Source organism: Halichoerus grypus, chromosome 6 (assembly GCF_964656455.1).
Source record: "Halichoerus grypus chromosome 6, mHalGry1.hap1.1, whole genome shotgun sequence".
NCBI lineage: Eukaryota > Metazoa > Chordata > Mammalia > Carnivora > Phocidae > Halichoerus > Halichoerus grypus.
This window is the reverse complement of record NC_135717.1, coordinates 172,724,514-173,007,688: the sequence shown is the minus strand read 5'-3', so window position 1 is coordinate 173,007,688 and position 283,175 is coordinate 172,724,514. Positions and strand designations below refer to the sequence as shown.

General features: G+C 50.1%; 3 protein-coding genes across 11 annotated transcripts in view; all 3 read left to right on the top strand.

The window, feature by feature from the left end:
- Positions 1-30,371, top strand: part of TTLL1 (TTL family tubulin polyglutamylase complex subunit L1) — a 30,840-nt gene extending 469 nt beyond the window's left edge. The window contains exons 2-11 of one of the 3 annotated variants that reach the window (XM_036088315.2): positions 5,915-5,988; positions 8,445-8,561; positions 14,538-14,746; positions 15,416-15,596; positions 16,808-16,900; positions 17,545-17,653; positions 20,865-21,008; positions 22,808-22,894; positions 25,184-25,347; positions 30,103-30,371. In XM_036088315.2, coding sequence (XP_035944208.1) covers positions 8,449-8,561; positions 14,538-14,746; positions 15,416-15,596; positions 16,808-16,900; positions 17,545-17,653; positions 20,865-21,008; positions 22,808-22,894; positions 25,184-25,347; positions 30,103-30,226 — 1,224 coding nt within the window. In that variant the 5' untranslated portion in view covers positions 5,915-5,988; positions 8,445-8,448 and the 3' untranslated portion in view covers positions 30,227-30,371. Of the gene's footprint in view, positions 1-5,914; positions 6,007-8,444; positions 8,562-14,537; positions 14,747-15,415; positions 15,597-16,807; positions 16,943-17,544; positions 17,654-20,864; positions 21,009-22,807; positions 22,895-25,183; positions 25,348-30,102 lie in introns of all 3 variants that reach the window. The other 2 variants (XM_036088312.2, XM_036088313.2) reach the window with 2 other exon arrangements.
- A 22,397-nt stretch (positions 30,372-52,768) lies between these two features.
- On the top strand, positions 52,769-184,846 carry PACSIN2 (protein kinase C and casein kinase substrate in neurons 2). 7 transcript variants are annotated; one of them, XM_078076708.1, is made up of 12 exons: positions 52,804-52,930; positions 62,588-62,733; positions 145,458-145,595; positions 164,095-164,251; positions 166,177-166,412; positions 167,672-167,827; positions 172,115-172,290; positions 173,950-174,089; positions 176,807-176,915; positions 179,047-179,169; positions 179,603-179,799; positions 183,108-184,846. In XM_078076708.1, exons 3-12 carry the CDS (start codon positions 145,536-145,538, stop codon positions 183,218-183,220), a joined length of 1,467 nt encoding a protein of 488 aa, XP_077932834.1. In that variant the 5' UTR covers positions 52,804-52,930; positions 62,588-62,733; positions 145,458-145,535; the 3' UTR covers positions 183,221-184,846. The 7 variants fall into 7 exon arrangements, with proteins under 7 accessions (XP_077932835.1, XP_077932833.1, XP_077932834.1 ...); XM_078076709.1 differs by lacking the exon at positions 62,588-62,733 and having other exon boundaries at positions 52,769-52,895; XM_078076707.1 differs by lacking the exon at positions 62,588-62,733 and having other exon boundaries at positions 52,781-52,930.
- A 12,291-nt stretch (positions 184,847-197,137) lies between these two features.
- ARFGAP3 (ARF GTPase activating protein 3) lies at positions 197,138-247,373 on the top strand. The gene is made up of 16 exons (XM_036088316.2): positions 197,138-197,313; positions 203,003-203,121; positions 208,829-208,901; positions 210,163-210,294; positions 211,452-211,535; positions 214,266-214,353; positions 220,839-220,898; positions 222,282-222,328; positions 222,937-223,079; positions 226,265-226,393; positions 227,230-227,352; positions 232,863-232,994; positions 237,496-237,619; positions 238,264-238,354; positions 244,599-244,720; positions 246,320-247,373. The coding sequence occupies exons 1-16, from the start codon at positions 197,245-197,247 to the stop codon at positions 246,335-246,337; spliced, it is 1,554 nt and encodes a 517-aa protein (XP_035944209.1). The 5' UTR covers positions 197,138-197,244; the 3' UTR covers positions 246,338-247,373.
- Positions 247,374-283,175: the final 35,802 nt, after the last annotated feature.

Below are 283,175 nucleotides of genomic sequence, written 5' to 3'. Positions count from 1 at the left end.
GGTGCGGTGTACCTGTGGCGACAGCTCTGGTTAGGAGACGGATTCGTGTCCCCCGCCCTGCTTGCCCTTCTCTGCGGCGTTGGACCCGGGCATCTCTCCTCCCTGTTTGTCAGTCAAAGGGGGCGGGAGGCGGAGGTAGCCGAGCACCCCATAGAGTAGCCGGGGCGTTACAGGGGGCTCGTTCTAGAAGTAAGAGTATCGTATTGTTGTAAGCAGGTTCGGGTTTGCAGAGAGGTTCTTTGGTCACGAAAACATGTAATGAGCACATTTCAGTGCTGGGTTGTGGCAATTAACAAAGAGATTGGTCTTGCTCTGCGCCCATGGAATCACAAGCAGGGCTAAATAGTTGCCGTAGAGCATGGCACTGTCTCCCAGTGGGGTGCGGAGATAGATGGTGGCGATCCCGCTGTGCGGAAGTCCTCATTGACACTATTATTATTATTTTTTCTTTAAAGATGGTACTGTTTCCATTGCAAGGAAGACTAGCTGGAAAGGAACCGAAATGCCCTAGAATCCTGACCTAGCTGGGACTTTGTTGAAAGTGATAGTGACCAAAGTGTTTGGGGGTAGTGGGGATGGGGACAGAGAGGGCTCTCATTTTCTGTGACTGGACCCAGAAAAGTGCATTCACTCTATGAATGTAACTTCTTCCCTCTGCTTGCTGTTTCTCCTGAAAGGTTGTCCTGGCTTTTGTCAGGGAGTAGGCATAACTCCGGGAAGTGAAAGGCCTTTTGGCAAAGTTCTGTCCTCCTGGGGTTGTGGGTACGGATATTCCGGAGATGCTCCCTCACTCAGTGGAGATCCGCTAAACTCCAGATCTCCTAATTCAGTCCCCCGGAAAAACTGTGGAAGTCTGGGGGTGTTTGTGTACCGCTTTCTCTCGCCGGCAGCTCTGACGGCCTCTGTAGGGCTGGGCCGTGCCTGATTCACTGCTTGGCACGAACAACCCTTGTTTGATTGTATGTGGAGGGAATCCACCTCTTTATTTTTGTTAATTCATCAGATATTGATGAGCACCTGCCATTATTAGATGCTATTCTGGATGCTGGGGGTTCAGTAGGCAATAATGCAGAACAACATTTTTGCTCTCCTGACGTGAGATATGTGTGTCAAAGACAGGTAATCACGAGGGAACCAAATACATGAACTAGATCAGTTCTTCTCAGACTTGAGCAAGGGTAAGAATCTCACCCGAGAGCTTGTTAAGATGCAGATTCCTGGGCCCCGCTCCCAAAGAGTCTGAGAGTGTGCATCTGTGTAGGGGTTGGGGGAAGCGCAAGAGTTTGTTTGTTTGTTTGTTTGTTTAAGATTTTATTTATTTAGTTGAGAGAGACAGAGACAGGGAGAGAGAACAGGAGCAGGGAGGAGAGGGAGAAGCAGGCTCCTCACCGAGCTGGGAGCCCGGTGTGGGACTTGATCCCAGGGCTCTGGGATCATGACCTGAGCCAAAGGCAGGCGCTTAACAGACTGAGCCACCCAGGCACCCAAGAATTTGTATTTCTAACGAGCTCCAGGTGATGCTGGTGCTGTGGGTTGATGGGCCATGCTTTGAGTTGGCGCTGGACTAAACAGTCGTGTGCAGCCTGAGTGCCCTGGAGAAGTAAAGTGTGATGAGTGGGGAGCAGTGAGCTTGGCATTGGGAAAGCCACTCTGAAGAGCTGACCTTTGAGAAGGGGCCAGATGTGGGGGAGAGCAAAGCCTTAAGACAGGATGCAGCTTGGTGGGTGTGAGGAGCTGAAAGGCGGCCCGGAGCTGAAGAGGGCTGATGGGTGGGGAGGGTGCAGGAGACGAAGCCCTAGAGGTGATGGGGAGCCCTGATCATGTGGGGTCCACCTTGTAGGTAATGGGCAGACTGATGGTTTTATTCTGGGGGCAATGGAAGCTCCTGGAGGCTTATGAGCAGGGTGACATGATTTGCTTTGTGCGTGTGAGAGGGTCAGTCTGCTGCTAGGCAAAGAATGGGTGCCGTGGGGTGAGGATGGCGCTAAGGAAACCAGCGGAGTCTGCTGGGGTCGTCCAGGATTATGGGGACGCTGGGGAGAGACACAGATAGATCTGGAATCTTCTGGAGTAGACCTGGCACAATCTGCTGCTAGATGAATTAATAGTCACTTCCCCCTCAGGACCACAGTTGAGCTTTGTTGGATTGTTAAGGCACCTTGCTGCCGGGGCTTCCAGCTTGTTAAATGACTGTCTTGTCTCCCTGGATCAAGACTGTCCACGAGCACCTCGTCCCAGGTGGCTTCACGTCTCTTGTCGCCGAGTGGGTGGGTGAGAAGCTAGGCTGTCGAAGCACAAACACCGAGGGCCATCCCCGTGGAAACCTGTCCTCAAGCTTATGAAGGTCCCGCCCACCAGCCCCAGGAGGGGGACCCACATCGCGTTCTGAACATAGCCAGCTGCCTGCTTTGAGAATGCCTTTCCCCGGCTGACAGACCTCAGGTGGTGACAGCCCACTGGGATTCGAGCACAGTCAGCATGACAGCACACAACTAACTCTGTTTCTCTAGGTTAGGTTTTATGACGCTCAGTTTTGGTTTTTTAACTTTTTTTTCAAATTTTTATTTATTCTAGTTCGTTAACATACTGTGTAATATTGGGTGCAGGAGTAGAATTCAGTGGCTCATCAGTTACATACAACACCCAGTGCTTATCACAAGTGCCCTCCTTCATCCCCATCGCCCATCTAGCCTGTCCCCTACCTCCCTCCAGCAACCCTCAGTGTGTCTCCATCGTTAAGAGCTCTTATGGTTTGTTTCCCTCTCTCTTCTCTCCCCCTTCCTGTATGTTCACCTGGTTTGTTGTTGTTCACTTGTTTTGTTTCTTAAATTCCACATACGAGTGAAATCATATAGTATTTGTCCTTCTCTGACTGACTTATTTTGCTTAGCATAATACCCTCCAGTTCCATCCACATTGTTGCAAATGGCAAGCTTTCATTATTTGGCAGAGAGAGAGAGAGAGAGTACAAGCAGGGGAGGGGCAGGCAGAGGGAGAGGCAGGCAGAGGGAGAAGCAGGCTCCCCGCTGAGCAGAGAGCCTGACATGGGGCTTGATCCCAGGACAGGACCCTGGATCTTGATCTGAGCTGAAAGCAGACGCTTAACCGACTGAGCCACCCAGGCGCCCCATATCCCACATCTTCTTTATTCCTTCATATAATGCTGAGTTTTGAAAGTAGTTGACTGAGGGCACCTGGGTGGCTCAGTCGGTTAAGCATCTGCCTATGGCTCAGGTCATGATCTCAGGATCCTGGGATGGAGCCCCCGCATGGGGCTCCCTGCTCAGCGGGGAGTCTGCTTCTCCCTCTCCCTCTGTGCCCCCCCTCAAATTAATAAATAAAATCTTTAAAAAAAGGAAAAGAAAGTAGGTGACCAAATGGCTTAACATTCAGTTCACGTGAACCCCATTAGAGCGGTAACCTACCAAGTTCATTACATGGTACTGCTAACCTCACTTCCCACCCCCCCCGCCCTGTTTTAGGAGGAAGTAACAGGAGAACAATCTGACATCAGGTATTTCTTTATTGGTTTTTCTAAGGGAAAGGGCTTAGTATTTCTTAGAGTTGGGAAGGAGTCAGCCCTGGCTTCTGTGCTGTGGGGATGGGCTAGCTGGTTCCTTTGTCTGTTCTGCAGACCATTTCTGAGCCCCCTGGCTGTGCCTGGCTCTGGCTGGGTGCTGGGGGACAGAGGCCGATCAGCCCACCCCCTGCCCTGCGGGGTAAACGGACAGTTGACAGAGTGTGGGAGGGAGGCAGCGTGGGTGCCCACAGGCTGCAATCTGTGCTCTGCCTGTTACTCTTTGAGCCCCACTTTCTCCACGTGTAAATGGGGAGAATACCTGCCTACCGGCAGCATGTGAGCCAAAGGGATGTATGTAGCAGAGAAGAATATGCACAGACTGCCCCGCCTGTGCCTGACGGATCCTAGTGCTTCATATAAGTGGTAGCTGTTGTTTGGGGTGGTAGTAGAAATATGGAATTACTTCCTCCTCGAGGGCGGGGCTGGACTACAGCACGGGGCCAGGAGCCGGGCAGGCCCACTGTAAGTAGGGGCTGAAGTGGAGGAGTGTGCGGGGCTGAATCGGGGAGAGCTTCAGGGCACCTCGGGGAAAGCTGATGTGCTTGTTTCAAGTCCACTGTGGTGCACCACGACCACACCTGCCTGACCTTGCAGTAATCTCAGCCCTACTGTGGAGGACCTGTGGCTCTCATTCCCACTTTTTTCCATGGGGGAAATGGAGGCCCCAAGAAAACTCTCGAGTTCCCACAGACGTGTGAGCAGGGGAAATGAACGAGTCTCCAGGCTTCAGGTGCAGAGTAACTGCTGTCCCTCCTTTGGCTCTGATGGGGCTGCCTTGTCATTGGTTCTCAGTGCTGGTTATCATGCTGGTTTGGTGCTTTTCTGGAAGGAGGTCCTTCGTCTCTTTAAAGGAGAGGTGGCCTTAGTTCATTTCTTTTTCTTCTTTTTTTAATCATAAATAGCTGTCGGGGCGCCTGGGTGTCTCAGTCGTTGAGCGTCTGCCTTCAGCTCAGGTCATGATCCCAGGGTCCTGGGATCGAGCCCCGCATCGGGCTCCCTGCTCCGCGGGAAGCCTGCTTCTCCCTTTCCCACTCCCCCTGCTTGTGTTCCCTCTCTTGCTGTGTCTCTCTCTGTCAAATAAATAAATAAAATCTTAAAAAAAAAATCATAAATAGCTGTTTTGTCCTTTTGCTCATCACTTTACTGTGCTGTCTCCCACATATATATTTAAAACTCTTTATGGGTGTAAATTTCTTTTCTTCTCATGCCTAGGATGGTTATATCTTGTATTAGTTTCCTGGAGCTGTACTATAAAAAGTGCCATGAAGTGGGTGGCTCAGTGAGGCCAGAAGTCTGAAGTCAAGGTGTTGGCGGAGCCGTGCTCTCTCCGAAGAATCTAGGGAGGAGTCCTTGTCTCTTCTAGCTTGTGGTGGACCCAGACTTTTCTTGGCTTGTGGCTGCATAGCTCTCATCTCTGCCTTCATGTTCACGTGACCACCTTCCCTGTGTGTCTATGTGTCCCTGTGTCTAGATTTCCTTCTTCTTTTTTTTAAGTAATCTGTATGCCCAATGTAGGACTTGAACTCATGACCCTGAGATCAGGAGTCACATGCTATACCAACTGAGCCAGCCAGGCGCCCCTCAACATATCTTTTTTGGGGATACAGTTCAACCCATAACATTTACAGGGAAGTGACTCTTGAAAGCAGAGTCAGATTCAGAGGACTGACCCTTGGGGCCATGTGTGTTCCTTCACTTCTGCAAGGAGTAGGCATCGTTTGCTTCCCGTGTCCAGTGGGCTCAGTACTGGAGATAATGGGGCCGGCCAAATGGACTGTGAGCGTTGTTGCAAATGCTCACACCTAGATCTAGAAAGAGTCGGTGGGATGAGAAGGAAGGAGGTGATTAAGAGAGTCCTCACCTTGCACACTTACAGAAGGAAAGTAGACAAAGAACGAATATGCAAGGTAGGAAGTTCTGTGTGCCAGCAAAGATGGCAGGAGAGGTATTCAGAAGGTTCAGTGGAGGGAAAAGGCGATGAGAATGGCTTCCTGGGGGAGGTGGCCTTTGAATTGCACCTTTGTGATTGGCGGAGATGGATGAGAAGCAGTGGGGAGAGCACCGCGGTTGTGCGTGCGTGCAGAACAGCGAGGAGGTGGGGTGTTCGGCTGAAGCAGGGGGCGTGTGAAGTGAAGGAGTGACAGGGAGGCCCCAGAAGTCCAGCGGGAGTCAAAAAGTAATAGAATTCAGTAATATTTATCACAATAAGAAAAGAACCTCAAGGCATCTTGTGGCACACTCTTGCTCGGCAGAAGACGCGGTTTTGCTGTGTTCCCAAACTGTCTCTCGGTCCTGTGCTTTGTACATTTTGCCTGTGTGTTAATTCTGTTTTAGGTACGAACCCCAAGCAGGAGTCCCTGAAGCTGAAGCGAAATTGGCTGTGCCTGTTGGCTCCAGAAGTACCTATGGTGGGTCCAGCCTGAGAGGTTGGTTTTCTTAGCGCCCATGGTCCCAGATGGCGGAAGTGGGGGCGGGGGGGGGGGCAGCAAGAAAACCTCACCTCGGAGGCTCCCGGTTGTGCTCCATAAAGTGAGGATGAGAGTATCTGCCCTCTCTGCCTTATTGGGTTCAGGGATCATAGCCGGGAAACATTTTCTGACTGTTAAAGCACGGCCCCTTTTGTGCCCCTGCTGGGTCACCCCGGGTGGCTCAGCGTCTCTGCCAGGTGGCCGTGCACTGAGATGTGGGATTTCAGACGTGGAGGGGCTGTGGGGGATGATGGTGGTGGTGTGGACATTGCCTGCCTGGGGGGTGGTTCTCCCCCGAAATCCCCGAGTCTGCAGTTGGACTCTAGGGGGCAGAGTTGGAGCAGGATTGGGCAGGGCTGCCGGGCTGTGGGCGCTGAAGTCAGGTAGAGAAACAGTGAACTCGCTGCGGCTCCGCGGTGGGTTTGGACACTGGCTGGGGTTAGCTCGGTGAGGGGTGTGGGGTGACAGCGCGTGGGGATCCCGCTCCTGTGATGCTTCTCCCAGCATTTCTGTGAGGCAGCTGCTGACTTTCCACGTTAACAGCCTCGTATGGTTACAGGGCAACTTCTCGTTTTGCAGAGAGCGATTCTGTGTATTCCTTACCTTGATCGACCCCGTGGGCATGGGCATCATCCTGATGAAGGCCAGGTTCAGAGGGAGGCAGTGGACTGTGTGAAAAGAGGTGGCACTTCAGAGTAGGGTCACCCTGGCTCAAATCAGGGCTCCATGACTCCCTTCAGTCTGATTCTTTTTTTTTTTTTTTTTTTAAGATTTTATTTATTTATTTGACAGAGAGAGAGACAGAGAGAGAGGGAACACAAGCAGGGGGAGTGGGAGAGGGAGAAGCAGGCTTCCTGCTGACCTGAGCAGGGAGCCCGATGTGGGGCTCGATCCCAGGACCCTGGGATCATGACCTGAGCTGAAGGCAGACGCTTAACGACTGAGCCACCCAGGTGCCCCCAGTCTGATTCTTATAGGGGCTCTTAACTGTTGAGCCTCCGCTTCCAAATCCATAAAAGGGGGTGATTGCAACAGTAATACCAACTATTTCTTGAGTGCTTTCTACGTGCCAGACACTGTTCTCACTGTTCACTCATTTAATCCTCATTGTAACCCAGTGAGATGGGTAGCTCCTGTTGTTACAAATAAGGAAACAGAGGTTCAGAGAGGTTAAGTAACTTGCCCAGAGTCACACAGCTCGTGAGTTGTGGAACTGGGCCTCGAACTCAAGTCCCACCTCTACGCCACTGCCTTTGCTGGGCAGGGCGAGGAGGCAGTGGGCTGATTTTGTGTGAAAGCTCCATGGGAGTGCCTTCTCTCTCCCTCTCCTGAGGCAAGGCAAACCTGGGTCCCCATCTTTTAACTTTCTCTAAGTCACACAGTGGTGCTGACAGGCCTGGGGCCATAGTCAGTCAGTCTGAATGGAGCATCTACCACATGCCGGGCGCAGTGCTAGGCCCTGGGCCCAGAGCAGCGAAGAAGAAAGCCAGCTCCCTGCCTCTGGCAGGGGCAGGGGTGCAGGAGTACCGAACGGCTGTGTACCGGGCCTAGAGTCAGGGAGGCTTTGTGGAGGAAGTAACAGTCCCTTATGCTGGCAGATGAGTGGGCAGCAGCTTTGCCAGGCCTTGAGGGAGGGGGAGTGCCACGGGCACAGACACCCACCCAGCATGTGCCAAGGCCCTGAGGCGGAGTGTGGGCAGACGAGTCCAGTGTGGCGAGAACACAGCAGGTGAAGGAGAAGCAGGTGAGGGCCAGGGGTCTGTGTGTCTTAAGTGCACTGGGGAGCCACGGAGGCTAGTAAACGGGAGTGATGTGGTCAGATAAACACTTAAAGGTCACCTGCACTTACAGAGAGTGACTTGGAGCAGGGCAGGGGAGGAAGCAGGGAGGTAGCGGCACTGGCCGGGAATGGGGGTGCTCACGTTGGGATAGGCTCCCACCCACCCTTGGGGAGCCAGCTCCAGGGCCCCCAGCTGAGGGCGGTCTTCCACAGCTACCCTGCGTGGGCCACCCCCAGCCTCGGCTCTCACAGCCCAGGTGCTGCGCCTCTGCCTCGTGGCTCCTGTCACAATGGCAATGCCCATCGGGTGGTCCCTGTCTGATTGCTGCCTTCCCCCCAGTAGGCCAGGATTTCTTAGTCTTGGCACGGTTGACATTTTGGCCTGGGTGACTTGCTGTGGGGGGGGGGCGTCCCGTACGCTGCAGGGTGCTGGGCGGCATCGTGGCCTCTACTCACTAGATGCCGGAGGCATCCCAGCTGTGACAACAGATGACATGGCCAGATGTCTCAGCCAGATGGCTGAGAACCACGGCCCGGGCAGGTGGAGCTTGGGATATGCGAGGGGAAGTGTTTTGCTGTTGACATTTCCAAGCTCTAACAAGTTGACCTCTTCCAGGATTATGGCAGGAAAGGTGAAATGGGTCACTGATATCGAGAAGTCAGTGCTGATAAATAACTTTGAAAAGAGAGGATGGATCCAAGTGACGGAAAATGAAGATTGGAACTTTTACTGGTAAGTAGAGAAAGCAGGATTTGCTTGTTCTTCCCGAAGCCTGCTTGTCAGTCTTGTGACTGCTGGCAGCCCAGGTGCAGCCTGTGTTCGAGAGGGGCGCCTCCCATTGCAGATCTTCCACCCCAAGGCTCCTCAGGAGCACACGACGAGAAAGCCCTTTGCTTGTCCACGTTGTGGAGCGTTCCCACACTCCCGTTTATCCGCCTGGCATCAGAAGTCCCGGGACGTTTCCGCACAAGCCGGCCTGGCTAAGACAGCCAGGGTTTGGGTGAGAAGCCAGAGCCCCCTCCGGTTGGCGTTCTCAGTCAGTGCCTTTGCCCAGCGCCGGGGAAGGGGGCTATGGAGAGGGGTCTGTGCCTCCCTTCGCTTCCTCGGGTGCCGGTGGGACTGGTTAACAACAGCTGAAAAGCGAGTGACACGAGGAACAGGGAGGCAGGGCTCGGCACTGAGTCCCTGGTGGTGCTCCACCCAGTTGGAAACACGGGGGGTTGTCCTAGACTCCTGCCCCCGCCCTGCCTCCCCCCTCTTCATGGAGTGAGGTCCTGTGTCCTCCCTTGTCCAGGCCTGGGCTGTGCCCTGCCTCGGGGCGGCCTCCACCCTCTGGCAGCGTTATACGCCAAAACACAGCCTCCCATGGTTGCCTCTGCCGTGCCCAGCCCTCTTCAGTTCCTGCGCCCGGAGCACTGGGTGAATCTTTGAGGGAGGGGGAGCTGGTGGGTCTCTGGAAGCTTTTTTTTTTCTTTTAAGATTTTATTTATTTGTCAGAGAGAGAGCACAAGCAGGGGGAGCGGCAGGCAGAGGGAGAAGCAGGCTCCCCGCTGAGCAAGGAGCCCAGTGTGGAACTCGATCCCAGGACCCCGAGATCATGACCTGAGCTGAAGGCAGATGCTTAACTGACTGAGCCACCCAGGCGCCCCTGGAGGCTTTTTTACCCTATGCATCCGCGCTCCCTGAGACCCGCTCCCTGCTGCTGCCCTGAGAAATGTTACTGGGCCTCTTTCCAGCCACTTCCTTCTCTCTCACGCCCGTGCAGCGGTCGGCACTTTTTCCCCTGTTGACCTTCTAAGACATTCTTGTTCTGCAGCTTTGTGAAGGCTGTGCTTTCTGCCCCCTCAGCCCAGGCTTGAGAGGTGCAATGCATCTGGCGGTTAGATGTGCAGACCGCGGAGCCAGGTCATGCCTGGCTTCCCAGCCTGGCTCTCCCACTGCTGTCTGTGTGGCCATTAGCAAAGGACTTGACCTTTCTCTGCAAATACGGTTGTTTGAAGTTTGAATGAGTCAGTAAAGCACAGAGCGTGGCATGTGGTGGGTGCTCCGTAAGCATGTGCCGGCGCCGTCCTTCAGGCCCCAGCGCACGAGCTGCCTGCCCCGCCGGAAGCCGCCTGTGTCTCTCCAGACGCCCAGCCTGCTTTCTCAGTGTCATGCAGCGAATGCTGCGTGCCATGATTTGTGATTTCCCCGCCTGTGCCCTCATTATGTGTGACTGCGAGCCTCATGACAGTGGGGACCTTGTCTGGCTTACCCCAGCATCCCAGAGCCTGGTGCTCGGGTGCAGAGTAGACTGGCGTCCAGCTTCCATCTCCAGCAGTGATTGGAGGGATGACCCCTTCTTTGCTCCTGAGCAGTTTAAGGTACCCGTGCTTTAAACCAAAACCTTATTTCCCTTGAGGAGCATGGAATGGCAGCAGAAAGCATTTATGGAGAAACGCAGCACCCGTGTGTGGTTTGGCATCACATTTATATTCTTCTCTACGGTAGAATGAAATAACACAGCCAGAGTTCTGCTTCCACAGGAGCTCCGAAAGAAAGGCTGAATAAGAGTGTTTTGTCAGGGCGCCTGGGTGGCTCAGTCGGTGAAGCGTCTGCCTTCGGCTCAGGTCATGATCTCGGGGTTCTGGGATCGAGCCCGGGGTTGGGCTCCCTGCTCAGTGGGGAGTCTGCTTGTCCCTCTGCCCTTACCCCCCTCTTGTGCTCGCTCGGGCGTGCTCTCTCTCTCTCAAATAAATAAAATCTTGAAATGTCATTTAAAAAAAAAAAGTGTTTTGTACTTACTGCTTTGTGTCCCACGGCTCTGTGCCATGGGCTTAGCCAGCCCTCAGTCCTTTTGGCTTCTCTGATTACTCAATGCTTGGGAGGGTGCAGAGCGCCTCCCTCTTCATGCCGCATAAGAAGCATTTTGGAGCTAGTCTTAACGAGAGAGAGAGAGAAAAGAGTGGAACTGTATAACTTTGGATATTTGATCTCTTCAGAGCTCCTGTTTTAAGTGCTAAGCGTCCCATCAAGTCTTAACAATTGGTTAGGGTAAAAATACTGGCAACAACTAAATGTTAAATGGTTATAGGGAAAGATACCCATGTGAACCGGGTGGATTATGGTATAGCCATTAAAACAACTGTGACAGTTCTAAAGCAATTTGGAAAATTGTATAAGAATAAATATAAAGAAAAACATATTATGAAACTGTATTTATGTTCTGCTCTCAGCTCGCGTACGGGCAGGAAGTAGGAGCAACGTGAAACACGAAAGCCATGGCTATCCTAGTGTGGGTGTATTAGCTATCTGATGGCCAAACTGCTGGCATGTAATAGACACCACAAAACCCTGGGCTCGAAGCAACCATTTTCTTTTTCTTTTCTTTCTTTCTTTTTTTTTTTTTAAGATTTATTTATTTGAGAGAGAGCATGAGCCAGGGGAGGGGCAGAGGGAGATGGAGAAGCAGGCTCCCCGATGTGGGGCTCGATCCCAGGACCTCGGGATCATGACCCGAACCAAAGGCGGACACTTAACCAACTGAGCCACCCAGGCGCCCCTCGAAACAACCATTTTTATAGCACATGTGTTTTTAGGTTTGGCTCGGTGGTACTTTTAGATCAGCAGGACTTAGCTGATCCTGCCTGGGCTCACCCGTGCATCTGCTGTCACCTAGGGGGGTCAGCGGGGGCTCGTCTGCTCCTGGGTGCCCTTGGCTAGGACCACAGCGGCTTCTCTCCACAAAGCTCTCCCATCCCTCTAGCCAGCGAGCTTGGGCTCGCCCTCCTGCGGTGGCGAGGGTCCAGGAAGGAGGGCAGAAGCTCTGCAGGCCTTTCAGGGCTAGTCTCCAAGCGGCACACCATCGCTTCTGCCACATTTTTGGCCAAAGCGAAGCCAAAGTGAGACGTGTCTGGGCCCAGACCTTAAGAAACTAGCAGCTTCCCCTTCTTTTATGGGAGCCCTCTGGGAGCCCCAAGCCGCCGTGTGAGAAGCCTGACTGCTGGGACTGTCTTGCTGGAGGAGCTGTGTATGGGGGTTGTGTGTGGTGGCTGCAGCTAGGCCTGGCCTTCCAGCCATGCCCACCAAGGTGCCAGACATAGGAACGAAGCCTTCTTGGACCCTCCAGATTGGATCATACACTGAATACTCCCAAGTGGCCTCAGTCAGTGTCACATGGAGCAGAAGCATGCTCCCCTGAGCCCCGGTCCCAGTCTTGATCCACAAAACCGTGAGATGTGATTCAGTGGTTGTTGTCTGAAGTTGCTAACACGGGGCAATTTGCTTTGCAGTACTAGATACCCAGAATATGTCTCATCACATGACCTGAGGATGGCAGGAAACCAGCTCATTATTTTAAAAACCGATAAATAAAGGGAAAGAATCAAGCATTTCATTAGTCTTTCCTGTATGAACTGTTTTGGCTATCCAAATTGTTGATGAAGGGAAACTTCTCCTTGTAGACGTATTCCTGCTAATACACGAAGGAGAAATGAAAACGTAGAAATATACCCATTTTGCCTCCATTAATGACATAGGAGTCTAGGCCTGCCCAGTACGAGAGCCACTGACCACAGGGCTGATGAGCACTTAAATGTGGCTGGTCCAAATGTAGATGTGCCCCCAAATCGACCTGCAGCTCTTAGGCCTTGTGGTCTGACTCCTGATTTACTGGCAGCATGTGGGGGGGGGAGGTGGGTAGGGAGGGGGCGCCAGCGTAGCCGTGCTAAGTAAGGAACATGTGAGGACCCCTGGAGGACCTGGAGGATGGGTGACCCAGGGTCTTCAACAAATAAATAACATAGAAAAAAAAAGGAGGGAAAATACAGATTGAAAGAGCCATGGGAGAGAGAACAGCACATCAGAAGGTCTGGCCTTTATTTGCACAAGCTGTAAAAAATATTTATCAGGGGCGCCTGGGTGGCTCAGTCGTTAAGCGTCTGCCTTCGGCTCAGGTCATGATCTCGGGGTCCTGGGATCGAGCCCGGGGTTGGGCTCCCTGCTCAGTGGGTAGTCTGCTTGTCCCTCTGCCCCTACCTCCCTCTTGTGCTCGCTCGGGCGCACTTCCTCTCTCTCAAATAAATAAAATCTTGAAATGTCATTTAAAAAAAAAAAGTGTTTTGTACTTACTGCTTTGTGTCCCACGGCTCTGTGCCATGGGCTTAGACAGCCCTCAGTCCTTTTGGCTTCTCTGATTACTCAATGCTTAGGAGGGTGCAGAGCGCCTCCCTCTTCATGCCACATAAGAAGCATTTTGGAGCTAGTCTTAACGAGAGAGAGAGAGAGAAAAGAGTGGAACTGTATAACTTTGGATATTTGATCTCTTCAGAGCTCCTGTTTTAAGTGCTAAGCGTCCCATCAAGTCTTAACAATTGGTTAGGGTAAAAATACTGGCAACAACTAAATGTTAAATGGTTATAGGGAAAGGTACCCATGTGAACCGGGTGGATTATGGTATAGCCATTAAAACAACTGTGACAGTTCTAAAGCAATTTGGAAAATTGTATAAGAATAAATATAAAGGGGTGCCTGGGTGGCTCAGTCGTTAAGCTTCTGCCTTCGCCTCAGGTCATGATCCCAGGGTCCTGGGATCAAGCCCCGAATCGGGCTCCCTGCTCCGCGGGAAGCCTGCTTCTCCCTCTCCCACTCCCCCTGCTTGTGTTCCCTCTCTCGCTGTGTCTCTCTCTGTCAAATAAATAAATAAAATCTTTAAAAAAAAAAAAAAGGATAAATATAAAGAAAAACATAATGTGAAATTGTATGAGTGCCCAAAGGGTTTCTTTTGATTCTACGGTCATTGGAATAATGGGAGTTTTAAAATGTTTACGAAAGAGCTCGACCACCCGCAAAAGCAGAGAGAAAAGCGCACCAGCACCAGCTTATTTGGGAGCGATTTCCAGATACAACGTCCCACCCAAAACATTCCTATCAGAATCTCTAATCGCTAAGGACTCTTTTTTATGTTATACGATATCCTACTTTATACTGTTATCACAACTAAAAAAAAAGTAGTCATTTCTGAGTATCATCAAATATTAATCCATGCTCACATTTCCCAAGTTGTCTGACAAATTTTTTTTTTTAAGATTTTATTTATTTGACAAAGAAAGACACAGCGAGAGAGGGAACACAAGCAGGGGGAGTGGGAGAGGGAGAAGCAGGCTCTCTACTGAGCAGAGAGCCCGACGCGGGGCTCGATCCCAGGACCCCGAGATCATGACCTGAGCCAAAGGCAGATGCTTAACGACTGAGCCACCCAGGCGCCCCTTTATATTTATGAGTGCTAGCCCATCTGCAAGAATATGAAGTACTGACCCAGGGCCCTCAAATCACCCTGTGATTTTGATTTAAAGCGGTCCCTGTCCTTGACTTTGGGTGAAGATATTGTGTAAATGATTTTCCTGATTTCAGAGTCTGGAGGAGGCTCTTTCATTGGCTTGTTATCCACAATCAATGGTACCCTTAATCGATAAGCATTTATGGAGCATATATTCTGTGTGGGGGAGTGAAACCATCCACTGTAGAGACTCAGAACTCTCCAGAGATCAGAACCCAGCTGGTCACTGGACACCGCCCTGTGCCGCACTGGGCCAGGCATCTCCTGGCCCAGTGCCAGGGGTTGGGGGAAACAGGTAAGCCCCTCCGGTCACCAGCTTTTGAGAGAACTGCCACCACGTGGACCTGCTCTGAGCTTTTGCTCTGCATGCCCCTTCTGTGCTTCCCTTTTAGGATGAGTGTGCAAACCATCCGAAACGTTTTTAGTGTCGAGACTGGCTATCGGCTCTCAGACGATCAAATAGTCAACCATTTTCCGAACCACTACGAACTGACCCGGAAGGACCTGATGGTGAAGAATATTAAAAGATACAGGAAGGAGCTGGAGAAGGAAGGGAGTCCTCTAGCAGAAAAAGACGAAAATGGGAAATACCTCTATCTGGGTTTGTGTCTTTCTCACTGGCCCCATGTTTCAAACACAGCCCTGAGTTCACTAGTGACACCAGGTACCGAGATGGTGACATGCTTGTGCCGGCTGGGCTGGGCACCTCTTTCATTCCACATGTCTCCAGAATGGCAGGGTGGGGGCTCACGTTTGGATCTGAGTTTCTAGGAGCGCCTTGGGAACATGGTGCATGTGAGGAAGAGCGCGTCCTCAGTACTCAGAGCTCAGTGCTCGTCCTGAACTGCAAGCTGCATTTTGTAATGCAGGCTCATCACTGCATCTGGCCGTTCCCAGGGAGAAGTGTGTCCCTGATCCGGTCTGGTGGTAGAAGCTGGACTGTCGGATAGTTTCAGAATCCCTCTACATACCCGGGAAAATTAGATAACCAATCTCTCGGGGCCTCGGTTTCCTCATCTGATACATGGGGATAATAACAGGACCTAGCCCACAGGGTGCTGTGGGGATTAAAGGTTTGTGAAGTGCTTAGCACACAGGTGATAAGGTTATCGTACACGAATTGAATGGCAGAGGGGCTAGTCCTTTCGATACTGGCTTGGGGAGGGGGGTGGCGTGAAGCAGCCTCAGAAAAAGCAGTGGCCATGTTCTCCTGCCCGTGACCATGTTGGCCTGGCTCACCCACTGCTGTCCCCTCTGTTTCCCCTTTCAGACTTTGTTCCGGTCACCTACATGCTGCCCGCTGACTACAACCTGTTTGTGGAGGAGTTCAGGAAGAGCCCTTCCAGCACCTGGATCATGAAACCTTGTGGCAAAGCCCAGGGGAAGGGCATCTTTCTGATCAACAAGCTCTCACAGATCAAAAAGTGGTCCCGGGACAGCAAGACTTCTTCGTGAGTGCAGGGCCCGCCCATCCCAGGGGCTTCCGAGTTAGGAGTTCCAGGCCACCTGTCAGTCTTGGCCGGGGCTTGGGGACCCTCGCTTGCTTTTGTAGGTGTGTGGCATTTGCCACGTGGCGCCGTGGCAGGGTTCTGTGGCTGCAGTCGTGTGATTGACTGTAGGATCCCACCTGAGGCAAGTTGCAAAGAAAAATGGTGTGTGAACCAGCATACGGTCCCAGGAGCGGGGACCTTTGTGGGCTGCTCTTTGTTCTGGAAGTTTCTCTGAGACCCGCTCAGTCCTGGTATTTCTTTTTTTTTTTTTTTTTTTTAAAGATTTTATTTATTTATTTGAGACAGAGAGAATGAGAGAGAGAGCACATGAGAGGGGGGAGGGTCAGAGGGAGAAGCAGACTCCCCGCCGAGCAGGGAGCCCGATGCGGGACTCGATCCAGGGACTCCAGGATCATGACCTGAGCCGAAGGCAGTCGCTTAACCAACTGAGCCACCCAGGCGCCCCAAGTCCTGGTATTTCTGAGGCAGTGAAGCATCTGCTTAAGATCTGGGCCCAGGGTATGTAGGTTTGAATCCCTGTCTACACTTACTGCCTGAGTACCTTTTGTTTTGGTAGACTTTTAACATGCTTCATCCGGGTAAATGGGGGATGCCAATAGCACCACCCTCACGGGGGCAAGATGGGGATGGAACAGGTGAATCCGTGCGAGGCACATGGGAGTGTGTGCGGTCAGTGGCAGGGGGTGGCGCTGGGCGGTGTCAGGTCAGCTCTCTGCCCGGGGTTTGAGGGCTCCTTGGAACTGAGGATACCAGGCCAGGGGGGTTTGTTTTGTCTGGGGCTCACCCTGCCTCGGAGGGTCCTGAACCGCTCGGAGATGCTGGATTGTGAGTCTCTCCTGGAGGGCTGGTGGCTCACTGTCAGGGTTCCTAGGAGCGACAGGGTCACCTTCTCCTCGTGCAGAGCACTTAAGTCTGAGTGCACACTGCTGACCCCCACGTGGGTCAGGCCCAGGGAGCACGTCCCTGATGGGTTCCCAGAGACTGCTGGCACTGTCCTCCGGGGCAGGGGCACAGCTCGGGGGCTCCTCCATGGATCCACCTGACGCCCGTTTTCTCCCCGACACACCGGCCTCTCACTTAATGAGAGGCAGAGGGCTTGTTACCACCTTTGGTCTTTGCCACCTAACTTTGACCTTCTCTGACGTGTTTAGGTTTGTGACACAGTCGACTAAGGAAGCCTACGTGATCTCTCTCTACGTTAACAACCCGCTGCTCATCGGCGGGAGGAAGTTTGACCTGCGCCTGTACGTCCTGGTGTCCACGTACCGCCCGCTGCGCTGTTACATGTGAGAGCCCCTGCGGTTCTGTCTCGCGCTTTGGCACGCCCAGAGCGGCAGCTCTTCGGAGACGGGAAGTAGATGAGCGTTGGCCCAGCCCTGGCGGGGGGAGTGACTGCTGATGGTCACAGGCTCTCTCTGTGGGGCGACGAACACGGGAAATCGAGTGTGGTGGTCACTGCGCACCTCTGGGGGTACCAAGAAGCAGTTAGCTGTGCGCTGTAGGGGGACGAGTTCTGTGGCATAGGAGTTATACCTTAGTACGACTGTTACAGAAAAAAAAACGTAAGAAAGCAGCTCTTTTAGAGGCTTAAAACCAAAAAAGGGGCTCTTTTAAGAGAGCAAAGTATTATATATATATATATATATATATTTTTTTTTTTTTTTTAATTTCATTTATTTGAGAGTGAGAGCACAAGCAGGGGCAGAGGGAGAAGCAGGCTCCCCGCTGAGCAGGGAGCCCGATGTGGGGCTCGATCCCAGGACCCCGAGATCACAACTTGGGCCGAAGGCGGACGCTTTACCGACTGAGCCACCCAGGCGGCCCCTGAGTGTTGTATTTTCTTTATGCTTCTCCTCCGAGCGTTGAAGTGATCTAACTTCCCGTGTAGGTATAAGCTCGGGTTTTGCCGCTTCTGCACGGTGAAGTACACCCCGAGCACCAGTGAGCTGGACAACATGTTCGTTCACCTTACCAACGTGGCCATTCAGAAACATGGGGTAAGTGCGTCCCTTCCGTCGAGCTGAAGGAAATGGACCCTTTTGGTGGGTTTCATTCTATTTGTGTGAGAGGGCAGGCGGCTACAGGAGTGGAATTCCAGACGCCCTGGCACTCAGGAGGAGCGGGGGCCTCCAGTCTCTGGCACGGCTGCCCCAACACATCAGTGAGGCCGGCCTCAGGGGGGGTGGCTTGGGGAGAAGGAAAGTCCCGGGGTCAAGCCCTGCTTTCTGGCTCCGTGACCTGGGGCAAGTTAATTTGACTCTCCGAGCCTAGCGTGGGTTTCTTGCTTGTAAAAGGAGATAATGTCACTCCCTCGTGGGAGTGGTGGGAGGACGCATGACTCGCTGAGCACCTGTCTGGGTTGGTGCCCTGCTGAGTGCCGGGGCTACACCGATGGCCAGAAACTAGCTTGGTCCCTCCTCAGGGAGCCTAGGCCTGTCGGGGAAAGATAGGTGTCGGGGAATGTGTCATCACAAACCGAGGTGCGAGCTCTGAGGCTAGGGAGCGCACATCTAGAAGAGCATGGGATGAAGGGGTCCCTCGTCCAGGGGGCTGGAGAAGACGTCGGTGCAGAAGTGGAGTGGTGCTCGAGCAGAGACCCGAAGTGTAAGCAGGGATTACCCAGGCCAGGAAAGGGTGTTTGGGCGGAGGGTACAGCGTGTGCCGGGGCCCCGTGGCAGGAAGGAGCACTGCAGCAGCTGTGAGCAGGCCAGGGTGGCCGGAACCCCCAGAGCGATGGTGGTGGAGTCGGGTACCTGGTGAGGCCAGTGAGGGCCCAGACGCAGGACGTCGTAGATTCTGTGTGGGCTTTGGGGCTTTACTCTGGTCCTAACAAAAATGTTCGGAAGGTCTCATTTCTTTATGGGAGGTTCTTCTGTTTGGACCTTGCTTGATTGGAAGCCTTGAGTACCTTGGTCCTTTTTTAAATGTAATTTGAGTGGAAAGAGGGTAAGTGTTGATAGAAAACAAGCTTTTTTTGAGCAACCTACTGAAGGGTTTGGTCACACCAGCTTGGGCTCCATCCCCTGTCCATCCCTTACCCTCCGTGTAACTTGGGCAAGTCACCCCGGCCTCCCTGGGCCGCCTCGTCTGCAAACGGGAGCCCTGGAATTACCTTGCTGGTCACCATTTACTGAGCGCCTCGACAGTCTTCTGTGTGAGGCCGACCCTGATTCACTGCCCAGCAGGTTCCCCTGAGAGCAGACTGGCGAGCACCACTGTTACACGTTCAAGGTGGGAGGAGCAAGGATGGCTTGGCCAGAAGCTTATTCATAAGAATTGGGAAAATGAGCTGTCACGGGACGCAGCACCAAACTTACCAGCCATTTGGAGAAAGCTGAGCAATGACATCAGGCCCTTTGTCGCCAAGTAGCCCAGTTAGTGAGGTCTGGGTGTGGGCTGGGAGATGACAGTGCCGACCTGAGTCCGCTTGGTGTCCCTGAGCATGTTGGCCTGCCGAGCTGCCAGGGGGTGGGGGAGGGTGGGTGCTGGGGAGCCACACTGAAATTGGGAGGGCTCCATTCTATAGGCCTTCTCAGGACACCAGTCAGCTGAGTCACTATTTCATCAATAAGAAACAGAAACCATTTTTTTTTTTTAAATCCGTGGAAGGAGAGAGCAGAAGGCAGGCCTTTTAGCTTGGCATCTCTGCAATGCACCAGAAGGCTCTGTGCTTTCTTTGGGTTCTATTTGTGAATGCTTCGCTTGTTAACATGAGAAAGTGCTTACTCAGAGAAACCTAAGTTTCAGTCCCGAGTAGAAGCCTCGCATGGCTCTCATTAGGCTTGCGTGAAGGACAGATGTTGTACTGGACACTGAGATGTTAAAGTGTCTGTTGGGCACATCTACCCAGTGTCCCTGGGCGCAGGGCACAGCCCGGTGCCTGGGTCAGAGACTGCGAAGGGGCATCCCCACCCTCAGGAAACTCAGGGACCAGCAGGGGAGGCAGATGGCAAAGGACGGATGATGAGGGAGGCCTTGGGGCTGCGGTAGGGGCTCAGGTGTGTGGGAGAGGCCCACTAGGAGGCAGATGGATCCAGCAGGCAGAGAAGGGGATGGAAAGAGCAGGCGTGCATCCTGATGTGCGCAGTGTTTGCAAATTGATTGATAAGGTATTCTGAAATATATCTGATAAAATAATGTTCCTACAGTCCAAAAAGCAGGAGACGTTTCCTGCTGTTTATATCTACACATGTGTATTGTTTCTTTCTTTCTTTTTTTTTTAAAGATTTTATTCATTTATTTAACAGAGAGATACACAGCGAGACAGGGAACACAAGCAGGGGGAGTGGGAGAGGGAGAAGCAGGCTTCCTGCGGAGGAGGGAGCCCAATGCGGGGCTCGATCCCAGGACCCTGGGATCATGACCCGAGCCAAAGGCAGACGCTTAACCGACTGAGTGACCCAGGCACCCCTTAGTTCCCACTTCTCATCTTTATACTTAGGAAAACGAAGCCTGGTCTCATAACCTCCTGATGTACTTCAGGATTTTCTAACTTTTGCCTCCAAAAGAGAGCATTGGGTAGAGAGTCAATGTTTAGGGTCAGAGGACTAGAAAGAGCCGTGGATGAGGGTGAGAAAGCCGGGATCGGGTTCCAGCTCCCTCGTGGCCCGGGTAGAAGCTCGGGCAGGTCACATAACCCCTCTGAGCCCAAGTCTCTTACCCACGGATGGGACATTGTGAGGACTTGCGTGTGTGGTGCTCTTGGACTACGGTGCCCAGTACCGCGTGTGGCTTCTCTGAGAGCAGACTCACAGGCAGAGATGAGTGCGCAGGGGGTCTGCTGGGGCAACGGTGGGGGGGGGGTCCCAGACAGGGCAGAGGGAAGATCGAGCTGGGACGCAACAGCGGCAGGGTGCCTGGAGCTGGGTGGTCCTGCAGAGTCACCCAGGATGGATCAGGGACCGAGGGACCCTGGCATCAGCCTGTAACAGGCTGCAGGCTGCCAGGGTGGGCATGACCTTGGACTGGGCTGCTCCTGTTAGCCAAGGGCAGCTCCCAGAGATGTCTGGGCTGGAAGCTGGGGTCTGGGTGACACTCCACAGCATGCATTGCGGGCGGTGAATTACTAAGTGTGAATGTTACTACTAGAGGTGAGTATTTTAAAACATACCCGTATAGGGGGCCCCAGCACACATTCTAGGGGGAAAGAGCAGGTGCTAGATTCCTCAGGGTGCATTGCCTGGAGCCCTGTGCCCTTTCCCACACCAGGAAGACTACAACCACATCCACGGGGGCAAGTGGACCGTGAGCAACCTGCGGCTCTACCTGGAGAGCACCCGAGGCAAGGAGGTGACCGGCAAGCTGTTCGACGAGATCCACTGGATCATCGTGCAGTCGCTGAAGGCCGTGGCGGTGAGTGCCTGGGGGGGGCGGAGCTGGGCTGGGGCCTGTGAGCAGAGCCACTGAGTGTGGGCGGCGGGGGATGCTTGTTCTTTTGCCACAAATACTTGTCTTTACGGGCTCACCTCCCTCATGTCCACGTATCTGCCAGAGGCCAGGGCAGTTTCGGGGAGGTAGTGGGGCCGGCTTCCAGCTGGGTGCTGCCCAGGGCGTGCCAGGTGCCAGACGAGTCCTGCTGGGGTCACCAGCAGCTCTTCTGTGCCAGTGGATGGAGGAGGCTCACTTCGGCATGAGCAGACGGTCAGAGATGGCTCGCGGTGGCCTCCTCAGGTTTAGGCCTCCTGCTCTGTGACATCATGGACATCCGGACACCCACCTCTCCGCTTGTTGCCTCAAGTCTGCTGTTTGTTGGCTGGTTTGCAGTTTTTGCTTGTGTTTTGTTTTACTGTTCCAAAGCAGGCGGGCATCTCTTTTTGAGGGAAAGGAAAGAAATAAACACCAGGCCACCAGCATGTGGGCCACTGTGTTCAGAGCTTAATATGTGGGCTCCCAGATGCTCATCACCCTGTGACTCATAAGCAAAATGGAGGCTCAGCCCTGGAGCGAGGAAGTGCAGGGACAGGCTCTGGGGCCCAGGCCTGCCGAGGGGGCTCCCAACAGACTGGCCCACTGGCTATGGGACCTGAGGGCACTTGGCCTGGCCCTGGGAGTAGGCAGCAAGTCCCGTGGAGAGTGTATGCCCAGCCTCTCGGAGCCTCGGAGGCCTTCTCCGTGAAATCGGGAGACGGTAGGGTGGGGGGGTTGGAGAGTTAGCAACTTCCTGTCCTGCAGAGGCTGCTGGGACAATGGTGTGGGCAGGGGCTGGGGGTAGGACCCCAGGCTCTCCGGGGAGATGCAGTTCCATGACTCCCCTGGAAAATCAGCCCCTAATTCTCGGCCGCCTCCCCCACCTCCCTACCCCCCAACCTGGTTTTCCTCCAGCGGGTAAGCCTGGACTGGGCTGTCTCCCCTCAGGAGTTTCAGGCCTAAGTCCAGTGTTTGAAGAGAGTCCACACACCCACTAATGTGTAAAAAGGCCTCACTGTCGTGTCTGTCGTGTCTGTGAGCTTCACTCACTGTGGGGTGCACGAGGGGCCCCAGGGTGCGTGTGACGTGGCTGCTTGCTGGGCCTTCCCACGGGTTTTGATCCACGTAGCCTGGGCAGGGCCTGGGAATGTGCGTTGTGAGTGGCTAGCAGGGTTTTTTTTACGTACCTGGAGAACAGTTTATGAAGTGGAATTGAACATTAAAAAGAAAATCCAAAAATTGTCAGTAAATGGATTGACTCTTGTCACAGAGAACGGACGTTGACCTGGCATCCCGCATCCTTAAGGGCCCGAGAAGGGCCTAGCAGCCTGGTGGACAGTGTCTGTTTGTGATGACAGGCTGCATAGGCCTTCACTCTGTGTGCCGGCTGAGGAGCAGGACTTCGGTCTGCTCCGAGGACAGTCCCATGCGGATAGAGATGCCGCTGCTCTGATCAGGCCTCGGATGAGTGAGGCCCGGAGACCCCGGTGATCGCTTCGTGATGTCCCCTCGGAGGCTGAGGGAAGTTTCCATGTCTGAGCCGAGGAGGAGGAGGAACCGGGAGGGATGGAGGGAAGCACCAGGGGTGGAGGTGGGGCGCGCTGGTCTTGGCAGTGAGACCCCCACACGCCAGCACCCCACACGGCCAGGAGGTCCCGCCGCCCGGCCGCCCGCGCCTCCGAGGTGGTGGTGTCGGCCGGGCCCTGCTGAGACCACCGTCCAAGCCGCCACTTACTCTCTTGCAGCCGGTGATGAACAATGACAAACACTGCTTCGAGTGCTATGGGTACGACATCATCATCGACGACAAGCTGAAGCCCTGGCTGATTGAGGTAACCGCGCTGCTGCAGCCCGTGGGGCTGCTCGCCCACCCTGCTGCCCCTGCCCTGCCTCAGGCTCGGCAGGACTGGGGCAGATTCGGCCGATGAGATGTAACAGGGACAGATAGTCAGGTGCGACAAGCTTGCTGCTGAACAGTGAGCACGCTCCCGATCTCTCACCTGCGAGTCCAGCCCACGGAGCCGGCTTCCCTCGTCCGGACGAGCTCGGTGCCCTGGTGCTCCCGGGTGCTTCCAGAAGCATCGTGACCCGGAGGCCCTGCCCTGTCCTCATGGGGACATTGTTCCCATTCAGGAAAGGATCTCTCAGACCCGGAAGCCCGTGGGAGGTGGTAGCATACGGTCCAGAGATAAGGGATGTTATCTTTTTCCGACCAAGGCGTAGTCTGGGAGTGGATTCATCTGCCTGTTTCCAGGCATGGGCGGGATGCAGCGGTGGCTGGCCTAGGTGCTCACACCCTTTCTCTGGTGACAGGCCTGGGTGATGCTGGCTCAGCCACAGTGGCCCTGGCGTACGCGCCCGAGGCCCAGAGCCTGCCTTGCTGCGGTTGCCCCGCTTGGCTTTGTGGCCAGACGGAGGAGCTTGGGCCTCAGGGGACACGGGGTCGGACACGCCATGACAATGCGGGCCGTCTGTTCTGTTGGTTCATTTCCCTGCGTGTGCCTCTGAGCACCGGTGGAGGTAGACGGCTCAAGCCTTTTAGCTCAGTCCCATCTTGAGCCAGGAAAGCGGAGTCTCAAAAGGAAGTTGTGAGTGGTCACAACTTGTAGGGAAATTCACAGGGAACCCTTACAGGAAGCTGCTGGGAGAGCCAAGTCATCAGAGAACAAACTGTTCCAGAACAGTATTTTCCAGGTTACTTCTTATACTGCCAAAGCTGCGCGTGTGTGTGTGTGGGTGTGTGTACGTGTGCGTGCATGCATGGAGATATATGTAGGTATATAGAGAAATCTGCAGATGCATATATAAAATATTTATGCATTCTCTTTTTCCATTTTACAAGTCCAGTACACTATCCATTGTGCTACAGCGTGTTTTTTTCCATTTTAAACAGAGTAACTTGAATGGAAGTCAAACTTTCCTTGATGTGCTAGATCTTAATTGTGAATAATACTTCTAACATAATGACAGATCTTAATCTTAGCATATTTATAATAATCCTGGCATTATGATATGCTAGCGTAGTAATTCCAAGGGCGCCTGGGGTTCATACAGTACCTTTTACTGCTGAGCATTAACTACCTTGCTAGCAGCATAGAGACAGTCTGGCTGTTTGGGAGAAACCTAAACAACTTGAACACTTGCTGCCTCCACCCTCCCACAGCCTGAGGAAACAGCTAACCAAGATCATTACAACTGTGCCTAAAGTAAGAGTAAATAGGTGGTGACTCGGGGCCTGTGGGACGCTCCACACAGCCAATGACTGCATTTTAACCTGTGGACTTTTGACATTGCTTAGCTCCTCGGGGGCCTTATGGGACTAACTTTCTGTCTTTCAGATGGGTTTCTCATTTGGCAGAATATTGCTTTGTTGGTGAGGTATTACTCTCTTTGCCAAAAAGGGGCCCACTGGGGACGCCTGGCTGGCTCAGTCGGTAGAGCATCCACCTCTTGATCTCGGGGTCATGAGTTTGAGCCCCATGTTGGGTATAGAGATTACTTAAAGGTGGGGGGCATTACTTTTTCAACCCCACAATGCTGCTTGGTCAGGGTGATTTGGTTCACTGATTCTAGCAAAGCTTGGGGCGGGGGGGCTTTCAATACTTTGGACAGAGCTCATCACATAGGTAGACACTGAAGTTATGCTTATGATCTACATTCACTTAACATTTTTTTTCTAAAGATTTTATTTATTTGCGAGAGAGAAAAGACACGAGCGGATGGAGGGACACAGGGAGAGGCAGACTTCCCGCTGAGCAGGGAGCCCAATGTGGGGCTCGATCCCAGGACCCCAGGATCACGATCTGAGCCGAAGGCGGACGCTTAACCAACTGAGCCACCCAGGCGCCCCTTCACTTAACATTTTTATTTGTGTGATAAGTGATTTGCAGATCATAATCCCAACCTGTTTTCAATACTATTTATATTTCATCTAATAGCTAATGGAAGCAGATCCTAAAATGCTTCCTATACAAAGTCCCAGACGATATTAGATATGAGCAGTATGAAACGACAGCTTGACTTACAGTGTGTGGTAGTGGGCGTTTTCCTCAGCAGTGCGTGTGTTCACACCACAGGAATCTGTGATCCAAGTGAGCAACACGGTTCCTTTCCTCTCGTAGGTGAATGCGTCCCCGTCTCTCACTTCCAGCACTGCCAACGACCGAATCCTTAAGTATAACCTGATCAACGACACCCTCAATATTGCAGTCCCTAATGGCGAGATTCCAGACTGTAAATGGAACAAGTCACCCCCGAAGGAAGTCCTCGGCAATTACGAAATTCTGTAAGTTTGTGTGCAGACTGGGCAGCCGTCCTTGTGTGTTTCAGATTGAGGGGAGTCAGGACCCAACTTGGATTGTCTGCATGTGTGTGGACTTGCCTTGTTTGGGCCGAGCATTTCATTTATTAATGATGTTACAGGATAGATCATGTTGTAGTGGAAAAACGGGTCTTAAACTAGGCCTTTGTCTGGGTCTTTTACTTGATCAATATTGATGATGTGTTTGCCACCTGCTGGGCACCACGCGAGCCGCTGGGGCAGGTGGGAGCAGGTGGGAGATCGCTAATGCAAGCAGTCTTCCGGAGTTGGGAAGACGAGAATGCTCATGATGATCTCATGAGCTGAGGGCTGCCCACGTGCCCGGAACTGTGCTGAGTGCCTCATTTCCCCAGCGACCCCCTGAGGTCAGTATTGTCATTAGCCCCATCTCACGCAAGCGGAAACAAGGTTTAGAGAGGTACAGTGGCCTGTTGGCGGCGGCAGGAAGTGGGAGCAGCGTGAGAGCCTGCTGGGGGCAGTGGTTGAGCGACGTACCGTTGGTTCAAACCGTGGCATTGAGGGTGGCCCAGGAGCTCTGGTGGGGCCTGGGAGGCCGAGGGAGGAAAGCACGTTGCAGAAAAGGGCACGCGAGGGACGCGCGTTAGCTTGTCCGCGTGGATGCGGCTACCGTGGGCTGTGAGGTGTGGAAGGGGAGCTGGAGGAAAGAGGAAAATAGTGCCCCGGACTGGAAGCGGGACATGTGTAAGGGTCACGTTAGTCCTTCTGTAAAAGTAAAAATGTGCGTGTAACGTCCCAAGAGAACAAAGGAAGACACTTGTAGTGAAGGTCCCGTGCTGCACACAGGTCCCAGGCGGCGGCTGGCCGGCACTGCTGGCGTGGGGACCCGGTTCCAGAGCCCACGGCTGACCCCCTCCCCGCCTCCGCCGGGCGTGGCCTTGCTGTGTGTGCAGCACTGGGGAGGGTGGAGGGTCAACTCAGAAGGGAAGCGTGGGGGCCTCCGGGGGCGGTGGTGGGGAGCTGCAGGCGTGACCACTCAGCGTGGTGGGTGGTTTCCTCCAGCCACGGTCAGTGGTTAAGTGGGCTAAGCGCAGGGTAAGCAGAGGGCGCGAAGTGACCAGCGCTCGGGCTGGTCGGGCACGGAGGAGGGCGAGAGAGGAGGACAGTGCGAGGGGGTGGGAGGGCACCGGAGGTCCTGGGGGTTGCGGGCTGTTGGGGTTGGGGCACCAGCAAAGCGAGCTGGGGAAGAAGAGGCAGAGGTCAGAGGGAGTGTCTGCAGTCCGGGCTTTGCAGGGTTGCTGGACGTGACAAGGTCGGGGGCCGTGGGAACGGGCCTGAGCTGGGGAGGAGGACGAGGTCACGGGGGGGCACAGGGTCAGGGAATTGGGGTCTCCTGTTTGGTCATTGCAGCGGCCAGCACTTGTGAGCCGCGGGCCTGAATGGTAAGGAATTAGGTTACAGCTAACTGCCCACGGCGGGCGGTGGATTCTGCTGACCTGGGAAGGAGGTTTTGGAGACCGGGGGGGGGGGGCGGGGGGGCTCCCTCCAGGCCCAGGGGCATGATGGGTAGGAGAGAAAGCACCCCCACTGGAGGGGCTGCAGGGAAGCAGTGTCTTCAGGGAGAGCCGGGTTTTAGCGCAGGAAGGTGCAGGGGACGTTCCAGGATGAGGTGGAGACTCGGGGGTTTGCTGGCGACGGGCGAGTTCTGAGTGCGCAGAGGAAGAGCTTGGGGGTGGTCAGACTGGGGCGTGTCCGGAGCCTCTGGGGGTGGCAGCGGGGGAGGGGCAGGGTGACGTGCAGGAGACGGGCTGAGCCCTGACGGCCTCTGAGGCAGAGGGGGGCGGAGTATGTGGAGGAGTCCTGCCTCCTGCCAGGAGCGTGAGGGACTTGGTGGATCTGTCTTCAGCCAGCCAGGGTGGTGGCAGGCTGGGCAGTTGGGAGCCCCTGGGGCCCTTGAGGGAGGGCGGCAGACACTCCACTTCCGGTTAAAGACCCAGAGGTCAGAGCCTCACTGCTGTTAGTTGACGAGACAGAAAGGTGACACACACACACCCCTCCCCCACTCAGCCGCCCTCTGCCCGCTCCTGTGAGTCGGGAAGGCTCCAGCGCAGAGCTTCCAGGGCTTCCATGCAGGCCTCCTCCCTAGCGCTTCGGATGACCTCACGGTCAGGAATCCCGCTGGCTGACAGCCACGGCCTCTTGCAGCACTAGCTGGCTGCGCGGGGAGGGAGGGCCCTGACTTTCTACCGCGTCAGGTGCCCTGCCTCCCGTGGGGTGCTCACAGCGGTCTCCAGAATGTGCCATAGCAAGAGCAGCGAGCCAGGCTGCCAGTTCGCTGCCCGAGGTCAGCCGCTGGTGCGGGCCCCCAGAAGGAGGCACTCCTGTTGCCCTGATCGCTGTGCTGGCCTTCAAGCCCCGAGGCCTGGCCTTCTGTCCTGCAGCCTCCAGGGCCCAGGTCTGAAGGTGCTGGGTATACCCGTCCAGCCTTTAAAACCCTACCGTCCAGGGGCGCCTGGGTGGCAGTCAGTTAAGCATCCAACTCCTGATTTCGGCTCAGGTCATATTTCAGGGTTGTGAGATGGAGCCCCGCACCCGGCTCCGTGCTTAGCACAGAGTCGGCTTGAGATTCTCTCTCTCCCTCTGCCTCTCCCTCCATTCACTCTCCCTCTCTAAATAAATCTATTTTTTTTAAAGATTTTATTTATTTGTCAGAGAGTGCGCACAAGCAGGGGGAGCGGCAGGCAGAGGGAGAAGCTGAGATACAGAGAGAGAGAGAGAGAGAGAGCATGAGCAGGGGGAGAGGCAGAGGGAGAGGGAGAAGCAGGCTCCCCGCTGAGCAAGGAGCCTGATGCGGGGCTCGATCCCAGGACCCTGGGGTCATGACCTGAGCCGAAGGCAGACGCCAACTGAGCCACCCAGGCGTCTCAATAAATAAATCTTTATTAATAAATAAATAAATAAATAAATAAATAAAAAACACTACCATCTGAACCCTGCCAGTTACTGCAATCTGCTTGTCATTCTAGCAGGAGAGAAGCCTGCTAGAATGAGAAGGGGCCCTAGAAGACCATCTGCCTGATTCTCCTCCACATTAGCACCACCCCTGGGAATAGCGTGTCCCAGATGTCAGCTGCTTGCCACATGCACAGTGAGACTGGTAACCCCTGTGTGGTCCTTCCCCCCCGGCCCCCCATCATTCAGTAGATTCTTAGTGCACACCCACCCAGGAATGAGGTGCTGGGGGCAACTGTGAACCAGACAAATGGGGTCACTGCAGTCCTTAGGTCAGCGATGTAGACACAGAACCAGCAACAGAGTGCTAATGGGGGTGGTGCTAACATGTGAACAGGGAGTCCAGGGGCTCTAGCAGTCCTTGGGGTGGGGAGGGGCCCCCACAGGCAGAACCTCCAGTGTTCCTGGGGAGTCCTCCCTCCAGCATCATCTCTCCCTAAGGAGATGGGGGAGAGGAGGGCCCTACGTTGTTGCCCTGATCCCATTCCAGCAGAGGGAAACCCCGTAGTGTCTGTCGTGTGGATAACAGTCAACAAACCAGCCTTCTTCCTCCTTGCCTTCCCTTTCGGCCCCCCGTTTCCCAGCAGAAGTACAACGCAGAAAATATGTTCTTCAGCTTCAGAAGCTTCTCTCCCACACCACTCACAACCTGCAGATTCTGATTCTGGGAATAAACGTGGAACAGAAATACCCCTTTTCCAGAAGTCAGCAAAACTCAGCTAAAGCAACATAACTGAGCATCTTCGTACCTTTTGCATATGACATGAACGTCCACTTATAACAGAGGATCCCCAGTCAGGGCGTGGCCCCCAAAGGATATCTAGGAAGGAGGTTTAATAGGGAACAGAAATGCTTTTCACACTCCTGATCCACAGGGTGAAAAGGTCCCAATTAGGAATCTAAAGTCTTGGGTTTTACTTGATCCCACAGCCCTTAGGACACTGAGTAAACCTCTCCCAAGTCTCAGATAGGAAGTAGGGGGTCAGTCAGGAGGGTGATGGGAAGTCACCTTGGGGATAGGAGACCCCATCGCCAGAGGCTGTGCCTGCCAGGCCCTGCGGGTGGTGCGGTGCCATTTCTCCAGCCTCATGGACCCCCTAAGAGGGGCTCACCGTGGCGGGAGCGGCCAGGGCCTACCCAGATGTTCTAACCGGTCAGGGGCGCCCGAGGTTTCAGCTCTGTCCTTTCTGAGGCAAAAGCCCAGGCTCTCTTTCCCACACAGGGTCATGCTTTCACACTGCACAGGCCTGGCGCGAAAATGTTATGGGGGAGGGGCCGGGTAGGTCTCAGCTGGTGGAGGCTGGATCTGGCCTTTCTTGTGGGGTGAACTGCCCGCCCTGTCCTGGTCCCCTCACCCCGGGGGGGGTCATTCACACCCCGTTCCCCATCTGAAATGGGGTCACTCATACCTGCCCACAGATGCTGTGTATAAAAGTATTTCCAGACTTCAGTCTTCTCCCTCACCTCCCTGGTGTCCCATTCGTGTTTCCTTTGGGGTCACTGCCGACTTCCATCTGGTAGGAAGCTTTCATAAAATGTCAACTGCAGGAGCCGGGGACAGTTCACAGAAGTAATTTAACAAGGCTGTACCTATGCCCTGTGGCCTCAGGCAGGGTATGGGGGGCTGGCAGGCTGGACACATGCAGGGGGCGGGGGGGCAGGCTGCTTCCCTGGGCGACATGGGATTTGCCACACTACGGCTCTGTGGCCCTGCTTGGCCAAATCCTGAAGCTGTTCCTCTGTTTCTAGCTATGATGAAGAGCTGGCGCAGGGTGATGGGGCTGACCTGAGAAGTCGACAGGGCCAATCACTGGGGCCCAAAGGGGGCCGATCACGAGACTCGGGAAGAACTGTCCTCACAACCTGGAAGTGAGCACCAGTAGGCGCAAAAGACTGCAACCTGGACCCTGCCAGATACTCACTGCACCTGGGCCTATTTTGAAACTTCCTTTTTTTAGAGCTTTTTTCCCCTTTCCTAAGCCCTGTAAATAAATAAAGGCATTTCTTTGGAAGGTGAAGGAGTCTCTTAAGAGGGAAAGATGCCCTGCTTCTCCTTTGCTCTCACACAATACTTCTGAGACCAGACATGTGGGGATTTTCCCCACACCGAGCCATTCTGCGCTCCTCTGGCTGGTGCTGGGTGTCCTACGATTTAGCTCCGTTTCAATACCATCTGCCTGGAGCTGGCGTCCGGTCCCACAGGTGAAGGACCCAGTCCCCCCAAGACGGCCCTTCTGCGCCCCCATAACCTCAGAAGCCAATCCAGGTTGTCTCCTGTACTTCTGACCAGCTGCTCTAAGTTGGAGGTTCCCAGCACCTCTTTCTCAAGGCCCTCCGAGGGCTTGATTCCTTTGCTAGAGCGGCTCACGGAACTCGGGAAAACCATTTACCTGCTCGATTACCAATGTCTCACAAAGGATGCAACTCAGGTGAGCCAGATGGAAGAGATGCAGAAGGCAAGGTATGGGGGAAGGGGTGAGGAGCTTCCATGCCCTCCCTGGGTGCACCGCCCTCCCAGCACCTCCATGTGTTGGCCCGCCTGGAACCTCTCTGAATTCCATATTCGAGGAGATTTATGAAGGTTTCATTACATGGTATCGGTTGATGAAATCATTGGCCATCAGTGATTGATTCAACCTTTAGCCCCACCTCCTCCGCAGAGGTTAAGGGGGCGGGGCTGGAAGTGCCCACCCTCTGATCCCTGGGTGGTCCCCCTGGCAGCCAGTCAGGCTACCTGTGAGCCCCCAGCCACTGGGCAGCCATTAGCACCAACTGGCTTGGTTGAAAGGGGCTCATTAGGAACAACAGAAGACGCCCATTTGTCCTTTACTATCTGGAGCTATTTCAGGAACTGGGAACAAAACTAAATATTCTAACATTTAAAGGCTGTCCCTGTCGCTCTTGGAAAGGAAATGACAGGGGTTTTAGGAACTGTGTGACAGGAGTGGGGATGAAGACCGAACCTCTATAAATCCCAATGTTCCATCTCTGGCTCATCAGGGCTGGAAGAACTGATTCACGAATGTGTGAAAGCAGCTCTTTCCGCAGAGAGTAATAGCCTCAGCGTGTGATTTAGTTTATTATGAGGTGTTCATGTTTTAAAAATACTGTGCTGACTTACAAACGAAACCTGACTATCTTACAGAGTCAAGCTGCTGTGAGAAAGCAGGATATTTAACCCGACAGCTATTTGGGTATAGTTCCCTTTAACTGGACTGTGATTCTGAGGAAGACTGGCAACTGGAAATGTGTGTCAGTAATTTATCCTTACAGAGGCCTTTGTCTTGGGGCTGTCACTTCGGTTTTCTTTTTTGTTTTGTTTTTTTTAAGATTTTATTTATTTGACAGAGAGAGACACAGCGAGAGAGGGAACACAAGCAGGGGGAGTGGGAGAGGGAGAAGCAGGCTTCCCGTGGAGCAGGGAGCCCGACGCGGGGCTCGATCCCAGGACCCTGGGATCATGACCCGAGCTGAAGGCAGACGCCCAACGACTGAGCCACCCAGGCGCCCCTGTCACTTCGGTTTTGTAGGTGAGTCTTGTCAGATGAGCCCAGACAGTCCCTGCCTTGTGGCTTATATGATGTCAGCATTTGGGTTTGCTGCAGACCAGAGGTAAGCGTTGTTGGCAGCCCGTGTCCGGGACCAGCTCCTGGGGTGGTGTGCTGACGTGAAGCCACCCTGGACAAAAATGAGTGAGGTGGAGAAAAATACGGGAAACCCTGAGTCAGTTGGACGGAGTGACTGATGCACGCCAGTAACCTCTGAGACGCGGGCTCCTTTTAGTAAGAGCCTTTTCCTGATGGTCATACTTGACACTGTTCACTCATGCTTCAGTCATTGTCTTGAATTTACCTTTAAAACTCCCCACCTGAGGGACGCCTGGGTGGCTCAGTAGGTTAAGAATCTGCCTTCCGCTCAGGTCATGATCCCAGGGTCCTGGGATCGAGTACTGCGTCAGGCTCCCTGCTCAGCAGTCTTTCCCTCTGTCTCTCTCACTCTGTGTCAAATAAATAAATAAAATCTTTATTTTATTTTATTTTTTTTAAGATTTTATTTATTTATTTGACAGAGAGAGACACAGCGAGAGAGGGAACACAAGCAGGGGGAGTGGGAGAGGGAGAAGCAGGCTTCCCGTGGAGCAGGGAGCCCAATGCGGGGCTCGATCCCAGGACCCGGGGATCATGACCTGAGCCGAAGGCAGACGCTTAACGACTGAGCCACCCAGGCGCCCCATAAATAAAATCTTTAAAAAAAAAAAAAACCAAAAACCCAAAAAACTCCCCACCTGAAAAAAAAAACAAAAAGCAAAAAAACTCCCCGGCTGTTTGTTGTTACAATGTTAGTAATAGGATTTTGTTCTCCTGATGGTGTGCCGAGGACATAGCAGACAGGGGTCTTTCTCGTACCTGCGCGTGAACACGTCAGGTTCATACGTCCTGTCTCAGGCATCTGTGCTCACTTGTGTTTAACAACGTCTCACTGCCAGTTGGGGAAAAGGGCCTTTTACGTGGTAGGATAGAAAGTGAGGAGGTATAACGCAAATGGTGTTCAGCCAGCATCCGAATGACTTGCAGTTTGAGGGGATTTGTCTGCAGTGTTCACTTTAAGCCTGAGACTGTTCCACCTTAATGACCTGATTTGGATGTGCCTTTTGTGCAGCCCCTAATTTGGGGTCTAATGTTGATGGCGGGTGTGGCTATAAGTTTGAGTCAGACCTGGGCTTGAAGCCTGGCTCTGCCATTTATTAGTTTGTCCCAAGGCTGTCCAGTGGATCTTTGGACCTTGGCTTCCTGGTGTATAGAAGGGGACTAATGACATGTGCTTCAGAAATCACCAGTGCCCCAGCACCGGGTCCGGCCTGCCCCACTCACACCAGGGCCCCACCTGCATCCCCTGACCCAGGAGGGGTGTAATCCACGTAATCCACGTGACAGATGGCCTCCACCCCTGGCTCCCACACACGGCTCTTCCACCCACTACGTCCTACAACCCAGCTGCTCAGTCATGTTTTCGTTTTGTTCTCCGTGTATCCGGGAGCAGGGTGGAGTCCCTGGCTGGGAATGTTGACCTCAGTCTGAGCACAAAGGGCAACGCCGGCCCGTATGGAGTGAAGTTGTTAGTTTGCCGACCAGCACGTTGCTAGGTGAGAGCGAGTGTCTGCTAAATAGATTTGTCAAATATTGACTGTTACATTAGTGATGTCATGTTCTGGGGCAGATGTTTCCTCTGAATACTTCCAGAACACACAGGGGCGGGAAGTGTGCGGTGTCCGAAGCAGGCCACGGAAGTTCGTGGATTATAAACGCTGTTCATCACAGAGTGGTCCCCTCTGGAATCGTCCAGGATGACACTTTCTGCTTTCTTATCAGCTCCGATTGTTTTTTCCCCTTTTGAAGGGGGCTGGAAGGGCGGGTTCCCAAAGTCTGAGGGTCATTTTCACAATGGTTCTTTTTTTGTTTGATTTGTTTGATTTTTTCCAGAGCACATTCATCATTTGCCTGCTTCTCAAATGGGCTGCTCCCCCAGTATTCCTTGGTGGGTGCTCAAGCTGGGAACCACAGTGTCTTCCTAAATGTCTCCCCTTCACCACGCCGGGGTCCCTAAGCCTTGTGACAGCCTCCTCATTCAGCCTCCTTCTTCCCCCGGGCCTCCCCCTGACCCCTGCGGAGCCCCCACTGGTCTCAGCCTGCAGTCCCTTCCCACCCAGTCAGGCCCCAACCTCAGGTCAGTAGGATTTTTTTTTTTTGACTTGTGGCCATTTCTCCCCAGTGTGCAGCGGTTCTTCAGTGCACTCCCCAAAGGACAAAGCCTCTTTTCCTTGGGAGGATTCAGGAGGCCCTCTGTACATGCTTTGTCCGCCAGCCCCAGACTCACCTGACTTTTCTCTCCCCGGCCTGTCCACCTTCCTCTGAGTACCATTTCGAGCTCTGCTGCCTCTCCCAGCCAACCAGGGTGGTGCTTTCTCCCAGCCACCTGGCCCTTGGTCTCCCCAGCATCAGGCTGTCAGCCTCCCGTGGCCCAGGGAGGCAGCTGAGGGTCTGCTGCAGGGACCCTGGCCGGCCTGTCTTTGGGCCCAGCACCTGGTTCTGCTCGGCACCTGGTACTGCTCAGCGGCCAGGCACCCACAAGGTGGCCGCTGTGTCATTTAACAGGTGCAGTGCCCAAGCAGAGTGCCCGCGGGCATTTCAGGATCCTTGGTGAGGCAATAGGACCATCATCCAATTTTATTTCCTGTTTCTCATTTGGGAAGACGATGTATTAGTATGTCTTCTGATTTATCCTAGCCTGAACTATGTTGTATCTCACATACTTTTAAGTTAAAAATAGCATTTCCATACTTTTGTGCCTGGGAGTGTTCAAAGCGGTCCGTTCCCTGCTCACCGCCCCCCATGGCTGGTGCTCCTTGAGCAGAAACAGAACCTGGGGGACCGCGGTGTCCCCTGTAGGGAGCCACAGGCTTCCCCTGCCCACATTATTATTATTATTTTTTAATTTTCAAGTTTAGCTCTCTTGATTTTTCTCATGTAAACTTGCTGCTCGGTCGCTCCCGTTGGAGCCCACGTTCTCCTTCTAGGTCCTCGGGTGGATCTTCAGAGACGGCGAACTCCTGAGCAAAGCCTCCTTCCCGGTTCAGGGGCGAGGAAGCTGTAGCTTGGATGGGGCTTCAGAGGTGGCCGGGCAGATGGCCTGGTGGCTGTGTAGCCCCGGCGGAGGGGTAGTGGGCCTCACTGACCCCCACTGGCAGCAGCCCTTGGGCAGGGGACCAGCCCCCCCAGAACTATGATGGCAGGGGCCAGTGGGACCCTCATGGCCATCTGCACCAGGATACCGGAGGCTTGGCCGGGATGGTGGCCCTGGGGATGGCAGCGGCCGCTTCCTTGGAGCACCTGACACCCACTGAGTAGCCCCCGGAGCCACATAGGCCTTCGACCCTGGTCCCTGGGTCTACTGCTGCGGGGACATCCTCTTCAGAACCTCAGCCTCAAGGGACATCCACGACGACACTTCTTGGCGGGTGCAGTGGGTTGGAGAGTGCCCCTCCAAAATTCATGCCAGCCCAGCACCTCAGAATGTGACCTTATTTGGAGGTGGGTCTTTGTAGGCGTGATGAGTTAAGGATCTCAAGGTGAAATCATCTTGGGTTTAGGCTGGACCCTAGGCCTAATGACTGGTGTCCTTATCAGAAGAGAGGACACAGACACAGAGAGAAGGCCACGTGGAAACGGAGGCAGAGACGGGGGTGAGGCAGCCCCTGGTTACGGAGCGCCAAGCAAGCCGGCGGCCACCAGAAGCTGGAAGAGAGGCAAGAACAGCCTCTCCCCGGAATCCTCCCTCAGCAGGAACCTGCCCTGACGACACCTTGATTTCGGACCCTGGCCCCCCAAACCGTGAGAGAATAAATTTCTGTTGTTTCAGGCCACCTAATTTGTGGTGATTTGTTACAGCAACCCTAGAAAACCAGTACAGGGGTAGGAGAAGCGAGAGGTCCCGGGGACTGGTGCACTTGGGGACCGGTGACCCACCTCGTCCTCTGTCAGGTTTGCCGCCTCAGCCCACCCAGCCTCACGATGAAGGCTCGCAGCACGGGTGTCGTCTGGAGTGTGTCCTTGGAGAAGGGGCACACCCCCTGCCTCCCCGCTCCTAGGCGTCCACTTCCCCACCCGGTGGCCCCGGGCCCAGCCGTGAGCAGCCCTGGTTCTCTGCTTAGCTCTCACCTCAGTGTCCTGCCAAGTCAGATGCTTCGGAGAAAGCCAGAGTTTTCTGGGGGGTTTTGGTAAAGTGATCACTATGTGTGAATATGATGGCTGTTACCGGCCAGGGGGACTCCCTGCCTATGTGGCGCTCGTACCAGTCCTCATGCCACTGGTGCTTTGTGCCCCTGGTGTCCAATTCAGGGCCTTTCTCAGTGCCCCCCCCTTTCAATTCCAGGAGGGAACTGAGTCTTCGTGATTTTTGTCTCCTGCATTTGGTCCCCAGTGTCACCTCTGCGCCCGCTCATTCCCCCGCCGCTCACTGCCTCCAGCCGCCCCCTCCTCCCCGGAGCTGCTTCTCCCAAGAGCGCACCTGAAGGGTCAGCTGCTGGTACCCAGATGCCTCCTGGGGAGGGGGAACCGTGGGGGCTCTCTCCTGCTGGGGGTCTCTCCTGTCGTGGCTGAGGACTCGGGGCAGGCCTGATTCCCATTCTGGCTGGAACAGCGAGCTGGACTGGCACCGAGATCCAGGTGTGCCCCACCCCCACCCCCACCCCGCACAGAGCAGAGGCCTGCGGCTGCCTCATTTTCGTCCTGTCCCAGGCCGTAGACCCTGCTGGCCTGGGTGGTCCACAGCCAGCCGGCCGGTGGTCAGGAGAAGACATCTTAAAATGCGGGCACCAGGAGCTGTTCCAGCTGGAGAGACCTCTGACATCGTCCCCGAGGAACAGAAAGTGGCCCTGGCAGCCGGGGGTGGGCCCAGCCCTCACAGCTCGGTGTCCTCACGCAGACACGGAATATCAACACCAGACAAGGCCACTCTGACTGACAATCAAGAGAAAGACAAGACCCCTCGGTCATCACTGAACACGGACGACACCGTGAACGTCGTGCCGGCCACAGAATGACCAAACCCAGCTCTAGCCGGCTGCAGGCCCTGTGGACTAGGGCTTATTATTATTATTATTTTTTTCAGTAAGCTCTGTGCCCAATGTGGGGCCCGAACTCACGACCCCAAGATCAAGAGTCGCACGCTGTACCGACTGAGCCAGCCAGGGGCCCCTGGACGAGGGTTACTGAGATGCCCCCTGCCTGACAGCGCCCAGTCCGGAGCAGAGCCCCACCTCCTCAGGCCCCCCGTGCCCCCCAGCACCCGGCCAACACCCCGTAAGTCCTTCCTACCCCCTTGCCGAGCACCCCCCGCTGCCGTGGTGGCTCTCCCTCTAGGCCACGGGCGATGGCCCCTCCAGTGTTGGTGGGGAGAACACGAGAACTTTGTGTGAGGCTTTCCTATGGCGGATTTCATTCGTTGCCATGTGGCTAAGGGTTAAGATGGACTTGGGTCGGCAGAGGCCCTGTTTAATCTTGGAGAACACGGAAACGCATTTTTCTCTCAGCCGGTGCGGCAGGCGGCGAGTGGGGAGGGAAGAACAGGCGAGGGGCTCGCTGGCCTCGGGCTTCTCTGCGCAGGAGCCCCACACCCCCCTTACTGGGGGGACACAGCCGAGTGGTTACTTAGCTTACAGAGCATTTTCTCACAAAGCCTTAAGGGCCTACTAAAAAATAATAATAATACCAAATATCCCAGCACCTAGTCGGAGAGCCACGGGATGCTGCCCAGTCCCTCACTGGGGGTGGGGGAGCTTCCCAAGGTCACACAGCTGGTGAAGGGCAGGGCCTCCACTGGGACCTGGCAAATGTGACTTCCAGCTCTTTCCAGCCCAGGGTGCCGTCTGCTGCAGAGGCTGTTTGGACAAAGAAACACCAGGTCACTATAGCAGTGGGACAGGATCCGGGGACGGAAGTGAAAGATTATAATGGACACATATTGGCTGTTACTCTCCATAGATGAGGTCTGGGACGTGGGAAGCGCACAGGGAGACTGCGGGGGGTAGCAGAACCAGGACAGAAGAACCAGCTCTCTCCCGGCCCTCCTGCTCGCTCGCTGTGTGCCTGCGGGACAGTCACTTAGCTTCTCTGAGCTTTGTTTCGCCATCTGTGCCCGCCTACCTCACGTGGCCATCAGGAGGAAGGAAAGGCTGGGAAAGCGCCAGATCACTAGGGGTTAACATGTTTGCGACATCTTTTGTTTTAAGACTCGGTGGCTGCCCTTGAGGAGTTCACAGGCTGGTTCTTGTAAAGCCAAGGCATATGCAGCATAGGCTCAGGGCTAGAGAAGTGGTATGGGCAACACATGCTCCAGGGTGGTGATCTGGGGTGGCTTCCTGGAGGAGGAACAGCTTCAGCTGTACCTTAAAGAATGAGTGGAAACTTCATGGAAAGCAGGGGAATAGTGAGGGGTAATTTGAGAAAGATGCTTCAGGGCCATATTGTGAAGGATGTTGGGGATACCAGGCTGAAGAATTTGGATCTGTTCCATAGGCACTAGGGAGCCATTGAATGTTTTTGAGGAGTGACAAGATTGGTGTTCTTAAGGGTGTGAGTCTGGGAGGTGGTTTGGAGGATGATAGAGGTGGAAAGAGGCTGGAGGGAAGCACAGCAGTGAAGAGCTGAGGAAGTGAACTCGGGCTGGGCACTGAGGGAGGGCAGGTGGGAGGGTGGGGGGGGAGTGGCTTCTGCACACCTGGGAGGAAGAGCTTCAGAGCCTTGAGCAATTCTCAGTTGCCCAGCAGGGGGTGTATGTGTGAAACGGGTTTGAGCCTTGAAAGTAGAATTAAGTAAACATTATAAAATCAAGTTAACTAAAGTACAGTAGACCCTCGGACAACGCGGGTTCGAACTGTGCGGGTCCAGTTATAGGTGGATTTTTTCCGGTCGGTACGGTACCGTAAATGTATTTTCTCTTAGGATTTTCTTGATAATGTTTTCTTCTCTCTAGCTTACAATATTGTAAGAATATCGTATATGTACAGAGAACGTATAGAGTTTGTGTTCATCAGCTTGTTTCTGTTACCGGTAAGACTCCCAGTCAACAGTAGGCTATTAGTCGTTAAGTTGTTGGAGAGTTTTTTCCCTAGTCCCGACCATTCAATTCTTCCTTCCGTTGCACAAAACACCCCCGGTCTCCTTCCTCTCTGCTGTTAGCCTGAGCTATCTAGACGTGGCTCCTGATGCCTGCAACCAACAGCGTCCTAAACCATAAGAAGGTCACTCTGGTTACAGCAAGGAGAACAGATAGGAGAATTGTCACCTAGACGATAGAAGGTGGTAGCCTGGGGAGAAAAGAGATGCTTAGAAGTATCATCGACAGGACTTGGCGCGGGGGATGAGTGAGGAAGTGGGAGAGAGATGTCAAGGAGGGTGCCTGCGTTTCTGGAAGGTTCTTTCATGGCAGGGGCTCTGTAGGGGAGCAGGGCTCAGGGGAAGGAGGACCTTCAGTTTTAGAGACATTGAACTTGAGTCTTGGGGACATGCCAGTGGGCTGTCCCATTGGCAGTTGAGGGGCTGAGGCTGGACTGTGACACAGAACTGAGGGCCATCAGCATAGAGAGGGGAAGGCTACCCCAGCAGGTGGCCTGAAGGCAGAGGCCGGCCCAGGCTAGCCCACAGAAACAGGCAGGGTGCAGCATCTCTCGGAGGCCAGGGGTGAGTGCTGCCTGGGGTCACGGAGCTGAGACCTCGGGGTGCCCTGGGACTTCACAATCTGGTAGTGCAAGGTCGCAGCATGGCAGGGAGACCCACGAGGAAGTGGATCAGCTGTGTAGACGAGTCCAGTAGGGAGATGAGGGAGAGAAGAGTGGGAGGGAGCCTCCCCAGGGCTGCGCATCCAACTAAAGATTATCGTTCTAATGGCCTCATTCATTCCTTCCACCAGATGTATTTGATGCTCCCTGTCCCTCGCTGCTCTAGGTGCTGGGGACACTTTGCTCAGAACAATGGGCCCATCCCTGCTATCATGGAGCATAAAATCCAGTGGGTGCTGGAGGAGAAAGCACCTCCTTGAGCAGCTGTGTTGATGTACACACCATCAACACTCATTTTAAGTGTACAATTCAGTGATTTTTAGCAGATGTACAGAATTGTGCAACCATCCCCACAGGCCAATTTTAGAACACCTCCGTCCCCCACCCAGATCCCTCGTGCCTGTTTGCAGGAACTCCCCGTTCCCACTCCCAGCCGCTGACAGCCACTCACCTACTTTCTGTTTCTACGGATTGGTCTTTTTTGGACATTTCATGTACATCCTACCCTACGTGTGTCTTTGCGTCTAGCTTCTTTCACTTAGCATCATGTTTTTGAGGTTACGGCATGTGCCAGCAGCTCATGCCTTTTTCCTGCTGAACGGTATCCCAGCGTGCGGGTGGAGAGACCACGCGGTGTCTACCCACCACGCAGCCAGTGGGTTGTTTTCACTCCTGAGCCATGTGAGTAACACCGCTCTGAGTATTCATGCACAGTCTTTACGCGGACCGATGTCTTCATTCCTCGCGGGTGGATATCAAGGAGTAGAATTGCTAGATCACAGGTGAATAAGCTTTTTAAGAAACTGCCAAGCTATTTTGCAAAGCAGATTTGTGCCATTTTGCATTCCCGCTGGCAGTGTGTGCGGTTCCCCACGTCCTCACCAGCACTGTCTGTCTGTCTTTTTAATGGCAGCCATCTTTGTGGATGTGAAGTGGCTTCTCCCTGGGGCTTTGATTTGCATTTCCCTGATGACTAATGATGTGGAGCATCTTTTCCTGGGCTTACGGAGCGTGCGTAGGTCTTCTTGAGAGAAGCCATATGAAAGGGATGCATTTGTCGCTGCTGGTAGGAGATGGTGACTTACGTTTAATTCTGTGGTGGAAGGTTTCATTGGCTCTTCCATGAAGCCTTTACTGACAGCTCTTGTCTACACTGGTCTCTCCTTTCTCTTAAAGTATAAAGCAGAAGTCAGATCATATCTGAGGCCTAATGCCTTCCAAAGGAACTGCCCCTGGCACTTAGAATAAACTCGAGCTCCTCACCTCTCTGGCCTGTCTCCCACCGCCCTCTCCCTTCTGCACCTGCTCATTTTGCTGGAGCCACAGCGGCCTCTGAGTGCCTCAGGGCCTTTGCACTGGTGGTCCCCTCTACCTGGAATTCTCTCCCCCTTGCTCGTTGCAGGCTGGCTCCATCTCACCATTTGGAGCAGCCTGGCCCTCTCCTCTTAGAGAAGCTTTCCTGACCATCCTTCCCTGATGAGCCACAGTCTCTTATCACCTTCTGTTTGCTTCAAAGCATTGATCACTGTCTGGAATTATCTTAATCAGTTATTTACTTGCTTCTTTACTTTCTCCTGCACAAAGCCATCAGCAAGGGCCACCCCAGCCTTCAGCTGGCACTGGCCTGGCAAGAGCGGGCACTGGATAAGTGACACTTGGATGACTGGCCCGAGGAGACTCAGGTGTCGGCTCACTTGTGACTGTCTTCACCCTCCACCCGTGTGGCTCCTCCTGCCCGGGCCTTTGCCATCCATCCCCAGGCTGAGATGAGGCAGAACTTGAGGTCAGGGTGACATTCTGTCCTGCATGTCCTCGATGGTCACTTGGTGAAGCATTTTTGGACAGTGTCGAGCAGCAGGCCTTGGGGGCATTGACAAGCCAGAGCAAGGCCAGGCAGTGTCTGAGGAATGGTTTAAAATCTGAGGAAATGTACTCTTAAGAAGAGAAGATTTAAGGGTACCACAAAGTATTTGAAGGGCTGTACGTGAAGAGGAGTCATAGGTAATGGGATATGTCCTGGAGGTGTCTCAGAGGGCAGAAGAAATGAGGAGATGGATGTCAGTTGGGCTTAGGGAGGGCCTTTCTGTTAGCATTGCCTATTCTGGAATGGTTCATCTTACGAGGTAGTGAGCCTCCTGTCCTAGAGAGAGTACCACTCCCCGGGGTGTGGTAGAGAGGATACAGCATTGAGAAGGCTGGAACAGGTGGCTTGTCGGGCCTTTCTCCCTCTGAGCCTCTAGGAATCCCCTCAGCTGAAGGTGCGTGCTGCACTGTCCCAGCATTCAGAGGTGGCCTAGAATTTTGATCTGGTGCTTCCGGAAAAGAGGAGAGCACCATTTCAGGGCAGGGTGAGGAAGGCGAGCAGCGTGCATGTGCCAGCCTGGGTACTGGCCAGCACGGAGAGGATTTTCTGCTCGCTGGCTGATTTGTGGAATATTCCTCTCCCCCATCGCAGGTCTGCCCCGTGAGGGCAGGGGCTCGTCTCACTCACCATGGCATCCCCAGTGCCCACAACAGCGCCCAGCACTTAGTTGGTGCTCAGCAGACCGGACTTCAAAGCCTGGCTCTGGAATCCGAGTCCTTGGGAGAATCCCTGCCCACTCACTTGCCGTGTGCTCTCAGCTCCTTCGCCTCTCAGCGTCCGCCTCCTTGTTTGCTCAGTGTGTGTGGTGATGTGAGGGTGACCGTCATCCCTACCAGCCAGGAGGTTGCTCTCCTGCTCTCCTCAGTGGCAATGATCTTTGCGGCTGGGTCCTGCCTCCTCCATTCCCACTGTCCATCCACCGGGCAGGCAGTTTCCAGATCCCACCCACTGGCTCTGGGGAAGAGCACCCTGGCTGGTGGAGCCAGGATGTGGACGGGTGCCCAGGGAGGGTGAACTTGGGGCTGGCCGAGCGCTGGGCCCGGTTAAGGCTGAGTCACAGCCACAAAAACTGAGGGGTGTGTCCTGGTGATACAACACTCACTTCCGGCCAGGAGGGTGCTGTGTCTCATGGCTCAAGGCAAGGGAGCCCAAAGAGAAAGGCTTTGAGAAAGAAAGGAAGCAAGACAAATGGAAAATCTCAACCAACAGCCACCGGGGAATCCCCTTAGCTTGAGAGGATCTTTGGAGCTTCAGCTCCCCACCAGCATGCGGCCTGGCCTGTCACTTGGCCTAGAGTGGCTTTCCCGTCTGCAAATACAGGTGAACCTCTAGCACCCTCTTCCCAGCCATCCATGCCCGCAGGCCCATGCACTGTCTTGTCCCAGGACCACAGCTCAGGCTGTGTTCCCCCAACCTGGCGTGCTCTTCTGCACCGCCCCCCCCACCTGCTGAAATCCTGCCCTTTCCTGAGGCCCAATTAAAACACCATGTCCTTGAGGCCTCAAGCCATTTTCTGATGCAGCACCTGCCCCCTCCTCTGCCTGCCCTTGACATTTCAGGCCTCGGCGACTATAACCTGCAAGTCAGTTGATGTTCCACACTTACCTTAGGCTCATCTCTCTCCCCCACACTGGATCATCTTCCCTTCTTGCCTCCCCCCCACCAGCTTGAATATGGTTCTGATGGCCTCAAACATTTTCATATAACTCCACACATATTTAACCAAATTGATCACAGGTGCTTTTTCTGATCTCACAGTTCTATGACACAAGAGTCTGTAAATACAAAATGATTGCCCGTTGAAAAAAATATATATATTGCCGCTTCCTAGTACTTACCCAAACGAACTGACAACTTGGGTCCTCACAAAAACCTGCACACGAATGCTCACAGCAGCTTTACTCATAATTGCCAAAACTTGGAAGCTACCAAGATGTCCTTCAGTGGCTGAATGGATACACTGTGTTGCATCCAGATAATGGAATATTATCACAGATAATAAGAAATGAGCTATCAAATCACAAAAAGACATAGAGGAAATGTAAATGCATATTGCCGAGTGAAAGAAGCAAGTCTGAAAAAGCTACCTACTGTGTGGTTCCACTCCATGACGTTCTGGAAAAGACCAAACTATGGAGACAGTGAAAGACTGGTGGTTGCCAGGGGTTGGAGGGAGGGCGAGAGGGACAGGTGGAGCACGGAGGATTTTTAGGGCAGGGAAACTATTCTGTATGACATGGTAAGATGGACACATGTCATTATGCATTGGTCAAAATCCATCAAATGTATGACAGAGTGCAGCCTACTGCAAACTGTATTTTTGTGAGTAATAGCATTGGTTCATCAACTATAACAAATGCACTACACCAATATGGATGTAAATAGTGGGGAAATCTCTGGAGGGGGAGTTGTGGATAGGTGGGAACTCTGTACTTTCTTTTTTTTTTTTTTTAAGATTTTATTTATTTTTTGACAGAGAGAGACAGCAAGAGAGCGGACACAAGCAGGGGGAGTGGGAGAGGGAGAAGCAGGCCTCCTGCTGAGCAGGGAGCCCGATGCGGGGCTCGATCCCAGGACCCCGGGATCACGACCCGAACGGAAGGCAGATGCCCAACAATTGAGCCACCCAGGCACTCCAGGTGGGAACTCTGTACTTTCTGATCAGTTTTTCTGTAAACCTAAAACTGCTCTAAAAAAGTCTACTCATTAAAAAAAGAAGAAATCACTTTTTCTATGGCACTGAAGATGTTCCTCCTTTGGAGACTGCGTATCTCCCCTCTATGTGGTTCCTCTCTTTTTCTCCCCAAAGGCCTGAGCCACAGGAAGAGCTCCAGGGGCTTTGGCTGAGTTTCCTACCAAGCCCGGTGCTGTAGGTGAGAGATTTACACATCTGCACATCAAGGGTTTGGGCGGCAAACAGTACCTGAGCCCGGGGTAGGGGGCTGTGGGGTCCTGAGAGGCCTGGGTTGGGCCCACCATGGAGAAGGGCTCTCACACTCACAAAGGTTGGGCAGAAATGGCTGCTGCAGATCCTGGCATCACTCCTCCCTTCCTCGAGCTAGGTTTGTCACTTCTCTGAACCTCCTTTTTCTCATCTGTAAATGGGGAGGATAATTCCTACCCCACAGTTGGGAGGATTACATCTATTCCTGGACTGCTTCCTACTGTCAGGCATGGGCTTGGCTCCTTGGATCTGGTTGGAAGGCCCACGGACTTTTTAAAAAAAGTGTCCAACCTGCAATTTGACAAATGAAGACAGCAGGAGAGTTGCAGGAGACGACTTCTGTGTTGTCAGAAAGCGGTTTCCAAAGAGGGAGAGGGCTATGTGGGAGGTCTTCTGGAAGCATCCAGAGGAGGGCCTCCAAGGAGGAGCGGTATTTGTCTGGGAGGGCACATTAGCCATCAGCTGGTGAGGAATAGTCAGCAGGAGCCAAAGAAAGAAAGTTGGAGAGAGCACCACAGAGCGAATGCCCAGAAGCCGCCTCCGACGTCTGGCAGGGCTCCAAAGCCACAGCTCAGGCAGACTCCCGGACCAGGGAGGCAGCCTCTGCTCTCTCTGTGCCCTCTCTTCTGAGAGACTCCGCATGGTCTGGGGCAGTATGAAAGGCATGCTTTGGGAGCCAGACAAGAGCTGTGTGACCTTGGACAAGTCACTTTACCTCTCGAACTTCCGTTTCCCCAAGTGCAGAGTGGGATTGTTGTAAGTGGCTGTATATAAAGCACACACTCATGGGGCCTGACACCATGGAAAGGGGTCATTTGGGTGGCAGCCATGATTATTATTGGGGGCTGGGAGAAGCCAGGGCCACTTGAAGCCCTTGGACCCTCCCTGGGTGCCCAGCCCGAGATCTGCCCCAGTAGGTGCTCATTGTAGGCTGATGGACCCATAAATGAGGGAGTGGTGGCTCTCTGCCAAGACCTGGTCCCGGGGAGGGCCTGGCGCTGGGTGCCACTGTGGACACACTGCACGAATGCCGTGACCTGTAATTAACCCAGGCCTGGCTCGCCGGGCGGGCGGGCAGGCTCTCCCTGGTGCCCACGTGATACTCTGGTCAGCCTCAATGAGCACACGTGCCACAACCCGAAATCCCAGCCGCAGGCTGGAACCAGTTGCACAGAGAACAGAATTGTCACAACAGGAAGGGCGTGTTTGGAGCCTGCCGGAGGGACCGTGGAGGGAGCCTCGGCCCTGCTCTCCTGCACCCCAGGCCACCCAGGAGCGGCCAGACCCCAGATGCCTAGAACATGGCTACGAGGACCATGTGCTTGGCAGGGTGCTGGATTCAGCCCTGGCCAGCCGCCCCTGACCTTGGTCTTGAACTGTAAGGAGGGTTGTTTGCCCATAGCCTTTAGGAATCTGCCTGCAGTCGACCTCAGGCCAGCAGCCCCTCACTCCCACTGCCCCCATTACCTGCCCCTGATAACATGTCCTCCCAAGGCCTGCTTATCTCTTCAAGGATCTGCTCAAACTCTGCTTTTCTCAGGAGCTGCCTAGGACCCCAAATATTTGCTTGGACCCCTCTGGAGCCTTGCTCACAGTCTGCCTCCTCTGGTCCCCCACCCAGCAGGAGGTGCCTAAAAGTGGGGAATGTGTATTTTTCATTCATTCCTCCCTTGGTCCCCGGTATTATGTGTCTGCTGTGTTAGAGGGAGAGGTAGGGTTAGTGTGGGGAAAGAATGTTGGAGAAGGAACCAGAAGCCCCAAGTTTGAGAAGGACCCCTGGTGCTGATGACTGGAAAACCTGGGCAATTCACCTGACTTCCCTGGGCCTCTGCTTCCTCACCTTAGAAGGAGGGTAGGACTCACCTGTCATCCTTTGGGGTCTTCTGGCCTTGGTACTGTCTGGTCCCAGTTGCTCTCCCCAGCCTCTTCCTGCCCTTCTCTTCCCTGCCCCACTGCCTGCCCCATACTGCTAATGTGAAATCATCGATCCCCGTGCCTCTTAACCTGCTGGCTGCTTATTCTGGTCTATCGTCCTTCATTCATGCACCTGGATAAGAAAAGGAATATTCCATAGTCACACACACTTCTGAGGCTCTGCCACATGGCGTCGACAGCGCTGGTTCAGTTGATTCAAAACCATTCGTACTCACCCTGGCAGCCTCTAGCTTGGATCTCTCATCTGCCGCCCAAACTCAGAAGAGAAAGTGGCTGGCATGGGAGGTCCACCAGGCAGAGGAATTGTTTGAACTTGATATGGAGGGTCTTGACCTCCCCTACCTTCCCACCCCCAGTGGGGTTGTTTGGACTGGAGGGTGGGTTTGTTTGTTTGTTTTAAAGATTTTATTTATTTGACAGCACAAGCAGGGGGAGTGGCAGGCAGAGGGAGAGGGAGAAGCAGCCTTCCCCAGAGCAGGGGGAGCCCAATGTGGGGCTTGATCCCAGGATCCCGGGATCACAACCCCATCTGAAGGCAACTGAGCCACCCAGGCGCCCGGGAGGGTGGGTTCTGACGTGTTGTTCTCAGACTTGCTTGGACACTCCCATGGAGGGAGAAGGGGGGACAGGAGATGAGGCAGAGGCAGGAATGAAGCTTGGGAGGAACAGAGGGCCGTGGGAGTGGGAATGCAGGCAGAGGGTGGGGCGGCCTGTGAGAGCGAGATGGTGCCCACATTCCTCCGTGGGTGATAACCTGAGAGCGAGGCCACCTCCCCTGGAACAATGTCTACTCTCCGAAGCAGCGCCCTTTGGCTCTGCTGCTCTTGGGCCAGGGAGTGTGGGAAAGGGAAAAGGAGCCCGCATGTCCATTGGGGTCTGCCAGGCCCCTCACCTGCTCACTCTTCCCTTCACAAACCAGGAGGTGGATCTGGCAAGCAGGTGCACGATGGCATGAGCCAATACCAGCATCCATCAGGCTGGTACCTACTGTGTGCTGGGCACCGTGGGAAGGATTTTTCATCTATTACTGCATTTAATTCCTCAGTGGCCATCCTGTTAGGTAGGGGCGAGCCATCACTCTCCTGTCCAGATGGGGACATTGAGGCTGAGAAGTGAGGTGACTTGCCCAAAGCTGTACACTAAAAACAAACAAACAAAAAAACCAAAAAAAAAAAAAAAAAAGAAAGAAAAAAAAGCTTCAAACAAAAGCAAAACAAAACAAAATGAAAAGAATGAGGAACCTCTGAGCCTGTGACTGAGTCCTAGGCTTTTCTAATTGCTGGGGGAAAAAATCTTTTTAGCAAAAGATTAAATAGCCCATGTCGCTCGGGCCTCTCCTCCTCCTTTCTTCTGACGCCATGAAGTGACTGGGACCTGGGTAAATATTAACCACAGTGGTGGTGTCTGTGGGAGCCTGACCTCCACTGCCTGCTTCTTGTACTCCTGCCTTGATGGTGGCATTATGGCATGTGGCATTATGCCACATATAATCCTGGGCCCAAGATCATTCCACCAGGAAGTGACCCACCCACCCCAGGAGAGGTGTGGCCGCCCCTGAGGCAGAGTCCCCCTCCCCCCCATCCAGTATTTCACAGATGGCGATTGAACACGTCAGGTGCAGACACACGGACGCAACAGCTGGTCTGGGGGCCAGGAGCAGCCCTTGATGGCTCCCCACTGTCTTCAAGTTCTTTGTGTCTTTATCTGTGGCACTCTCCATGAAATCTTACATGTGATCAGTAGCAGCATTTGATGGGTGTTCATTTATTTTATAATGTAATTATGATATACAACTTCTTTTATAAGTTCAAGTTTATAACATTCATCTGTGATGAAGCGAATCAATAAGGGCAAAGTCACTTTTTTTTTTTTTGATGAATGCACATTTTGAGGCTGCTGCAATGTTTTAAAAAAATTAGGTTTGGTATGCCATTTTATTTTGTATCCAGGAAATCTGGAATCACAGAAGTAGTTGCATATGGTAACATTGTATAACAAAATAAAACAAGATTTTGTTATACAATCACAGGATGCCCTTCGATTTAGCGGATCCAGGAGCCCGCCAAGGGAAAGATGATGCTCTGGATTGAGAATGCAGTCACTGTTGGCATCCAGAACCTTCTCATCCTCCTGAATGGCAGGAACTCAAAGAGGGACTGTGGGAGTGAGCCTGTATGTTCATCAGAGGGTAGAAAATACTTTATACAATGTATCACATAAAGTCTGGGCATTAAGTCCTTCCTTCAAAGTTTCAAAACATTCACTTTCATGCATTGGTTTCCTTGTTGCCACTTGTTCCAATTTGGCACAAACGGCAACACTGAACCCTGTCCGCCCCCCCCCCCCCCCCCCCCCGCCCAGCCTCCACACTTTGTAAAAGTATGAAGAATCGTTCAGGAATAGTGCTTTCAAACCATATGAGGCGTAAGAACCAATTGAGGAACTTGTGGAAAATGGGGCGCTCCTGATGCAGGGTGTCCTGGAGATGCCCACAGGGGGAAATGCTGTCCCGTTGATGTGACCACGTCCTGCTGACTTTGGGTGGGAGCTGGTCTCAGGCCCGAGTGTCCTACCCAGCAGCGTGGAGTTGAACGTGGCCCTCGTCAAGTACAGCTGCGTTGTTGATGGTACAAAGTTACGTGAGCAGACGTGCACAGGCCAGAATGGAACGAAACAAAGCGAGGCAAGAAAGGCCGGGATAATTGCCTCCTAATCAATGACACATTGCAAGGAATCCAGATCTTTCTACAACTTGGCAGGGAAGAGCTTCCTTCTGAGGTATATCCAGAAATGTGCGCCTTTAGTCGCAACACTTAACGCTTAGCTATCTCTAAAATATTAATAGTTGATGCAGAGTACATGTTCTTGCATCTGGCTTATTTGATCACAGTTAAACAACTTTTAAAGTTAAATCTACCCTGAGGCACTCTTATAAAATGTGTGTGTTGGGGGGCGGAGGGGTCCTTGGACACACTCAACAGCTGCCGACTGTGCCAGGATCCGTCCTCAGAGCAGGTATGATCTCATGAATCCTGGAGGTTTCCCTAAGCACTTGATTATATGATTATCCCCATTTTACAGTTGGGAAAATGGAGACCTGGAATGACAAAGTAACTTGCCAGCACCCATAGCTATTTGCGGCTCAGCTGCCTTCCCCACCTTATTTCCCCTTCTGCCTGCAAGGCTCTGGCCAAGCGGAACCCTCCTCTCTTCCTGGAGAGCAGGATTTCTTGCCTCTGGGCCTTTGCTCTCCTCATTTCCATTCACTTTGGATCAGTTAAATGCCACTGCCTTCAATATTGTTGCCCTCCCACTGGAGGGTTTCTGGTTCTTGAGGATCACTGCTGTCCCTTGATGGGGAGGTCTCTTGTAGACTCTGTGTCTTTGCTGGGTCTTCTCAGGAGCAGAAGCAGCAGGACCCAGGTCCATCCCTCCCTGAACTGCCAACTCCCCCCTGCCCTGCCCCACACATTGTAAACACTGGAATTATTTATAGAGTGAATGTCTGTAGCAGATTTTGAATTTTTAAAAAGATTTTATTTGTCAGAGCGAGAGAGCGCGCACAAGCAGGGGGAGCGGCAGGCAGAGGGAGAAGCAGGCTCCCCACTGAGCAAGGAGCCAGATGCGGGGCTCCATCCCAGGACCCTGGGATCATGACTCGAGCTGAAGGCAGACACTTAACCAACTGAGCCACCCAAACGTCCCACAGATTTTGATTTTTTTTCTTGAACAAGGAACATATATCACTGTGTAAGAAAGACTATCTTACCAGCAATACAATTATATCTGGGTTTTTGTTTTTTGAGAATGTTTTGATCTCAATTAAAATACATGTTGACTTGGGTCGTGTGTTTATCGAGACTGCTTAGGGGGAAATGACTAATAAAGGACTGAGTCAGTCTTGGTCCCAGACCCAGGTAAGGGGCACATTTTGCGGGGAGGAGGGGACAAAATGGCAGTTGACGTGACCGCATGTTAACAGCTCAGATACTGAGCACTCATACCTGCATGCCCAGAGCTGCTCTCCATACTTTTACTTTTTTGTCCCACTTACCCCTGACCACAACCCTGTGAGATGCGCTCTGTTATCACCCCCAGGTCACAGATTGGGACACACACGTGCAGATTGCTGCAGCGACTTGCCCAGGCCCCTCAGTGGGGAAGGGACAGAGGCAGGTTTGGGCTCCAGGCCAGTATGAATATGATTGAAGAAGGAGGCTGGATACACTATTGTGAAATGTTTGCGGGGATCAAAGCTGGGATGGTCACAGCTGGCAAAGGGGAATTCTCTTTGGAAAAATACCCTGATAAGCTGCCGGGATGGAAGGCAAGACTCAAAGAGTTCAGCAACAGTGTCATATTGCCGGGGGCAAGAAAATGAGAGGAATTTTGGTTTTGCCCTAATGTTAGGAGTTAAGTAGTCAAGGTCAGGGTCCCCAACAAGAAAATATGAAGTCAGGACAGCTAAAGTAAAACAGCACTGACATCCTGTTCTGCAGCTTAGACAGGACCCGCACTAACATTCTGCTTTGCAGCCCTTGCAGAAATGACTTCTGCAAAATGTCCTAAAATAAGACAGTTAACCACAAAAGCATTTGTCAATATCACGGGCAAGGGGCAGTTAACACCTAAGCCCCCAGATGTCAGCCAAAAAAGATCATCAGTGCACAAACATTAACCTAACAGTAGACAGATATGTGACCAAAGCCCTGATTTGTACGACTCAGCACATCCTGGCTGCTTAAAATAGTTCCGCAAGAGAGCTCATAAAACCCCTAAACTTAGAAACTCCGGGGGCAACCCTTTTGGGCCCCCCTCCCTCTCTGGGACCTTTATACTATCGCTCAATAAACTTCGCTTTGCTGCTCACCACTCTTCATCTGGTTTACCTCGTCATTCTTTGAAGTGGCCTGACCAAGAACCACAGGCACTAAGGGGACAAAAATCCTGTAACACTAAAAAGGAAAGAAAGAGACAAGAAAGGAGCCAACGTGTAGATGCTGGAGTGCTGCCTGGGTCATATGGCTAGGAAGTGACCTCTAGGGCTAGGAGGCCAGAAAGGCTCAGGAGGTGTCTTGTTGCTGGGCAGTGCCAGGCTCACCACCTCCCTGTGGTGTCCAGTCTGCAGGAACCCCTTCCAGCCTCACCAGTGCTTGGTGTGAAGGGGGATGTGTGTGAGCATGTGCGTACAGGAGAAGGGGATGAGGGCAAGGACTGAAGAGCAGGAGGCTGGAGGACCACGCAGGTCACCGGCACCTGTTCAGAAACCTCTAGCCACAATTATCTATTGCAAGCACAATGCTACATTCCAAACAAACAGTTTGGAAAGTGAAAAACCACGCTATTTCTTTGTGGTCTGTCTCAGTTCCTATCCATAGGTAGTAGAATCATATACTCCCCACCATTTTGTGTCCTGCTTTCCCTTTGACCATTTTAGTTTAAGCATTTTTCAGCATTGCTACACGGTCCTCCTGATTATTCTCCAGGTGGTGATGTGGAACCAGCACAGGCCTGGGTTGGGGGGGACCTCGTTTCTAATCCTGGCTCTGCCATTTACTCTCTTTACTCCAGCCCCCCCCCCCCCGCCCCAAGTTGCTCAGGCTCCAAACCCTCCCTTGGGCATAGGGTTTTTGTCCTCTCCAGGAGGACCACAGGAAGCAATGCTTGGAAAGTGCTGAGGGTAGTGAGCCGTGAATGCAGCGATTTTTTACTCATTATTCTCTCTTTCTGTAGAATGGGGCTGATAACCCATTAGGCAAGGTCTGGTAAGAACTAGAACTAAAGTGGTCCATTGTGCAGCGCCCGGCGGCTCTCCCTGGCTGCTCCGTCCACACACACACACACTCTCCCCCCCCCCACCTCCCGCCCCCCGGCTTAAACTAAGCGGCTCAAGAGGGATCTACACCTGTGGCGGGAATCTGAGGAAGCCCTGTTGACACTGGCTTTCCTGAGTGCCCCGGGAGAGGAAACTTTCAGAACGACTACTTCCCTGAACCCCCAGTCAGGTGGAGGTGCTGCCCTCCCGCGCCCCCCGCGCCCCCCGCGCCTGGGTACCAGCAAAGCCGCAGGACTCAAGCCCCAGGGAGTGAGCCCCGCGCAGCACAGCCCCGGAGCGACCCCAGGACAGTGACCCCACCCCCGCGCCCGGCACCCTATCAGTTGGTTAAGTAGGCACTCCCCCTTTGATGGACAGGAGATGCCGCCAATAGCGCCCGGGGGAGGTCCTTTTGTGCCCCAGGGGCGCACCGCCTCCTTGCACCCTGGCCCAATCTGGGATGCCGAAGGGGCCGTGGGGCGGGGCCCGGCGCCCAGCAGCCAATGGGACGAACACAGCGGGCGCGGCGGGGGCGGCGCGCTGGTGGCTGGCGGCAGCGGCGGCCGCAGCGGGGCAGGGCAGGGCTGAGGAGCGCGGCCGGAGCGAGGGCGGGAGTCGGACCCGGAGACGCCGTCGCGGCCGGAGCGGGGTGAGCGGCGAGTCGGGAGGAGAGCGGCGGCCGAGGTGAGGGCCGCGCCGCGACGGTTGGGGCGCCGCGGGCGGGCGGCGGGGCCCGCGCCCTGTCAGGCCGCCGCTCCGGGGCCGCGCTCCGCGCTCGGGGGAAGCCTCTGCGGCCGCGCGGCCGGCGCGCGGACTTCCTGTCGCCGTGGGAGGGGGCGTGTTCGGGGGCCGCGGCGGGCGCCGGAGGGCTGGGGAGGGCGGGTGGGCGCCGCGGGGGGCGGGCTCGGCGCGGGGCTCCGGGACGCGGGCGGGCGAGTTGTCGGGCGGAGGTCGCGGGAGAGAGAAGTGCCGCGGCGGGGCCCGCGGGCTTGGAGCTGCTGCCGAGGGCAGGTGGGCGGCTCCAGAGAGACTCGGGGAGGAGCCGCGGGCGCGCTCCAGGGGAACCCGCGAAGCCGAGGGGCGCAGAGGTTCGCTGGGGGACACGCGGGAGGCGCGGGCGGCTGCGGGAGCGGCGCCGGAGCAGCGATGTGGCTGGTAAGCGCCAGTTGGAGGGCAGGGCTGGGTCCGAGGGGTGGCGGGGGCAGGCGGGACGCAGACGCGGATGAACTTATTTGGGGCACTTTGAGACAGCCCTTCCTTTGCACCCTCCCCGTGTCTCTCCTGTCTCCACGGGGGTGGGGGCGGCGAGGCCTTCCTTGCAAGCAGATCCTAGGGCTGGGGGGACAGGCAGGAGAGGCTGGGGCTGTTTGCCCGTCCACCCTCGGGATTTCCCAGACTGTCATTGATTCTTAGAAACGTGAGCGCTTTCTCTCTTCTGGGGTTTCCGAGCCTGCTGGCGCATCGGAGGGGTTCCGGGCTGGAGAGGTAGCGATTTCTGCCCCCTAATTTCAGTCGTTCATTGGGGTTTTGGCTCCACCAGAGAAGGGCGATTTTCTTTTCCGATGGAGCTGGTCGGGAGAGCAAGCTGTGCTGTCTCCTTGGGGCCCCGCTCAGCTCTGGCCTCTGAGGATGCTGCTCTCCAGTTGGGTGCCCAGGGGAAGGCGGCCTTCAAGGTGGGGTGTGTGTAACCATTCCTGGGTCTTCTGTACCGCGACTATCCTGTGTTCTTTTTTGTGGTTAAGGAGGGTAGGCTGCCTAGAGTCTCCGCGGCTACTCATTACACTGTTTACCAAACACTTCCTGGCTGTCCTGATGAGAGAATTGCTAAAAGAATTCAGACCTGAGCTGCTGCCGGTGAGCTCACAGCTTCCTTCCCTCCTCTGCAGTTGTATGATGAAGTTCTGTTTTAACCCTCCTGGGATTGCCAGCTTGGAGCCCAGGACGAGGAAACCAACCAGGTGGGCGCAGTTGAATGCCAGCCCTCCGGTTCTGGCCCCACATGTTCTTACTCCACTTGATTCACAAGCCTGCTTGCAGCCTCCACATACAGGCATTGAATAGGAGCCAGTGCAACTTGGGTTTCTCTTGATTCGTTCACATGGGAAACTCATCTGTGTGCATTTAAACTTAATTCTAGAGCTTGGCAATCAATCTCCTTGGTGAGGTTATGCTAGTTGAGATATGAGGTCACATCAAAAACTTTTCTGTGGTGTGTGATTTTCTTTTGACAACTGTCTTCAAGCTTTAAAGAAACTGGCCAGTAGGCTGATGATATTTATTACTTGGGAAAGTAACATAACATAGAGGAATAGAAACGTGATTAGCTCTGCACTCTTGATTGACTTTTTTGGAGAAGAATAAAAACCCATTTGAATGGAAACAGCTCGTGCTGTTTGGGAACTGGAACTTTATTACTTTTAGTCTTTTTTTTTTTTTTTTAAAGATTTTATTTATTTATTTGAGAGAGAGAATGAGATAGAGAGATCATGAGGGTCAGAGGGAGAAGCAGACTCCCCGCTGAGCAGGGAGCCCGATGCGGGACTCGATGCCAGGACTCCAGGATCATGACCTGAGCCGAAGGCAGTCGCTTAACCAACTGAGCCACCCAGGCACCCTACTTTTAGTCTTAAATATATGAGAGGTCATAATATTTAAATAACCTAAAAGTATGCGTATGTAAAAAACAGTACTTGGGTTTCGGACATAGCCTGCTGCTAGGAGATAAGGTTGTCTTTCCCTAGTGCTGGATGCCTAATCCGGATCTCTGATAGCCAGACCAATGGGGGTGGGAACTGAGGGGCATTTGTCCTTTACCTTTTCATTTTCTCCTCTATTCACTTGAAAGTCTGCGTAGACCAAGTTAAGGACATGATGCTCAGGCTTCCTGCTTGTGACAGGGTCATCAGTTGATTCCAGGATGTTATGGAATATCAAAAAGATTTCATAGATTCCTTAATAATAGTAATGGTGCCTTGTGTTTAGAGATCAGGTAGCATTTACCAAGGGCTTTCTGGCCACCCTCACCTGAACTTCCCAGCTGACTCGAGCCTGCCTTATCTGCCATCAGATTGTCATGGCCGCTTTGCTGAGGCCACCTTGTAGATTATGGGGGGTAATGACCACATTCATGTGAACGGTAGTGCTGGCTCAGTTTTTTTCCCAGTTAGGTGGTTTGGGGCGGCAGTGGCGTACCTGAGAGCAGCGTAGCAGTGCCCTCAGTTATGAAGTCAGTTTGCATTCCACAGGTGGAGACCTTTCTTTATGGCCCTGGCAGTGATCCTTCACACACCTGAATGCGTCTCGGTGCCTGAAACCTGACTCCTGATGGGTCCCAGTGCTGGTCTCTGGGATGGCTGTGTAGGAATTCCTTCAGATATTTAGTATTCAGATAATTATGTTCTGTCTGCTGACTGGAGAGACAGTCTTAAAAGAGGAATTCTCAAAGTATACTCAGAAGTGTTCTGTGCCATGCTACATTCTTGGCATATGTGTAGTTCCAAAGATAACTATTTGAAGAAGAGTGGCCATCTAAGACCACACGTGCTGGTAGTTTGATTAAAAGCACATAAAACAACAACAGTCTCCTTTCTTTATTGATTTCTTTTTGTTCCTATGATTGAACATTGATGTTTGTTTAGTAAAACAGCACCATGTAATCTATTTTTTATTTTCTAGAATAAAATCTTCATTTTGTTTTTAATTATTTTTAAAGATTATTTATTTTAGAGACAGAGTGTGCGCATGTGTGTGGGGGTGGGGGGGATGGGGTAGAGAAGGGCAGAGAGATAAGGAGAGAGAGAATCCCAGGCTGACTCAGCACTGAGCCTGATGCAGGGCTCTATCCCAGGACCCTGAGATCATGACCTAAGCCAAAACCAAGCGTCAGATGCTCAACCGACTGAGCCACCCAGGTGTCCCTTAATTTTTTTTTAAAGATTTTATTTATTTCCTTCCTCCCTCCCTCCCTTCCTTCCCTTCCCTTTTTTCTTTCTTTTCTCTCCACACTGGGGCTTGAACTCACGACCCTGAGATCAAGACCTAAGCTGAGATCAAGAACTGGATGCTTGCCTGACTGAGCCACCCAGGTGCTCCTTAAAGATCTTATTTTTAAGTAACCTCTATACCCAATGTGGGACTCAAAGTCACAACCCTAGGTTTGAGTCAACACACTCCACTGACTGAGCCAGCCAGGTGCCCCCAAATCTTTATTTTTTAATTGAGATATATTTGACATATACTTATGTGTATTTAATTTCTTTTTTATTTTTTTAAAGATATTATTTATGTGACAGAGAACACAAGCAGGGGAAGTGGGAGAGGGAGAAGCAGGCTTCCCGTAGAGTGGGGAGCCCGACACGGGGCTCGATCCCAGGACTCTAGGATCCTGACCTGAGCTGAAGGCAGACGCTTAATGACTGAGGCACCCAGGCGCCCCGTGTATTTAATTTCTTTAAAAAAATTTTGATATCAAAAAATCATTTGTTTCCTGGCTGCAGGCACCGAACTAGGTAGAGAGGGGAATACAGAAATGAAGGAAAAGCTGTTTCAACCAGCGAAGACCTCAGCAGGAAGCCTTGAGAAGAGAAAACTGAGGATAAAATCTTTGCTATGACTTTAGCAACCACACGTGCGGCGGCTTGTGTAACACACTCTGTGGCTGTCTGAGATTTGTGTGACTTTTGTCCTCCCTAGAAATGTGGCATGGTAGAGTGGGAGGAGCATGGATGGAGTCAAGGAGCCTTGGGCCAGCCTTTCCCTCACTAACCTTGAGGCCTAGGACAGTCACATATCTTAGGGTCTCAGTTTTTATATTTGAAAGATGAGGGGCTGAGAGGTTCTTAACCTTTTGAGAATATGATAAAAATTGTGGCCTCCTTCCCAGAAAGCACGCAGCTTCAGAGGCCTGGGCCAGATTGAGGACTCCGGGATCACCCCATGTCTAAGCTCCCTCTCACCGATGATATTCTGTAATCCTATTTTCTCAGTCATCTTTGGGCTAATAATAATAATGATGACTTGTATTTATAGAGGCCACATTCCAAAGCATTTTCACCTCTCTTTTTTTTTGTCCTTAAAACATTTCTGAGTGGTGTGGGTGGTGATGGATATTCGTTCTTGTGATGAAGAAAGGGGTACAGGGCTGGCTACCACTCTGGTAGGATCACACAGCCAGAGGCTTGTCATGGGACCAGAACTGGGGCACCTGGTTGCCAGCTTGGGGTTTTTCCATTAGGTTTTGCTTCCTTGGTGGTTGTCATTATGAGTTATGATTGGCAGTGTAAATATCCCAGAATGTGTCACTTGCGGAGGAAACTATTTGCTCATCTGCTGAAAGGACTGTTTTTTGTCTGAATTTGGATCACTAAACACCTTTCTGCCTGACTGTCAAAGGGATACTTATTTTTGTTATTTTTTTCTTGCCATATTTTTCATAGGGACACATTTGTAGGACTTAGGTGTTTTGAGCAGACTTGTTTAATGTTTATTGATTAAAGGGTGCATTGAAATGATTACTGCTCAGTTGCTTAGCACTTGAAACACTTGTGAAATAAATGTTAAGTGAAAACTCCAGATGTTTGACTTGTTCCATCCAAATATGTACTTACAGATGAGACATCCCTTCCAGCCTGTGAGCCGCTGGGTGGGTTTGAGAGTTGGGTGTGGGTTGTGCCAATGATCATGACTACCCAACAGCGGCTTCTTGTGGCCTTCAGGCCAGATTCTGAATATTGTAGGAACTGATTTTTTTTTCAGTTTATTAACAGAGCACAGAGTCTCAGTTCTTTAAAGAGCTCATGTATGCAAAAGAAGGTGGAATTTTAAAGACTCACAGATGTTAAGTGGTTCATTACTCATGAAAAGAATCATCGTAATAAAGATGATTTGAATACTCAGATACGGAGGTCTAGGAGGGTATACAGTAGGTATCACTCAAATGTGGTGTGAGTCTGTGTGGTCCTGTCTTCCTGTTATGTTACGTCTGGGACGATTATTCATTGTCCAGACATGGAAAAAGGTTATTTGTTCGTTTCACAATGCACTTCTTTAGGATACTCACAAGGACGAGGCAGACATGCACGATCTCCCTGACATTGAATAGAAAGCCTGATGCCATGTGTCATCTTCCTTAAATGCATTGCTCCCCAGAGAGAGGGATTGGTGGAGGCTGAAGGCAGAAGTGAATTCTGAGCATTTGGAAGTCACCAAAAGTAGAAGCCTGGTCAGGAAATGATGCTGTTGGAGAGCAAGGCCCATGAGGAAGGGTAAGCACCAGGCTGCTACCACCTTTGCAGGGATGGTGTCCAGTTAAACACGTAACCTGCCATAATGCCTCCTTCATTAGCTCTGCTGGTATTTACAGTCCTTACTCTGACCAGGAAACTTGCATCCATAGGTTGGCCCTTCTCTTCCAGTGGCCTCCTGTCTGTGATTTAAATATTGATAGAGAGGCAGGGCTGTCACTTGTGAACTCCATTAGGCTGCCATGTCGAAGTGCCTGCTTTTTATTTTAATTTCACTCCTGGGGCTGAGAGTGTTTGGGGAAGTGGGCAAGGTGGGCCCAAGGGGGGGCAGGGGGCATCCTGGCTGCTATGTGTGCAGTGCACCTGGCTCTTCCCACAGCTCTGGGATCCCAAGATTAAGGTGACTCTTGCACTCTGGAGAGGCAGCTCAGTCAGGAGGCGGACGTGGAAACCATCACATTTCATTGTGACAGTAGCAGATAGGAGTGTGTACAAAATAGAGGGGACAGAGGTGGGAGGGTCTGACTGCCCTCAGGACACTGCAGAGAGCTGACCTTCAGGGAGGTGTCTTTGGAGTGGTTTCACCAGATCCACAGGTGCTCTCCAGCTGGCCATGCCTGGAAGGAGAATCCCTGGCCGAGGTCCAGAGCTATGAACAATGTGGGGGTGTGAGTGGCTGGGTGTGAGAGGAGCCACTTAAGGTGGAGGGAGGGAAGGCTGGGTGGGCAGGCTTCAGGTTGGGTAACCTGCCTTGCATGCCAGGCTTGGGTTTGGACCTCCTCCTGGAGGATGGAGTTCAACGGGGAGCTGTTTCAGGGCAGTAGACACGGCAGGTTGAAGCTCCGCACAGGAAGGAAATGTCAGTTGAGAAGTCAGGGATGCAGACGGGGAGGGGTGATCCAGCTAGCTCATTTTATTACATATATAGGATATGTCTATGTCTATATCTATATCTATCTATATCCTATATATAAATACTTATTTTTAAGATTGTATTTATTTATTTGACAGAGAGACAGAGAGGGAACACAAGCAGGGGGAGTGTGAGAAGGAGAAACAGGCTTCCTGCTGAGCAGGGAGCCCGATGTGGGGCTCCAACCCAGGACCTTGGGGCTCCATCCCAGGACCTTGGGATCATGACCTGAACAGAAGGCTGTGCTTAACAACTGAGCCACCCAGGCGCCCCCAAGCAGCTCATTTTAACAAAGGTCCCTGGTGTCACTGGAGGCTCAAAGATTGCCATCAGAGTTTCCAGGAAGCAGTGGCTGCACTCTCCAGTGAGAGAGGCTTCCAGAGCGGGATTGGCAGCAGTCTTACCTCCATTTCTTTGTCTGCATTTATGTATTTTGTTGGTTCTGCTGCCTTTCCCGTATGGCTTTTGGTCACAGATCCATGCAGTCAGGAGGTAACTTTCACTGCCAGAAGAAAGGCCCTATTTCAGTGAGGTGTAGGAGGTAACATGGATTCAGAGTCACACAGCCCCCGGTTGAGTTTAGCTCTGTCACGAGGTAACTGGGTGGCCTTCCTTGGCCGCATGCTTCAACATCTTCAGAACGGGGATGCTGACAGCCTCCTCTTCAGACAACTGAGGGAGGGCAGCGTGGGGTATTGGACCCTGAGAGGTCAGCACCTGTGCCAGGTCCATGGTGCTGGCTCAGTAGCTTTGCGATTGCTCAAAGTACAATGTCTACTTAAGTGAATTTGCTAATTAAGCAAAGTGTACCATTAAAGTGCTTAGTTTGATGTTATGTTATCCAGTTCTATTGCAGATCCTCCTACAGTGTGTTCTTTTCTCCAGCCTAAGTGTATTTAGTCTATTTGGACCTTTCCTTGGTGACTTGGGGTTGTAGGGATGATATTGATGTGGGCAAGGCCTCTGGCCCTGCATGGAATGCCCTCCCTCCCATCCTGGCACTTGCCAGGCCTGGCTCCTGTCTTCCCACCATCTCTCTGCTTCTGTCCGCTTCTGCCCTTCCTGTTGGGTGGAGGGCCTGAGGGTGGTCCTATCGTCTCTGGGGTGTGAGGGCAACCCAGCCTCGCCGAAGCCTTTCTCCTTCTGGGTTGGCGATTCTGGGGCTGAGTTGAATGTTCTAGGTTATAGAAATCCTGAGCCTAGGATGACAGGCTGATGCTGTGCCTGGAGGCGCATGTGTGAGGGTGATGATGGCTCGCACTGAGGTGACGAAAAATATCAGGACTTGAGAAAGCAAATTGTCAGGTACATCACATGTGTAAAATATTTAAATGTAGACAGCCATGGTAGTTAGGGTTGCAGAATTATGGAAAGTTTCACCTTGTTTCCCAGACTGCACCATTACCCTTTTACTTTTAGAATTAGTATTTAAGTAATAACTTGATTTTAGAATGAAAATAAATATATATAAAAACAGCTTGGTTGTGTAGGCACTTGCAGTTTACCAGAACTTTCCCATGGCTTGCATTTTGTTTCCAAAGCAGCCTGTTGGTTGGCTTCCCTCTTTCTTGTTCAGAGGAGAAGAGGGAGGACTGGAGGGTTGGTGGTTTTGCCTGAGGCGAGCTGGCCAGGACCCCACACCGGCCTCCACCCTAATTTGGGCTCCCAGGGAGCTCAGGTATGGGGCCTCTGCTGGCGCCTGCAGGCAGTCTTTAACATACAGAATAGCCTAGTGTTTTGAAGTTTCCTGTTCAACGGAATGAAATTTATAAGTGATGCCCAAACCATAGTTTGTGAACATTTTCATATTTTAAACTATGTTTGTGTTCCATTGTACCCAATTATGTTGTCGCCAACTGAGCGTGCCAAGTCTATGAGTTGTGGTCTTCAGAGGAACCACAGAGCAGCCTGTGCTCCCCGCACGGACCTCCAAGGCTGCTGTTAGTGGGTTTTGTAGCTGACTGGTTGCTGGAGGATGGAGCTGGCCTGCCTGGGTGCTGTTTAGCTTGGACATGACAGTGTTTTAATTAAGGAAGCAATTGTGATGTCTGTACCAGCAAATGCATCGTCAGCTGAGGAGTCTGGGCAGGTTCCAGGGAGGAGGACTGCGACAGCGGGGGTTGGTCGGGGTGGGAGTCATCATCTGGGACAGGCCCCTGGGTTCTGGGGCTTCTGAGGGATCATGTAAGAAGCTTTACATTCCTACTCATTTCATTCTTGTAACAAGATAGCATTAACTGCATTTTACACATGAGTAAGTGAAAGCTCTGAGAGATGAAGTGACCCTCACAGTGTCGTCATCAGAGCTGGCCTTCCACTTGACTCTGTAGCCACATTCTTTTTTTTTTTTAAATAAGCTCTGTGCCCAACCTGGGGCTTGAACTCACGACCCTGAGATCAAGCGATGCACACTCTACCAGCGGAGCCAGCCAGGCACCCCTGAAGCCCCACTCTTGCCACTTACCTTGCTGCCTTGAATAAGTGGATTCTGAGTCACTCGCCCTCATAATCTTCCCTCCCCACCTCTCAGAAACAGAAAAGAGGCAAGTTATGTGGTCTTTTGTTTTAAGGTGGGATCTACGCCTGCCACTAACTTGGTTCAGATAACCTGCGTTTGTAGCCATTTACACAGCAGGAAGATGGGGCAGAAAAGGGAGAGGCTTCTCCACAGCCCCGCTGCTGGGTGTGTGATCAGGGTGGTGGCGTCACCCACCCGTCAGTCGTCTACACGGCTGCTGTCCACCTGTCCATCTGCTGCCCCTGTCCTGCTCCTGACTGGGAGAACGGGGAGCAGCATGCCTGGGGATTCCAGAGCTCGAGGCTTAGGTGCGCCCTTCCTCCCCCTCCACTGGCGGTATTTTGAAAGTGTCACAGGCTGTTCAGAAGCAGCTGAAAGAGAAGAAATGACGTTTCCGTAGAGCATTCATTTTGCGCTATGTGAAACTGTGAAAGATCCTCACATTTTGTTGACATTGTGATATCAAATGAAGATCAGTTGAGGTAAATTAGAGCAGATGGTGGTTTTTATGCTGTGATAATTGTCAAAAGACTTTTTCCTCTCATTCTTTTAGTTCTTTTATTTATCTTTATTTTTTATTTTTTTAGTTCTTTTAAATATTGAAGGTGCAACATAGAAAATAGAATTTTCTGAATAAAGAATTCTTTTTTTTGTTTTACCTTCCACAGGCCTGAGGTTTTTAATGTACCTTAGAAGGAGTAGCTGCCGCCTACTAGCTGCCTGCTTTGTCCCAGGCTTCAGAAGAGGCCAGAGGTGCATCGCATTGCCTCTGTCTACCTCTGAGGTTCCTAGTTTGAATGCAAGGACACTGAAGGCAGTGAGTGAGATCGTGTGCCTAGTCTGAGGTCGTTCAGGTTGTCCTAGAACAGTAGCTCTGAAGCCCACATTGACCACACGTGCCTGCTTCTTTTTCACTAATGTTTCACTGTTAGGATTGTATTAGTCAGATCCACTTAAATATTTTATAAGATTTTTTCTGGGTTTTTACTGTTTCTTTAACAAGACTTTTAATGATTGCATAATCCTGTGGATGTAATGAGATTAAACCATTTCCCTACTGCTGGCTCTTTTAGGTAATTTCCAACTTTTTTTGCCATTGTAGATGAATTTGTAGTTTACAGTTTTATTTTCCTTTTTTCATTTGTGTGATTAGTTCCCGGGAATAGATTAACAGAAATAGAAATCCTGGATTAAAGGATATGAGCATCTTCGAGTGTTTTGAATGCCTCCTCTGTTGCTTGTGGGTTTATTTTTCTGATCTTTATGGGTGAAAGTATTGAGGGATTCTTTCTCTTTAAGATGCCTTGGCCTCTAGGACTTCCAAGTATCTGTGAGATAAGACATTTTCGTGAGGTTTTCTCAAATGAGTCACATTTCCTTTCTAGGTTTCTGGATATCATTTTACTTGACTTAGATGCTTTCCTTTCATAAGCAAGAAACAGTCTTTGAAAAAGTCTTACTACTGTATTTATAATCACCCGAGCTAATGTTCTGCATTCCCAAGGCTGTAAATGTGGTTGCATTCCTTCATCAGCCCAGTGGTCCTGATACTCGGAACCACAGCATCTCTTCGAACTTGTTCTTTTCTTTTCCTCATTTACAGTGTGCATATTGGGAAGGACTCTGCCAGCTTGCTGCTGCCAGGGTCGTTGGTATGGCAGGACAGCCTGGGGATCAAGTCATCCTGCAGATTTTACCTTGTGTAGCTTCTAGATGCCGCTCTCACAGATGTTCCTGGCCCCGTTAATTGTTAGAGACCAACATCTCAGAGAATGTTCCAGGAGGTTTATAATGTTGGTGCTTACTCTCCTTGTTTTTGTGTGTGTGTTTCTGTTGGGAAGTTGCTGTGTCCTTCCCTGCCCTTCACAGCTTGCCTTCACCGTGGGCTGGCTGGCTGGCTTTTTCATCGTCCACTGTCCCTTTTGTATCCACCCTTAGACTGAGCAGAATCCTGTTTTCCTGGTGGCTCCTTTTCCAGGGTCTGCAAAAGAAAACATGAGGGATGAGGAGGGGCTCAGGTGGGGAGCAGTGCTAGGCCTCAGGGCCTGAGCTCTCGCCCTCCAGTCTCTCCCGTGGACTCCTGCTGTGCCTCCCTCACATCCTCCCATCTCCGGGGTGGGCAGGGCTTGCTTCCCTTTAGTTCTCTGGCCCCTGGGGGACAAAAACTCTTCTTGGTTCCTCTTATCCTAGCTAAGAAAGGCTGACGTCCACAACAAAACAGAAAACGTTTCTACACGCTAAGGTAGAAGTAAGAGGAAATGATCACAAACAACACAGAAGTGTGACAAGAGTGTTGCCTCTCAGACACAAGTGGGGTTTTGCTGCGGGCACAGCATGGCGAGCCTCACCGCCTTGGCTGGCCTGGTGCCGCCTCGATTCCTGCTGCCCCTCCCCACTCGTGTTTGTTCTGTCAGTAAACCCACATTTCAGACTCCTGCTTTGCTCTGTGCTTGGCCTTCTGTGCTCGTATCACAAGTATGGAAATTTACTTTGCCCTGGTTTCCACAGATGCGAAAGTGTGCCTAGGTTGGCTGTTGCCTAGGCAACTGGCTGAGCCTTTGGTTGTGTGTGTGGTGAAGGCCCTGGCGGGGGCTGGAAGGCTCAGCATCGTTGTAACTTCTTAGCCAAGCTGGATGGTTACTGCCAAGCCTCAGAGGCACATGCTCTTCGCTTCCCTTTGTCTTTTCCACACTTCCTGTTTTATTTCCCGAGAAGTGTCTGCTCAGCTGCCCTGACTGGCTGCGTGGCATGGCATGGGGCTACTGAATTTCAGGACAGGCTCTTTGGTAACTGACCATGAGGCATGATTCCTTAGCAGTCTTTGACCCAAGCTTTATTCAGGATTCAATAGGGTGCAGGTTGTTGCCCCACCTGAACTGGTTTTTTACTTCATCATTATCCTCATGATGTTTAAAAATTTAATATTTATGGAGGCTTATTTGGTGGTAGGTGCCCTACTTTTCAGTGCATGATTACATTTGTCCTTGTGACCGCTTTGTTTTGCATGTGGGAAGCTGGGCTTCAGTTACGGGGCAGGCGTCATAGCTAGGCCGGGGGGGTGTGTGTTCCATCAGTGAGCACTTGGGGTTGTGGAATTCAGCAAGCTAGGCCTGAGGGCATCATCAGAAATGCCAACAGAAAATTAAGTGTGCCCATTTTGTCCTGGACACCTCCCTTCTCTGACTGGTTCCCTTAGCAGTCAGAAATGTGATCTTTGCCTGTCACATCAAATTGCCTTGCTCAAGGATGGAAACGTGAGTGGAGCCTGCTTTCAGGCCCCTACATGATAGACAGTATAGACACTTGAAGTTACCAAATATATATGTATTTACCGTTAGCAAAATTGCATAATCTCTCATCCTTGGTCCCAAACAATTGCCTTGTAAGTGGCATTTGAAATGCACATTATTTAGTATTTGGCTTATGGAGGAGGAGATTTGGGGTGCCTGGGTGGCTCAGATGGTTAAGTGTCTGCCTTTGGCTCAGGTCATGATCTCAGGGTCCTGGGATTGAGCCCTGAGTCTGGGCTTCCGGCTCAGTGGGGAGTCTGCTTCTCTCTCTCCCTCTGCCTCTCCCCCTGCTCATGCGCGCGTGCGCTTGCTCGCTCTCTCTCTGTATCTCTCTGTCTCAAATGAATAAATAAAATCTTTAAAAAAAAAGGAGATTTCTATGCACACTGGTTTTTTCCACATCAGACAGTTGTTTTCTTATTTTAACTTTTAAGGCACTGCCCAATGGACAGAGTAAGTTGCTTTTAAAGTTTGTATCCTCTGTAGTGGGTGGAATGGAATAGCATCTGTGATCTTGCCTCAGCCCCTGACATAACAGAATCATTATTCTGACTGGAAGTTTGCAAGCTGCCATCCTCTTGGCATCAACAGCTGCTAGTTCTTTAAATATTTACATTTAATAACTTCATAGCTCTGCTTCCTTCTCAGGCTTGCCACAACTTCATGCCAAACACAGAACTGCACCTTTAGAGTTATTTTGAAACATGACTACATGCAAGGGTTAAGTTTCTCTGCAGCCAGCTCACATCGTGGAGGAACAGTCGGATGGGGTTCTGCTTGGTGCTAACTCAACATTGCAGTGTCCAGTTATTCTTCCTGGCTAGTTGGGTCTGGAGCAGCCCCGAGTCTGGGAGAGGGAAGTCATCCTTTGTCTATGTGCCCAAGGGACGACTGTTGGAAGTCAAGTCCTGAGGGAGTCGGGGAGGCATTCTGAATAGTTTCCAGTCTAAAGGGGTGAGGAGGTTGGAGGAGTCTAGATTTGAAGTCCAATAAGATGGAGGTTGGGGAAGTGGTGGGGGTGGGCGAGGTGGTTGAGGAGAGAATATGTAGGATTTCTGAGTCTGGGGGAAGCAGCTGTGTGGCTTCTTTCCCTGGCTGGGAGGCTGTGTCTGGGGGTGGGGGGCAGATGTTCAGGGGCTGCAGTGGACCCACAAACCTTGTCCTAGACCGGGCACATGGTTCTTCTCCCTGGGGCCCTCTTCCAATGTGATTCTCCCTGCCGGGTGAGGAATCTGAAAGGCCGAGGGTCGTGCCTACCTGGAACCTGTGCCTCCCCTTCCAGACCTTGTGTGGAGACAGAGACCCTGGAATTCCCCCTAGCCCACTTGTAAGAACTGTGTAGGCCTCTTCCCTGGCTGGGTCCAGCTGAAGGTGGACTGTGCCTCCGGGTACCCACACTTAAAGCTGAGAGGTGACCACATGGTAGTATATGCGTGGAAGGAGCTTGGGTGTGCAGGCTGGAGTGTTCCCATGATCCCATGTGGGGGTCTTGTGGTGCAGGGCACTGCTCTGGATTCATTGTATATTTGGTTTCTTGAAATAACAGAGTCCATGCTTACTTACTGAGTGTGTTTGGCCTTGCCATCTTTGCTGCTCATGGCACCCTGCAGAGCTTGGAGGGGTCCCTGCCTGTTTGATAGCTGGGGTTTGGGGAGGTGCTGTCCCCTTCTCAGCTGTTCTTACCACTAAACCAGCCACACATGGTGAGGATCACTTGTACTGCTCCATTTTATCTAAAGTCTTCTAGGGTTTGGCTAATTGAGATCTTTTGGATTTTGTTAACATTCTGGCACAATAGCAGAAGATTCCAGTCTATATCATGGTCTTTTTTAGAGCTCTCATATTTCCACTTTAGCTCAATGGACTTTAGCCTGGAAGATTCCCCAATGAACAGTTTTAATGTTGACATAAGAAACTTTTCCTTGCAGCAAAACACAGATACTCTGGCTTTGGGGTAAATAGCTCTTTTAGAAACAAGGCATTTCACTTCTTCAGCATTCTAGGAACCTTTTGGGGCACATACTTCTTGTGTCTTCTTGTCCGCCGCGAGCGGAGGACACAGTGTCTTGGGTCACTGCCACAGTTGGAGTGTCCCACTGCACACATGATCTTCCCCAGTGCTGCTGGAGCTGGGGTGATTCCCCTCCAGGAGCAATTGCCAGGTTGGAGATGGAGATGAGCCAGGGAACTGTCTGAGGATTGTGCAGGCTTTAGTATCCCTAGCCCAGTGGGTCACAAGAGCTGGTCTGAAATGGTGTTGTCACCAACGTGAGAAAAAGAAGGACTGTGTTGTTTTTATATGTTAAGATTAGCAATTACCTTTTCTTGGGAAGGGCTCCCTTTTAGTATAAAATTGTGGCCATTCTGTCTTACAGTTTTAAAATGTCCTTTTCATGTTGGTGAAAAGAACTGGTAGTTTTTTTTTTTTTTTAAAGGGAGGTTTTTTTTTTTTTTTTTTTTTAAGATTTTATTTATTTGACAGAGACACAGAGAGAGAGGGAACACAAGCAGGGGGAGCGGGAGAGGGAGAAGCAGGCCTCCCGCTGAGCAGGGAGCCTGACGCGGGGCTCGATCCCAGGACCCTGGGATCATGACCTGAGCCGAAGGCAGACGCTTAACAACTGAGCCACCCAGGCGCCCCAAGAACTGGTAGTTTTTAAAGAGTATTCTTAGTTGACAAAATAAAAAGTAAGCAGTTTATGTTATTCTCCTCCCAAATTTTAATTTTTTTAATTTTTTTTATTTTTTTTAAATTTTTTATTGTTACGTTAATCCCCATACATTACATCATTATTTTTTTTAAATTTTAAGTAGGTTCCACACCCAACATGGGGCTTGAACTCATGACCCTAAGATCAAGAGTCGCATTCTCTACCTACTGACCCAGCCAGGTATCCCTACTCCTCCCAAGTCTAAATAGTTTTATTGAGTATAATTAAAAAGCAATAAGTTGCATGTGTTTAAAGTTTACAATATCATAAATTTTGACATATGAATACACCTGTTAAACCATCACCACGATCAAGATGATGAACCTATCCATAACCCCCAAAAGTTTTTCTGAGCTGTTTTAGTCCTTTCTGCCTGCCCCTCGCCACTCCTGGGCACCTGCTGGTCTGCTTTCCGTCCTTGTACACTAGTTTGTATTTCGTAGAATTTTACAGAAATGGAATCCTACAATATGTACTTGTTTAAATCTGGTTTCTTTCAGCAAAATTATTTTGAGATTCACCCATGTTGTGGCATCTATCAGTATTTCATTCTTTTTTAATCTAGTGTGTGGTTTTGCCACAGTTTGTCCATTCATTCACCTGCTGATGGACATTAGGGCTGTTTGTGGTTTGGGTCTATTACAAGTAGAGCTTCAGTGAACATTTGTGTACAAGTCTTTGTATGTCCATAAGCTTTCATTTCTCTTGGGTGAATACTAGAGTAGAATGGCTGGATGGTATGGTAATGTTTAACTTAACTTTTTATGACAATGCCAAGCTGTTTTGTGTTTCTAAAGTGCTATATCATGTCATACTCCCACCAGCAGTGTGTGAGAGTTCTAGTTCTTGCGTGTCCTCACCAACACTTGCTATGGTCTGTCTTTAATTGTTGCCATTCTGGTAGGTCTGTAGTGGTGTCTCATTGTGGTTTTAATTCGCATTTCCCTAATGACTAATGATACTGACCATCTTTTCATGTGCTTATTTGCTGTCTGTATACCTTCCTTGGTGAAGTAGCTATTCAGATCATTTGCCCATTTAAAAAGTTGGTTTGCTTATTTTATTACTTTTGAGATTTCTTTATTCTGGATACAAGTCCTTTATCAAATATGTGATTTGTAAATGTTTTCTCCCTGTGTGTAGCTTGTCTTTTCATTCTCTTAACAGTGTCTTTTGAAGAGCAGAAGTTGAAACAATTTGATGAAGTCTGTTCTACGGTTTGTATCTTTTTGGTTGGCTAAAATCTTTGTCTAATCCAGGGTCACACATATTTTCTTATATTTTCTGTAGTTTTATAGTTTTAAGTTGTAACTTTGTTCTGTGATCCATCTAGAGTTATTTTTTGTGTATGGTATAAGGTATGGAATGCTGTTTATATTTTCACATGTGGATAGATATCCAGTTGTTTCAGCACTATTTTTTGAAAAGTCCCCCAAATTTGGGGGGAAAATTTTTAGTTAGTGAAATCCAAAGGTCTGGGAATTGTGGTTCTAGGCACACAGATCTCCTCCCTTTTGTGACTGTGTACAGTTCTCCTCACCCTCACACAGCCTTGCTTTTTCTTCATTTCACTTGTGACTTAAGCCCCTTGACAGCAGAGCCCTCTCACCGGGTCGGGTGTGAGAGGGACCGGGAGAAGTGTGCGGGGTGGGGAGGGGTGGGGGGGGTCTCCTGTGGTCTCCTCCTCTGTTCCGGGTTTTCCAGAGCCCTGGGCACAGAGCCTTTAAGGACTTCCTGGTGGGTAGGTTCCAGGCAACGTCTCATGTGTAGAGGTGATTGTGGAGGCCTGCCGGGTGTAAAATGATGAGGGGACAGTAAGCCTCTGTGCCTGGGTGGGTGAGGTGGGACCAGCCTAGAGATGTGGAAAGGTGAATGGGGCCATTCACCATCTGTGTGGGCTGGCAGCGATGTGAGCTGCCTCAGACTGAGGGCCCTCTCGGCCCAGCTTTATGACCATGCGTGCAGGGGCTGGGGTGCTCTTTCTTATTTTCCCTTCAGTCCCAAAGGGGTCCGAGCAGCCTTCTCCTTTGTACTGATATGCAGCAGCTTCACAAGCGGCCAGAAAGTCGTCTTCGTCTGCTTTCTGACCTGTGCGCAGTTATCTTGTGTACTGCTTGGTCCTTCTGGAGCTCCTGGTACTAGCACTGCTAATACCGTCACCAGCACCCAAGAGCAATGGAGCGTTTCTTGGGCTCTGGGTCCTTTGTGTGCATTACCCATGTAATCCTTACAACAGCCCTCTGGGGGGCTACAGCCCATTTTACAGATGAGGAAAGAGGCACAGAGCAGGTGACCAGATGTAAGAGGTCTTTGGGCCATGCTTATCAGTAAGTTACTGAATGTTGGAGGAGGGATTTGGTTTAACATTTTTCATTAACTCTTTTGAACCAAAATAGGAAGGGTGATTTATGTTGTTCTCCTGAGTCTTCATTTCCTTAGCAGTGGGAGCAGTTGGGCTGCTGTTTGGCCAGATTAAAATTCTTTTAGTGGCTCCCTGTTGCCATCACAATAAAGTCCAAGCTTGTGATCTGGCCCCTGCTGACCATTTCAACCTATCTCTTGCCACACTGAATTTTGTGTGTTTTTCCCTTTCCACAGATCCTGTTACCTCTGCTGCAAATGCCCTTTCTTCCCTCTTTGCCTGCTGAACTCGTACTCATCCTTCAAAACTCAGCACTCACTACTTTTACAGCCCCCATCCCAATCCTGGTCCTGCAGAGTACAAGGCCCTTACCTGTCCCAGTGCATCTCATATATGGTATGATTGACTGACTGACTGCCGGCTGGTCTGCTGGGCCGGGAGCTCAGTGAGGTGGAGGCAGGCTGTGCCTTTTATATTGGAATCCACAGTTCTTAGGTCTGTGCTGGCATGTAATAGCCAGGTAGACATCTGTGGGATGAAGGAGTGTGGCGTGAGTAGTATGTGGACCCTCAGTTTTCAGGGCTGCCTTAATAGGGGAAGTTACATGGACTGACTGCAGAAATTAGGTGTATTTAAAAAGCATCACTCAATGATTCCTTTAAATCCTGAGCCAGGCTTACATGGATCTTTTTTTTTTTTTCCTCTTTGAGAATAAGTCTTTTTTTTTAAATTTTTAAAAAAGATTTTATTTTTTTATTTGACAGCGAGAGACACAGCGAGAGAGGGAACACAAGCAGGGGGAGTGGGAGAGGGAGAAGCAGGCTCCCCGCTGAGCAGGGAGCCCGACATGGGACTCGGTCCCAGGACCCTGGGATCATGACATGAGCCGAAGGCAGACCCTTATCTACTGAGCCATCCAGGCGCCCCCAGAATAAGTTTTCTATTGTATTAAGAAACATACTATTTCTTTGACTGTCTTTTATTTTTTATTTTTTAATTTTTTTAAAGATTCTATTTATTTATTTGACAGAGAGAGAGACAGAGAGAGAGGGAACACAAGCATGGGGAGTGGGAGAGGGAGAAGCAGGCTTCCCGCGGAGCAGGGAGCCCAATGCGGGGCTCGATCCCAGGACCCTGAGATCATGATCCGAGCCGAAGGCAGACGCCTAACGACTGAGCCACCCAGGCGCCCCTCTTTGACTGTCTTTTAGATCATGAATTTAAATTTGTGCATTTTTTTTCCAAATGTGTGTAATGGCATAATTTTTATGGCAAGCTCAATAAATAATTTGAATTTTTGAAAATGTTTCTTTGGAACTGTGGAGCCAACATGGATTAAGTGTAGTATGGTGTCTCTTTTTGAAAGAGAAGGAAGTTTGGTGAGAAACATTAACTGTGTTAGTACAGGGAGCTATTTAGAAATGTTTTGCTGTGTTTCACTGTAGTCCACATGCCACGACTACATGAGTTTACTCCTGAACCGCTGCCGTCCTAGGAGCAGTTAGACTTCTGGCCAGTGGGCCCTGAGGCTGGACTCGTAGGGGTTGGTGAGATAGGAACCTTTGAATTAAATTTTCAGTTCATTGCAGAATGTTTTTTCCCCTTGAGTTACTAGGAGGTAGGATTCCTCAAACTCATTATTTGGGGGGGGACAGTGGACGGAGGTAAGGGAAATAGAAGGTTAGGTTATATCTTTATGAAAATGAGTTCAAGTTTTATTTGGCTGTGGTCCACTCCTGTTCTAGGCACGTGCCTGCCTTTTTTTTTTTTTTTGAAGATTTTATTTATTTATTTGACAGGGAGAGACAAAGCGAGAGAAGGAACACAAGCAGGGGAGAGTGGGAGAGGGAGAAGCAGGCTTCCCGCGGAGCAGGGAGCCCGATGCGGGGCTCGATCCCAGGACCCTGGGACCATGACCTGAGCCGAAGGCAGACACTTAACGACTGAGCCACCCAGGCGCCCCTACGTGCCTGACTTCTGAACATGGCACCGGGGGTGGGGGGTGGTTATCTATTGTTCCTGAACTCCGAGTGGGTGGTGTTGAACCACTACAGTGGGTGGCCAGTGAGGTCCCTGAGGGGAAAGCTGGCTGTGTTTAGGGGTGTTGTCTAGGGGCTTGGGGTAGCGTCTTTCTGTGTGGAGAGCAAGCCAGCCCATGTGGTACCAGTAGGAGTCGTGGTGCAGCACTTACCACATGGCAGCTACGTCACCTGCGTTCTGTTCAACTGTCAGTGTTTCAAGGCCAGTATTGTTACCTCCTTTTTTTTTTTTTTTTTTGGTTACCTCCTTTTTACGTATCAAGGAAACAGAGCTCCAGAGAGGAAAAGGTATGTGTTCATGGTCCCGTAGCTAGTTAAGTGCAGAGCCAGGATTTAAAGCCAGTCTCTCTTGGTCTTTCACCTCTGCTCTGGGCTTGGTAGATATGCCACACTCTTGAGCTCCTTGGCACAGACCCCTCTGGGTCTAGTGAGGATAGCTGGGGATATGAGCACGTGGCCTCTGCTCACACATAGTTCCACATTGGGGTGTCAGTGGTGATATGTGTCCTGTGTTCATCTAAATGCTGTGAAGTACAGGGCTCTGGCCTGGTCTGCGGGGCCTGACGCAGGGGTAGACTTGCAGACACTCCCCAGCCATGGGGCCTCCATGAACGTGTGGTGTGAATGGGCAATTGAGGTGCAGGATCTGAGATGCCATGGGAGCGGGAGTGAGTGGCTTTGCGGGTAGCACGGCAGAAAGGGGGACTGGGTGCCAAGGTCGCTCTTTTCAAGTTCGTTGAGCTGCATTGATGCTGCCCTTGGTTTATACTTGTGGATATTTCAGCTGGGGGGCCACTGCTCTTTCCTAAATGGCTGGGATGTCTGCCAGGCTTGCTGACCACTTCTGAGGCTGAGCTTTGTGGCTTACAACAGCGGCATCGTTTTGCTTAGTTTGGATCGCTTTTCCTTTTCATTGGGCAAGTTCTCTTTTGCTAGCTATCATTTCCTTCCTTTAAATCTCCCAGTGGAGCTCCTGGTTTTCTTTTCATGTCTCTCTTTTGTCAAATACTTATTTTTCTGTATTAATTCTGGGAAAAGGGAAATTGACTTGGGGTGGCTTGATCAAGATTACAGAGCAAGATAATCATCGATTTTGAAATGACAGCCCCAACCTCCTGGCTCTGGACATTTGCAGTGAGCCAGGCCCCAAGGTTCAGTCAAGATGACCTCGATGTGTCCTTTGCGCTGATCTTGTGGTCGTGGAGACGGGCAGCCAGCAGCTCTCTATGTACCCTTAGTGGACAGGTCAGTCCTGCATTCCTGTGGCGAGGTGGGGCATGGTGGGGATGATGGGGGTAGGGGTGAGGGTGGGGGTGGAATTGCTTCAAGTGGAGATAGGGCTGTGGAGCCTGGGGCGGGAATCTGGGTTTGCTCAGTGAATCTAGGGTGGGGGTAGGGTGATGGCACTTCCCGGATTATAAGGGCTTTTTTTTCCAATTTGACTCTTCCTGCAGAATATGATGTGGTGCAGAGGCAGACACAGGTTAAAATCAGCCGAAGCTGGATGGCAGGCCTGTCCGGGTGTGTGTGTATGTGTGTTTCATTGTGCTCATTTGTTTATGTTTGCGAGTGTTTCAAAACCAGGTGGGGCCTTCTGAGGGGTTGGCTGAGGGCTGGTGGATGGTGTGTGGCTGGTTGGGGGTGCTGGTTAGTAAAGGGGGGCCCTGATGAGCCCCAGAACTGAGTCTGGATGTGGTCAGGGTTGGGAGAGGGGACCAAGAGTTAGCACCACGGAGCCTCCAAATGCACCCATCTTCAGGCCCTAATGGGTGGAGTGTGGAGCCCATAGAAGTAGCTCTGGGGGTGAGCATCCTGTTCTGAGAGGTGTGCTGCTGAAAGAGGAGAGGGCTTCTCTCTGGTCATGTTGTTCCACACACTTCCTGATTTCATTATTTATAGGAAGTAGCCGGCTTTCCTGATTTTTGGTTACCTTAACAAACCAACATATATCCATTTTTAGGATTTAATTTAGAATAAGGAAAATGAAGTATTGGCCCCACTTCTGTTTTCCAACTACACCCTCCCCCCCTTGCTTTTTTTGGGCAAGCAGTTGCCTCTTTTGGAGTAGGCCATCATAACCCCTTGGCTTCACACTCTCATCGTCATTAACTTGGTGGCATTGTTGATGTGCCAAGGGGAGAAGACCTGTGTCTCTGTAATGGGGAGGTGTTCAGCCTTTCCTTGTAACAGTTGTAACAGTCAAATTAGGCCACAGCTTTGCAACCTCTTGGCATAGGTGAGGTAAGAGATTTAATTTCCATTTCCTTCTGGTTAACTTTGCTCCGTATTCCCGGATGCCCTGAAGCACCGAGTAAAAGGAGTGGTTTTTCCACTTGGAGCCATCTTTGCATCGGGTGGAGCTACCCAGCTGTCCCGGGTCAGCCATCATGCTTTTGTCCCTGGTGGGTGAGTTCTCCCTGCACCCCCAGATTCAGTTTGGGGAGATGGCCTTGCACAGGCTGGCAGCAGAGTTTTCTTAGGCAAACATTGACATTACAGTACCTTCAGGGAAGCCTGGGGCTTTTCTTTCAGATTGGAAATTGTTCTGAATTAGGTACTTTTATTAATTTGTCCTGGTCTTTAAACAAATTATATAGCTGTTCTGTTTTCATTGGTGGTAGGAAGAATGTTTTTAATGCTTTGCTAAGTGCTGTGCCCCATAGGCTGTGCATGCCTCCTCCAGCCGAGTCTTCTAGTTTATTTCCTGTGAGGCAGCACTGTCCCTAGTATTTGACATGACAGCTGACCAGTGGTCACTTGGCATTTGTCTCATGAGACTGGGACAGGCCACCAGTCAGCTAACTAAAGAGGCTGGATAAAGCAGGAATCATACAAAACAATACATAATGTAGGCATTTTATTTTTAACTTAAAAAAAAACAGTGCATCTCATGTGCCAATCTTTTTTTTTTTTTTAAGATTTTTATTTATTTATTTGACAGAGAGAGACCAGCGAGAGAAGGAACACAAGCAGGGGGAGTGGGAGAGGGAGAAGCAGGCTTCCCACCGAGCAGGGAGCCCGATGCGGGGCTCGATCCCAGGACCCTGGGATCACGACCTGAGCCGAAGGCAGACGCTTAACGACTGAGCCACCCAGGCGCCCCCCCCCTTTTTTTTTTTAAAGATTTTATTTATTTATTTGAGAGAGAGAGAATGAGAGACAGCAGGAGAGGGAGGAGGGTCAGAGGGAGAAGCAGACTCCCTGCTGAGCAGGGAGCCCGATGTGGGACTCGATCCTGGGACTCCAGGACCATGACCTGAGCCGAAGGCAGTCACTTAACCAACTGAGCCACCCAGGCGCCCTCATGTGCCAATCTTTTATTGACCTTTTCTTTTACTTTGAATTTGTGGATCAGAATTATCCCTTGTTTTCTTGCATAAACCACACCCATAATCTGTTGTCTTCGTATTCAGGTTTTGCTTGAAGAGGATTGAGAACTAATACGATGGGTGAAGCAACTTGAGTTGCTAAATTCTAGATTTTTACAAATTTTCACCCAATCCTTTATACTTGTCTTACCTGTCTCACCTACACCTGTAATTTATTTAGGGTTTATTTTATTTAGGGTTTCTAATTTTCATAGAAACAACCGTGCAGTTATTTCATGGGTTTATATAGTTAAGTGTGTGTGTGTATACATGTACTCATAAATATATATGTATATCCATATATAAATGCTTATTTTTACACATATTTACTTATAGGTGTAATTGGCATAAATAGGTTTGGGGATGTTAACTTTAAAGATTAAAAACTCCCAGTTATTTTACCAGCAAAAGATGGGTTTATTCAGGAATAAGAGAATTGCAATTCGGAACAAACGAGCTTTGGCAAAATCATAGGCAAGTCCAGGGAATGAAGGAAAGGTAAGCTCTTCTTAAGGAGAAAGGGGTAAACTGGGAAGGTTGTTATAAACTAAAAGTCCATTGAAGTAACGTGGGAGTTGGAAGTATGGTGGTTTTTCATTGGCTGAGCCCTTGACCGAGGGATAAGGAAAGCATCTCTTCCTCCGACTGGAGTAGTAGAGTAGTATTCGTACAAGGTCAAATCTGTGCAAGGTCAAGTCCATCTCTCAGAGGTAGGGCTTGGGAAGTCCCCCTGCCAAAACTTCCCAACTCCATTTTAGTGAGCTATCTCGTTAATAATTTTCACAGGGACACTTGTTTAGCACATTGGGCAGCATATGGGTCTCTTTGCCAGGTGCAGTTGGTATGCCAAGGGGGTCCTTTAGTAAATTATATAGGGATTCTGCTCCCAGGAAGCTTCTAGCCTAGTGGGGGCCATGTCTGTATTTCAGTGACTTAAACACAAGTTAAAAAGTGGCAGATGCAGGGGCACCTGGGTGGCTCAGTCGGTTAAGCGTCTGCCTTTGGCCCAGGTCATGATCCCAGGGTCCTGGGATGGAGCCCTGCATCAGGCTCCCTGCCCAGTGGAGAGCCTGCTTCTCCCTCTCCCTCTGCTGCCTCTCTGCCTGCTTGTGCGCTCTCTCTGTCCAAAAAAAAAAGGGGGGGGGGGCTGATGCATTCAGAGAGAGGTGTACTCCCAGCAGGAAGGTATCAGAGATTTCATGGAGAAGTAGGTATTTGACCTGGGCTAATCATTTCTTTCTGTATTTAGTTGAATATTTTTCTCTAAGTAGAGATTTAAACAGATGTAACTATCATTGGGTCTTGGGAAGTGGTCAGAAAATCTAAAGTAGTTTTGAAGTTTCTGTGTCTCAAACCTTTGTAGAGAGGCACAGGCTGTTTCTCCTAAGTGACAAAACTTTGTAACACCTCTGTGCTCTGCTTCGGGGAATTGGTCAAGAGGGATGGTGTTCCTTTCAGTCAGGAAACAATGTATGCCAGTCACGGTTGGTTCAGTGGTCCTAAGCTAACCTCACAGACGGAAAAGGAGCCAGGGGGAGGGTTGATTGTCTCCAAGGGGCGGAGGGATTTCCCAAAGCTCAGTTGGAATGCTGTTGCCAGAAGGAGACGTGGGTGCTGGGCAAGGAGCAGCCTGTTTGGAAATGCATTGTGGGGTGCCCCGTGAAATGGGATAATACATTAACCAAGCGCCAGGATGCTTCCAGGATGCGAAGACACTTTCGTGTGTGTCTCAGATGAGTTCACCTGAACTTCTATAAGCTAAAAAGTATAGCACATCATCCATAGGAACTCAAGAAATACTGTAATATGTAGGAGTTCAAGACATGTTTCCAGACCGCCTCACAAAACTTACTGTCGGTAGGAGAGGTGAAGGCTTCTTGATTGCCCCCTTTGTGGGTGGGTGAATTCAAGTGAGGAGAAACAGAGTCATCTGGATGCAGAGAGCCCAGCTTTGCAGTCATCAGCCTGATAGAAGGTGGACTCTTGGCTCTGCCACCAACCTGATGTGGACCTTATGCCCTTCTTTTGTTGTGTGTCAACAAAAGCTGTTGTAATATTCTTTATTAGATTTCTCAAAGTTACAGGTTATGCCTTGGTTACTCTATGTTCATGCCAAGTGCAACAAGAAGATGTAAACCTATGGAGGTGGTAGTAAACTTCCAGTCTCAACACTGTTGAGATAAACCAGCACTGATCTGGTGCAGCAGAGCCTTCCACAGCTTTCTCTAGGCTCTCACAGGCATCAGTGCATGTTTTAATAAAAGTGGGAACATACTGTAGGCACCACTCAGCAGCTGGCTACTTCCCTTAGTTTACTCTGAGAGCAAAGATCTAACAGAGTGCGCTGTGTGTTGTAGGTGTTTATTGTTGAATGAGTGAATACTGCGCTGTGGATGTCTCCACCTGTCATTAATGTTTGGTAGTTACGCCAGATTGAATTGCTTCAGCTTTTTTGTAGGACATAATTACACCAACAGTGTGTGAGTTGTGTGCCTTTTCTGGGCATTCCCAGTGGCACTAGACATTGTGTTTTGCTAATCTGATGGGTGCAATAGTATCCCATTGTTACATTTTCCTGAGGACCGGTGACGCTGAGCAACATTACACATATTTATTAGCCATTTGTATTTCTTCTAGGAGTTCTTTATCCATATTTCTTTTCCATTTTTTTTCTTTTATTGGATTTTCTTTACAGTTTTTAGGAGCTCTTATATATTGGGCTATAAATCCTTTGTTGTATGTATTGCAAATATGTCCCTCTGGCTATTGTTTCTATAATTTGTTTTTATTTTCTTTAGATGTTTTTTCCCATAAAGTTTAAAGATTTTTTATGTAGTCATATATGTCTGTCTCTTTATAGTGGTTAGATTTCCTGTTCCTTTAATGGTCTAGAGAAGACCTTAGACCAATTTCCTGTGTGTGTGTGTGTGTGTGTGTGTGCGCGCGCATATGTATGTTTATATTTACGTGCAACATTTCTAAGTATATTTCTAAATTTATTTCTAAATAGAACAGTTATTTGAATATAGTGGTGTATTAAAAGATTACAGAGGGGAGCTGGGCAGGGGGATAGTGAAATAAAGGGGATGTGTGGTACACGTATTGTGACGAGCACTGAGAAATGTATAGAATTGTTGAGTCATTGTACTGTGCACCTGTAACTGATTTAACAGTGTATGTTATACTTGAATTAAAAAAAAAGATTTACTCTCCACGACCAAGTAAGGTTTGTTCCGAAGTACAGGGATATCCTAACAGGAGGTATGTCAGCTGGAGAAGACTCTGACTCGGGGCTTAAGAGCATGGCGTATTCCAGTCCTGATGTCTGCTCACTCTCTGACTTTGGCTGAATTATTTAAATGTCCTGAACTTCAGTGTCATCTGTAAAATTAGCAGGACAAGAATAGTACCATCATAGAGGTTTGATGTAAGGGCTGAATGTGGGATAATATACGCAAAGTGATTAGAGCAGGGCTTGGTGCATAGTATAAGTGCTCATTTAAAGTTATGCTTAACAATTCAGTGCATAACATGAAAAAGAAAACCTATATTGACTATATTAGCAGATGTTTAAAAGGCATGTAATAACCAGCAGCTAATCCTAATAAAAATCTAAGTAAAATGGTCATAGAAGGAATCTACATAAATACGGAAGTATTTTCCAGAACCCAACAGCAAGCACATTAAGTCATCATTCCATTAAGCTCCAGCTTGACAGGGAGGCGTGCACGCATCACTGTTCCTCCACATCTGTGAACCCCCAGATGATCCTGTGGATGTGACAGGCTCATGGGGAAGGGGCCAGAGGAGTGGCTTCGGCAGTGTCTGCCCAGTCTGAGCTGGCCCTGTCCCTCTCTTCTGTCTGGAGCTTGTGACCACCTGTCCCTGAGGACTTCCCACTGGCCTTTCACCACCAGGTGTGGCTCCTGGCGTCATCCTGCAGGAACCAGAAATGAATTCCTGGGGTTGGGTGAGGAAGAGGATTGTTACTGTAACAAGCCACCTCCGCAAGGCCCAGGGAGCAGTAGGGCAAGTACCGGGAACCAAGTGTGGCATCTAGAGTACTGAGGGCCAGCTGCAGGCGTAGGTAGCCTGGCAGGTACCCATGGTTCTGTTCCTCTCTCTCTGAGGAATCAGCTCAGCCATCATTTCCAACCTCTCCCTTCTTCCACATGCCAAATAAGTGGACCAGTGTTCTTGAAATGGGGCGTGGGGGGCAGAAGGCCTGAATGCTCTGAACTCTGGAGGGCTTCAGGTCAGAGTGCAGCTCCTAGACTGGCCGGGAAAGCCTTTAGGGGTTGGGGGGTTTGGGGTCTCAGCATTTGGCTTTGGCCTGATATTTGTTGGACACCTGTGTTTCTCTCCTTGTGTCTTTCTTATGGCACTTGTCTGGTCTACCTCTAGTTTTGAAATGTTTTATTAGACAATTTAAAGTTCATGTAAAAAAAAATAAAGGTCATATAAAACAACAGGTGATAGATGTGTAAGTTTTGAAGCATAATAATAAAGACCTTGAAGCCAGCCTCCCAGCTTGGGAATTTAACCATCCTGCACCACAGGAAAGCTCCTAGGAGGCATTTCCTGCCAATGGGTAAGGTGTTCCAGGATATTTTATCATTCCCTCATTACCTTGCCTTTTTAAAAAAAGAATACTGGGGCACCTGGGTGGCTCGTTGGTTAAGCATTCAACTCTTGATTTTGGCTCAGGTCATGATCTCAGGGTCCTGGGATTGAGCCCCGTGGTGGGCTCTGCGCTCAGTGCAGAGTCTTCTTGAGGATTCTCTCTTCCTCTGCCCCTCCCCCTGCTTGCATTTTCTCTCTCTTTCTCTCAAATCTTAAAAAAAAACAAAAAACAAAAAACAAACTTAAAGGGGCCCCTGGGTGGCTCAGTTGGTTAAGTGTCTGCCTTCAGCTCGGGTCATGATCCCAGGGTCCTGGGATCGAGCCCCACATCGGGCTCCCTGCTCAGCCGGAAGCCTCCTCCTCCCTCTCCCTCTGCCTGCCGCTCCCCCTGCTAGTGCACACTCTTTCTCTCTCTGTGTGTCAAATGAATAAAAAAAAATCTTTTTTTAAAAAGATTTTATTTATTTATTTGACAGAGAGAGACACAGCGAAAGAGGGAACACAAGCAGGGGGAGTGGGAGAGGGAGAAGCCGGCTTCCCACGGAGCAGGGAGCCCGATGTGGGGCTCGATCCCAAGACCCTGGGATCATGACCCAAGCTGAAGGCAGCTGCTTAACGACTGAGCCACCCAGGCGCCCCGAATAAAAAATATCTTAAAAAAAATTTTTTTTTAAACTTATATATGTATAAATAACATATTCACTTCTCGTTTATGAGCTTTGTAAAAAGGAATCATAAGTAATCTGCCTATTCATTTTTACTGCTGAGTAGTATTCCACCGTGTGCATTGTATTAGTCAGGGTTCTCCAGAGAAACAGAACCAATAGAATGTGCGTATCTCTAGAAAGAGATTTAAGGAATTGGCTCATGTGGTTATGCAGACTGACAAGCCCAAATCTACAGTCTGGGCCAGCAGGCCCAAGCCCTAGCAGAGACTGTGGTACAGCTCCAGGCCCCTCCAAAGGCTGGCAAGTAGAGGACTCCCCCTCACTTGGGGGAGGGTTTTTTTGTTTTTTGTTTTATTCTGTTCGTATCTTCGGCTGATTAGATTGGGGCCCTCCTACATTGTGGAAGGCAATCTGCTGATTAAAATGCTAATCTTGGGGCACCTGCATGGCTCAGTTGGTTGTGTCCAACTCTGGGTTTCAGCTCAGGTCATGATGATCTCAGGGTCGTGAGATTGAGCCCAGTCTTGGGCTATGTGCTCAGCGGGGAGTCTGTTTGTCCCTCTCCCTCTGCTTCTCCCCCTGCTCTTTCTCTCTCTCCCCCCACCATAAAAAAATAAAATAAGATAAAATAAAATGTTAATCTTACTCAAAAACACCCTTGCAGAAACACCTGGAATAGTGTTTGATCAAATACCTGGGCACTTTGTGACCCAATTAAATTGACACATAAAATTAATCACATGGATAAACATCCTCTCCCAAATTGACTATTGTCACACTTTTTTAAAAATTATTTTTTATTTTTATTTAACATTTTATTTATTTGAGAGCGAGAGAGCATGCTCATGGGGAGGGACAGAGGAAGAGGGAGAAAGAATCCAAGCAGACTTCCATGCTCAGCACAGGACCCTGAGATCATGACCTGAGCCTAAATCAAGAGTCAGATGCTTAATGGACTGAACCACCCAGGGGCCCCTATTGTCATACTTCTTAATTGTACCCATCTAGTAGCTGTCAAATGTTCCTTTCATTCTGTCCTTAATTTACCTCTCCCTGGTTACTGATGAGGATGAGCATCTTTTCATATGGGTGTTAGCAGTTCATGGGTTCTCTTTGCTGACACATCCGATGAGTCTTTTCCTGTACTTCTCTTGGGTTGTCTGTATGTCTACGGCCGTACTACCCTGAACGTGCCCAAACTCGTCTGTATTCTTATTGATTTGTGTTGGTTCTTCATACTGCCTAGAAGCCAGTTTGCTGGTTCTATGAGATACAGATATCACTTCTTACCTTGTCCATGTGTTTTTACTGTCATCGTGCTATCTTTTGTTAAACATTTTTAATTTCAGTGCAGTTCACTATATTAATCTTTTCTTTAATGATCGGTATTTTTAATGTTTTTTTAAAAAAGATTTTATCTATTTATTTGCCAGAGAGAGAGCGTGCGTGCACAAGCATGGGGAGCAGCAGGCAGAGGGAGAAGCAGGCTCCCTGCTGAGCAAGGAGCCCGATGCGGGACTCAATCCCAGGACCCTGGGACCATGACCCGAGCTGAAGGCAGATGCTTAACTGACTGAGCCACCCAGGTGTCTCTTTTAATGATTTTTTAAAGGAAATCTTGGGCACCTGGGTGGCTCAGTCGGTTAAGTGTCAGACTCTTGGTTTTGGTTCAGGTCGTGATCTCAGGGTCCTGGGATCAAGCCCCACATCGGACTCCAAGCTCAGTGTGGAGTCTGCTTTAGATTCTCTCTCTCTTTCTCCCTCTCCCTCTGCCCCTCCTGCTCGTGCTATCTCTTTCTCTCAAATAAATAAATAAAATCTTGAAAAAAAGATAAAGGGAATCCTTCCTTGTCTTGAGGTCATAAAGATATACTTTGTTTTCTTTTAACAGTTTTAAAGTTTTGCTTTTCACATTAAGCCTTAGTCTGTCTGAAGTTGATTTTTGTAATTGATTTTTGCATGGAGTAGGAATCCAATTTTATTTTCTTCCATTTGGATGACTGGTTGAGTCTGCATCACTATTGAGAGACCCCGCTGTGCCTTGGGACACCACCTCTGTCATAGAGGAGTTTAGAAATATGTGTGGATCTGTTTCTTTGCTTTTTTTGTTGTTGTTAAATTTTACTTTTTTATTGCAGGAAAGTATGCATAATATAAAATTTACCATTTTAACCATTTTAAATTATACAATTCTGTGGCATTAAGTACATTTACATTGCTGTGCAGTCACCACCACAATCCATCTCCAGAACTTTTTCATCTTCCCAACCTGAATCTCTGTCCCCATTAAACAACTCCCCATTCCTCTCTACCTCTTCTAGACCTGTGGGTCTGTTTCCAGTCTGTATCTGATCAACATATCACCACTAGAGGCAACCCTCCCTTCCTCTGTTCTGATTTTTATTTATTTTATTTTAAAGATTTATTTATTTGAGAGAGAGAGAACAAGTAGGGGAGGCAGAGGGAGATGGAGAGAGAATGTTAAGCAGACTCCATGCTGAGTGTAGAGCCCGACTCAGGGCTTGATCCCAGGACCTCAAGATCGTGACCTGATCCAAAACCAAGAGTCGGATGCTCAACTGACTGAGCCACCCAGGCGTCCCCATTCTGCCTTTTAATAAAAGTAATTTGGTTTTAACTTCCTTATGAGTGAACCACAAAGATGGACAGAGACTCTCTAAGTGGATCTCTGTATCCCTTAAAATTAGCATTTTATGGTGAGCATGTGATGAGAGCTTAATAAATGCTAATAATTGAGTACTGGTATTGGGTTTTGGATGAGTTAGTAAGTTAAACTCACTCAGGTTCGGACCTGTGAGAGAGTGATGCAAGAGTGTCAGAATAGGACGAGATACCCACTTCTTAACAGGCGTGGAGGATATAGCGGAGTGTAGTAGCCAAGTGGGTTTGCTGACTCTCCCTGACCCACCTTCTGGTACAGCCTCCTTGAAGTTCAGCTGGGTCTGCAGAACAGATATCTTTGCTTCAGATGGCTGCCTTGCATTGGTCTGCAGTGGAGAGAGAAGGAAAAGAGGCCTAATTTCCATTGCTTATGATCTTTTTTTTTTTCTTCCCTTTTTGCTTTGTTCTTGAAGTATAGTTGATGTACAGTGTTATATTAGTTTCAGGTGCACACATAGGGATTTGACAGTTTTACACATTATGCAGTGCTCACCATGATAAGTGTAGTCACCATCTGTCACCATACAGTGTTATAACAGTATTAAATTGACTACATTCCCTATGCTGTATTTTTCAGGTCTGTGACTTACTTATTTTATAACTGGAAGTTTGTACCTTTTTAAATATTTATTTTTATTTTAGAGAGAGAGCATGGCGGGGAAGGGCAGGGGGAGAGGGAGAGAAGGTCTCAAGCAGGCTGCACTGAATGTGGAGCCTATTGAGCCCATTGCGGGGTTCGATCCCAGGACCCTGAGATCATGATCTGAGCCAAAACCAAGAGTAGGATGCTTAACTGACTGAGCCACCCAGGCGCCCCAGAAGTTTGTACCTCTTAATCTCCTTCACCTGTTTTGCCCATCCCTGCACCTACCTCCCTTCTGGCAACCACTGGTTCTCAGAGTATATGAGTCTATTTCTATTTTTTGTTTGTTCTGTTTTTTAGATTCCAAATATAAGTGAAATCATATGGTATTTGTCTTTCTCTGACTTATTTCACTTAGCATAATGCTCTCTGGGTCCATCCATGTTCTTGCAAATGGCAAAATCTCATTCTTTTTTATGGCTGTGATATTCCAGTGTGTGTGTGTGTGTGTGTGTGTGTGTGTGTGTGCGTGTGTGTGTGTGTGTGTGTAAGTATCTAGATACAGATACATACATATATCACATCTTTGTTACCTGTTTATGTATTGATGGACACTTGGACTGCTTCCATATCTTGGCTATTGTAAATAATGCTGCAATAAACATAGGGGTGCATGTATCTTTTTTGATTTATTGTTTTCATTTTCTTGGGTAAATACCCAGCAGTGGAATTACTGGATCACATAATATGTCTATTTTTAATATTTGGAGGAACCTTCATACCATTTCCCACAGTGGTTACACCAATTTACATTCCTACCAACAGTGCACGAGCGTTCCTTTTTCACTGCATCCTCACCAACACCTGTTTCTTGTCCTTTTGATTTTAGCCCTTCTGACAGGTGTGAGGTGGTATCTCACAGTGGTTTTTATTTGCATGTCCCTGATGGTTAGTGATGTTGAACATCTTTTCATGTGTCTGTTGGCCATCTGTATGTCTTATTTGGACAAATGTCCTATTCAGTCCTCTGCTCATTTTTAATTTAATTAATTAATTAATTGGTGTTGAGTTGTATAAGTTCTTTATTTTGGATATTGACCCCTTTCCAGATCTATCACTTGTAAATATCTTCTTCCATTCAGTAGGTTGCCTTTCTGCTTTGTTGATGGTTTTTGTTTTTTGTCTTTTCTTTGCCATGCAGGAGCTTTTTATTTTGGGGTAGTCCCGATAGTTTGTTTTTCCTTTTGATTCCCTTGCCTGAGGAGACAGATCCATAAATATGATGCTAAGGCTGATATCCAAGAGTTTACTGCCTATGTTTTCTTTTAGGAGTTCTATGGTTCAGGTCTCATATTTAGGTCTTTAATCCATTTTGAGTTTATTTTTGTGTATTGTGTAAGAAAGTGGTCCATGTAGCTGTCTAGTTTTCCCAGCACCATTTATTGAAGAGACTGTCTTTTCCCCATTGGATATTCTTGCCTCCTTTGTCAAAGATTACCTGACCATATAAGTGTAGGTTTATTTCTGGGCTCTTTATTCTGTTCCATTGATCTGTTTGTTTTTGTGCCGGTTCCATACTGTTTTGATTACCACAGCTTTGCAGTGTATCTTAAAACCTGGGATTGTGTTGCCGCCAGCTTTGTTCTTCTTGCTTATGATGTTTTAATGATGATCTCCACCCAGGGGCGCTTGGGTGGCTCAGTTAGTTAAGCGGCTGCCTTCGGCTTAGGTCATGATCCCGGGGTCCTGGGATGGAGTCCCGCTTCAAGCTCCCTGCTCTGCTGGGGTCTGCTTCTCCCTCTCCCTCTGCTCTCTCCTCCCTGCCCCCCCCCCCCCCCCGCCCTGCTTGTGCTAGCTCTCTCTCTTTCAAGTGAATAAATAAAATCTTTTAAAAAATGATGATCTCCGCCCAGACAAGAAGCCTGTATTTGACACTTCCTGGAGTGCCCTCCAGGAAGAGCACTCTACTGTTTTCTCCTGGGGAGGACTTAGGCATTGTGTTAACAGACCAGGAGCATCGAGAGAAAAACCCTTCCGGGGCGCCTGGGTTGCCCAGTGTGTTAAGCATCTGCCTCTTGATTTTGGCTCAGGTCATGATTTCAGTGATCTCAGGGTCGTGAGATCAAGCCCCGCATCCAGCTCCGTGCTGGGCATGAAGCCTGCTTAAGATCCACGCCCCCCCCCCGGCCCCCGTCACCATGCTTGCTCACGTGCTCTCTCTCTGTCACTCTCAGAAAAAGAAAAGAAAATCCTTCCTCATGGAAATCAGTGGAGAGGTAGATGGAATACAAATAAAATTCATATTCGATTAATAGATGAGTATGTTGCATGTGGTACCTGTCATCTGGTGCTCATGGGAAAGAGCTGGGGGGGGGGGGACAGTAAAGGCGCTGGCTCCTTGGTGGAATTGGCTTTTTGTTCTGTTGTACCTAGGTCTTAGTGGGCCAGATGGAGGGCAACCGGAAGGGGAGTGGATAGAGAGATTTGGAGGGAAGGAGACTTAGATTTTGGGACAAGATGGGCTGTCAGGTATCAGACCAGGTGTTTTGTCTTATTTAATCCTCTCTGCAACCTGAGAGGTGGGAGGTGCTGGTCCTCTTTTTACAGTCGAGCAACCCACCTCCCTGGGCATCTGGCGTAGGCTGCTGTGCCTGGCACTGGTGTGAGCCCGGGCACACGGCCCGAGAGCTTGCCCCTGAAGTCTGAACTATTGAATGTGTAAAATCCAAGGCGTATTTGGAGGGTTTCTAATTCAATAAAACATTTAAAAAATGAACGGAAAAAGCATATGTGCCCTTTTCTCAATGTGAAGTTGAAGAGCGAAGCCTCAGTGGAGGGCGTGGGTCAGTGGCACTGTACAGATTCCTGGTTGCATAATTCAGAGCACTGGGGAAGTTTTGACCTGAATTTTGCAAGACATTCTTCAATTACTGGATAAACAGAAATAATGAAGCTGCTCATCGGTGAGAAGCATGGCAGATTCTGTCGTTTTCAAACTGTTGTTTTGGAGAACAAATACAACTTTTCTTAATTGTCTCTCTTTTTTTAAAGGATTGTTTCAAAAAATCACTGCTGGTTTTCTCTCTTTGTCTTTTAGTAATTTTGTTGCAGGGCATTTGGGCAGGAATATTTCACATAAATTCTTCCTTGAGCTGACCTTCAGGTGCAAGACGTTTGCTCAGGTGCCCAGGCAGACAGCTGGCTGCTCTGACTCTAGCCATAGAAGTTTTCTTAAATCCCATTCAGAATGAATTAAATCTGCACATGTGATTCATACTTTGAAAACCAGGTGCGTGCTTTTATTTCTAGAATTGTGTCCTGTTTCAAACATAGGAAGGTACTCTTATAAAGAAGCACACTATTTATATTAAGTGCAAAGCTATTTAAAAGCATGGGTGAATTTTCAGTCATTGTGAGGCGGTAGGCTCAGTCCTTCCAAGCGTGGTCTCCTGGTCAGAAAGACCAAGGCAGAATCCTGCTTCTTCCAGCCCATCCCCTGTGCAGGGCTACAGCTTCCGATTTCCTAGTGCAGTTCTGATCACAGCTCATCTTTTCTCTAGATACATAAAAAACCATTTTTTAAAACTGAATTATCATATGGTGGTATGTAATAATCTCCTTTTATCAGTTTCACTCAGTGAGTTTGCAGACTCTCAGAACTTGCTGCATGAATGAAGAGAGGCGCTAGAGGGGAGAGGTAAGGCAGGGTGGGGTGGGGGAGACCAGGCAGGGCAGTCTCGTGGTTTGGAAGTCACTCTGTCAGCCCAGTTCATTATCACAGTCAGATGCTCCGTGTCCTGGGGTGTGCTCCATCAGCTACCTCGAGTGGCCTTCAGCTTACAGGGGCCCTGCCTTCATTTCAAGGTGCTTCCTTTCTTTGAGACAGTTTTGCAGATTGTTTTATTTCTTTATATGCTTCATCTTCCCTGGCTGAACTTTGTTTTATTTTATTCGTTTATTTTTTAAGTAGGCTCAACACCCAGTGTGGAGCCCAGTGCAGGGCTTGAACTCATGACTCTGAGGCCAAGACCTGAGCTGAGAGCAAGAGTCAGACACTTAACCTACTGAGCCACTCAGGCACCGCCTCCCCGTGGCTGCATTTTAAAATGAAGACCTCACGGTGCCTGGGTGGCTTAGTTGGTTAAGCGCCTGACTTGATTTTGGCCCTGGTAGGCGGGCTCAGTGGGCAGTGTGCTTGAGAGTCTCTCCCTCTCCCTCTGCCCCTCCCCACAGTCGTGCGCGCTCTCTTTATCTCTCTCTCTCTCTCTAAAATAAATAAATCTTAAAAAAATAAATGAAGGCCACATTGCCATTGACTCTTGTGACAGATATAGTGAATATTTATTAGCCAGTTAAATTTTTTATATTATTTCTGTAATAAACTTTTTATTTTGGAAAAAATTTAGGTATACAGAAAAGTTGCAAAGACAATACAGAGCATTCCCATATACTTTTCACCTAGTTTCCCCTAATGTTAACATCTTATGTAACTGCAGCACAGTTGTCAAAATGAAGAATTTCACATTGGTGCAGTGTTATTAACTAAACTACAGATTTGACTTGGATTTCACTGGTTTTTCCACTGCGATTCTGTCTGTTCCAGGATCCAGTCCAGGGTATCATATTGGGTTCAATTGTCCTGTCTCCTTGGTCTCCTCCGTCTGTGACAGTTTCTGTGTTATTTTTCGCGACCTTGACAATTTTGAAGAGTGCTAGTTGGATATTTTGTGGAATGTCCCTCAATTTGGGTTTGCCTCATGTTGTTTTTTTTTTTTTTTTTTCCTTCTTTTTCACATTATTGGACTGGGCTTATGAGTTTTGGGGAAGAATACTGCACAGGTGAAGTGCCTTCCTTATCACATCGTATCAGGGAGTGCAGTGACGTCAGCATGACTTACCCCTGGTGAGGCTCACCTTGCGGGCTTGGTATTTTTATTCCTCGGGTTTACACATGTTTTACGTGGGCTCTGGTTCCCCATAAAGTTGCCATTCCCTTCAGGTGAGGACCTCTGCTCTGCTTGCTTTGTCTCCTCTTTCCAGACTGAGGACTAGTGCTGTGGACCTGCCAGGTCACGTAAAAACACATTTGGGCTGCATGATGCCATGAGCATTTAACAGTTTTCACAATCACAAGTGAAACAAGATTGGTCCTCTATTGATAATTGCTGAAACTAAGCATCATTATTCTAGTCTCTACTTTTTATACATTTGTCATTTTCCATAAAAGATGAAGAGGAAGACATTTCCAGCCTACAGATATAATGAATCCCAGATTGTTTTGATAGTGTAGGTGTTATGGTATTGGTTGTTGCCAGAGTTGTTCAGGCTGTTACTCATCTTAAAGGTATTTGGTTCTTCCCCAAGGTCTCCATAGGAAGAAAAACTTGTGTGTAAACCATTGTTAAGTGGTACTGCTAAAAATTATATAATAATAATATTTCTCAACATCTTTGAGGAAGAAAAGTAATTGGTGTGCCATCAGAAAATAATTCTACATAAAATGAGGTTACAAATTAGTTGAAATACATTTGTGGAACAGAAAGAAAGTCTTTACTATTTATTGTCATTAATTTGTTGGAAAGAGTATCTGAATCTAACAAATTTGGGACGTGGCCTATTTCTTGTAAGTGCACTATTTTGACATTACAAACTGTGGGTCTGGTGTTTCAGTAAGTGTAGCAGGGAAATACTGATACCATTTAAAGATCCTATTTCCCCCTCCTGAGCCTCAAGACATTTTTTAATAGGTGGGGAATTGTAAGTGGATTTGGAGGGCATGTACTGGGGGGACAAGCACAAAAGGACCCAGGGTCTGGGTGAGCTCACTCTTGGTGTTCCCCTCCCAGTAACCTGCAGACACGCGGTCACAGAGTGAGGAGTTATGAAAATGAACACTGTCACAGAGCATAGTGAGCACACTCGGTGCCACATTTTCAGGCCACATCTTGGCCCTGGAAGTCAGTACTCTCAGCTGTTTATAAAATTTCCCCCAACCCTAATCCAAGTGCATAGGTCCTGTCACAGGACCTTCTGACCTGTCAGAGGTCTTTATACAGCTTTGCGTGCTTATGTTCATTGTCTGGGTTTGGTGGTCACCTGGCTCTGTGGGTCGTGTGTGCTGTCAGAAGCACTGGGATATCTGTCTCCTCTTAGGGAGGGGGCTGTCTGGCTGCTGACTCCCCTTTCTCAGGTTTATCACTGGGAGGGGTCTAGTTGTGAGAGCTTGAGAAGTTTCCCTTGCCTGTGTGTGGCTGCCACTGGGGATGGGGCCTTTCATTTGGTTCTGTTCACCTGGTAAACTAAGACGTGCTTATTCTGCAGAATGTCTCCCTTAGACCTGTCTCGGCATGGGATTAATTTGTGTGACGTTGAGGTCTTAAAGAACCTCTATACTGGGAATGAGCTTGGTGGTCTGAAGCCAGGGCCAGCATCTTCTGCTTTTGGATGCAGCTGGAGGGCCTTGACCCTTCCTGGGACTTACGTTTATTTACAGAAGTGATTCATAAAATCTCACACTTTATGGAGTGAATTGTGGGGTGCGCCCAGGAACCCCATCCTTTGGCTTTCCCACATGAAATATTGCACGATTGGTGAAGCCAGCTGCGAGGGTGACGCGCCTTCCTCTGGAGGATGAGGCATCAGGCTTTGGGTGATGGCATCTTGCTCCAGGGTTTATCCAAAACAGGGGAGTTTATGGAAGTCTTGCAGGCAGGGCTCTGCTCTCTGTTATCTGTTGGTGCTCAGGGATGGGGAGCGTTGTGGTCCCGAGCGCCCTCTGTGCCTCAGTGGTCTCTCCACAGCCCTTCCAGTCGCTGCCTTGGAGTCGCCCGTCTGGCTGTAAAATCTAAGGAACTCAGGGTGTTCCTTCGTTATGAAATCAGTGCGTGGACTTTGTAAAATACAAGTACAGATATTCAAAAGGAGAAAATCACTGTCAGTACCTTGATGTACGCTTTTCCACCTCACAAATGTGATTTTTAAAGACAAATAGAATCATATGATTTGAACTGTTTTGTAACCTGCCCTTCTTTACCTCACTCTCACAAATGGGAGAAATGCGTTCCTCGTCTGTACGGTCTTAAGCTGGGTCACCTGTCACAGATGCAGAGCAGCCACTGGCAGGCCGAGCAGCTTGCTTTCTCCCTGTGACTCGTGCCAGGTGGCTCACAGTGTGCCCATGAGACTTGTTCTGGGCTCGGCACTCTCTGTGGCTCAGCCCAGTTGGCCTCTTGGCGAAGTCCCTTCACTTTCTTTTCCTTCATAAGACCTTCTGAACCAGCCCCATCCGTGCCCATACTTCGTTCCTTGTGGTCACTGTGGGTTTGCTTCCGTTCAGATTGTCATTGATTCCTTGATTTTTCTCACCTTTATTGGTTGCCTGCTCTCTGACTTTCCTGGGGGTTAACCTCATGCCCTCCACCTAAGTATGTGCCTACTGTGTTTCAACCCTATCCGTAGAGAGGGCCCTTTGACCCTTCCGTGACTTTAGCTGTGATCAGCGTCATTCAGAGCTTCTGGTTCTGTCATCAGGGGATGACCTCGGTGGCTAACATTCAAAAATACACTGTACATTGTCTCACTTAATCTTCCCAAGCCCTGGGTGGTACCTGAGGCTGTCCTCATGTTACAGGTGGAGGAACCTAGAAGCTTGCCAAGGCCCTGTATCTGCTCACCACTGCCCCTCTCTGTTGCTTGACCCCACTCAGCTCTGCCTTTTCCACGTAGGTGTGGAGGTCCTGTAGGGGACCAGCCTCTAACCTCCTCACTTGGCAGGATCTCATTCCATGTTGAAGTACAATTGGGAGCCTTGTTTAAGATTGTTTAAGTACAGTAGACTTCAATTTTAAATGGTAAAAGTAGAAGAAAAACATAAAATTTGTAAAATGAGATGCACTTTTAAGTTTGTAGTTGGTATTTATAAGATTATTTATTTGAGAAAGTGTGTGTGTGAATAGGGATAGGAGCAGAGGGAGAGGGAGAGGCAGAGAATCTCAGGCAAACTCCATGCTGAGTGCGGAGCCCAATGTGGGGCTTGATCTCACGGCCCTGAGATCATGACCTGAGCCGAAACCAAGAGTTGATTGCTTTACCAACTGAGCCATCCAGGTGCCTCAGTTGGTGTTCTTTTTTTTTTTTTTTTTAATATTTTATTTATTCATTTGAGACACAGAGATACAGAGAGAGAGAGAGCATGAGCAGGGGGAGAGGCAGAGGGAGAGGGAGAAGCAGGCTCCCTGCTGAGCCAGGAGCCCAGCGTGGGGCTTGATCCCAGGACTCTGGGATCATGACCTGAGCCGAAGGCAGACGCTTAACCATCTGAACCACCCAGGCGCCCCTCAGTTGGTGTTCTATTTATAATCACATTTCAGACCTGAGAATGGAAGCTTTTAGGGGTTAGAGACCATATCTTTTAGATTGAATTTATATAGCACTCAGCACTGCCTACAGGCTTTAGATTCATTCATTAAACTCTAAATGTATACTTATTACATGCCAAACTGAAGTATAGTATTCTTTTTTTTTTAATTTTTTTTTTTTTAAGATTTTATTTATTTGCGAGAGAGAGAACGAGAGACAGAGAGCATGAGAGGGAGTGAGAGGGAGGAGGGTCAGAGGGAGAAGCAGACTCCCTGCCGAGCAGGGAGCCCGATCTGGGACTCGATCCCGGGACTCCAGGATCATGACCTGAGCCGAAGGCAGTTGCTTAACCAACTGAGCCACCCAGGCGCCCTGAAGTATAGTATTCTTGAGGAAGGGTTTACATGTCCCCTGTTTCTTGGCACATTGGGATTCTTTTTTTTTTTTTTTTAAAGATTTTATTTATTTATTTGACAGAGAGACAGCGAGAGAGGGAACACAAGCGGGGGGGTGGGAGAGGGAGAAGCAGGCTTCCTGCAAAGCAGGGAGCCTGATGCGGGGCTCGATCCCAGGACCCTGGGACCATGACCTGAGCCGAAGGCAGACGCTTAACGACTGAGCCACCCAGGCGCCCCTTTTTTTTTTTTTTTTTTTAAAGAGCACATTGGGATTCTTGATTTTATTTTATTTTTTAAAGATTTTATTTATTTGAGAGAGAGAGAGAGAGAGAGAGAGATCATGAATGGGGGGGAGGGGCAGAGGCAGAGGGAGAAGCAGACTCCCAGCTGAGCAAGGAGCCTGATGCAGGACTCGATCCCAGGGCCCTGGGATCATGACCTGAGCCGAAGGCAGATGCTTAACCATCTGAGCCACCCAGGTGTTCCTTGATTTTTTTTTTTTTTTAAGATTTTATTTATTTGTTAGAGAGAGAGTGCGCACAGATGGGGATCGGCAGGAAGAGGTAGAAGCAGGCTCCCCACTGAGCAGGGAGCCTGACATGGGGCTCCATCCCAGGACCCTGGGATCATGACCTGAACTGAAGGCAGACACTTAACCAACTGAGCCACCCAGGTGCCCCGGGATTCTTGATCTTTTCCCGTTTTTCCCATCTTCTTTATCCCTAGCACTGGTCCAAATGGAGAAGGAGAATGAAATGGGAGCATTCTGGAATGCTTGGGATCATGATTTCTGTTTATTTACATATTTATACCTCTCTGGGTTTCACAAAGGGTTTGAGTTGGTTGTTTGGGACTACCAAAAAAAAAAAAAAAAAAGGCAGAACTGAATTCTTCCTTTGCGATCTCCAAAGCAACAACAATAAAACATGTTTATTTCTGATGAGGACCGCAGAGGTCACCCCAGCAGGCTTGTGGGACCAGATGGGCTCCGCTGTTAGAGGGAACCATGTGTCGTAGCTCTGTGCTGTGACTGCTGTGTGACTGTGGGCAAGCCACTTTCCCCGGGGCTCTAGTGTTGTCCCACCTTGCAGGGTTATCATGAAGTATAGAGTCATTGTATGTAAAGATCCTGGCAAATGTATATAAAATGTCATAAAATAGTCCTAATTTTAGCCTCTATTTGCAGGGTTTCTAAACACCAGTTCGTGATGGTATTTTTACTGCCATGGGGCTAAAATATCAACATTGTCATTATTCTTTACAAAGCTAGAGATACTTAGTTTGAGGCTTTTGATACATTCTGAAGTTGTATGACCTGCTTTTTAGTGTTAAAATGCCTTTTTTATTATTAAAATGCTTTTGAAATGAAATAATGGGAGGTGATTGGTTTTTCTTTTTTTAGTGCCCTTAGTGGAGGAAATACAGTTGGCAGCCTTGTGTTGGGTGCTTCTACCCTCAGGGGCATACCCTGGTCGGTGAAGCTGGGGGAGGAGGAAGCCCCAGCCAGAGAGGCGAGTGACAGGGCGCCTTCTTTACCTGACACAGCTCCACGCCCAGCCTCCCTGGGGGTTCCCCACATCTGCCCCGCTCTCCCAAGCAGGGCTCCCTGCCTAGGTGTGCCGTTAGCACTTGTCACACTGTGTGGTCCTCTGGGTGCTTCTCTGTCGACCCTACTAAACTCTAAGTTGCTTAAGGACAAGTGTGGGGAATTATTTAGCTTGTAACTTACAGAGTCTAGCATAGAGAGGGCACAATAGAAATAAATGAGGGGGGAAATCACACTGGCAAACCTCCAGTAAAACATGAATGGAGCAGATCTCTAACTTTATTCCTGAAAATACCCAAAAGCTCACCACAGATCTTGTTCACCACTCCATTTTGAATTCAGACCTTCCTTCAGGGATCACTTTCCATCTTCAGTGAGTTGTCCAAGGAAGGCTTGAGCTAGCCCCAGAACTGCGAGTGACATCTTAACCACTGAGATGTTGTTAGAAACCCAGGTGTTTCTTCTCATGATGGCATTTTATAAAATGTGTAAGAAAAGAAATTAACATATTTTTCATATCACATTGGTGCTTTGAAGTTTTTCTCAATTGGGCTTTCTGCTTTAATTAGTTTGGCTTCATTTTTTTCTTTAGCTTTGGGTGAGTGCCAGGGAAGCAAAGAAGCTTATATAAAGGGTTTTAAATTTTTTTTTTTTTTTTTTTTTTTTTTACTTTGCCAAAGATAGAACTGGTACTTAGTTCAGCTTGTTCTGGCACCTTCTTCTTTGATCGAGAATGTTAGAAATTTGGCTCGGTTTATTCCTTTATATTTATATATATGTGTGTGTATATATATATATATGAAGACTAAAGGCAAGATGGCTCTATTTATGTCTTGTTTCATGAAAAATATGAAAGGTTAACACGTAAGATTTGAACATAGCTGCTACCCTCTTTCCCCAACCAAAAAAAAAAAAAGATTGACCTATCAGAATGTTCTATATAACCTATTTAAATTCTAGAATTTAAGATTTACTTACCATTTGAAGAAAAAGAAAAGCTAATACCTGTAATTATCGCATGAGATTTTACTTGTTTACTCACTGTCAAACAGCCACTGGAGCCTGTCACTGAAAGCTGCCATTTCCGAGTCGCTGCCTGACGTTATCACGCTTTTTACTGCAGGGATATTGGAGAGCTGAGTTAACCTGGTTAGAAAGTGGACCGTTTAGTTTCATCAGAATCATTTGTGTGTGTTAGAGGATCAGCTTTTCTAAGAACTGAGGCCCAGTGCAATGCGCGCATGGCCCGGGGCTCGGCGGCACCTTGCAGGCCAGTCCTTGGTGGAGAGAGCGGACGGTTCCGTTGTTCAGGCTCCGCGGCAGGCTTCTCTCCCTCATCCCCCCTCTTCCCCTCCTCTCCCTTTTCTCTTTATTGAGATATTAATTTACATACAACAGAATGGACCCATTTAGGGGCTTTGACAAATGGATACGCCTGGGTGGCCACTGTCCCAAGCAAGATAGAGAACATTTCCATCACTTCAGAACTTTTCCTTGTGCCCTGTGCAGTCAGCCCCCACCCAGCCCCTGGCCACAGGCAAACATTGATCTGTCATGATGGATTTGTTTGGCCCGGTTTAGAATTTCATGTAAATAGAACACACAGTGTGCACCCTTTTGCATCTGGCCTCTTTTGCTCACCATGAGGTTTCTGTGAGGTACCCGTGTGCATCTGTCAGAAGCTCATTCCTCGTCAGTGTTGAGTTTTGTATTGCGTGGCGATGCTTTACAGAGCTGTTTCCGTGACCTGTATGCTCTGTGGAAGTATGTGCATGGTCTGTATGTAGATCCCTTTCCCCCAACTCTCCTTAGCACTTGAGGAAGGCTGGGGGGTGGAGCAGAGGAGGCACCTTTTCCTCCAGGCCATCACTAGTCCTGATAATCAATCCTTGAAGAGTTTGGCTTCTCAGAACAACTCTTGTTCTGGTTACCCCCAGCCTGTGGTAGCGGATACCATCCTGGTTTGTCTTTCTGGAGATGAGGAGATGGGCATTCTTAATGGTGTAAAGTCTTGTGACCAGAGGGGCTCTTCTAGAGCTTTTGCATGATTTCCACCATCCTGGCAGCTGCTAGACCACCTGGCTCTGCTAAGTTCAGGCACATGAGAATCGTGGAGCCCATCTAGCATGGGGCGGCCAGATACCTCCACCTCTCACCTCAGTGCCTGCCTCTAAGTTGTCTGGCTTTTCCCTGGTCCTGTCTGGGCTCAGCTGTTAGCTTTAGCCCAGAAGGGAGGACTGAGGCACAGAACTGCAATTTGCACTGTGTTATTAACAACCTGATGACTGTGTGCCCATTACTCTTTAAGAATCACCTTGTAAGAGTCACTGGTTGTTTTGGGCTGGGGAAGGGGGGAGAAGGAGATGGCAGCCAAAGTGCATGGGGTTTCTTTTTGAGATGATGACAGTGTCCTAAAATTGGGGTGATGGTTGCACAGCTTGTAAATATACTAAAAACCATTGAATTGTGTACTTTAAATGGCTGAATTATGTGATATGTAAATTACATCTCAATAAAGCTGTTTTAGAAAAAGTGTGGCATTAAAGCAAGGACAGACCAGTAGAGGAATGGGGAAAAATCACATGGTGAAAATTTTATCCTTTACCCCATGTGACATGACCTGTTGCCAGATATCCTCGTGTTCCTCATGGGTCTAGTTCCGTGGCAGGCATGAGTGTGGCGGAGAGAGGATGGGCTTTGAAAGTATCAGGTAGACCTGAGTTCGAATCCCATTCTGCCATTATTTGCTGGGTGATACTGGGCAGGTTGCTTAATTTCTCTGTGGTGGTTTTCCTTCCGTAAAACGGGGCTAGTAGTACCTATCTTATGGAGTCTTTTAAAAGAGCTCGGTGAAGGTAGCCATTTTCATCCTATAACAGGATAGAGGTATCAGAAGAGAAAGCCGGTCCGGTGTTGCCCTCATGTCTGTGCCTGATGCTAGATTAAAGGACTGCTGTGCGTGGACTCAGCCATCAGCTGAGGACAGAGGTCATGAAGGCATTGGTAGTCTTCAGCTAACTTGCTGGATTTTGTTTCAGTTTCTACCTTAATCTACATGGTTTGAGTAGGTTGATGGCAGGCTCTTAGAGAACCCACTCCTGTCCCTTCCTTCATGAAGCCTTCCCTGACCCTGCTTCCCACCCTAGCTCACTGCTCCCTTCCCAGTGTTCCCTCAGCCCTTGGTGCATGTTGGTTCTAGCAGTTATCAGCTCGTGCCATTTTTATTTATTTACACATCTGCCCTGCCCATACACTGAGCAATCCAGGGCAGGGATGTTGGCTTTTTCAACCATGGGGCCCCGTGGCCTTAAGCCCTGTGCCTGGCACTAATGTTTGTTGAATGAATGCCCAAAGGTTTCAAGTCTGATGACAGAAACCAGATTGGAACTGGAAACACCAGTTTAGGCACCACGTGCGAGAGGTAGCAGGTGGGTTTCCTGGAGCAGTGTTTCTGTCCCGGTACCACCTTAGGGGGTGGGACAGCTGCCAGAGCCAGCCTTGTCCTCCTCCAGAGGGTCAGGACAGCTGGTCTCCAGCTAGGAACCCACTGGCCGAGGTTGTGGGGACCAGGAAAGAATGCCCCAGCCACTGGAAAGCCGGGCTCATTACTTCATAGTGCCACTGCTATCTGCATTCTTAATTCACTTCAAATCAGATTTTTATTACGTAGCAGCTGTATCCAAGACCGGCTTCTGATTTATTGAGGGAAGCCAAGAAGGAGAGGCAGTGTAATGGCTAACAGCTGTATTCTGGAAGCTGACTACCTGGGTTGGGATCCTGGCTCCCCCATGTGCCAGCTTTGGGATGCAGGGCAGGTAATATAACCTCTCTGTACCTCAGTTATTTGAGCTGGAAAATGGAAGACGGGACAGTCCCCTGATAGGATTATTTTCATCATTAACCATAAAATAAGCACTATATAAATGTTTACTGAGCAGCTTGTGTTTGTTGGATTACTTAAAAAAAAAAAAAAAAAAAAAAATGAATCCACCTTGCCGTGCTTGTCGTCCTCTCTCATAACCAAGAGCCCTAAGTGGGGCTCTGAGGCAAAGAAGAGTTTTTGGTCACACTAGCTGATGAAAAGGAAAAGTAGATAGTCAGCTTGGTCTGCCAGAACTCAGGTGTTTATTCTTTCTTAGTGGAAGAAAATACCCCCAGAAAAGGACTTCTGTGACCATACTTTTGTGCTGCTTAAATTTAGTTAAAATGCTTTGGAAGATAACTGCCAGGCCATTAGTTTTAGAAAGTCTGTGTGTTGTGGTCAAGCACACTGAAGTAGTCTCTAGAAACATTATTTAGCCTTTTCCAGCTTTAGTGTCCTTGGATAAGATGACCTTTAGGGCCGTTAAACCCCCCGTAAGCCCCGGGTTGAAGTAGCCGGCCTCCCTGCAGACTAGAGAACATGGCTGGCCTAGTGCCCCAGCATGTGCCTCTGTAAGCGTGCAAGTGATCTAACTAAGCTGATGGTGGAATACAGCGAAGTTTGCGTTGTATTGGGTTGACTTCTGTGTTGTTGTTGTTGCTTTTCGTTTGTTTTTTGTTTTGTTTTTTTTGGGGGAGAGGGTAGTATAATAATTTTCCAAGTAGTATGAATTATTATCATGTCAAATAATTGAGCCTTGTGTTGATGTGATCTTTGCTTTATTGGTGTTTTTCCATCAAGGAATTTCTAAACACAGATTTTGGAAAGATATTTTTAACCTGTTTTGTTTTGTGTTATAAGGTCAGACTAGGGGCCCATGTTCCAAGGGAGGGAATGGTCCGGCTCTGTTCTGGCCACCACCACTTAAATGTAGCATCTAGCTTGCCATAGGGGTTGGGGGGGGGGTGCCCATGTATCTTCTGGGAGGGTACTTTGGGGGAAACTGAGCTCTTGAAATATTTGTTTCTTTTTTTTTTTTTTAATTTTTTTATTGTTATGTTAATCCCCATACATTACATCATTAGTTTTAGATATAGTGTTCCATGATTCATTGTTTATGCATAACACCCAGTGTTCCATGCAGAACGTGCCCTCCTCAATACCCATCACCAGGCTAACCCATCCTCCCAACCCCCTCCCCTCTAGAACCCTCAGTTTGTTTTTCAGAGTCCATCGTCTCTCATGGTTCTTCTCCCCCTCCGATTTCCCCCCCTTCATTCTTCCCCTCCTGCTACATTCTTCTTCTTCTTTTTTTCTTTCTTAACATATATTGCATTATTTGTTTCAGAGGTACAGATCTGAGATTCAACAGTCCTGCACAATTCACAGCGCTTACCAGAACACATACCCTCCCCGAAATATTTGTTTCTTGTGTTTTTACAGATTAGTTTCAATACCTGCTCTTTCTTGTAGTGTTTGTATTTTTTTTTATATTGTTGCATACGTTTTTCAAGCACTTTTTTTTTTAAAGATTTTATTTATTTGACAGACACAGCGAGAGAGGGAACACAAGCAGGGGGAGGGGGAGAGGGAGAAGCAGACTTCCCGCTGAGCAGGGAGCCCGATGCGGGGCTCGATCCCAGGACCCTGGGATCATGACCTGAGCGGAAGGCAGACACCTAACGACTGAGCCACCCAGGCGCCCCTATATTGTATGTATTCTCATGGGCGCATACATTTTAAAATGAGTTAGGACATCTTCCTCTTACCCTAAAGCTATATTTATTCTTATTTTTCCCTTCACTGTTTTTTTTTTTTTTTTTTTAAGGCAGGTCACCGGTGACCTGAGATACTGCATTTTTCTTTTTAAAGATTTTATTTATTTATTTGCCAGAGAAAGAGGGAGAGAGCACAAGCAGGGGGAGTGGCAGGCAGAGGGAGAAGCAGGCTCCCTGCTGAGCAGGGAGCCCGATGTGGGGCTCGATCCCAGAACTTCGGGATCATGATCTGAGCCGAAGGCAGACGCTTAACCGACTGAGCCACCCAGGCGCCCCTCCCTTCACTTTTAATTCTTTATAAAACTCTAGGAAGAAAGGTGTTTTGTGGTCTGGTTTTTACTTCTGGGGAATCACAGGTGCACATCTGAGTGCCTTCGGAGGCAGCCTGTGCTGCGGAGAGACTGGGGTCTCCGGCACTGAGGCTGCATCCGCTTCCTCTGCATCTCCCACTGTTGAGCTGCTTTGCCTTGCTGTGTGGAGTCACAGAGGGAAGGTGAGTTTTATATGTAGGGACCATGTCAGATCATCCCATGCAAGGAAGTCCCTGTGACGTTAACTCCTGTGATGCCTGGCACCTTAGCTCCAGAGCAGGTCTTTTTTCCCTCCTGAGTGGAAGGATCAAATACAAGGAGAGATCTAAGACTGTCATATGCAGTGTAAGCTAGTTCATATACAAGTTGATTTTTGGGGGGTTATATGACTTCTCCGACCTCCTCTTTCTTTCTCTCGAATACCGAGATTTCTGTTTGGCCACTTTCTGAAAAGAAAGCTCTTCTGTGATGGTCCTAGCCGGCCTGGAGCAGAGGTCTGAGGACCTGGTGCCCGGAGGGTGCCTGCAGCAGGGTAGGGGACTGGCCTCATCTCACTGCAAGGAGTCGGCAGCCAACAGGAAATGATGAAATGTGCTGGGAGAATTCGGCTGGGAGCTGGAGGTCAGACGTACCAGCAGGGTCGGAAGGAGGCAGGTACGGAAGCTGATCTGCAAAGGGAGGCAGTCGAAGCTGGCATTTGACAGAAAAACGTGAGTGTGCTATTTAAATTTAAGGCCTGTATTTCCTTTAAGGGAGACCTTTTTCAAAGCAGAGTTTTCATTGATTTTTTTTTTTCTGAGTGCTTGATTGAGAAATTCACCTTTTAAACACACTTAGTTTTAGAGCTTCTTGATGGATATGTTCACCCAGTTCAGTATTAACCGAACAGTGTGGAGTGGGGTGTTTTATTCAAAATGCTTTGAGAAAATGTCAGAGTAAATGTTTGATTTTCTTGGTGAATAGATTTTGGCCTAAACAAGTGAAAGATCGTGCTTTATAATCTTTACTCTGGTTTTAGAACATATATGCATGCTTCATTCCTAAATAGATGGAATAAATTAGAAACTTTGGCATAGCGTAGGTCAGCTTACATACTCCCAGCTGTATTGTTTTCTTACTGGGGAGCTAAATGAGTTACTTGAGTTAACTATTAATAGAGGGTTGGTTTCTTTTCCGACTCTCAGGCATTATGTCTTTTACATACTTTCTTAACAGCCAGATCTAACCTACAAACACGGAAATGGGACTCGGGAGAAAAAGCGAACAAATTAGCTTCTCTGGTTGACACTGATTGCTGTTTCATGGCCATCTGCTCCAGCCTCCCAGAATGAGCATGTGGCCGGCTCTAAGGCCCCCTCTGCCTTCCTCCTCCGTCAGTTCTTTCTTATTCCTCTTCGCAGCTGGACCCGGTGCCCTCCGTTCCATCTGACTGCTGTCACTAGACACTGTGCTTTTATTTTTAGTAGGTACCAAAATGTAAAAGTTTTTATTGTTCCAACAACTGAGCAGTCTTACATACATATTTGTTTCTTATCTGCAAGTCATATTCTGGAATTGAAAATTATGGCTCCCCTTCCCTCCTTCTTGTTTATGCAGTACTGTGCTTCTAATTAGAGGGTTGTTTTTTTTTTTTAAATCCTGAAACTTGAGTGATCCGTCGCTAAATGAATATACTTTCTGGGTTACCTATTGCCGTGAACATTAGAAAGGCAGCGTCAGGGTCTTCTTTCTGGTCTCCGGAAGGTGCCAGGCTGGTATAGTCTGCGCCACACAGAGAAGCCTGTTTCCTTGTTAGGGTGTTACCTTGGATGATTTGTGTCTTTCTGACACTTTTAGGGTTGTGTTTTCCTATTTTTTTTTTTTAGAAATCTCCCAAACATATGATATTTCTCTCAGACCTTAATGAGGTCCATAGGTTTTGCCCTTGCTGTTATAATTCTGAGTATCTCCTCAAATTCTTCTTTGCACTAAGATATCTTACTGAATTCTAGATGAACTTTAAATGCTGCATTTGTGAAAAGAAGAGGTATCGTAACTTCAGACTGAAACATGTCTTGCAGGTCTGAGATTTATGCCAGTAGTAAAAATAAGCCTCCCCCTCTTTCTTTTTATACATCGTTAGTCCTCTGTTTTGCCCAGCCACATAATTCTGCTATTCATTTGGTGGCATAGTTAAAAAGATGGGAACATGATATTTAGAGTTGTAATGACTCCTCCTGGCAGTATAGTCAGGCCCTTCATTTTTTTTTTTTTTTTTAAACAAAGGAATTAAGACCAAGAGGCGACATACCTTGTTGACTTGTCCAAGGTCACACGGCTTGTTGGTAGCTGAGTGAATCTAGACTGACTTCTGGATCACCGGCCTCTCTTCTCCTGCTTTCTTCACATATTATCTCACGATTAATAGGACTTGGCTAGGAATGGCTTTTTTCTTCTGATGAGTCCATTTTCATTTGTTTCATTTTCAAATATTCGGCTTTTATGCAATAACTTCCCTAAGTTAGTACCACTGGGTATAGGTATACAGTGAATTACCTGAGGCCCGAAGAGCGTTGACATTTCTTCCCCCAAGAGAGATTTTTTTCTTAAAATAAAGAGCTCTCTATTGCATAAAGTTTTTCTTGCTTCAGCCCTAAACCAGGCCTTACTCAGTTGTTACTATTGTAAGCATACCTCATTATATGATTACCTGCTAGCTGAGAAATCCAAACTTAATAAATTCGCAGCTATTACAAGAGACAGACAAAAGTACTCAGTTCTTTGAAAGAGAATTCTTCAGGATGTGAGAAGAAACCCTGAAGTCTGGGGGCATTTCAGTCTGTCTGAGGGAGTACTGATGGCTCTAAGTCTGGACTGCCCAGGTTTTAGAATGTGGCAGACTTTATTTATTTATTTTTTAACATATAATGTATTATTTGTTTCAGAGGTACAGATCTGTGATTCAACAGTCTTGCACAATTCATAGCGCTCACCATAGCACATACCCTCCCCAATGTCTATCATCCAGCCACCCCATCCCTCCCACCCCACCCCCCACTCCAGCAACCCTCAGTTTGTTTCCTGAGATTAAGAATTCCTCATATCGGGGCGCCTGGGTGGCTCAGTCATTAAGCGTCTGCCTTCGGCTCAGGTCATGATCTCAGCGTCCTGGGATCGAGCCCCACGTCAGGCTCCCTGCTCTGCGGGAGGCCTGCTTCTCCCTCTCCCACTCCCCCTGCTTGTGTTCCCTCTCTCGCTGTGTTTCTCTCTGTCAAATAGATAAATAAATAAAATCTTTAAAAAAAAAAAAAAAGAATACCTCATATCAGTGAGGTCATACGATAAATGTCTTTTTCTGATTGACTTATTTCGCTCAGCATAACACCCTCCAGTTCCATCCACATAGTTACAAATGGCAAGATCTCATTCCTTTTGATGGCTTCATAATATTCCATTGTATATATGCACCACATCTTCTTTATCCATTCATCTGTCGATGGACATCTGGGCTCTTTCCACAGTTTGGCTATTGTGGACATTGCTGCTACAAACATTGGGGTGCACGTACCCCTTTGGATCTCTACATTTGTATCTTTGGGGTAAATACCCAGTAGTGCAATTGCTGGGTCATAGGGTAGCTGTATTTTCAACTTTTTGAAGAGCCTCCATGCTGTTTTCCAGAGTGGCTGCACCAGCTTGCATTCAGAATGTGGCAGACTTTAAAATGATACATTATCATGTTAAAAAAAAAAAAAAAGAGGGTAATGATTTAATATATAAAAGTGGAATTTATCCACAACTTTCCAGACTCAGTTAAATAGAGTTTCTTCTAAAAATTGAATTTGAGGGCGCCTGGGTGGCTCAGTTGGTTAAGCGACTGCCTTCGGCTCAGGTCATGGTCCTGGAGTCCCGGGATCGAGTCCCGCATTGGGCTCCCTGCTCAGCGGGGAGTCTGCTTCTCCCTCTGACCCTCCTCCCTCTCATGCTCTCTGTCTCTCGTTCTCTCTCTCTCAAATAAATAAATAAAATCTTTAAAAAAAAAAAAAAATTGAATTTGAGTCCTTCTGAAATTCAAGTCTGGGAATTAGATGCGAAGAGAGGCCTGACTGAGAGCAGCGGGTACCTCTTCTTAGACCCTGACATGGTGTCACTGTCTGTCCAGAGTCACCTGAAATTCCTTGCAGAGGTTCATAGAAAAGTACTTACTTGTATTTTTTGAAGTATTTAAGAGTGTATGCCTTCAAGAATTTCAGAAACAAGTACACTATAGGAAAACAGGTATTTTCATAGACACTTTAATTGTATTTGAAATTGTGGTCAATAACTTTATACCTATTTTAATTTATAAAAGCTAAGAATGAAGTAGGATATGTGAGCAATGTTTCTATGCAGTAGGTCAGCACTCTGTCTTCCCCCCTGCTGTTCGGGCAGGCACTTCTGTCATTACCCTTGAAGAAGCTGCTGCTTTCAGTTGAAGAGCCAGATGACTACATCCAAGGGCCAAAGAAAGGGCGAGGGGAGAGTGGCTTGGTTCACTTCTCCCATAATTTAGTTACCTTTGTTCCCCAACTAGCATTTTATCTTTACTGTTATATTTTCAGTACACATTAAGTATAGTAGTTTAACTGGCTTCCTTTTCTTAATATATAATTGGTCTTTTTAATATATATGCATATTTATAATTATACATTATAAATATAGGTATGCATAAACATATAATTTATATGCAGTTGTCCTAGTCAGTAAGTAATGTTTGATATTCTTCCTTGCCCCTAGCTTCTGTTTACTTCAGTGTGAATTCTGGTCTGCCTATGAATTTACAGATGTGAAGGGGGAATACGGTCCTGGCTTTGTTGCAGACTGTGCGGGGGTTAAGGGCTGCTTTTGGCCCAGAAGTCTGTGAGAGTTTATGCTATTGGTGTCATCTGGGCCTTCCTCATTTTCATCTCTGTTCAGGGCTTCTCTCCAGGACAGCTTCTAGTCGTGGCCTTAGAACCTTCTCTAAGGCTATGGAAAAACTTCTCTCAGTATGTCAGCTAGATCCTAGGGCCTAGAGCCAGGTAAAGAGCAGAGCGAGCGTGTGCATGCGTGCGTGTGTGTGTGTGTGTGTGTGTGTGAATGAAGGGAAGTAATAGTGGAAAACATGGGCCATTAATTTGAATGAATGAATGAGTTGCAGTGGTCCCCTTTTCACGGAGGCTGCTTTTGAAGGCACTGTAATCCTGTTTCACTGGACTGGTCTAAATGCATTTGCATCTTACAGTTCTGCCTTGATACCAGATGACAGACTAGATGCCTACTTAACATCTCCTCCAGCCCTGGGAGTCTGCCCTAAAGTTTTTTCTCATTAGACTCTGTCATTAGTGAATCATAAAGAATTAATTTTTACGTGGACCGATGAAGCATATTGTTCTATTTTTGGTTAACTTAAAGAATCTGACAGGAAGTATTCTGAATTTGAAATGTGTGCCAATGGCCATCACAGTAGTAAGGGATTACAATTTTTTCTTTCTTTCTTTTTCTTTTTCTTTCTTTCTTTCTCTTTCTTTTCTTTTCTTCCTTCCTTCCTTCCTTCTTTCTTTCTTTCTTCTTTCTTTTCCTTCCTTCTTTCCTTTCTTTCCTTACTTTCTTTCTTCTTTCTTTTCCTTCCTTCCTTCTTTCCTTTTCTTTCCTTTCTGTTCCGTTCCGTTCCATTCCTTTTTTTAGCATGAAGCCTGTGCTGAATTTCATATTCAGTCTTGTTTCCCATCAGAATTGTTCTGCAGTGGAGTCCTTAAGGGAGATTAGGGGAGAATGATTTTGCTTACTTGACAAAATGTTGTTGATGTAGTTGAACTTCCCAATTTGGAATTCTGTCTTTGTTTTCAGTATCGGTAGTGCTAGTAGAGCAAGATAAATGAAGTACAGGGCAGCTTGGGGACAGCAAAGTGACCTCTTTATGGTTCCTTTCCACTGTGAACTGACGCATAAAGAAAAAATAGCACAGGGCACAGTGGTCTGATGACCAAATACCTGTTGACCTGGAAAGCAGAAATGTTTTGTTAATTCACCACCTATGAGTGTGTTCAGCGCAGGTTCCCCGAGGTCTGGCCCGTACCGTGCAGGAAGAATATTATACAGCGAGACCCCGAGGCCACGCAGAGAAGCATCAGGGCCACTTGTGGAGAAGTCTTTGCATATTTAATGTTGAACTCCAAGATACTACATTTATTCTTAGCCACATCCAGTGGACTGCTAAGATTGAGGAGTGTGAGTTTGGGATGGTAGGTGTTGTCATAATGATGAAGACTCATAGCAGGGCTCATGTAGGCTGTGATCATCCTACAGCCTGACTGCTCTCACTGATGGACAAGCAGGCACCTGGGCGAGCTCTGTGTTTATTTCCAACCATCCATAGGTCACCACCTGGAGGGCCAGTTCGCCTGGATGATGGGTGGCTGGATCGGGTGATTTGCTCATTTGGGCCTGTGTGCGTTCATACGGTTAGTTTGCCCACTTGGCAGAGTCTCTTGTCCACCAGGTGTACCTCAGGTCTTTCTTCTGAACTGTTTCTCTTTGTGACATTACCCCATATCTTGCCTCCAGAATGAGGAATTTTTAATCCCTGTTTCCTCCTCCGCCCCTCATTCGTACCTAGCATAATCGTTCACAGCGTCCTCTGTCCTGGTCTCTTAACCATTTCTCTTGCTTCCTCTCTAACCTCTAGAGCTGCACTGCCCAGTTTAGCAGCCACTAAGCACATGTGGCTATTTATATTAAAATGAAGTAAAATTCAGTGAGATTAAAAAAAGACAATTCCTTAGTGGTACTAGCTGTAGTTCAGGTGTTCCACAGCTGGTGGCTGGTCTGTTGGACGGCTCAGGTCTAGATGCTTGATGGTCTGTTCTCCACTCTCTGTCGGAGGGAACTTTCCTTCCTGGACTGTGACCAGGTCCCTCCCCATAACCTTCTGGAGGAGCCCAAATCCCTAGTGTGGCCCTCAAGGGGCTTAGCCTGCTGGCACCTGCTTTGCCTCCTCGTATCCAGTTCTTCCCTCTCCTCGCCCCCCACTCCACATTCTTGGTCTTTCATCCATTTTTACCTTAGTGCCTGCTGCACTTTCTCTCTCCAGAGTAGCATTCCCTGCCTGAGCATTCCTGTGCAGGCCACAGATCTAGTGCCACCCGGCTCTCTCCCTGGCTTTCTTCAGGTTGATCTCATTTTCTCTTTGTACTCCAGGTACTTGTAATCCACGGTGGTACTGGCCTCAGAGAGAGTACCGACGGGGGCTCATCCTGTGGTGTTGTGGTTTGTCTCTCTCTGTGGCAGGCACGGTGGTTAGGCTTTGGGGACAGATAGACTTAATTTCAAAAAACCAACCCTTTACTTGCCAGGTGGCTTTGGGCAAGATACTTAACTTCCCTGAGTTTCAGTTTTTGGTGCAAAAAGGTGATTTTATGAAAGCATGAGTACAGGACCCGTGGGCAGAAAGAGCTGCTGCTATTTTCCCCATGTTAAATGAATCCAATGCATAGAGCCCCCACACTGTGCTTAGAGAGCTCCTAAATCGTAGCAGAGAGCCATCACTCTAAATGTCATTCCAGTACCCTTCAGCCCTGTGAAAGCCACATCATCTACCAATAATGATGGTTTTTTTTCTTCTTCTCTAATTCTTGTACCTTTTACTTGTTTTTCTTATGGCATTGGCTAATATCTCCAGTACAATTTGAATAGAAAAGGTGATAAGCAGCTTTTTCTTGTTCCCATGCTTTCTATTTGCTACAATTCTGGTAGAGGTGTTTTGTTTTATTTTGTTGGTTTTCTTTTGTTTCAATTGAGTTCCATCATGCCTCCCACGTCCATTGCATTTGTTTTTTCTCTCCCTTTCTTTTAGTCTAGAAATTAAATTTTCTGTCTAGCCCTTTAGTGGTTATCCCCTACGTGTTTTAACACATAACAAATCTAAAGTAACACTTTTCTCTTGGAAAGATTTAAAACATTTTAACTCCACACCCCTCCCAACTTATTCAGCATTTTCTTTCTGAATTTTAGAATCCTGTAAATTAGATACTATGTTTCATATAGTTAATGCTGTTTATATATGTTAGTGTATTTACCTGTATATTTGCTTGCCATTTCTTCTTGTGCTTCAGGCTTTCCCTCTGAGATCATTTCTTTTTGCCTGAAATAGACCCTTTAGAATTTTCTTTTCTGTGATGTCCTTTTCTGGGGGGAGGGGGGCGGTATCTATTTTATCTCTTTGAAAATATCTAGTTCTTATTAAAACTAGTTTTGCTGGGTATGGAATTCTGAGTTGGCAAATATTGTTGCTTGGCATGTGGAATATATCACTGCAGTGTCTTCTGCTTTCATTGTTGCTCTTAGGCCAGTTGTCATTTTTTGTGGTCTTTTCTCTCTGGCTGCCTCCACGATCTTTTCTGTGCCTTTGAGGTTCTACAGTTTTACTTTATCTTGGTGTGGCTTTCTCTCCCTTTCTAAAATCTGACTTGATTTCATTGGGCTTCCTTGATCTGTGGTTTAGTGTCTTTCAGCATGCTGAAAAATGGTCTTTAAAGATTGCTTCTTACCCATCCTTAATGTTACCTCCTTCTGGAAGTTTCTTAGATGTAAGTTAGGCTTTACTGTTTTTCCCAAGTCTCTAATCAATCTTTTATATTTTCTTTCTTTCTATTACCTCAGAGAGAAAGCTGACTTATCTACCTATACTTCTTCTTTAAATTTGCCTTTTTGGTGTCTTTAGATTCCTTTATGATAATTTAGAGTAGAATAAAGTGATGCAATTATATTTTATTATTCAGCTTTTAAAATTTTTCAGTGGGAGACTCATTAAGATACCTGGTTTGCCTTGCTGCTAAAACCAGAAGTCTGTTCTGTCATAGTGTGTGTGTGTGCTAGAGCCTAGCACATTCCTTGACTCATTCCTTCCAGGCATGTTTATTTTGCTCCTGTTGTGCATCAGTGCTAAGGATACAGGGGTGAACTTGACACAGTTCTTGTTCTTCAGGAGCTTGTGTTCTTGTGGGTGGTGAGAGACAGTATATAAATACATAATGTGGCACGGGAAGCTGAGTGTCATTTAAAAAAATAAAGCACAGTTTAGGGGCTGATATGTCAAAGGGATGGGGACAGGTTAGACTTTTTAAAGAAGGTGATGATGTGAGCGGATATGTAACGATGTGAAGCAGCAGAGCCTGGAGGAGGGGTGTTTCTGGCCGAGAGGAAGCAGGTGTGAAGATAGGGCTAAGCCTGGTGCCTTAGGAGGCCCACGGGAAGGTCACTGTAGCTGGGGGAGCCAGGGGTAGGGGTTGGAATGAGCCGATACTGGAGCTGGAAGCTGGGGCCAGATCGCATGGGACCTTGGAGGTCAGGGTGGGGAGTGTAGATTAGTGATGAGCATTTTTCAGCATGCTGAGAGACACAACTGTTGGCAAGTTTTAAGTTTGGTGGCTTGACCCAGGGTAGCTGAAGCAGAGGTGGTGTGAGGTGGCCGCACTCTAGCTCTGTTTCAAGGTGGAGCTGATGGATGTAGGGTGTGAGGGAAGGAGAGGTGTCAGGGGTGGCATGGGGGTATTTGTCCCAAGCGGCTGCTTAGATGATGGAGCCTTCACTGAAAGAGAAAGACTGGGTAGGAGCCTGTCTAGGGGATGGAGGAGCCAGGGCTGAGTTTTGGGCAGTGCGTCAGAGAAGCCCATCAGGTGCCAAGGAGTTGATGCTGAGCCAGTGGTTGGGGCTGTGCTGGACTGGAGTTCAGAGGAGAGGTCTGTGCTGGGGAAATAAAGTCAGGAGGCATCAGCGGGGGGCTGGTGTTGAAAGTCACAGGAAGGAGGGATCACCTAGAAACTGGTGTGCAGGGAAGAGGGAAGAGTGCAGAGGCCTGGGCCCTATGGCCTTTCCGGCAGTGAAGGTGCTGCTGGGTGCTTTGCAGGACGGGGCTGGAAGGTGTTTGGGTACTTGTACTAGTGAATGTAAGTGATACACAGGCCAATTATCAGTGACTTGAAGATAAGGGACATGGTTGGATTCCCTTACCAGAAATCTTGGGTTTCATGCTTATGGACATTACAGAAGGTGCCTAGGGCACTGCCTTATTTTCCTTTTGAATTTTCAAAAGTGACCCAACCAGTATTCTTAGGGCAGAAAAATTAAAAAATACAGATACGCACAAAGAAAACTCCCAAACTCACATATTCCGCCATCCAGAGATGGTGAATAAATGTTAACATTTATTCAAGTATTTGCTCAAATGTTTCCTCCTCAGGAAGACCTTTGCTGATCACGTCCTGTCTATAGTAGACCGCAACACTCTGTCCCTCACTGGCTTCATGTCCCAGCCCAGCCCTCAACACCACCTGCTGCGATATTCCCTCCTGGTGTGTCTGCAAGTCCTCTGGCCCCTGGAGCGTCAGAAGCCCTCAGTACACTTCGCTGAACGAAGCAGTTCACATTTTGGTACATAGCCTTCTGGACTGTTTTTCTGCATAATCACCCACTCTTAAACCTAGATTTTTAAATAAGCTAAAGTGGTCAATAATTTAGACCTAAGGTGCCACAGCAAAGCCACCTGTGCCCTTGTGGGAGTTGGGTGCTGTCTTCAGTCTGTGTCCAGCCTCTTCGAGCAGCTCCTGAGCCTGGGCCTTGGTTGGAGCACCCCATCCTCACTCTCACCTGGCCATAGGCCTCAGGCCTCCCCCTTCCTCTTCCAAACTGCTCTCCCACTTGCCCCTCCTCCGTCCTCCATCCTCTCTCCTCCCTGTCCCCTAATCAGGTGTGACCTTGGCTCTACCGTGAATTCCTGGGCTGCAGGGCTGGGTCTTATTATGGACTTACTTCACTCCCTTCCCCCAGCTCTTAGCAGGGTTTCTGGCACTCAGAAAGTCAATGTTTAAAAAAAAAAAAAAAAAGTGAGAAAAAATAAATTAAAAAAAAAGAAAGTCAATGTTTTTTGAAGATTGGGATAAATATACATAAAATTATAAAAATATTTTGATTTAATATAATTTTACTGAGTTTATCAGAATAAATTATATATTTTATTGAAAAGTTTAAAAATTTGGAACACAGGCTATTTTTTTTTTTTTTTAAAGATTTTATTTATTTATTTGACACAGAGAGAGACACAGCGAGAGTGGGAACACAAGCGGGGGGAGTGGGAGAGGGAGAAGCAGGCTTCCCTCGCAGCAGGGCGCTCAGTGTGGGGCTCGGTCCCAGGACCTTGGGATCATGACCTGAGCCGAAGGCAGACACTTAACGACTGAGCCACCCAGGCGCCCCCACAGGCTAGTTCTTGAGCTAGCCAAACTGACAAATGTTTTATAAAGGATAGGCTCCTTGAAAGTCCTTTTGGAAACTTCTTATCTCTGCCAGCTCCAAAGTGTATAATCAGTTGCTCCTCATAATCCTGGGGCAGCAGCCCTTTCTGCCCACGGGTCCTGTCCCCATGCTTTAATAAAACCACCTTTTGCACTGAAAAAAAAAAAGGGATAGGTTCTTTCTGCATCTGTGTGTGTATGTGAGAGAGAGAGAGAGAGGGAGGGAGAAAGAGAATGCGTGTGTATGGGCGCGTGTTTGGGCACATAGGGCGTGTGCATTTGTGCGTGTATGTGAAGTATCTGCACGTGTGTGTGTGCATGTGTGCACATGTGAGCATGTATGTGTGCTTGGTAGTAAAATTGAAGTTAAGGTAGTATCCAGGGCATTTTCTTGAGAGCTTCTCAGATAATGCTTGTTATATATGGTAATTGGGTATTTTATCATAAATAGAAATGTCATTAATTCTTCTTTGTAATATGGTAACTGGAAATGTTTATTAGGTATCATCAGGAAAAAAATGTAAGAGGCTTGATTTTTGTTTTGTGTTCCTGGAGTTTTCTGCATGTAAGTCCTGCTTACTCCGGTGACATCTGCCCCGTGGGCCAGAGAAATCAGGAGGAGCTGGACTAGGGACAGGCAGGTAGAGATGAACACTTACTGAGTGCCTGGTGAATGCAGGCACTCACATATAACGTGTTATTTATTTTTATTTTATTTTATTTTTAAGTAGGCTGCCACCCAGCGTGGAACCCAGCACAGGGCTTGAACTCACGACCCTGAGATCAGGAGTCCGGACGCTTAGCCGACTGAGCCACCTAGGCACCCTAGTGTGTCATTTAAATGTCTCATAATGTCCCCATGAAGTAGGTTAGCCATGTTTGTCCCCATTTTACACGTAAGAAGAATGAGGTTTAGTTGTTAAAATTTGCCTCTGTCGCAGCTAGTTCAGACCTGCTCTTTCTCCCTGTTTAGGGGGAACTTTAGCTTCTAATTTTATGTTTGGTTGTAGCTCATTAGTTTTAGATTGTTGCTTGATAAGTGTGTTCGCTATTCATTTTTCCAAATTGCTGGGGAGGCCCTCATGTTATGTGAACTTTTTTAAAAAATAAAATCACTGTCAAATTAGAACTCCGTTGTCAGTTTGTCACACCAGGTCCACACTGGCCCCGTAGCTTTCTCTGGAGCAGAATGCTTTGGCTCGTGCTTGTACATTTGAATGAAACGGAAGACCGTCTTGAGAAAGTGCCATCATGGTTGAGTGCATAATACTTAAAAATCAAATCCTTTGTGGTTTGCATGACCTTTTTGTTTTTTTTTTTCTCCTTAACTTCAAAGGCACATATTCATAGCACTGCTTGAGAAGTATTTGAGCAGTTTATTTCCTGATGGCCCCGATGAGCGTGATGTCTATTCGGTGGTTTCCCGCCCGCGCTCACGTCAGCACAGAGTAGCTGCTCGCGGCATGGAGCAGATCTTCTTGCAGTGTAATGAGTGACTCAGGCTGGCGATCTGGATGGCGTGCCCTTCAGCGCCCTGCCACTCTTTGACAATTATCTCTCTCTCCTTAAAAGCCACAGCCACATCCCAGAGCTTGGCCTCAGAGCCTGGGTGCCCCTGGGCTGCAGTTCATATCCCTTCTGTTTGCCACGCAGTGTCCTCTACCTGGAATGCCCTTCCCTCCCTCTCCAGCTGCTGAATCCCCACTGAACGTCAGCCCCGTGCACCCTGTCTGGACCGTCCTGTGTGGTCCCACCGCGTTTTGTGCAGAATTCTCTCCTGGTACTTGGCCCTGTGGTGGAGGTTAAGTGTCCATTAAGCCCGTGAGAAGGCAGATGCCTCTGTGATCGTGCCTGAAGTCTTTGACTGAGGCTGGCCCAGAGTCACCCTCACTCTGGCAGCGCTCTGTCATCGACGGCCCCCATACTGGCACTGTGCCAGGTCTCAGACAAAGGCCATTTGATCCTCACAACCTCGAAGGCAGATTGGATTCCATGTCATAGAGACACAGTATCGATCACAGACCTCTTAAGTATTTTGCCAGAGTGACTGGGCCATTAAGGGGTCCTGCCAGCGTGTCTCGTGAAGAATCTGAGATGCAGATTTCCGAGGCCTTGTAGATGGATGCGTCCAGGTATGCCACGTGCTTCTCTCCTGCTGTCCTCAGTTTGCAGGTGGGCTGTGACCCCTCCAGAGGACGGGTGGTGTGCTCAGGAGGCTGACTTGGAGGGAGGGGAGACCAAGTGCCGCCGCTCTGCACAGGAAAAGAGGCAGCGGGGAACTGCCCACAGAGGCCCTTTGTGTGACAGGAAGTCCTACTTGTAGAAGGGGCTGCTCAAAGTGGAGGGGTTGAAAGAAGCTGAAGTGCTTGACCTGAGGCCACTCTGACTCATGCGTGTTGTTAATAATGCCCTTTGTTGAATCTTGGGAACCTGCTTCAACAGACCTCGGAGGCCGCCTCATAACCACCCGCTCCCGGAGGCCAGTGTTCCTCTTCCTCTCTTTCCCTATCATGTCTGTCCTTGGTGAATGCCCCCATTTTCTTGCCTGAACAAAGGACAACCTCCTGACCCAGTCTATATTTTTTCCTTCTGCCTTTGCCAGAAGACACTTTCTGGCTGATCTGGGCCTACATGACTTTTCTTTTTTAGGGTTTAAGTAGTCTCTTGAGTTGCAAAACTTGCAGCTCAAGGAAGAAATATCGCACTGGGCAGGTGCTTCTGATTGAGGGAAGGAATTTTCGGGGGAGTGTTTGATGTAGGTCCTCAAAGACTGGCATGGGGAGAGTGGGGCTGCACTCTCCGAGAGTGTCAGGGGTAGAGATGAAATGAAGGTGCCTGAATCCACAGCCCAGTTCCCTGGAACTTCATTGCACATGTCTCTTGTATCTGTGGCCCTCTGTCACTTGTCAGGTACTGCAGCTAGGAGGTAAGGACACCCTGAAGTGAACGGGGAGCTGGTGGCAGTGAGGAGCTGCTGTGTCCTCCCGTGCTCTCCAGCCCTGACACTGGCCGGGTGTGAGAGGAGCCGCAGACTTCCAGGAGGGTGTGTGTGTGTGTGTGTGTGTGTGTGTGTGTGTGTGTAAAATCCTGCTTGTGTCAAGGCATTCTAAGATTATGGTGTAGTAACACCGCTTCAGTTTTGGGCAGGCAGTTTTATGTGTTGTGGCGTAGCCGGGGCTCTTTGCTGGGTTGACATGGTGGCAAATCAATGAGCGCTTGTTCTTTAGTCCCTTCAAGTGAGTCTTTGTGGAACGTGACTGCCTGGGCAATCGGTCCAGAATGCTTACCTTCGCGAGGTGGAAGCCCCATCTGTTGAATGTGTTTAATCCTGGGTAACAGATACTTTCTTGAGATTTTGAAGACCATAAGTCATAACCCTTTTCCACATTTAGAGTGGTAGAACTTCGGAACTTCAAAGACCCTTGTTATGTAGCCCACCCCCACACTGTGGAGAAGGGAGAAGTGAGTGTGAGGAAGGTAGGAGTGGGACAGATCCACAAATGACTGTAGTTTCCTCCCCAGCATGGGATGCTACCTGGGCATGGGCTGCTACCTGGGGCAGGTGACTTGGTGGCTCAGCCTTTGTTTGACCACATGTGAAATGAGGCCTCCTGCAGACTTGATGTGAGTGTGAGGGGCCACGTGTGGAATGACCCAGAGTATGGTAGGCACACAGCATGTTACTCCCATCCCCAAGTCAGGAGGCAGGAGGGACCTGTGATGTGTGCCGAGTTCTGGCACAGGGTATCCCCTGCCCTGACAGGTCCTCAGGCTTTATTATCTTTCTCCATTCTTCACCCTTGGACTGCCTTAGACTTGGGGCACTTGTACTTCTGGATGCCCCACCCTGGATTATATTAGATACATTACTTAATGTACTCTACTATGTACTCACACTCAGTTCAAACATTTAAACTCATACTGCAGGTTGTTGGCGGTGGCTGAATGAGCACAGTGTGACTGGAATGCGGTGGGAATGGTGAGGCTGGAGGGGGCGGTGGTTGGAGCTGGGAGGCCCTGCTGGCCATGCTAGGAAGTTTTGGGGGGATTCCAAGTTGAAGTATAACCTAATCTTCCAAAAGACATGTCAGCCACCATGGCAGCATCATGGAGGATGAACGGAAAGGGGACCAGACATGTATGCTGTTAGTGGTCTAGGCCGAAGAGGGTGGTGGCCTTACCAAAGGTAGTTGTGGGGGTGGGTGAAGCAGGAGGATTAAGGAGGGACTATGTTGTCAGGTCTTGGAAACTGATTACGTGTGGTGAGGTCAGGAGGGGGTTGGGTGTGGGAAGAAAAGGAGTTTCTGGCTTGTGCAACTGGGTAAATGGTGGGACCATTTTCTGATGTGGGAAACCCAAGGACTGGGGTGGGCTTAGGGAAGGTAGGAAACGGTTTGTAGGGGCTTTGGGATGGCCTAGCAGCGGTGTCCAGAAGGCAGTCGGATGCATGGGTCTGGGCTTTTGGGCCAGAGATGCAGATCAGGGGACATGAGGTGAAAAGGATAATTTGATATGTGGGAATAGAAGAGCTTGCTTAGGTACAGTGTGCTACTAGAGAGTAGGGCCTGGGTCAGAACCCTGAGGATCGCCGACATCTAAGGCCTGGGCAGAAGAGAGGGAGAAAAAGCAGGAGGGGCAGTGTTGTGAACACCAGGGGTGTGATTGTAGGAGGGAGGAAGGGGGGTGGTAGGGAGGAGAGGGCGGGGCACTGAGAAGACCTGAGACTGCCATGTGTCTTACACTAGGAGCCTGGGAGTATCTGCAGCCTGACACCAGATGGTCTTGTTTTCTAGTCTGATCAGTTTCATCAGAGACGGGAGGGGAAGCTGCAGGCGGAGAGGTGAGTGGTCAGCTCTGGTAGGAAGCTTGGCTGTGAGGGGTGGATGGGTGGAGCGAGGTCCTGCGGCAGGGGGAGGAAGCGGGATGAGGGGCCAGCCTTAGACAGGGGTGTGTGTGGCGAGGCCAGCCTGGGGGCGTGGATGCCTCCGAGTGGCAGCAAGAAGCGGAGGGGTTTCTGACTGCCCGCTTGCCCGTGTTCTGTGAGAGGGAAGGGAGATGGCCAGGGAGAAGGTCTGCAGGAGCCTTTGGGGGAGAGCTGGGGAGAGCTGCCTGGACACGAGGCAGCGGGGAGGACCCCCCTGAGGAGGTGTGACTTCTCTGCAGCACCCAGCAGACTGCTTGTAACTGTGGCAGAGGGTGGTGTTTTCACCAGGCAGGCGTGATGGTTTTAGTCCCCGTGGTGCCGTGAGGGTAAGAAGGTTGAAGACTGGGCGCTGGCCAGCCCAGGACGGAGGAAAGAGGAGGTGTGGAAATGAGGAGGGTTTGTCTGATGAAAGACAACTCAGTATTACTGCCCCTTGAATTTCTGTTGAATTTTTCCATTAATAGGAATACTAGCCCAAAGGAAGAAACATGATTTTTATAGTTACAGAAGGAGGTTCTATGGTTACAAATAGGAATCAATTAAAAGTAAATACTGGGGAGTAAACACTGAGAAAGTGTCTGGGTGTCTGAATGATGAAAGCTTTATTGTATGTCCACTGCTCTGCTGGGCACGTTGGCACCTACCAAATAAGTGAGGCTGTTGAACAACCTCCCAGGGGCCCGACCTTGTCTCTTCCTCTACACATCACTAACAGGTGGCCTGCCCGCCTCTCCTTGAACTTCAGCGACAGCACTTACTGAGGATTCCTTCCCGGTATTGGAGAGCTTGAATTTTAGTGAATTTTGCTTTGTGTAAAGTCATGACCCCATTCCCTTGAAACACGAATCCAGGTTTGTTGTGTGAAGGAAGAGTATGAGTTCTCTTTCCCCAGTACAAATACATGCCTCTTAAAATGCACATGCTAAAGTTGTTTCACAGAAATAAGGAGCTCTCAGCTGCATTACCACATGGTCTCCTTCAGCCTTTGTCACCCGACTTCATGATTTGTTGGTTTAGACATTCAGTCACTTCTCAAATATTTGAGCATCTACTTCATGCTAAGCAGTGGGGATACAAAGATGAAAACACGCAATTCTTGCCTTTAAAGTTTATGTGTAATAAATGTCTCTGTGCTGTTTTACTCAGCTTTTTCATTTATACCCAGTTTCGAACATAAAATGATTCACCTGCTTGTCCTTTAAAATGGCTGTGTGGTGTCCCCTCTGTCCATTCACCATTGTTTTCTCAGTTTATGAGCATTGACTTGTCTCTAGTCTTTGCTGTTATAAATATCACTGGGATGAACATTTTGTTCAAGCTATTTTTTTCTTTGAGTTTATTTGCTTGGGGCATATTCCCCAGGGTGGGACTGCTGGGCCAGAGGTTATAACTCCCTTGTTATTTCCAGATTTTTCCATGAAGCCTATCAGCAATGTTAGAGTACATTGTCTTTTGCTATAGCCCTACCCAAACTGGCATTGTCCTTTTAATTTTTCTTATTTTTACAAGTTATTTCCATTTTTTAAGGAAGTTTTGCTTCCCCCCCCCCCACGGTAATTTGTTGTATCAGATTTGGCTAAGTTATGCTACAGTAACAAGCGAACCCCAAATCTCAGGCTTAACATAATAAAAATGTCTTACACTCTCTCTGCATATCCCTTGTGGGGTGTTGGGGATGCAGTTCTACACAGTCACGTTGTGGCCAGGCCGATTCAGGAGGTTTCCCTTTCCTGTAGCTACAACGCGATCCCCCAAATGGATGACAGGCAAGAGAGAGAGGGTCGGGTACTTTGAACAAGCTTTTCACTAGGTGTGGCCTGGCTTAGCAGATCGAACTTCTGTGAGCATTCCTGTCTGCACCCTAGCCATCTTTTCCCCTGTGTGTGCATCTCTGACAACTTCTTTGTGCAGTGGATTAGGATCCTTGGTCTTCATATGAGTCCTTAATATATTCTCAGTAATAAGATCTTTATCAGTTGTGTTGAATTCATTTTTCTTTCTTTGCTTTTCACATTTTATTGTGCGGAGGTTTAATTACATGAGTCTTGGGCACATCCATCTTTTTCTCTATCTTTTGTTTCTTTAATATTACAGGTTTATCATTTTCTCTCTCTTTTTTATTTTTTCTTTAAGTAGGCTGCGTGCCCAGTGTGGGTCTTGAACTCATGACCCCGACATTAAGAGTCGCACACTATACTAACTGAGCCAGCTAGGTGCCCCTACAAGTTTATCATTTTCTTAAAGCCAGAGAATAAACTATTCCTTTGAGTTGCTTAAAATAGATTTTTATTTGCCTCCAAATGAGACTTCACCTCCTCCCACTATATGTCAGGTGGTTTTAATCTTGTTAATTTTGGTCCTTGGTGATACCTGTTTGTTCTGTAACATGAAAGAAATCTGAGCACAACAGTGCAAACCTCTTCATCATAAAAACACTCAACAAAGTAGGACTAGAAGGGAGCTTTGTTGGGTTGATAAAAGGCATGAATGAGAACCCATTGGGTTGGGAAAGGAAAGACTGAAAGGACAAGGATGTCTGCTCTCACCACCTCTACCCAGGGCAGTGAAGCAAGAAAAAGAAATAAAAGGCATATAAATTGGAAAGGAAAAAATAAAACTGTCTCTGTTTGCAGATGGCAAGTCCTTGTATATAGAAAACCCTAAGGAATTCAGTAAAAAACTATTAGAACTAGTATCTGTGTTCAACAGGGTTGCAGGATATTAAGATCAATACATAAAAATAATGGTATTACTATACACTAGCAATGAATATCCAAAGAAGTACAAGACTCATACACTGAAAACTGTAAAACGTTGTTGAGAGAAATTAAAAGTGACCTAAGTAAATGGAAAGCTATCCTACATCCATGGACTGGAAGACTTGATGTGGTTAAGATGGTACCACTCCCCAAATTGATCTACAGATTCAGTGTAATTCCTACCAAAAATCTCAACTGCCTCCCTCCCCTTTTTTGGTTTGGTAGAAATTGACACACTGATTCTAAAATTCTTATGGAAATGTAAGGTACCCAGAATAGTCAAAATAATTTTGAAAAAGTAGAACAAAATTGGAGTACTCATACTTCCTAATTTCAAAAATTTCTACAAATCTATAGTATTTAAGACAGTGTGGTATTGGCACATAGGGTAGACCTACAGATCAGTGGGATAGAATTGAGAGAACAGAGTTCAACTCTTATATTTATGAGGTCACTTGATTTTGGATGAGGGCACGAAGCCAATTCAATGGGGGAAAGAACAGTCTTTCAACAAATAGTTCTGGGACAACTTGATATCTAGATATAAAAGAATGAATTTGGACCCCTACCTCATACCAAATATAAAATTTAGCTCTAAATGAATCAGAGACATCAATGGAAGAGCTAAATCTATAAAACTCTTAGAGGAAAGCAGGCACAGACCTTCCTCACTTTGGATTAGGCAGTGGTTTCTGAGATATGACACCAAAACACAAGGGAGAAAAATAGATAAATTGGACTTTATCAAAATTAGAAACTTTTTTTCTAAGGATGCTATGAAGAGAGTGAAAAGATGCTCACAGAATAGAAGAAAATGTTTTCAAATCCTGTATCTGGTAAAGGACTTGTACCTAGAGCAAACATATAAAGAACTCCATTAACAACTCAGCAACGAGGTCGCCTGGGTGGCTCAGTCGGTTAAGCGTCTGCCTTGGGCTCCTGGGATTGAGCCCCGAATCAGGCTTCCTGCTCAGTGGGGAGTCTGCTTCTCCCTCTGTGCCACCCCGCCCCCCCACCCCAGCCCCGCTTGTGCATGCATGCTCTCTCTCTCTTAAAAATAAATAAATCTTAAAAACAAACAAAAAACCCCCAGCAATGAAAGGACAAATAATTAAAAACTGGGCAAAGGATCTGAATAGACACTTCTCCAAAGATGGTATACGAATGGTCAAAAAGCACATTAGTCATTAGGGAAATGCCAGTCGAAACCACAGTGGGGTATTACTTCACCCACACTAGGATTGCTATAATAAAAAAAGGCAGCCACTGACTAGCGCTGGTGAGGATGTGGAGACATCAGAACCTCACCCACTGCTGGGGGGTGTAAGGAGGTGCAGCCACCTTGTTGAACAGTCTGGCTGACTGGTCGAAATAACTAACTTTCGAAAACAGTTCCTCAAAAAGCTAGAGAGTTGTGATATGACCCTGCAATTCCACTCCTAGATATCTACCTGAAAGTAATGAAGACCTGTGTCCACGTAAAGAGTAAATGCTCATAGCAGCATTTACAATAGCCCCAAAGTGGAAATAACCCAAATGCCCATCAGCTTGGTCCTGGAGAAACACATTGTGCTCCATCTATATGATGGCACAGTATTTTGTGATAAAAAGGAACAAAGTACTGATATGTGCTACGGCATGAGTGGACCTCAAAACATGGTGCCGAGTGAAAGAGGCCAGTCACAAGAGATCACACACTGCAGGATTCCACTGATGGGAAATGTCCAGAATAGGCAAATCCGCAGAGACAGAAAGTAGGTGAGTGGTTTCCTGGGGCTGGAGGTGTGGGGATGGGGTGATTGCCAAAGGGTACAGAGTTTCTTTTTGGGGTGATGAGATGTTCTAAAATTGTGGTGATGGTTGCATAACTCTGAACACACTAAAAAAAATCATTGTGTATCCTTTAAATGGGTGAATTGTGTGAATTGTATCTCGATTTAAAAAAATAATAAACCAGCAAAATTTCAACTACTTAAACCATTGCCCCTCCCACAACCTCTTCTAGCCAAATAATATCATTCCTTTGTATGTTCTTCAGTTGCGTTTGGGTCTTTCTCATTTGTATAAACAAAACATTTTTTTGACCCTCCTAAGTTGTGACTTCAGGATTAAACACAAAGCCCCAAGGTGTGGGAGGAGGAGGCGGAGGCTGGGGTTACCAGCATGAAGGGAAGGGACTGGGAGGAGAGAAGACCAGGGCCTGGCAGGTGCCCCTCTCCAGGCCCTGCTAATCTCTCTGTCCTCAGTGTGGGGCTCACATTCTGGTGACACCACTTCGTACCTAACCCACTGACCTTGGTGACTCCTCGTCTGTCCTCCCCCCCCCCCCACATCTGTTCAAGGAGGAGTGGATATCAAAGAGTGCCTGCAGGGCTGTAGGCCCCCTGCATGTCACCTTCATTCTCACCACCAGGAGCCAGTGTCCTTCAGTCAGCAAACGGGTGCGCATATTGACTCTGCTGTGCGGCTTCTGAGTTTCAAGGTGAAGAAGATAGGGCTTGCCCTTGAGCTGCTTACAGTCTGATAACTTACTCTGCAGTGCGTTTCCTTCCGTCCTTCTTGCATACAGATAAAAATCTGTTTTTGGAGTAAGCTGCTATCCGGATTACCAAGCAGTTAAGAAGGAATTTGAGTTTTTATGCCAGCACTCTTTCTTTCCATTTGGTGCTGCTTTTGACTATCATAGATGACTGTGTAATAGGTAACATGTGTTGGGCTGATCACAGCATCGGCCTCCTGGAGCCTCCTCGCCTCCAGAGGAGCTCCCCGGCTGCAGGCTGCACTCGTGCATGCACCAGGGGAGAAGGTCCCACTTGGGAAATCTAGTAATTGTGTCTGGTGGAGCATTCCCACATTCATCAGTTTATCAAACGCCTGGTATCTACAGAGGCCACAAAAATGCAACCTCTAAGAAGTCACGGGCTTTATCTTGCTCACTGTGATCTCACGTAGGTCTCAAGATGTGTTTATTAGTGAGGGAGGGAGTGAGTAGAGGGGCTGACGGCAAGATGCCGTGCGACACTGTGCAGTGGCAGTGACAGTCCTTTGGTCCCCCCAGAGCTGGGCAGGGCAGGGAATGGGCCTCTCTTTTAGTAGGTGGGGAAGCTGAGGCTGTGCAGGTAAAAGCCACAGTGAGCACTAGACTCGGCGCTCCTGCACATTGTCTCCTGCACATTCTAGTCCCACTCCAACCTGGAGAACAACAGCGGTTCTGTTTCTCATCAGAGTGTTGCGCCGTGGGAGTGTGTCCTGGACCCGCTGCGGGTTGGCCCTGATGGGGACTGTGGGGAGGGGAGTAACTAGAGTCCGGCTAGGCCTGCCTGAAATAATTTTCAAATCTTGGGACTCTTCCTGTACATTTTCTTGCACTGCTGTTTGTATTCTCACATTAATATCAGACTTGCAAATGTGTCATTTTTGTCCTTTTTAAAGTAACTTTTTTATTTTTAAACCTGTGGAGCATCAAGTCAATATTTAGCTTTGGGAAATGTTCAGCCCAAACCTCCACGTTCCCAGGGTGCTTGCCAGCAGAGGGAGGTCTCACAAGTACGACTGCAAAAAATCAGTCCCAGGCACGGACTGTCAGCTGACATGTTTCCATTGCATAAGAAAAATGAGTTTAGGGGACATGGCTAAAAGCTCTTTGCTCCAGATCCTCCTTCAGTTGTGTGGGTGAACTCACAGCTGATGGGCTGGCCTGAGACCAGGTGACTTTGGGTTGCCTGCCTTTGCTGCTGATTCTCCGTAACCTGAGACTGTTTTTACTCAGAACAGGAAGAGCCAGAGGGGCTGAAAATGACCAGGGAGGGGTGGCCATCCACTTGTTTTCTTTGAGGAATTAGGATGTAAAAGGCACCAGGGGTAAAGCATAGTCATTTTAAGAGTTACTACAGGACTCCAAATCTAGTATTTTGAAATACTAATTTCTCACATAGAAAAGTTTGTCACCCTCTAACCATCAAAATCTAGTTCAGACAGTACCTCCTCTCTCCCCTAGTCTTCCCTTCACCTGTGATCCTGTCTCATTTCTTTTCTTTTCTTTTTTTTAAGATTTATTTATTTTAGAGAGAGCCGGAAGGGCAGAGGGAGAGGGAGAGAGAATCTGAAGCAGACTCTGTGCTGAGTGTAGAGCCCAATGTGGGGCTCGATCCCGGGACCCCGAGATCTTGACCTGAGCCGAAACCAAGAGTCAGCCGCTTAACAGACTGCGCCACCCAGGCGCCCCATACTGTCTCATTCCTTGAGCACTTGTTTTGGGTTATACATAGATCGAAGGGTAGAACCCTGCCCCGTGGAATTCCTCACGGAGTAGAAAGACCTATGGGAGCCTCACAGATGGCTTGGGGTGGGAGTGCTGACTCTTAACTCGGCCAGCCTGTTGGGAGGAGATGGTGGAGCCTAAAGGCTGGGGAATTGCCAGGTGGCCTGTCGGGGCCATGCCTGTCTGAACACCCTCTGCTCAGTCTGTGCATCCTCTGCTCTCCTTGACACACAGCACATACTCAGGGAGCCCTTCCTAGAGGAGGAACGTCCTTATCCACTTCTGAAGGCTGCTCTGGGACAGAACAGCATATTTTGAGATTTGAGTTCACTTCCTGTAAGATAATTGGAAAGGAAAGGTCAAGCCTTTTAACACCTCCTTGCATATTCCAAAGGTGGAGGCTTTATTAAGCATTTTCGGCATCTGGGGCTTTCCTTTCTTCTTCATGCCAATTTTAAGAATAAAATAAACAGACACACCTTTCTCTGGATCCTTCAGAACCATCTCTGTTTTCGTTCTTAGGCCTTAGGAATGCACTGCTGAGTATTTGCGCCTCATATCTTCTGCTTCTTGGTGAGTCCAGGAAGCAGGTTAGAAACTAAATCCCTAGTGCGGATTGAGAGTGAGGGGTTTCAAGAGACCCTGCGTGTGCTCACCTGAAGTGATTGCTTGCCATGCTTTGAAACCAGGTACACCCTGCTTGCACCACGTGGCATCAGTTCCTAGTGCTGTCAGTTTGAATCTAGCACTTAGCGAGATGGTTTTGTTTTACTTCGCACATGTGTGGGCAGGGGGTGGTGAGGACATGATCTGGGGAAAGTCTGCTGGGTGAGAAGAGGGGAGCCTTCTGGAAGTGGGGTCCAGGCCCCCAAGCAGGGAGGAGAAGCTGCTCCGGCTTCATGTCTGTATAGCTGGTCCCAGACAGTGTGGGACCCTTGTTGGTGCTGGACTTTCCTGCCTCTTGGGGCTGCGTGGGGTCAGTGGAAAGGGTTTGGGGCCCCACGTCCCTGCTCCTTACCCACAGTGGACCTTGGACAAGTCTGGGTCGGCGGGGAGAGCTGAGCTCGAGAAATGCAGGGCGCAATTGCTGCTGGGTACATGCTTGTAGAACCACTGAGCCCGAGAACCTGGGCAGGGGGGCAGGGATGGACACTGGTGGGATGGAAGTTCAAAGAGTGAGGTCGTTTTGTTTTATGCTCAAGATTCTTTCACAACGCCTGGGTCTTCGCTTCTGCTGCTGTCTGCCTGGTGGCAGCCACTGTCCCCTCTCACCGGGCAGCACTGCAGTGGCTGAATGGCCACTCCCCAGAGCGCCAGGCAGGCCTTCCTGCCTTTAGGCTCGAGCTTCCTTTTGCCACGTGCCTTCCCCCTGGAGGCCCTCATGGCCTTCAGCTTTGTCTCGGATGTCACCTGTTCAATGAGACCTTCTCTGGCCACTCAGCTTAAAAGCTCAGCCTCCTTTCCGCCTTCACCCTCATCCCTCTTCCTTGCTGTGTTTCTCCACATAGCAGCTACTCTGATTTAATCTTTGTCGGTCACTTGCACTAGAACGTAACTCCATGAGGATGGGGCTTTTCTTCTCCACACCATGTTGGATTCCCCAGCACCCAGAGCATAGTGTGACTGCAGGTACTGAAAGAATGGAAAGCAAACAGTAGGTGGGCAGTTACCATTGTATTCCCAAGGGATATGTGCTAATTCAATGAAAAGTAAACCCCCCTTTTGATGACTGCTTTTATTTAATAAAAAAGTCCTCTTCGTTTCTCGTTTTGACACAAAACGCATAATATACATTTGCACTGCAAACTTTGAACCAGTGCCAGCCCCAGTCCATCCTGTGCTGTACTCCCAGGCTCCCCTTAGCATGTCCGAGTCTAAATAGAACTTGAAGATCACCTCCTTTATGAACAAGAAAACTGAAGTCCCAAGGAGTCTTACACTGAGTCCAAGGTCATTCTGCTCCATCTCGTCAGATTTGCACCAGAGCCAGGAAGGGGAACCAACATTTATTTTTTGCCACATAGGAGACAGGCACATCCTTGTATTATCTAAGCTAATCTTCATTCAGAAGCCTGCAGGGTGCTCCTCATCATCCCTGTTTCATGAGTGGTATATCAGAGGCACAGAGCAGTAATGTGATTTGCTGGGGCACATGGCTAAGAAGACTCAGATGGCTGGGTCAGTCCCCTTCCTAGCCAGTGCTCTTGGGGACAGCCCTGGAGCCCCTCATGGGATGCACAGGGAATGTCCTCCTCAGCTCTGGTGGTGAGCATGTAGAGCATGCTTTCCAGATCTTCTGTTGGATGCTGCTGTTGGTCAGGCACCTGTTCCCACTGGCTCAGTGTGTTCCAGTTTTCCTGCTGTGAGCATGTTCTCAGGTTGACCTTTGTCTCTGTGGGCAACACTTTCCCCTGCTCAAAGCTGATGTGTGTTTAAGAGGTTCTCCTGGGCTTTTGGTAACAGACTAAATTGAAATCTCAGTGATTATGGGGCTTGATGAATAATTTATGTTGCAAAAGATTTTAAAATTAGCCCTAAATAAGCAAAGTAAATTTTAAGAGATTGCCTAAGTGCAGTTAACTTCATTGAAACTGGTCACCAACTGGCAGCAAAGCTTTTTGCAAACAAGTTTTTCTGGTGCTCTGACTCCAGACAAAATTGTAGATGAGTGTGTAGTATGTCCAAAACAGGTCTTTGGGCACGTGGAAGAGTGGCAGTTTGCACAGGAGAATAATTATTTTCACATGAAAAAGAGAGAAGGGCTTATAGTGAGTAGGGTGGGGGGGCGGGGAACAGACTAGGAGGCAGGTCCTGGGCTAAGGAGGAATAACACAGATACCACAGGACTGCGGTTTCCTAGAAATTCCCTCCCTGGCTCCGTTCTTCCTTCAGCGACTGTCTCTGGGCAGCTAAAGGTACGTGACAGGCTCCAGGGTACCCCCAGGAGCTAACAGCCTGGTTGGGGAAATAGGGATATAACCAAATATGGCACCGTAGAGAAACTGTACTGGGACGGTGGTGGGCAGAGGGTCCTTGCTGTGGTTGGGGGTGCTCCTCAGAGGAGGTAACACTCAAACTGGGCCTTGCAGGATGGGTAGGAGTTGACAAGGATGGGCAGGCTCAGGCAGCAGTGTGCTGCACCTGTGGTTATTCCGAGCCTGGTGGCCAGGCGGGTAGGGTAGACCAGTGCAGGGGCCCCCAGGGCTGAGACCTGTGGGTTGATTCCATGTGCGGTCCCCAAAGGGTCTTGTGTATGCAGCTGCCACATTAAAAGGTGTGTAACTGTAGTTAGGGGACATGCAGTGGGGATGGGGCCCAAGAGAAGGAGGTGGGGGCGTGCACCCAAGTGAAGAAGGGGAAACGTGGTCACATATACAAAATGCCTTAAAAGGTTGTACATTAATGTTAGAAATTGTGCTGTAGTTCTTTACCACATTTACTAGTATTTGAGCACTCAGTATAGCACACTCTGGGGCCTCAGTTATGCTTTTTGAATTTATTAAATAAAGCCTTATTAAAAGGCTCAAGACAATTCTCTCATCATGAATATACATTCTGTGCTCTTATCAGACTCTAAAACATATAAGGTCTTATTCATATCAAGTTGCTGGTAAAATTAGAGAAAATTTTCAAAGCTTCTTTTTACTTTCTTTGTCTCACATTTCTCCAGTAGGGAAAAAGACTGGGAGACTGTCAAAGAACTGGCTGTTCTCATAAGTATTTGAGGAGAACAGTGTGAGTCATTGTAGCTCTTTGCTGGTATTTTATTTTATTTTATTTTATTTTTTTTTTAATTTTTTTTTTTTTTTTTTAAGATTTTATTTATTTATTTGACAGAGAGAGACACAGCGAGAGAGGGAACACAAGCAGGGGGAGGGGGAGAGGGAGAAGCAGGCTTCCCGCTGAGCAGGGAGCCCGATGCGGGGCTCGATCCCAGGACCCTGAGATCATGACCTGAGCCGAAGGCAGACGCTTAACGACTGAGCCACCCAGGCGCCCCTCTTTGCTGGTATTTTAGTATCCGGTTTATTTTTAAAGAGTTTTGTGCAACTGGAGTTTCTTCCGTGGTTTCTGTTACCATGGCTCCATAATATTTCCTCAAATCTGCTTGTTCATCCTTTCACACACTTCAGCATCAAATTTACAATTCCTTAGAATCAGAATATCTTATTTATGATATCCAAGAATGTTTCTCCAGCTGCAATAGCATTTTGCTCCAAAGTGGAAAAGTTAGTTGTTTTTCCCTATCAGAGACGTTGGGAAGAGAGAGGGTGTGGTTCTGTGAAGGATAGTGCAGTAAGTGGGGAGGGGGGTGGGGGCTCTTAGGAGGCTCCCACTGGTGGGCTAAGCAGAGGACCAGTGTCATCTGTGTGGAACCACTTCCCCTTTAGATCCCACAGTTGGGGATACAGGATGGGCAAGTTGCCATGTTTGCTTGGGACATGCGGCCATTGGATGTTTTGGCCCAGACATCCAATACACTCTTGGTTCTTGGTTCTCCTTCAGTGTGAGTGTATGTCCTCTCACTCTATTTATTCATTTATTTTTAGACTTGATTGAGGCTTCCACCCTGGGAAGGGCTCTTGTTTTTAAGAATCCACAGTCAAGGGGCGCCTGGGTGGCTCAGTCATTAAGCGTCTGCCTTCGGCTCAGGTCATGATCCCAGGGTCCTGGGATCAAGCCCCGCATCGGGCTCCCTGCTCCACGGGAAGCCTGCTTCTCTCTCTCCCACCCCCTCTGCCTGTGTTCCCTTTCTCACTGTGTCTCTGTCAAATAAATAATAAAAAATCTTAAAAAAAAAAAAAAAAAAAAAAGGAATCCACAGTCAAAAGAGAAACAGTGCTGGTCCTGGCAGTCAAATGCCCTCTCTTCCTGGCATTTAAGATTATTCAAGGAGACACTTTCCTGCATTTCATTGCTTTGAGGAATGTCTATTTCTTAAAGGATTGTTCAGGATTTAAAAGAAAGTCCCAGAATAATATGGAATCATAGAGATAGTTTGTTTCCAATCTGTTAAAGTCTTTGTCCTCTTTGACTTTTGGGGGCTAACCACTTTTCCTCTGACACATAAATGTGGTATCAAACTAGGTTCTGGTAGGGTGCCTGGGTGGCTCAGTCTGTTAAGCGTCTGCCTTTGGCTCAGGTCGTGATCCCAGGGTCCTGGGATTGAGCCCCGCATCGGGCTCCCTGCTCAGTGGGGAGTCTGCTCCTCACTCTGCCTCTGCTTCCCCTGCTTATGCTCTCTCTCTCTCAAATAAATAAATGAAATCTTTTTTTAAAAAAAACCCAGCTAGGTTCTGGGTGTGTCTTTGAGGTTCATTATAGGGGGCAGTCTGGCCAAATGTTTTGAAATTCTATAAATATAAATGTTGACTTAATGATAGAGCAAGTCCAAATACTTGAGAGTTTAAAGTGTGTTGTAACTGACTGGGCCTTTGGCTCCTAACACAGTTGCTTCCTCTGACTCAGAGAGGACCCCTTAACAAACAATAAAAACATACAAAACTGTGGCTTCAGGTACCCTGGGGGCTGCCCAGGAGGCTTCAGGTGGGAAGGTCTTCTAACTGAGTGACTACACAGACTGGCATTGTAGAAGAATTTACTTTTTAAGAATCACTGAAAAATTAAGTTTTGCTGTCAGCTCAAGAAACATTTTGTGGTTAATCATCTGAGTAGTCTTCTTTTCTTTCCTGTGTAATCCAGGAGATGTCAGTATGTGGCTTCATGAATGAAATTGTTAACAACAGAATGTTATTGTTAAGATCTTACAGATCTTGTAGGTTGGTGGTGTTGGGAGGTGGGGCTGGATGAGAGAGGATGGTCAGGGAGACTCTGAGGACCTCTGGGCAGAGGCCCATATGGTACCAGGGAGCTGACCATGCAGTTACCTTAGGGAAGAGCATTCTGGGGAGAGGAAACAGCATGTGCAAAAGTCCTGAGGCAGAGATGAGCTCCGTGTGTTTGAGAAAGCGGGAAGATCACTGTGGCTGGAGCAGAACAGGGCCAGCCAGTGAGGGAGAGTGGAAGAGGGCGGGCGGGCAGGCAGGGGCCAGGTCATGATGGGACTTGCAGCAAAGGCGAGGAGTTAGGGTTTAACTCTGAGTGTAATGGGTGTTGAGCAGGGAAGTGACATGGTTTAAGTATTTAAAAAGGTTGCCCCGGGGAGACTAGAAATTGAAAGGGTGGATTTTTTGATCTCCCTAACATTGGGCTTCCCTAAGAAAACATTAAACTTCTGTTTGCGTTTTAACTTTGGAATTTTAGAGTTATTAATACCACCTGCATTCCTTGTATTTGGGATTCTGTGAAGTTTTCTGGGCTCTTCTTGAAGAGAGGTATTGTGTAAGTAAATAACACTCTGGTGGTTAACAGTAGTAATAGCAAAATGATTCTGCATAGTCCTGTCGATTTAAAAATGTCCCTATTAATAGTGTATAACATTGTTCTCAGCCCAGCAGCAGCTGGAAGATTACAAGTTATGAGAAACTCATCAAGTTTAAACCACATGGGGATTTTTGTATAGAAATGTGACCCCAGTTCCGCCTTCCTCCCTCACTGTTCCTGTTTCAAGGTGGGCACCCGGCCATGCTGTCTGGCCCTCCGAAGACTGGGTGCTCTCACTGACGCCGACTGGCCTGGCCTCCCTTCCTGCCCCTCCCCCGTCCCACCCCCGTCCTTCTCTAAGGGTTCTTCTGTCTGGGGCACCTTGCCCTTACCCTTGTGCACCTGCCTCATTCCCACGGGCTCCTCAGGACTCCGCTTGCGGCCCTGGGCAGCCACTGTGCGGTGCTGGGCTTCCTCAGGCCCCGGTGGAGAGCAGCTACGTCCGCTCGGGACTGAGCTGCTGCCTCCGCCAACAAGGCCCAGGAGTAGTCGTCAGCGTCAGTTCTCCTTTCTGGGTGTGAAGAGACCGAGGCTCGGAGAGTTTAAGTAACGTGCTCGTGGTTATCTAGCTGGTGTGTGGCAGAGCTGCGGTCGTGCTCAGCTCATTCCCCCTCTCACATATCTCTGCCCTGTTTATGCTGGGCTCCATGCCCAGCTCTGGGGTACATCTGTGAGCAAGGCAGGCAGGGGGTATGGGTTTGTCTCCCGCAGCACCCTAAGCTGTTGGAGCGGGCATGCTTCCAGAACAGGACTCCTGCGCAGGTGCTCAGTGAATGCCGAACGAGTGAGTGCGTGCACGCATGCATGCCTGTTGACATTGTGCCCTTATTGGAGTCCCAGCTGGAGTGTTGTCCCTGTTATGCCCCCAGAGTCATGCTCATGTCATTCGCCTCTGCCTGTTCTCGGAGTTTTCCATTGCCATGTCTCACCAGGGAGACAGTGTGGCCTGGCAGCTAAGGGGCAGGCTCTGGGGTACCTGGCCCGAGTTTGAGTCCCAGCTTTGCCACCTGCTACCTGTGTGGCTTTGGTCAAGTTATTGGAACACTGTGTACCTCATTTCTTCATCTGTAAAATGGGGATGAGAGTAGTAGCTGCCTCATAGGGCTGTTCTGAGAATGAACGGTGCCTCGTACCTAGAAAGCATTGAATAAATATTGACCGTTATTGTGAATTCTGTTGTCTGGTGGGGACAAGACCCAGTTGAGCCCCACTCAACTCGGAGGGCACTGTCAGCCCCCCACTACTCTTAGCATGGTGTCTGGCACTGGATCAGGGCCTAGTTCGTGTCAGATGGGGAATGTCCAGGGAAGAGTTCCACCCACATGGGGCACCTGGGGGCTGTGGGGGGCCCTGACCCCATGAGACCCTTGCGAGGAACAGGACTGCCGGGACTGTGGTCAGCTTTTGGTCCTGTTGTCCTGGCCTTTTCTCCTGCCTGTCCCAAGCTTGACAGCTTCCCCTGACTTGTCCTCCCTTCTACCCATTGTGTCCCTATCAGACTTGATATTATGTCCAGTAAGTTACTAAATCAGCTCAAGTGTTGCGTTACCCTCAGTAACTGAAATGACCGCTCATCACCCCCTTTGCTCAAATGCACCTGTTAAGTTCTTTGCTGCATCTACTGTAGCCTCAGTGTGATGTTTCTAAATTTATTAATTTCATTTGCTTAATATTTTCATGCTTTTAGTCAAGGAAGTACATGCAAATACATTTAACTTACAAAGAATATAATATACCAGGAACTTGAGTATTAGTTCACATTAAAGTCTTGAAGCTAATCTAACTTCTCATTAGAAGCCACGATATTGTACATGTGTCATCTGTCTCTAAGAATAGGAATATCAGTAAAAAAATAAAATATACTTATTTCAGGGATAAATTTACTTTTGGATTTGAACTGTCAGAAACTTACATTTTGTAATGTTTAAATTTTCCCATTGATTCAAACTAAACTGAGAGATTGAATAATCCAAACCATGAAAGTGTTTTGTTTTTTATCAACATGCTGTTTATTCTTTTAAGGTGACCTACTTGCTCGTCAAAGGATTGGCGAGATGTCCCCAGCCACGTGGCCAGTGTGCACTCCATTCTAGAAGGTGGACAGGCTAACCTTACGAGAAAACCTTGAGGAATCGCTTGTGGGATTCAGAGGTGCTCTCTCTTCGCCTGCAGTTCTGACGCAGGATTAAGCCCTTTGCAGGCACCGTCCTCCCACCTAATGCTCCCCAATCTCCTGGCCACCCCCCCCAAGTTGTCACTGTGCCTGACCAGTGGCAGGGGGTCTTCATCGAGGAGCCTGGGACATAGGGTCAGAGTGCCTGTCACAGCGTATGTGACAGTCATGCCTCTTTTTACTCATTTTGTAAAATGCACTTGTTAATTGCTGTCAACTTTCCCTTTATATAAACTTTAGCATTCCTATGTGCAGACCTCACTGCACAGGTGACATCCTGTGTCCCCAACCCTGTTCAGTAACTCCTGTGATGTGGACATGCTCAGGAAGCAAGGGCTCTATGTTGACTGAGGCGTGTTTTGCAGTGAGCCCCTGAGAACAAATTCAAGCTGGACTTTGGGGTCCAGGTGAGAATGTCCTCACAGGGTGGCTGTGAGGCTCAGATCTGATAAAGTAGGAAAGCACTTGGCAGCCGTGAAGGTCACTGCAGGCGCATACTCTTATAATGACTTGGCTTTAAAACTTTGAGCCTCAAGTGCCACTTGAGTTCTCCCACAATCTCTTGCCAGTAGGAGGCTCTTGTGAAACATTTTAAGCTCAGAAAAATGTAAGAGTTGAATTCCACACTCTTTAGTGTGGGTAGTGGGATGCTAAGAAGTTGCCCAAGGTCCCAGCTGTTTAATGGCAAATATGGGCTGAGTCTTCCAAACATTGGCCCCTAGAGCCCTCAGTAAGAGTAGAAAATGGCTTCTAAATCATCAAAAATTAAGTTATGTTCCGTACAGTTTTGTTGGGTTTATTTGGGGCATGTGAATACGTGTGTGTGTGTGTATGTGTTTTGGCATTCCTGGCGGGGTGTACCCAGCGATTCCCTGAACCACACTGATTAACCACCACTGCCACTGCCTCCATTCTTGCCTCTTGAGGGGAACCGTGTTCAGACATTCACACTGTCCCACCAGTTTAAAGGACACTGGTCCACCAGAATATGCATGTGCGGGTAACTGGCGTCCACGTTAGTTTGAATAGAGTGAGTCCTGAACCCTCTGAATATTTTATTCATTAAAGGCATTTCCTATTTAAAATTTTGTAAATGTTTCTTTACTTGAAGTTTCTTGAAAAGAAACAAACAAGAACCCCAACTAATCTGATTTCTGTATTTATGCAGTGAGACAGGAGAAGCTAGCAGCTCACCTATCCCCACCACAGCCGAAGCCTCCTTTCCATGTGAGCTGGCTCTTTGATTGTCCCTTTTCCGTCCATTTCTTATTCATGTGCAGTACTGTGAAATATTCATATGAATACCTCCTAAAATATTCTGATTCACTGTGTGAAACAGATAGGACCCCCACAGGCAGCAGCATTTTTTGCCGAGGTATGTCTTGGGGTCATCCTTTCTCACTGGCGTGTGATCTACCCCTGAAATGTAGATGGAGGAGTCCAGATTGAAATCTCGCTTTTTAAACTGTAGCCGGGAGGTTCTCCAGCTGTCCTGAGAGTGCATGAGCCTGATGAAGCAGCAGGACAGAAGTGGGACGTGCCCCCGTCTTGGCTCTGACTAGGAAAGACCCAAACCCCTGAGGATGGGCTATGAGGGCCTGGGCAGTCATGTGGGACCACAAAGTGACTTTACGTGGCCGTCAGGAGCGACAGGAAGACCGCCCGGACAGCCGGGGAAATGCTTGCTATGCAGCTGAGAAAGAGCGGACCGCAGGATGGCTCGCGGGCCGTGATGGCAGCGAAGGCAGACCTCAGATGGCAGGGGAGAGAAGCCTGAGTAATGAGAGCGAGGGTCGGTGGCCAGGGCCCGGCCACGAGGAGCCCTGGGTGATTCGGACAGCTCTGTGCCAGCCAAGGGAGGGGACGGTGGGGCGGACCCCGGGGTGGGCTCAGCGGTGCACAGCTAAGGGAAGGACCCTCGCAGCGGGGGCTGTGCTGAACCACAGTGGTGCCGGCTTTCATATTGTGGGAGAGCTTGCCTGTTTTCCTCGACCCTTCCCAACATGACTTTCTCTGTGGGAGGAAAAGGGCTGCTCCGTGGCATTGACTAAAACAAAATAAGATGTGCCTTCCCCCACTCTGTCTCTCTTCCCAACCATGATACTCCGGAGGCTGGGCCCTGTTTACTTTGAGTGAAGCAGCTGTGTGTCCCTGGCTGTGTGTCCCCTGGAGTTCCTGAGATTCCCCTTCTTCTCACTAGCACTCTCTTTAGTTTGCAGCAGGTCGGTCGGTGCCCTGAAGGGCTTGGACCCCTCTGCTAGTTTCAGGGACGGTTTCCACGGCCATCCCAAGCTGTCTGCTCACAGATACTGTTTTAATCTCTGGAAGCACCTTTCAGTGTGTTCAGCCCACCCTGCTCACCCTCGTGGGTGTTTCTGGAGGACCCTCCCCTCCCTGCCCTGGCCTGTGACTTGCCAAGCCGTGGGCCTCAGTGTCCCTCCCCAGAGGGGACAGCCTTTAAAACCAAGCATCCTGCAGTGCACAAGCAGCTTTCCGTTGCTGAAGTCAACACACGACACAGTGTTCCGGAGATATAAGTCACTTTATTTGCTGATCTCTATCTCTTCCTTTGAGGACTGTTCACTTGTCCAGATGAAATCACTGGAAACAAAATAGGCTGTGCCAGATATTTAAGCTATTCAAAAAAAGTGTTCCTGCTTTGTTAATGGTGCAAAGCAGTGTATGCCCTCAGACCTTGGTCCCTGAGCGCCTACTACATGGGAGGGGGTCAGAGAACTAGAGAGAAGCAAGAGACCCTGTCCTTTCTCACAAGGGACTGACTGGACATACAGGAAAAGCCTGAGCCAAAGCTGGAGGCAGAGAGGACCTAGGAGCCTGTGGTTAGGCCCAGGGGGCTGAGCTGCAGAAGGGCTTCCTGTGTGGCTGGCGGTAGTCAGTTGGGAACTGAGCCACACACCCCCCCTCACCCCCTACTATGGTTGTAAACCCATTTGGTGGACACCCAACTGTTTTTCAATACCAGTGGGATCAGACTCCTGCACCACGCTACACCCACTGTTCCCATTTGATAGGTGGGAACATCTTTTGTGTCTGTACACACCGTTCCCTTCCTTCTCTCTCCTCTGGCAGCCCCCGTTCCCTGGAGAAGTGTACCGGCATCTTTGATTCTTGATGGACAGTGAGTAGTTTTCAGTGTTCTTTCTTTTTGTTGCTATTACAGATAATACCACAGTGAATACCTACATTTGACTCTTGGATGAATTCATCTGTAGGATAAAGTTTCAGAGGAAACAGTTGGGTCAAAGGCTAGGTGTTTCTCTTTTGTTAAATACACCACACATTGAGAGGCGTGTGAGAACATGGAAGGACAAACCTGAAGTGACCGTGCATACATTGCATGGTTTCCAAGAGCATATCTTATAGGCACTTGAGGCTCAAAGTTTTGAACCAGTAGCTCAGACAGAGGGATCTGAGTTACCATGCAGCTTATCAATGGTGCCAGGTCATCCCGCTGATTCCTCAGGCAAGCACCTGGGCTCCCACCCTGCTGGCTGCTGGGATGGGCCCAGCACTCGTGGGATCTTTGCCTTTGCCCTCCCTCTTCTGGAAAAGCCTCTTCCCTGTCCTTCACATGCCCGCTTGCCTTCACACTGCGGCTGTTTGTACTTCACTATGTGTCAGCCTGCCCTATTAGGATGTCAGCTCCAGGCGGGCTGGGACTGCGTCTGTCATTCACTGCTCCATCCTGGGGACCTAGCCACTGTGTTTTAATCTCACACAGTAGGTACTCAGTAGGTACTCAAACATCAGTTTGTAGAATGAACCAGTAAATTTGCCCCCCCCCCTTTTTTTTTAAGATTTTATTTATTTGACAGAGAGAGAGACAGTGAGAGAGGGAACACAAGCAGGGGGAGTGGGAGAGGGAGAAGCAGGCTTCCCGCGGAGCAGGGAGCCCAGTGCGGGGCTTGATCCCAGGACCCTGGGATCATGACCTGAGCCGAAGGCAGACGCTTAACAAATGAGCCACCCAGGCGCCCCAAATTTGCCCCTTACTTAAGGAATGATCCTCCCCTCACTCTGGGCCAGACAGTGGCTTGGAAGAAATTCTGGCCACTTCCCATTGTGGATAGTGAAGAAACCAACCTTAGGTCCAGCGTGTGCTCAGGGCGAGGCCTGCAGGGCAGCACAGAGCCAGGTCAGTGTTGGCGGGAAGGGGCAGCAGTGAGGACAGCTTCCTTCTGCAGTTACGGAGGACTACAGAGGGCTTTCCCCCCAAGGCTGGCCGACTCTCAGGGGAGACAGCAACATGGTGCCTTCGCTCTGAATGTCCTTGCTTTAGAGTAATATAGCCTTTTGGCCTAATGACCCATTCTGTTTGTTCTTTTTGGAACAAATTAAGGGCATTAAGAGGAGCTAGTTGTACTTATGTAATTTGTACTTTTTGTTTACTTGATACCTGTTATCAGACCCAGAGGGGAAGAACGTTATGCCAGTTCCCAGCCAGGGCCAAGGGCACCTTGGCAACCTCTATTAACCTCTGAGACTCTGCATACCCTTTTAGGAATAGCTGTGACTCACCGGTGTTTATGTACCTCAGTGACAGAAGTCACTGGAATCCAGAGATCTGGAAGTCTTTTCCTCCGCCTCATTCCTGGATTCCAGGATTCCCAGATTCCTGTCAAGTGCCTCCTAGAATGTGCGCTCAGCAAACATCTATTGAGGGCCTACTGTGTGCCCAGGACACGCAAGGAGGACCACGATTGTGCATTTCAGGAGGGTGGGGAGGAAAGGGGATGATGATTTGTACACTTAGGATTTCCTAGCTCTCAAGCCTGAAGCTTGCTGCTCATACACCTTCGATGGGCGGACAAGGTCCCAGGCAGAAGCGCGCTGTCCCTGCTCTTGAGCATTTGGAACATCAGGGTCTCCGAGGGGAGCTAGCCTGAGCCGACTGCACACTGTCGTACTGACGACCAGCAGTTCACTGAGTGGCCGCAGCAGAAACGCCTTCGTCCCAGAGCCCTCGGAAAGAGAGCGGGGAAAGGCTGCAAGTGCTGTTCGTTTTGCACTCCCTCGGATCTTTGTCGAGCACCTTCTCTGTGCAGCACTCGGTGTGCGAGACCTGAGTGGGAAGCCAGCGGCACTCTAGGAGCCCCCCGGCCCCTCCCAGCCCACAGGACCTCTTGGTGGCTCTTTCTGTCCCTTAACCAGCCTCTTGCTCCATCTTTCTCCCCTCCTGTGTTCTGTGATAGGAAATGCCTATAGTCTTAGCATCCAGGTCACGATCTTCATCCTTAATCTTGTCATTCTGTTATCTAGACTGTCCATCAAAATGTTTATTTTGGTAACAAGGTTCCTAAAAATCAAGAAAAATATCTTTACTCATTTCCTGATTTCTCCTTTTTCATAGCTCATTCCTGTTTTATGGGTACAATAACCCTCGACTTTCTGGGAGAAGTCTTAAGAGTTTATTAGAATTTCTGTCTTGTTCCCTGAAGTATTGATTGTGTTTTCCCTAGAGATCAGCTCCAAATAAAAGTTGCCCTGTTGATCTTGGTCCTTTTGTGGTTTGGGTTTTTATTTCATTATTATTTATTTCATGATTGTGAAGATCCTTGGCTATCAGTTCATGTTTATCAAAGAAGAACAGGACTGATGTGTAGGAAGCTGTTCCGGGTTCCTAGACTGTATTTCTGTGAGAGGCTGGGCATGGCCCCAGGTGGGCTCCCTGAAGGGAGTCTAGGCTTGCTGGTCACAAATGCAGTTTTAAAAATTACTGTGATTGCCCCTCAGCATCCCCCCCAGCCCCCCAGCCCCCCAGCCCTAGCATTTCTCAGCCCCAGGCTTGGCACTCCTACCCCAGGGAGGCTCACTCCCACCCTGGCGTTTGGGATGGTATTTTCTAGGTCTTCTCCCGGCCCAGGCCTGTCTGTGTGCTTCTGGCATGTCCACCAGTCTGCTGCTGTGCCGCTGAGTTGTTACAGGTTCCTTCTTGTTGGCCCAGTGGACCGCTGCGGGGAGGGAAGGAGAGATGTGTGCCGCTCTTGAACTGGCTGCTCTGTTGTGATTTGGGGGAAGAAGGAAAGCGAGAGGCAATCCATGGTGAACATACTTTCTTGGCTTTGTTTTTTCCCATCGTGATGGGAAGGAATCAAGAATAACTCAACATACACTACCTTGTCCTAAAGGTTCATTTCAGAATCTGTTGTTTGGAATTCAGATGGCATTTTCCTGTCACCAGGTTAGAGACTGTAAAAGCCTGTTCTGGTGTGTTTGGCACACGGCGTACCCCATGAAGAAGATGGGGACTGGGAGTATGTACAGCCTTTGTTCAGAGTTAATGGAACTCATTCAGCGTTACAGTTGAGTATTGTAGTTCAGTGTCTTCAGAAAGAAATAATCTGTCAACTACGGGGTGCTAGACAGTGTGACATAGACTAAAGCAGTGTTAGCTTCTTTCCCTGTCCTCGGAAAGACAGTCCTAGCTCATTTGTCAGTCACTGTACTTTTCCAGAGTTCTCCCACATCTGTGATCTCCCCTGAGCCTCTTCATACCTCGAGAGGTAAGGGTGCCAGTGGTGCCCCACCTTACAGAGGAGGACAGGGCTCTCGGGGGACAGATGACTGACGTCACAGAGGTGGAGCCGACATGCGTTTTCCACTCACTGCCACCTGCCTTCCCAGGAACTTCACCATCCCACTGAGAAGCACCCAGCTCATTAATAAATATGCATTATGTGTTTTTGGCATCGATAGACCTATTTCAGGAATATTCAGTACCATTTGGCGTTAGAGACCAGCTTATTCCACAGCATGTCTCCAGGCTTAGCAGTGGTTCAGGCTGGCTCAAGACCCTGAGTGAAGGAAGGAAGCAGAACCAGGAAATTTGCCTGACCTGATCTCCTTTGAAGGAACAGGTTTGTGGGTTCTCTTGTTATCCTTAGAAGCCTCAATTTCCCCGACTTAACACATTTCTTTAGCCCAAACGGTGCTAAAACCAGATTCATTTTTATGGTTAGAGACGTTTGTGTGTGGAAAAAAATTCTGAGTAATATTCCCTGACAGTCTGAGGACCTTTGGGGATGTTTTGGACATCACTATTAATAAGACAGCCCTGAGAATCAAGCCCCCTTTCTGAGGGAGCGGCGTCCCTTCAAGCGGGGTTTCCAGACCTGAGATTAACTTGGGGCCGGATGAGCAGAGTCCTGCTGCGGTTGGGTACATGGAATCGGATGGTCTGGCTTGCGTCCTGGCCTAGCATTTACAGCCTGTGGGCCCTTGACCAGGGATTTGAATTGTTGGGACCTCAGTTGCCCTCCTGTTCATCTTTTGCAGAGTTTTTGAGGGATAAAAATCTGTCCAAAGGTCACATAGACCACCTGGTGGTGCTAAGAGGTGCTTGGTGCATGGGAGCAGCCGTGTTACTGGTTTATTCCTACCTGGGCTCCCAGGTGGAACAGCAGAACCACGTCTGAGTAAAGGCTTGCTGTATTTGACACAAGCATGGCCGCCTTCAGCCAAGAGGCTACTTAGGGGGTATCGTTCCGTCCTTAGTTATTGAACAGCCGTGTGGTACCATTAGGCAGCTCTTGTAGTTCCTTCCTTGGTGGCCTGGGTTTCCCTGTGGGACTGAGCCTGGTTCCTGGGGTATGGCCTGGTCTACAACTGGTTCCCACTCAGGGGGCACACTCAAGTGAGCATCCACGCATTAGAACAGAGCCCCCGTGTTTGGCTGGACATTGGGGGGCTTTGTGCAGGAAGCTCATTTGCCCTTAGAGCACAGGCCGTACCCTGTGCCCTCTCCTCTTACCTTAGAGTTATTTGTCTGCAGCTCTAGGCGCCTTAGTCCATGTGTTCCCCCCGCCCCCCCTTGCTTTAAGGAGGGAATGAAGTGATCCAGGAAAGAAGCATGCCTTGCACTGTCCATGAGTGATGGAACTATGGATGGTCCTTCTTCCTGTTCTTCCTTTCTCTGCCAAACTCTCTTCTTGAGTTCTCAATGGAAACATGGGTTATTTTTGTTTTTCTAAATTGCAAATACATTAAAAAAAAAAAAAAAAGATACCCAAGCTGATTGGTTCACTGAGACCCCCTTAACATGGGGGTATTGGCACTTTTTCTTGTCTTGTGTGAATATGTAGAGCAGACATTATGAGATTTTATTTTGATTGTCATCAAGCATTTATTACCAATTCACTTAATTTTTTTATTTTTAAAAGATTTTATTCACTTTATTTTTTTAAAAGATTTTATTTATTTGTCAGAGAGGGCACAAGCAGGGAGAGCAGCAGGCAGAGGGAGAAGCAGCCTCCCTCTCTGAGCAGGGAGACCCCTCCCACCCCACCCCCCACCGCCCTGACATGGGGCTCAATCCCAGGACCTTGGGATCATGACCTGAGCTGAAGGCAGATGCTTAACTGAGCCACCCAGGCATCCCTATTTTTTTTTCCTAAGATTTTATTTATTTATTTGGGAGAGAGTGAGACAGAGATAGCAAGAGAGAGCACGAGCAGGGAGGAGAGGGAGAAGGCTCCCCGCTGAGCAGGGAGCCCAACACGGGGTTCCATCCCAGGACCCTGGGATCATGACCTGAGCCAAAGGCAGATTCCTAACCGACTGAGCCACCCAGGTGCCCCCCAATTTCACTGTATTTACGGCACTAAAAAGGCAACAAATATTTCCTCTGTTTGCATTTGACAAATTTAATACTTGCATCTTTCCTGAAGATTTTGCCACTAGTCTAGTCCAGTTTAGCTATTTTCAGTTTCATTTAAAAGAAACTGAGGCCTAGTTCATGGGCTATTTGTATTCCCAGCACTAGCTCAGTTCTTGAAACTTAGATCTTTGTTGAAAGAATGAATCCGGCTCACCATGAACAGCTGACAATGGCAGGTTGTCCCCTCTTTCCAATTTTAAATTCACATAAGACCATTGTCACTGAGCCAATAATTTCTGGCCTCCTTTCTTCCCGTCTCCTCCATCTCTGAGCCTGGGTATGGCTGGTGTGACTCGGGAGGTCATTTGGGTCCAGGAAAAGTGGCTGATTATTGTGCCACATTGAGTCGTGGGGCCAAATTCTGGTCGTAAAGGAACAAATCTCACTGTTTTTTCAGGAGGACGTTTCTTGTGTGAGCCTTGAAGGCTGGGAGCTGATTCTGTTACTTTTGTAAAATCACCAGTCATGGATTTCCTTGGTCTCCCTTGACCCATCTTGACCACCCTCCCCGCTTACAGATAGGAAGCCCTTCTCCTGGGCGCCCGTGCAGAGGCCATCTGCCTGTAAGTCCCTTTCTAACTTGTCCCATACCCTATGGAGGAGAGCACTCTCATTCTTGCTTTCCTGGTATTTTCTTAGCAGTTTACTCATAATACCCACAAACTGCTCATTATGTGTCATGTACTATAATAGGAAGAACTTGCATTTTAGAACCACAGAACCTGGTCTTGAGTCATGATCTCACCATTTATCACCGTTTAAAACCTTCAACAAGTTACTTGACCTTCAGTTTCTCATCTGTGAAAAGGGAGTAAGAATACCTACCTCATGGGACTATTATGAAAAATGAATGAGATTGTGGAATATAGCTAAAATTTGCACCTGGAGGGAAATTTATAGCTTTAAATGCACTTATGAGAAAAGAAGACAGGGCAGAAAAGTAATGAGCTATGTATGCTTCCATGTCCAGAGTTAGAGAAAGAACAACTTGAAGCCAAAGGTGGTAGAAGGAAAGAAATTAATAAAGGGAAAAATCAAGGAAAAAGAAGACAAATATTCAATAGGCACTTGAAAGAAAGCAAACTAAAAGTGCATTCTTTGAAAAATAAAAATACAAATTGATAAATCTCTGATGAGACTGATCAAGACAAAAGGCACCAAAACCTAATGTCAAGAATGAAAAGGGGGCACGACTACGGGTCTCCCTCAGTCTTTAAAATGATCTTAGGAGGGGCGCCTGGGTGGCTCAGTCAGTTAAGCGTCTGCCTTCAGCTCATGTCATGATCCCGGGGTCCTGGGATCGAGCCCCACATCGGGCTCCTTGCTCGGCAGGGAGTCTGCTTCTCACTCTCCCTCTGCCTGCCGCTCCCCCTGCTTGTGCTCTCTCTCTCTCTCTACGTGTCAAATAAATAAATAAAACCTTAAAAAAAAAAAAAACTTAAAAAATAAATAAATAAAATGATCTTAGGAGAATAGTATGAACAATTTTATGCCAATAAATTTGAAAAAAAAATCACCTGGATTCCCTGGAAAACCACAACTGTACAAAATCAACACATAAAGAAATAGAAAATACATGAATGGTCTTTTCCCTTTTAACCAGAATCTGTGATTAAAAGTGCTTAAAGGAAGCTCCAGGCCCAGGTGACTTCACTGACAAATTCTGCCAAACATTTAAGGAAAAATTAAGCCAATCTTAATGTAAACATCCATTTGTGATAAAAGCTCTTAGTAGAATTGTAGTAGAAAGAAACTTTCTAACCTGTGGAGCGCCTGGGTGGCTCAGTCGTTGAGTGTCTGCCTTCGGCTCAGGTCATGATCCCAGGGTCCTGGGATCAAGCCCCGCATCGAGCTCCCTGCTCCGCGGGAAGCCTGCTTCTCCCTCTCCCACTCCCCCTTCTTGTGTCCCCTCTCTCACTGTGTCTCTCTCTGTCAAATAAATAAAATAAATAAAATCTTAAAAAAAAACTTTCTAACCTAAAAAGTGATATTTTAAAATACTGTATAGCAAACATCACGCTTCATGGTGAAATGTTGAAAGCTGTGTCCTTGAGGCCCGGGTCAGCTTGGCACCGGTACAGCTGTCACCTTGGGGACTGTCGCAGTTGCCGAGCACCGTGCTGGGGTGGGTACAGGGCCCCGGACTGAGGGAGCGTTACCACATAGGGTATGTCCCACCATGGGACTTGGGCGAGGAAAGCTGGACTTCCCTTGTTCCTGCTGGTCAGCCAGGAGCATGCCTCACCTCTGAAGCCCTCTGCAGCTCCAGAGTCACTTGGTTTTGTTACTTGGCGATTCCGGTTCTTTCTCCTAGGAGTTGAGTTTGTCTTTTTGTGCTGAGCCCAGGGGCAACCTCTTCTTGGCTCCTGGCACTCAGTAGGCTCTTAATAAATCTTATGCAGAATGGACCGTCTATTTGTGTCTAAACCATGGCTGAATCCCGGCAGAAAATGAATCCCTCTGCCTAAACTTTTCAGGTGTCGAGCTGCTTCTCCGTCCAGAGCAGGCACCCGCTCCTCCCTGCACCTGCTCCCTGCAGCTATTCCCAGAGCTGGCGAGGCAGCCCAGCCAGTGGCTCGATTGGGCCACTTTGAGACTCACCTGAGCCCAAAGCCCAGGTATTTCCCAAGGAGCCTGGAGCAGAGACAGCTGCTCTGGGTAGAAGACTTTTTGTCACTGCAAATGTGGGCTGGCGTGCTCCCAGGAGGGCCCTGGCCAAGAGCATAGGATTGCTTAGAGAAGGGGTGCTGTGAAACGTGGCACGAGGGCCCAGCCAGAGCAGCCTGTCGGCCTTTGTGATATCCTGGAGTTACAATGACATGCCTCCCTGTGATGATGGAGCAGAGGTCCAGACAGCATGCTGGCAGGAAGAGTGTGCACATGGTGCCCGGACAATTGCCTGGTTATAGTGTGCGTGCCGTTGGGGCACTTGGCTTTGAAGTACTGTCATCCGCTCTTTGAATTTATTGGCCATATGGTGCTGTGTTCAACTTTAGAAGCTGTCACATCCATCAGATTAAACCCTTTAAATAGCAGCTAGATCTTAGGTTATAAGACACCAGATTTATTTAAACTTCAGATAGTTTTTAGAAAACCTCTTGGTACGATGGAGAGAACATTACCTTAACAAACTTGTCAAATGTTGTCTCTGCCATTCATTACTTGGATGACCATGGGCAAGTTACTTAACCTCCCCGAGCATGTTTTCTCAACTAGAGAGATAAAAGGAATGATAGTGATGATAATTACTATCTAATGACAATTACATTATAATTTACCATGTCCACCCCTGCATGTCTGGCCTCATTTGACCCTCACTATAATTCTGTGATGTGTATTTCAGATTCATCGCTCTTTTATAGATAAGGCTGTTGAGGCACAGAGAGGTTAAGTAACTTGCCCACTGTTGCCCAGCTAGTGAGTAGTAGGTCTGGGATTGGAGCCTGTGTTCCTGTTCCTTACCATGCTTCTAGACTGTCTCGTAGGGAATTGTGAGAATTAAATGTGATCCCATATGGAAAAGTACCTAGAACAAAGTCTTGTACCTTGTAGGTGTAACAGTGTGGATCACTCTGCTCACCCCACCCTACCTGGGCAAAGCTGAGGCTTTGGACTCCTGACCATGGTAATTAGGGAAGTTCCAGATCTCCGGCTGTGTGATCTGAACACAGGGTGATGGAAAGGAAGGTGGACTTTTCACCAAGAAGTCAGGGAGTCTCGTGTGGCTGTGGATGGGTCGTTGCATCACAATGATTTGTGATCATCAATGTCACAGGGGGTCCTTCAGCTTCCTCCCTCTACAAAGAAATTAATCATCCCTTTACCCTTGCCTGGATTTAGAACATTGCCTCATGACCCAGAAATGATCCCTTTTGCTTATTTGTATTTACTCTCTCTAGCTGACCCTCACACAGTATCTGAATAAACTGGTCTGAATTTGGGGCTTCGGTGGCTGAGGTGAATCAGTCATGGGTGGGGGGGAAGACAATGCCCAACACAAGTGAAACATGGGGGTAGCTGGGGGTGGAGGCAGGTGTCCAGAGTGGATCACTTCCTCTCGTGTCTTACCATAGGGCCTGGTCCTGCCAGGTGGGTAGGACAGGCTGGGGCCCGGCAAGCCCAGAGATGCAGGGATTCTGCCCATGCTCACGTGTTCTCCTCACATGTGCTCTGTCTTCTCTCCACGGGACGAGGAAGATTGTTTAGTAAGGTTATCAGTCTGTTGGTCTAAGAACATGCACTGTTCTCCAGAAAGCTCTTTGAGCTCTTCAGTAAGATGTTGAGAAGGTTCACTTGTTAATGTGAAACACACATTCACATGCATGTAACATATGCATATATATATGTTGTTATTGACTTTTCTCTCACCTCAAGGGGACGTTTGAGACTGCGCTGTACTAAGGCAGTGATGGGAATGGAAGTTGTAGGATGGGGATGGCTTGCTTATTACCCTAGGAATTTAAAAACTGCAACAATGTGCTTTTCTTTTATAGGTTTGTCTGTGGATTTTGAGCATCTGAAGTTGACCTCTGCGTTAAGCATTCGCTGCTGCTCTCTCACTGCCCGAAGAGATGTCTGTCGCTTACGATGATGCCGTTGGAGTAGAAGTGTCCAGCGATAGCTTCTGGGAGGTACTGCCCACGCTTGCATGCTCATGAATGCAGAGACCAGGCTGATGGCGCCTGACGGGCCTGGCTTCTCTTGGCCGGAACTGGGGGAGAAGATGAGTAGACCCCAAACAGGCCAGGTCTCTGTGGTCCGATCCAGATGGCGGCAGGTGTGGCTAAGCTGTCAGTGCGGGTGGTGAGCTTACCTGGCTAGAAAAGAGTGATAAAGAGGCTAGAGGTACTTGTCAGGGTCTTATCAGTCTGTCTGATCTCAGATCTTCCTTCTCATGCTTAGCCATGACGTGACTTGGTGCTGCATACACTTATTACTGGGCTTGGCCGGGGAGGCAGTGTTACTTCTGACTTGTGTGCGGAAAAGTGGACAGTGGTGATGTGACATCATGCTGGACAGTGCGGGCAGGTGGCCAGAGGGCTGAACAACTGCCCTCAAGCCTGTCGGAGCATCTTCCTGGGAGTCTTGGCCCTCGAGGAACTCCTTTCCTGATTAGATATTGGGGGGTGGGTTGTTTTTTCTGGAAGTCACTCTTCCTGAGCCCACTTTTTCCTGCCTGCTGCTTAAAGGAAAGTCCATTTTTGTTCTTGTGGCAAAAACCTCTGGGGGCTTAGTGGAAGGAGCACTAGCTTTGCAGTTGGAAAGATCTGGGTCCTGATCCCAGCTGTTCCCTTGCTAGCTGTGTGACTTTGGGCAAGTTGCTTGACTGATCTGAGCCTCAGGTCTTCATCTCTAGAGGGGGGTGATACTGGCCTTCGAGGGAAGCTGCAGGATGAAATGAGAATATACACATCAGCACCCGCATGGGTGCTTTCCTGACCCCAGACGCTCGAGCGGTGCACGAGATGGGGAGGATTCTCAGGGTTTGCTGGGGACTAGCACGCATTAGTTTTATAGACTTTGATTGATTAGGTGTATAATTTTGTCTGAGAGCAAATACCATGTGATACTATTGTCTAATAGAGACAGTGATCACAGGTGCCCAGTTTTAAAAAAGATGGGCAAGGAACTCAAAATTCTGTTAACACTTTTTGGGGGCCTGGGTGGCTCAGTTTGGTTAGGCGTTTGACTCTTGGCTCAGGTCATGATCTCGGGGTCCTGAGATGGAGCCCTGTGTCGGGCTCTGTGCTCAGTGTGGGAGAGATTCTCTCTCCCCCTCTTTCGTTCTCTCAAATAAATAAAAATCTTTTTTTTTTTTAAAGATTTCATTTATTAGGGCGCCTGGGTGGCTCAGTTGGTTAAGCGACTGCCTTCAGCTCAGGTCATGATCCTGGAGTCCCGGGATCAAGTCCCGCATCGGGCTCCCTGCTCAGCAGGGAGTCTGCTTCTCCCTCTGACCCTCCCCCCTCTCATGTGCTCTCTCTCTCCTCTCATCCTCTCTCTCAAATAAATAAATAAAATCTTTAAAAAAAAAAAAAAAAAGATTTCATTTATTTATTTAATTGACAGAACACCATCAGGGGGAGTCGGAGAGGGAGAAGCAGGCTTCCTGCCGAGGAGGGAGCCAGATGCGGGGCTCGATCCCAGGACCCTGGGATCATGACCTGAGCCAAAGGCAGTCGCTTAACCAACTGAGCCACCCAGGCGCCCCTCAAATAAATAAAAATCTTAAAAAAAAAAAAATTCTGTTAACACTTTTCTTAAAGTTGGGCAGAAGGTCATTATCGACTTTTAGCTGAATACTTCATTTTATTAAAAGGATGTGTTTCATGAGCAGCTACTATGTGCTAGGTCCTTTGAGGCTCCAGTGGGACGTGTGACAACCCGAGTCCTTACCGCTCGGCTGGTAGCGGCCTTCCTGGTGGGTATCCAGGCCGGAGCTCAAACTTCAGTAGCCAGAGAGATGCATCTGCCCCGGGAAACATCCCACAGAAGGCAACAAAAGGGACAGGGCGACGATAGGGTCAGGGCTGGCTTCCAGCCGCCGCAGCAGGGGCTCCCTGGCGTTGGCAGGCACATTCTCACGGCGCCAGGGTGTTGGGGGGTGTTGGCGGGGGTGAGGGTGAAATACCTGGAGCTGTGTTAGAGCCGGCAGGTACAAGATACAGCTTGGAGGTGCCTCTGGGACAGTGCTGAAACTCAGGACTACCGCTCAGCCTCCGTGTGCAGGTCCAGTTCACGGGCAGACACGTGTCGCTTGCCCACAGGAGGCTGTGGTCTCGCCAGCACTGCGGAAGCACTCGGGGAGCCAGCCATGGTGTGCCGCTCCTTCCTGGGGCTCCCGGGAGGCTGGCCTTTGGAAAAACAGGTCCTTGCTAGTTTCACCACCGAACCAAAACTAGCTGAAATCCTTTAAAGTTGTGGGGGAACTTCCTGTTTGTAGCTGCAGTGACATTACCACCTGGGACTCATCGGTGCCCACCGTGAGCTAGATGGCGGTGCGGCGGCTGCACACACAGCGGGCCTTGTGAGCGATAGGCCAGGAGAGGCAACCGGACGGGTTCAGCTGCGTCCTTTGGAGCCAGGTGGCCTGGGCTTGACTCCCTGCCTGGGGGGGGGCACTTTGGGCAAGTTACTAATTTTTCTTTGCCTCAATTTCCCAATCTGTAAAGTGGGGGTAAAAATGGTACCTATATCGTGGTATTGTGAGGATTTCAGGAATGAACACGGGTGAAGTGGTGTAGGGCATCAGGATAGCTCTGTCCCTCTGACGTGGGAGCTGGAGGTCACCAGCACGCGCACAGCACATCATCTGCCTGCAGCATGCATTCGGCAGCATCATTTGAATTACCCAGTTGAGGGCAGAAACTGCTCTGCAGAAATTAGGTAGCTAAGTATAGTGCTATTACAGAAGTCTTCAGCTGCTTCTTAAAAAAAAAAAAAAAGTAGAAGTTGCCAGCATGTATTAAATCAAGTGGCTTTAACAAGTCCTGTCGCTGATTTAAGCTCTCGGGCTCCCTGTTAAATCCTTAGCTGCGATAATGTCAGTGGACAAGAACATCTCCTTTTGCCCGAGGAATGCTAAGGCCAATGGTTTATTTTCTAGTCAGGCCCCACTCATCTTGTGATGCTCCCTCTGAAATTACTCTTCAGCTTGTAGAAATCAGCAGTGCTGTCATCTTCCTCCTCCCTGATGGCTGCTCATTGAACAGAGGAGCGATTCCTCAGGGGGAACCCACCCCATTCGGCTGTGAGTGACTTGGGTACACGCTGCCAGCCGCACATCTCTCCATGCTGTCAGCAGGGTCCCTCTTTCCCATGGGAGGTGTCTTCTTACTGATGTGACCCACAGACCTGTACAGATCTGCAGAAAGCCTTGTGGTCTTGAGGTGGAAAAGTCCTTGGGCTTAGTTTTACTCCTTTCCACTGAAAGGTACTTCCTGGAGTGGGTCATCTTCTGCATGCTGGCTGTATGCCTGCACGGAAGGGACATGACCCTGTCCTCCAGGAGCCTTTGGCTGTGACATTTGGAGGTAAGCTCTCATGGGAGGAGACTGACACCAGACAGATCATTGTGTAGAGTGCTGTAAGATTTGCTGGGGGGGCACGGCAGGAAGTGGGGCTCCCGCTGGGGGTGGGGCAGGCAAGTGCATTGGAAGATGAGCAGGATGTGTTTGCTAGATGAATGCACTCATGTGTTTGCTAGATGAATGGGTGAGCAAGTCCTGGGAGGAGAGATTACCCACAGGGACTAATATCAAATGGAAGTATTTGGAGGTATTTGGAGGGGACACTTTCTGTATTACCCAACGCTTAGAGTAAGCCATTTAGAAAAGAGAAGTGAGCTCTGATTCCCGCAGTGAAGGCTCCTGGAGGAGAGAAGATGATGGCCCCCATGAAGGGGGAGTGGTCAGTGGGGCCAAGCCACAGTCTCCCTCCGAGTGTCATGGCGTTCAGAGGAGAAGGACCTGCTGCTGACATCACCAGAGAAGGCGTGTGAGGTAGATGGGGCTGGACTTTGAGATGGGATGGCATTCTGAGTTGGAGCAAAGTCTGGAAGCCAGAATGAGCACGGCCTTGCAGAGGGCTGAAGACCTTGAATTCTTTGGAGCCCAGGGCTGTTTTGGAGGCCAAAAGTCATGTGGGATTGGGTAGATTGGGACCGAGGGGAGGCTGCTCCCCAAGTGGGTGACTTCTTCAAGTTGGAGCCTGGCGTGTCCTCCTCAGAGGCTTCCCAGCGTGGGGTAGGGCAGGTCAGTTACTTCTGGCAAGTCTTCTGGCTCACTCCAGGAGCCTGAGGGCCCTCCTACCGTATCCTCGGCTTCTAGGCCCTGAGTCTGGGTCTTCTCATAGGCCCTGGGGCCTGGGGTACAGAGAGAGCCTAGGCTGCAGGTTGTGGGGCTTTTCAGGTGTCACCAGGGCTTCCTAGGAGAGCCTGGCCTCTGCCTTCAGCGGGCTCTGGGCACACAATGGTGGGTTTGTCGCCAGCAGGCCTGCTGCAGCGCGAGTCTCCGAGGCCTCCTTGGTGGCCAGGCTGGGAGGGCAAACTGCTAATTTCAGGAACTGGGTCCTGAGTCTGCCTCATCCCCGAGGCGGGGGTTCTGCTCAGCTGTCAGCCTTATGTGCGGGTAGAGCTCAGATCTCCCTGGAGAAGCCCGGCTGGGGCTGACCTGTACTGCACTCTGTGGGCACAAAGAGCCTTTGAGGAGAGGAGTATCTGCGGGATGAAGAGAACATAAATATCTTGCTGAAAATGTTCTAAGAATGTTAGCCCTAAAGGATTAGCATGTGACTCTCGGTATTTACCATCGCCTTCAGAGAAGGCTCTCCCTGCAGCTTCTTGTCCGACCTTGGAGACAGAGTAACACATGAGAACATCTCCACACGGAGCGTGGTTTTGTCTGGAAAGCCGTCCACATGGAATGGCATGCACTTTGCCCATCCCTCTAGAACAGTTTTGTAGGTAACGTATTTAGAAGATGCCACTGCCCTGTGTGTGTGGGTTCCACGGAGCCTGGTTTGGCACCTGCCATGGTCCAGACCCGTGGCTGAGTCCTGGGGTCCCAAGGTGAGTACCTAGTCTTGAGACCCCAGAGCCAACATTTGCCGTGTTGGGCAGTTACAGGGCAGCAAGGGTGAGTGGAAGCACAAGGCGCACGGAAATAAATTGCCTTGGCCCCACCTCCCCCCACTTTCTCAGACCTGGACCGAGTTCCCCGTATGATGGCCTGTCTGTGGGTGTATCAGCTTCGTTGTAATCCTGCTGTGCTCAGGCAGAGCTCCCAGCAGGCTGGTGGCATGCCTTGATTTCCCTGAAGTTTCTTAAAGGAACCATTAATTCATTCTTTCAGGCAAACTAATATCTGTTGTGTCACAACCGGGCATTAGGGCACCGGCCTCCCCTGTGCCGTGTTCAGTCTGTTCTCTACCCTGAAGCCAGGCCAGCTCACCCAGAAAAGCAAACCTATATGATTCCTTGCCCTGGGTGGGAAGCTCCAGTTTTCTGCATCACCTCCAAAGTAAAACCATACTCTATAGCATAACAAAGGCATAAGCATGTGTTGGCAGCTCCTGGGCCATCTGGTGCTTCCTGAGGAGCGCTGCCCTGGGCTCCTTCTCTAGGTGCCTGTCCACAAAGAAGCTGCCTCCCTTCCTGGTTGTCTTTCCTCCAACCTGATCTCCACTGCTTTCCCAGCTCCTCCTCCAGCAGCCTTCCCTGACCCATTCCGGCAGCCTTAGGCAGCCTTCCCGCCTGCCCACCCAGTGTGTAGTCTCACCGTTCGCTTCTCCCTCTGGGCACTGAACGACCTGAGGCAAGGACGTGATTCTCACCTGCGTCCCCGGGACTCAGTATGGCGGTGCTGACACGCTGAATGACTGTGGATTTGAATGCACAAGTAAGTCGGAGAAAGGAAGAGGTTTAATGCTAGGTAACAAGACATGCTTTGCTCATAAGCTTACAATGAAATATTTGGAATGAGAATATGTATGCAAATAACCACAATAGTGAGCAGAAATCATTCTTTCAAGAGACATTTGTAGAGCACTACTATGTGCCAGGCCCTGTTTGAGGCCTTGGGGTACAGCATGAATAAAACAGACAGAAGTGACTTTTATTTTTTTTTTTTAAGATTTTATTTATTTGTCAGAGAGCGTGCACACAAGCAAGGGGAGCGGCAGGCAGAGGGAGAAGCAGGCTCCCCGCTGAGCAAGGAGCCTGACGCGGGCGGGACTCGATCCCAGAACTCTGTGATCGTGACCCGAGCTGCAAGCAGATGCTTAACCAACTGAGCCAACCAGGCGTCCCCAGAAGTGACTTTTAAATGGTCCAGATGCAGCGCTGTGAGGATGTGGAAGAGGCTCTCCCTCCTGAGGGGGCACGCCAGAGCTGTGCCAGAGGTGGCTCTAGGCGAGCTGGGACTTTTGTCCCCCCCACCCCTCTATCCCGTGCATGGGCGCATGCTCTGATAAGTCATCAGGCTGCATGCGCTAAGCCCTATGCTTATGGTCTGTGTAGTTTTAACACAGTGATAATGGCTAGCACCTATTGCTCTGTACCGGAACCCTGCTCTGGCTTATATGGGTGCTCTTGAGCCTCACGACTGCCTTCTGAGATTGTGATCTCCATTTTACAGGTTGGGAAACTGAGGCTCGGGTGGTTTTCTGGTCCCCAGCTTCACATAAATAGTAGGTGGTGGAGCTGGGATTCGGGCCCAGGCACCTCCCTCTAGAACTGCTCTCTTGCCTCAGGTCTCAGCCTCCCAGGAGCTCCTCAGAGAAGAGAAATGTTCATTTGCTCTGAGTGCCACATACTTAAAGCTTCTGCTAAAACATGAAGTCAACGCCCTGTCTGGGGTCAGACCCGGGTACTGCCGTTTGCTAGTGTATGACCCCGAGGGCTCAGAGAAGTGAGATATAGCCTGCCCGGTTTCCTAGGCAGTGACGTGGCCTTGCAGGTTCCTCCTCCCCAGGATGGTTGCAAGAATCAATAACCCGCACAGGGCCAGGGTCCCACGATTCCTGAGCCTGAGCGGCGTGTGGCCTCCTCATTTAGTCTGTTTCTGAGCCCCACATGCGAATGTTGCTTGCATGGGAACAGGCAGAGGTGGAGGAGTCAGGTGGCCTTTCATCTTGGTGCCAGCTTGTTCCTCCCCTGTCTAAGTGCCATAAAAAGAGCCGTTCCTTGAGAGAATTGTTTTGCTGTCAAGCTTTTCCTCTGAAGATAAATTATTTTCTCATTTGATTTTACTGATGTCAAAGTAACTTGTGTAAGCGATGTAAGATAAAACGTTTAACCTTTCTACTCAGTAAACAAATTATACAATTTTAGAGCTGGTGGCCTCTTGAGTGCTTAATTAGACTGCGCTTGCTTAGCTCCATAGAGACATTTGTATACAAATGCTTGGGGCTGGCACGGAGGGACCCAGGTATGGAGATGGGGTAAGGGAGCTCGTGGTCCTGCGCGTGCGCGCGCGCGCGTGTGTGTGTTTTGGAAGGGGGGCTGGTAACAGGAATCAGTGAAGGTAGAACCAGGGATTCGGATGCAGGGGACTCAGGGAGAGATGGGATACTGTGAAAGCAGCAATTTGGGGAGGGGATGGTCACAGAAGGAAGGGGGCATTACCTAGAGGAAGTGCTATTCCCACTTTTCCAATCTGGCAATTTCCCCACCAGGTAATTTGGCTTTGTATCCCAGAGGTTTGCCTGATTTCAGACAATTCTCTAATTCTCCTTTCACTGTTGGAGTTTCTACCAAAAGCTGCCAGTCTTCAGCAAGCCTTTACTTAGACACCCGGGGAGGTCAGAGCCACTCTTATGGCAGGGAGGTGCCACATGTCCAGCGCCTACCTGGAGCGTTAGGGGGAATCAAAGAGGGTGTGACCTGGTCACTTGGCAGCAATGTCCTCTGGGTGTTTCCTGGGCACTTGGCTGAAGGACAAGTGTGTGTGAGTGCCCCAGAGACCGTGAGCTCCAGGGTGGAGTCTTAGGGGTGACGGCTTGCAGGGAGGGTGTGTGCTGTGCTCACGGACAAGTCCACGGGTGTCGCTGGGCCTTTGTTGACATCTCAGCAGTATCGAACCCAGCTGACCACCTTTAAGGAGGAGTTCAATTCTGAGATAACTTTGTTTCAACACCTCCTTCCTCTCCACTTTATGTGTTCTGCCTTTGGAGTTACATCTGCGAACTGGGATTTCTGGGTTTCTATGTCTTCCTGTTTTATTTGAATGCTTAAAGATCAATGATGCGGTTGATCTTTCAAGTTGTTGAAGTTTGGGATTTGTGCTTTATTTTATTTTTATTTTTAAAGATTTTATTTATTTATTTGACAGACAGCGAGAGAGGGAACACAAGCAGGGGGAGTGGGAGAGGGAGAAGCAGACTCCCCGCCGAGCAGGGAGCCCGATGCGGGGCTCGATCCCAGGGCCCTGGGATCGTGACCTGAGCTGAAGGCAGATGCTTAACTGACCGAGCCACCCAGGTGCCCCGAGGGATTTGTGCTTTAAAGCTACCATGTAGCACAGGGAGCCTTTGCAGCGTGAGGAGCCTCCTTTTCTTCACCCTCCTACTTGATGAGTACAGTGCCAGGATCGGAAGGCAGGGCCGGTCTGCATGGGGGGTGAGAGCTGAGCACCGGAGCTGGGCCCGGAGTGAGGCCCGGGGGCAGCTGGGCCCGGAGTGAGGCCCGGGGGCAGTGCTGGGGCAGAGTCAGCCAGAGCACAGATCAGTGAACAGCAGCAGGCCAGCCAGCGATTGGGTCTGTAACCCTCGCAGAGTCCTGCCGGGTAGATAGCATTACCCCGTTTTGAGGATGGCGGGCCCAGTGAGGTTAGGGCTAGTCCAGGTGGCGGTTCGGGGGAGCACCAAGGTGAGGAGCTCCTAAGACCCTCTGTTCCAGTGCAGGGCAAGTTGGGAGTCCAGAGGGTGGGTGAGCTGGAAGGCAAAGGGGAGAACTAAGTGAAGTGGAATTCTGTAGAAATGAGGACTGCCAGAGCACAGTCTGAAAGCAAGGCACAGATACTCCTTATTCCCCTGTGCTTTCAAGCGCACAGCACATTTCACAACCCTAAAATCCATAGTGGCCCCGTTTGGAAAGGAAAGTTCAGAGTAGGGGTTGGGCTAGGCTGAGGTAGGAGGTCCTGTGCTGGCACCTGGGGGACGCCCTGCGGTGTGTGCAGGCCATGGCCTCTGTCAGGGCCTCACAAGGAACGTGGGGGGGGGCAGTGGTGACACTGCAAGGCCCAGGCCGGAGGCGCTTCCGGCCTGCCTGGGACACAGGTGGACTCGGGGATAAACTAACTCGGACCCCGGATTTGACTGAAAGCCTTGTCAGCATAAATGAAGCAGCAGTGGGGCTCTCCTGCTGGATTGGGCTTACGCGGCTCTTTCCAGATTGGCAGAAGCGTTAGCGAGCTGCTCATTTGTCATCGTGGAGTTACGCTGTAAGAGTCGATGCTTTTTAGCTTTTGTGAGGAGAGCTGGAATGACTCACTGGATTAAGAACTTGGTAAATAAAGGCTCATGAGTTACTTCATTGCCCATGCTGAGCTCTAGTTGAGCACTTAGCAGTTTCCCGGTCCCTTCCTATGCACCTGGAGTGGGGATTCCCACCCCAGCACCATTCGGGCGTTGAGAAGATATTACGGGGTGCCCTCTGGGTGCCTGGCATGGAGGATGGAGAAGAATGAAGGCTCAGTACTTGCCCTCGAAGCCACTGTTAGCACATTTAGGCATGCAACAGTAGATGTCCGTACAAGAGTAACAAGGGAGAGATGAGCTGAGGGGGAAGACTTCCCAAGGGGATGGGATCTCATATAGCTCATGCTCTGTGGGCCTTGATATCCTGCCTCAAGCCTTCAGAAAGCAGCCTTGCCCCTCAGAGTTCCCTTCTGCTCTTACCACAAACATCATTTCCTTCAGGCAGTCCCGACCACCCAGAGTGTTCCTTCCAGAACTTGTGGCCATCTGTAATTGGGTTATTTATCTGACCGTAAGTCCCAGGAAGGTAGGGACTGACAGTTTGTTCACCATTATATCCCTCGTTCCTCACATGGCACAGAATTAGCTGTTCATTACACATTGGTGTGTGGCAAGAGGGTGGTGCCAGGCTCTCAAAAATTGAGTTATGAGGGCTTCAGGGGTAGCCGGCCAGTTGGTAGCATTGCCAGACTCTTCAGTTAGAAATCCTGGAATTGCAAAGGGCCCTTGGAGATCATCTAATCCAGTCCCCCCTCTTCATTTTGTCTCCCAGTGGACAGGATGTAGAAATGGCCAGGTCTGGTCAAGTGATGTCTGAGCCAGGCTAAGAGCACACCCGGCTGGGAAGAAACCCACCCCAGCCCAGTGTGTTTAGTCCTTATGAAATCAGTTCTACCTCTGCCCTACAGCAGAAGAAACAGAAAGTTGGGGAGAGAGACCCATACAAGGTCATTTATTTGGGGGCAGGGCCAGATCTTTGCCTCTCTCTGCTGAGAGGTGACCTCATCAGAGAGGGCAGGGGGCTGAGGGACTCAAAACAGATAACAGAAACTCATTCAGACAATCTCGCTGCCGTCTGCAGGACTGTCATTAAGGAATCCCAGAAGGGTCATCTTCCATCCTTGTCTTTCTGAAAGCTGGTTGAGAATATCCTGGAGCCTCTCAGTGTACTTTATCAGCTTTGGATAAAACATTGGACTCTGACTCCATCGACTTGCCGGGAGGGAGGGATAACAGCAAGGGCTTTTCCTTCTGTCCGGTCAGCACAGCAGAGCTGGCTCACCCTTGAACCCGCCTCTCCAGGATGTAGAAGGAGCAGCCTTCAGGGTCACAGGTTAAAGGGCATGAGCCTTCTGAGGGTGAAATCAAGGTTGTCTTTGGCAAGCGGTCTTAATAGTTTACAGGTTTGGGGTTCCTGACGTGAGCCTTGGTGGCACACAGTGGAATTAGGAGCAGGGCCCATACATTACTTCTCAGTCTTGAACTCTGCCTGTGGCCTTCCCTGGGACCCGTGGGGCTGGTTGGAAGCACACATACTACCTGACGACCCATTAAGTCTTAAATTTACCCTCTCTGGAAGGTGGGCTCTGCCTTTTCTGGCTGCATGATCATGGGTGACTTTGCCTCTTTAAACCTCAGTTTCCTTTTCTGTAAAATGGAAACACTAATAGTACCCACTGCCAAGGATTGTCACAGGATTAAATGAGGTGGCACATGCTGAACTGTTAGCACACTGCCTTGCAAATTGTAAACATGCTCTATTATGATGCTCCTGCTGATGAAAAACAGTGCGTGGTGCCTGTGGCCAGAGGCTTACAGTCCAGCTAGGGCAGGGAAGCTAACATGCACGGCTGTGACCCATGTGGGACACGCTGTGGCTGCAGGCCATGGGGACAGTGTGTGGAAGGTCCCTCGTGGCTCCCAGGTGGACCAGCAAGCAGGAGCCTGTGGTGGGGAATTGGTCTCGACTGTCTGCAAGTGCAGGTGATGCAGGCACTCTGTCTTGGTGGTCCGGCAGGGACAGCGGGTGTCAGGGAAGCCTCCGTGGGGAAGACAAGCTGAGCCTAAATAGAAAGCTGGAACTGGGGCAGGTAGGCTGGGACTCCACACCCACACCCTTCGCCGGCTCTCTCCCTGCCTTTGACGCTAGTCCCTTTCCTAGTGGTAGGACTGTGTTAGCGCCGGCTCCTGTGAAGTCTCTGGCCTTGTTTGTGTGCAGCTATTTTTAATTCCCATCGAGGACATCATGCTGTCATTTTGTTTCTCTTTCTCCACTGCTGGTGAGGTCTGTGCGGGTTGCAGTGTCTACACCTAGTCCTGCACTTCTTGCTGCTTGCCTCCACGTTGGTATGCCTCCCCCCGCCCCCGCCGCACTTTCACCCACACATTCCCCAGGTAGAAGATCCTACATGCCTGCAGCCCAAGAGAACATTTCTGTGGGGATATGACTCAGGGACAAAATTGCTAGGTCCTCATGGGGCATGTGTATGCTTAATGACTTAGTTACTGCCTGCCTGTTCTCAGGGCTGCCCCAGTCTGTTTTCCACCAGTGTGTACAATAAGGGTTCTGTGTGCCCCTTTTGTCCCACACTTGGCATTTCCCACCCTCGGGTTTGCCATGCTATAGGAGTGAAGAGCCTTGTGATCATGGGCATCCCCCCAAGTTGCACAAGGGTGAGCCCCTTGCTGCTGTGAGCCCCTCGGACTTTGGTTCTCTCTGAAGTTGCCCTAGTCATACCCTTTGCCCAACTTCCCTCAGGGCCTGTCTTTTTCATGTTGATATATAGGACTTCCTGGGATATTCCCTTTTAGTCTCTTGTCAATTTAGACATAGCAAATTGGGAAACAGTGTTTGCAGTCTGTTAACTTTGTCCATGGTGTTGGTTTCTGAAAAGAAATCCTTAATTTTTGATGTAATAAAATTCATTTATACACATAGGCACATGTGTATGTAAGTATTTGTACAGCTTTGACTTTGGAAATTTTGTTTAAGGATCTTGCCTGGCCCTAAGTCACACAGATAGTCACCTGCATTTTCTAATAGTCACTTCCGGTCCTACCTTACATTTTTGTTGAGTGCCAGCCGTGTGGCAGAGCCCATGGAAGGCAGTGGAGAAAGAGTGGTGGATGAGGAAGGCAAAGGTCCACACCGTCTTAGGGCAAAGAGTTGGACGTCTTTGGGCTTGATGTCCTGTACGCCGCGGGCTCTGGTCCACACAGCTTGGGACGCGTGAAGGAAGGCCGTCCTGGGATTGAGCCCCGCTTCAGGTTCCCAGCGCAGTGGGGAGTCTGCTTCTCCCTCTCTCTCTGTCCCTCCCCCCCCCCCCGCCCCGCTTGTGCTCTCTCTCTCAAAATAAAATCTTTAAAAAAAAGAAAAGAATAAACTGGGGGGCCGATGGGTGGGAGGCTCAGAGGAGCTGCAGGTCGGCATTCACTTTCCCCGTCACCCACTTGGGATCCCCAGAGGTCTCACTGGGTTACTTCCAAATCCTCCAGCCTTCCTGTTGCCTTTGGCCACTGTGATCCACAGAAGGGAGTTGGCCAAGCGAAGTAGTCTCTAAAGTCGGAGAGGCAGGCATTCTCCTGTGTCCTTGTGAAAGGCAGTTCCAGACTGTTTACATGTAGAGGATAAAGGAGGAACTGGTGCGACCTGTTTGAGCAGTCCCTCCCGGCCCCCCTGTAATTACAGTCCTGCTGCATTTTAGATAGAGCCCACTGTCTCTCCTCTGATTCCCGATTACGCGGATGTTTCTGCACAAGGATTGCTGCAACTCCAGCCCCAGACTCATCTTAGCGGACTATAAATCCAAGGTGTGTCTGAGGCTGGATTCTCAGTGCCTGGGGTGGAGGAAAACCAGAGGAATGACTGGAGCCAGACTCAGAGAAAGGGAGAGGTAGGGAGCCTTGAGGAGGGCAGGCTGCTAGGAGACCCTAGGCCCTGGGGTGGGGAATTGTGGGTGGAGAGAGGTTAGAGTGATTCGGATTCACGGGAGGACAGCAGAGCTTGGGGGTTGGGCCCACCCATTGGCCCCCCAGTTTATTCTTTTCTTTTTTCCACTCCCCGGGGAAGAGGGGGCGGGAGAGTGGCTTCTGGAGGACTCTAGAGAGGTGGTGGTTCGGCTTTTTCCCAAGCCCAGCCTGCGTAGACTACAGCCCCTGAGGTGCCTGGGCACTGACTGGATCCTGCTACCCCTATCCGGCTCCCACCTGCCACCTGGAGGACAGAGCCGTCCCTTTTCCCGCTTTCCCGCTCTCTGTCCCCACTGCTATGGCCCCAGCCTGAGGAGGCCACTCTCCCACCTTCCTCCAGGAGCTTCACCCTCCTGAACCCCACCAGTCCCCCGAACACGGAACCCTTCAGGATGATCATCTGACACCCCCCACCCCCAGCTGCACCCAACCCCCCTAAGTCGCTAGTCATTCCCTTGCATCCTGTGTCCCATGCTCCACGCCTCATGGACAGCACGCCTGAGTCCCCGTGCTGGTACATCTTTTCACCATTTTCCTGGAGACCGTTCTCTCTCTCCTCACCTTTGTTCTTGAAAATTCCTACTTGTTCTTGAAAATTCAGTTTGGATGTTGTCTCCAGTATACCTTCCCCACCTCTCACTCCTCCCTCTGGCCGGGTGGAAGTCCCCGAGGGAGAGGACAGTGTCCCCAGCCGCGCATCCAGGCATATGTGTGTTGAGGTCTGTCTTTAGTATCTTGGTATCTGAGGGAGTGAGCCTGAATTTCGAGGAAGTTAGGAACATAGATAGCTTCTGACCTCGTTTTTAAAACGGGCATTCTGTGAGTAAATCAATTGATAATAAGGTTTGGAAGAAATCTCGTTTATTTTTTAAATTTCTGCATAAAGTTCTTTGCCATTTGGCCACCTCAAAACAAACTAGTGTTTTAAAAAGCAGGAGAGAAAGTTTTAAATTACAAAACTGATAAAATAGAAATAGCGAACCATATAGACCCTCACTTTAACATATGATCAGTTTGTCATGTATTTGAAAATTAACTCACCTTGCATTTTATAAAAACCAGTCATCGTTATACCTCAATTTTAAAAATGTATTAAAAAAAAGAGAGAACACACTCCACCAAAGAAGACATATGGGTGGCAGACAGGATCAAGAAAAGACGCTCAGCATCACTAGACATTAGGAAAGTGCAAATTAAAATCACAGTGAGATAATTGCTACATACTAAAGTGGCAAAATATTGAACAAACCAACCTGACGCAGTTCCAAGTGCTAGTGAGAATGTGGAGCCTTTGGAACCGTCGCACTGCAGCGAGGAACGCAGAGTGTACAGCCACTTGGGGTGATGGTTCGGCGGTTTCTTATGAAGTTAGACATATACTTACTGTATAAGAATTCCCCTCCTAGGTATTCACCCAAGAGAAATGAAGACATGTGTCCACACAAAGACCTGTCAGTGAATGTTTATAGCTTTTTTAATAATTGCCCCAAGTTGAAAACAACCCCAATGTCCTTCAACAGGATGAAAAGGCAAACAAGTGATGGTGTACCCATGCAACAGAACACCTCTTAGCAATAAAAGGAGTAAACTACGGACATAGACAATACTATGGATCAGTCTCAAAAGCCAGACCACGTACTGTGTGATTCCATTTAACCGGACCGCTTGATAAAGGGTGTTGGGGAGGAAGAATCTCCTGTCCCCTTCAAGGTCCTTCTAGTTAGACTAAGAATCAAATTGACACGAGACAGATTAACAGTAGAAAATAAAATTTAGTATATATGGGGAATTCACACAAGCATGGCATATTCCAGAGACAGGCAAAATGAGTTATTATGTCATCCTGAGATAAGTGGGTAGGGGTCTAGTACTTCAAAGGGAAGGAATGTAATTGAGGGGAAAATGATAAACAAAAAGAGTAAATGTTTGGAAAACAAATGTTTGCTGGGCCACTCACAAACAATGGGACTCGGAGGACTTTGATCAGATAGGCCTTGCTGGGTCCCTCCCTGTCCACCAAGCCTAGTTCAGAGTATAATGTAGTTATCTGTGGCGGTAGCTCTCTTCCTGGAGCAGGTTGTCTATCTAAATTCTTTGTAGACAGCTTTGGGGGAGGTAAAGAGCTTTTCCTGAATCTGCTGGGGAATGATTGCTTTTCAACTCAAAATAATCTTCATGTCAAAGTGGCCTGTTTGGGGGCGGCCTGCCCCTTGGCCCCTACGAGGGACACAGATCAGATCAGTGTTGCCAGGGCTATGTGGGGCAGAGATTGACTGCAGGAGGGCACAGGGAACGTGGTGGGGAGTTGGAAGTTTCTGCACCTGGATATGGTGATGGTTATACATGCACACATTCATGCGAACTCAGCTAAGCATAGACCTGTGAAGGGTGAGTGTTACCGTATGTAGATTATATTTCAGTTTCAAGAAACAGTGGTCAGTAGTTCTGCTCTTAGGATGACCACCGGTGCCTTGCTCAGGGGAGCAGGAAGGCCACACTGCTCTGCAGTGGGCGGTTTGTGGAGATGAAACAGTGGTCCCTGATGTATGTCCCTGTGTGGGCACTGGAGGGATGGCCGGCCCGCACCCACATGGAGCCTTTTCACCCAGCAAAGACCAGTGGGGCAGATGTTGCTGCAGCGTCATGAGCACTCCCTTCTCCCCTTGCCTCAGCAGTGATCACAGTGCTAGCATTTAGACCTAAACTCATGCTTCTGGAGACATCCTGCCAGTATTCCTTGTTGCTTCTAGATTTTAAGAGTTTGTCCTTTAAATATGAACGGCAGCTAAGGTACACGCTAAAGGGTCGTACCGACAGGTGCCTTTTTAGGAGATACTCTTTTCTTTTCCCTAAATCTTTTTACAGGGTTTTGAAAAGCAGAGAAGAGCCAACATATTGTGATCTTGATTACCCGTGTGAATATTATTGGTGGGAGTGAGATGAAAGCCAGCTCTGCCTCATGGTTTCCTGCCGACTGTCAAGTCTCAATCAAGCTGTGATGAGCTTAGTTCTTCTTGGCACCAGCTCAGCAACAGAGTTGTGTTTTGTTGGTTACTTGTTTTCATCCTGCTGTAAATTTCAAAATGACAGCAAGGCCCTATTTTAAGGGAAGTGAGCATGCGGTGTCACTTCCAACTGGTTGTGAAATGCTTGCTTTTAGGGGCGCCTGCGTGGCTCAGTTGCTTAAGCCACTGACTGTGATTTCGGCTCAGGTCATGATCTCAGGGTGGCGAGATTGAGATTGAGGCCCATGTTGTCAGGTTCCACACTCAGCGGGGTGTCTGCTTGAGAGAGTCTCTCTCCCTCGCCCTCTGCCCCTCCCCCCACTTGTGCTCTCTATCGTGCTCAAAAATAAATAAATAAAAATCGAAAAAAAGAGAAAGAAATGCTTGCTTTTGCCTTGCTAAGAAAGGGGCTGCTGAAGGATAGAGATGAAAGGTCTGTGTGTTGGTGAGGAGTAGCAGCCTGGCCACACCCCAGGCCGGAACAACAGCTGACGTGGGCTCCCAGAGCTATTCAGCATGCCTGCTGGAGAAGGCTGCCCAGGCCACTTCACTCCCAGGGGTCCTTGCTGTTCCCAGAGGAGCAGGGTTCTCTCTGGCCTCAGGGACAGCCCTTTCTGAAGTGGCCAGAACCCCTTCTCCCCCATTGCCCATCTCCCTTTGGGGTCCCTGTGTTCTGTCCCTCTGTGAGGTCTTCCCTACCACCACCCCCTTCACCTGGTTAGCTCAGGATAGGAGAAACTAGGGTAGTTTGAACTGTTCATAAGTCGGAGTTAGCGAGCTGTGCCGCTGGTCCCGCAGCCTACCTGGGAGAGAGAGGACTGTCCCCTTTTCTGTAGAAGTAGGAACGAGTCCTCCCTGTTCTCCAGGAGCTTCCCAACTGAGCCCAAAGAGAGATGAAATAGAGTGATCAGCCAGGCAGAGACCTTTAGAAATGGTAAAACTGGTAATAAAAGTTGATTAAGATTTTTGAAGACGGGGGAAGAAAAGGTTGAAATAGAACAGATCATTTTGCTGCCACATTCCCTCCAGTGCTCCAGCGTCGGCCGCAGGCTCTCCTTTCAAATCAGCTGCTGAAAGAGTGAAACATACTAAACACTTTGATTCTCACTCCCAATTAGCCACTAATATTTTGTCAATTATTCTTTATATATTTGATAAATTAGTCTCTCTTTCACATGTGAGAGAAAGTAGTCAGAACTCACCATAACCCTCGTCAAAGCAGGTAAGAGTCTGAGCTTTGCTGTCAAGACGGTCCTACCTGGAGCCATTTGAAACCCTGCTGCTGCAGGACCCGGGGACTGACGTCATTCTCCAAGCCTTGCTCTTCTCCTCTTAAGAGGGGGACAGTTAGTCCTACTCGTTAGGGCAGGGCAGTATTTGGAGGTGTAAAACACCCACTGTGGTGCCTGGTACACACTGGGTGCTCAGTAAGTGGGAAATAGTATTTATTGCTCTAATCGGGAAGTAATAACCCAGCATGGGATGACATTTAAGCGGAAGGCACCTGAAACCTGTTTATACCAATGATGATCAAAAGGTCTTTCGCCAATTCTATAATATTAATTATAAGATCATTTTGGGGACGCCTAGATGGCTCAGTTCCTTCAGCTCAGGTCATGATCCCAGGGTCCTGGATCAAGTCCCACATTGGGCTCCTTGCTCGACGGGGATCTTCCCCCTCTGCCTGCAGCTCCCCTTGCTTGTGCCCTCTCTCTCTCACTCTCTGGTAAATAAATAAATAAAATCATTTTAATCTGAGTTACTGAATTCTTTTTCTTTCTTTTTTTCTTTTTCTTAAGTGTCTCTGGTCAGACCTCACTTGCTCTGGGTAGCTGTCCCTGACCCCTCAGTTTGCACGAGATGCCCTTCTGGGTACCCTCAGCCCTTCACTTCTCTCCGTCAGAGCCCTTCCTGTGCTGGTCTGTCTCCTTCCCTGACCCACGGGTCAGAGCGTGTACACTGGCCATGTGGTTATTGAAAAGCTCCACATTTTAATGTTGCTGCTAGTAATAAAAATGGGGAGCTTGTCACCTAACAACACAGGATGCCTTTCTAGTGGGAGAGGGGATGAACTCCCAGGAGCCCAGCTAGCACGGAGGCTCTTTGTGCAGCCGTGAGGGTCCGGCTGCCCCACCCCCAGGAGGGGCCCCCAGCCTCACGGTGTGGTCCTGTCTCCTAGGTTGGGAACTACAAGCGGACCGTGAAGCGGATAGACGATGGCCACCGTCTGTGCAGCGACCTCATGAACTGCCTGCACGAACGGGCGCGCATCGAGAAGGCGTACGCACAGCAGCTCACCGAGTGGGCACGGCGCTGGAGGCAGCTCGTGGAGAAGGGTAGGGGGCCGCCCGGGCGCTCCAGGCAGATCTCACAAGATCAGCGCAGGAGTGCGTGTTCAGTTCTGGGGGGCTGTGCTTCATAGTGGGGAGCAGCAGGGAGCCTTCTCCCAGCAGCCCGGGCTGTGTGGGCTTTCTTCCCTTTTCTGTGGCACGGGGCTTCCCTGCAGCCAGTGCCAGTCTCCCGCCGCAGCCCTTGTCGTCCATAGGACATGCTACGCTTGCCAGTCTAACTCAGGACAGCCCCTGCCGGGCCCAGATCTGAGTAAAGCGCCCACCACATCAGAGCCCTTGCGGCTCTACACTGTGGGCTCCAACGCGCAGAGTTGTTTATCCGTAAGCTTGGCTGTGTAGCACATCGGGTAAGACTAGATGGTGACATGTGGCAGGCTTTCGAATTTCGAATTTTAACAGGAATAACTAGAGGTGTTGCATGGTGCAGGTTTTGCCCCCCGCTCCCTCCCTAGCAAAACACTCAGAAGATTCGGGAGTTTAGCAACAGAACGCTGCTATGGGTATAGATTGTTCTCAGAGTGCACTTCCCAGCATAGAGGGGGAGCTGGGTGGGTTACAGGGTTTCCTGGGACAGAAGCCGGAGAGTGGGGCTTTCCAGGGTGTGCTGTGGGCCAGGCTCTTCTACCATGATGGCTGACCTCAGAGGATGGGGGTGCCAGGCCACTGGCTGAGGGGTCCTGGACGGGCAGGGCCCCAGGCAGCTACAGCTGGGTCTGGACCAGCTGCTCATCTTTCCCCTGTTGCTGAAACAAGTCATCTGTGGGGCTTAGCACGGTGCCTTGGTTCAGAGTAGGTGTCAGGGAGCGAGGTGGCCGTGCACGGGTGAGGAGTAGCCAGGGAAGGGGCAGCTCCTTCAGTAAACCGTAACTGTTGTTTTATTTCCACCTCTCAGGATCCAGCTGTCAGCGCTGTCCCTTGTGTTTATTCAGAACTTGAGGTTCACAAAGCACCCTTGCCCCCGCTTACCTTGTGGATCCTGCCACTGTGTTCAGACCAAGGCTGGAGAGGGAGCTGCTCATTTTGTAGACACGAGGGATTCGAAGTTCAGAAGGGCTCACCTTCCACGGTTATGCCCCTTCCAGCGCCTCTCTGTGTCATTACCCAGCTCAAACAGTGACTGTCCCTGCGGAGAGCCTCGAGGACAGGACCTGGATCTTCCCATTTTCATCCTCAGATTCTGTCATAGCCTCTTCCTCCCTTACCTGATGCCATGCCACCCCACACCCTCAACAAAATGACAGGCCAGATTACGAGCTTCCTTCCTGAGCAGTGTGCGAGGTGACCACCAATCTAGAGATTTCCATCTGGCCAGAGCAGTTTCCTGCCTCCAACTGTCCTTCCTCTCTGCAAGACAGGGCGCTTCCATTCTGCTGAGAGACAGTCCTCCGTTTGACAGGCAGCTCTTGAGTTCCTGCTCTGAGCCAGGGCTCCGTTCTCCTTGTGGGAGTGAATAAGAGAGGTGCTGAGGAGTCCCCTGCAGGGAAGGGAGAGGGCGGGCTGCAAGAGCACCCGAGCAGCCGGGGAGAGAGGTCAGCTCACTTCAGAGGGTCCTCCTCCTCCAGCCCGCCTTAAGCAAATTAAAACTTCCAAGATGCAGAAATTGGAAGTCTTTAAAAGCTTAGTGACTTTAAAAAAAGAAAATGTGTGTAATCCCCTAATTTCCCTAACAAAAGAATGGTTGAGTAGATCCAGCTTCAGTTCCTTATTCTTCATCCCGGACTGAAAAAGGAACAGCCACTAAGAGAAAACTGTCTGAAAGAACCGAAAGGAAACCTCCCAGCCCCCACAGCCAGGCTGCTGGCTTAGAATCCCATCCTCACAGCTGAGAGAGGTTAACGGACGAAATCCCCACACAGGGCCTGTCTGGGAGCCCTGGTGCCCAGTAACCACCAGCTTCTCTCCTGTGCCAGGGCCCCAGTATGGAACGTTGGAGAAGGCCTGGACGGCAGTCATGTCCGAGGCAGAGAAGGTGAGCGAGCTGCACCTGGAGGTGAAGGCCTCGCTGATGAATGAGGACTTCGAGAAGATCAAAAACTGGCAGAAGGAAGCCTTTCACAAGCAGATGATGGGAGGCTTCAAGGAGACCAAAGAAGCCGAGGACGGCTTTCGGAAAGCACAAAAGCCCTGGGCCAAGAAGCTGAAAGAGGTGCCTCCCTCCTGCAGGCTGCCCCTGCCCGGCCTGACCCCATGCTTCTTGGCTAGACCCCCTCTGACTGCTTTAGGCCCAGGATGCTAACAGCAGTAGAGACAAGGCCCCCTCTTTGGGTTAGCAGAAGGGATTAATTTAAAATTTTTATTTCTTTTGTATGTGTTTTTCTTTGAAATTTGCAAATAATACTGATACCGGTTTTTCTAAAAGTAGCCAAAGCCACTGAGTCTCCTTTGGCCTTGGCTAGCTGGAGGCTCTCCTACACGGACCCCATGCCCACAAGCAGACCGCCCCCCCCCCCCCCGCCCCCGCCACCGCAGCTTGGCCAGCCCCTTCCCTTAGGGGCCCACTTGCTGCTTCCTTCCGTCTCCACCGGCTGGCTTTTCTCAGGAGCTGCACCACCTTCCTCCTCCTCAGAGTCCTCCTCCTCAGAATCTCCCAGAACAGACCTCCGTCTTCGGGTAGTAATGACAGGCTTTCCTTCTTTTTTCCATGTCTTGGCTTTTGCCACGTTTCCTTTCTCTTCTTGTCCGTGGCCTCATTTATAATGACTACCCCCACCCCCTCTCGAGGCCATGGTTACAAAACTCATCTTTCCCCTCTAGAATGAACTCTGTGACTTTGGCTCAAGGAAGGAAGCCTCTGAAATAAAGATACAGCGGCGTGTGCGTGCACGTGTTCTCCCCGAGTTAGCCGTGGAGCCCGTGGCCTGTAGGTCTGCCTGCCAACGTTACCCCTCCTGGTAGCTCTGGAACTTAGGAATGTTCTTCGTATTCGCTGTTCCAGCTGCCTGGCGTGCTCTTCCCGCAGACAGCCACACCTCCCGTACATTCTTGCCCCACGTGATCTTGGCTGGCTCTCTCCAGCCGCTCCGGACGCGGTTCGGCCCACAGCGCCCCAGCACAGCGCCCCACCTCTCTTGCCTGCTTTCCTCTCCTCCTTGGCACTCATCACCCTCTTGTTCACTGTGCTCTTCAGCTGTCTTTTGTAGTTGCCTCCCTGGCTAGACGGAGAGCTCCCCGAAAGCCAGGGTCTTTGGTGCTGCACCCCTGGTGCCTAGAACAGCACCCGGCCCAGAGCAGGCCCTCCGTCCCTTTCTGCTGAATGAACTCCTCCCTCGTAACTAGTTGTAATTATACGGCATGCGCAGCTTTGTATCTGCTCTTCCCCTCTCCTCTGGGGGGTGAAAGCAGAGTCTGTGAAGCCGATTTTGAACTTGCAGACACGTGGCACTCAGGAGCTCGTTCTCCCCGTAGGTAGAAGCAGCAAAGAAGGCCTACCACGCGGCATGTAAAGAGGAGAAGTTGGCCACATCCCGAGAAACCAATAGCAAAGCGGACCCATCCCTCAACCCCGAGCAGCTTAAGAAGTTGCAAGACAAAGTAGAAAAATGCAAGCAAGACGTTCTGAAGGTAAATGGGGCACGTCTTTCTCCGTGTTGAATGCACGTGCCTCACCCGGTCACCTCTCTGGCCCACAGTGAGCCTTTGTTGCTGCTTGATGGGACGGGTGGAGAGATGGCCCACCAGTAAGACCTACTCCTGCGCTCAGGAGGGCCCCGCAGGGAGCACTCACCTTACCACAGCCCCCTGTGCCCTGCTCAGGACGGGGGCAGACCCGAGTGCCGGGCAAGCTCGGGGAAGGGGCTGGTGCGCGAGAGGCGGGAGGGAGCAGCTTGTGCAGGACAAGGAGGTGTGGATGCCAGCGTCCGGCAGCTGATACATGAGCCGGCACGGAGGGGCATGATGACCAAATCGCCAGTGGTCTTGCAAGGCCAGTGAAGTAAGGAGCTAGGACACTGCTAACGACGAGCCACTGAAAGAAGGTTCCAGAGCTCAGGGAGGGCAGAGGTTTAGTGGAGGGCCACAGCTGAGAACGATTGCTCTGGTGGTGAGTGGAGGGAGTCCCCAGAAGGGGTGGTGGAGTATCCAGGAGGCCCAGCACACCGTGGCCGTGGGGAGCGTGGAAGGGTGGGGGGAGCGGGCGGGTAGTTCCAGCAGTGGAGGCCCCCGAGAGGTGTGGGTGGAGGCTGCGGGCGCTCAGCCAGGAGGCCGTGACCAGGCCCTGTGTGCAGCAGGCCCAGTGCAGCACCCTGGCCGCCGTGGGGGAGGTGTCCTGCTGCCGTGGGTTAGAGAGATCGTATGGGAAGATGGTGTAAGCTGTTGGTCTCCACGGATGCAGGTGGTGGTTCTGCCTGGAAGGCCTGAGTCGCGGATGCAAACACTAGACAGATTCAGATAATTTAAAAGTTCCCAGTAGGTGAGAGCTGACGCGAGCAAGGCCCAGGCCACCACCTCTGCGGCATGGTGACGGGTGCGGGGCTCGGGCTGGGGCTGTCAGGAGCCCTCCTGCGGCAGTGCTGAGGAGACGCCACCTGCATTTGGTGAGAGAGAGGCAGCCGATTGAGAAAGGCTGCGTCCTGGGAACAGGTTGTGAGGCCAGGAAGGAAAGAGGAGCCCCGAGCTGCTCTGTTCACACCCACCGCCTTCTCAGGCTTGGATGGGCACCACTGAGCCCAGGGAATTAGGTGGTGGCGTCTCTGTTGTGTGATGCAGGAAACTAAGTTCAGAGAGGCTCAATCTTGTGCCACCTGGTGTGTGAGTGGGGGAGGGCCCATATCTCTCCCCACCCCTCACCACTCTGTCATCAGCATGGTGACGGAGGGCGGTTGTGGGGAATGTCTGCAGAAGAGTTCATCGCTCAGAGTGAGCACCAGAGTCCCTTGGGGAGCAGCCCCCCTCCCCGCACCTGGCTCTGGGACTGGGGCCGGGGCCAGGCGGGTAGGGTTTAGAGCAGCCGGCTGCCTCCACCGTGGGATCAGGTGAGGAGCCTGGGGCTACATGCCGAATGGGGAGGGCACCTGGGCTCAAGGAACAGAAGGCTGGGGGGCTGCCGAGGGTTGCCTTTGCCAGGTGTCCATGACAGTGCCTGGAGGAGAGACGAGGCATCTCTGGTCCTGGGTATGGGGGTAGGGGTGGGGGTGAGGGACATAGACACACATACCTTTCGTGTTTCACAGTCACTCAACAGAGTCCACCAAATTGATCCGGGGTCCGAGGTCAGACGTAAGGCACCTGTCAGGATGACTGGGCCGCTTTGTAGAGGTTTCCTTCCCTACTCTGCGGTCTAGCCAGTGACCTTGGGGCATGATAGTCCTTGTAGGCCAAGAGCTGGCCCGGACAGGAGGGCAACCCCATCTTCTACTCCCCTTTTTGAAGCAGTTTCTAAAAGCCAGCACTGACTGGCTACACACTCCCTTCTGTATTTCCTTCAGGCAGTGACTGCGTCTTGCAGTATCCATCAGAAAGGAACTTCTCATGTTCAGTGCTAAATGTCCAGTCCACAGGAGAGCGAAGGCTGTCTCTCATTTCACTCCATGGATGTTTACTAGGAACTTTCTATGTGCTCTGTGCTAGGAATTCCCCAGTAGTGATGATCCTGCTCTGCATCTGGCTTTGCTGGGGCAGGGCTGTTTGTGAGCACAGGCCAGGGACCTGGGAAGCATCTTGTTGCCACTGGGCACCTCAGGGGCTCTGGGGAGGTTGCTGTGTTGTTGAAGAATCCCAGAGAAGTGCTTGCTCTCCAGGCGCTGGGTGTTTAACCGCAGCTGCATGTCTTGATGCCTCTGAGCTCGTGATCTCACTCAGGGCCTCACACATAGACACAGGGCAGTTGATGATGACGATGAGGAGTAATCAGAGGAGTTGGTGGCACTCTGTTTCTGCTGGGAATGTCCAAATTCTGGAAAGGATAACCTTTTCCTGGGGTCACAGAGGACCCAAGGCCAGCCAGGAGGCTCAGAAGCAGAACAAGGAACAGCATATAAGGGGGGGCCGGGGAGGGGAGGCTCCAGGCAGTGGGTGGGGCCTGTTAGGGAAGTCTTTGAGAAGAGGGGTCTCTGGAGCATAAAGGGGAGTTTTCCAGGGCATGAGTCACAGCAGGGTGTCTGGGACGGAAGCAGCGTAGACAGTAGATTTGGAGTCCTGAGTGAGGGCAGAGCTGCTTCAGGGATGTGGCAGGGTCTGGGGTCCCGAGACATGGCCTTGATCCTGAAGGCGGGAGGCTCAGCCCTTCCTCAGAAGTCCACAGTGTCGTCAGAGACAGAAAAGCGAAGTTCCTGGGTGGCCAGCCCATCTGCCCATGATCCCCCCCATTTCTCAGGGTCTCCATAGCGGGAAGGCTTACAGTAAATATGGCCCCAGCCCTGCCGTCCCTCATTTTGCCCCAGGAGGCTCCTTTGGTCCTGCCCTATTTCCTTTCTGGTAAAACCCCTTCTCGAGGCCAGTCTCGGGCTGAACGGCTGTGTAGGGGGGAGTGGTGGGCTGGAGGACAGGAGGACAAGGACTTTTTTGAATGCCTACTTCGTGCAGCTTGATGCCCTTTGTCTGTCACCTCATTTAAATATCAGACTGCTGTGATGTAGACGTATGGCATGGTCGGCTCAGGTCCAGACCACCACAAGAAAGTGAGCCAAATGACTGTTTTTGGTTTCCCAGTGCTCATAAAAGCTATGTTTACGCAATAGTGTAATTTATTAAGTGTGCAAGAGCATTACATCTAAAAACAGTATACACACCTTAATTAAAACATACTTTATTGCTACAAAATGCTAACCATCATCTGAGATTTCAGCAAGTCATGGTCACTAATCACAGATCACTGTGACAAATGTAATAATAATGATGAAAACTTGAGATACTGAATTACCAAAATGTGACCAGAGACACGAAGCGAGCAAGTGCTGTTGGAGAAATGGCACTGGGAGACGTGCTCCCTGCAGGTTTGCCCCAGACCTTCAGTCCGTAAAACACACAATACTGTGGAGCGCCATGAAACGGGGTTTGCCTGTACCTCGTTTTCTGCAGAGGGAAGTGAGGCTGTCAGAAACTCAGGTGCCAGGACCCACCCCCCAGGTCTGTCTGGCGCTCAGACCCCGAGATCTTGCCCAGAGGTATCTGCTGAGTCACCACTGCTGTGGGCAAGGTCCAAGGCTCAAGGGGGACCCAGCACAGCCCTTCCTCGGGGAGAGGACACGGATGGATGCCATGGGCGCGAGTCAGCGGGGCAGTGGTGCTCGAGACCACGCACCTTGGGCTCCAGAGTGACTGCCCCTTCCCCAGTGTCTGCCTGTTTGGGCCTGGTACTAGCTGAGAGTCCTGGCACATGCCAGGAGTGTGGTTTGCAGTTCAGAAGTGGAGGGGCTGGGACTTGAATTTGAAAGTGGAGTCTGTCAGACTCCAGTGCTTGTGCTCTTTGTGCTTTGGAATCTGTGGAGGCCTGAGAAGCTTTCCCCAAGGATGACCTCAGTGGTGGAGGTGGCATCGAGATGAGCCTGGGGGGCCTGGCCATGTGGGGTGGGAAGGGCGTCTTTCTGAGTATTTTCCCAGCCCAGATTGGGTGGAAGCACCCTTCGGGAATAGAGGTAGAGCATGAGTCTTCTGGGCTGGAACCCGAGGAAGTAGATCCTTGGATGCCGGTCACAGCTCCTCACCCTGCTCATAAACTCACTCAAAGTGTCTGCTTTAATATTGTCAGCTGATAAGTGGGTCTAGATGCTGATGAATTCAGAAGTGGCAGAAAGGGACAAAGGCAGGTGAGGAACAGGGTGGTGTAGAGCCTGGCTCGCTTTCTCTCCGTCAGAGGGAACCAGGGTGAATGGAAATGAACCTTCATCCTATTGTGCCCGGATTCTCTTGTAGACCAGAGAGAAGTACGAGAAGTCCCTGAAGGAGCTGGACCAGGGCACGCCGCAGTACATGGAGAACATGGAGCAGGTGTTTGAGCAGTGCCAGCACTTTGAGGAAAAGCGTCTGCGCTTCTTCCGGGAAGTTCTGCTGGAGGTTCAGAAGCACCTAGACCTGTCAAACGTGGCCAGGTGAGTTTCCATTTAGAGAAAGAGCACATCACCATGAAGTCAGTGGAAAGTTGCTTCTGAATAAAGCTCGATCATTGCTCTCCAGACTTGGGATGGCAGTGTTCGTCAGAAGATCTTCTCTCTGGGGGCTCCGGCTTGGCTCAGTCGGTTAAGCATCTGACTCGTGGTTTCAGCTCAGGTCACGATCTCAGGGTCATGAGATCAAGCGCTGTGTTGGGCTCCGTGCTCAGTGGGGAGTCCGCTTGGGATTCTCTCTCTCTCCCTCTGCCCCCCACCACTCTCCCCCTCAAAGAAATAAATAAATCTTTAAAAAAAAGGGGGGGGGGCGCCTGGTTGGCTCAGTCGTTAAGCATCTGCCTTTGGCTCAGGTCATGATCCCAGGGTCCTGGGATCGAGTCCCGCATTGGGCTCCCTGCTCGGCGGGAAGCCTGCTTCTCCCTCTCCCACTCCCCCTGCTTGTGTTCCTGCTCTCGCTGTGTCTCTCTCTGTCAAATAAATAAATAAAATCTTTAAAAAAAAAAAAAAAGTTAAGTCCCTGGTTAAGTCCTCCTGCCCAGCGAGGGACCTTGTGCTGAGCCTGTCTGCAGCTGCGTGGTCGGCCTGTGCCAGGCACCCCACCGCCTGGGACGGCTGATTGCTGGCCTGAGCTGGGCAGCCTCGGGCCACGCAGTAAGGTGGCCCATGCGCTGCTGGCTCTGTGTACAACAGTCTAGGTCCAGGTAGGAAGGGAGGGCCACAGTTGGTGTATTTGAAATGAAGCCAGGAACATCTTTCTATGTTTCCTGGGCTGGTGTGCCCTGTCCTCAAGACTGTCTTACTTCGAAGCCCCTCCAGAGGCCCCTCCTCTTAGAGCAGCTACCTGCTCAGCCCTTGACTACTCAGGGGTCCCTTGGACAGCACAGGCCCTCGGACTCAGCTCTGGATCATGACATGGAGGCTGTGGTATTTCTCCTGCATTTGCCTTGTCTGTGGTCCTGTGGTGCCTTCACAGGGGCAGAGGTCTGGGCTAACCATGGATGTGGACTTCAGTCATCCGTATCTCAGAGCCACGTAGAAATGACTCACAAGCTAAGGCTTCTCGTTCGTAGGAAATTACATTCTCTTTGTCTCCTGCACAGTACAGCGGGAAGGAACAATTACTGTACAGCCACTCTGCCAGGATTTAATTAATGCTTATGACAGTCTATAAAGTGGGTGGCATTGTTCCCTGTCTTACGGGGAAACTGAGGCCGGTTGTAGTGGATTGACTTGCCTGGGGCTACACGGCTGGCTGGGGTGGGGTGTACATGCCCGACCTCGGCTGGCATGCCCGGCCTGAGCCCTCGAAGCCAGCCTGGGGAGTAGACGGCCGAGTAGTGTCCGAGGGCTGCCAGAACAAAGTACCAGAACCCAGTGGCTTATGACAGCAGAAGTTTATTCTCTCTCTCAGTTTGGAGGTGGGAAGTGTGAAATCAAGGCGTTGGCAGGACCGTGTTCCCTCTGAGGCTCTCAGGGAGGATCGTTGCAGCTGTCTGTCTGCTGTCAGTCCTTGGCTTGTAGACACATCGCCCCCGTCACACGGCCATCTTCTCTCTCTGTCTTCACCTGCCCTTCCCTCCGTGTGAATAGTGCCCATCCCTACCTCCCAGGACAGTCATGCATCTCCTCTGTCTGATTTAGCTACAAGAACATTTACCGTGACCTGGAGCAGAGCATCAAAGCTGCTGATGCGGTGGAGGACCTGAGGTGGTTCAGAGCCAACCACGGGCCAGGCATGTCCATGAACTGGCCACAGTTTGAGGTAAGAGGAGGCTGTGCCCGTGACCCCCTGGGCCCACAGGATTGAGACACATGCAATCTTTTTCCTTCCAACCCAGTGTTGGCCTTTGCCCTGCTTATGAGGCAGCCTTTAAGCATGGCTACTCTGGGATCCAGGTCAATGTTGAAAGTCCTGAGGGCACTCCTGAAGGGCCTTCTGAATCTCAGTGAAGGTGCGATTATGTTCTTTCTCATTAAGAACTTGGATGGTCGCTTGTTGACCATCGGCGTTGTCTTCTCAGGGTGAGTCCCGGGAGCCGCCGGTTCCCTGCCGCAGCCTGCAGGATGGCTGCGAAGTGGGCTGTCACAGGGCACACCAGGCCTGGCGGCCTCGGGTCCGGGGGGGGCGGCGGGGGCGGGTTATGTGTAGCTCTTCTTACCCTTCGCATGAGGGACTTTTCCTTGTTTCAGGCAGTACATTCAGCTAATTTTGGTTCAGAATTAACTTTTCTCTTTTCCTGATTTCATGGGTCCAAGCTTCCAGTATCTTTACATGCAAAATATGAGGGCCTGGGGATCTCGGGTCTCTTCCAGCCCCCTCTGCCCCTCCCACCCCCACCAGGCCCTGCCACCCGCTTCTCTGAGGGCAGGGGTCTCCCCACCTTGTGGTAAAGCAGGGGCCAGGAAAGGCTCGGCAGCTGCCTTCCAGGGAGGGTGCCTTGTGTGGGGGCCGAGGGGCTTCCCGTGCCTCGGTGGCCACCAGGGCACTGGCTGCCCTCACGTCTGGTCTCACCACTTGGCAGCTGTGGGACACTGAGCAGGTCGTTTCCGTGTATAAAATGGGGGTGACAACAGCACCCATGTCCTCCAGCAGCTGGGGGTCCATGCTGGCCGTTGGCCCCATCTTAGTCCACAGTTGTGTCTGTCCTCACATGTGCGCCTCTGTCTTCTGGAGCTTCTTCTCAAGAAAGCTGCTCCGATGGCAGTGTAGGTCCCTGCAGCTGAGCACGCCCCCTGCTCCGTCTTTAGGATATCTGCTCCCAACAGGACTGTGCCCCTTCCACGGGGGCACTGGGACAGAGTAGTGGAAGTGTCCCAGAGGGGAGAGCACAGAGCCCCCCCCCCGCCCCCGGCAGTGGTGCCCGGGAGGAAGCGAGTTGGTGTGTCCTGCGCACAGAGCAGGATTTCACCTGGCATGTGGTGTGTGCTGCTCCGGAGGGCCTCGGGAAGCCACCGGCGAAACGCGCCCCCCCCCCCCTGCCCCCGGGCCCTTAGGGTTGTCCACCAATACCCAGAGAATGGAATAGTCTGGGAAGGAAGACCTGACAGGCTGTCTGACGGCCAGAGCCCACCATGGCCCTTCTCTTGTGGATCCTGCAGGCTGGAAAGCAGCGCCCACATGTGGCTCGTGCTTAGGGTTCTTAGAGGATCATGCTTGACTTTCTCTAATAAAATTATTTGTTTTTATTTTACATGCTGCAGGATGAAGTAAGTTCCTATTTTCTGGCTAATGTATAATCCCAAACCTCCTGCAGTGTGTGTCCGGCCCGCATGGGTGTGTGGGTGTGGAGGGTCCACAGCGTGGTTCTCACACCGCGGGCCAGCGAAAGAACTGGGGCAGCCGTGCTCTCTGCTGTTCCTTGTCCACACTAACAGCCAGCCCCTCCTTCCCAGGCTGGCCAGGGCTAGATCACATGGGCCCTGGGGTGCTGCCCAGTCAGGACAAGTTTATATTCACACAGTCTCTCTGAGTCAACTTATGTCAGTTGAGAAAATAATTAATAAACAAATAGGTGACCAGGGTCTGGAGTCAGGGGCCCAGGTCTGCCACCAACTCTGGGCAAGTCACCTTTTCTTTCTGGGCCTCAGTTTTCTTGTCTCACAAGTTGGCAGGTTATTCTTGATGTTTCTAAGATGGCTTTAACCCAGGCCAAGCTGTGGACTCAGTCACACCAAGGGTTAATTCAGTTAAGGTTGTTTGGTGAAGGGTGGGGTCGGGAGGGAGAATTCATTAACCATGTGCATGCACACACCTTTCTGGGAGATGATATCATAGCCCCTTCTTTCCTTAACCCACTTCCACTGTTTCTCAGTGCAGTCGATAAAAGCTGTTAACGTGCTGGGAAACTGGCAAACCTTTGGGGAGGTCAGCGCTTTACTTTGCTCTGTTAGTCCCGCAGCCTGTGCTGCCAGTGAGGGCCCTGATCCCTGGAGACCCGCGTGGTGGGCTAGCTTCCCTGCCCCCCCAGTCATGTGACACCCGGCCCCTGTCGTGTGTGCACCCCATGGTGCGGTCCCCATGGCGGAGGCTTGCTCAGGCCCTGCGGCCAGCTCTCCTGCCCCGCTGGGAGCCAGAAACAGTTTAGGGAAAGCTGGGAACTGGCTCCTGTCTACTTTGGAAGGCTCAGGGACAGCTGGTGAGGCCTCTGGCGACCCCTGCTGGCCGGAGGGGGCTGGAGGCTTAGTGCCCTGGGGGCCGGGGCAGGATGGGGCAGTTCCTGGACGTCTGAGTGCTGGCTGCTCAGACTCTCCTTCTGGAGACTGGGCCTCCACAGGCTGGAGTCCCCGCCTGTGGCAGTGAGGAGGGGGTAGCAGGAGGGTGCCAGGAACCTGAGGTCGGCTGGGGAACAAGGCAGACTGAGGCCGTGGGGCTACATGTCACGAAGTGTGCAGGGCAGGCCACTGGCCAGCTGGCCGGTGTGTTAGACTGATGTGGCCTCAAACAAACGAACTTCCTGTTTCTCTCCCTCGGTGCCTGCTGCCCAGGAATGGTCTGCAGACCTGAATCGAACCCTCAGCCGGAGAGAGAAGAAGAAGGCTGCTGATGGCGTCACCCTGACAGGCATCAACCAGACAGGTGACCAGGCTCTGCAGAACAAGCCCAGCAGGTGGGTGCCGGGGCAGCTTCCGTCCCCTGGGATAGGTCCCCCGGGTCCTCTGTGTGGGCTGGACGCTCCTAGCCCGGATACCTGGGAGACTCCCCAGTGAGGCCTTGCAGGGAACCGCACGGGTGTCGTTCCAGATGATGCTCCTTGGGCGTCCAAATTCCGCTGGGCAGTGGCCTCTCTGGGGAGGATCACTTAATGCTAGAGCTGTGGAAAGATCCAGAGAAGGGAGGCTTTGCCACAAACATGCTTGGGGCCCCAAGTGAGGGCAAGAGGTGATGTCAGGTCCTGGTCATTGTGTGTCCCCAGTAGTACACGCTGGCAGGCGGAGGTCACTGTCAGTGCCATCCTTTGGGCAGGTTCAGGTATCCCGGCCAGGTTTGTACTTCCCTGTCCTGTATGCAGGTGCCTGATTTGGGAGGGGGGGGGCAGTGCAGGAGATCAAAGTGTCCCCCCTTTCAAGTCACCTCTTTGATGAGAGTGTTGGTTATTTTACTTCTGACTTAATTGTTTGCTGAAACCAAGTTTGGGTAGAAAAAGTGGCACTGAGGTCATTAGACCCTCCTGGAAAGTGTGTGCTAGACGAGGCCTGCCCCCAGGCCTCCGAATCCCAGCAGATAGGTGTTACTCTCCTCTGCAGAACTGAGGCTGCCAGCTGATCCCCCTGGAAGCACTCCCGCCCCGCAGGCTCTGGGCCCAGAGGCTTCCATGCCACAAGTAATAATACAGTTCATGGTTGCCGTTTCCTAGGAGGGTCAGCGCAGGTTCTGGAGGCCTCTCTGGAGCCCCGGGCCCTGGAGCCCCTACCTGGGCTCCCAGGCCAGGCATGGCCAGTGGTCGTTCAGCTGCCGTGTCTCCGTCTGGGCAGGTGGGCTTGGTGAAGTGACCAGCGCAGTAAGCACTGTCCCAGGGATGAGGCTAGTACCTGTGTGAGTGGGGCAGGCCTGGGGGGTGGGCACGAGACACCACTGCAGGGGTCGGGGAGGAGGGTCTAGGAGAGTCTAGGCAGGCCAGGGCTGCTGCACAAATTCGGCTTCCTAGCACCAGAAAGAGAAAGGTGCCAGGGAGGGAGGAGGGCCTAGTGGTCTCAGACATGCGGCTCAGGCGTAGGCAGCGGGCAGCCTTGGGTCCCGTGCCCCTCACCTGAAGCCATGAGGCAGTTGCTGGCCACTTGGGGTCCGTGGTAGCATTTGAGGCATTTTCTCTCCTGTCCCCGCTCCTCCCACCCCCAGCTCTGTCTGAGCCGTCCATGCAGCGCTCTGAGTGTCAGCAGCTTGCAGCCTGACTCGGAGGCCCGGAGGTGGTGTGCGCTCCGCAAGCCCTGCCCTGCAACTGAATCCATGGTGTGGTGCCACGGCTCGTAGGGGCCCGTCTTTCTTCTTTACCATCTTGTTCCGCACCTGGCACCTATGGTCACTGCGTCCTGGCTGTCAGTCCGCAGCCTGGGCCCGAGTCAGAGTTGTGCCCAGTCCGTCCCCTCTGGGCCTGGCACACAGTAGGCAGCTGACACGGTTATGCGGATGGATGTTCTCTTTCTGGAGCACGAAAGGGGTCCTAATGTCTTACAAAGGGCTGTTCGGCGGGCCTTGGTGCTGATTTTGGAAGCTCTGGCCCCAGAAGAAGCAGGGAAGAGGCCGCTGGAACCTTTGTAGTCAGCAGGAGGGGACTGCTGTGCTGTGGGGTCTGGGGAGCTCCAGGAGCCTCCCTCCTGCTTTCAGCAGCGGCTCCGAGCCTCCCAGCCTCTGAGCCCCACAGGCCTGCTGCCAGCTCACGGCGTCAGGAGTAGGGGCCAGGTGGGGAGGACGGTGGGGAGGAGCGGCAAGCCCAGACATCACTTGTGCTCCAGCAGCCTCCTGTCCGCAGCCCGGGTCTCCAGTTCAGGGTAGACTGTATCCAGAGGCAAGGAGGGGGAAGTGGACATGTTCTCTCCTAGACGTTTTAAGTGTGTTTAACCACCAAAATATCACTGTTTTTGCTAAACCGTTCTTTCTGCTCAAACAACATATCTTCCTCTCTGGCAAGGAGCCGATCTGTCCCTTCAGACCCTGGCCCTGTGATCCTGCAGCTGGGAGCACCCAGGACCAGGGTGGGGTGCCGAGCTGGGGTCCCCTGAAAGCTCTCTCTCTCCCGGTAGTGACCTTAGTGTCCCGAGCAACCCCGCACGGTCAGCGCAGTCACTGTCCAGCTACAACCCCTTCGAGGATGAGGACGACACGGGGAGCACCGTCAGTGAGAAGGAGGACATTAAGGCCAAAAAGTTGGTGAACAAACGTTTCCCTCTGGTTGCCACCTCGCTCGCTCTCTCTCTCTCCTCTCTCTCTGTCCAGGCTCTCGCCCCCTTGGCACTCAAAGCAATGCATGAGGCCTGCAGGAGGTGGCCCAGCTGCCAGCTGGTGGACAGTCTCTGGCTTCTCGATTTCTCAGTGGGGGGGGAGGGGGCACCCATTAACAATCTCTGGTTGCTTTTTCTCTGTCCTCCGTTAACCCTCGCCGAGGCCCTGGCACACCACCGCAGGAAGACGGGCATGCTGGGTGGCCCTGCGGGGAGGCTGACTGCGCTGTGATGCTGAGGGGCAGTGCTCCTGCGGAAGGGGGCCCCCGCCCAGCCCCAGGGCTGCCGGCTCCAGGCAGGGCCTCGTGCCTCTGCCAGCCCCGTGCTCAGGGCCCTCCGGGGCCACCCTTTCTTGCAGCGTGAGCAGCTACGAGAAGACCCAGAGCTACCCCACTGACTGGTCAGATGATGAATCGAACAACCCGTTCTCCTCCACGGATGCCAACGGGGACTCAAACCCATTTGACGAGGATGCCACCTCGGGGACAGAAGTGCGGGTCCGGGCCCTTTACGACTATGAAGGGCAGGAGCATGATGAGCTGAGCTTCAAGGCGGGTAGGTGGGCTCCCTGGCTGGCATCTGGGGTGAATGCTTCCAACCTGCTGGGGGGAAGGTTTGGGGTTTTTTTCTTTTTTAAGTCTGGAAAATTCCTGCTAGTTCCATTTATGGGTTCTTCCCCCACATTTCAAAAGCAACAGATGCTCCGTGCCAAACCTTAGAAGGTGCCCTGGTGCTTTTGCCCAAGGTGCCACCCCTAGCAGGACTGAGGGCTGGGCACAGCAGGGTGCTGGGGCAGGAGATGCTGGTCACCGGCACCAGCCAGGTTTCCCAGGTGCTCCCTGGAAGCAGCCAGCCTTGCGGGTCCCCAAGGGAAGGCTTTCTCCAGAGACCCCCAGCTGGCAGAGGGGCCCTTGGTGAGTCACCTGGGCCGCTGGAGCCTCGTGTTAGGGCCGTGCCTTTTGAACTTCCTCCCTGTAGGCACGTTGTGTACATTCTACCACCAGCACACCTTTGTTGCCAGTACCCAGAACTTCTGTTTTACAGAACACTCTGGACCCAGATTATGGGAACTCTGTGCACACAGATTTTCTAGCCTTTGTCTTTTTTTTTTTCTTTTTTCTTTTTTTAAACGCTGGTTCCAATTTGCCAAAATGACTTTCAAACCTCAGTTTGAAAACACTCTCAGAGCCTGTCAGAGGAAGCTCAAGTGGCCTGGTGCCAAAGTGGGCCCACAGAGAGCCAAGTTCTTTCCTTCTGCCTTGGCCCCTCCTCGAAGTCACCCCAGATCCACTATCCACCCCTCAAACCAGGAGGCCGGGCCAGAACTCAACCAGCGCAGGCTGAAAGTGTGCTCCTCCACTCAGGCCGCACCTCTGGGCAGCTCCCCGCGTCCGTCTGGCTGTGGGGCAGAGGGCCGTGTCCGTGCTCGTCGGCCCCCTTGCCCCTGTGCTCAGCGGGCCGGGCAGATGGCCCCAGACACTCAAGCCCAGGCTTGGTCACCAGGCGTCCCTGGCCGGTTGTAGAAAGTTCTTATGCATTTCTTATGCACCTGCACACATCTTTGTCCAGTTTTCTGACCTCTCGGGGTCATTTGCCCCCTTCTTTGTCTGTTGATTTAGTCATTATAATTTCTAATTCCTTTGCTGTCTCATCTGTTGGATTTGTCAGCAATTTTATGGACATAAATGATTCCTTCTGCTCTGAGTGAATTTTTTTTTTAAAGATTTTATTTATTTATTTGACAGAGAGAGAGCACAAGTAGGCAAAGTGGTAGGCAGAGGGAGAGGGAGAAGCAGGCTCCCCGCTGAGCAGGGAGCCCGATGCGGGGCTCGATCCCAGGACCCCGGGATCACGACCTGAGCCGAAGACAGATGCTTAGACTGAGCCACCCAGGCGCCCCTGCTCTGAGTGAATTATTAAAAGCAGTCTGACTGAAACCAATGTTTTAAATCACTGGTTCACGTTTTTACAGCTAGAAAGCTTCTCTGTTCACTAGGTCTGTTTTGTCCATTATCTTTACTGCGCTCTTCGCCCCGGCCAGCGCTGCTTTCTTCTCTCCGTAGCTCTGGTGCCCCCCACTCCTCTGGGTCTCGGGCACCTGTGGAGCCTTTCCCTGGGGCCCTTTCCAGCCCGTGTGAGCATCACAGAGCTGGTCTAGCCGTGCACCTGCGAGCCTGGCTGTGTGCAAGGGCGCGAAGAGAGAAACGCCAGTTGTCCAGGGGCCCACAGGGGGCAGGAAGGACAGGAGAAGTTGGAGCTTCCCCCCCACCTTTTTTTTTTAAGATTTTATTTATTTGATAGAGAGCGCACAAGCAGGGCAAGCAGCAGAGGGAGAAGCAGGCCCCTCTGAGCAAGGAGGCTGACGTGGGGCTCAACCCCAGGACCCTGAGATCATGACCTGAGTCGAAGGCAGATGCCTAACTGACTGAGCCACCCAGGCGCCCCTGAGCTTTACCCCTCTTGGCGCTCACTTCCGCCCCCCGTGTTCACTGCTGACGTTGCTGAGTTAGATTTGCATGGGGCTGGTGCTGCGGGAGTGGCCCAATGGCAGGAGGAGAAGCCATCCCTCACATGGGAGTGACCGCAGCTCTCCTAACCGGTGGCTCACTGCCTGCTGGGCACCACCCGGCTCCTTCCCTGCTCCAACACTGAGTCCTCCCAGCACCCGGTCGGCGGCGGAGGAAACCAGGCCCCGGGGCAGGGCGCCTTGCCCACGAGCCCCAGCCCTGCGAACCGGTCCCACAGGCACCTTCGTCACTGTCGCTGCTGCACGAAGCGGAGGCAGGGAAATGCCGAAGCAGGGCATAATTGCCTGGGGAAGAAAGTGCAGCTAAGCCTGCAAAGGGAACCCGAGAAGTACAAAGCTTCAAGCTGAACAAAAGGCAAAAGCTGTCCTGGGGCTAAGTCTTCCACCCCTTCCCTGCTCCCGAGAGGGCCTGAGCTACGGGGTTCCCACAGTGCCCCTGCAGACGGTCCCGGGCCAGAGCCCCAGAGCGCTGGACTGCTCTGTCCGCTCCGAGTGGGAGATGCCCGACCCGGACCTTCCAACACCACGGCCCTGACCACACCTTTGGTCTCCGTCCCCTGTCTGTCTCCTTGAAGGACCAGGGCTCCATCTGTCCCTCCTCATCAGGGTTCCTCCTCCACTACCTGGGCCCGGCCTGAAGTCGGGGTTCCTTCATGTCTGAACAGATGAGATGAGTCAAACCACAGTAACACACAGAGCCATGGGGAGATTCCAGAACTCTGCCGATGGCTTCCGTCTCACTGTGTTGAGAGGGGCTGATTTCTTTAAGTCAGAGGATAAATGCCCTGAGCTGGGGTCCCTACCCCTCCCACAGCCTACTCTGGACACAGATTAAATGAACACACCCGGTCAGCAATTTTATGGACATAAATGCAGGACTGAGGGCTGGGCACAGCAGAGCAATAAGTGCTGGAGGAGAGAGATCTAAGATCAAGAGGGAAGGAGGGGGACAGCAGGAGAGGGCGGTGACGGGGGAGGCATGGGCCCTCTGAAAGCTTTCCTCTGACCTGGCCTGGAACAGTCGGGAAGCACAGGGCCTGTGGCATTGAATTCTGCAGTCTCTGTGGGAGCTGCTTGCTTTCGGGTCCTTGCGCGAACGAGATGGCGGTCTTGAGACCTCTTGGGGGCCCCTACGGCTGGCTAAAAGAGCAGCTAAAATGCAACTTAGAGAAATAACCACGTCTGGCCCAAGAGAATGCCTGCTCCCCCCACCCAACTTAGAGGCCCTCTGTGGGCCAGGGGTGGGGGCTGAGCCGCCAGGGCACTCTGACCGGGTGGTGGGTGGTCTGTGTGTCACCCGCCTGCTCACCAGGACTGCTTGCTTCTTGTCTTGAAGGGGACGAGCTGACCAAGATAGAGGACGAGGATGAACAGGGCTGGTGCAAGGGACGCTTGGACAACGGGCAGGTCGGCCTGTACCCAGCCAATTACGTCGAGGCAATCCAGTGACGGGCCAGCCGGCTGGCTGGCGGCGAGTGGAGGCGGGGGTCCCGGGAGCTCCGTTGGCCGTCGGCCCTGGACAGTGGCAGCCCGGCGGCAGTCGGCTGTGTGAGCGTCCGCTCCTTTTCCTGCAAGACGTGCTGGCTCCATTGCTCTTGGCTTCCTGGTGTCTCTCAGAGGCAGATGAGCTGGTCGTTTCATCTGGGACTCAGCACCTTTCCGCGCGCCGTGCAGACGGAGAGGTCTGAGCGCCGGAAGACAGTACAACAGGACTCGCCCCGTACCCCCATCCTGCTCGCTCTGCGTGTCGGCTTATCATGGATCTGTCTGTTCTTGACCTTGTCTTTCCTCCTCTCCTCTGAAGCAATGGTGGGTTCCATTGATTCTTGTTCCGCTGATTACTTCCTCTGACGCGTCCCATCACCCGCAACTTAAATGAACAAACTTACATGCTATTTTCTGAGTGAAGACGTTGAGGTTTTTAATTTAAAGGCTGTGTACAGTTATACTTTTTTATATACCTGTTCTTCCATTCATTTATACTTAAATTATGGCACAGATTGATACACACCGGTCTTGAGGAAATCTCTCTCTCCGCGCTGGGCCTGGGGCAAGCCTCGAGAGCCGCAGTTCCCTGAGACACGCGGTGCTTGAGGCCCGAGAGGGTGGTGGAAAGGTGGGAACGCGTCCGGCTGGGTTTCTGGTGTGAATGCCCTGTGCATTTGGGGCATCCGCCATGAGTTCCGGAAATAACCTTACGTAGTACTCCAGGTGTCCCCGTATTTAAAAACTATTTTCATTCTATTTGTGTTTAAAACTTTATTCTTGCAAATTAACAATTTTATCAGTGATTTGAAAGGTTACAAAGTAAGAAGACTAACTTCTCAAGCACACGCGTCTGTAGATTAAGATGCTTTCCATTAGACTGTCATGTCTTGGTGTATATCTGTGTATATTATTTGATAGTCAGAGAATCTAAAGAGTTTGTCTACTGTCTCAGTGAGATTTAACGGCTTTTGACAGTGGGTTTAATTTGTAAACTGCTTGAAGACTGTGACATTCGGGCACAGGCCTGGCTGGTCGGCTGGGCCTCCTCTGGGCTCCAGGCACGGACCTGGGCCTCTCTGGAGCGGGGACAGCTGTGGGTCCACCTTCCCACCAGCCTTAGTCCTTTCCGTAGCAGAACACTGTAAAACCTCCCGTGTCTTTCCAGCAGCTGCAGATTCCAGCCCTCCCGGTCCCTCGCGAGCACACGAAAGCTGGGTCTCACCCCAGAGCACCGGGGTCTCTGAGCGGCCTTAGTCATCGGGAGCAGATGTGCTGGGGCAGGAACTACACTGTAATCACAGGGCGGGGGAGGGAGGAAAGGCGGGAAAACCTTTATTTTGTGTAACTCAGACACCAGTGGAATGGCCGCCGCCATCACAAGCTATGCATTTTCTCCATGTTTCCAGTGAGCTTGATGTCTTGCTTGGAAAGTGGATGTGCGTCTGCGTTCGTCATGAAAACTTACCAGCAGAAATCCTCATTCCTTTGCTACAGATTGACCAAAAATTGTCAAGTCTTGTCAGTTAGGAGTTTCTTTAAATGTATAGTATTTTAGAAAAAAAAATCAATAAACAGTTGATCTCATGAGTGTCGCTGTCCCCGAGCTGTGCGTCCCTCACGCTCATGTCCGCTGGTGGCCGTGTCTCCGGCAGCGTCTTCCATCCCTGGAGCTGGGCGAGATCCCGGGCGCACCGCCGCTGCCCGAAGGGCCCTGCGCCCTGCCAGTCCGGAGGTGGGGGATGTGAGGCGCCCGAGCCCCTCCAGAGGCCCCTCTCCCCGAAACCCGCTCCACCGTGGCCCGGGCTGCCCCGGTGTAGACGCTGCCGCCTCCTCCCCCCCCCCCCCCCCCGACACCGAAACAGCAGGACCCAGATGGGAGACCATCACCTGGGCTTCTTGGAACACATTCCCTGAGCGCCTGCTGTGCGCTGGGCCCTGGGCTCTGACGGTATGTGCAAATAACCGGCCGTCTCCGGGGCGCCTGGGGGCTCAGTGGGCTGTCTGCCTTCGGCTCAGGTCATGATCCCCGCGAGTCTGCTTGTCCCTCTCCCTCTGCCCCTCCCGACAGCTTGTGCACTCCCTCTCTCCTTCCCTCCCTCTCGCTCTCGCTCGAATAAAATCTTTTAAAACAAAAGCATGCCCATGTCCAGACATCCCTGTGTGTCGGCTGAGTCTCCCTATTCCATTTTTTTTTTTTAAAGATTTTATTTATTTATTTGACAGAGAGAGAGACAGTGAGAGAGGGAACACAGCAGGGGGAGTGGGAGAGGGAGAAGCAGGCTTCCCGCCGAGCAGGGAGCCCGATGCGGGGCTCGATCCCAGGACCCTGGGATCATGACCTGAGCTGAAGGCTGATTCCCAACGACTGAGCCCCCCAGGCGCCCCTCCCTATTCCATTTTACAGAGAAGGGCACGGAGGCTCCAAGAGCCACACTCCCCTCCCCCCCCACAAGGAGTCCCTGCTGGTCTGTGGCACTAAAATCCCTGTGGGATCCTCCCGACTCATTGGGGTGACCTGAGTTGAAAGAAGGCCAGGGCGAGGCAAGAAAGGAGAGATGTGAGGGCTGCCGCAGCCCGACACGCCAAACCCCAGTGAGGCTCGTCCAGACAGGTGCCCCTCCTGGGCCGTGGGCCCTCGGGGGAGCCAGGAGGAGCGAGGCGGGCAGCCGCCACCGCAGCGCTGCTTTGCCCGGCTCAGGAATGGCGGAGAAGAACCGTGTCATCTGATGGGTGATGGGGCCCCTACTCTCCACTTAGGAGGAGTTGGAGCCCATCGGAGCTGCCCGCTGCCCAGGGCGGACACGGCCCAGGCTGGCACAGACACAAGGGAGGACGGCGGAGGGGCGGGTCTGCAGGCTCCCGGTTCGCACAGCCTGAGCTGGGCCGGCCAGTCCTGGGCACCCGGGGAGCTCATGTACTGTCATGACCGCTGTGGGGGAGGCTGGAGTCACCCCGCTTTGCAGAAGACGACACAGAAGGTCTGGAAACTCAAGTGCCACAACTTGCCCAAGGTCCCATGACAGAACTGCAGGATTCTTGAGGGCAAGCCCTTCCTCGCCCCCCTCCACTGGCAGATAAAGAGGGGGGTGGGGGGAGGTGAGCAGGAGTAACCCTCCAAAGCCGGGAGGAAACCACCTCTGCTCAGCGGGGCCCCTTCCCCGCCCGTCATCTGAGAGCTCCTGCAGGAAGTCCCGAAGGGCCCTCACTGCCCACCTGCCCTCTCCCGTCCTGGCCCTCGGGGCCGAGCTCCGGAATCCTAACTCACCCCTCAGCTTCCCCGGGCAGGAGCGGTGCCTGTCTTCCTGGTTGGAGGGCTAGAGGCGGCTGAGCAGGGCCCCAGGCACCCAGGGGGCCGTAACTGTTACCGTGGTGATAAGTGATAACCAGCTCCTCCTGGTCCCCAGCCAGAAGCTTCTGGCCTTCTTGGCTGCCCCTCCCACACCCTCCACGCTGGGCCACCAACTCCTCTTTGTCCCTCTGTCCTTCCCTTCCCCAGAGCCACTGCCTGGGGCCAAGCTGCTCCTTCCCCCCAATCACTGCTATGTGGGCACCACCTTCCCGGGGCCGGGGCCCTGGGCGGCCTGCCCAGTCCCTTCTCCGCAGCAGAGGGTAGGAGGGGGTATTTCATCTTCCTGCCCGAGCCCCCAGGGCATGCCCAGAGGGCAAGCAAGCTCCAGTGAGTGACCCAGGCAGAGGTCTGGCTCTGCAGCAGTTTGAGCTAAAATACTAGGTTTTGTGAGTTCCCTGAGAGAGGACAGAGCAAGCCTCTGTCCTGGGCTTCACTGCAGGCCCTTCACCACCTAAGCTCGTGAAAGGCCTCTCCCTGCGCCTGGACGGGTGTTTGCTGGGTGACTGGTGGGTTTGGGCTCTGCCGAGGTCTCGGGTACTAGCGGCAGACACAGAGGGGACCACTTACAATCCATCAGAATGGGGATGGGGGAGGTTGAGAAGGGCACCCCTGGGCCACTTGACCAACCCCCTCCTTGTTCATGGGGCAACAGGCCCAGTGAGGGGCAGGAGTGACTTGCCCATGGTCAGAATGAGTGGTTGGGGGAGCTGAGCATGGCCTGACCCTGAGTAGCCCTTCCTGGCAGGGCATCAGCTGGCTCTCTCCCTGGGTCATATTCATTCACGGTTAGTTAATTAATTAAGTAATTTACTTATTAAGATTCTATTTATTTATTTAACAGAGAGATATAGTGAGAGAGAGAACACAAGCAGGGGGGAGTGGGAGAGGGAGAAGCAGGCTTCCCACTGAGCAGGGAGCCCGATGCGGGGCTTGATCCCAGGACCCTGGGATCATGACCTGAGCCAAAGGCAGACGCTTAACGACTGAGCCACCCAGGCATCCCTCACTGTGCATTTATTGAGCACCTACTATGTGCAAGACTAGGTGGTGACAGGAGAAAAACGAAGAAGGACCCAAGTTTGCCTTTGGGGAACTCCAGAAGGTCAGGGAGGGTCCAAGTCACTTGGACACCAGGGAGGAGGGGGCAGGATGGTCCCCTGAGAGTGTACCTGGTGGATTCTGGAGGCCCCCCTACAAGTCTTAGGAAATTAGGACAAACAGGGCCCCCAACCCAGCTCCAAGGCCCTTGGGGGCACAGTACTATGGGGTCCTTGAGCTGTTCCCCCCACTTCCAGTGGGAAGCATCCCTGGCTGGCAAGAGGTCAGAGTGGACTACAAACTGGCTGGGGAGGACCCCCACCCCTGTGTGACCCGAAGCCCAAGCAAGTGCCTGAGCCTCACTGCATAAAGTGGGGATGACCTTGGGGGTGTCCAGAAGCGGGACACCTTGCTGGGCAGGCGCCTTGCCCTCGGCATCCCTTCCCCCAGACACCTGCAGGAGGTGCATGCCCCCCTCCGGACTCTGTTTTCCCTTAGAAGGGCAGGCAGTGACTTCTGGGCTGGGCCTCTGTGGTCTCTGTGGTGGGAGCGAGCAGCAGGGCCCAGGCCCCAGCACCCAGTGGACACATGTGGGCCACCGTGGAGAGACCCGGGGCTGGGTTAGAGGCGCTCCACTGCCCCAGGAAGGACAGACCCGGACCAAGCCGAATCTGGCAGGCCTCTCCTTGAGGTACAAGGTTATCGTACACCAGGTGGGGCCCCTGCCGAGCACAGAGTCAGAGGAACCAGGCTGACCCCAGCATTGTCAGGGGGTAGGCAGTTTCTCAGCCCACGGTTTCCAAGCAGCCTTGGGCTTCACATTTATCAGCCACGTGCCAGGTCCAGTGCTGAGCTCCTTTCTCTGCAAAGAGTCATATAACCCTCCTCATTATGTATGCACGCCATTTTGCAGATGAGGAAACAAATCAGAGAGGTGGAGTGACTTGTGTGAGGCCGTACAGCAAGTTGAGGGCAGGGCTGGGGTTTCAATTCTGGGGCCTAACTCCAAAAAGCAGGTGCTGTTGTACTCCTGGAGGTCTTGTTACAACCTAGCTCGCTGGACCACATTCTAGAGTTTCTGAATCACGAGGTTGGGGGTGAGGTCCAGAGTTTGCATATCTAACAAGCCCCAGGTGAGGCTGACCCACGGCCACACTTTGAGAACCACTGGTCCAAATAGCAAGAACGGGCTGCCCAAAGTACCAGCAATTCCATGTGCTCTTTGACTTGTTCATATAACCAGCAGATGCTCCTAACCCAGCTCTGGGGCACGGGAGCTGGGTCCCCAAGACTGATCGCCCACAGTCTGGCCCAAGGAGGTAGGGAAAGTATGTCCAAAGAGAGCCCAGGGAGCAAGGGACACAAGCCAGTGTGACATCCCATCCCTGACTATTCCTATGATGCCCGTGCAAGGGGCAGGGAAGGTGAGGTGGCGGCCTGGTGGCAGAAGGAGAGGTGTCCCCCCGGGGTCAGATGGGCACTGGTGTCACTGATGAGCTGCCTGTCCTCGGGTAAGCCCCTCCCTCTGCCTGGCGCTCCGTTTCCTCATCTGGAAAAGGGGAACGTGGTTCCTATCTTTTCTCTTTCACGATCGTATGCGGTCTAGAGTGTGAGCGTGCTTGATAACACACACAAATCTGGGGAGCGTGGTTATGGAGGTGGTCTAACCCCGAATGCCAGCCCAATGCAAGCCGACCTCAGATGGAGACTCCCAAATCCTCCCCCAACCGGTCACCCCGCACGAGCACCTCCCCCAAGCCATGTATTCATCCATGTATGAAACTGTATGCAGGGAGGCTGGCGTTTCCACACCAGAATCCGACGGAAGATGTTTTTCTTCTCTGAAACTCAACGACAGTCTTTTTTTTTTTTTTTTTTTAAGATTTTATTTATTTATTTGAGAGAGAGAGAATGAGAGAGAGCACATGAGAGGGGGCAGGGTCAGAGGGAGAAGCAGACTCCCTGCAGAACGGGGAGCCCGATGCGGGACTCGATCCCGGGACTCCAGGATCATGACCTGAGCCGAAGGCAGTCGCTTAACCAACTGAGCCACCCAGGCGCCCTCAACGACAGTCTTACAAAGGCGTAAAAATGAAGTCGATGGTTAAAAGCATGGACTAGGAGGTAATATTCCCTGCACTCAGACTGGACTTCCTGTGTGACCTTAATTAGCTGCGTGGGCCTGACTGAAATACTTAAGCTCGCCAAGACTTGGTTTGCTCATTGATAAAATGGGAATAAGAGCAGTTAACATTTGTATTTCAGTCTGTGCCAGATCCTGTTCTAAACCCTTCAACGTTTATTAACTTTCTGGATTCTCACAGCGGCCCCATGAACTAGGTACATGTTATCATTCCTAGTTTTACAGGCAAAGAGCTTGAGGCACAGAGAGGTTAGGTGACTTGCCCAAGATCCAACAGCCGCCACACGGCCGAGCGAGCGTTCAGACGCGGGTGGTGCAGTACAGGCCCTGCCCACTAGGCTGCGCTGTTGGACCGCGAGGGCGAGGATGCGCCGCTCCCCGCCCCCCCTCCCCCCAGCGGCGCTTGTTCCGTGACACCTGCCAGGACTAGAGGTCCCCACTAGGGAGCCGCCGGTCCTGAAAGACCCTCCTCGGGGCTCTGAGCAGCTCATCACAGCACTGGCCCGACCGCACTATCAACAGCAAGCTCATCGGTGCAGAGCCCTTCACCTCTAGCCCCAGACCTTCTCTCTTTCACTCCTGGAGCTAAACGGAAAAGATAAAATGAAATCCATTTTGGCCCATCCAGTGAAATTCAGATTATATTGTTTCGGACCTCTTCAAATCCTTTGCGGGAAGGACTAGGAAAGGAACAAGGGAGAAGGGACGGATGAACAGAACTGCATACGTAACATCACTCTCTTGGAGGAAAGGATAACAAACACTCTGATGGGCAGACACCGCGTGGCCCCCTGCGTGGCCCCCTGCGTGGCCCCTGGGGAGGTGACAAGCAACTGTGTGCAGCTAATCAGCCACCTCCAGGTCAAAACAGCCTGGCCGCTCCTGCCCCTCGATACAGCATTTTCCAATAACAATGTTAATGATTGAAGCTCAATTGTAAAGGGAACAAAGGTTCAGATGGAAATTTGGAAACTAAGCAGAAGTATTCAGAAAAACAAAGCCACCCATGGCCCGGATGTCCAGAGGCAACACTGCTGATATTCCGGCGTATTTTTTCTAGTCTTTTTTTTCCATACGTGCACGTGTGTAGGGCATGTGTTCTGTTGTGGTTGTCATCAACGTGCGTGTTTCGCAAAATTGGGCTCATACTGTAAGTGTGGTGTGGCACCCTGCTTCCTTCTCTTAACCTTTCACAAGCATTTTCTCACGTACCTAAATATGCTTAACTTATAAATAAGTTATATTTATATGAGTAAAAATTGCTCATTGCTATAATACTTGCAATATTAAAATATTAGCAAAAATAATTGCAAAAGGAAACGAAAACTTATGTTTATACAAAAACCTGTACCTGAATGTTCAGGAGTGATATTCCATGGGCCATAAGTCCCATATCACTGAGCATTTGCTTTGTTTCCCGTTTCTTTATATATAAGTTTCTTTATATATCCCGTTTCTTTATATATAAGGCCGCGTGATATTCCATGGGCCATAAGTCCCATATCGCTGAGCATTTGCTTTGTTTCCCGTTTCTTTTTTCATTTTTTAGGTATAATTTACATCCAGTAAAACGCACACCATTTAGGGTACGGTCAAGCTTTGACAAACGCGTTGTTGTGTAACCACCACCACAATCGAGAAACAGAACTGTCCCATCACTGCCCAAATTTGTCCTGGCTCCTCTGTAATTCAACCTTTCCTTATATCCTTAGCCCTGGGAAACTGCTAACCTGTTTTCTGTTTCCGTAGTTTTGCCTTTTCCAGAATGTTCTGTGAATGGAATCATAGAGCATGCAGCTTTGTCTTCCCTGCTTCTGCTTCACATAATTAATTTGAAATTCATCCATGTGGTTTCACGCATCCGTGGTTTGTTCCTTCTTACTGTAGGTAGTCTTCATGGAATGAATTCACCACGTTTGCTAATCCAGTTGAAGGATTATTTGGGTTGTTTCCAGCTTTTGATGATTACAAATGCATTTGTTATGAACATTCAGGTACAGGTTTTTGTATAAACATAAGTTTTCGTTTCCTTTTGCAATTATTTTTGCTAATATTTTAATATTGCAAGGATTATAGCAATGAGCAATTTTTAGACCCAATCCTCTATCCCATTAAAGGAAGTAATGGTATCAGCTTAATTTTTTAAAAAATCAATCAATAACATCAACTCAGTAACAAGCAAATATCATTATTTAAATATTTTACCTTTTAAAATGGGGCATTTGTGAATTTCCAAGTGTGCACGGCCTGAGCAGTATTGGGGTTTGTGGAAATCAGGTAATGCTGCTCATGATTCCATGCGTTCATTTTCAAATGAACCCAATCTGTACAGAAATGGCCTAAGAGATAGCATTCGCATGTTTTCTCTTCAGCACTAACTAAAGTTCACTGGTGTCCTCCGGGGACAAGGGGCAAGATCTGTGCCTATTCGCACTTTGTGATTCATCGTATTACTGTCCAGGCAAGTCTAGTTTTTCCTTAGAGTGGCATCTGGCTTTCGGCAAGTTCCTATTTCACTGAATAAACTAAATAAACTAAACGCTCTTTCACTTGGCCAAGGCGCACCGGTGTGTCTTCATAAAAGATAAATAGCGAGGACAGTACACAGCAATGTGGACCTGCCTGAAGGCTGGTTCCTTCTGTATTCTGTTATTCTTTTTTTTTTTTTTAAGATTTTATTTATTCATTTGAGACACAGAGATACAGAGAGAGAGAGAGAAAGCATGAGCAGGGAGAGAGGCAGAGGGCGAGGGAAAAGCAGGCTCCTCGCTGAGCCTGGAGCCCGATGTGGGGCTCGATCCCAGGACCCTGGGATCATGACCTGAGCCGAAGGCAGACGCTTAACCATCTGAGCCACCCAGGCGCCCCTGTATTCTGTTATTCTTACATCTGTAGCAATGAATTTTTGCTTGTCTTCTTTTGAGGGTGAGAGGATCTCTTACTCTCTTCTGGATTTGGTATCGTTGGGTTTTGCTTCTGCTCCTCCCTTGGCAGGAATGCATCTTTTCCCAAACCCTGAGGGAGAGTTAATTTGCTGCTTTCGTTTTCCAGAAGGGATGTGGGTGGGGTTTTGTGCCCCTTCCCCAATAGTTGGATACCGGACTCCCCAGGGGGTTTCTCTCAAGTCTCTGCCTCCAGCTTTCTTATGAAGAAAAATTTCTGATGGGGGTTCATGGAAAAGAGCTTGTGAATGAATGTAAACTCTTTGTATCTGAGGCCTCAAGCTATTTCAAACTGACGTGCCAGCCCACACTTGGCCTTTACGAATTCATTAAAATTTTGACTGATTTCCTCTTACCCACTTGGATGGCGTCACCTTTCTCCTATGCTTTACCAAAGGTGAAGGAGCTCTTGTGTTCCATCTACCTTTGGGGACGCTCGTTTTGATGGAGCAGAAGGCTAGCTGAGGACAAAGCAGAAGCTGACACCCCGCAACCCGCCCCCCCCCCCAGGATGTTATGTGACATTCCTCAGGCACTCCTGGCTGCCCTAAAGGAAAAACAAACGGTTAACTGATAGAGATCACAGTCTTGCAGGACAGGGGTCTCCCTCAGTTTACAAATGTCCTAGTGATTTACAAGGAAGAAGCTTTCTCATCAATAGCCTAACTTCCAGGAGACCCATAACTCAGTTTCCTGAAGCCCTAACATCACCCTCCCCTCCATAAAATTAAGGGAGGCTGAGGCAGAAGGAAATGTAAATAAAATTGGATTTCTTTTGAACCTGAAGCCCAATGACAAGTACGTGTGATAGGAGGAACATAACATTCCTCCAGGAAACTGCCAGTTGTCTTCCTGTTAGTGCCCCATTAGAGGGGGAAATAGCCTTGGCTTGACAATAACCAGGCCTCCAGTATCCTGAGAGTCTTTAGCATATGACAGTCCTTCTGGACACCCCCTTTGTCCTCACCTCCCCAATTCCTGAGTATATAATCAGCCACTCCTCAAGACCACAGGGCAGCAGCTCTTTCTGCCCACGGGTCCTGTCCCCGTGCTTTAATAAAACCACCTTTTTGCACCAGAGACATCTTAAGAATTCTCTCTTGGTCGTCGGCTCCGGACCTCACTTATATTCTAAAACTTCATCAGTTTCTCTTCGGAATTCAGTTTACTTGGGTGATTTGCAACCTTAGCCATCTGACAGGCTTAAGAAAAGCTATGATTTTGTAGATGATCCAGTCTGTTCTCATCATGTGGGGAGTGACACTCTTTTGTAGCTTTCTACATTCTAAGCCTACTCCACACATCTTTTTTGAATGCACACCATGTGCCAGGCATGTTCTAGGTGCTGGGGACGGAGGTAGACAAGACAGACCTGATCTCAATACATTTATATTCAGCTGAAGGGAGGAAATACATAGTATTACATACTGTATTAGGTGGTAATAAGTTCTACAAAGAACACTTAAGCAGATGAGAGATGAGCCAGTGATGTGCATACACAAACAGTATTTTTCCTCCCATAGACTCTGTACTTCATTGCACTTTTTTCCTTCTCCTTGTGATGTTGTTTTGGAATGTTGGTGGGGACCGGAGCCGACGGCCAAGAAAGAACTCTTGAGACATCTTTGGTGCAAAAAGATGATTTTATTAAAGCACGGGGGCAGGACCCGTGGGCAGAAAGAGCTGCTGCACCAGGGTTGTGAGGGGTGGCTGATTATATACTTGGGAGTTGGGGGACGTAAGGAAAAGGGAGGTATCCAAAAGGACTTTGCTATACTAAAGAAGATTTACATGATAACGGAGGCCTGGCGATTGCTGAGTTAAGGTTGCTTTTTCTTCCAGTAAGGCATTAACCTGAAGACAGTTGGGAGCTTCCTGGAGGAATGTTTACACTCTTCCTATTACAAGTCCTTGTCAATAGGCTGCAAGTCTTAAAGAAACTTAACTTTGTTTATATTTCCTTCTGCCTCTGTTTCCCACATCACTCATGGACGGTGAGGTTAGGGCTCCAGGAAATTGAGTTATGGGTCTCCGGAAGTTAGGCTATTGATAAGAATGCTTTTTCCCTGTATATCACTAAGACATTGGTAAACAGATGGAAACTCCGGTCCTGCAGGACTGTGAGCTTTATCAGTTAACCATTTGTTTTCTTCCCTTCTCTTAGTTTTGGGGCAGCTAGGAGTGCCTGAGGAATGCCACACGTATCTCACGGTGGGGGGTGGGGGTTGGAAGGGGTTGTGGGGTGTCAGCTTGTGTTTTGTCCTCAGCTTGCCTTCTGCTCATCACGTGGAGCAGGGAGCCCGATGCAGGGCTCGATCCCAGGACCCCGAGATCATGACCTGAGCCGAAGGCAGATTTCAGCTCCAAATAGTCATCATCATTCCCATCAGAAAGGATATGACTGTTCCTCATAAAAATGCCCGGTGATCTGTGTAGGGCCAAACTAGTATCAAGATGGGGAAACTGAAAGGACCCCAGGAGAAAAACTGCCTTTTTCCTCCTTTTCCTGCTTCGGCTGTTGCTAGGATGTGCACCCCCGCCTTATACATGTCTTAATATACGTCCTCTTTGTAATGGTCAAGGAGTTAATGATTTCTTTGGAGTCTTCCAGCACGATAGATAACATCATCCACGGAGTGACTGGGAGGGGTCATCATGTAGGCTTTCCAAGACCCGACTCCAAATACCTTGATGCCAAGATCCCTGTCTTCAGGGCATAAGTGACTTATGGAGAACACCGGAGCCCTTGTCCTTGTTTTGATTGACGGGTTCTGGGATGCCTAAGACAGGTACATGAGACCATGATCCTCAATAAAAACCCCAACCCCAAGCAAGGAACTCTCTTTCCTTTGAGTCTCCCAGACACTGTCTGCTGTGCTTTATCACTTACGCTATTTAATAAACTTTGCTCTTACTTCCTCTCAGTTCACATTTGATCTCTGTCCTGCACAAAACCATGGACCCTCTTGGCTGGTCCCACGGGACTCCCTCTGGGTCCTCGGACAGGCCAGCCTGCATCACTATGACAGGACACAGACTACAAGAGTATATACTTTGACTTAAGAACTTTCAGTCGCAGCTATCTGCAAAAGTAACTTAATTGTTCTGTTAGGCAATACATTTCCCTTCCTTGGAAAAGTTCCAACCCTGGGTTTATCTGAGTCCACCTCCTTGCAAACTTCCAACTTCCCCCCAGGGCATCTAACCAGACAGGTTGAAAGAGCATTCCTAGCTTCTTTTTTCTTTTTTTTTTTAATAGATTTTATTTATTTATTTGACAGAGTCACAGCAAGAGTGGGACAGGGAGAAGCAGGCTTCCCGTGGAGCAGGCAGCCCGATGTGGGGCTCGATCCCAGGACCCCGAGATCATGACCTGAGCCGAAGGCAGACGCTTAACAACTGAGCCACCCGGGCGCCCCAAAAGAGCATTCCTAGCTTCTAAAAGCAGAAAAGCACTGTCAAAGGCTTTTCCGGGGCTCCCCCGGGGAAGCTGCTCTCCCCCCGTTGCTCAGCACGGATTCTTTCTCTCTAGCCCCATTGTACAGATGAGCAAGCCCGGTTTTGGAGAAGAGAAATGACTCGACCAAGGTCACCGAGCTAGAAAGGAGCGGGCTCAATCAGGCTTGGAGCCAAGGTAAACCTGTTTTCCTTGCATTGCGCCACCGAACCTCAGGAGACATTTTTCCAGCGGCTCCACAGCCACGACAGTAAAAGAGGCGCCTTTCTCCACGAGTTCGAGCCCTTCTGTAATGTCAGCCACAGGGCGGGTCGCAGCCCGGGGCGCTGGGAACAGCCCCGCGGCTTTTCTGGTCTGTATTCACCAGTTCGGACTAAGCCTCAAGAGAACTGCTCTCTCTCTCTGAGCTGATACCCAAACAGGTGCTTTAAGAAAACCAATTTTCGGGCGATGAAAGCTTCCCACCCAGGGCTCGGCTTTAGCTTAATGCAAAAAACAAACAAAAACGTGGGGGTGGGCACTAGCGAAAAGCGGGCGTCCGGAGGCTGCGGGTAGGTCCTTCCCCTGACGTTTCCTACTCTGCCACCTGGAGGGACTGGTTCTGTGCCCTCACGAGGACGGGGTGAGAAGACCTCGGCCAAGCAAGCAGTCCGGCGGTCGAAGTGGCGATCGACCAGCCCAAGTGGTGGCGGGTCCCACGGCCGAGCGCGCGGGAGCCAAGCCTACCCGACCGCAGCTTCAGTCCTCCACCTACCCGACCGAACCCCGGGACCCCGCGGGGAGGAGCGGCGCGAGGCTTCTGCGCACGCGCGGGCAGCGCAGGGGCGGGGCTCGAGCGGGCGGAGCCAGCCGTGCAGCTGAGCGAGGGCCGCGAGAAGAGAGCGGCGCGTGAGCTCCGCTTTGGGGCGGGTCCGGGGCGGGTCCGGGCGGGGCGGGGCCTGGCCGTCACGCGCAGCCCCGCCCCCTCGGCCTCCGTCTGTCTCCGGGAGGCGGCAACCGCTCCTGTTGGCCCTTCCCGGTTGGCCGGGCGGGCTGCGCCTCGTTTCTCTGGTGACCATGGGGGACCCCAGCAAGCAGGACATCCTGGCCATCTTCAAGCGCCTCCGCTCGGTGCCCACCAACAAGGTAACGGCCTTCGGGCGTGTTCAGCCTTGCCGGGCGTCCGTGCCGAACCCCGCGGGCGGCCCCCGCTGCGGCAGTGGCCGCGGCCGCGGGAGGAGGAGCCGGCCCGGCCTGTGACACGTCGCACTTGCGGCCGCGGCGCCTGGGCCTCGTCTGGGTCTGGGCCGCGCGCCGCCCCCAGCCTCAGCAAGGAGGAGGGCAGGGGGCGCACAGCGGGGTCCCGGGCGGGGCGGGCACCTGGGGGTCCCGGGGGCGGGAGGCGACAGCCTCTGGGGGCCCCGGGGGCCGGGGGCACACACTTGGGGTTCCTGACATCGGGCGGGGGAGCACACACGGGGGCTGCTTTTGGGGGTGGCGGAGTGGACCCCGTGAGTTCCTGAGAGAGCTGGAGGCGAGCTCGGGGACCCCCCCGCCGAGAGAGGACTGGGGTGCACCCACAGGGGCGCCTGTGAGCGGGGCTGACACCGCAGGCCAGCTGTGACCCAGCTGGGAGGCACGCACCGGCCCGGAGACTCCAGCTGGCAGCGCTGGGCGCTTGGGGAAGCTCGACTGGCCCCCTCCACACCCTGGAGCTGACCTCTGAAGTTCCCCTGGGGTGCCTGTTGGAGCCTGGTTGGTCCCCTGTGCCCTTTGATGGCAGCCTCAGTTTCCCTGTCTGATAAAGCGACTAAGTGGTCTCTGCAGTGGCTTCCAGCTCATTCCTCTTGCTAAGAAGGCCCACCACAGACCCTTTCTCTGTCTTCCCTTTGGGTCTCTTTTGGAGGTTGGGGTTTTCCTTTTTTTTTTTGTCTCCAGAGGTGGTTCTCCTCTGTGACTTTTGCAACTTTCGCGACTGGCTGGAGATGTTGTGATGACACATCGGGCTAAAGTGACACCCTCCACCGAGGATCACAGGTCAGGCTGGAACCTGGAGAGTGCAAAGGGCTGTCAGTGTGTCAGCGTGGACTCTCCCTTCCCCTCTTGTGACAGGAGTTTGTCTGGTCCCCACTGTCACCTCCAAAGTGAACAGCTGTTAATGATCATGGTCATGAGTCATGATGTCATGGCATAGAAAGATCCTGAGTTTTATAAAATTAGATGTCTTTAAGTCTTGGTGGAAGGGAGCCCATATTTTTACAGACTATAAGAGGCGTGAGAAAGGAAAGAGTTTATTGGAGGTGATGCCTGATGAGTGTAGGAAAGTCAGGAGGAGAAAGGCTTCAGGAATTCTCTAATGCTAATTTCTTTGCTGTTTTCTTGATTTTCACGTTAAGGTTAACCTGTTTATAGGGTGTGGTTGCTGTAGAGGTAGACAAGATTAGGATCTGCAGTTAGTGTAGAAGTTACATTTTTTGTCTGCTTTATCTCAAAACCAATGTGTATTCTCTTTGAATTCATCAAAGGAAAGTTGCCCTCTTTTAAATAAGAAGTCATCGTCTTTATGACACTTTTGAGGGACTTGTGTGGGCTTGCTGGTGACTGTGTTACCTTGGGCAGTTTACTTGACCACTTTGTGCCTTCTTTCCTCCTCTGGAAATGGAGGCTTGAGCAGGATCTAACTCGGAGTGTTATTGGGAGGATTCAATGAGAAAATCCAAGAGAAGCACTTAGAGCCGTACGCGCACGTGCTAGTCGTCCGATAGCGTCAGCCATTTTTTGTTAACGATCTTTATGACGAACAACTCCCCCGTGGAAAATTTTATACTCTGTAATAGGATTAATAAAAGCATGGGGCAAAAATACTTTTCCAGTAATGTTCCACAGTCTTGTGCTACATTTCTTGATTAAGAATTTTCATTTGATTGTTAGTAAGAAACCATTACCTAAGTAAAGATGAATCTAGTTTTAATAATATGGAAGAGTTTGGGGGAACTCTTGGGGAACAGGAAGCATTTTTCAGAAGGGGCTATAAAAAAGAGCTGTAAGATACACAGGGAAGGTACTTCAAGAGGAACACCTGCGTTTACTTTTAGACTATGTTATCTGGTTTCTTCATCTCATGGGTGATGAATATTTACTCTGGATCAGTTTTAACCCAGAAGGGTCAGTGTTCTAGTTTGAGAAATCCTTCCTTGTCTCTATATATTCCTTAGTTTTATTGCTTGATTGCTTGAGTTACTCTGTCAACAAGAATCCGTTGAGCAGCTGTAGTGAGCTGGGCGCTCAGAGCAGTGGGGCACTCCGATGGAGAGGGAGACCTCGGGGAGCTGCGAGTCTAGTGGGCGGAAGACAGATAACGGCCAACCCGGCCAGCCAAGCCATGTGAGAGGCAGTGTGGTGAGAGGTGAAGAGTGAGCTCTGGGGCATACTGCCTGGGGTCGAGTCCCCAAGATACCACTCCTCAGTGGTGATGCTTAACTTCCTAAGTCCTTAGTTTTCTCTAAAATGGGGATGAGAGGGACGCCTGGGTGGCTCAGTCAGTTGAGCGTCTGCCTTCCGCTCAGGTCATGATCCCAGGGTCCTGGGATCGAGTCCCACATCAGGCTCCTTGCTCAGCGGGGAGTCTGCTTTTCCCTTAGACTGCTGCTCCCCCTGCTAGTGCTCGCTCGCTCACTCTCTGACAAATAAATAAATAAGATCTTTAAAAAATTGTTTAAATAATAAAATGGGGATGAGAACTGCACTACATAATTTGCAGAGAATACAAAATGTGTGAGATGAAAATGCGGGGGCCCTTGTTTAAAAAGTGTTGAGAATGTCAAGATGAGACAGCAGAGAATTAAGCAACCATGGGCTTTTCTAAGTGTGGGGCCCCGGGCAGCCGCACAGTTACCACACATGCCCAGAAGCTGGCCTCGATGGGGACAATAAGAATACCTCCTTATAGGGGCACCTGGGTGGCTCAGTCATTAAGCGTCTGCCTTCAGCTCAGGTCATGATCCCAGGGTCCTGGGATCGAGCCCCACATCGGGCTCCCTGCTCAGCGGGAGCCTGCTTCTCCCTCTCCCACTCCCCCTGCTTGTGTTCCCTCTCTCACTGTGTCTCTCTGTATCAAATAAATAAATAAAATCTTTAAAAAAAAAAAAAAAAGAATACCTCCTTATAGGGATGTTAGGATGGTTCGGTTGGTCAGTAGTGAGGCCTGACAGGGAATAAACACTCAACATTAGCTGTTGTTTCTCTAGTACTTACTCTCATCATTAAGCAAAGCAAATTGTTAAGCAGCGGCATTTCCTTTTCTTTTTCTTTTCTTCTGGCGGGGGGGGGGCAGAGGGAGAGGGAGAGAGAATCTTAAGCAGCGTGGAGCCCCACGTGGGGCTTGATCTCAGGACCCTGAGACCATGACCTGAGCCAAAATCAACAGTCAGGCGCTCAACTGACTGAGCCACCCAGGTGCCCAAGGCATTTATTTTTCATCACCATAGGAAGTGATATTCTGCTTAGAAAACCATGTCTCAGCTTCGGTTTGGGGTTGCATATCAAAACCAAGTGCAGTCCCCACTCTTAAAGCACAGTCTCCTGCTGCAGCATTCGTGAGAGCCAGGCGTGTATTTCCTGTTGCCTCCTGAACTCAGGCCCCACAGTTGCTGATCTCCAGCACCCCTGCGAACTGTCCCCACTCCCTGTACTTGGTGTAGTGAGTGCTTGCTTGTGCCGGGCTCAGTGCTCAGCTCCGGCGCGCGGGAGAGGGCCCCTGGCCTCGTGGAGCTACATTCTGGCAATTCCTCATCTTAGCTGGTGGGTCAGGGGGGTGCTGAGGCCGGCATGTTTAGAAGGCTCTCTGCTCTCTGCTCAGCCTTGCCGCCAGACCACCTCAGGAGGGATGCTCAGGTCTTGCCTGTTCGGGGCTGTGCACCATCTCTGTTGTCACCCCTCCCCACAGGGCCGTTTCCTACACAGCCCTTTGCCACTGATTGCAATTTAAGATTCAGTTCCTGAGATTTCAGTTGTCTCTTGGACCCTGTCTTTTTTTTTTTTGGGTTGGGGGGAAACCTTTTGTATCCTGTCCTTGCTTCCAGCTTTCAACTTACAACTAATTGTCTTGCCTGCTAGACTGTGGGCTCCATACACGGGCTCCATGCGGGCTGACCCTTCCTGAACCACTTTTGTGCATGCCAGATACTTACTTGGTAGTAAGTGCACAACTATTAGTTGAGAGAGTGGGGGTTTACAGATGGCCTCTTGCCATGACAGCACATGGGCAGGGTTGGTCACACTGTCAGCACATGGGCAGGGTTGGTCACACTGTCTGGTGTCCCATGGAAGGGGATTCCTTACTCTACGTGCATAGGGCATCTTCATTTCTGTGTCCTTCTCTCCCACTGCTCAGTGAGCACATGGCCTGGCAGGGGGTGGGGACTCGGCAAGTGTTCGTGGAGTCTGGGAGACCAGATGGTTCTGACTAGCTCAGGGCCCGCCATAACGTCTGGCGTACGGCAGGCAATCCAGAAACACTGGATAGAATTGGGTGGAAGTGAATGGACCGGCACCTTCCCTGTCAGGTGTCTCTCCAACCCCACTGGCCATGCATGCTCAATGTGAGCCTGCCACAGTGAGGGGCTTCGGACAGTCTGCTCATGTTTTCACTTTGGTGTTGCCCTCAAAAGGCCAGAAGCCAGATCTTTCTCGATGACTAGAGTTGGAACAGCCTTCACATGGGTGGCTCCGTCTATAAAGTGTATCTAAAATATGGGGCTCTTTTTCTGGAAAAAAATGAAGTGTTCTCTTATTAGTGGAATTTTCTGACTTTATTAATTATAAATAGTAATTTCCATGACAAACTCTGTATATCTTCAAGTCATTTTATGCTCCCGTTGCCAGATGCTGTCAGATGAAGAACGTTTGGCTTCAGGCAGTGTTGAGGGAGGAAGGCCCTGGGGCTCACGAGGCTGCTGTCCCGCTGTCAGCTGGGGCTGCCCTCTCTGAAGCCTGGGGCTCCCGCCCCCAAGCTCGCTCATGTGGAGCTTAGCCGGCCTCCACCCCTCACCTGGCTGTTGGACCCGAGGCCTCAGTTCCTCACCACTTGAGGCTCTCTACTGGGCTGCTCACGAGTCCTCCAGCCATGGCGGTAGCTTCCCCCAGAGCCGGTGATCCAGGGGAGAGAGAGAGCAAGAGACAGAAAGGACGCCACAGCGTCTTTTGTAACCTAATCTCAGAAATGACCTACTGGCACTTCTGTCTCATTATTGGTCACAGACCACCCCGCGCAAGCGAGGGTGGCTCCCGCACCTGCTGTCGCGTCTGGCTTGGGGCAGAAGGAGTATGTGTGAGGGCTGCCACCGGCTAGAGGGCCGCAAGGCCTTGAGTGTTCCCAGCAGGGGGACATCCTGGCTAGTGTGTGCGGGCCTGGTAGGAGCCCTGTTGATGCTTAATGAATATAATATAATTATGCATAATAGGATAACGAAAGAAATGAAAGTTAAGGTTTAAAAAAATCTAGGTGAGTTTTTTTTAAAAGATTCTATTTGAGAGAGAGAAAGAGAGCATGAGCAGGGGGGAGGGGCAGAGGGAGAGGGACAAGCAGACTCCCCACTGAGCAGGGAGCCCGACGCGGGGCTTGATTCCAGGACCCTGAGATCATGACCTGAACCAAAGTCAGACGCTTACCCAACTGAGCCAGCTGGGTGCCCCTAGGTGAGCGATTTCATAATAACCAGTTTAAAAGTGTAAAGGTGAAGTCACTTTCAAGCTAAACTCTATATTGTATCTTGTGAGATGCCCCTTTTGGCTAATATGAATTAATTAATAACTGAATTTTGAAATTTTCTTTCAGGTGTGTTTTGATTGTGGTGCCAAGAATCCTAGCTGGGCAAGTGTAACCTATGGGGTGTTTCTTTGCATCGACTGCTCAGGGTCACACCGGTCACTCGGCGTTCACTTGAGTTTTATTCGGTAAGTATGTCTTCTCTTACCGTGGGTGGGAGTGATCCTGTTGTTTCACAGGTCTTTTTCCCCTTTATCCTCATGTTTGCTTTGACGTCAAGTAGAATGAGAGGCTGGCTATGAGTTATAGAGATTTAAATCTTTATAATTAGGTGAACAGGGAAAATGAATTATTTTCTCTTCAGTTACTGTTCTGTAGAGCTCGGTGTCAGGGACCTGAGGCCGCGGTGCTGACAATGGAGTCTAGAATGGAGGACTTGAGACATTCTTCTTCTCCCTTTATCACCTTCTAATAACCAGCAGCTCAGAGGAATCTTGCTGTGACACGCTCATGATAGAAGGGGATCGGGGTGCTGTGGGTCCATCACACGCCCCATCAGGAGGAGAGCTGATGTAAAGGGCGAGAAGCCCTCATTATAGCCTGGGTATACACCCAGCACAGTCCTGCAGCCCTGGCTCCCAGGGTCACTATCTCACAAAGCCTGAGTGGGTGGCTTTTGTATGAATTTTAGTGGCAGTTTCAAATGCTTGTAGAAAGAAAGTCTTTCTTTTTTTATCTGCAGACGTGGGTTGCATTGGCTCCTTCTGGCAAGTATGTAGCTTCTACTCAAAACAGTCTGGTAGCAGCCTTGATGGGTCCTTGGTGTGTACCCCTTGAACACAGCCCTACAGTCCAGTGGGGGGGCCAAAGTGCCCTTGTGTGAAGTAAAATAAATGGAAATAATAAAAGGATCCCTAGGAAGGCTCAGGACTTGGAAGCTGAGCAAGGCCTGCACTTCAGCCCCCATGGGCCTTGGCCGGACCACGTTCTGCAGGGCACCCCTGAGCAGCCCTGGCTCAGATCTCCATTACTGCTGACCCCCTCTAACCAGTTCATCTGTTCCCCTGCCGCTTCTTTTTCCAGGGAAGGAACCAACAGAGGCAGGCAGGCTCTTCGGAATTGTGGCGAGCAGTTTTATTTTATATTATGACTTAAGGAATATTGATACAATGTGATTACTATGAAGAGCATTAGTTCCGGGGTCGCCTGGGTAGCTCAGTCGGTTAAGCGTCTGCCTTCGGCTCAGGTCATGATCCCGGGGTCCTGGGATCAAGCCCCCACATCAGGCTCCCTGGTCAGTGGGGAGTCTGCTACTCCCTCTGCCTGCCACTCCCCTTGCTTGTGCTTGCTCTCTCTCTCTATCAAATAAATAAATAAAATCTTAAAAAAAAAAAGCATTAGTTCCTATAAGATAAAATCAGTTATAATTTTGATTGGATATTTTATATGATGGCATAAAAACTGTGTAGTAAAAGTAATAGCTTAATTTTCTTTTTTAATATATTAACTTAAAAAAAACCTTTCCTGTTGTACTTTCGTGAGTTCTTTTTTCAGAAATCAGTTCGTAGAGGCATGATGGGCTAAATATTTATACCTGTATAACTCCATAAGTAATTAATTAGAAAAGGGAGTTCTTTTGCATGTTCTTCCTGGTTTCAGAGTATCTATCCATTTCTTGTCTTTTCTTTTTTCTTTTTTTTTTAAAGATTTTTTAATTTTTTAATTTATTTGACAGAGAGAGAGACAGCGAGAGAGGGACCACAAGCAGGGGGAGAGGGAGAGGGAGAAGCAGGCTTCCCACGGAGCAGGGAGCCTGATGTGGGGCTCGATCCCAGGACCCTGGGATCATGACCTGAGCTGAAGCCAGATGCTTGACTGAGCCACCCAGGCGCCCTGTCTTTTCTTTTTTCTTAGACATGCTGGTCCCAGAATATTTTGAATACACTATCCTGTTGTCTCTTTTTTTAAATGTTGAGGTATTTACTTGCCAAGGCAAGTTTCTTTTTAATGTCCTCCCCGCCCCCCCAACCCCTGACCAGCCCCCGATCAGGTGTTACCAGTGAACATAAGACAATTTATAATTGGCTGTTTTCCTTTGTTCTTCCTCTCTTCCTCTCAGCTGAATCCCGGCCATTATAATCTGGCCTTCCCTTTGCCTCACCACCAAAGCACACCTCCAGTTTAAACCATTCCAGGAAATCTGACGTGTTCCCGGGTGAGGGAAGGACCGACCGGAAGCCTAATGAGGCTAGACAGCAGAGTCTGCTTGGGCTGCTGCAGGTTTAATGACTAGCCTTTAAAAAGTCAGATAAATATAACCATGAATCACAATGTTTATAAGTGATTCAGAAACAGTTGTTAGAAAATCCTGTATAACTGGAGGGCAGCAGTCTAGGAGTTGGGCAAGAGTAGGTCAAGGATGATAAGGGTAGGATTTTTGTTTTTAAGAGGTGGAGGTTTGCTGTTTAGACATTTTTTATTGGTTAAAACAATTACAAGCATTAGCCCAGTGGGAAAAAAAATCCAAGCAGTCCCAAAGCTCATAAAGTAAGAAGTGAAAAGTCCTTCCTCTCAAATCCCTTTCTCCTCTTCTTCCTCTCTCCACCCCCAGCAGACACACACATACACACCCACACACACCCCCATGCTCACTGTTGTGCTCCCCAGGCATGAACAGATGGCTTGGGTGGAATGTTTATTTAAATGGAGATTTGGGTTTTTTTCAAGTCAACACTTTTACAAAGGAAAAAATTTATGAACTGTTGCTTTTGCCAACCAACAGGGGAAAGGTGGGTTAGGCATCCACAGAAATGGCCGGCCACCACTTGGAGCAGAGTGGACGTAACCGGACTGGCCCCAGCCCACCGCCCCCTGGGGCTTGCCCTCTGCACCGTGCTCCTCTCCCTTCAGCTCTTTTCTTCTCAAGTTCACTGTTAAGTATTTCATGAGCTCATGAAAGGTGAATGGAATCTAGTCCTCCCTGCAGTGGGCTGGGGGTGGGCAGGGACAGGCTTAAATAGAGCACGAACAAGAAGACAGACTGTCAAGTGCCACCCAGGACACGGAAACAGTACCGCATCTACTTCTGAGGAAGATTAGTCCAAATTGAAGGAGGAGGTAACTTACACTTGCAATCAACCTCAAAGTTTCGGTTAGATTTTGTTAATGGAAACAAGGCAGGGAAAAGGAGGTCAGCACTCAGACTTTAAGGAAAGGTACAGAGGCTGGAAAAAGGGACCTGTGTAGTAGCTCATTTTTATATGCGTAGGAAAATGAGGTGGTAAAGGATTCCAAGGGCGAAGATTTGGCTGACATTGGGAAGGGTCTTGACTGCCAGGCCGGAGCCTGTCCTAACTGCTGAGGCGTTGAAGGGTGAACACGGGCAGTGTGGTCTGGGCCCCAGGCGCACCAGGTGGCCATAGACACTGGCCTGGCCGTGCGGGGTGGGCGTTAGGGGAGAGGGCGCTGCAGCCGGCTGCTGGGGGCCCGAGTCCCGGCACCATCCTCGACTGCCTCTCCTTGTCTCCTTTCCTTCCCTTGAAGGAAGGGCCGGGTTGTCTGGTGCCTGCCCAGTGGATGCGAGAGGAGAAGGTCTTGTGATGTGAGTGTAGGAAGGCGACACCTCCCATGGCCTTCTATCGAGCAATCAGGCCAGTTACAAACAGCTGCCTGCCTGGAAGCTGTTCCCGGGCTTGTCTGCGAGGAAACGTCTAGATTAACTGTGATAAATGGGTAAAGTTCCATTTAAAACTTTTCTTTCTTTTTTTAAAAAATTTTTTTTTAGATTTTATTTATTTATTTGAGAGAGAGAGACAGATAGAGAGAGCATTATTATTTATTTGAGAGAGAGAGACAGATAGTGAGAGAGAGCACAAGTGGGGAGGAGAGGGAGAAGCAGGCTCCCTGCAGAGCAAGGAGCCTGATGTGGGACTCGATCCCAGGACCCCGGGATCATGACCTGAGCCGAAGGCAGACGCTTAACAACTGAGCCACCCAGGCGCCCCAAGAATATGGACTAGCATCAAAACCTTTTATTTTGAAAGTCCAGTGTAATGAGAGAGAATCCCTGGCAGGCCAGGTCAGGAACAATTAGTTTTAATCTTCGTTTCTAAGGAGCATGTAGAGAAATATTTGGCTTTATTTTATTTTATTTTTTTAAAGATTGTTTAAGACCAAAAGTTGTCAGACTGAATAGCCAACCCGAGGACTTGCAGCCCCAGTTTTAGGACATAATTAAGGCAGCCCAAATTCAGATAGCCGTTATGTGCCTATGGTAGGAGTGTGGCAAAAAAATATGGGACATCCCTGTCCTCTGGAGCTTGCTGCTTCTGACACAGCGTGACGGGGTTAACATGGTCATGGTGATGCTGATGCGGAGAATTTTAGCCATATGGGATTTACCATGAGCCAGGCACTTTCTAGATATTAGCTTATTTGATTCCTACAAGAATGAAATAGATCATATTATAATGATCACTGCTTTGCACATGAGGAAAGTAGGCGCAGAGAAGTTCAGTAAGCGCTCCAAAGTCATACAGCGAGTCGTGGCAGAGGTGAGATCTGTTGTCTCTCAGCTGGTCTCCAGAGACTGTGCTGGTAACTGCCGCCCTGTGACAGAATGGGATGGGGCTGGTGTCCGACTCGGACTGAGGAGGAGCCATGGAAACGGGACTGAGCAAGATCTATCAGAAAAAGGATTTCAGAACAGGGTATGTAATTTAGTCACATTGCTTGGTCCTCAAGTTCTTCAAGATTTTATTCTTGTTTTTGGGAAATCTGTTGCTTATAAAGGGTGGATTAAATAAAGAGTGGATTAAATTTTACTTTTTATGTATTGCTGCGAAGTGGATTTGTCCTATGGATGTGTGATAATATGTATTAGTATTATTATTAACCTTAAAGTAGCTATTGGCTTCAAAATAACATTGTAACATTTACAAAGGTTAAGCAATACAAAGAGGCATAGAAATTAGTACACAGAGGCGCAGCATAAAAGAACTTTCGGAATCTGAAACCTCTTTCTACCCTCCTATTTTGTACAGGGTACTCTACCTATACCCATTAAAAACTGTCCCCATTCTTTTACAGTTAGTGTGGGACAAGCTGTTCTTGAATACGGGGCAGCCTTGCTTTTTGCTCATACCTATGGATTTGATATAAAGACTTCTAACATAGTTGTACTATCATATCTTGCTTTACAGTGATCACTCGGAGAACTTTTATTGTTGAGAAATACAGTTACTGCCTTTCCCTTGCCCTGATCTGGTCTCAGATTACAGATAAGTAGGGCATAAGGTGTGGTCAGGGAGAAGACACTTGGAGTTTTCCCTTTAAGAGCACTAAATCCTGAGTTTTCTCCCCTCCCTGATGGTGGTGACATTGGGTAGGTCCCTTCCATCCGACGATAAGCTGTGAGCATCCCGGAGGCTCCCGTTAGGTGTCACTCTGGACAAATGGATAGCTGATCTGAAAAATTCAAGCAGCGACACGTTACCGATGTTTAGATCAGAAGCCACTGAGGATGCGAGGCGAGGAGTCAGAGTGGTTCCGGCAGCCCCGGGAAGCTGGTCATGTCCCTGCGCCCTAGAAGAGAAGCTGGCTGGAGTCCGGGCAGCACAAGGTGCTGCGGGTCTGGCCTGACCTGCCTGTGGTCAGGCGTGGAGGGGAGCGGGCAGCCGGCCCACCAGACACTTGGCCACTGGGAAGGACGAGGGGGGCCGGAGCTGCTGGCACAGCTGTCACATGCCCTGCAGGCCCAGCGTCCCGTGTCACTGTTAACACAAGCCTAGAAGTCTTCAGGATCCTGAAAATCACGGAACTCTTGTTTTCCAAAGTGTAGTGGCTTGATTCTGGGGGAAAGATGTGTTAACGTTAGCGAATATTCTTTCCATTTAGATCTACAGAGCTGGACTCTAACTGGTCTTGGTTTCAGCTGCGATGCATGCAGGTTGGAGGAAATGCTAACGCAGTAAGTTCACCTCAGATGTGCTGTTTCCCTTCTTGTATAAATACGTGTTAGACTAGGAAAGAAGCTCGGTGTTTGTATGTATGAGCTTGCAGGGGCCCTATCCGATAGTAAAGGCTGGAAGGGCTTGGCAGTGGATGGCCCTGGTGACTTGTTTATCCCCAAATCTGTGAAATACCCTGTCCACACAAAGCTCTGGGCTAGGTGCGGGGATATAGTGACGAACGAGACAAACGAGATCCCCATTCTTAACTTAGTAATTTCTGGGTAAAAAAATAACTTTTTAAGTGTCCAATTAGCTTAGTTTTACAAGAGCAGATTACCCTAACCCCTCTTACAAACCTAAATAAGGATCCTCAAATATATAAAACTTCATTTACAAATTTCAGTATATCTGATTAATCAAATTGGGTTGCTCATACAGGTTTTTAGAACACCTGGCTGAATTAAGATATGAATTCTGTAATTCATGTCTGTATATATGGACCCTCATGAGGTGGTTGAACACAGTTTCCTCTAAGTGTATAAGCATTTGTTTTACCACTTTGCTTATGCTGCAGTTTCTGTTCATGAAGAGATAGTTCTGGGCAAGGTGAAGGTCAGCATAGCTCCACTAATTGGAATAACCAATTCCAATTAGTGGAATTCCAACTGAAATGAATTTCTCATGAACTAAAAGTAGTCCAGAGTGGAAAGTGTCCCCTAAAGTAACAAAATAACCCGGAATGACAGAGGTGCTTTAATGGAGGAACGAAGGGCCAGCGATTTTATTTTGTAACGCGAGTCTCATGTCCAGTTTTACTGAAATACTAATGTTGCGTGTGTGGAAGGCATTCCTTTTACAGGAAGAGGTTTATATTAAATTGTGTGGTTTATTTTATTTATTTATTTTTTAAAGATTTTATTTATTTATTTGACAGAGAGAGACACAGCGAGAGAGAGAGAACAAGCAGGGGGAGAGGGAGAGGGAGAAGCAGGCTTCCCGCGGAGCAGGGAGCCCGCTGCGGGGCTCGATCCCAGGACCCTGGGATCATGACCTGAGCTGAAGGCAGACGCTTAATGACTGAGCCACCAGGCACCCCTAAATTGTGTGGTTTAGATTATTTTTGTAAAATATGTGGTTTAATTTTGTTTTCACTAGTATTTTCTAGCGTATTTCTAGCATATTGATGTAATAGTATTTTCCTTCACAACATGAAGCAGTGTTTTCGGTTGCATTAGACTTAATGCAGTATTGCTCTAATGCGTGTGTTTTCCTCTGTAGTCTTCCTTTTTCCATCAACACGGCTGTACCACCAGCGACACCAAGGCCAAGTACAGCAGCCGCGCTGCTCAGCTCTACCGGGAGAGGGTCAAGTCGCTGGCCTCCCAGGCAACGCGGAAGCACGGCACTGACGTAAGGCGCTGGCGGGTTGGATCGTCTCCTTCAGATGAGCAGATGAACATTTGTTTCAGTAGAAGAAGTGGTTTGAACCACTCCAGACAGTAAAACCTTCTAACAGGATTCTCTTGCAAGGAAACAACCTGTAGCTGCTTCTCATTGTTCGTGGAAGTTACGCTCTGTGAGGTTGCTGTGAGCCCTGAATTTGGAAATGCTGAAGCATCACTCCTAGGGGAGACAGAGGGCTGGGTTCCTACGAGCTTCTGGTCACGACGTTTCCATCAACAGAGCAATACATAACCTTATTTTACATGGGCTTCTGCTTGAGGACACCTTATTGAATATATTATACAATTAATTATATAATACTTAATAGCATGTGGATATAATAATATTTAATAGATAATATACACAATTTAATATATTACTAATATATAATTATTGACTCTGACATTGAACTCACTGCCCACAGCACTATATATGACTCATGCCTGAATGAAGCTTACCTAACACTGTATTTTTTCTATAAGGCACATCACAGCCTCTGTGTGCTTAGGAGCCCTAGGTAGGACTTCAGCACTAGGCTTAGGGCCCATTTTAAACAGTGAAAACACCAACAAAGCACAAAAATGTGAAAAATGTGGCCCTAAATAGGCCACGAAAAGGACACTTGTTTACAGTGTGAGAGCTAATGTGAGAAGGCAGAGCATCACCTTGTTCGATCTCAGCTGGGAACGTGTACCTTGGGTGGCTCAAATTCTTTGCTGATCTGCACACGTCTGTGAAGGACCGCAGAAGGGTCTCAAGTACCGATTTGGGGGTCACAAGTAAATTGTGGCAAGTAGGTGGATTTGCAAATATGGAAACCACTGTTAATGAGGATTGACCGTACTTTGGAACCTGCACTTAGAAATTAAGTCCTCGATCTTTCCTTTTCAGGAACAGCTTGTGAAGCTGGTACTTGACATCCTTAAGGTTTGGACGCAAAAGTGACTGGATTGATACATTACTAAAATGTGCTCAGGGGCCCTGCATAGGCCTGTTACTGACTGTATAATAGTGGAAAGTACCGATCTTTAGCAAACAGATCTCTAGAAAGGGAGTGAGACACTTAAATAAAACCCGTTAAAGCCAGGTGAAGGGCTAAGCAGAGCTTTGTGTTTTTGTTCTAGCTCTGGCTGGATAGCTGTGTGATTCCACCTTTGACCCCTCCACCGAAAGAGGAAGATTTTTTTGCCTCTCATGCTTCTCCTGAGGTATGTATTATGCTTTATACAATTTTAAAGTATGCTTACTCTTACGTTCCTAAAGGGCATATATTTAAATGTTTCACTTAGGAGACAGTCTAAGCTTCTGTAACAAACAACCCTGAAATACAGTCTCTTAAACAAGATAGAAATGAATCTCCATCAGCGGTTCCGAAGTTGGCTGTCCAGGGCTGACCGAGGGAGGGATTTATTTAGCTCTTCTCCACATGTTGGCTTCCATCTCATGGTCCAAAGTGTCCGCTCCAGCTCATGACCTTTCACAGCAATGGAAAGGGGGTAAGCATCTAGGAAAGCAAGTGCCCCATCCTTTTACTAAAAAAAATGTAGAGGTGGTGCACATCACTTGTGCTCACATCCTAGTAGCCAGAATTTAGTTGTACATAGATACCTAGCTGCCAGGGAGGCTGAGAAGTTATTACTAGTAGTCTGCCACAGTTCATCTGAGAACTATGGACCTGACAAAGAATAAAGACTTTTTCTTTTTTAAATATTTAATTAAGAGCATGCCAGCGGAGGTGGGGGGGGAGAGGGAGAGAGAGAATCTCAAGCAGACTCCCCAGTGAGCGTGGAGCCGGATGCAGGGCTCAATCCCACACCACTAGGGTCATGACCTGAGCCGAAATCAAGAGTCGGACACTTAACTGACTGAGCCAGCCAGGCGCCCCTAAACCTAAATTTTAATAGGGGTTTGAATCTCATTGTCCCAGTTTAGCTGTGTACATCGAGGGTATCTCAGGGCTATTGTAAGAATGAAGTCAGGGGGTGCCTGAGTGGCTCGGTCAGTTAAGTATCTGAGTCTTGATCTCAGCTCAGGTCTTGGTCTCAGGGTTGTGAGTTCAATCCCTGCGTTGGGCTCCCTACTTAAATAAAAGAATGAAGTCAGTACTGATGCAAGGAATTAGGAGCTGGCACAGAGTGAGCCTCCAGTAAAAGCGGCCAGAACCATGGTCTTCATTGTTGTGGTCTGATAGGAGCAACAATAATCATCCCCAAATCACTAAGATTAGGGAACATAAGGCCTCCACAGCCTAAAATATTTCCTGAGTGGTCCTTTAGGGAAATGTGTGCAGACCCCTGGCTTAGAGCCTCAGGTGTCTGTTCGCTGCCCTCCCTCCTCCCAGTCCCACTGCTGTACAACGCACTCTTTAACCAGTTTTCAAGTACAGACATGAAATTGCTGTCCCTTGATTTTTTTTTGTTATTATAATGTGCACATAGATGTTCATTGACATAGTACTTACAAGAAGTAGTTATCAACAAAGAAGGGAACAGAAAACAAAAGAAAAGATGAGGTATTCTGTCACAATCTGCACCTCTCGTTTAATATGGAACAAGGTCTAGAATATCCACAGGTAGTAGCTGCGAAGTGTTAGGGATAGAAACAACAGGCTAAAAGGAGGAGAGAGAGGAACAGTTTGATGTGGACGAGTGTTAGAATTAGTATTAATATGAACTCACGTTGTTTTAGTGAGTCTCTGTAACACACACTTGTAGACACACGGTGGAGCACTGATGACATGTGTGTGTGTGTCCCTGGGTGAGCACCAAGAGGAACCAGGGCGACCTGTGGAGAAACGGCAGATTCTAGGCCTGGGGCTGCTGGGGCAGCTGAGCCTGGAGCATCTTGTAGTGCTGGCAGAGGGGTTGGCAGATAGAGGAGGGCTGTCTAAAGGACTCGGAAACCAACCGGAAAGAGTTCCCAGTGGTCAAAGCTGGAACAATTTCAACAGCAAAATAATGACCATTTGGATTATAATCCAAGGAATAAAATAAATATCCACGAGTCTACACTAATATAAATAGATGATTGAATAAATAAATGAAGAGAAGGGACGATCTTCCTTGGAGAGAAATTCAATCATGTATATAGAGAGATAACTCTGCCCTTCAGGAGGTGGAGCTTCACCCCCTCCCCTTGAGTGCAGACTAAACTTGGTGACTCGTTTCCCAAGACTAGAGGATGGGAAAGGGGAAAATGGTAATTTTACTGCAGAAGAGCCTGGTAGGCACCACCTGATTCATCGATGATTTGATGACCATAATTGAAGTATAATTAACACAGTGTTCTTTAGTTTCAGGTATACAATATAAAGATTCAACAACTCTGTACAGTACCCGGTGCTCACCAAGATAAGTGTGCCTGGGCACCTGGGTGATTCAGGCAGTTAAGTGTCCGACTCTTAATTTCGGCTCGAGTCATGATCTCATGTGTCGTGAGATTGAGCCCTGCATCAGGCGCCACACTCAGCAGGGCGGCTGCTTGAGGTTCTGTCTGTCTGTCTCTCTCCCTCTGCCCCTCCTCCCGCATGTGCACTCTCTCTGTCTCTAAAATAAATACATAAATCTTTTTTTTTTTTTTTTTTTTTAAAGATTTTATTTATTTATTCATGAGAGACAGAGAGAGAGACAGAGGCAGAGGGAGAAGCAGGCTCCCCGCGGAGCAGGGAGCCCGATGCGGGACTCGATCCCAGGACCCTGGGATCATGACCTGAGCCGAAGGCAGACGCTTAACCGACTGAGCCACCCAGGCGTCCCAAAAATAAATACATAAATCTTAAAAAAAAAAAAAAAAGAATAGGCATGTTTTAATATTATCTTTTCTTCCTGTTAATCCAGGTACTTAGAAGGTGACTATTAAATTATTAGCTTTTCCCCTGCTTTGACTTTCTTGTGACTTTTCTTGCTTTGCTTACTGATGACTTGTTCACCTTACTGCAGGCGAGTGGCACAGGATGGGCATCAGCACAACCAGAAGCATCTTCTTTGCCACCAAGGAATGCGGAAACCACTCCAGCTAATAATGAAGGTAGTCTTCAGAACTGTCCTGTAATGCTCTCCTTTGGTTCAATGGCACGCTACGAAACTATTAGAAAATAAGATCCGTCAGGCGCCTGGGTGGTGCAGTCAGTTGAGCGTCTCTTTCTTTTTTTTTTTTTAAAGATTTTATTTATTTATTTGACAGAGAGAGACACAGTGAGAGAGGGAACACAAGCAGGGGGAGTGGGAGAGGGAGAAGCAGGCCTCCCGCCGAGCAGGGAGCCCAATGTGGGGCTCGATCCCGGGACTCCAGGATCATGACCTGAGCCGAAGGCGGTCGCCTAACCAACTGAGCCATCCAGGCACCCGAGCGTCTGACTCTTGATTGCAGCTTAGGTCATGATCTCAGGGTTGTAAGATTGAGCCCCATTTCGGGATCCATGGTCAGTGTGGAATCTGCTTAAGATTTTCTCTCCCTCTCCCTCTGCCCTTCCCACTCATGTTCTTTCTCTCTCTAAAATAAATAAATAAATCTAAGAAAGAAAGAAAGAAAATAAGATCCTTGTATTTAAAAGGAAACATGCCCCTTATAGATTATATAGTGGGGAAAAAATATTGCTGAACAGGGAATATGATCTCATTTTTATAAAAAACTGGAACAAAAACATATACACACAGAAAACATTCTGGTGGGGCGCCTGGGTTGCTCAGTTGGTTAAGTGTCTGACGCCCTTGGCTCAGGTCATGATCTCCAGGTCCTGGGATCGAGCCCCACATCGGGCTCCCTGCTCAGCACGAAGTCTGCTTCTCCCTGTCCCTCTGCCCCTCCTCCAGCTCTCTCTCTCTTTCTCTCAAATAAATAAAATCTTTAAAAAATACATATAATACATAAGAATAATTCCTATGTAAGACACAGAAAATTCATGTTTATATTTAAAAAAAAAAAAGAAAGAAAACATTCTGGAAGGCACATCCCAAATTGTTAACTGGAGAATGAAATTACTGAATGAATTACTTTTACCTTCAACTTGATATAGTTGTGAAGTGAGTGAACTTTTGTAATGAATATATATTACTTCCATACTCAGCAAGATTTCAATTTTAAAAATGATCCTGTAAATAGTTGATATCTAATGATTTGCATTCGGTGATTTTATTATAGGATTTTATCTATTTATTTATTTATTTAAAAGATTTTTATTTATTATTTGAGAGAGAGAGCATGAGCAGCAGGGGTAGAGAGAGAGAGAGAGAGAGAGAGAATCTCAAGCAGAGCCGGATGCAGGGCTCAATCCCAGGACCCTGAGATCATGACCTGAGCCAAAGCCAAGAGTTGAACGCTTAACCAACTGAGCCACGCAGGTGCCCCAGGATTATATTTATTGTAAATATATCAATTGCTTGCATTTAAAAAAATCACTTATGTGATATGAATAACAAGGATCAGACCTCAACATTTTTTGGTTTTAAGATTGAATTTTTTTTTATTTTTAATTTTTTTTAAAGGTTTTATTTATTTATTTGACAGAGCACAAGCAGGGGGAGCGACAGGCAGAGGGAGGGGGAGAAGCAGACTCCCCACTGAGCAGGGAGCCCGATGCGGGACTCAGTCCCAGGACCCCGGGACCATGACCTGAGCCGAAGGCAGACGCTTAACTGACTGAGCCACCCAGGTGCCCCAAGATTGAACATTTTTTGTCAGCCAGAAAGTTCGTGTAAATTAACAGCACCATTTGACAACTGTTCAGGGAACCCCTGGGGTGTGGTGCCAGAAGTGTGGGCTGGTATAAACTGAGCCTGGAACTACTTTCGGGAACTTCGTGTAATAGGAAGACCAAACACTCAACCAACTTTATGACTAAGATTCTTACTTGAGAAACTTTCTGGCAATGGTTTTGCTGGAGGGTTGGGGAGTGACTGGTATTTATCGAGAAGAGAGTCCTAGGAAAGTGATCATTCGGGTCTCTGTGAGAGTGGGGTCAGGGAGCATGCTGGAAGGAAAAGTCACTTCATTTGTACTGAATTCTAGGTATAAGGGGAGGAATGTCTGAGATTCCATCAAACAGCAGATTTTAGGATGCCTGTTTTTAATGTTACTGGTCTTAGGAGTTGACCTATCAGCAAACCAGGATGGGAACATTTTGCATCCTGGGGAACAGTGAATGGAGTTGGGACAAGTGTCCAGCATTTTGGAAAAAATAATAAAGCAGAATTCCTTCTTTACTCTTTACATCAACCTAAATTCAGTTAGATCAAAGATTAAATATATATCATGAAAATGTGAGGTTACTAGAAGAAACATGGGTGAAGCTTTTCTGGCAACCTGGAATGGGGAAGCCCTTCTATGCATATTCAAGCCTCATGAGGAGAAGAGATTAATGAATCTATTACAAATAATAACAATTCAGTTCTGAAGAAATGCTTTAAAGACAAGTGATAAACGCTTGCAATTCATATATAGGCAAAAAACTTGTTTCCTTAATGTGCAAAGGACTCTGGCATGGCTGGGTTTTGTATGATTTGCAACCTACGGTTGCATTTCATTTTTTGTGCATATGACCCTAAATGTTTGCTAAGAACCCACCTCGAAGTGGTGTTTCGCTTTTCAGTTTCTTAGACCTGCACCAAACTGCGGCCGCACCGGTCCTTTGGTTCTTGCCTATGTTTGCTTTAGGTTTTGCTTGCGCTGTCCCCCCTCATTGCCACGTGGCTACCTCTGTCCTGCTCGAGGGCCTCTCCTCAGAGAGACCACGTCCATCCCATGGGCACTCCAGGTCCCTACCACATTCATGTGTCTGGTCTCCCCCGTAGTGTAGCACACCTTGGTTCTGGGAATGACTGTGCCCCATTAGCTCACTGGGCTGTGAGCACCTCCACGGAGAGGTGGTTTCTTTTTTTTTATAGAGATTTTTTTTTTTTTTTTTTTATTCATTTGAGACACAGAGATACAGAGAGAGAGAGAGCATGAGCAGGGAGAGAGGCAAAGGGAGAAGGAGAAGCAGGCTCCCTGCTGAGCCAGGAGCCCGATGTGGGGCTCGATCCCAGGACCCTGGGATCATGACCTGAGCCGAAAGCAGATGCTTAACCATCTGAGCCACCCAGGCGCCCCGAGGTGGTTTCTTAAGATAAGGAATCTGCCTGCACCATTGATCGGTTTGTCATTATCCGTAAGGACAGAAGAAAAAAAATAATCCCAACACTCTCCTGACTAACACAGAGAAAAGGTGGCCTTTGTACCTTCCAACAGTACAGATGACAATTTGAATATTGTTATTATTACAACTAATTAGCCTAAAAGGCCTTTTGAAGTTGAAGCTCACATGCCACGGAGGCCCATGCGCCCTCTGGAGTCCAGGTGTCTCGTTTGTTTTACTAACAGGAAACTAAGGTAACTAAATACAGAGCAAGATTTTGTTCTTGTACATATTTTATTTTTTTTAAGATTTATTTATTAGAGAGAAAACGCGCGCGCTTGCATGTGTGTGGGGGGAGGGGCGGAGGGAGAGAGAGGATCCTCAAGCAGGCTCCCCGCTGAGTGCAGAGCCCGATGCGGTGCGGGGCTTCATCTCACAACCCTGAGATTATGATCTGAGCCCAAGCCAAGAGCTGGACGCTCAGCCAACTGAGCCCCCATCATTCTTAGCTGGAAAGTTCCTCCTGAAGGTTTTATTGTTTAGAAATTCCACAGCCACTTGCCCCTGCAGCGGAATTTCCTCCTTCCTTCCCGACCAGTCTCTCACCAGCAGCTCTCAGCTCTCAGCTCTCCGGGGGGGACAGGGTGCAGTCTTGAGTCAACTTAAAGATTACATCATGAAAAGGAAGAGCAAAAGAATTTTGACCAATGGAATGTGGGTCCTGACATCCTCTGCTTAAGTATCCTTATTCCCTGGCATTCCTCCAGTGGCCAGCAGTTCCTGGCCCATGATAGGTAATCAAGAAATGTGTAGTCAGTCCTTTTTCCACAAAATGCCATTGTTCTCACTCATCCTGCTTTGCCTTCTTAAATGCCTTAACTAGAGTTACCTTTTTTATAGGGGCTTCTGGGTGGCTGAGTGGGTTAAGCGGCCGACTCTTGATTTTGGCTCAGGTTGTGATCTCGAGGTCCTGGGATTGAGCCCCCACGTCCAGCTCCTTGCTCAGCAGGGAGTCTGCTGGAGGATTCTCTCTTTCTCTCCCTCTCTCCCTCTGCCCCTCACCCCGCTCGCACGCTCTCTTTCTCTCAAATAAATCTTTTTTTTTAATTTTTTTTATTTTTTTATTTTTATTTTTATTTTTATTTTATTTATTTATTTATTTTTTTTTTAAAGATTTTATTTATTTATTCATGAGAGACAGAGAGAGAGAGAGAGAGGCAGAGGGAGAAGCAGACTCCCAAGGAGCAGGGAGCCTGATGTGGGACTCGATCCCAGGACCCTGAGATCATGACCTGAGCCGAAGGCAGACGCTTAACCATCTGAGCCACCCAGGCGCCCTATTTTTATTTTTTTTAAAGATTTTATTTATTTATTTGAGAGAGAGAGAGAGCGCAAGAGGGGGTAGGGTTAGAGGGAGAAGCAGACTCCCCGCCGAGCAGGGAGCCCGATGTGGGACTCGATCCCGGGACTCCGGGATCATGACCTGAGCCGAAGGCAGTCGCTTAACCAACTGAGCCACCCAGGCGCCCTTTTTTTTTTTTTTTTTAAAGATTTTATTTATTTATTTGACAGAGAGATACACAGCGAGAGAGGGAATACAAGCAGGGGGAGTGGGAGAGGGAGAAGCAGGCTTCCCGCCGAGCAGGGAGCCCGATGCGGGGGCTCGATCCCAGGACCCTGGGATCATGACCTGAGCTGAAGGCAGACGCTTAACGACTGAGCCACCCAGGCGTCCCCAAATAAATCTTTTTTTGAGAGAGAGAGAGAGAGAGCACGCAAGTGGGAGGGGCAGAGGGAGAAGGTGAGAGAGAATCTTAAGCAGGCTCCACGCTCAGCACAGAGCCTGACATGGGGCTTGACCTCACGACCCTGAGATCGTGACCTGAGCCAAAATCAAGAGTCAGACACTTAACCCACTGAGCCACCAGGCGCCCCAAATAAATAAAACTTTATAAATAAATAAATAAACAAATAAATATTTATTTATAAAAAGTAAGACCAGTATGTTTCCTCTAAACCTCTGTCAGGCCTGCCCTGTTTTAAATAACAGCTTTATTTTTTTTAATTTTTATTTTTTTTAAAGATTTTATTTATTTATTTGACAGAGACACAGCGAGAGAGGGAACACAAGCAGGGGGAGTGGGAGAGGGAGAAGCAGGCTTCCCGCCGATCAGGGAGCCCGATGCGGGGGCTCGATCCCAGGACCCTGGGATCATGACCTGAGCCGAAGGCAGACGTTTAACGACTGAGCCACCCAGGCGCCCCTTAAATAACAGCTTTATTGGCATATAATTCACACATCATAAAATTTACCCTTTTTTAAACTGTTGAACTCAGTGGTTTTTGTATATTCACAAGGTTGTGCCACCATCACTGTTTACTTCAGAACATTTTCAGCAGCCCCCAGAGAAAGCCTGTACCGATGAACAGCCCCCATCCTGCCCTGCCTCCAGCCTCTGGCAACTGCCAGTCTGCTTCTGTCTCTAAGGATTTGCCTGTTCTAGACATTTCATATCAATGGGATCCTACGATGTAGGGTCTTCTGTGACCTGCTTCTTGAGCTTAGCATCATGTTTTCCAGGTCCATCCATGTGGTAGCAGGTGTCAGCACATCATTCCGTTTTCTGGCCAAGTAATAGCCCATTGCCTGGATAGACTACATTTTGTTTATTCATTTTTTGTCAAAGATTTTATTTATTTACTTGACGAGAGAGAGAGAGCACAAGTAGGCAGAGCGGCAGGGAGAGGGAGAAGCAGGCCCCTTGCTCAGCGGGACTTGATCCCAGGACCCCGGGATCCTGACCTGAGCTGAAGGCAGACGCTCAACCGACGGAGCCATCCAGACGCCCCTTGTTTATTAATTTTTAAAGTAATAAAATAAGGAATAAAATTAAGATAAACGATTTTTTTAATGAAGACCTAATAGAGTTTCCTAACCAGAATAATTTTTTAGGCAAACTAGGAAACAGGGCAGATTTTTCTGGCACCTGGAAATTTAGGTTTCTATCACTGATACGATTGGTGTTGGAATTTACAAATGTTAACATATATTGGGTGTTTAATCCACATATGTACTAGGTATCTCAGAACAGTTTATTTTAAAACACCAGATCATAAGGTAGAATTTTGAATGATATGAACTAGAGAGACCACGAACATTTTTATCCTATAAAGCAACTGAATAAAAAGTATACTTCTATTTCAATGGACTTTTAAATCAAATTTTTTTTTTAATCAAAATTCTTATAATGATAAAATAGAATATGGAGCTAGACAGAGAAACAATCATTGGCAAAATTGGGTAAGATATGTGGAACCAAGAAAGTAGAATTTATTACATATTCAAAAGCACGTTTGATGAGTATATTTTCTGCATTAATATCATATATTTACCTTGCAGGTGGACCAGAACAAGGACCGAGCGTGGAAGGTCTTAATGCACCAACGAAGGGGGCTTCAGGTAATAGGCCTACGACTCTATATTCTGATTTAAAGAGTGAGATTCATTAAGTAATAGGCCTACGACTCTATATTCTGATTTAAAGAGTGAGATTCATTAAGACAAAGAATGAATCCCATCTTTACATTCTGCCTAGATTTTGTAGACTAATACAGCGTCATGACCGTTAATCTGTTAATAAGATTTTATTGAGCAAAAAAGTGTTTTCCGTCTTAGCCAGCTTGCGGCCCGTGAATTGCAGCAGCTGGTGTCCCTGGATGAGGTCGCTGCTGAGGCTGTTGATCTGCTCATTCGTGTTGTGCTGGTTTATGTTCCCAGCACGAGCAGAAGGCAGAGCAGCCCTGTCATTCCCATTGACTCAAGAACTCCTAGTATTTTCTTCTCTTTCTGATTTTACAGTGATCTCCAATGTTTCATTATTAGGGTATTATATTCTGAAATTAGTGCATATTACGTGGCATTAATTGGAAAGCAAGTACTTTGGTGAAAAACAGTTAAACTATTAGAAATGTTCTGGATATTTTCATCCTGTGTTAATAGCCTTGTAGGAGGTTGGGGGCCGATTATGTGACTACTGCCACACAGATCCAAAAGGAGGTGCTGGAAAGAAAAACTTGCATAAATATCTTTTTCATACTTGAAATGTAATGATGTTATATTCTCATTAGGGCTAAATCTGAATCTTTTGTTGTTTGTGGTTTTATGCTGCCTTTTCCTATTAAAGCACATTCTCATCTTTGTAAGATAAAAGTTAAAATTTTATTCTTACTGAGTCTCTTAAACATAGACTCTATAATCTATGATTAAAGTTACCCAGAAAACAATGTTTAAGGAGCTCTATCTTAAAGCATCATATATTTTTGTACAATTTAGAAAGTACTGCTACTAAAATAATGGAATGCTTTGTAATTCTTATTGATTAATACGATAAAATCTGTATATAAGTCAAGGTGAAAAAGCACATCACTGCTTTAGTTGTATATATAATGCCTGGCTAACTTTATATTTTAAAGTAATTCTAAAAGTTTTTGAAGAGCAGATCTTAATAAGAGAGTTTGTTCTAATATACATAAAAAATGCTCCTGAAGAAAGCAGTGTATGGGGTCAGGCCAGGCTCTTTATTTCTCTTCAGTGTGGTATGCAGAAGACATTTTCTCTGAGTTTGGATACTACTTGGAAATACCAAGAAACTCCATTTAACCAAGCTCTTAATGTAAAATACACTCATATGCCTGAGTCTTCTGGGTGACAAACCCATGTGGAAAATGTTACAGTCTCTTAAATAAGGATATGTGTATCTTAAGATTTTTTAAAAGATACACTAAAAATAGAAAAATTATGTATTTCTATTGGTCTGACTTTCTATTTTTTATTTTTTGGCAGAGGTGTCCTCTATCATAAAAAAGAAACCAAATCAAGCTAAAAGAGGAGTGAGTATCGTGTGTAAATACCTGGTGGCTCGGCTCTAAAACAGCCCACGCTCTCGAGAAAGCCACCTTTGTCACTTCCCATATTGTGTATAATACATGTGGCTTTGATAAAGAACTTATGCTTTGTGCAATGAGGTGAATGTTAGACGTAGTGAAGATTTTCTAGAATGAGTATTCGACGACATTTTTCTGTCGACAGAATTAAAAAAAAAAATCAGTGGAGGCTCCATGGAAGTTCCTGTCGTGTGTGCATTTCTGTAAGCGATGCCTTCACTCGAGGCTTGGAGGGTTGTCGTCCACTGAGCTTTCAGAGAACACGATTCCCTGTAGAGCCCGTGTTCTGGAGGCAGGCACCAAGGCAGCCACTTTGTCACCTCATGGCTGTGTGATCTTAGTCAGGTCACTTAACTTGCCTGAGCTTGAGCTGCTCACCTGTGAACTGGGGCTAATAGCAATGCCAGCTTGACAGGGTCATGAGGACTAAGTGAGAGAATGAATGTAAAGTGCAGGTCACAGTGCCTGGCAGGTAACAAACCTTAGTCATGTTAGCTGTTGCTGCAAAAGCTTTCAAACAGTTTGGGTAGAATCTAATTTTATATATCTTCTAGCTTGGAGCCAAAAAAGGAAGTTTGGGGGCCCAGAAAGTGGCGAATACATGCTTTAACGAAATTGAAAAACAAGCCCAAGCTGTAGATAAGATGAAGGAACAGGAAGACCTTCTGGCCAGGGCGGCACCTAAGGAAGAATCAATGTAAGTTTAACTTAGTTCTAGTAGTGTGTTTTTAGTGAATAAAACTGTTAATCAAACAACTCTGAGGTTTGCTTTCTAGATGCCATTTAATTTTTTATGTTTTATTTATTTATTTATTTTTTGGTGCTGGGGAGGGGGGCTGCCTGGATTGGAGAAATTGGAATGATAATGTGGAGTCCCTTTAAGTCAGGCCAGTCATTTACATTTTATCTGAGAGGAGCACTGGAATGAAGGGAGTGTATTTTGGAAGGTGAGTTTGGTAGTGAGATCAGGACACACAGAATGGGGCAGAAACTGGAAGCCAGGAGGCCAGTCAAGAGAATGGCTGTAAGTATACACTGAAGGCTCTTGAGAGGCTTTGTTTGTGCTGGAAACAGAAGAGCAGTATGGCCGTCTGGAGAGTGCATGTGCTGGGTATAAAAGATCTCTGGGAGAGAAGAAAGCAGGGTGAACACAACACAGAAAGGAGAGCCGGCTTGGGTTCCTAGTTCTTATGTGTGTTTATTTTGCTTTTATGGTATTTTCTCTTCTTTTCATGTGTATTCTATCAGTTTTGACTTGAGTTACTATAGACTGCATCATGAAGAAAATAATAATGCTTATTTTATGAGGTTTAATGGAATTAAGAAGTCAGGCCTCCGTGTTTCTCAGAAATGCGGGAGCCCCTCCCAGTCCTGGCTCAAGGGAGGGCTTGCAAGCCACTCAGATCAAGCAAGGGAAGCAGCTCTGCCTCTTCCTACTCTCCCCACCAACTGTGCAGACTCCTCTGAGAGTGGGCCCAGGAACTGCCTGCCTGGAGGTGAGGACGAGGCTAGTACACAGTCAGAATTTGAAGATTAAGTTAGTTAATGCTCATCAAAGTGCATCAGACAGTGCCTGGTGCAGAGTAAGTGCTCAATCAGTGTGCTTTCTTACTATTCATACTAACAGTTTGCCAAGGGGCTTTCTAGTTGGCTAAGCCCGGAGAATTTGAAGTTATTTCTCCTTGTCATTTAATTCGAAGAACATAGGGGGCAGCACTAAATTGTAGTTAGGCTAGATATGGTTTGAAATGCTTTCTGTAAAATGTACTTCCAGCGGTCACAGACCTCACTTTAATTTCTCTAAGCTAGGTTCTTGACCCTGGGGAATGGGGCGGAAGGTCAAATCTGAGGCTCTAGACTGCTTCTCTTGATGTTTGGGAGTGGGCTGTGTGCAGATTGCTCATGAGTGGTTTTCCTGGAGCGTATAAAATCCAGTGCCTGATCCCATCACTCCCTGCGGGTCCAGGGGATGGAGATTAGCACACCAGCCTTAACTGGTAGCTTTCATTAGGACGGTTGGGTGCAGCATATACGCAGAGATGTGGGCCCCAGGGTGTTTATGGATCTGACCTGGGAACCTGCTTTGACAGCTTTCTTGGCTACGCTCAGGACAGCCATACCACTGTGCCCAAAACACTGCCCTCCCTCGCAGACCCGGGGCAGCCCAGTTCCACCAAATTAGGGCTGCGCCAGCCTGAGAAAGTACATGTTTTATCCTTCAGATTTGACAAGGGTATTCTGCAAGTTCATGTTTTAATGGCTGTGAATAGTTATTTCAGTTCAGTAGACTGTCAGGAGCAGCCTGTTTCTCTCTCATCAGCCTGTGAAATTCTGACTGTGTACTGGCCTCGTCCTCACCTCCAGGCAGGCAGTTCCTGGGCCCACCCTTAGAGGAGTCTGCACAGTTGGTGGGGAGAGTAGGAAGAGGCAGAGCTGCTTCCCTTGCTTGATCTGAGTGGCTTGCAAGCCCTCCCTTGAGCCGGGACTGGGAAGGGCTCCCGCACTTCTGAGAAACACGGAGGCCTGACTTCTTAATTCCATCAGTGCTGCTGGCCCCGTGTTACCGGAAGCCTGGGCAGTCAAGTGCATGCTTTTCATGGGCAAGAGACCCAGTCCCATGTCAGATCCGGAGAAGGAAAGCTCTCCCATCTCCTCTCTCCCTAGTAGAACCTTTCTCCCCATCCATTCGTCTTCTCCAGAAGAATCTGTTGCTACAGTTTTATCTGTTCATGATTTTCAGCAGATTGTTGTCTTCCTCCAAAAAGTATACTCAAAGCTATTATGTATTTTCTGAGTGATAAAATTGAGTACATTGCTAGAATCTGTTCTGTAGGAATAATAGTAAAGAGAGCAAAGTGCCAGATCAAAACAAAACAAATCCTGCTTATGAAGGAAGAAAACAGCAGACAAGCATTTTTTTTTTCTATTTTCTATTGACTATGTTTTTCTAGTAAGAAATATCATTGTCTTTCCCTGTTAATACAGAGAAATGTATTTATATTATTGTGGAATTTACACGGTGCCTTACGAGGAATTCATGACATTTTACACAATTTTAGAAAATGGATAATAGCTTACAGTTCCTGATAAAATAGGTACAGCACTTTTCAGGACCCCGACATTTTGTTGCTGTCTTACTAATATAAAATACTCTTGTTATTGCTGACACAGGCATAGTTTTCTTTACAAAAAATTAAGTATTTATAACATGTTTAGAAATCTGGGAGTCAGGGGCGGTGTTGTATACCTCTTTTTACCCCTTTGGTGCATCATTTGTAACAGGCGTTTGATAAGCAGATCATTAGTGTCCAACTTGTAGCACAATTTTAAATGCTCTCAGAAGCCTCATATAGAGATCCTCTGAAGAATCCTTTTGCAATTAAGTAACTGCTGCTTAATTTATCTGTTTGTAAAGTCAAATATATTTAAGTATGTGTGTGTGTGTGTGCATATACTTAAACCAAGCAAACCAGTGAGACTACCCTTATACTTTTGCTATGTAATGTAGAAGTATAAATAAAATATTAATCCACATAAGGAATTCTGCTTTTTTACTATCCTATATAACATAATTTCAGTATATATTATGTTATTATGTAGCAGGTGGTATAAACCATTATACGGTGATAGCTGATATGAACTAGAACAGTAAGGTAGGATCAGCAGCAACAAAAAGTGGCTGTAAACTCATTCAAATTTTCTTGAGCATCTACTCAAAAAAGACCTTTGGGGGGACAAAAAGCCAATTTGCCTTCCTATTTATTAATTATGGAAAGAAGCACGAAGCTCAAATTATAAGCGATGTGTTTAATTTTGCTTAGTGTTTTAACTTGAGAAAACAGAATTAAAGCTAAATTAAGGAGCATTTGGTTTTTCTGGCAGCGTTTCATCACTGCGATTAGCCTATAAGGATCTCGAAATTCAAATGAAAAAGGACGAGAAGGTGAACATGAGTGGCAAAAAAAAGATAGAATCAGAGAGACTTGGCATGGGATTTGGAAACTGCAGAAGGTATGTGGCTTCCAGGATTTAAACCGGGTTGCTGATCGCGAATGGCTTTTCCTTATTAACGTCAACTTGAAAAGCATTTTTTTGTGATTCCTTCCTTTCTTCAATTTTTCCTTTCATAGTCAACATAGCATGAAAAATTCCAAATTTGAGTCTCAAAAAAAAAAGGAAATAGGCCTGACTTGTTGCTAAGCAGATGCCACAGACAAAACTGATATGTGTGACTGTGTTTTGTGTAATTGGTTCCAGTCCTCACTAAGGCTTTTCAATGCTGATGCCAAAAAATATATGTACTGTTTTTATTGCTCATGTTTTTAACCCCACTAATACATTTTTGTTTTTGCTGAGAGTATAGATTAAAATGTTCAGGGGCGCCTGGGTGGTTCAGTCGTTAAGCGTCTGCCTTCAGCTCAGGTCATGATCTCAGGGTCCTGGGGTCGAGCCCCGCATCAGGGAGCCCGATTCTCCCTCTCCCTCTCCCTCTGCCAGTCCCCCTGCTTGTGCTCTCTCTCTCTCTGTCAAATAAATAAATAAAATCTTTAAAAAAAATAAAAAATAGGGGTGCCTGGGTGGCTCAGTCTTTAAGCGTCTGCCTTCAGCTCAGGTCATGATCCCAGGGTCTTGGGATCGAGCCCCACATTGGGCTCCCTGCTCAGCAGGAAGCCTCCTCCTCCCTCTCCCACTTCCCCTGCTTGTGTTCCCTCTCGCTGTATGTCTCTCTCTCAAATGAATAAATAAAATCTTTTAAATAAATAAATAAATAGTTCATTCTTTGGTGAACACAAGTGTCTTCATAAACGAATGTAATTTTTTCCCATTTTATTCTCTATTTTCTCAAGTGGTATTTCACATTCCGTGACTTCAGATATGCAGACCATTGAACAGGAAACACCAATCATAGCAAAACCCAGAAAGAAGTACAGTGATGACAATGATGATTCCTATTTTACTTCCAGCTCAAGGTAATCTGCTAAAAATCTACCTTAAAGCGTTGTCTTGAAAGCAGTGATTAGTGTGGACTTACTCGCTTATTTGCATTAGGAGCACATACAAATGCGTTTATTTCATTGCTTTTAAAAGCTTTAGCTGGAGTCAAGGGTGTCCTTTGGAAAAAAATTGGGGAAACAGTTACAAGTGGACCATGCTTGCTAATACTAAGATGTTTGAGAATAAAAATCATCAACCGAGAGTTAAAATGAGAGGTAGGAATTTATGTTTATCTAAATGTGAAATTGGAGAAATAAAGCAAGATCCCAGAGGTCCAGATCCTTTTGTTTCAGAATACCCGCTTCTGGAGTCTCCAGCTGGCAGGACGGAATCTTAAGTAAACACTACTGTGTGTGCGTATCGATTCATGGAAAACGCTAGTGTGCTCTGAAGGCTCCCAGGGCCAGCTGACTTCCGGCGCGGCAGTGTTCACCATCAGGTGGGGACAAGTTGCCTGACTCCAGTGTGAAGCCGACCGTGGCTGAGTGCCGTGGTTCAGGTTCAGGGGCCCGAGGGGCAGGGAGAACAAGTTTAAACCTGACCCGACTCCCTTTGTGAGGTTCTTCTGAGAACCTGACTGGCACAGGGAGAGACTGCTAAAAAGGCAGCACATAGCCCTGGGCTGTTGTTAACTGGAGGTGGGCACCAGCCGAGAGCACGGCGCTGAGAGTGTAGGCCCCAGTGCAGACGGCCTGGGTTCGAATCCTGACTGGGCCGCTTAATGACTGTGTGACCTTGGCCAAGTTACTCAGCCTCTCTGTGCTGCAGCTTCCTCATCTGTAAGTTAGGGATACTGGTATCTACCTCACAGTGTTGTGGGGGTGGGTACATGAGTTCATGCAAATGGAGCGTTTGGAATAGGGCCTGACTATTATTCGTGTTACGTTTAGCTGCTATTATGATACAGAAATTCAGTTCAAGAGACATGTGACCCAGTCACAATGTTTAATTACTGTTTTTAGATACTTTACCACATTGAGGGCCACCTTCAGGTTTGGAGTTTGGGAAAACCGAACGTATGCCTGTCAGTAACGGACTCCACCGGTCACGTCTAGAAGGGTGTTACTGTTGACTGGCAGCTACGTAGGCTTCCAGGGTTTCCATATATAGGAAGTGGACAAACACGTCACATACATAGCCAGGACAAAAACATGTTACTACTAACTAGGGGCGCCTGGGTGGCTCAGTTGGTTAAGCGACTGCCTTCGGCTCAGGTCATGATCCCGGGGTCCTGGGATCAAGCCCCGCATCAGCCGGAAGCCTGCTTCTCCCTCTCCCACTCCCCCTGCTTGTGTTCCCTCTCACGCTGTCTCTCTCTCTCTCCCTGTCAATTAAATAAATAAATAAAATCTTAAAAAAAAAAACAAAATACTAACTAGAAGCCGGTCGTGAGATACATTCTTCAAAGTTCATAGGTTAGTACTATCCTTAAAAAATTCTTCTCGCATAGCTTCCCATTATTTCAAGTCCAGATATTTTACCAAAAAAAGTGAGTAGTTTCGTGGTGGTCCCTGTCAGTGCTGTCAGAGACAGAGGGGGGGTTTCTCTTGGCCTGCTCTCGGTAACCTGTATAACACGCCAGGTTTCGGTTTCCTTAGAGGTCACTCCCAAAGCATGCCTTTTAAACGTATTTAAATACATTTTCTATGGGATAAAATTAAATTTCTAACTTGATTTGAGAGCTGCATGCACGTCAGATCATTTCAGATTCACTCTTTTTTTTCTTTTTTTTTTTGATAGAGATACAGCGAGAGAGGGAACACAAGCAGGGGGAGTGGGAGAGGGAGAAGCAGGCTTCCCGCGGAGCAGGGAGCCCGATGCGGGGCTCGATCCCAGGACCCTGGGATCATGACCTGAGCTGAAGGCAGACGCTTAATGACTGAGCCACCCAGGTGCCCCATCAGATTCACTCTTAAATGAGCAAGTGGGTCTTGGTCAGAGGAGACTCTAGGTGACGCAGGTTCCACCGTTGTCCATTTGGCTTCTCCACACCTTTTTTATCATTTCACTGCTCATTAGCACCTCCTGCACATGAAAGCATAGAAAAGTAAAGAAATTTCAAGTTAAATCAGCACTGCTGCTTGGCAGCCAAGTTGCAAAGATACGGATTCAAGTGAAGTTATCCATGGGATGGGCCCTGAGAAACTTCTGGAGAACATCACTGGCTCCCGGTCCCTGATCGGCTCCCGGGGGGCTTTACTTGCCTTTGTCAGGAGCCTCAGGAATCTTGTAGGTTTCTCTTTCTCCAGAAGCTTAGTCAGAAGAGTTAGTTAGTCCTAAGGCCTTTCTTGCTATGAAACAATTATTTATGGTTTGAAACGTGGGAGCAGGTGTTTTTATACAGAACACACACACTTAGTGGGCTCCCGCCAGAGAGACCGTGGCGTGTCCTCATCCCCTGCAGGTTGTGTACCAGGAGCACGAGTGCCTGTTCCAGCCCTGCTCGGGTGGTAACCACTGCTAGTAGAACAAGGACACTGTTAGTTCTCTGGCAACTGAGGGAAAGGAGACACAGCCTCTGGGAGAGCCAGCGTATTCGCTCCATGAAGAGCTTGCACTGCTTCCAAATTATTCATTAGCCCATTAGAACTTGAACATCATGAATTATGAAAGAGTGCTGTTTCTATTAAAAATAAGATCCACCATATCTTCGGGCTTTTTTAAATTGAGTTCCATTATATTCAGGATACAAACAGTGTAATTATATACAGAGTACAGCATAATGACACTAGAACAATTTGCTCAGTCTCATGCAGCCAGCATGGCCTTCACTGGGATAGACAGTTGTCTGCAGCTATAAATCACATTCATACGTGCTGTCAGGGTACTTTCATCAAGGGGTTGTAAGGAACACCTTCAGAGTTGGATGCAGACAGAATGCGAGAGCAAAAATACAAGTGACAAGCATTGAGAACCAGGATCTAGAAATGAGAGCATTAGAAAGTCAGTAAAGGGGCACCTGGGTGGCTTAGTCGTTAAGCGTCTGCCTTCGGCTCAGGTCATGATCCCAGAGTCCTGGGATTGAGCCCCTCATCGGGCTCCCTGCTCCACGGGAAGCCTGCTTCTCCCTCTCCCACTCCCCCTGTTTGTGTTCTCTCTCTCGCTGTCTCTCTGTCTGTCAAATAAATAAATAAAATCTTGAAAAAAACCCAAAAACCTCCGATGCCCTTATATTCCACGATAAGCATTTTGGCTTACACGGATAAAGACTATTTCCTTGGAGTGACAACTAAATCTACAAAATCCTAAATCCCAACAGCTCAGAGTTGTGAGGAGTCTGGAAGTTCCAACCACCTCCTGTCCAGTGCTTCCCACCCTGCCCCCAGCATCCTCCAGGGGACGGTGCGGCCCCTCACCCACACTCCACTCCCTCTCCTCCTCGAGATGGCCGTCCGGTCCAGGGGCAGCTCCATGAGGAATGATACCTCTATTTACACACCTCACTGTGTTTCTGAGCTCCCGTCAGCCACCCCATGAGGGCGAGGACTGAGTATGTCTCCTTGCCCTGTGTCCTCATCTAGCAGAGTACCAGCTCCTCATAGATGCTTACTAAGTGTTTTTTAAATTTCTCATTGACTTGGTCTTAATTCTTTTGCTTGGGCCCTTACAAATAAGTCTCTCAAATAATTAAAGGTAACTTTCCAGGCCAATGGGCCTCCCACATTTTGGAAGCCCTCTTTCTCTGAACCACTTGAAGTCTCCTTGTCCAAGTCTCCTCTCAAGAGGGGAGAGCCCAGGGCGCCTGGGTGGCTCAGTTGGTTAAGCGACTGCCTTCGGCTCAGGTCATGATCCTGGAGTCCCGGGATCGAGTCCCGCATCGGGCTCCCTGCTTGGCAGGGAGTCTGCTTCTCCCTCTGACCCTCCCCCTCTCATGCTCTCTCTCTCTCTCTCTCTCAAATAAATAAATAAAATCTTTAAAAAAAAAAAAAAAGAGGGGAGAGCCCAGGGCTCCGGGCTCACCCCCCCATCAGCCATGGAGAGAGCCTGGCCCATTCCTCACTGACACACAGATCCGCTCTGCACCTGCGTCTTCCTTCCTGAGGAGAGAGGACCAGTGTGATGAGATTTGCTCTTAATGACGACCTTGCCAGAGAAGACAGAAGCCACTTTTGGAAATTCTGCTTTCTTTCTGTTATCTGTGTAAAGTCACACCATCTGCTTCAAATAGCAAGTTTGTTTGTTTTTTTTTTAAACCAGGAAAACGAGTATGTTCATTATTAACATTTCCACCCCCCAAATCTTAGTTCATCTGGGCCCTTGGCCTATTTGTTCTTGAAGGTTCCTGCTGGCCCCTTGTATTTGTCTGATTACAGGCCCCTCTGACTGCCCGAGCTTTCCGTCTTTGTAGTACTTCTTACGACATGGGAGCTTGGTGCTCACCACGTACCCCATGTGCTGCTTTTCTTATTCTGCAGAAAGCCTGGGTGACTTTTTCTGAAAGCCTCTACATCCTCTTGCATCATCCTTCCTTTCTCAGGACCAAGCCTTGGAATCTGCCCCTTCTGAACGTCTTGAACCCCACCTTTAAAAGGAGTGCGTATCTGGCAGGGCTGTTTTCCATCCTAGGCTGTTGTGAATTCTGAGAAGCCATGGCACATCCACCTCACCCATCAGTCTCTGTCATGTTCCAGACAAACCCTGCTGCTCGTGGTCAAAGATTGCTCTGTCACCACGCAGGACCAAAAGCTGCCACTGAGTTTTGCTCTCTGAGCAAGGCCCTGCTCAGTGATGCTTGGCTAATGAAAGGGTAAACTGATCTAGAAGGCCAGCATCTCCTCAGAGATGCTTACAGATCAAGTTCACTCCAAGCTCCAGGCTGCAAGATCATCTGCAGAGGGGTCCAGTGATCAGCCATCCACAGCTGTGCATCTGACTCAAGGAGGAGGCTAATTAGCATCATTTACATGAAGTGGGAATTGGGAGTTATTGTTAGGGTTGATGGCTTATGCTGGGGCTAACATGGCAGGGAGTGCCAACAAGGTGATGGTGTTTTGGGTGGGGTTTTTGTTGTGACTACCTAATGAGGCAGAACTAGACGCAAAGAAAACAAAATATGTAAGTAAAGACACTCAAAGATATCATGTGCTACCAGATGGGCTGTGTTATGCTGCAACGACAACTATCCCCCCATCTTGAAGGCTTAACACAGTGGTGGTGTACTTGTTCAGCTGAGGCTACGGGTGATTGTCCAGATTACCTGGTCTTTGGGGGGCACCTTGATTTTCCTGATGGATGGAGTCTTCTCCTGCCCGAGGCTATAGCACCTGGAAAACACCACCTTGTCTTCCATGTGGCGTGGGAAGGGGGGATTGGGCCAGTTGAGCACGGGCCCTTTGGAGGCCTTGGAAATGACCCTCTTCATGCCTGCTCCTGTCTCATTGGTCAGCTGTAGTCACATGGCTGCTCCCACCCTCAAGGGCCAGGGAGTACGGTGTGGAGGACATCAGTAAGGTCTCCCAAGTCACCGTCACTCTTTTTCATACAGGTACTTGGACGAGCCGATGGAGTTCAGGAGCAGTTCTTTTTCCAGCTGGGATGACAGTTCAGATTCCTACTGGAAAAAAGAGACCATCAAAGATACTGACGCCATCCTGAAAACCACAGGCTATTCAGACAGGTATGAACACAAAGCGGTGAGATTGTAAATAGGGAGGCCACGCATCTCTAGGGAAATTCTCTTAAGACTAGTAAATGATTTTATTCAACTACTTCAAGAATATTCTTTGCATCCTGGTCTGTTTTCTGACCTTGCAATCTTACCTTTCCCAGATTCATACAGTAATTGGCCTTTTAGACGGGCTTTTTTGACTTTTCATAGTGCATTTGAGACTCTCATCATGACATTGTGTTCCTTCCTCTTTATTGTTGAGTCATTTGTCCATTCACCTGTCGAAGGACTATCTCCAGTTGTTGGTGATTATGAATGAAAGACTTTATAATCTCCTGTCCAAACCAGGGAGCTGTTGGGAGCACAGGGAGACATGACGAATACGTTGGGACAAGAGGTGCAGCCTGGGACTGCGCGAGGTGACAGGAGTATTCTCATTCTGTATCCTACGTGATGTCAAGCGGCGTATTACGTGCATTACAGTGTACTCCGTATTTACTAATGGATCTATGGCACTGAAGAGTGAAATGACTGGCCTATTTAAATAGGAAAATTCCTTCAAATGTTGGGTGGTTTGGATATTTATTCATGTTTTTATTAGAATTTTCAGGCTTTTTAATGTGGCCTGAAATCCTGTTAGAAAATTACCACTGTCAGCTTTTTAAAAAGTAAAATGGCATTGGTATACATTATAAATGAGAAATGCATTTGCCTCACCTCAAATTAGTTTAACCTATTTGGCCTGGATTTTTTTGTTTGTTTTCATTTTGTGTGCTGAGAACACTTAAGATCCATACTTGTAGGGCGCCTGGGTGGCTCAGTCGTTAAGCGTCTGCCTTCGGTTCAGGTCATGATCCCAGGGTCCTGGGATCGAGTCCCACATTGGGCTCCCTGCTCGGCAGGAAGCCTGCTTCTCCCTCTCCCACTCCCCCTGCTTGTGTTCCTGCTCTCGCTATCTCTCACTCTGTCAAATAAATAAAATCTTTAAAAAAAAAAGATCCATACTTGTAGCAAATTTCAAGTATACAACGCAGTATTATTTACTATAGTCACCGTACTGTACTTTCCATCCCCAGAACTTACTCATCTTGTAAATGGAAGTTTGTGCCCTTTGAATATCTGCCCATTTCCCCTACCTCCAAGCCCATGGGAAACACTATTCTACTCTGTTTCTGTGAGTTTGACTTTTTTTTTTTTTTTAAAGACTTTATTTATTTGAGAGAGAGAGCACAAGCCTGGGGGGCGGAGGGCAGAGGGAGAAGCAGACTCCCCACTGAGTAGGGAGCCCAATGCAGGATTCAATCCCAGAACCCCAAGATCATGACCTGAGCCGAAGGCAGACATTTAACCAACTGAGCCACCCAGGTGCCCCAACTTTTTTTTTAAATTCTAGATTCCACATATAAATGAAATTGTACAGTATTTTTCTCTCTCTGTCTGGTTTATTTCACTTAGCATAGTGTCCTCCAGGTTCATCCATGTTGTCACAAATGGCAGGATTTCCTTTTTTTTTTATGGCTGAGTAATGTTCCATCGTATATATATTTTCTTTATCCATTCATCCATCAATAGACACTTAGATTGTTTCTGTATCTTGGCTACTGTGAATAATGCTGCAGTGAACATGGGAGTGCAGAGATCTCAAGATGCTGATGTTGTTTGCTTCACACACATACCCAGAAGTGGGATTGCTGGATTAAGTAGTAGTTCTGTTTTTAATGTTCTGAAGGACTTCCATGCTGTTTTCTCTGTGGCCGTGCTAATTTACATTCCCACCAACAGTGTACAGGGCTTCCCTTTTCTCCAGGTCCCATCAATACGCATCTTTTTTGGGAATTGCCATCCGAACAAGCGTGAGGGGGTGTCTCATTGTGGTTTTGATTTGCATTCCCTGATGATGAGTGATGTGGAACATCTTTTCAGATACTCATTGACCATAAACTTCCTTCTTAGAACTGCTTTTGCTATAGTCCATCAGTTTTGGTATGTTGTGTTTCCATTGTCATTTGTTTCAAGATATTTTTTTATTGCCCTTTTGATTTCTTTTTTGATCTATTGGTTGTTCAGGAGTGTGTTGAGAATTTGTGAATTTTCCAGTTTCTTCCTCTGGTTGTTGGTTTCTATTTTCAGCCATTATGGTTGCAAAAGACACTTAATATGATTTCAGTCTTCTTAACTTGTTAAGATCTAAGGTATGATTTAAATGTGTTTTGTGACCTAACATATGATTTATCCTGGAGAATGTTCTGTGTGTGCTTGAGAATGTGTGTTCTGCTGCTATTGGATGGAATGTCCTGATGTGTCTGTTTGTCCTTTTGGTCTAAGGTATTGTTCAAGTCCAGTTTTTCTTGATTTTCTGTCTGGGTGAAGTGTCCATTATTGAAAATGGGGGACTGAAGTCTTCTATTGTGGTTTCGGTACGGTCTCATTCTCCCTTCAGATCTGTTAATATTTGCTTCATATATTCAGGTGCTCCAATGTTGGGTGCATGTGTATTTACAATTGTTATATCCTCCTGATGAATTGACCTCTTTTTTGTTATATAACAACCTTTGTCTCTTGTTACAGTTTTTATTTATTTTTAATTTTATTTATTTATTTAGAGGCGGGGAGGAGCAGAGGGAGAGAATCTCCAGCAGACACCCTGCTGAGTGTGGAGCCTGACTTGGGGCTTGACCCCATGACCCCAAGATCATGACCTGAACTGAAATCATGAGTCAGACACTCAACCCACTGTGCCATTGAGGCGCCCCTACGTTCATGTTTTTATGTTAATTACCATTCATCAGTTCAGCTTGCACAATTCCTTTTAGCATTTCTGTGGCACCAGTCTGGTGGTTGGCAGGGCTTCTGTTTTTGTTTGTTTTTGTTTCAGCACTTTGGATATATCATCCCCCTGTCTCCTGGCCTGCTAGGTTTCTGTGGAGAAATCTGCTGATGGCCTTACAGGGATTCCATTTTATGTGAAGAGTTTCTTTTCTCTTGCAACTTTCAAAATTCTTTGTTTTTTTCCTTATGCTCTGCTTTGCATTCCCATGACTTACTCATTTCAAAACTGGAGGCCTGCATCTCCCTCTCCCCTTCACCCATTTTGCTCACCCCCTCTTACCGCTTCTGTCTGGTAACCGTCTTTTGTTCTCTGTAGTTCTGGTTCTTTTTTTTTTTTTCATAGTTTTAGTTCTGATTCTGCTTTCTGTTTGTTTATTCTTTTTGTTTTTAGATTCCATTTATGAGTGGAATCATATGATCTTTCTCTCTTTTTGTCTTTGATTTTTGACAGTTTTATTATAATGTGTCTTGGTGAAGATCTCTTTGGGTTGAATCTCTTTGGGGACTTTAGAGCTTCATGTACCTGAATGTCCACATCTACAGATTTGGAAAGTATTTAGTCATTATTTCTTTAAATAAGCTTTTTGCCCCTTTCTCCCTCTCTTTTCTTGATGGAGTTAATTCTCCCGTATTGTATTATCTCTTTTCCCATAATGCATAAATTTTTTTTCTTATGGTGTCCCATAATTCACCTAGGCTTTCTTCCCTTTTTCATTCTTTGTTTCTTTTTCTCTTCTGACTGGATAATTTTAAATGACTTGTCTTCAAGTTCACAGATTCTTTCTTCTGCTTGATTAGGTCTGCCGCTGATGTCCTCTATTGTAGTCCTCAGCTCCAGAGTTTCTGTTTAATTCTTTTTTATGATTTCTATCTCCATGTTGAACTGCTAGTTTTGTTTGTCTATTGTTTCCCTGATTTCGTTGAGTCGTGTGTGTACTCGTAGGTTGCTGAGCTTCCTTAAAATAATTATTTTGAAATATGTTGGGCAATTCCTTGGGGTCAGTTCTTAGAGAACTATTGCGTTCCCTTAGTGGCGTCATGTTCCCTTGATTTTTCATGCTCCTTGGGGTCTTGGGTTGCTGTCTTTGCACTTGAAGAAGCAGTCACCTCCTTCTGTCTCTACTGACTAGCCTGAAGTGAGAAATGCCTTCAGCAGCAGACCTGCTAGGGATTCTGAAGCTTCCTCAGACCTTTCCTATGTGTGCCCACTCCACACTACTTACTCCTTTTGGGGGGTGAATTCTTAAGATGGTATGCCTTTTCTCAATCCTACAAGGCCAGGCCAGGTGCTTGAGCCTCCTGTTTGCTTTCCCTTGGTACCCTGAAATGCTCAAGTTTGTATACTTTGTCCCAGTCCTGCAGAGTCGGGCTGACTTTCTGCACATGCCCAGAAAGCTTGTAGTGCCATCTGTGGGGGCCTCTGCAGGGAGCCGGCAGTGGGGGGAGAGGTGGCCCAGGCAGAGTGAAACTGTTCCTCTTACCCTCTTCAGTGTGTCCGGTCTTGGATTGTTTGCTCCGACGGTGTGCTGGAACCTCTCTGCTACACGTCTACGCTCCCATAAAGGCATTCTTGCCTGTAGACGATTGTCAGAATCGGTGCTCTATAGGGGGATGATGGTAGGAAACTTCTATTCCACCGTCTTGCTGATGTCACTCCTGTTTGGGCTGTTTTTAATTGTAGATCTACCGCTCGCCGTAAGGCAGACTATGAGCCAGTTGAAAATACAGATGAGGCCCAGAAGAAGTTTGGGAATGTCAAAGCCATTTCATCAGATATGTACTTCGGAAGACAAGCCCAAGCTGATGTAAGTGTCCAGAGAGTTTGTGTGTGGGCCCCGTAGAGCAGGAAGTGAACGGGGACATGAGGGCCGCGGGAGGACGTGATAGGCACAGAGTGAGACGGACTCAGGCTGCGAGAGGCCGCTGCCCCGGGGTGTGGCGTCAGGACTCGAACCCAGGTCTCCCTGCCCGCTCCCCTCGCGGCCCCAGCTGGATGAGCAGCTGGAAGGTAGGGACCAGGTCTCATGTTTCTCTAATTCCTTTCTCAGTATTTTGAACAGATATCCATTTCATATCTTTGGAATAAACTTCAGGCAATTTTCAATACAGATGTAATTGACTTAATTTTTAAATTATTATTAATGAAATTAAATGAAGTAGACATGTTTTTGGAGGGTAGGCATATTTATCTTCAGGTTGTTGCCTCTTAGTGGAGTCTTGCTAAGCAGAAGGGTCTTACGGCAATGAGGGGGCCTCAGGTTTTGTCCTCCTGTCGGAGCGCTGGCGGCGGGCGCAAAGCCTTGGAGGCCCGCGGCACGGACTGACGGCTCATTCTCTCCGCCTTCCCTTGTGCTCAGCAGCGGTCACGTGTCAGCTCCGGGCTGATGCTTTTTGCACAATTGCTCACGGTATTTGGAGCCTAATGTTTCCTCTTCCTTGTCTTCTCTAGTATGAAACCAGGGCTCGGCTGGAGAGGCTCTCGGCAAGTTCCTCCATTAGCTCAGCCGATCTGTTTGATGAGCAGAGGAAGCAGACGGCAGGTACTGGGGGCGGGGGCGGGGCGGCTCACAAGCTTGCTGTCCTCTGCGTCTGCAGCACGAATGCATTTTCTCTGCACGGAACTTTGTACTTTTCCAAGATTATCAGCAACCGTTATGTGATGCTCTTCCTCCTCCATGAGTCAGAGCAGAAATTAGTATTATTCCAGGCTTTGCATGTCAGGAAACCAGGTCATGACATTTCACCAGCGTCCTGGGACCTAGGTTGCCTGGCAAGTCATCTTCCCGAAACAGTGTCTCCTAGTCCAGGGGGAACGTGGTATCTGATTTGTGTGATATCGCAGCCTTGCAGGGAGCAGCCCTGGGCTCCTAGCGTCACTGCCTACTCCGTGCCTGAGACCTTGAGCGTTTCATGGCACTTTTAGCCTCAGCTTCTCTTCTCCGAAGTGGGTGGATAGTACGCCCCTCACAAGGTTGCACTGAGGCTTCAGTGAGGTGCTGTGTGTAAAGTGTCGCCTGGGCGTCTGGCATAGGCCCCAGGGGAGGCAGAAGCAGATAGAACAGGAGAATCCACCAGGCTCCGTCTTCCAGGGAAGGCAGAATGTGGCCTTGGGGACAGGCAGGTGGAGAGGAATTCCTGTCTCCCCCATCCCTCTTCGGGTCCAGACCCCATTGTAGAGAGTCTGGGAGCCCCAGGGAGTGCACCTCAGAGCCCGGGCCCATCTTGGACATCCAGAGCCGTGCCACTCTCTGCTTGTACCTCTGGGTCCCTGAGCCGTGTTGGATCCCACCCAGGCCTCCGCCAGGCCACAGGGCTAAGGGAAGGCTATGTGTCCCTCCTATGTCATAGCTAACATTCAAGGAGCAGTGTCCTCTGAGGTCATTTCAGGAACTCACTGAGCAGGGGAGCCCAAGGGGAGGGGATCTCCAGAGCCAAGTGTTCCAGGCCCAGGACCACCTGCATGCCCTCGTTGCCGGCCCTGGAGGAGCTGGGCATGGGCATAGCTGACCAGCATGGACAGCCACCAAGAACAGCTGTTTCCTGTGTCCAGCAAGAAGCAGCCTCAAGAGAGACGGTCATAGGGCAGACCCGAGTGCCTGGAACCTTCAGTGATGGGATGTGGGGATGCTAGAAGTTCCACCGTGGCCCTTGGGGTGTAGTGAGCAGCAAGGCTGCTGGCTGCTGTGGGAGGGAGCGTCCCAGGCCGGGGGGTCCACTGACCCCAGAGACAGGTAGGGGTGCTCGGTGCTGTGCCCCGGCCTCACACAGTGGGGCTGGGGCTCTTGGTCAGGCCACTCTCTGAGCTGTTTTCTGCACTGAGTCCGGGTGGGGCAGGGGTGGCTCCTGGACTTGTGTTCTCACCTCAAGGCTCTAAGCGTCCTGGCCTCTTGTTAGGGCAACTTCCTCTTGGGCCTGCCCCGGCAGAGGGGTGTTGGCCCTGCGCCCTTCGGAGGGGGGGTCTCTGCAGCCCTGTCTCCAATGCCATGGGCCATTGCTGGGTCACCTCACAGCCTTGGCAGGGGTCAGGTCGGCCCAGAGAACCCGACTGTTGAAAATCGCCCCCCACCCAGCTGTGTGTGTTTTTGTAATTCAAGTTGTTGGAAGTTTCACTCTGTAACATTGTTAAGAACAAAAACAAAAACAAAAAAAATATTTGGAGATCAAATGAAAGCAGCCTTTCCAATTGTTGAAGGAAAATTTTGGCCAGCCTGTGTTTACTTTCCTGTCCCCTTTCAGAGAACAAAGGTCCTTTAACTGTTTGGGCCTTGTGTGGGTCCCAGACAAACTCTGTCCATGGGAACTCACGGTCACGGTGAGGGTGCCCCCTGGCATGTCCCATAAGGGTGCCCCCTCCTCTCCCCGGCCTCCCGCCCTCTCTCCTCTGTCCAAGCCCATGGCTCAGACGCTGGTCACCCTCACTCTGCCTCTTCCATCAAGCCCATCATAAAAGTTGCTTTCAGTAACTGCCCTAAATGCAAGTGCATTGAACAACTCTTATTAAATATTTACTTTTTGTTTAGAGTGCATTTCAGCAAACAGCGAAAGCTGGTTTAAGAGACTCTTCTGTGTTCCTTATGTTAGGAGCTTTCCCATCTGTGAAATATCAGTGTTGTTGAGTAGATCACGGTACACCTTTATAATTTCTTTGTGTGGGTGGGGGGATAGTTCCAGATTTGAAAGGCCTCCTGGTGAAGTCAAATGCTTCCTGGGGATGTGGTTAACCCAGGAGCGCCGACATTTATTGAGGGCGCTTCCCTTCCAGGGTATTGAAAGGGCCAGATGAGAAACGGGCGAGCACCCACCTCCAGCCTGGCACAGCGTCGGTCCCCGTGGTCAGAGCAGGGTCAGCCGGGGGACGTGGGACTGCCGTCAGCAGCACCAGCTTGCGAGGCACCACTCGGGGCGCGGAATGACAGAGCGGAGGCAGCTCCAAACCTCGCCTGCCCCCTTGGGGTATTTCTTTCAAGAAAATGGTGCTGATGACTTGCCTCTGAGCCTGTCCACCTGCAAGAGCCAGGGACGCTGCAGACCCCTCTCCCCTCGGCGCCGTGCTCTCGTTGGCTCCGTGCACCCTTCGGGTTCCCGCATGTTTGCTTCTGTCCCCTTGGGGCGCCTTGGCCACCCTCCGCTTGCCTCCTCACTCAGGCCCGGAGCCTGGGCACGCGGCCTCTTCGGGGCCTGCAGATCTCCGAGCACTGGCGGTTCTGTCCGGTCGCGGCTGTGCGGTGGCCTCGCCGACCCAGATTCGCTCGCAGACCGGAATGTCCTTGACGTCAGTGCGGGCCTGCTGTGCTGGTCCCGAGAGGCGCCCCTGCGGCGCTTCTGGTCCTTCCGAAACTCGGCATTTGCGTCATCGGGGACCTCTTTTTCCTCTCCGTTCGTCTCTGTTTCAGGGAAATGGGTACATGATATTTTACTCAAACTGCATTGTTTGAGGAGCCCGGGAACTGCCCTGCGCCACCCCCCCCCCTTCTCCTGCCTCCGGCTGAGTTCTCAGCCCTGGTTGCCCAGGTTTCCAGTCCTGTCCTTGGTTGGAGTGCAGCTCGGCCACCCAGCCCCTGCCGGTCGGTGCTTGGCTCCCGTGCTCCTTTCCCGCTTCGGCCCCCACCGCCCTGTGCTCTTGCCGGGCCCTCCGAGGACCGTCTCCCCCGACGGGACCAGGAGCCCCCCCGGGACAGGACCTGTCCGTTCTCATCTCGGCACACCTGGCACAGAGAAAGCCCTCGGTGTCTATGGAATGAGTGGTCGGCAGTGAGGGAGCTCTTGGGGGGGGGGGGCGGGCGGTGGGTCCCTCGGGCCGTGGGGCGCAGGAACCAGGGCCCCCACTGTGCTAGCACCCCTTCCAGCACAGCCAGGGACATGCTGTGCGCCAAGTGTGACGTTGCGCGGCCAGTGTCAGGGACAGCAGCGATGTGGCGCTCTCCCCGCCGGGCTGTGAGAGCCGGTGTGCGGCGCGTACTCTGTGGGGGAGCTCTGGAAGTTTGCGTTCAGGGACAGCCCCATGGGCCTGCGTCCCCCTGCCGACCCACAGTGGGCGCGGGGAGGAGGTGTTCGCTCTGTGTCCCCTGGCCTTCCTGACCGATGCGGGGTGACCACACTGATCACTTAACCCGGCCCGGCTCAGCTGGCCCTCTGCCCCGGCCTGGACCCTGCAGGGCCTCTGCCTCTGGCTTGCCATCTCCCCAGCTGCTCGAGCCAGAAACCTGGGAGTCATCCTTCATTTCTCTCTTTCCCAGCAACCCCCGCGCCCCCAAGCCAGTTGGTCCATAAGCCTCCTCGGGACACTCAGACGCATCCCCACCACTTCCACCAGCTTAGGCTCGGCCACAGCCCCGCGTGCCGGGACTGCCTCTAACGGGCCAAACTCTCTTCCTCTTGTCGGCTGATTGTCTGCCTTCCCAGGAGGCAGTGAGCTCTGGAAAAGCAGGTCTGTGTTGACATCCTTAGCAAGAAGCCCCCTGGGGGCGTTACGGGAACAGATAGCAGGGAAATGGGGTACCTGACCTAGACCCTGGGTTGGAGCCTTTTCCTGAGGAAGCAGCTTGAGTTGTCGTTTCCTGGAGCCCATTGTGCGCCAAGCGCACCCAGGCCCTGTTGTCCTGGGCAGCCCTCCGAGGGGACGCGGCAGCCAGACACCCGCGGAACAAGGAGACCTCACAACCACAGGAGACCGTCAGTCCGTTCTCAGCAGTCTGGAGCCCGTCGAGCACAGGGCCGCAGACCTGCGGGCGGAGGGTGGGAAGGCGCCTCCTTGCTGGGGACATGACCCCCGCTCTGGGAGTTAGCAGGCTGCTTACACTCCCGGGAGCTTAGATCGTTAGTGAGGATTAAGTAAGGAAGATGCACGTTAACAGAGGCTGAATCAGACCCGAGTTTGTTTCTGTCTCACGTGTGATTCTGGGGGGGCAGTTTGGGACATGCACTGTGTTCCCAGATGCCAAGGAGCCAGGCCCTTTTCCTCCTTACACCTCATGACCTCCACTTTGTACTTCACCTCACGCCAGTTACGGCTGCCCGAGCCTTAGGCATCACAGCCGCATCCCAGCCAGCAGGAAGGAGGAAGAGGGCGGGGAAAGGGCAGGCCCAGCCCTGTAGGGCGCTTCAGCTTGCACCCACTGACCAGAACTCTGTCACCTGGACACACCTTGTTGCAAGGGTTAGAACTGGGGAGTTCTGTACAGAGGAAGGGGAGGAGGGGAAGGACGCTGGGAAACTGGCTGTCATGTCAGGGCACCTGCGGACTGAACGTAGTCAGTGCGGGATCACGGTCCCATGGCTGTCCTGCCTTCGCGGTGCTCGCCTCTTTACACATTTCTCCAGTTAGAAACTCGTAGGTGGAGGTGCTTCTGCTGTCCCCCCTGCCGACCTCTGGTACGGACGCACCCAGCCCCTGTGGGCCTGGCCAGGTGATGGCGCCGTGGGGACCCGGGCTCTGTGCGCTCAGGATCTCACACTGGCTCCTAGTTTGCTGTAAAGCCCCATCTTTTAGGCTGGGAGCACCGCCTGGGGCGTGGCTGTGCTGGGATTTGAACCCAGCTGGGCTGGGCCGGGCTTCCGCTCTGTTATTGGCAAAGGCCCACAAACCTTTAAAACCTCAGCTGGAGCCAGGGAGGGGAAGAACCCGCACCTCAGGCCCCCTCCCTGCATGGTGGACATGGGAACAGTGCTGTGGATAAACACAGTGTCCCTTCTGGGCAGTGCTGTGCGGAAGGATAAACACGACCATTCTGTGTGTTCTTGGGAAGGGAACTGGCTTCTGTTGCTAAGGGGCAGGTGGGTGCACATGGGTTGTGGGGGGAGCTGGGCTTGGCTCCCCAGAGGACCTGCAGGGTTTGGGCCCACTCACGGTCCCCGAGCCCCCCCAGCCACGAGAGCCTGGTTGTCAGCTCGGGTTATCACCCCTTATGTGATAACACTGACGCTCTTCACCCGTGTCGGCGGAAATAGGCTACTGTGGGGGTCGGACAGCCAGCGCGGAAGCAAGGAAGCCCAACCAAGGCCGGCTTAGGAAGGAGGGTGGGGGGTCTGGCTCTACCCAGTGAGCAGGGCTCCAGCTCAGGGTCTGAAAACAGCCTCAGAGAGACACCCGGCATCCGGCTCACCTCCTTGGGAAACCTACCTGTCTCTCGTAGTGCGGCAGGCTTCCTCTGCCCGCCCTGAGTGGCGGTGAGGGGCCGGCCAGCCGCAACGGCGCCTGAGCCCAGGCAGTAAGCCTGGGGCAAGCCGTCGGCTCCTCTCCCTTGAAGATACATGAGTCCCAGGAAGGCTCTGATCGCGGGCCTGGGTCCCGTGCCCGCCCCTCTGGCTGGAGTCCAGGGGGCTCCCCAGAGGAAGGGAGGAGGGCTTGTACCAAAGAGGGGGGGAGGGATGCTGAGCACATGAGAAGTAGAGATGTCTGCCCATCTGCCATTTACCGGGTACTTACCTGTCAGATCTCGTGTTGAGCACCTGGGGGGGAACCAGGAGCCCAGAGAGGGTGAGGAAGCTCTCCAAAGACACACAGCTTAAAAGTGGCAGTGCCAGTATTTGAACCCCTGCTGCTCCCAACACCCGATACCACATCTTCTCTCATGTGGGGACTTGCAGCTGGTTCATGGTGGGGCTGGCCCTGAAACTGAGTCCTGACCCCGCTGCAAGGTTCTTTTCCCTTAACCACAGCTGCTGCTTGTGGGCAGTGGGAGGGGAGGGCACCCCACGTCCCCTGAGGTCATCGAGGGCTCTGGGCCCTGGCTGTGCTGTCTGTCGGAGCTGTGGAGTGACAGGGGGGCTCTGCTCTGTGTGCAGGAAGCTACAGCCTCACAAGCGTGCTGCCCACGGCGCCCGACATGGCCCAGTTTAAGCAGGGAGTGAGATCCGTTGCTGGAAAGCTCTCGGTCTTTGCTAATGGAGTCATGACTTCCATTCAGGTCAGTGATATTGGGGATGACGGGAGCGGAGCGGGGTGGTGGCTCAAAGCTTTGAGAATGAGATCTGGACCACTTTTCAGCTGCTGACAAATTCGATTTCATGGTATTGAATGATAATGTCTACTCAGTGTAACCCAGGACGTCATGAACACCGGAAATTGTAATTTTACTTTTGCTTACATTTTCTAGTTGATGACTCTAGGGGAATGTTAGAGGGATTGTCGTGATCCTGATCTACTTCTTTCCTATACTGGGACAGAGAAATAGTAAGAAGGAAATAAAAATGACCCATTATCCTCTGTCATGAGGAAAACTTCTGTTAATTTTTGGTATATTTTTAGTTCTAGATTCCTATGCATCTTTTTAAAATTCAAACAGGATTGTATTGTATATGTGATTTGACATTCTCCATGGTGTTTTGTTACGAGCATTTCCTTGTTTGTTTGTTTGTTTGAAGATTTTATTTATTTATTTATTTATTTATTTTTTAAAGATTTTATTTATTTATTTGAGAGAGCGAGGATGAGAGAGAGAGAGAGCATATGAGAGGGAGGAGGGTCAGAGGGAGAAGCAGACTCCCCGCTGAGCAGGAAGCCCGATGCGGGACTCGATCCCGGGACTCCAGGATCATGACCTGAGCCGAAGGCAGTCGCTTAACCAACTGAGCCACCCAGGCGCCCCTATTTATTTATTTGACAGAAAGAGAAAGAGAGCACACAAGCAGGGGGGAGGGGCAGAGGGAGAAGCAGACTCCCCACTGAGCAGGGAGCCCGATGTGGGGCTCGATCCCAGGACCCTGGGACCATGCCCTGAGCTGAAGGCAGGCGCTCAACCGACTGAGCCACCCAGGCGCCCCAGGGTGCTATTAATGTACAAACATGGCCACGGGCAGCGGCACCTAATGGATGTCGGCTCTGGTGCCTCTGGAGGGGCTTCCCAGGTTGGGGAGGCGGTGGGGATGCCCCCACCGTGGAGCGGCCCCTCAGCCCCGAGGCTCCTGCTCTTCTCACTGCCGCTGTAACCTTTGGTTAGAATTCATAGGAGCTTTGGTGCCCGAGCTCAGCTGAGCCCTCGTCAGTCCTTCCGAGCAGGAGACATCCATAGCTTGTGGAAGGTGATCCCCATTTTACAGGTCCCTCCCCGCCTTTATATCTTCATTTTCTGGCTGCAGAGGCCAAGTTGCTTCCGCACGAGATCGCTCAGCAGAGCCAGAATTTCAGGGTTCAGACTCCACACGTGTGCCCCGCCTTCCCATGACACCTGCCTCCCAGGGGCCCACCGCCGGCTCTCACCCCGATAGTTTGCCCCCCTTCCCCCGACCCCCGGAGCTGCACACGCACCGCAGGGGCCTGGGTGGCAGGATGCTCTTGCGTCCGAGGTGCACGCAGGCCTCAGTGTCAGCTCAGGAAGCCGTGGTCGCCGCCCCTTCCAGTTACTGTGGCGGGGTGGGGGGGCGGCGGGGGCCGCAGGTCAGCCAGCCAGGCGCTGGTGTGTGCTCGCTGCGAGGCCAGCGTGGTGACGGCCAGCATTCCGTGTGCACGGGGAGGAGGAACCGACGCCGAGGGTGAGTAAGCTCTCCTCTCGGTTCCCCCTCGGCAGGATCGCTACGGCTCCTAATACCCGCGGGCCGATACCTGCTTCCGGAAGAAGCTCCTCTCTCCACGAACCAGTGACCACATCACAGACTGCAGCCGAGACCAGCAGATTTGTTTTGCTACTTTGTCACATGGTATATATGCATTACTGATTTTTAGCACTTCTTTGGAGAAATTCTCATTTTTGCTGTAGTAGAAGCTTTATTGTAATTTGTTGTGTATTCCTTCCTGCACACGCCGCCCCCCCCTTTAGGCAGAGTCGTGCGTATCCTTGCTTGATTTTCGTGGAATCTAGTTCCAGCAGCTGGGGGCCTGGAGACCAGGGCTTCTCCCCCCTCTGAGGACTGACAGCCTTCCTTTGCGGGGAGGGGGGTCCCCGTGCTGTGTGACCTAGGGGCTAAGGGCTCCACGAGCAGCCGATGCTACAGGGACCTGGAGAAACAAAATCCACAGCACACGTTTCATTCAAAAGGGAGTAAAGAATAAAAACAAAAGACCAAAAATGTCTAATTTGACAGATTGCTTCATTTATATTTCCACATATTAAGGGGATTTCAAAATAATGTTGAAAGTCGTCTGTCCCTTTGTAAATGCTTATTTTATATGATCTATAAATTAAAAAATTTTCAGTGAGTACTTTTAACAAACCTAAGCTTCTGCATTGCCAAGGGAATTAATCTTTCCACAAGGTGTTTGAATTGGTGAGAACTCCCTGTTTACAAACAGAGCGTACAGAATTTAAAATGAAGAAGGGAAGAAGATAGACCCACGGAAAAGATTTCAGTGTATGGGAGAAGAGTAGCTGTAACTGGGTAGTTTTGTTGATATTTTGTATCTTAATCTTGGTTTTCAAAAAATTACAGAATGTGTATAAATGAATAAAGACAAATAATTTGGCTGTGTTTTAGACAGCATTAGAATATATTGTTCAGCACAGTAAAATATATTTGAAATTTGATGAACCAGAAATGTGGTTTCAACTGAATATTTTGTGAATTTTTCTTAAAAGATCAAATTTGTAGACTAAACATAATAATAAACCCTTGCAGCAGATTGTCGCCTGTGTTTTGTTTTGCTTTGTTTTGTTTTTTTACAAAAACTTTTGTGATGAATCTGGTAAATGAGGGCTCTGGTGTAATGTGGGTGCACATTTGAATCGGGATGTAACTACGGATGGATCTGTTTTTAATGGACGTTGGGGCCTGCTCTGCAGCTGCCATTGACTGAGGTGGTGTCCCCAGGGCGGTGGCAGGCAGGGTGTCCTTGTTGAAGTGAGGGCGTGCACAGTGGCCCACGTCTCGCACACCCACGTGCTGCTCTGGTGAGATGCCGCGGGGCGCTGCTGGAGGCCGGAAGTCCCAAGATCAAGGTGCAGCAGGGATGGTTTCTGGAGAGGACCCGCCCCCTGGCTTGCGGAAGGCCATGTCCTCTTTGTCCTCACGCAGCCTTTCCTCTCCTTGTAAGGGCACCAGTCCTCTGGGATCTGGGCCCCACCTCACTTTACCCTAATGACCTCCTTAAAGGCCCATCTCCAGATACAGTCATGTTGGGAATTAGGGCTTGGACGTACGAATTTTAAGGGGACACAGTTCAGTCCCTAACAGTGTCTGTAAGAAATCCCCACACTGGGTTAGCCCTGCTCCAGGCTGGGGCCCAGCTCATTCCATCTCCAGGGAACCCTCCCAGTAGGTGACGCTCCCGTTTTACAGAGGGGGGGTGAGTGCCCTGCCCAAGTGGCCGAGCTGTTCCCCCCATCCCTGAACGTCCTCACAAGGAAGGGCCTGGGGGGCCCCCCAACCCCAGCCTGGCTCGCGCACCCTTTCCAGGCTTTCCTTACCCGGTTTGACGGCCCGACTGTCAAGGGTATTCAGAGGAGGCATCTCAGTGCCTTTGGCTGTGGGGCTCACCCCCCCGCCAGCATATGTGGGTGTGCAAGTGAGGTGCGTGTGCGCGCATGCGTGTGATGTGGCTTTGTGTTCCTGGCCCATTTGTCCTTGGGCCTTGGTGTTTGTTTGCTTTCAGTATCCGCGTGAATGCTTCATATATAGTAAGGATATTAGTTAATAATTGTTTTAACAAAACATGTTTTGGATCTATGGATTGAAGGAAATGGTGCTACCCCCCTCGGCGCGTCTGGTGGAAACCGGCCCAGACTGGGCTGAAGGGTGAGGCGGGGGCTGCTTTGAGAAAGGTGTTTATTGTGCTGTAGTTCTTGGGAGCACGGCCAGTAAGGACCAGATGATATTTCTGAGAAATTGAGAAAGCCAGGGGGCGGGACTTGTTTTCACAGCCTTTAGCAGAACAAATTCTCCTTGGAAATGCAGAATTTTTCGATCACCTTGAAGAGCGGTTGGGAAGTAGGTACACAGAGGTGAACAGAGCTCGAGAGAGGGCTTCCCCCGGGACCCCGGCGGAGTGGAGACCCAGGCCCCCAGGAAGAAGAGGAGGCAGCCTGAGCTCGGGGCCTCCCCCCCCCACTGGCTCACACAAGTGAGCCCTGCACCCCTGCCCTGCCCACCGTGCCCTTCTTGACCTTCTAGGTGCTCAGCCTGAAAACCCAGCCGTCAGATGTGACGCCCGCCCCCCAAGAGTCCGGCGGCACCACCCCCAAGGCGCACCCAGAGTCTGACGCACCACAGCCTGTCCCAGAGCACAAGCCGAGGTCCTTGCGGCTGCCCCCCCTTCCCAGGACCCCCTGCGCACCCCCTACTAACCCACTGTGCCCCTTTCTCCTGCCCCAGGGCCTTATCCTCCGGTCTCCTTCCCCCAGGGCAGTCTTTGCCCTAAAGTCACCTTCTCCATGACCCTGAGCTCCCATTTTAAAAACTGCAGCCCGCACCGGGGCACTTCGGATCCCCGGCCTGCGCTATTTCTGCCCTTTCCCAGACCTCGCTCCGTCCTGCGCGGTTCCAGCGCACCGGCCTTGTCTTCCTAGCTCCCTTAGAACATAAGCGTCCTGAGGGCAGGTTGCCGCTCCATCCGGGTCACTGGTTCCCCCGGTGCCTAGCACAGAGCCTGGCACATATTTTGAACAGAGGAATTTTGTTCTGCCAACTGCCCCCCACCCCCAGAGGATGATGTGCAGGATGACAGAAGACAGGCTGCCCACGTTAACTCCTGGTGGTACCGTTTTAGGCCATTTCTGCCACCACCCCCCATTCTGGTGTGTTCCCAGCCCTTTCCCTGCCCACATGCAGCTCCCAAGGCCCAGGACACATGGTGGGCCGTGGCATTGGGGCAACATGAAGACGCGGGCACCTTGGCATCGGGTGTGGGACCTGGGGTGACTATGGCCTCCCAGCGTCAGATCAGGACCCACCCCAGCTGCTCCAGCACTTGGGACGTGGACGTGGGGCCACTGGCCCCCCTCTGCCAGCCGCACTTCTGCTCTGTGGTCGCCGGCTCAGCTGCCCGTGTTGGCCTGTCGTGTGATCCATGTACGAAGGCACACGCGCTTTCTCCCTTCCTTCCATTCTTGGTCCTTTGTCCTCTGTGGTTCCTATCATTCTACCTGCCCAGCTCATTCGTCTCACCTAAAATAAGAGCCCCCTGGCGTAGACGGATGGATGGACAGACGGATGGAGAACAGGGATGGCGCAGAGCAGACAGGGCACTCCGGCCACACAGGCTGGTTTTGCAAACAGGCTTCCGGCGCCCGATCTCCCTCCCTCCCTCTGTGCTGGTCCCTTGCCTGGACCTGAACACACGCCCCCCCAGCCTGGGTTTTCTGGGGTGGCCCAGGTGAGTATCCCAGCTGTGCCCTGAAGCCCTGATTCCGCCCCACCGCCTGCGCCAGACACGGCCTCAGTGTCCTACACCCCAGTTCCTCCCTGGCACCCTCTGACTCTCCTGCGGCCTGGTTAGCTGCACCCTCGTCTGCACCACACACCACGGGTGGGGGGGCTGGTGTCCCTCGGGGCTGTGCCCCCAGCAGGTGCACACGCCCAGGGCTCTGCTTAGGGAAGCCGTGGGTTTGCTCCGCGCCCGGGGCTCCTCCTGAGTTTAGGCCAGTACTGCCAGGCGTTCCAGTTGGGCTCTGGATGTTCTCGTGGAACCCCCGGACACCCCTCCCTGGAACCCTCTGAATGCAGGCCGCCTCCGCCAGCCTCCGCCAGCACCCGCCGGCTGCTCGGGCCTCCTGTCGCTGCTCCTAGCGGCTCCGTGCAAACAGCCAGGGGGTCCGCAGAGCCTCCTTCCCGAGCGTCCCCAGCCCCACGGCCCCCAGCTGGCCTGGAGGCCTCTGCAGCCGCGGGCCCTTCCTCCAGCCCGGCCCCAGCCACCCAGGCCCTTGCAGAGCGGCCCTGGAACCTCACATGGCTCCTGTCTTCCCAGCCGAGACCCTCCTGGCTCCTTTTGGCTCGGAGTCCCCTACTCGTCAGCGTGGCCCAAGGACCACGGGTCTCAGACCCTGCGCCGCTCACAGCTGGGGTGGCCAGGCTCTGGCTCTGCTCCAGGCCTTTCCCCAGGGGCCGCCTCTGCCAGGAAGGAGCCCAGAGAGCGTGTGCCCCAGGCTATGACGGGTGATGATGATCTCATCATTTTGTTTTTCAAAGGCGGAGGAGAGCAGCGCACCCACCACGTTGTCGTTGGTGCCCCCAGGAACCACTGGAAATGCATGCACTCCCCTCGCGGGGTCCCCGGGGCACAGGAGGCCCTCGGGGGGTGGGGGAGGCCCCTGCAGGCAGGGAGGCAGCAGCGCCCCCTCCGGAGGAAGCGGCTGAGGCACAGAGCGGCCCACGCGTGCTCAGCTCATGAGTGGGGCTGAGGGGCGGCGGCCTGGGGCCTCCCGGCCTCCCATTCCGGGGCTCCGGCAGCCTCACTCCCTGGAGTGCCTCCTGCGGGCCCTCGTGCACGCCCCGGGTCACTGTCACGCAGCGCCCAGCGCGCTCCCCGTGCCCGGTCCTGCCCCCCCCCGAATGCGTGCACCGTGCAGACCTCTGTCCTGCTCACCCCTGGGGTCCCTCAGGCATTAGAGGGGAGGGTCTGAGAGGCCCAAGCACGGCCCGGCGGCCCCCTCTCTGGCGTCAGTGTAGTAAGTGTAGGGAAGGAAGTTCTTTTTCCTTCTGCTCTCCTAGGCTCTCTGGCTGGGATGCTGTAAAAGTGGACGGAAGTCAGACTGCCCGGAGGAAACCAACAGAAGTGTATTCGCGTGTGCGTGATGTGCGCGTGGCAGGCCCCGCAGATGAGCAGCTCCGAGGAGCGGGTGGGCCTTGGGCTCCCACAGCACTTTAGCCAGAGATTAGCACATCCCTGGAGCAGTGGCAAGACAAAGGAACAGGGATTTGGCGTTTCAAGGGCCACAGACTGTGGAACGGTGAATGTCTAGGGGAAGCTCCTGGAGGAAGGTCCGTTTGTGCAGGTGCATCTGGGAGCTGACTTTCTGTCTCCTTCATGGCTGTAAAACGTCCCCCGGGAGGGGACCACGGCAGTCCCCGTGTTTCCGAAGTTTCTGCTTTTATTTTTTATTTTTTATTTTTTTTAAAGATTTTATTTATTTATTTGAGACAGAGAGAATGAGAGAGAGAGAGCACATGAGAGGGGGGAGGGTCAGAGGGAGAAGCAGGCTCCTTGCTGAGCAGGGAGCCCGATGCGGGACTCGATCCAGGGACTCCAGGATCATGACCTGAGCCGAAGGCAGTCGCTTAACCAACTGAGCCACCCAGGCGCCCCTGAAGTTTCTGCTTTTAGGCAGATAAGGGAAGCTCCAAAGAGGCATCTTCCTGCATCTGTCGATTCTCATGTGCCTCGGGCTCAAAATAATACTTATGCCCAAGTGGCATCTTCTGGTCCCCTGCAGAAAAGTCAGAGGGAGGTGGGAGGGGGCCTGACATGTGGGGCTGCATTCCTGGCTGCAGGCTGGGGGGTGGGGGGGGGTCCCCTTCCTGGAAGCTCATTGCAGCTAGGGGACCAAAGTCCCTGCTTTCCTGCGGGCTCCTGCTGGAGGCTGCCCTCCTCAGCCAGAGCCTTCCCATCTCCAGCAGCAGTGCAGAATCCTCGCGCTTGGCATCTTTCCGACTCCCCCTCCAAAGAAAGTTCTCTGCTGTGAAGGGCCCCTATGACTAGATTGAACCTACCTGGATAATGTAGAAAAATTGCCCTCCCTATTTTCAGGCTCATAACCTTAATTACACCTGCAAAGTTCCTTTTGTCTTTACGACATATTCACAAATTCTAGGGACGCCTGGGTGGCTCAGTCGGTTAAGCATCTGCCTTCAGCTCGGGTCACGATCCCGGGGTCCTGGGATCAAGCCCTGCATCGGGCTCCCTGCTCAGCAGGGAGCCTGCTTCTCCCTCTGCCTCCCCCTCCCCAACTCATGTGTGTGCGCGCACTCTCTCTCTCGCTCTCTCTCAAATAAATAAATAAAATCTTAAAAAAAAAAACATATTTACAAATTCCAGGGATTAGGGCATGGACATCTGCGAGAGCCATTTTACCTTCCGTAAAACCCCTGGTCCTCCCCCTTGGCTCCAGGATTGCTGCCCTCTAGGCAAGACATTATAACATCCTTCTCTGGTAATCTGAGCCACCCAAGAGAAAAGACTCCCAAATACCGGCATCAGCAGTTCTCCCAAAATAACAGTCCAGCTGGTCTACCTTACAGTGACTCCCACAACTCATGCGCCCCAGGCATGGGCCCAGAGTGCAAAAGCAATGTTCTGGTGCCCCTTCCTTAAATACGAGCAGACAGCTAAGGATCACCAGACACTTCAGGAAAGTATATAATGTGAAGAATGAACACCAATTATAAACAGGGCAATGTGGAGGGAGGTGATCCTGCAGGAGATAAAAAAAATTTTTAACTATAATTAGAATCCTCAGAGAGATAAGAAATGATACTGCATCTCTTAAGCACTGGATTCTATCAAGCAAAACAATTGGGAGAACAAGAAGGAGTCAAGCCTGGTGACATTCAGGGGCTGCTTGGGGCTTTTTAACTCCTGAGCAGGACTCAACTGGATCTTGGATTAAATCAAGCCCCTTGGCAGTGAGCTGGAAGCAGACCCTCCCTGTGACATTGGACAAGATGGATAGAGACCTCACCTGACCCAGGAGGGCCCCCCCGTCCCCTGGTATCCCTAAGGAAGCCATGGCGACTACTCCAGCCTGGGAGTGTCCCTGCCAGAGGGGGGACAGCCTGACAGTAAATGGACCATCTGGATGCCTCTTTCTGAGAAAAAAAGATACAAAACTGTGAGTACTAAATTAGGTATTGAAGTGAATATTAAGAGTAAAGAAATAATAACAAGAGCCAAAAACTTAACATAGTTTTACTAGAGGTGCTTAATGCACCTCTATAATACTTTTTTCCTTTTTTTTTTTTTTTTTAAAGATTTTATTTATTTATTTGACAGACAGAGACACAGCGAGAGGGGGAACACAAGCAGGGGCAGTGGGAGAGGGAGAAGCAGGCTTCCCGCCAAGCAGGGAGCCCGATGCGGGGCTCGATCCCAGGACCCCAGGATCATGACCTGAGCTGAGGCGGACACTTAACGACTGAGCCACCCAGGCGCCCATCCTTTTTTTTTTCCCAACTTATATACTCTCTGATTGCCTCTTTGTAAAATGACTATTTTGTAATATCACTTTTTATTGAGAGAACAGAATGCTAATTTGGCCTAATCCCAGCATGGTTGAACTTTTTTTTTCATTATTATAGATAGTTTTGACCAGGCATTGGTGACACTTTAGTTCTCTGCATACACTGACCTGCCTGGTGTTTGGAAGAATATTCTGCCAACTAGCTTGTGGCTCTGTACATTTCAAGTTTTGTTGAACGTTGTACATTGCACACTATTGAGAGTTGTACCTTTCTCCCCCATTACCCATATATCCTCTGGGCCTGGCGTGGGGGACACCATCTTATCACCATAGGACACTATTTCGGTGGTTGTATTTGGGGGGGACAGAGTGGTGAGTGCAAACCACAAAAATGCATCCCACTCAACCCAAACCATAGACACCCCGGACTCAACTTCTCTGTAGCTGGATTATCAAAACGCTGCACCCACACCAAAGCTTGCCCGATGCCCACACCCAGGGAGAGCTGCAGAGGCAGGTGGGGTCAGCGTGGAAAAAGATGGTGGTCTTCACCAATTGCGGTGGGAATGTCTCACTTCCTCAAATTTTACAGAAGAACATGCCCGTGTGCGTGCATTCTCAGGGCACTCCCAACGGTGTGTCGCAAGGTTTGAGTTTTGTGGGTTTTGCATAAATGCCCCTCTGGCTCAGTGCTGTGTGAAGTCACTTGGTCAAGGAAGTTCAAGAAACTTTCCCGTAAAGTCGTGGGCTGAGGGGAAGCCAGCGCAACACCGCGTCTGAAGTCAGACTCTAGCAGATTGTAGGTAGGTTGGCAGCAGACATGCTTGGGTCCACGATTCAGGCCCTCGCCAAGCTGCCTGCAGAGATCAGCCCCACTGGCCGAGCCTTGGAGCCTCTGTTGGCCTTCGGGCGGCTCTCAGAGGCAGAACAGTGTGCAGGGAGTTGAGGGCCAGGAGGGGAGGCTGGGGTCACCTTTAGAACTAAGTCACTGAAAGGTCCCCACAGGACAGGGCTCAGAGGTACACTAGTGACAGACCACCAGGAAGGACTGGGGACTCAGAGTCACAAAGTCATGAAGTCGTGTCCCAGGGGCCCAATGCCCAACAGCTCTCGACAGGGACATGCTAGTGTGGGGACAGTTGCTGAGATTCCTGAATTTCTCTCAGACCAGAGAAACCTATGGCTAGCCCCAAAGGGTGATGGGGAAGCCTGCCTGGCAGGAGGTGGCCAGGGGACAGCCGTTTAGAGAGACATGTCCATAGGAACCTGGGGACTTTATCAGAGACTCAGAGGCCACCCAACTCCTAACTTCCCCTGTCAATGAGGCTCATTTAGGAAAAAGAGCAAGAGGCAAGGGGCTGTTGTGTGAGAACAAAGCTGCGTTTCAGGGCTCAGGCGTTAGTGGTCCCTGGTGGTCCCTGGCAGTCCCGGGGCGGGCGCTGCGGCCTAGTCCCCGCCCGTCACACATCTCAACCCGAGTCTCTTCCCACTGAGCGGGCTTGGCCATGGGCCACCCAGGCACCGCCGGCCGAGTCCTCCAAGGCCCTGGCAGGTAGAAGACAAATTCAGGGACAAAGAGGGCTTCCCAGGGGTGGGGGAAGGGCACACCGCCTTGTTCCATTCTTGTGCGAGGCTGGGCATTACCCAAGAGGCCTCACCCTGTGACTTGCCTTTCAGAGCCAAGGGAGGGCCCAAGTCACCAGGGCGTGGGGTCCAAGACTGCGGTGAGATTAGCCCCAACGAAAACAAACGCCACAGTCCCGAGGGGTCCCTGGAGACTGGGCTGTCAGGCGGGGCCTCTTCCTGCCACAGCCACCTGCCCCGCCAGGCACAGCAGAGAGCCCAGCCCCAGCTATGGGGGGTGGGGAGGCTGGGCCACAGATCAGAGAAGCTTCTGGTGCCCGTGGGAACACTGCCCCGCCTCCCTGGGTAGAGAATCCTAAATTCCTTCAGGGTTGGGCATCAGGTGACTAGAGAAGCCAGGTTCCTGTTTGCGGAACCACAGGCCGTCGGGCGGGGGACTCAGGCTTGCTTCAGTGCTTTGTGCCGCAGGCCGAGACGCAAAGAGCAGGGCCTGGGGGCGGCGGGGGACACAGCCTGGCCCGCGGGTGTGCGCTGGCCGGGCCGGGGGGTGGGGGCAGGTGCGGGAGCGACAGGGAAGGCCACACGGGAGTCCCTGCACAGTGGCGTGTCACCTGGTGAATCTCCTGGAAAACCAGCATTAGCCACCAAAGCTCTGGGGAGGAAGATTGTGACAGAGGCCGAGGGTGGCCTCCCGGGCGGGATGAATGAGAACGGAGGCTGCCGGAGCGCATCCGACACCGGGAGACGACGGATGGGGGTGCGGGCCTCAGGAACAGCCGGAGGCAGGCGCTCCTGCGTGGGCGGCACTTTCACCCCGAGTTTTCGCCCCCCCCAATCCCTTCCCCGCACGCTGGTTCCCGGAGCCGCAGGAGCCCGCGGCCAGCAGCTCCCGCACACGCCGCCCGGCCCCGCCCCCTGCTTCCGCCACGCGGGCTCCGGGCTGGCGCAGACTCCCCGGAAACGGCTCTGATTGGCTTTGCTCCGGTCGGGACCCGCCCCCTGACCAATCAAGAGTGGCCTGAGGGTGGTGTCCTGTAAGAACCGGGCTCCCGGGGCGCCTGGTGGCTCAGTCAGTTCGGCGTCTGACTTCGGCTCAGGTTGTGATCTTGGGGTCCTGGGATGGAGCCCGCATAGGGCTCTGCGCTCAGCGGGGAATCTGCTCCTCCCTCTCCCTCTGCCTCTTCCTCCCCCCCCACCCCCACCCCCCGTGCTCTCTTTCTCTCTCTGTCATATAAATAAATAAAATCTCAAAAAAAGAAGAAGAAGGGGAAGAGGAAGTGGAAGAGGAGGAAGAAAAGAAGAAGAGGGAAGAAGAATAAAGAAGAAGAGGGAAGAAGAAGAAGAGGAAAAGGGCACCTGTGTGGCTCAGTTGGTTAAGCGTCTGCCTTCGGCTCAGGTCGTGATCTCAGGGTCCTGGGATCAAGCCCCGCATCGGGCTTCCTGCTCGGCGGGAAGCCTGCTTCTCCCTCTCCCATTCCCCCTGCTTGTGTTCCCTCTCCCGCTGTCTCTCTCTGTCAAATAAATAAATAAAATCTTAAAAAAAAAAAAAAAAAAAAGAAGAGGAAAAAGAAGAAGAGGGAAGAAGGAGAAGAAGAGGGAAGAAAGAGAAGAAGAAGGAGGAGGGGGAGGACTGGGGCTCTAATGGGAACCACACAGTTGGGTAAGGGTGCTCTGGGAAGAAGGGGGAGGGTCAGGGCAGCAGAGTGGCTGGTGCCCTCCAGAGGGAGGGGGCACATTGCCTGAGCATCTACGCTGTGCAGGAACTTTGAACTCCCATAAGATATTCTCACCCTCAAGTCACAGATGAAGGAACCAAGGTTTTCGGACAGAATGGGATGGGACAGCTAGTAAATGGCAGAGCTGGATCAGAGCCCCCGTCTCTGGGTGCCAAGGCCTGGCCCACCCCGATGCACCACTGCTTCATCCTCACAAACCCTTTTTTTGCAGAGCGCATGCCTTCTTGCAAGACTGTAAGGCCCCGAAGGCGGAGAGATCACGGTGGATCTCTTCTCCCATCCCCAGAGCTAGGTGTTTCTCCAAGTTGGGCAGATCCCTAGTTGTCTATCCAGGGGTCCTCCAGGGAATTTGCACTGGTAGAGAAAAGAGCAACAAACATTTTGACATAAATTCACCAATGTGTGATGCAAGGTTGATAATGATGAGTCTCGGAAATCTCCCCGTGCTCTTATTTTTATTTTTATTTTTTTAAAGATTTTATTTATTTATTTGAGAGAATGAGATAGAGCATGAGACGGGGGAGGGTCAGAGGGAGAAGCAGACTCCCTGCTGAGCAGGGAGCCCGATGTGGGACTCGATCCCAGGACTCCAGGATCATGACCTGAGCCGAAGGCAGTCTCTTAACCAACTGAGCCACCCAGGCGCCCGCCCCGTGCTCTTAATAATCATTGTCCTAAAGGTTGCACGTGAGCCACAAGGACTGTCCTGGCCGGTTCACCTCAGCCGGATGCATTTGCATATTATTTGCCTGTTAGAGTTTACATGTGTTAAATTTGCATTTTCTTTATTACTATAGTATTGCATTATATTCCTCTAACACAGAGCTGGAGTCCACAGCTCAAAGTGTCTCCCTCAGGCATAAATGTGGGGGTGAAATGAGACATATGAATTCTAGAACTCCTAATGAGTGAACATGAACACGGTAGCAGGAGAAGGATGCGAATGCAGGCAAAAATGATTAATTTTGATGCCAAAGGCAGAGGAGATGTCCAAACTATAGAGACCCCATGCAACGCCCCCTTCCTTCTAGCAAGAAAAGAAACCGATCTGAGAGGGTAGGAAAACTCTGGGGCTCAATTGTGACCCCACCCAAATTCGGAAGTTGAACTCCTAACCCCTGGTACCTCCGAGCATGCTTGTATTTGGACAGAGGGTCTTCAGAGAGGCAATCGACTTAAACCAAGGTCGCTGGGGTGTGCGTTAATCCAGAGGAGGTTAGGACACGGACACACCCAAAGGTCAAGGAGAAGACAGCCGTCTACAAGCCAAGGAGAGAGGAGGCCTCAGAAGAAGCCAACCTTGGTCTTGGACTTCTGGCCTCCAAAACTGGGGGAGCATAAATTTCTGTTGCTTCAGTGCCCAGCCCGTGGTATTTTGTCACGGCGGCCCCAGGACACGAACACACTGCCCAAGATGGGCTGCCAGAAATCACGTTCAGAAAGCATGACACGCTGCAGGCAGAATTCCTTAACCCAAAGACATGGTTGGAGGTCACAGAGTGTGAGCTACGCCCTGCGTGGAAAGGCAAGGAAGACCACAGGAGGGACTAGTAGACATTTTTGTCTTTTGGATGAAACCACTGGCGTCTCAGCTCTCGGCCTCTGACAGTTTGTGGATGAGTGCGAAGTGCTTGCTGCTTCCGTGTGTCACCGAGAACCCAGGCTCCGGAGAAGAGATGGTGTGTGTGTGTGTGCGTGTGTGTGTGTGTGTGTGTGTGTGTGTGCGCATGTGTATTAACCACCCCCTTTGTTTCAACAACGGACAAGCCACGTTGACCTCAGTCTTGAGGGAGCACCAAATACAATTGGAATGAGAGGTTGTGCACGAAGGTCTTTCCATTTCTCCGTTACTCACAGAGACCTGTGGGGGCTCCGCAGAGCCCTCCTTGCCTGGCTTTGGTGGGGAGGGAGATGGGGAAAGATAAGAAGCAAACCAAATTGCAGCCAGCAACGATGTGTCTTTTTAGCATGCTGAAATGCCCCCCCTTGCAGGACGGGGTTTCCACATGCACGTGGAAGCCTTGCGCAGGATCTCTGGAAACACCGGATGTGATCCTTTTTTTTTTTCCTTCCTGACACTGTTAATTCCAGTAAAAGCCATTTCCCTGATTTCAAATGATTCACAAGCATGACATTTCTTAGAAGTATCTTGTTTTGCCTGAAGGTGTTCCGTGGCCAAATATCACAGTTTTCATGGAGACAAGCTGTGGGAACTTCTAGAAGATAGAAGGGTGGTGCAAACAGCTCAGTCGCTGACAGTTTCGCTCTTTCCCAGTCTGCTCCAGTAAAACCAAAATAATAGTAATTTTAGCAAGCATTTAGCAAAGACGCCCTTCCTGCGTGTCACGCACGGTTTGAAGCACCTCGTATTTCCACACTCATATAATCCGTGAATGAGTGTTGGAGATGGGTACTTCCACCCAGATTCCCAGATGAGGCGAAGTTGTTTTCCAAATTATTGCTGTGACTCTTTTCAAGGAAGTTTTTGAACTGAAGAATTCCATGACTACGGACATAAGCATAGGATGAATTTTCACAAACGACGCCCTCTATGAGCAGCACCAGAAGCCCCCCTGAGTTCCGCCCCCCGCCAGTCACCCTCCCCATGGGGTCTTCTCGAACCCCATCAGCATTGTCTGCTTTGCACTTTCTGTGTGCCTGGCTTTACTCACTCACTCTGATGTCGGCGAACTCTGTCCTTGCTGGTGCTGGGTCACTGTGACTTCCCAGTGTTGTCTGTGGTTCCAAGGTGTGAATACACCGCATTCTCTCGTGGTAGAGACCCATTCTGTCGTGGGTGCTTCTGATTTGGGGTTATTATGAATGAAGCTGCCATGAACTATGGTCCCAGATCTGGGGGGAACATGGGTGTGATTTCTGTTGCACGTACCCGGGGGTGGGATGCGCTAGGTCAGCAGTGGATGTTGCCAAAATGTGTTCCAAAGCGGCCAATGCACACTCACGGGTGGTGCATGGGGGCTGTCTCTTCCCCGGAACTCTGCTGGTGGGTGGGCGGTGCTATGACCTACCCATGTGCTTTTAATTCTCACTTCCTTGCTGACTAACACATTTGTGCATCTCTGAGCTGTTTACTGGCCACATCCAGATCCCCTTCTGTGAGGTCATTGGTTCATCCCCCCCCACCCCCACCCCCGCTTCATCACATTGCTTTGTAGGACTTCCCTATAGATTCGGGATGCAGACCTTTGCCATACATTTCTGCTGCAGACATCCTTTCTCACTCTGTGGGTGACCTTTTTCTCTCTCTTCTCGAACAGAATTTCTTAAATTTAACGCAGCCCAATTTATCAATCATTTCCTTTGCATGAATGCTTTTTGTGTCCTTTTAAGATGTCTTTGTATAACCCAAGTAATGAAGATATTCACTTACTTTTTCTTCTAGAAGGTTAATTGTTTTACGTTTCTTGTTGTTTGGTTCTCAATCCACTGGGAAGTAGTTTTTACGTATGGTGTGGGGCATGGTGTTGAAATTCACTTATGTCCCTATGGCTATCCCACTGAGTCAACACCATTTATTTATTTATTACTATTTTTTCTTCTTCTGTGTTTTTTTTTTTTTTTTTTACAGAGAGAGAGACAGCGAGAGCAGGAACACAAGCAGGGGGAGTGGGAGAGGGAGAAGCAGGCTTCCCGCCGAGCAGGGAGCCCGATGCGGGGCTCGATCCCAGGACCCCGGGATCACGACCTGAGCCGAAGGCAGACGCTTAACGACTGAGCCACCCAGGCGTCCCGAGTCAACACCATTTATTAAAGGTGTGTGTTCCTGTCGCTATTATTAGTTTTTGAACTCTTACATTTTCTTACTCTTATCTCAACACTTGTGTCCTCTTAAAAATTTACGTAAAACTGAAGGTGCCCATTGACAAGCAGGGGCTGGGCAGCTGGTACCACAGAGACCAGCCCCCTTCGCTGAGCCTGCGCTGTGTGGCTGGTACTGCCCGGGGCCATACAGCCGCCTCCCGGGTAACAGCTCACCCTGCCCGCTGCCCGCTGCATCCCCATTCTGCAGGGGAGAAGACTGAGGCTCAGGAGCCAGGGGACGTGCCCAAGGCACACAGCTTGTGCCCAGCAGCTCCAAGGCGGTCATGAAGGAGAATGGTGGTGATGAGCCTGAGCACCTGGGGTCAGGTTCCAGTTCTCAGAGCACTGTGCATCGAGAAAGGGGCTGGTGACCCCAGGGCACTGACCCTGGCTGGCCCTGGCTAAGAGAATGGGAGCTCAGAGCCCACGGCGGGAGGCAGAGCCAGCAGAACAGGGCACATACCCCCGGGGGTTGAAGCGGAGACATTCCCGGGGTTTCCTGGAGGAGGCGTGGACAGGGCTTGTGGGATGAGTCTTCCTGGGACGTGATCCCCCGCACACGGAAGGCACTTCGGAAATGACAAGAGTCTGCCTCTTTGATTTCTTCCTCTCACTTGGAAAAACCCCATCTCAGGCCAGGAAAACCCAGCCATGGGTCACAGAGACATAATTGGTATTTAATCCGCTGGTCTTATCCATTTGGAGAGGGGCGGAGCAGCGAGGGAATCTGCCAGATCTGGAGCCAGATGCCCAGATAATTTGGTTAGGGCCAAAGCCATGCAGACAGAGAGCCCGACAGGTCCTGGGAGGGCCGACGGAGGGAGGCTGTGGGCTGCAGAACCACAAGCCCTTGTGGCTGGCGGGGTGGCCCCGTCCACCCCCATGGTGCCTCCCTGGACAGGCCCCCAGGTAGCCAGCTCTGCACCCTGAGTCCGGGAGGGAAGGATGAGCATTCTTCCTAGTTTCTTCATGAGGAGGCGGAGGCTCTGAGCAGCCCGTAGTCTCCTGGAGGATGAAGAGCTGAGTGGTACTACACTGGGGCATGCCCAAGGCGGTGAAGACGATGGGGTGGGTGGTGGGGAGTCCGCACTGGCCTCCAGCCCCTTGTCCTGTCCTCCTTCTCTGGCCTAGTGGGACCGGAGGGCCCTGGCATTTCTGCCCGTCTTCTTTCCCGCTGCCCCCAGAAGGAGACCCAGGGACAGATTCAAGTCCAGGGAGTCGGCCTCTCAAAGCTGCCTGAGGGAGTATATGGGGGGCACCTGTCACCCCCTCCCATGTATGTCCATGACTCAGGGGACAACTTAAATCCTCCCTTGTTTCCGGAATGACTGATGCACCCTTGGCTGTGCTGTCCTTTGTCCTGCTTTTCTGAGGAACAATTATTTTAAGTTGATTAGGGGACATTCCTATCTCCTGATTGTTTTGTTTTGTTTCGAATAGAAGGTCAAAGCAGCTTGGACTGGGGCAGTCAGGGAGAAAGTCGGACACGCCCCAGGGGCCGCTTCATCCTGCCCTTTGGGGGGAGCAATAGCCCTGCTGAGGCCTCCCACGGACACTGATGGGGCCCCCAGACAGCAGGAATGGGGCAGTTGGTGGGTGTGGCTGGCAGGCCCCCCACTCTCCACTCACTCTGGCCTTGCCCTTTGTTTTGGGGGTGGGGGGGGCTCTACTTCATGGGAGGAATTTCTTAAAGTAAAATGTTGGCCATTGGGGGGTTGGCCTCGCTCCTTCCTGCTGGGTCTGGGCCTAGCTGCACAAACCCAGAAGAGCCTGGCCCTCGGCTTTCTCACTAAGCCCTGGGGTCCTGGGGACCCTCATTGGCTGCAGCCTGGGTCTCTGTCCGTCATCTGCAAAACAGAGACCGCTATTCAGTCCTGCCTTCAAGGCTGCGGCAAGAGGCAAAGCGAGCTGGCTGTCAGGCTCCCTCCCCGTGTGTGCTCATGGTTTCCCCTCCTGGAGACTCTGTTTGATGAGCAGATGCCCAGAAGGCCTTGGAGCCAAGCCAGCCCCCTGTGGACGCTCTGTGGCCAAGAGCCATAGATGAATGGCAGGAACTCCGGCCGGGGCGAGAGCAGAGCTCACGAGATCACAGTTCACAGGGATGATGCACCAGTTCTCTGGGCGCCAGGCTGAGGCCATCGGTCCCCGGCCGGCTGCGGGCTTTCCCCCACCCGCCCACCAGAGGCCCGGCTGGGTCTGTGTCCAGCCCTCGGCAGAGGCAGCTGGGCACCTGGAGAGACCCCCCAGCATGACAGGACATGCTGGGGACACTGTCGTCCCAAAGAGAGAGGACAGGCTGGGTGGTGCACGGGCAGGAATGGGGGTACCCAGGACGCTCATTGCTCTCGGCCTCATACCAGCCTCCATTTGGGGGACCCCAAGACCATGACTGTGCGGACGTGCGCTATCCATGACACAGCTCCTGAGCTTCACAAGGAGCTCCCACTCGATCCTGAGAGCAGCCCTAGGAGGCACCCAGTAAGGAACCAGGGGAACAATATGAGCTTTGCCAGGTACCCCGTTCCTAGCCCAAGCCAGCAGCTTCCCGCACACCCAGAACATGCTGTGGGGCAGCCACCGAGCTGCTTTCTGCTTCGAGAGGTGAAGTGATAGCCGAGGTCCGCAGAGGAGGGTGGGGCCCCTTGGTAAGAACCAGCGAACATTCCTCTCTCTGCGCCCCGCCCCAGCTGACCTGAGACCTGCAGGCTGGAAGGAGCCACTTTATTTATTTATTTTTTTAAAAATATTTTACTGGGACGCCTGGGTGGCTCAGTCATTAAGCGTTTGCCTTCCGCTCAGGTCATGATCCCAGGGTCCTGGGATCGAGCCCCGCATCGGGCTCCCTGCTCGGCGGGAAGCCTGCTTCTCCCTCTCCCACTCCCCCTGCTTGTGTCCCCTCTCTCGCTGTGTCTCTCTCTGTCAAATAAATAAATAAAATCTTAAAAAAAAAAGAAAAAAAAATATTTTACTTATTTATTTGACAGAGAGAGAGAGAGAGACACAGCGAGAGAGGGAACACAAGCAGGGGGAGTGGGAGAGGGAGAAGCAGGCTTCCTGCTGAGCAGGGGGCCCGATGCGGGGCTTGCTTGACGTGGGGCTCAATCCCAGGGCCTGAGCCGAAGGCAGACACTTAATGACTAAGCCACCCAGGCGCCCCTGGAAGGAGGCACTTTAAACTCCATGGGAAGGCTCAGGGTCAGAGTCAGCGCTCCCCACCCCTCCCTCTTCCCCCCCACCAAAGAATTCAATTGTCTGGGGCGGTTGGCACCCCACAGCTGCCCTGGCTTGTTCTCCCCACAGCCTTTCCAACAGGCAGGGCAAGGAGCCAAATTCCATCTTCAAGAGGAGAAAGCTCAGGTCCAGAGAGGGCAATGGGCTTGGCCAGGACCACACAGCGTCAGCAACAGGACTTGGACCCAAGCCTCCTGAGGTTGAGGACAGAGTGGGCCCAGCCAGGCCGGGGACTGGGCACTGAGGCAGGGGTCCCCCTCCCTGGTCCAGGGCACTGTAAGAGCCAGCCACTGGGCCCACGGGGCTGGGGAGGGTGTGTGGGCAGCTCTCAGGGTAGCCCCAGAGTGGTCCCTGCAAGTCCCTGCCCCTGCGTGCTGCCAGTCTCTGAAGCCAGGGGAGCTGGCTGTGACCGAGGGAGCTGCATGGGGGTGCACGGGCCACGGGAGCCTGGAGCAGGGGTCCGACCTTCACAGCTTTGTGAAAACACATCTAGGTTTAGATTATTTTTAGTTACTCTGCTCAGTATATGTTGTGAATCCTCTATTTGTGGATTCATGACTTGCACCATTTCTGGAAAATTCTCAGCCATAATCTCCTCATTTGCCACCTGTCCTCCGAGGCTGCCTTCTGGGACTCCTTCTTATTCTATGCGGTGTTCCTTAGCCTCCTTCACACGTTTGATCTTCTTGCCTCTCTGAGCTGCCCAATGAGTGGTGTTTCTTCATCCCTGTCTCCCACCTGGTTCTTCATCCCGTCCCAGCGGTTGATGAAGCCCCTTTCTGCTGAGAATTTAATTTTTAAGATTGTTTTTAATATCTTCATGTTCCATTTGGTTTAATTTTAAATCACTCTGACCACTGCTGATGGTCTCTTGTCCCCTGATCACTATTTAATTTCACCTTTTATATTTTTAAATATTTGGAACTTGGTTGTTTTATGTTCTGTATCTGATGTCCGCTCTCTGTAGTCCTCGGTGGGGGCAGGGAGTTATGTCTATATTTCCAGCATGTTTTACTTCAGCTGACTCTCATTCATAATGGCTTATTTCCATGTGCACGTGTGTGTGTGTTTTGTAAACTCATATGTTGTTTAACTTAACCTGGAAACCCAGAGGGCCCAAACCAGGGATGCCTTCCCCCTATGAGGCTTTGCACTTGCTTCTGCCAGGAGCCAGGATCCTGGGTCATTACTAACCTGGGACTGTTAGGAGTTAGTTGGACAGTTAAGTGGTCAGGGTCAGGGTCCTCAACAAGAAAAGATGGAGTCAGGACAGCTAAGATAAAACAGCGCTGACATCCTGTTCTGCAGCTTAGACAGGACCCACACTGACATTCTGCTTTGCAGCCTTTGCAGAAATGACTTCTGCAAAACATCCTAAAATAAAATAATTAACCACAAGGCCTTTGTCAATATCACAGGCAAGGGGCAGTTAGGACCAAAGTCCCCAGATGTCGGCCACAAAAGACCATCAGCGCATAGACATGAACCTAATAGGTAGACAGATACGTGACCAAAGCCCTGATTGGAATGACTCAGCACAACTTGGTTGCTTAAGATAGCTTTGCAAAAGAGCTCATAAAATCCCCTAAACTTAGAAACTCTGGGGGCAACCATCTTGGGCCCCCCTCCCTCTCCAGGAGTTTTATACTATTGCTCAATGAACTTTGCCTTGCTGCCCACCACTCTTCATCCAGTCTACCTCTTCGTTCTTCGAAGCGGCGTTGACCAACGACCACGGGCACTAAAGGCAGAGAAGTCCTGCAACAGGACCCCGGTGCCTTTCGAGGATCCTAGCTTCCTGTGGGGGGAACGGGTTTCCTTGCCCCTTGCAAGCCACGTGGCCCAAGGCTGCTTCTCCAGGGTGTTCTCAGGTCCCCTGCACTCTCACTCTCCACCGCACTCCTGCTCTGTGGCTGGTTCCGGCCTTGGCTCTTCTCCTGATTTGAGAATTCCAACTGGCAGGTGCTTCCCACACACTCCTTGCTCTTTCCCACCTCTGGGCTTTTGTTCAGGCTGTTCTTTCTGCCTGGAACACATTTTCTTTTTTTTTTTAAAGATTTTATTTATTTATTTGAAAGAGAGAGAGCGAACTTGCAGGGGAGGAGCAGAGGGAGAAGGACAAGCAGACTCCATGCTCTGTGCGGAGCCCGATGCAGAACTCGATCCCACGACCCTGAGATCATGACCTGAGCTGAAATTAAGAGTCTGACGCTTAACCGACTGAGCCACCCAGGCACCCCCTGGAACACATTTTCCAGCTGCTTTTCCTCTTCTTTCTCATCAGAAAGCTTTCCCCAACATGCCTTGCTGGGACAGACACCTCCTCTGGTCTTCTGTGGCCCCCTGGACACGCCCCCCTACCCCTGTCCTCTGATTCGCCTGTGCCCCTCCCTAAACAGTGAGCCTCAGGCAGCGCAGAGCCCGCTTGGAGGGTGCTCCGCGAGGGTTTGCTGAATGAGTGCATGAGCTGGCCTATGGTAGTACCCCGAGCTGCTGCTGACTGAATGCCTGAGTGTCCGGTCACACTGAGGGAGCCCCGGAGTCCGTAGTCAATGCCCGGGAGTAGGGAGGGGGTGTCACAGACCACATGGTGGGAGGCCTGGCTCCGTCTAATAGTAGGTGCTCCTGCTTGGAACTCATGCGCTCCCATCAGGTGGCCGTGCCCTGGGAGCATGGCTCCCACATGTGTCCATCCCAGGAGGCCTGAGGCCCAAGCTACGGCTTCACCCGCCCTTCCCTCTGATCTCTGGGGACCAGAGGAGGCACCTGGGGATCTTCAGCGTCTGGCCCAAACAGCAAAAGGCCTCAGCCTGCTCGTACCTGGGGACAGACTAGGGGCCAGAGTCAGTCTCTGGGGCTCCCTCTTCCGGAGCCTACCGTCTGACCCTTTCCCTCACTCACTCTTCTGTCACACTCTCCGGTCCCCTGTGCCTCTCCTGGCTTCCCTGTGCTCTCCAGACCGGGCCAGCCCACCCCACCCCCCGCCAGCCTCCAGGGATGCTCCCAGGCCCCAGCCTGCTAGGCCTGAGGGATGAGCACGGATGCAAGTGCTGTCCTCTTGGTTCAGCTGAGACCAGATGGAATCTCCCCCAAAGCAAATTTCCTAGGAAACTGGGGGCAAACAAAGGCCAAACAACGGAAAGAACAGAGGTCCCAAGAGGGGGAGGCCAAGCAGGTCCCCCGCCAGGGCGTCCCCAGGGCTGAGCCTGAGCCCGGCTCCAAATGCCTGGCCCCCTCCCACCAGCAGGGGCCTCCTGCCCAGGTTCCAGGGAGTATCTCAGTTGGGGTCCCAGAGGCCCTCTCTGTTCCCCTGGGGATCCTGGCAGGGGAGGTGAGGAGAGTAGGGTCAGCAGGACAGGGGTGAAACCCCCCGGAAGAAAAAAGTGTCCTCTGAGAGGTCAGCAGGGAGGCCCAGGACAGAGGGCACTCTGACCCCCACCCAGTCTGAGGGTCCCCCTGCCTCAGACCCTCATAGTTGTTCAATCTCCTGCCACACTCCTGGGCCTGCGGGGCGCTCCCAAGGGGAGAGGGTGCTCCGAGCAGCCCCCGAGAGTGTCCAGACCATGGGTGCGCTGGCCCGGAGGTGCAAACGGCCTCAGGGCCCCCCGAAGCACCCCGGGCCTGCGGGAGCCTCTGGCCGCACCGCAGCGGAAGGCCAGTCAGAGCCCAGAGCCGGGGCTTGGCACAGTGGAGCTGCGGACAAGATGTCAGTGTTCGCCAGGGGCCGCGAAGGTCACAGGTGGAACCCAGAAGCCTTGGGCAGGGTCTTTCTGACTACACAGAAGCTGGACCCCAGGGGAGATTATGGCACCTGGTGAGAGAAAAGCCCCGGGAGCTCTCTTTTCTCCTGCCTGGGGGGCGTTTGAGGCCCCACACTTGGGGTGTTTCTGCCTCCCCGGCGATTTGGTTTCGAAGGCGTTCAGAACACGCCACCCCCAGCTATGGCATAGCGATTCTGCTGAGCTGCGGGGGCGGCCAGGGCGCAGGGGTGCGGGAGACCTGGCTCCGGGGCCCCAGATCAGGTGCGGCCGACGCCGGGAAGACAGCACACTGACATATCAAACGCTGTCCCCAAAGAGCTGAAAAGCCGTCCAGGTTCATATAGGGCAAATGTGGGACAAAGGTCGGTGGGCACGTGCGGGTGGGCCGTACGGGTCAGGTCGGTCATTGTCATGGGCTCAGTCACCTGGGGGCCTTGCTGGCTCGGGGGGAGGGGGGAAGCCCTATGGCTTGAGGGGGTGGTTTCCGTCCTGTCACCGGCTGCTTTGCCCGCCAGTCTTCTGCCTGAGTTAAGAGATACTCTGGAAAGAAGAACTTCATCAATTAGAAAGTTCAAGGTCAGAATGGCGGCAGCTGAAGAGATCACTCTTTCAAAGGCCCTCGAGAAGCAGGGACGCAGCAAGGGCTCTCCGCCCTCCCCCTTTCTACCTGAAAGCCTGTCATCACATTTCCCAAGGGAAAGGTGCCCTCCTTGCACCAAGAAGAGAACATTCTTATCACCAGAGCCCAGGGGTAGATGCCAAATCGGGTGTGTACAAACAAACCTGCTAAAACAAGCCTCCAGTTTCTCTGGAAGCTTCCTGGTCACTGCCCCACAATCTACTGGCCCAGCCAAGCCCCTTGGTCTGGTCACATCCCTACAAGGTGTCGTTCTTTGTTTTGGAAAGCATATAAGCTTTGGGGCCTAAGGGTCTCTTAGATCCTTCTTTTGTCTTCTGAAGACTCCTGTGTACACCTAGAAACATTATAGAAACTGTATGCTTCTCTCCTGCTAATCTGTCTCTTGTCGGCTAAATCTCAGGCCAGCCACAGAACCTGAGGGGAGCAGGAAGTTTTCCCTCCCCTGCCGTTTGGAATCTCCCATAGATGCTACCAGCCAATGAATCCCATTTGTGTCTAAGTGAATGAGATGGGTTACTGACTCAAGGCCTCCCAACCCTAAAACAAAACGAGCGAAAACAAAAGCTTTGCTGGGACTACATCAGAATAAAAACTTCTGCCCAGTGAAGGAATCAATCAACAAAACTAAGGGCAACCTATTGGATGGGAGAAGATATTTGCAGATGACGTATCTGATAAAGGGTTAGTATGCACAGTATATAAAGAACTGATACAACTCAACATCCAAAACGCAAATAATCCAATTTAAAATGGGCAGAAGGTATGAAGAGACATTTCTCCAAAGAACACATCCAGATGGCCAACAGACACATGAGAAGATGCTCCACATCACTCATCATTGGGAAATACAAATCAAAACTACAATGAGGGCGCCTGGGTGGCTCAGTCGTTAAGCGTCTGCCTTCGGCTCAGGTCATGATCCCAGGGTCCTGGGATCGAGCCCTGCATTGGGCTCCCTGCTCGGCGGGAAGCCTGCTTCTCCCTCTCCCACTCCCCCTGCTTGTGTTCCCTCTCGCTGTGTCTCTCTCTGTCAAATGAATAAATAAAATCTTTAAAAGAAAAAAACTACAATGAGATATCACCTCACACCTGTCACAATGGCTAAAATAAAAGACACAAGAAACAAGAGATCGGCGAGGATGTGGAGAAAAAGGAACCCTCGTGCACTGTGGGTGGGAATGCAAACTGGGACAGCCACTGTGGAAACCAGTATGGAGTTTCCTTTAAAAATTAAAAATAGAACTACCCTACGACCCAGCAATTGCACTACGGGGTATTTACCCAAAGAATACAAAAACACCAATTCACCCCCCACCCCATGTTTATTGCAGCATTATTTACAATAGCCAAGATATGGAAGCAGCTCAAGTGTCCACTGATAGATGAAGGGATAAAGAAGATGTGGTGTATATACAGAATGGAATATTACTCAGCCATAAAAAAGAATGAACTCTTGCCATTTGCAGCAACATGGATGGAGCTAGAGAGTATTTTGCTGAGTGAAATAAGCCAGTCAGAGAAAGACAAATACCATATAATTTCATTTATATGGGGGAATTTAAGAAACAAAACAAATGAGCAAAGGGAAAAAAAAGAGAGAGAGAGAGAGACAAACCCAGAAACAGACTCTTAGGTATAGAGAACACATGCTGGTCACCAGAGGGCAGGTTGGGGAGGGGGGAACGGGTGATGGGGATGAAGAGTACACTTATCATGATGAGCACTGCATAATGTATAGAATTGTTGACTCACTAAAAAAAGAAAAACTAAAACGAAAGCCTTCCTCCTTGCCCTCTGGCTCCTGACTATCCCTTGCCTCCCTTCTGCATTCGAACTTCCCACGAGAGGGGTGTACACTTGCCGTCTCCCCCTCGTCCCTCTGGCCTCTCCTCCCCGAGTGCCACATCGCGGGACCGTCCTCCTGGCCCCCTGCAGGGTCTGGTGCTGCGACACTCTCCCTCCCCAAGGCCTCTCCCCGGGCCCCGCTCCAGTCACCCGAGGGCATTCTGCCCCCTGCTCTGGGCCACACCTGGACTCTTGCTGGGCTCTGGGGCTCTTTCCGGGCCTTTCATTTCTTCTGGTCACTATCACCACTCCCGGGACAATCACAGCCATCAAATCCCTGTCACCAGCCCAGCTGGCTCTGCCGACCTCCTGTTCACAGGTGCCCCGCGGACGTCCCTCAGAGGAGTCACACCTCAGATGCGACACGTCAGAACTGAACTCACGGTCCTTCCGGGAGCAGCCCCTCCTGCGTCTGTGTCCTTGTATGGGCTGTCCCCTCTGCCAGGCCCTCCCTCGCCACACAGAGCTGCTATGGACGAAAGGCCTTTCATGCTGCAGGACTCAGCTCTAGAGCAGAGATGGTCAGTGTCCTCTGGAGGTGATGACATCGGTCATCTCTGGCGACGCCTCCCTCCAGGCTGGAAGAGCCAGGTGCCAGGAGGGGGGCTGCTGGGAGCCCTGCAGGCCAGTGTCTTCATCTGGACAAGGGGGACCGTAACCTCCAACTCACCTGCTTCCCCGGGCTGACCTGAGGGCTGCCGTTTCAAGTGGGGAGTGTGGTTAGGGTTCTCTTTCTTAGACACGAGCAAGGGGCTTGAAATTAAACCACTTACAGGGAGAAAGGCACTTTGAGCTGACTTTTGGGGGGAACCTCACTTCATTCATTCATTCATTCATTCAACATTGCTGGGCTTGAATCAAACCCAGGCCCTCCCTCCAGAAGCCCTTGGTCAGCGGGGCTGAGAGAGGAGAAAGCCGACCGTGTCTCTGCTGTGTCACCAGGGCCCGGATGGGGGCAGGGAGAGGTGAGGCAGGGCAGAGAGCCAAGCTGCTGGGCCCCCAGAAGGATGTGGAGGCTGACCCGCTGCTGTCCCCATGTTGGGAGGAGAGCTGGAACACTTACCCAATTTCCTCTAAGACCTGCCAAGCCTGGCTGGGCACCTCCCCAGAACAGTCCGCAACTGCCATTCATCTCCCGGGGCCAGGAGGCTGCAGGACCTTGTGGGATTTCGTTTCTCAGAGTGGGGCTCCTGGACCAGCAGCAGCCCCTGGGAACTGGTGAGAATGCAGATTCTCAGGCCCTGCCCCAGACCTACTGCCTCCGAAACTCCAGGGGGCGAGGCCCAGCCATCTGTGTTTTAACAAGCCCACCGGAGGGTTCTGGTGCACTCCCCTAGTTCGAAAGCCACTGTCCTCGAGTGCAGAGGACCACCCAAGGGGATAGGAGCAGACATGCAGTATGCACGTGCTGGGGGCTCTGACCATGTGAGCTCGGGCAGTAGCTCCGACAATGCAGGGGCGTTACCAGCGCTGCCCTCCGAGGCTCGACAGGGTCACATGGTCAGCCCACGGCAGAATCAGCCCTCAAATCAGGTGGCTGTGACCAGGAAGCCTGGCCTTAGACCAAGCCTCAACCAGCAGACCGAACTGTGCAGGAACCAGCAGGCACACAGCCCCGGCTGGGCTGCAAACGGCCTTCTCATGCCTGCTTCTTCTGTTCTGTCTCCTCCAAGTGCTCCGGCCAGGAGGGCAGCTCTCCTAGGGGGGTCAACCAATGATTCACAGCGCTGATGAGCGACCTAGAAAGAGGGAGGAGGGCAGACAGACTTGGGGCCACATTCCACGCCTGGTGCACTGAACTTGGGCGGGTCAGGTGACCTCTCCGGGATTCAGTTTCTTCATCTGTAAACCAGGATGGTAATCACTCCCACAGAAGCTGGCGGGGAGGTGGAGATCATATAGGAAATAACCACTTCTGGGGCGCCTGGGTGGCTCAGTCGGTTAAGCACCTGCCTTCGGCTCAGGTCATGATCCCAAGGTCCTGGGATCGAGTCCTGCATTGGGCTCCCTGCTCAGTGGGGAGTCTGCTTCTCCCTTTGTCTCTTCCCCCTCCCCCCGCCCCGCTCATTTTCTCTCTCTTTCTCAAAAATAAGTAAATAAAATCTTAAAAAACAAAAAAAGAAAGAACCATTTCCACTTTCTTCCGAAGTTCAACCAAAGTGACACAAAAGCCATAGCTCCTCAGGGAAAGAACTCCCAGGAAAGAAGGGGGTGGTGACACTTGGGAAGCCGAAAGGCAGAGAATGAGACTAACTCCTCTAACAGACCCCCAAAAAGAGGAACGCCAAGCTGATGTGGGCCAAGTCCAGGGGCTGCAGAATCCCGCTAGACTCGGCTCAGAAAACAGGGGTGCTTGAAAAGGGGGTAGATGCGGATTTCTGCTTCTAGCTCTGTTGGAGAAGTTTGCAACAGACTGATGATGCCACCAAGATCTGAGATCTGGGACAGCCGGGCACAGTGCACAGCAGCCCCAACCACAACACTGAAAACATTCTGAAGGCCTTCAAAGCTACCAAAGTAACCACAGCTGAGGGGACCCAATTCTGGAGAAGGGGAACGACCTTCTAGAGCAGATGTTCCCTCTGGCCATCTGCTCACTTGGGAGTGGGGCAGGAAGCTGGGTAAACGGCCTGGGCAGAGGGCTGCAGAGAAGGCAGCTTTTGACCATCCTGTGAACCTCGACAGCAAAATTTAGAGCCTCGAGAGCCAGGATCCCAGAGAGAAGGGAAGGGCAGAGAATGGAGCCCCACGTCCTCCCTGTTTCCCCCAGAGAGCTGTAGATTTCTGAAGGCGTACAGGACAGTAGGTGAAGAAGGCAAGCAGAAGCCTCTGACCAGCAGAGCGGAGGTGGGGTGGGTGCGGGGAGGGAAGCCGGGTCTCCACACTGGGGAACGGAGGAGCTCAGCCCTTTGCCAGAGCAAGGACACTTGCCACTCCCGCCCCACAGGAGCTGGCCTAGGATCCTGGGCCGTTCTCATTCCTTTCCTCTCTGAACGAGGGTTTTCCGTTGCAGTGATCTTGTTCACTTCATACTCTCATGCCCCGGAAGTTCTGAAGTCAGATGCTTGTCTCTTAGCCTTCGGACTAATTACTCCCATGACAGGTGGAGTAGAAAAATAAGAAATAAAAATAATGAATAACCATTTGGAAGACAGAAATGACACAACCAAGAAGGCGATTTTAATAGAGGCTATTGAGGGGTCCCTGGCTGGCTCAGTCAGAGGAGTACATGACTCTTGGTCTCGGGGTGTTGAGTTCAAACCGCACATTGGGTGTAGAGATTACTTAACTAAATAAATAAACTTATTGAATTCTATACTCTGAAAACAGAACACACCTTTCTTGCAGGCACCAGTGGGACATTCGCAAAAATCTACTATACATACTAGCAGATGACAAAGGAAGACTTGACAAATGCCCTCAAGGATATGTAGGACAGATGATATTTCTCTGAGCGTGATGTGGAAAGACGCAATAATACAGTTATTAGTCTGCTGGGGCCACCATACAAAGCACCACAGACTGGGGGGCTTAACCAACAGAAATTTATTTTCTCACAATCCTGGAGGCCAGAAGTCCAAGATCAAGGTGTTGGCAGGATTGGTTTCTTCTGAAGCCTCTCTCCTTGGCTTGTGGATGGTCATTCTCTCCCTGTGTCCCCACATGATCATCCCCCTATGTCTGTCTTAATCTCTTTATACAAGGACACCAGTCCTGTTGGATTAGGGTCCACCCACATGACCTCTTTTATCTTACTCACCTCGATAAAGGGCCTGCCTCCAAATACAGTCACATTCTGAGCCACTGGGGGTTAAGACCTCAACACATGAATTTTGCGGGGGGACACAATTCAGCCTGTACCATAAAATAAACAACCTTGCCTCCTGGCAAAGGTCCTACATCCAGAAATTCTAAAGCCTCTTAAACAACACTTGGGGGGAAAAGGAAACCAAAATCCAAACTGCAGTCAATCAGAGAAAGACAATTATCATATGAGCTCATTCATGTGTGGAATTTAAGAAACAAAACAGGATCATGGGGGAAGGGAGGGGAAAATAAAACAAGACAAAGTCAGAGAGGGAGACGAACTGTAAGAGACTCTTAATCACAGGAAACAAACTGAGGGCTGCTGGAGAGGAGGGGGTAACTGGGTGATGGACGTTGAGGAGGGCACGTGATATTATATAAGCACTGGGTGTTATATAAGACTGATGAATCACTGAACTCTACCTCTGAAACATAATACACTATATGTTATTAACTGAATTTAAATTTTAAAAAAATCCAAACTGCAGAACATTTAGAAAAGACTAATAAAAGCACATGTCAGAACCTTTGGGATAAGGGGTAAAGCAGTATTCTCTCTATTTTAAAGGACAAGAACCTATTTACATTAACAAACAAGAGAGAAAGAATGAAAATTTAATCACGGCACAGAGAGGTTATAGAACACGCCCAAGAACATGGATATTTAAATTGCAGCGCCGTTTGTAACAGCCACCCCATTCCTGCACACACACACACACACACACACACACACACACACAGGCTTAAAAAAGCGTCCGGAAACAGGCGACCACCTAAATAACCATAAAATAGTTAAGCCAGGAGACACTACACAGCAACATATAGGAACAAACAGGCAGCCACCTTGCCCAGTTCCAGGGGAGAAATAAAATCATGAATTAGCTTTTCTCCTTATGCATCTAGAAAGGTATCAGCTGCGTCCCATCACTGGGACAATCGAGAAAAGAGGCCTCCAAATCATTTCCCGTAGATCTCTCAGTGAACCTGGTGGAGAGAGATTTTGCTGGTTGTTTTGCCATGAAAAACCTCCAAGGTATATTGTTAAGGGAACAAGCAAGATACACAACCGTGCATCCAAACCACTATAGAGCACGTGTGTGTGTTTTGAGGATAGATATGCTTGTATATACAAAGAATATCTCAAGAAGAGCACAGAGAATCAGCTAACAGCAGTTCCCTCTGCAGAGGGAAATTAGGTAACTGAGGATTGGGGTGAGAAGGAGGCTCACTTCTCCCCCCTACAACCTTTTTTGTAGTTTCGACCGTATGCAAATACTACCTACCCTGATAAATTTTGGTTTTGTTTTTTTAAAGATTGATTGATTGATTTGGGAGAGAGAGAGCACGAGGGGAGGGAAGGGCAGAGGGAGAGAATCCTGAAGCAGACTCTCCACTGAACGTGGAGCCCAGCACGGGGCTTGATCCCATGACCCATGAGATCATGACCAGAGCCAAAACCAAGAGTCGGACACTCAGCTGACTGAGCCACCCAGGCGCCCCTGGTTTTGTTTTTTATAGGACTTTCTTTTTAAGATTAAAAAACATTTTTTTAAGTGATATCTGCACCCAACATGGGACCTGAACCCACAACCCCAAGATCAAGAGTCACATGCTCTACTGACTGAGCCAGCCAGGCGCCCCTTGTTTTTTGTAGTACTTTTTGAATTAACAGACTTTATGTTGTAGGGCAGTTTCCATTTACAGAAGATTGAGCAGATAGCAGATGTTCTTAATCAAGTTGAGGAAGTTCCCTGCTATGCTAGTTTGCTGAGTGGGTGTGGGGTTTTGTCAAATGCTTTTCTCTGCAACTAGTGATATGGTTATATGATGTTTCTCCTTTAGCCTTTGATGTAAGCGATTGCATTAATTGAGTCTTGGATGTTGAACCAGTCTTGCAAACCTGGAATAAATTCCACTTGGTCCTGGTATATAATTCTTTTCATGCATAATGGTGCATTTAATTTGCCAATATTCTGTTGAGGATTTTTGCATCTATGTTCATGAGAGATATTGATCTACTGTTTCCCTTTCTTGTAAGGTCTTTGTCAGGTTTTGGTATTAGGGTAATGCTGGGGTCATTTGTTTCTGTTCTCTCGAAGGGATTATAGATCATCGGTGGAATTTTTTTTTCAAATGTTTGGTAGAATTCACCAGTGAAACCACTTGGGCCTGGTGCTTTCTGTTTGGGAAGGTTATGCAGGAGAAATGTTCTATAATCTTATAATTAAATCTTCCTGAGGCCTGTTGTTTTTGGCAGGCCACAGTCCATGGGCTATGACCTTCAGAGGAGTTTCTTAGTCATTTTTTTTCCTTCCCTTATGTAAGACCAGAGGCCAGAGGACGTGGAGTTGGCTAATTTCCCTTTCCCCGGTGGGATAAGGTTCTGGCTATCTTTAGGGGTTGGCTTTGCTACCAAAGGAGTTCAAAACACCTCTCTCCCTCTTCCCAAATACACTGCTTTGGCATATTGATTATGCTGGATTAAAGGCACTTGAAAAGTGGATGCCAACCGGGTACACTCTGACCTTCCCCTTTTCCTTCTGAAAACAGGAAATAAAATGCCCATGTCAAAGGTGCCTTCTCTGTACCAGGAGGAAGAAACAGAAAGTTAAGGCCAAGAGAAATTTGCACAAACAGACCTTGTTAGAATAACTCTTACCTTCCTTTAGTCTTCCCACAGATTTTAGTTACTTTTCCACAATTGGTACTCTGTATTCAACCTTGTATCTTGGGCTTCATCATTCTTGGGGTCTTCATTTGTCTTGTGAGAGCACCCAAGTACTCGTAAATAAAATTTGTATGCTTTTCTGCTGTTAATCTGTTTTTGTTTTTGCTCCTGATTTTTAAAAAGATTTATGTATTTATTTTAGAAGTGGGGAGGGGCAGAGGGTGAGGGAGAGAGAGTCTTAAGCAGATCCTGAGCTGAGCATGGAGCCCGACGTGGGGCTCGAGCTCATGACCCTAAGATCTCATCCCGAGCCAAAACCAAGAGTCCAACGCTTAACTGACGGAGCCACCCAGGCGTCCCTGTTCTTGTTTTTTTTTAAAGTAGGCTCCATGCCCAGCATGGAGCCCAATGTGGGGCTTGAACTCACGATCCTGAGATCAAGACCTGAGCTGAGATCAAGAGTTGGACGTTTGACCAACTAACGAGCCACCCAGGCACCCCTGTCTGTCTTATGTCAGTCCCAGCTGGAAACCCTAAGAGGGTAGAGGAAAATGTGTACTACTTCTGCATTACAGAGAATAGAAAAAAGAATAGAATGCCTGTGATGCATGTCAAAATAGTTGGTTTTCCCCTTTCCCTGCCCAAAGCTCAGCCTGAAAGTGTGGGGGTTTCCTTGAGCTTTTATCTCTTGAGCTGGTCTATCCTGAGCCTCTAGCAACTGTCAAGTACAGCTCAAGTGTTCCTGCCAGGACCAGCTCCAGCTTCAGGCTTTTGCTCCTCAGCAGCCGTGATTCTCTGTATCTGCCTCTCTCCAGTCTTTGGGCCACTGGTTTGCCCTGTGACCCCAATTCTCTAATGGATCTGAGAAAAGTTGTTGATTTTCAGTTTGCTCAGCTTCTTTTGTTGTTATTGTGAGGATGGGAATGATGACCTCCAAGCTCTTTACATGTGGCCCTGGAAATTGAACATTCTCATTTTTTTTTAAGAGGGGAAAAAAGAAAAAAACCCTACCACTCTGATGGTAAATACTTGGTCACTCTCTTGATGTGCCTTTGAACCCTGGTGCTGCTCGGGGCTCTGTCCAGATATCCATCACTACACTCCAGCCCAGATCTGTCCTTGGAGCTCGAGCTCCAAAGCCCATCTGCCTTTGACCTCCCACCCGGACAGCACAGGAGCCTCAATGCATCTCAAACACATGCCCGATTTGAATTCACCGTGATTCTCCCCCAAACCAGCCACACCCAGGTTCCCTATCTCAAATGACAGGTATCCAGGGACCCAAGCCAGAAACGTAGCTTCCTTCCAGAGGCCTGCCTCTCCTTGACCCACAGCCCTTGGGTCCTGTGGCATCTGCAGCTGGCCCGTTTACCCACAGCCATCCCAGGCACCTGTTGCAGAGCGGTCTCAGCATCCCTTCTCTGGGTTCTCTGAGTGGCCTCCTCGTTCGCCCCTGTCAGCACCCTCTATGCCTTCCCACTGCTACCAGGGACGTCTTCCCTTAAAACATCCACTCATGCCCCGCCCCAGCATGCAAATGACCATGGGCCCCCAGGTGTGTGCAGGATAAACTCTAAATCATTTCTCCTGGGTCACAACACGGGGTTAGATGAGCCTGGTACCTGCTCTGTTCTCTGACTAGAAGCCCCTCCCTGTCCCCAGCATCTTCTTCTTCCAAAACTGCTTGCTTCCTTTCCACAATAGACCATGTGCTCTTGCTCACCCATGTGTTAGACTTAAACAGGCAGGTAGAATATTCCAGGTGAAGGCAACACCTGCCCTCCATCTGCCTCCCATCCTGGCAGGCTCAGCTCAGACATCATCTCCTCCAGAAGTCTCCCAGACTTGAGTGAACATCAGTGGTATGCCAGCAAACGAACCACTCGCCCTCCAGGAAGGAAGCCCTGATTTGTAGTGTTTGCCAATGTTCGTGGTGTAAATACTCCTGCCACGGCCAATTTCACACTACCAGTGCGCCATCTGTGAACGCGAGTTGGGAAGAGATGCCCACCATTGGCTCTCTCCAGCTGATGGGAGTTGGCTCTAGCACGTAACTGGTGGATGAGCCTCTCTGGGCTCACATCCCACCTGTGTTCTCCTCCATCCAAGTACTGATCACAAGGCAATGCTAAAAAACAAACAAACGTCTGGTGGCCCAACAGGACAGAGTAGCTCTAATTCCCCTCCCGATGTCTCCCTGGCTGTATGACCTGAGCTCAGTGACCCAGCCTCGTTAAGCCTCTGGTTTGTCATCTATGAAATGGTCAAAATCATATGTTCTCCCTAAGCTTGCATAGAAATTAAGTAGATGTAGGGGTGCCTAGGTGGCTCAATCGGTTAAGCGTCAGGCTCTTGGTTTCTGATCCCGTGGTGATCTCAGGGTGTGGAATTGAGCCTCGTGTTGGGCTCCATGCTCAGCTCAAAGTCGGCTTCAGATTCTCTCTCCCTCTCCCTCCCCCTCTACCCTTCCCCCTGCATGCGCACATGCGCGTTACACATGCTCTCTTTCTCTCTCTCTCTCTCAAACAACCTTAAAAAAAAAAAAAAAAAGAAATTAAATAGGTGTAAAAACTGTCAAATCCTGTTAAGAAACTAGGGGGTCAGTCAAGGAGAGGGGAAGGCCACTGTAAGGCTGAGGACCAACAAGAGCAAAGAGAGCAGCATGAAGAAAAGGATGTGTCCCCTTTGTTGGAGGAAACTGTGACTCCAGGGCAGGAAGGCAGGGGGCAGATCCAGAAAGGTAGGCTTTGGAGGGCAGTCTAAAGGGGCAGGACCTCATCCTCAGCCCTGGGAGTTTTGGGAAGTTCAAAAAGAAAAACTGGACCAAATACCCTAGAAGCGGGACAGCAGTCAGGGGCGGCTGGGAGTGGACACGGAGCTGGCCGGGAAACACCCTTCCAGAGTCTGGGGCTGGATGTAGGGACAGAGGAGAGGGCTGGAGGCAGGGGTGTTTGTTTTCATCCCCAGAGATGGGTTGACAGCCTTGGGTATCTTAGTTATCAAGCTCAGGAGGCAAGAGGCTCATTAAGCATCCTGGGAAATTTCCTGATATAGCCAAGGATGGGGAAGAGCCCCATCCTGGGGAAGAGGCTTTGGTGAAAGAAACCAAGGTCCATTGCATTTGCCTGGAAAAAAGACTTAACTTCAACTTCATCAAAGGACCCTGCTTCCAGGCCCTCCGTGGCTCTCTGTTAATTCTGTTTGGCAAGACTCAAAAGCCCTGTGTGAGCTGGGGTCTTGCTGCTCAAAGAGTGGGTCTGGGACCACCAGTAGCTGCAGCTGGGAGCCTCTCAGAGTGTGCCTTGCAACCCGTCCCCCAGGGAACCGCGTGCACGGTGAGTCCTGGCTTCAGTCCCAGGCCCCTGTCCATCTTGCATTTCCAGGACCTCGAACATTGTGGACGCCTCAGAAAGGCCTGAGTGTGGGACTGATGATGGGCTGAGGGCTGCCATAGGGGGTGAAAGGAGCAGGCGTGTTTGAGGCAGCGAGGAGGTGAGATCGTCCAGACTCGGCGGTTGGCTGCCTCACGCAGGGGCGGTGGGGTGGCGGAGCAGGGAGAGGGGAGAGGGGGGCCCAAGAGGGTTGATGCTGCCATTTTCAGAGGCTGAGCAGATGGTGGCTCTGGGTCCTGCAGCTCCTCTGTGGGCTGGACGAGGGCTCAGCTTTGGAAGGAGGCCAGGGTAGGATGGAGGCCAGCCCACATGTGCGTGAGACGCCTGAAGGGGCCTGGAAAAGGGCCAGGGACTCCAGAATGGAAGGGATGGGTGGAGAACGAAGAGTCGTCCGGAGGATGGCCAGTCAGAGGGCAGGAGGCTAAGAGAGCGGAGAGTTTATGGTAAACAGCCTGATGCCACCGGGAAGTCAGAAATTGAGCCCGTAAACCCCCCGGTGAGTTTGCAGACGGGGCTATTACAGTCAGGAGACCTCGGTCCCCAGAGGGGATGGCCACAGCTATGTGGACTTCCTTCCCTAAAGCTCCTCTATGTCATAAACAAAACTTCGAAATCAAATTCATCTGGAGTATTCCAACCTTGATTACAAACTTGATTAAGTAAATCTCTGTCAACAGTATAAACCACGATTGCAGATTTCTCATGGCGAGGTCCGAGAACAGCTCTGTCATAACCTTTATACTTAAAAACTCTCCTGAAATGTCAAGGCTATAGGCACCATTTCCATCCTTGCTTTTGTTTCTTCTTAGGGATTTTGCTGTACTTGTTTGCTTTCTCCCTAGAGCTTTGGTGATGAAATTTGGATACCAGCTCATGTTTACGATAATCTCCCAGGACAAGCTGAGGTCACTGGATCTGGATGTTTGATTTGGGTCCTCAGGCGCTGGGACACAGGGCTTAGCTGCGTCTCCTGGGATGAGACTTGGCTAATTAGCCACTGTGGACCTCCTCTGTGAAGCCCCGTTCTCCTGGACAACCGACGGTGACCCCCACGCTATGCACCTGAGGGAGTCTTGTCCACCCCAGAGTTTCCGTGGGGTCCCCAGGACGTGCAAGTCCATTCTCCTTTCTTCGGTGTATTCTAGGCCTCCAGCCCAGAGCTCCAAGTTTATTCTTTTCTGATTACACAGATAAAGCAAACACATCTCTCTAATTTGTTAACAATAAAAAAAAAAAACAAGATACACAGACCAATGCATCCCAACTTAAGCTCAATAAAAATTCAAACAAGTCATATGACAGTCATCTTTCTTATATTACAACTCTCTTGGAATGCCTTATATTAACCTTTCTCCTCTGAGTATCATTATAACCATGACCGTTCACAGAGTGAATATATTCCAGTTAACCGTAATTATTTCAACCGATAGTTTTTGATGCTCGTATTATTACAGCTTGGTTCGTGTTGGGGGAGACTTTCGATGGTTCCATTGTCTCTCCTCTGCTCCCCTAATATTTCTGAGGGTGACTTTACTTTCTGGCCACACCAGGGTATCCCGGACCATTCTCATTTTCTCTTTATGTTCCAAAGAATCCTGGTTTCCTTTAGGGGAGAAGGTCTTAGAGGCAAAAGTCTGGGCACTGGGGTGTCCCTGAGACGTGGGGATGGTTCAGAAACTCCTGTGGCTTTTAGGACACTCTGGTCAGAAACGAAGCCAGAAATGCCGCTATGTTTTTAAGGTCATACGTTTACATAAATTCTTGCAGTCTGTGATTCTATTAACAAAGGTTAACAATATTGTTGTTGTTAATCCGATATTGACAGGACTGACAGGCAGGTCAGTGTGACACTGGCAAGAGCCCTCAACCCGGAGGGGGACGGGAAGCAGATGAGAACGGGCACCGGGGACCAGAAGGGGAAGGATCGCAACAGAGCAGAGATGAGTCTTTTGAGAAACCTGGCTGAAGGTAGGAGAGACTTGGAGGTGACGAGGTAAGGGAGGGGGTTGTTTTGCTTTTTGATTTCTTGTCCTTTTTATTAAGATGGGCGAGGATGCAGCTCGCTTAATGGGTGGAGCAGAAAGTGTCAGTCGTGAAAGGCTGAATCAAATAGGATTCTTCTATGTACAAGGAAAAAAGATCTAGCTCAGCTGGTTAAACCAAACTGTAAAATGGGGAGGCCTGTAGGCCACGCAGGTCAGGCCACGGGGACACACAGGATCCAGAGATGGCCCGTTCCCCTGCCTGTGGCTCATGGCTCAGCCTCCCGAGGAGGTAGGCTCTATTCAGAGATGGGCCCTCCCCTCATGTGGTGGCCAGACACCACCGAGCTCTAGTCTACACCCTCCCCACTCCTTGTCCAGAAGCAAAACACACTCAGAGCCCGTGCAGAAGAAAGAGGACACATCTTTCTCCCGGACTTCTACAAAAGACCCAGGGTGGCCAGACTGGGCGTCTCTGGCAGCACTTTACACATGGGTAAACTGAGGCCAGAGCAGGGCTGACATGTGGGCTCTTCCATCCCCACCTACTTCCTCCACGCACTCCCTTCAGTTTCGCCCAACAGCCAGGCCGGAGCAGACCGAGGGGGGTTTGACCTCGGAGTCTGCCAAGGGCTTGGTCTCCGGCAAACTCCAGTTCTAATCTCTGTCCACCCTGACGTGCTCTGTGAGCTGGGCGAGTTCCAACTCAGCCTCAGTTTCCTCGTCTGTAAAGTGTGGGATGGTGACAGCACGATCTCAGAGGGTTGTGAGTTTAAATAAACTGCTAGGAGGGACAGCTAGAAGGGATAGCTGTTCTTCCCCTGCGCCGTTAGGAAGAGCTTGTGGGGCTGG

What these genes read in the sequence shown, in the direction of transcription:
- ARFGAP3 (XM_036088316.2), top strand. Translation starts at nt 197,245, where the DNA reads ATGGGGGACCCCAGCAAGCAGGACATCCTGGCCATCTTCAAGCGCCTC. An exon ending in TTGGAGGAAATGCTAACGCA is followed by an intron (nt 208,902 to 210,162) that starts GTAAGTTCACCT and finishes TTTCCTCTGTAG; the next exon opens with TCTTCCTTTTTCCATCAACA. An exon ending in CACTCCAGCTAATAATGAAG is followed by an intron (nt 214,354 to 220,838) that starts GTAGTCTTCAGA and finishes TTTACCTTGCAG; the next exon opens with GTGGACCAGAACAAGGACCG.
- PACSIN2 (XM_036088351.2), top strand. Translation starts at nt 145,640, where the DNA reads ATGGCGCCTGACGGGCCTGGCTTCTCTTGGCCGGAACTGGGGGAGAAG. An exon ending in GAGGCAGCTCGTGGAGAAGG is followed by an intron (nt 164,252 to 166,176) that starts GTAGGGGGCCGC and finishes CTCCTGTGCCAG; the next exon opens with GGCCCCAGTATGGAACGTTG. An exon ending in GGGCCAAGAAGCTGAAAGAG is followed by an intron (nt 166,413 to 167,671) that starts GTGCCTCCCTCC and finishes TTCTCCCCGTAG; the next exon opens with GTAGAAGCAGCAAAGAAGGC.